The sequence below is a fragment of the Pleurodeles waltl genome, chromosome 4_2 (genome assembly GCF_031143425.1).
Source record: "Pleurodeles waltl isolate 20211129_DDA chromosome 4_2, aPleWal1.hap1.20221129, whole genome shotgun sequence".
Classification (NCBI taxonomy): Eukaryota; Metazoa; Chordata; class Amphibia; order Caudata; family Salamandridae; genus Pleurodeles; species Pleurodeles waltl.
In genome coordinates, this window is record NC_090443.1 from 967,187,509 (window position 1) to 967,475,866 (window position 288,358).

General features: G+C 44.4%; 2 protein-coding genes across 2 annotated transcripts; one reads left to right on the forward strand and one right to left on the reverse strand.

The window, feature by feature from the left end:
- Positions 1-21,648: 21,648 nt before the first annotated feature.
- TMEM53 (transmembrane protein 53) lies at positions 21,649-104,719 on the reverse strand. Its single transcript, XM_069232805.1, has 3 exons — positions 104,570-104,719; positions 69,035-69,138; positions 21,649-22,490 (listed from the first exon to the last, which is right to left on the reverse strand). The coding sequence occupies exons 1-3, from the start codon at positions 104,625-104,627 to the stop codon at positions 21,795-21,797; spliced, it is 858 nt and encodes a 285-aa protein (XP_069088906.1). The 5' UTR covers positions 104,628-104,719; the 3' UTR covers positions 21,649-21,794.
- Positions 104,720-104,787: 68 nt separating this feature from the next.
- Positions 104,788-226,003, forward strand: ARMH1 (armadillo like helical domain containing 1). The gene is made up of 12 exons (XM_069232804.1): positions 104,788-105,129; positions 126,528-126,751; positions 141,455-141,523; positions 149,193-149,359; positions 154,453-154,649; positions 169,494-169,578; positions 182,265-182,387; positions 189,890-189,962; positions 200,538-200,667; positions 211,570-211,647; positions 223,268-223,349; positions 225,024-226,003. Exons 2-12 carry the CDS (start codon positions 126,546-126,548, stop codon positions 225,053-225,055), a joined length of 1,242 nt encoding a protein of 413 aa, XP_069088905.1. The 5' UTR covers positions 104,788-105,129; positions 126,528-126,545; the 3' UTR covers positions 225,056-226,003.
- The last annotated feature ends 62,355 nt before the right edge of the window (positions 226,004-288,358 follow it).

The window sequence follows — 288,358 nt, forward strand, 5'->3', positions numbered from 1 at the left end:
CCCATGCAGGTCAGTGCCCTTCAGAAGAAGGGGATTTGGCGTGCCATCGCCAAGCAAGTGTGGACCCTGGGGGTCCATGCCTGGCGGAGCACTCACTGCAGAAAGCAGTGGGAGGACCTGAGACGCTGGGCCCGGAAGACCGCGGAGGCCCAGCTGGGGACATCCTCCCAACCAGGGAGAGGTGCTCGTCGGACCCTGACCCCCCTAATGGCCCACATATTGGTGGTGGCTTACCGTGAGGTGGATGGGCGCGTGAGGCCAGCACAGCAGCCACATGGGGGTGAGTACTCATTCTCAATTGTGACATGTGCTGACATGGGTGCTCTGTGTGGGCACCATTGGTGCTGTAGCATGGATGCTAGGTATACTGATCTCCCCTATGGGTTGTGTCCATCTGGGCAGGATTGACATCACAGGTGTGAGTAATGCCATGCAGTCAGTGGTAGCGGGGCAGAATCCGTCAATGACGTACTGTGTTGCCACCTACTTGCTAGATCTGCTATCCAGCACATGGTAACTGGCTCTTCAGAGCTGGGGTGTCAGGGCATTGTGATTGGTCCTGGCCAACCACTGTGCCAGGGGTGTATCCATGAACTCAATCAGCTGGCAGGCACTGAATGTATGGTGGGGTGGGTGCACCAAATAGTCACAGTGCTTTTTGACATTAGCCAAGGGGGCCTTCCAACTAGCTGTGCAAGATCCTCTTGGGTGTCCAGTCCTTTGCATGCTTGTCACAACGGCCATGGGTAGTGGGCAGGTACTGGTCAGGTGTGGCGGGTCTGACACTCCTTATGTAGAGATATGCCTTAGTCAGACCATCAGCAGTTGACATGTTGCAATGTTGCTCTTTCCCCATGATGTCACAAGTAGTAGGATGTTCAGAGATGGGCATAATGTAAAATGATATGGCCTCAAATACAGATATTCTACCCTGTGTGACTGTTGTACTGGCATTGACTGATTGCACCCTATCTCTCTCTCTCTCCCTCCCTGACCTCCTCTGTCTTTGTGTGCATCAGCATCATCTGGTATAGGGACACCGGCGAGTGGGGAAGCTGCAGCCCACAGGACCCATGAGGCCGACACCAACGGAGCCCAGGGGACCAGTGGGACGAAGGGGAAGGGGAGTGCCACAGGGGAGACCGGATCGACCACTACATCTTCAGATTCCTCCTCTGATGGCGGCTCCATGGTGGTGGCAGACCCAACTGGGACCATCCCAGCACCATCCTTGTCTGCCACCTCCATACCAGCACCACCCTCCCTGTAGCTCCCCACCCAGTTGCTCGTGCCCGCTCACCCAAGAGGGTGGGCATCTCCTTCGCCACAGGCACCTATGCCCCTGCCCCAGTCAGCCCTGCTGCCCTCAGTGAGGAGGCTATTGGCCTCCTGAGGTTCATCTCTGTGGGGCAGACAACTATCGTGAACACCATCCAGGGAATGGCATCCCAGATGCAATAGACTAATGCGTTCCTGAGGCATTCACGGTGCTTTCTCTGACCTACAGAGATTGTTTCAGGGTCTTGTCTCCTCGTTGACGGCAGCCAGTGTCCCTTCTTCCGTCCCCACTCCAGCTACCTGTTTCCATTACAACATCCCTTTCCCCTCACCCATCCAAGGCACACCTACTGACCCACAGGCATCGACATCAACAGACACTGTACGCAAGGACAAACATAGGCACCACAGGCGCCACCCCTGCCATGGACACACCCATGCAGACATGTCAACATCCACACCCTGCACTGACTCCCCAACCACCTCCCCTTCACAGTCGACACAACACTCACACCTGCAGTCAGCATCCGATCAGTCACTGTTCCTGCCACATGTGCAATCTCTGCCACCGTCACCACATCTTCTGACCCCCCCCATTCATGCACCCCATTCACCACTGGTGCAGACACCACAATTGTCAACACATCCACATGCAGCACATCCACCCTACCTGCAGACACCACCCCAACATACACTCACACTTCCCCTTGCCATCTCCCTGCATTTCCTCCCCACCTTCTCCCAGTACATCTAAACGCACACACTCACCCACCCAACAGTCCCCCAGCGCACACATTTCAACCACCCACGCACCTGCACCCATGGCGCATCCATGTACACACCTCACAACCATAAGCACTCCCAAACATTTTTCCAGTGACCTCCTATGTGTTCCCAAAAAACGTTTCTTGCAAGAGGTTTCCCTGTTCCCCACAACTGATCCAGTCACTGTTTCCCCAAAGCGCCCTGCTACCCTTCCTCGGGCCCAGCCTTCCGCATCCCAGGATGCCACTGCCCCTACCACTCCGCCGCCTGCCACTACCACCCCGTCACATACACTACTCCTGCTGCCAAACCCAAGTCCACTCCCTCCTCTTCCCAGGTCAAGCCCACTCCTTCCACCTCCAACGCCAAGCCCATGCCCACCACCCTTGCTAAGCCCCTACCATCCAAGGGCAAGCTCAGGGACCCCCCCCATCTAAAGGCACTCCTAAGGGGGCCCCCTCCAGGCCCAGATGGAAGGAGCCCCCCTCCAAACCAAGGACCCCCCCGCCCACACACCACTTACCCCTGAGGTTCTTGCATTCCCCATTGATGCCCCTGCCCTGTGGAGGCCTGCTCTTTCCAGTCAGGAGTCAAGTTGGGGTGTCATCTTGTGCCCAGTGTGCTCGGGGCACTATGGATTTCGGACTGGCCCTTTGGCCTGTATGTACATACATTTTATCCCATCTCTTTTTAATATATGCTTTTCATGCAGCACTCCATTATTGGTGTTGTTGTTACCTACCTAGTCCTGGCTTTCATGCTCTGTGTATGTGTGGTGGTTGTGGGTATTGGTGTGTGTTTGTGTTGGTACGGGTGTTTGTTTGTGCGCGTGTGTGGGCATGGCTTCCTGTGTTGTGTGTGTACTAACGTCATTCCCTTCAGTGTGTGCTAGGCTGGTGTACTTACGGTTGGTGTTGTGGTTGCCATCGCTGGTCCGGGAGTTGCAGGGCCAACTAGAGGATTGGAAGGAGTTGCAATTTGCGTGCCATGCCGCCTACAGACGTGCCTGTGTTCCTGCAGGTAGGTGTTCCCTTTATTTTGTTCGTTTCTGCCAGGATTTTGGTGGCGGTGGTTCCGCCCCAGAAATCCTGGCAGTGCGCAACCTCGTAATATGGTTGTGGGATACTGCCAGGCAGGAGATGGCTGCTGCCTGGCTTGCCAGCATTTCCGCTGTGGTGGGCCGGACGTTTACTTGGCTGTGTTCTGCAGGTACCTTTCCAGGACTTGTAAGGTGGCGGTCTTCACCGCCGGTCCCGCAGCAGTGTGGCTGCCAACTCCATCGCGGTAGTACGCCAGACTCGTAATGAGGGCCTATGTTTCTGAATGGTCTGGAATGGGAGAAAATTAAAACGAAAGGTTTGATTATGTTAACACTTCGTTTTAATGTTCACCCATTTTAAAGTGTTGCATTTCCATAGAGCAGGCCTCTTGCTCTCAGTGTCCGGTAGACAATATATATGAAAAGTCCGGTAAGCTTTTTTCCCATGGAAAATATTTCTATGAATCATTGTCATAATGCTTTTCTCCACTTTCAATTAACACAATTGTGTCTTAATGTTTTATGAAGCATGTTTCTTCAATTTTAATTCCTACCATTCAAACAAATGGCTGAATTTTACTGTTATAAATATGGCACCATGTCTACAGACCAGTGGGAGAAAGATGAACTGGTGTTGGTTAATTTAACACTTGGAAATGGGAGAAAATGTAAATGAGGAGTTTTATGGGATCCATACAGAACATAAAATTATCTCTTCAGTTTAATTTTCTCCCGTTTCAAAGTGATACCTTTACACACAGCAGTCATCTTGTTCTCAGTGGCTGGTAGACACAGTGCCATATTTATAAATGAAAAATACAGCCATTATTTTAAGAAGGAGAAATTTAAAGTACACAAATATGTTCTATACTACAAAAAAAAAAAAATCAGAACATTTTTCTGCACTTAAAAAACCTAACATTTACAAAAATGTGTGTACCTTTGTATTATACATGTAACTGAGTCACATATGGCAAAAGGTATGTCCTGTGCCACTTGTACATATAATACAGGCTCTCAGTCACCCATACATCCCATTCATAGGCATACGTGTTCATACATCTCCAAAGACCAGCCCTCTCACAGTGACCCTAGTCAAAGAATGCTGTTCAAACCATAGTATCTGGCTCTTCTGACATTAGGCTTAAAGTCAAAGCCACTGGAATTATGCAATTGTGTGACTGCAGTGATTTTCACATATTTATAGGTTTGCCACACAATCCATCATTTGCTGCATATTCTTCAGATGTTAACGTAAAGATTTTGGTTTCTAGCTCAAACGGTGCAAATATTACTACAAATGCTGCAACACATGTTGCCATGGAGTGGAGGGCCCTTTGAAAAGCTGGACTGGCCACCTTTGTGTTGCTTACTACTATATTTGGGTATTAAACTGGCACTCATGAGATGCAGACAATGCCCAGACAGTGTTACAAAGTTTGAAAATGAAAAAATAATAAAACAATATTAGAACAACATGTGGCGCATAATGCCACATAACTTGCCTTTTCCTGCTGTGTAATTTACTGATTTCTGCCGTATAATTTGGCCCCCTCCTGCTGCATCATTTCATTGGCCCTACTTAAAGTCAGTGAAGCTGTGCGTCGTGGTGCCTGGTAACAATGCGCGAGTTGCTTAAGCTTCAGTAGCTCTCAATAATTTTCACTGGTGAAAAGTAGCTCTCACTACAGAAAAGGTTAGAGACCCCTGGCCTAGGCTGACCTAAGGCCAATTCAAAGTGTACATGTTGAACAGAAGGTGGAGAGAAGGGGACATGAGAGCAAAGGAATGGGTCCATGGGCCTGGTAACAAAGGTGAACTTAGACATGAAGTCTAACTTTAGACCGGAAGGCCAAGCTTAGACTTCAGGTTTAAAGTTAAACTTCGGGTCTAAAGTTGGATTTCAGGTCTAAAGTTAGGGCCCAATTCACAAAGATAAACTTAGACCTGAAGTCTAAGCTTAGACCTGAAGTTTACATTTAGACCTGATGGCTAAACGTAGACTTCTGGTCTAAACTTAGACTTCAGGTCTAAAGTTAGATTTCAGGTCTAAAGTTAGACTTCAAGATTAAACTTAGACTTCAGGTTTAAGTTTACCTTTGTGAATCAGGCCCTTAGACATCAGTTCTAAACTTAAGACTTCAGGTCTAAACTTAGAATTCAGGTCTAAATCTAAACTTCAGGTCTAAACTTAGACTTCACATCTAAACTAAGTTTTTCTTCATGAATCGGGCCCTTGCAGTGAGTGTGGAAATAAGGAAGATAACCAGTAGAGAAAATCATCATGGTAACAAATAGCAAGGATAAAATGAAAAAAAATGGAACAAGCATGTCCAGCATCACAAAGACAAACTATATATAAGTCTAAAAAGACAATGTCCAGACACTCCCTTCCTCTGCAGAGGGGAAATACTAGCAGCAGGAGGACAACATTTTCACTACACACACACCACATCCCGGAAAAACACTGCCAAAATGTGGCAGCTTTACTTCACTCAGCAGGGATTATGCTTTTACACCTTGGACACCTTAAGGTGGAGAGATTCAACACCCATCTCTCTGGAAAAAATTAATGACACAGGTGTTTAATCTTTCCTTTCTGCCTCTCTTCCATCTTGCTATGCCTACATCATTCTTCTAGCCCTTGGGGTTTAAGGGAAGGGGCAGGCCAGGGCTATTGGAATTTGGATTATGGAAGTGTAAACCCTGAATCATCTCTCACCTAATGGTACTGTTCAGTCTCTCCTTTGGCACACCCAAGAAAAAGATGTGAGTGCACACAAGGAGGAGTCAGGGAAGGCTAAAACCACATGAAAGGTCATTTTTGGCTCAAGATTTAAAGAAAACCTCAAATTAAACCAGAGTCAGGCATCTGGCTTAAGCTTTTTCATGTCTCACTAAACTCTTACTAAAATAAACCATTTTTCAATTAATAAAATCTTTGGTTTCCTGCTTGAATTGGGTGTATTGGCATGTACAAGTGTTGTTGGTGAACACAATATTAATCTTTCTGTGAAAGGTCACTACATCCCCTTCCTGGAATGACTGTGGTCTTGACAGAGTGGATGATGAGTAAGCAAGTCAATATTTAGGTCAAGCTTTTGAGATAACTTTACTCATTTTTTTTAGACTAATTTAAAAAAAGTACATAAAATACATTCAGAGGGGCGTTTGCAGGGCCGGCTTTAGCGCTGGTGGCACCCTGTGTGGCAGTCTTTTTTGGCACCCCCACTCCATGACCACCTCCTCCGATCCCCTCACTACCACCTGGCAAATATGTCCCTCGTCTCTCCGTAGCCCCCCTTTTTACAAACATTCATTTGTTTTAAAGCGCTGGTAAAGGCTGGCTTTACTAATCCACTCAACTATCCACATAAAATATAGTTCTGTTCTTTGCAGCAGCCGTAATAACCCTCTACACTACTTTATGGCGAGTCAAAGCTGCAGTTAGACGAAACTCCCATCTCTCTCTAATCACAAGAGGTATCTTGACATTTTAATTGCTTCCTGAAGGCTGGACCACAAGGAACTTTTCAGCAGGTGCTTTTAAATCGCAAGTTTCATAAGTTATTGCTAAATACATCGGCCCCCTGAGGTCAGTGCTCCCCAATCCAGGTCAGCACCCGGTGCAGCCACACCGCTCACACCACCCTAAAGCCAGCCCTGGGAGTTTGGTCAGTGGGCTTCCTCCATTGGTCTATCAAATTGTCATTCACATTTTGCATCCACCTACCACTGCATACAGCATGGGGCAATGGATAAGCCCACTCTGCCCATTGGCTCCATTCACTTTCAGTGACTGAGCAAAATCTGTGCACATTGTTCACATCATCCGAAAAATAGATCCCTAAAATAGATCCCTTCTCTTTTGCGACCGTTGCAGACGTTCGTGACCGTCTCAGACGGTGGGAACGTCTTTCAGAAATTTGAATGTCTTAATGAGAAGATGATTTTTGGGATACAAAGGGTTTTCCAACTTGCAAAACAGGGAAGTCTGTAGAACGCTGCACGTGCACTTCTCCCTGTCAGAGGATGTCTCATTCATCAGGTCTTGCACAGTCTGACGACCCGACCGAAAGAGACTGGAGCACTGCGATTTGACAGCAGCAGTTACAGTGGTTTTGGTCTTCCTTATTGGACTCTAATAATTGACTGGTTGAATACTATGTTGAGTGTTTTAATTCACATCTACTTTCAGCTGGCGGCTGCTAGAGGGTGTCCGGTATGTGTAATATATTGATTTTAAATCCAGTGACAATGCAGTCATTTGGGATGCTTGTGTTTCGCTGTAAGGAAGCAGGTTATGGTAATGCCAATGTGCAATTACCAGTGACAGACACTGTGTTTGAAATGGGGTCTCTAGTTGGCAGTCGTTTTGCATCCTGTCTAAGTAGGGACCCTCACTCTAGTCAGGATAAGGGAGATACCCACTCAGATAACCCCTGCTCACCCCCCTTGGTAGCTTGGCACGAGCAGTCAGGACACCACACCAGTTTTAGAAAAATAGACCAAATATGATAAAAATCCAACATACAGTAAGAAAAATATGAATTCTGCAAGATTTACTCAAAACTACAGTTCCTTGAAGTCGATAGCTCCGCCTGGGGCTATCACGGCGTCGTGATCAACAAAACTAACAGCTCAGGCCGGCCGCGGTGTCGCGGGCCAGCTACGGTGTCGGGAAGACCTGCAAACAGTACTTTGGATTTGCAGGGCGTCGTGATCCTTGCAGTGAGCTCCAGAGAGCGGTGTCAATGACGTTGCGGTGTCGGTTCCAGAGTCGGTGCAGAAGTCGCCCTTGAGGTCACACATGTTACAGGTTGAACTCCAGGCTGATGAAGTCAGGTGCGCCGGCGTGGATGGCGTCGGGGCTGCGGTGCGAAGCGGAACGATGCGACGTCCGATGCTCACAGGTCACGGTGCAGGCAGAGGCTCGGTGACAGCGTCCAGCGGCGGCGGTGAGACCAGGGCTGCAGTGTAAAGCGGGACGGTGCGACGTGCTGTGTCCACAGGTCACGGTGCAGGCAGCATCGTCGTAGTTGCTGAAGCGTGGTTGTTGGTAGGCCCAAGCCAGCGGTGCAGGACCGGACGGTGCTTCGTGACCCTCATGAGCGGTGTCCACAGGCCACATTGCAGGCAGGATGTCTGGTGACGATACAGGAGTCAATGGTGCTGGCGTCGTGGACCGGGGCTGCGGTGCGGGATGGGACAGTGCTTCGTGTACCTCATGAGTGGTGTCCACAGGTCACGGTACAGGCAGCGGTGCCGGTGTCAGCAGGAGCGTCGGGGATGCCCAGGCTGCGGTGTGAGCAGGCGATGCTGGAGTGTGGGGCCCACAGGTGGTGGTGTGAGCAGCGGCTCAGTGAAGGCGTCCGATGACGGCGTAGGCGAGACCAGGGTCGCAGTGTGAAGCGGGGCATTGCGACTCAGTGTGGCGTCGGCATGTCACGGTGCAGGCCAGCAGCATCGTTGGCGGTGTCGCGGTGGTTTCTCCTCTTGAACAGCACATAACAAACAGTTCCCAGGAAACTGAAGTCTTGTATCCCTGAGACTTCCAACAGGAGGCAAGTTCTACTCTAAGCCCTTGTAGAATCTTCTCAAGTAGGACACACAGCAAAGTTCACCCTTTGCACTCTTTTCAGGCACAAGCAGCAACTGCAGGCCAGGTCAGCAAAGCAACACAGCAAAGGGACAGTACTCCTCCTTCAGCTCTTCAGCTCTTCAGCTCTTCTCCTGGGCAGAGGTTCCCCTTGATTCCAGAAAGATTCTAAAATTCCGGGGTTTTGGGTCTTCTTCATATACCCAGTTCTGCCATTGAAGTTGGCAAACTTCAAAGCAAAGTCTCAAGTGTTTGCAAGATCCTTCCTTGTCCAGACCAGGCCCCAGACGCACGCCAAGGGGTTGGAGACTGCATTGTGTGAGGGCAGGCACAGTCCTTCAGGTGTGAATGACCACTCCTCCGTCCTCTCTAGCTCAGATGGCTCATCAGGATATGCAGGCTACACCCCGCCCCCTTTTGTGTCAATGTCTAGAGAGGTGCAAAACAGCCCAACTGTCAAACTGACCCAGACAGACAATCCACAAACAGGCAAAGTCACAGAATGGTATAAGCAAGAAAATGCCTACTTTCTAAAAGTGGTATTTTCAAACAGACAATTTAAAAACCAACTTCACTAAAAGATGTGTTTTTAAATTGTGAGTTCAGAGAGCCTAAACTCCACATTTGTATCTACTCTCAAAGGGAATCTGCGCTTTAAGGATATTTAAAGGCAGCCCCCATGTTAACTTATGAGAGAGATAGGCCTTGCACAGTGAAAACCGAATGTGGTAGTATTTCACTGTTAGGACATATACAACACACTAGTATATGTCATACCTTAAACATACACTGCACCCTGCCCCTGGGGCTACCAAGGGCCTACCTTAGGGGTGCCTTTCATGTAGTAAAAGGGAAGGCTGAGGCCTGGCAAGTGGGTACACTTGCCAAGTCGAATTGCCAGTTTAAAACTGCACACACAGACACCGCAGTGGCAGGTCTGAGCCATGTTTACAGGGCTACTATGTGGGTGGCACAACCAGTGCTGCAGGCCCACTAGTAGCATTTGATTTACAGGCCCTGGGCACCTCTAGTGCACTTTACTAGGGACTTACCAGTAATTCAAATATGCTAATCATGGCTAAACCAATCAACAGCACAATTTCTATAGGGAGCACTTGCACTTTAGCACTGATTAGCAGTGGTAAAAGATGCAGAGACAATAAACCAGCAAAAACAGACCTGAAAAAATAGGAGGAAGAAAGGAAGAAGGCAAAAGGTTTGGGGATAACCCTGCAAAAAGGGCCATTTCCAACACGCAAAAGTTGAGATAATCGTGGCACCCCTTTCTTCAAACATCCTATTAGTGCCATGTATACGTAGATGTAACTACACCCTGTCGATCGACCCTCTGGTGGCTGCAACACCTTAAACCAAGAAGGCTGGACGACTGATTTTAGGAAATGTGCCCCAATACCGGGCGCAGAGAGTAGCTCACAGCCACTGAAGGCACTGCTGGGGATATTACCGTCCCCTACTCACTGCAGCCATGTTTAATTACACGGAAGGCACTGCATAAACACTTACCTCTGATTAGAATATCACTGACCCCAATTCACTTCAGCCATGTGCAATTACACGGAAGGCACTTCATCAATACTTTCTCTACTTATAATATCACTGACTTCAGTTTAGTCCAGTGAAGTGCAATTACACGGAAGGCACTGCCTAAACACTTACCTCTGCTTAGAATATCACTGCCTCCAATTCACTCCAGCGATGTTCAATGATACGGAAAGCACTGCATCAGCACTTGCCTCTGGAGAAGCTGTCACTGCCTCCAATTCAGTCCCTCAATGTGTGATTGCATGGTAGGCACAGCATCAACACTTACCTCAGCTGAGAATATCACTGACCCCAATTCACTTCAGCCATGTGCAATTACGCAGAAGGCACAGCATCAACACTTACCTCTGCTTAGAATATCACTACCTCCAATTCACTCTAGCCATGTGCAATTAACAGTAGGGACTGCATCAACACTTACCTCTGCCTAGAATATCACTGTCCCCAGTTCACCCCAGCAATGTGTAATTACATAGAAGTCAATGCATCAACACTTACCCCTGCTTAGAATATCACTGACCCCAATTCACTCCAGCGATGTGCAATTACACAAAGCCACTGCATCAACACTTACCTGTGCTTAAAATGTCACTCCCCCACCTCACTCCAGAGATGTGCAATAACGTGGAAGGCACTGCATCAACACTTATCTCTGGAGAGAATATCCCTGCCTCCAATTCACTCTAGGGGTGTGCAATTAAATGGAAGGGACTGCATCAACACTTACCTCTGCCGAGAGTATCATTGCCACCAATTCACTCCAGCGATGTGCAATTATGTGGCAGGCACTGCATCAACACTTACTTCTGCCAAGAATATCACTGCCTCCAATTCACTCCAACAACGTGCAATTACACAAAGGGCACTGCATCAACACTGACCTCTGCCGAGCATATCACTGCCCCATATCCACTCTAGCGATGTGCAACTACGTGAAGGCTCTGCATCAATACTTACCTATGGAAAGAATATCGCTGCCTCCAATGTACTTCAGCGATGTGCAACTATGCAGAAGTCACTGCATCAAGACTTACCTCTGGAGAGAATTTTACTACATCCAATTCAGTCGAGCGATGTGCAATTATGTGGAAGGCACTGCGTCAAAACTTACCCGTGCAAGAATATTACTGCGCACAATTCACTTCTGCGATGTGCAATTACGCAGTCGGCACTGCATCAACACTTTCCCTGCTAGGAATATCACTGCCTCCAATTCATTCTAGTGATGTGCAATTACATGGAAGGCACTGCATCAACAGTTACCTCTCTTTAGAATATCACTGCCCCCACTTCACTCCAGCGATGTGCAATTACACGTAAGGCACAGCATCGACATTTACCTCTGGAGAGAAGATCACTGCCTATAATTCACTCCAGCGATGTGTAGTTACACTGAGGGCACTGCCTCAACACTTACCTCTGGAGAGACTGTCACTGCCTCCAGTTAAGTCCAGCGATGTACAATTACGCAGGAGGCACTCAATCAACACTTAACTTTGCCTAGAATATCACTGGCCCAATTTACTTCAGCATTGTGCAATTACACAGAAGACCCTGCATCAACACTAACCTCTGGAGATAATAACAATGCCCCCAATTCACTCCAGTGATGTGCAATTACACAGAAGGCAATGCATCAACACCTACCTCTGAAAAGAATATCGCGGGCCCCAGTTGACTCCAGCGATGTGCAATTACACGGAAGGCACTGCAACAACACTTACCTATGCTGAGAATATCACTGACCCCAACTCACTCCAGCGATGTGCAATTACACGGAAGACACTGCATCAACACTTAACTTTGCTGAGAATATCACTGCCTCCAATTCACTCCAGCAGTGTGCAATTAAGCAGAGGGCACTGCATCAACACTTACTTCTGCCGAATATATTACTGCCTCCAATTCATTCCAGCGAGGTGCAACTACACGGAAGGCACTGCATCAACATATACCTCTGCCGAGAATATCACTGTCCCTAATTCGAATCCAGTGATGTGCAACTACAAGGAAGGTACTGCATCAAGACTTTCCTCTGGAGAACAAAAAATGCTGCCTCCAATTCACTCCAGCGATGTGCAATTATGCGGAAGGCACTGCATCACCACCTACCCCTGCTAAGAACATCACTGTGTCCAAGTCAGCCCATAGATGTGTAGTTACAAGGAAGTCAATGCATCTACACTTACCACTGCTCACAAAACCAGTGAACCAAATTCACACCATCAATGTGCAGATACACATGAGGCACTGCACCAGCACTTGCCACTGCTTCTAAGAATACCACTGTTGGCACTATATTGACTCTTTCTGCTGCTGAATATGATAGTGTTTAGTTCACTCCAATGGTGAGCAGTTACACAGAAGGCACTGTGCCTACTTCTCTCCATCGAAATGCAATTACACAGAATGCACTGTGCCTACTTCACTCCACTGGTGAGCAGTTACACAGAAGGCACTGTGCCTACTTCTCTCCATCGAAATACAATTACACAGAATGCACTGTGCCTACTTCACTCCATCGAAATGCAATTACACAGGAGGCACCGTGCCTACTTCACTCCATCGAAATGCAATTACACAGAATGCACTGTGCCTACATCACTCCACTGGTGAGCAGTTACACAGAATGCACTGTGCCTACTTCACTCCATCGAAATGCAATTACACAGGAGGCACCGTGCCTACTTCACTCCATCGAAATGCAATTACACAGAATGCACTGTGCCTACATCACTCCACTGGTGAGCAGTTACACAGAAGGCACTGTGCCTACTTCACTCCATCGAAATGCAATTACACAGAATGCACTGTGCCTACTTCACTCCACTGATGAGCAGTTACACAGAAGGCACTGTGCCTACTTCACTCCATAGAAATGCAATTACACAGGAGGCACCGTGCCTACTTCACTCCATCGGAATGCAATTACACAGAATGCACTGTGCCTACTTCACTCCATCGAAATGCAATTACACAGAATGCACTGTGCCTACTTCATCAAAATGCAGTTACACAGAAGGCACTGTGCCTACTTCACTCCACAGAAATGCAATTACACAGAATGCACAGTGCCTACTTCACTCTACTGGTGAGCAGTTACACAGAAGACACTGTGCCTACTTCACTCCATAGAAATGCAATTACACAGAATGCGCTGTGCCTACTTCACTCCATAGAAATGCAATTACACAGAATGCACTGTGCCTACTTCACTCCACTGGTGAGCAGTTACACAGAAGGCACTGTGCCTACTTCACTCCATCGAAATGCAATTACACAGAATGCACTGTGCCTACTTCACTCCACTGGTGAGCAGTTACACAGAAGGCACTGTGCCTACATCACTCCATCGAAGTGCAACTACACAGAATGCACTGTGCATACATCACTCCACTGGTGCGCAGTTACACAGAAGGCACTGTGCCTACATCACTCCATCGAAGTGCAACTACACAGAATGCACTGTGCCTACTTCACTCCACTGGTGAGCAGTTACACAGAAGGCACTGTGCCTACATCACTCCACTGGTGAGCAGTTACACAGAATGCACTGTGCCTACTTCACTCCACTGGTGAGCAGTTACACAGGAAGCACTGTGCCTACTTCACTCCATCGAAATGCAGTTACACAGAAGGCACTGTGCCTACTTCACTCCACTGGTGAGCAGTTACACAGAAGGCACTGTGCCTACTTCACTCCAAAGAAATGCAGTTACACAGAAGGCACCGTGCCTACTTCACTCCATCGAAATGCAGTTACACAGAAGGCACTGTGCCTACTTCACTCCATCGAAATGCAATTACACAGAATGCACTGTGCCTACTTCATCAAAATGCAGTTACACAGAAGGCACTGTGCCTACTTCACTCCACAGAAATGCAATTACACAGAATGCACTGTGCCTACTTCACTCTACTGGTGAGCAGTTACACAGAAGACACTGTGCCTACTTCACTCCATAGAAATGCAATTACACAGAATGCGCTGTGCCTACTTCACTCCATAGAAATGCAATTACACAGAATGCACTGTGCCTACTTCACTCCACTGGTGAGCAGTTACACAGAAGGCACTGTGCCTACTTCACTCCATCAAAGTGCAATTACACAGAATGAACTGTGCCTACTTCACTCCACTGGTGAGCAGTTACACAGAAGGCACTGTGCCTACTTCACTCCATCAAAGTGCAATTACACAGAAGGCACTGTGCCTACTTCACTCCACTGGTGAGCAGTTACACAGAAGGCACTGTGCCTACTTCACTCCATCAAAGTGCAATTACACAGAAGGCACTGTGCCTACTTCACTCCATCGAAATGCAATTACACAGAATGCACTGTGCCTACATCACTCCACTGGTGAGCAGTTACACAGAATGCACTGTGCCTACATCACTCCACTGGTGAGCAGTTACACAGAATGAACTGTGCCTACTTCACTCCACTGGTGAGCAGTTACACAGAAGGCACTGTGCCTACTTCACTCCACTGGTGAGCAGTTACACAGAAGGCACTGTGCCTACTTCACTCCATAGCAATGCAATCACGCAGAATGCACCGTGCCTACTTCACTCCATCGAAATGCAATTACACAGAAGGCACTGCACTGATACTTAGCACTGCACAGTTGCACTTCTGCGTCTAATTCACTCCATCGATGTGCAGTTATACAGAAGACAGTGCACCAACACACATTACTGCTGCTGAGAATACCTCTGTGCCACATTCACGCCATTGATGCGCAGTTACAAAGTAGGCACTGCATGGACATTTACCGCTGAGAATATTACAGCGACTAATTCACTCCATCGATCCTACTGCTGATAATAACACTTGTCAAATGAATTGCATCACTGCGCATTTATAAAGAAAGGAACTCCACTGATGCTTACCACTGCTGAGAATACCATCACGTAGAAGGCACTGCACTGACACATACCGTAGCTGCTGAGAATACGACATTGATGTCCCGTACAATGAGGCACGATTACCCATGGTCTCCAACAAGCTGTCGAGAGCCCCTCAAAGGACTCGCTCCATTCTGTGTCAAGGGTGGAAGCCTGGTTCAACAGCACTCAGGCCATCCTCGGAGAAAGCATCCGTCCACATCGTAGACTCTTAGGGGCATATTTATACTCCGTTTGCGCCAAATTTGCGTCGTTTTTTTCGACGCAAATTCAGCGCAAAACTAACGCCATATTTATACTTTGGCGTTAGACGCGTCTAGCTCCAAAGTATGAGGAAAGAGCGTCATTTTTTTGCGTGAACGCCTTCCTTGCGTTAATGAGATGCAAGGTAGGCGTTCCCGTCTAAAAAAATGACTGCAACGCAAATGCGTCGTATTTATACTCCCGGGCAAAAATCACGCCCGGGAGTGGGCGGGGCAAAAAACCCCGCATTTGCGCCTCTTTTTAACGCCTGGGTCAGGGCAGGCGTTAAGGGACCTGTGGGCTCAAAATGAGCCCACAGCTGCCCTCCCATGCCCCCAGGGACCCCCCCTGCCACCCTTGCCCACCCCAGGAGGACACCCAAGGATGGAGGGACCCATCCCAGGGACATTCAGGTAAGTTCAGGTAAGTATAAAAAAAATATATATATTTTTTTTTTTTTGGCATAGGGGGGCCTGATTTGTGCCCCCCTACATGCCAAAATGCCCAATGACCATGCCCAGGGGACAGAAGTCCCCTGGGCATGGCCATTGGGCAAGGGGGCATGACTCCTGTCTTTACTAAGACAGGAGTCATGTAAATGGCGTCTGGGCGTCGTTAAAAATGGCGCAAATCGGGTGGAGGCGATTTTTTTGCGTCAACCTGACTTGCACCATTTTTAAGACGCCCTAACGCCATTTTTCCCTACGCCGGCGCTGCCTGGTGTACGTGGTTTTTTTCCACGCACACCAGGCAGCGCCGGTCTGCTAGCGCCGGCTAACGCCATTCAATAAATACGGCGCCCGCATGGCGCTTCAGAATGGCGTTAGCCGGCGCTAAACTTTTTGACGCTAAACTGCGTTAGCGCAGTTTAGCGTCAAAAAGTATAAATACGGGCCTTAACGTTTCTGACGCAATAGGACATTTCATTTTTCACAGCATCATTAAAGAACACAGTCGGCAAACCATTCTTCTCTAACAAAACACGAAATCACCCGATAACCTGTCTCCAAAGTGCTAGGGGGTCACACAAATGGCAGACGTGTGATACACGTGTTAACACAACACTTTCCATTTGGCAGCGCCGAAGTTCGGTTATCTTGTGGGTGCTACAAGCAGTGCTTTGAATGGGCCGGTACTGTCCGGTACTGAGTACCGGCACTCTTTTATTTTGAGAGGAAGAGTACCTCCACTTCTCAAGATAAACGTAATGCTTTTAATTTGGGAGTACCGGCACTTCTCAGAAGCACTTCTATTTGTATACCATTTCAAGCACTTACCCATAAAGGGTTGCTTTTGAAGATGAGAAGCTCTTTGCTTTTCCAGGAGTGAAATTGTTTGTTCGTGAATGTCCACAGGTGGGACGGTGCCACGGGGACTGTGTGTCGGCCTTTAGTGGAAAGAAGTCAGAAGTGAGACAGTTGAAGGGGTCCGCGTCGGTGGCAGCCTCCCAGTAACTTTTTGCAATTGAAAATCAACAATTCCCTTTCCCAAAATTTAGAAGTCGATCCATCTTTTTTGGAAATCTAAATCCTTTCAAATCTTAATGTAGTTGGAGGAAATGACGTCCGTGATAAAAATCGAAAGACAATAAATACTGAAGCTTAGAGGCGGAATTCTGCCTCATGTTTTTAGCTTTGAGAACAAAAGCAGTGGTTGAGTCCAGGTGTAGCGCAGAGATTGGAGGGAGACACTGAGGGAAAGATACCTGTTAATCAACACGCCTCGGATGCTGTGCAACTAAAACTGATACTTTATATCAGAGACCCTGTCACCCAGTGTTTCTATCTGAGGGTTTTAGCCAAATAATGAGATCTCAAAGGTTTGCAGCAACTTTCAACCTAGTTTGCAGGGGGCACCCTAGGCATTACCGACCATCAATTTGCATATGAGCAAATATTTTTTCAGCTTGCAATATGAGCATTATTTCACTTTGCAATTAGAGCGAATGTTTTCGTACAAAGTGTCTGTATAGAAGTCTCTGGAAAATCACTTTATGATTTGTATAGCGCTTTCAAGCATCAGTATGGCACTGCAGCGCTTGCCTAAAAAGGCTCCATCTGTCCTGAACTGCAACAGTCATCATTTATAGTGATTCTTTCTTGTTGGTATTTGATTTTATGAGGTTAATACCGTTAGTTCAACATTTAGGCCCTCATTATGAACATGGTGGTCCGGACCGCCATGCCGGCGGAAATTACCGCCACCGGCATGGCGGTCCGGACCGCCATATTCTGAACACAGGGAGACTGCCACAGGCAGAACTCCGCCACTGCCAGGCAACTGCCGCCAGACAGCCTGACGATGGCGGATTTCCTTATCCAACAGGGCAGCACTGCAAGCAGCGCTGCCCGCCGGATAAAGAACTGGTGTTCCCCCAGCCTTTCCCTGGAGGTTTCCCCTGCCAGGGAAAGGCTGGCGGAATGGGGCCCCTGCACTTGGCATGGGCAGTGCAGGGCTCCCGTGCACAGCCCCGTCGCGCATGTCACTGCCCTATTTCCGGGCAGTGATATGCGCGGCGGGTGCTGCGCACCCGCCGCACTGCTACATTGACGACGGCTCCATGTGGAGCCAACGGCAATGTACAGGCCCAGCATTCCGCTGGGCCGGATGGCGGAAACACTGTTTCCACCCGCCGGCCCAGTGGAATGTTCTTTATTGGGCCGGCGAGATCCTCAACGTGCTGGCGGTCGATGTTCTGACCGCCAGCACCGAACTCAGCGGGATTTCCCACCAAGTTTGTAATGAGGGCCTTAGTTTTGATATGGTTTGTGTATCATAATTTAGGAAAAATGAAAAACTGTTGTGGTGACTTGTGTGGGGAGGGGTTTGCTGAGAGACGTTTCCGTTTTTCTTCGGATTTGGTAGTTAGTTGTCCAGTACTCAGCCAGAGCATAGCGCTTTCCACACATGCATCACCTGCAAGGCCAGTGCCCTGTGTTGCGAGGGTGAGGGCTTTAGACTGTGGTATGTTCGTTCTAGCTTTCCCTGCATGCGCCCAGGGTGTCTGCTGGTGTGGTGCCTGGCAGTACTCGTTACCAGGCAGCAGTTTGCCAGCTCTGTGGCAGGATGCTGTGCTGTGTGCATGATGGTGGCGGTGGCCTCTTTAGACCGTGCTGTCTGAGTCAGACCGTTTTTAGTGAATGGGAAATGGCATGGTGGTCTTCTTGCGTACAGGATGTTGTTGACTATCTGATGAGAGCTATGTTATGGGCTTTCAGAGGTGCCATGGGAGCCTGTAGCATGGGTTTAGCTATAAAGTACTGATTGCTGGATTGTGTGGACATTTTAGGGTTTGGGGTGCGTGTAGTTAGAGCTAGCTGGCGTCAGTGGTGTCTTGTTGTCGAAAAGCCTCAAGTGAGGCAGTGCCAGATCCGCAGGCACAGATACATAGAGTCCACATTAGCTATTTTATTAGACTCAGTGAATTAATAAATAATTGATAATTAATTTTTGTTGCATTGGTTGCACACCGTTTAATAGCAGAGCATTTAAAGAAAGGAAACCCAATATGCGGGATAACGGAGTACCCAAGACTCTTCCCTCTAGAAGTGCAGCAGTTTTGTAGATCAGGGAGTGTGTCTGGAGTGTCCTGTCCAAGGGTTGGCAGAAATGTTGCCCACACAAAGTGTGGGATCTTAGGTCCAGTGTCATCCCAGGACCTTACACAGTCAGGCAGAAGTCATGAAAGCAGGTCACCACCACTTGGACACATGGTCAAGCGAGCCCTTGAACACTCGCTAGGGAGAGCTGCCATTTGGGTCACATGATCCAGATGGCCCATCAAGCCTCACGTTGCATCCATAGAATATTGTGGCCGCGAGGATAAGAGGGAAGAGGGCGAGGCACTGGGTTGTGCTACCAGACAGACCTTGGTAGAGTTTATTCAAGGGGACCAATGAATTTGCCTCACAGCCACGCTTGACACTTGGGGGTTTCTGCTGCAAGGAAGATGGAACAACCTTCCTCGGAGTCAAACTGTTTATTTAGGGAATTCAGTCTAACGGGGATAGAAATGTCCCCTTCACAGCTGCTGGAGGAAATGAGATTTACTATAAGGGCGGGAAGATGCTCTCCCAGTCACACAGAGGAGCTTAGGTGGAAGCCACAGAAACTCTCTTTACAGCTCCCATGACAGAGAGGACTTTCCTTAAAGGGGGAGATGAAGCTGCCTCAGAGATGCACTGAGTACCATGGGGAAGTCATTTTATGGAAGGAAAGAAAGCTTCTCGCTGTCACCCTGAGCACTGTGGGAGGTCACTCGAAGGGGACAAATACAGCTGCACATAGGGGACTTCACTTGAAAGAGAAAGGTAACCCACACACTTACACAGTGCACACAGGAGGATCACTCAAGGTGGGGGGACTAATTAATAATGTAATATTTGTGGCATATAATGTTTGACATAGATGAAAAAAGTACTGAGAAATGAACAGTGGAGGTGAGGAATCAGAACGAGGAAAGACAACAGTTTTGGGACTGGAGAATAAAACGTGGCTTTGTGGGTTACAGCTGACTTCACATATAGGGGTAGATAAGTCTGAAGGTGGCGCAGCACTTTACGCTTCCTCAACTCAAAGCTATGAACTCTTCACCCTCCTGCACCTTTCTCATGTCTCTCCAATCGCTCTTATATTTCATTCTCCAGTTTTCACAGCATCCCCCACTGTCTCTTACAGAAGGACCCTAAGGGCAGTAAAGGTGATAAAGACATATGTGGTGGGGTATACAGCAAAAATCAGTAAGCACTTTAAAAATGGATCATGAGGGGGAAGGAACATGAGGGGCAGATCAGGAGAGGTGCACAGCACAGGGGAGGGTGCAGTGGTATGACAAGAAGGGAAGGATCAGAAAGCAGGCGCTACAAGGGGAGGCGCTGGGGAGCATAACAGCGTTGGGGAGGGAGGCATGGTGAACTGTGCAAGGATTGAAAGAGGGGCTAACCATTGGTCAGTTTTACTTTAGGGGATGGGGCAGAAGGCGCAGCAAGGGACTATCAGGGGAATGCAATGGTACCACAAGGGGACAAAGGCAAAGCAGTGTGGGAAGCACAATCTGAAGCCAGGAGGGATAGACAGGGATGGTGTAAGAGGCACAGCGGGTTGGGGGGATGAAGGCGTGTAAGGAGACACTGGGCCAATAAATGCAGCATCAGGGAGGCCATGGAGAGGGCAATGTAGAATGCAGGAGGAGCAGAGAAGAGTCACCTGGTATGGAATTAAGGTGTAGTGAGAACACGAGGAGGGCAAGATGAGGGTGGAGAGGGGCAGTAAGAGGTGAGAGGGAAGGTTGCAAGGGGAGCACAGATCAGACAGATTGAGGAGCACCACGAGAAGAGGTGAAGTGAGCTACCGGGAAGCAGAAGTACAGGAGGGAGGTGGCAGACTACGAAGGAAGGTGGGGTGGCCAGGAAGAGTCTGTGGCGGGCCTGAACCAGACTGAAATTTCCTCAACTGGTACAGCAATGATCACAGCACCTGCTCCCTTAAGCAGGAGTGAAAGTCACTACTAAAGCAACACATCCCCAGGCACCAATTAGCAGGAACTGCAAAAGTTCACAAACAAGCCTACTGAGATCCATGCCACATGTTTTCTCCCATACTCCCACCCCTAAACAGAAGGTGATGCACACATACTAGCCAGTAGGCAGATTCTGCGACCCACGGGAATGGGTGGTAGACCATGCTATGTGGTCTGCATTAGCGCGTGGCTGCCCCAGCCCCATAGAAAGCAGAGACCATCAAAGACAGAGACAACCAAAGCAACAACTACTCAAAAGGTTACACTCTCTCAGTTGCAGCCCTCTTAACTACTAGCCAATACCTCTTTGTAACCCAACATGTGCTTCATGCGCCACTCCCAAGCTCATGATGAGCACCACTAGACAAGGTAGGCCTCAACCACCAGCATGGTGCACTGGGGGAATCAGTTGCAGCCCTCTTAACTACTAGCCAATACCTCTTTATAACCCAATATGTGCTTCATGCGCCACTCCCAAGCTCATGATGAGCACCACTAAACAAGGTAGGCCTCAACCACCACCATGGTGCACTGGGGGAACCCCTGTAATGAACCACAGAGAGCCATCACTGATACACTGAGGCCATGCTGCTCCTTGAAGCAAGCCCAGGAGATTTATGTTCCAATACAATAGAATAACATCTAGCTTTATCATAGTTTCAGATTGTAATAAAGGAGCGGACATACCAGTATGATCAAGATGAAGTCCTACAAAATCGACAATGCATCCCGATTCTTAGAGGAGACAGGATTTTATTCTGAGTGGTGAATAAGCTGGGAAAACATTTGGTTGGTTGTTCAGTATTGAACCACACACTTTGCAGACCCCCACTCTCCTTTCATTATGTCTTTCTTTAAAACAGTTGTAGGGCTGATGGATTAGAAAATCAGTTGCTGCTTCTTTCTGGGAGGTCCTGGTGATCTCATGACACAGTCCTTTAGGAAGGCGGAGCAGACTTCAGTATACCTCACAGGATAATCTCGGAAATGGCTAACATGAGCCGACTCTTCAAAGTCCACAGAATCTACCAGTATGCCTTGCTCCTGGCGCCTCTGCATCATGGTCTCCACATCACTGGCTGCCACAATGAGATCTGCCTTTGAGTACAGATACAGCTGTGGCCACCGTGATGGGTCTTTCTTCATTGCATCATAGTGGTTTTCATGAAAGAATTGCGTCAGAGGGTACAGTATGATGCGCAACACAATTACCATAATTAGGAAAGCAGCCAAAATGAGATACCTGAGGATCATATTGGTTGAACCCATCAAGACAGCATTTAGAGCACGGACAGAGCCTCTCACATTGCGGTTCCCAGGCCCACTATCAATAATAGTGCCCACAACCCAGAGCGTGCTGATTTGCCGGTGGCTGTGGACCAGCTCCACCACATAGCGATAAAGCATGACTCCACCATTGCTAAAGACGTGGAAGAGGATGGGGCTCTTCTCAATTTCATAGTCGAAGAGGAGTTCCAGCAGCTTTTTGGCCTGTTCGCGCAGCGTGTCGAGGCCGAAGGATTCCGAGAAAAAGACCATCCTCCATGGCGCAGTGTAGCGGATGACGATGCAACCCTGGAAAAAAAATACAGCGTCTTTAGATTTCCAAACCCAATATGTGTAGATCTTCTAAAGGCAGTAGGTGTAATTATAAACAAGCATGGTTCTAACACGTTGTGGGACTGGGAGCGGAAAATCACACCATTGTTAAAGTTCCTAATTTCAAACTGGAACACACTAAGGTTACCAGTAAGTTACCAATGATGCATGCTTCTCAAAATCATTTAATGCACATTTAACATTTTTAATCAAGTTCTAAACCCATTCATCAATATGCTAATGCCCCTCACAGGAAATAAATATATAAATGAGCATTACATTAAGAGTGCACACCGTTGAAGGCTCACCCAGTTATATCAGAATGCATGCTGGCAGAACTTTATCTGAATGATGACCAGTTACGGTTCACGCTGACCTGTGGTACATGTGTGGCAAGGCTAAAAACGCGAAACATGATGAGTGGCCATTAGGCTCCTAAGTATAATCATCTACTTTACAGTTACAAGACACTAGGAGCAGGCTACAGAGGACAAGAAGGTACACAGGAAACATGGGACACTTCTACAAAATTCAAGAAAACTTGAATTAATGGTACAGCGCAAATGTATTAAATGAGTGGATTTTTTAAGTTCATACATTTGGTTACATTTAAGTCATAGATAATTATTTAAACAGAAGCTCAAACAGTCACGGAAAGCCACAGGATGAACAGTTTTGCAAGGTTCCCTGAATCGTCGTGAAGGAGCTGAACAACCGGGGTACTCTTTAAGCAAAGTTCAGGCTCTTGTGTTGTAGGTAATACGTACAAAGTGTGGCCAGCAATCATGGTCCCAGAGATCAAAGATAATAATGGATATTTGTCTACAACATTAATCTGGGTTTGAAGGTATTAAAAGCTAAGCTCCCACATAACTCTTTCAAAATCTAAGAGAAACACACACTGAAGTGTTCAAACAAGGACAAGTGCAATATCTGTGTGCAGGGCCTTCCCATAATCTTAGCATCACAAACCAGAGACACAGCACACTGATTCTAGGTCCCGTGCCAATAGGTATGAGTGCAACCCGACGTCAGGATGAAAACCAGACTTGATCATAGCTGGGATCTCTGAAAACCAGCCCAATGTAGAGATCTTTTGAAGCCACTAACTGGTGCACGCTCTAGATCACCAGGGTCCAACCGCAAGGAGTTTTTGGATAATCCCAGCACAAATTGTGTCTTGTCAGGATTTATCAAGGCTGGTTCTGTTATACATGAACTCTCAACTTTCAACAGAAAACTCTAAAAGAAAGAATTCTGCACCTAAGACAAATAAAGCTACTTACGAGATACAGTTTCCCATTTCTGCCTTCATATAAGGTACATTCATTGTTCTTCATGCAGCAGAACTTCTGACATAACATTACATTGCGATAACCAGCAATAGCACCTGCTACTCTGAGAAACTCTGAATCAGAGCCATAGAGTGAGGTTTGGGTCCGACTTATTCAACCTTTGGCTTTCTTTGACCAGCCACTTTCAGCCATTGACTTGACAGTTTGTCAATCACGTCTTGGCTCAGTCCAGTGAAGTATTTCACTCTCACCTAACATTATTGGCTGCTTCAATGTAACCTTCCACATCAATTTGAGTGCTTAGATTGAGGAATTATTGTACAAATATAGCCCCCTCTATATGATCTTGCAAATCTCCTCCAGGATGTCTCATTCTTAATGTAATAATGTTGCATATATTAGCATACTAAACCATACCTACTGACTTTGCCAATTCTTGCTCTTCCTCTGTTTTTGACAGTATTAGGTATGGTACAATTTCTAAAGCATTACGATTCTTTAAATTTGTGTTTTTTTCAGAGAGTGCCTACTGTTACATTCATTATTCATTGTTTTCAGATTTTAGACATAAATACAGAGAGAATCAACGTGTTTCTCTGTATTGTTTTCAAAAAGGAACAAAGACAGAAAGTATGTGTTTTTGAGTCATTGTCCTTGCTTGTAATTTTGACTTTCAGGCCAATATATGGGTAATGACAGCATGGAGATATATAATAATGATGATATTTCCTTAAATAAATATAGAAATCCACGTATATTTGCATTGTAATATTTATAATTCCAGATTACCCTATTGTATGCTAAATACCTCCATAATTTACTAAATCTGGACATTCAAGAATGAATGCACATTTAACACGTATATTAATCTGAAATATATTAGTTGATTTTTTTTTTACATATCACAAAAATATGGAAACTTACCCATAAGATTAGCAAAAATAAATAGGAATAAAATATGCTGTAAACCAAGGAGCCATAAATAAGATCATATACTCACAGTGCATGTGATGTGTGTTCTGCATATTGCATTGATCATATATTGAATTTTTTAAGAAATTAAATCTGAAACAGCATTTTATTATTGACGCCTACTTCAATAGTGCACACGCAGTGTTGTTCTTGTAAAATGTCCCAGCCCCCGCAGGTGGGCCCTTTAAGAGTCAAAATTGATTTTATCCATTTAATAATGAGGCCTTTAGCATGAAAAATATGCTATTTTATTCACGTCACACACTTGACTCCGAGATCAGTTGCCCCCGTCATGGCTGGGAACTCAAGACTATACTTTATGGAATGTTTAATTGCAGGTTTTTGAAAGAGAGAGGGATACATTTAGCAGTAAGTGATCAGCATACTGATATCTTGGCACTTTTCATTCAGCCTCCACATAGCATTCAGTTGGCCTTACAAACAAATTAAACAAAAGAGGCAAGAAAAGCAATGCAGACAGGACACTAGAACACCCAGTAAACATGCTGGAGCACTCACAGCCCCCAGGACAGGTGAAATTAAGGGGGTCATCCAATGTAGCTGAAAAACTAGTTCTCTTTCCCTAGTTCTGCACTGCTAACTATCACCAACACTGGTCACTCTGGAATGTGCCTGTTGTATAGGTGTTACTGTTTGTTTAGTTTCAGCTGTCACAGCATGAGCTCCTGCTGTTGTGCACTCTGCTTGGCGCAGGCTGGTGCTGCGACGTCTGCTGTATGATTACGTCATTAGGTTCTCTGCAGCAGCACGTTCTGTTTATTTTCAATAGCGTGTGTTTTCTTTTATGAGAGTCTCCTGAGTTTCAGTTTGTTATTTGGTTGTTGAAGCTGATGGCTCGTGTGCAGGCAACATGTTGTATTTTGAATGGCACAACTTGATTTTTAAATGTAAGTGTGACATCGGTTGGACAGTTTTCTCCTTGTTACCTGTGCTCATGCCATGTTGGTTGTGAGCTCCTATTTTGAGGCAAATTAAAGAACTTCTACAAAGGATCCTGCTTGGCCAGCCTCAATTTATTTCCATTTTAAGGCGCTTGCAACATTTGGCGACGATTTTCTTATTTTTTTGGGTTTGCCTTAAGTTCATTGGAGCTCACAACTGCATCGTTCCTTGTTCTAAGTACTATTGAACGGAATCGTTTTTGAGGGCACATCGTTGTTTGCTGAGTTGCAGTCTGTTTTGTTCCTGCTGTTGACTTTCAGAACAGCCTGTCGTGTGAAATCTGGGAGTGCTCTGCAACAAACTGAAGTCTCTTTACCTTTCAACCTTCCTTGGATGGTTCCTGGTGTTTCCTACTGGATTGCTCTGTTTGTTGTTTTCTCATGGCTGTGAAGTGACGCCTGAATGTAACATTCTTCTTATCAGCCCTTGAACTTTTATGTGTTGTGCTTGCAGTGTTAATTCTTTCACTGACAAGCATCCTTGAAGCACAACTTATTTCTGGTCTGTTTGGAACATCAGGAAAGGACTCTTTATTCCAGTGTTAATTACATCTTCAAGATTTCAACACAGTGATGAGCACACCATCGTGTTGGTAACTGTTTATGTGCTTGCACCACGGTGACAGGCACACCTTTAGCAACTTCAAGTTTTAAAAGACTTCTATATCAGTAGTGTTATATTCAGTGCCATGAAATTTGGTTTGTCTTTAATTTAGTCATTTTACTTTTACAATGTTTGCAATTTAAAATTATCACAGAGTGGCTATTTGTTGGGTCTAAAAAGGGAACGCAAAATAGAATTTCTAGCTAGTATGTCTTCTGAATCTGCTCCTAACTTGGCTAATATTGCTCCATTCCTACAATGTCCTGGTAAACCTCATGTTAAATGGCCTATTTGGTTACGTTCATTTGAGAACTATTTGGTTGCTGTAGGTGCTGATGGTTTTCCACCTAAGCGTAAAGCTGTCATTTTATTTAGTCACCTGGGGCAAGAAGGCCAACAAGTGTTTGATAATTTACCCAAAGTTATTCCATCTGAAGAAGCGGCTGGTGATTGGAATGAATTTGCAGAAGCTATTGCACGTCTCCAATGTAAATTTTGCGAACAACCAAGTGTCTTGTTAGAAAGGTTTAATTTAAAAAAAAAAAAAACAGGCAGCAGATGAGTCTGTGGAGGATTTTATTTCAGTGTTGAGATCTTTAGCTGTCACATGCAAATTTGGGTCCGCATTAGATACGTATTTGCGTGATCAATTTGTTTACAGTTGCTATTCCAAGAAGATTCAAGAAAGATTATTAAGTTGCAGGGATCCTTCATTAAGTGAGGTGCTGATGTTAGCTAAAAGTATTGAACGCTCTATTGTTTCAACTCAGGTAATAACTCAAGAATATACCAGATCATCTTCAGTTCTGGTAAATTCAGTTAATGAAGGAGAGCATGTGGATTATGTTGGTCTCAAGGGAAGGAATGTTAAGCCTTTTGTTAAGAAAACTAATCAGTATTGTTTTAGATGTGGTTCTAAATCACATTTGAGCAATTTTACACAATGCCCTGCTATAGGTAAACGCTGCACTAACTGCAAAAAGGTAGGACATTTTTACAGTGTTTGTAAAACCAGTAAAAATGTAAAAGTACATAGCATTGAAGTAACAGAAGACAAGGATTTATTGAGTTTATCTAGTATGGTACTGAACTTAGATACTGGCAATTGTAAAAATGAAGTAATCAAAGACCCTGTTTGCCAAGTACTTTTAGGCAATATGATTTCTATCAATATGACATGTGATTCGGGGGCACCCATCACAATAATTTCAAACACTTTGTTTAACTCTCATTGGAAAGGTAAAGTGATATTAAGTAAACCAGATGTACACCCTAAAGCTTATGGGGATCAAGATATTGATCTGTTGGGGTATTTTGAAGAACAAATCGCTTGTTTGGGAAACAGTATTTGTACTAAAGTGTATGTGGCTATTAAAGGAAGGAATATCGTAGGTTGGCGGGATTTAGCCAAGTTAGGCCTCATGCTTGTGCCTGGAGCAGATCTGCCTGTGAGGATATGTAACATTCCTGTATCCATGGTCCAAGTTCAGGAAAAAAGTTCAGTAAAAAAGATTTGTGACGCTTATCCTGAGCTCTTTAGTCACTCTATTGGTTGTTTTAAAAATTACACACACACTATTAGGTTAAAGAAGAATGCAATTCCAGTAATCCATAAAGTTCGCCCTGTACCCTTTACCATCAGAGCAGAATTAAAAAGGTTATTGGACCAAATGGTAAATGAGGGTATCATTAAACAGGCAGAGTCTTCTGAGTGGGTCAGTCCCATTGTGATCGTTCGGAAAAAGGATGGGGACATAAGACTCTGTGCTGACCTTCGCACATTAAATAAAAACATTGTTGTTGAATGTCACCCATTGCCCAAGGTGCAAGACTTGTTAGCTAACATTGGTCATGCACGTTTTTTCTCACTATTAGATCTTAAATCAGCATATCATCAAATTCCGCTCGATCAGGTGTCACAAAATCTCACCACTTTTATAACACCATTTGGTGCTTTCAAGTTTACAAGGCTACCTTTTGGCCTGGCTTCAGCTGCCAGTGTCTTCCAAAGGTTGATGGACACAGTATTGGAGGGCATAGAAGGAGTTCAAGCTTTTCAAGATGATGTACTCATCTTTGCAGAAACTTTGAATGAGCACAATAGAATTTTAACCAGGGTTTTTGATAAATTTAGGGAATTTGGAGTTACTCTTCGGTCTGATAAATGCAAATTAAATGTGCAAACTTTTGACTATTTGGGTCACATGGTTACCCCAAATGGTATTTCTCCCAAATATTCATTAATTAAAGCTATTCAGGATGCAAAGCCTCCCAGGGATAAGGATACCTTGAGATCTTTCCTAGGCTTAAGTGAGTATTATTCACACTTTGTAAAGGGATATGCAAATATTGTACAGCCATTAAGAAACTTGTTAAAAAAAGGCGCCAAATATATTTGGTCTGATGATGTTGAGGAAGCATTTCAGAATGTCAAGAGATTGATAATATCAGCTCCAGCATTATCATCTTTTGTTTCTGGAAAGAAATGTATAATTACTGTGGATGCCAGTCAAGTTGGTCTGGGAGCTGTACTATTGCAACGGATTGAAGGCAAAGAAAACACTATTGCTTTTGCTTCACGTGCTCTGAATTTGGCAGAGTCACATTATAGTACAATTGAACGTGAAGCACTAGCGTGTTCATGGGCAGTGGAAAGATTTAAAAACTACATCTGGGGCACACAATTTAACATGTTTACGGATCACAAGCCGTTAATTCATCTCTTAAATGGAAATGGAACGGGGAAAGAGTTGTCACGTTTAGTGAGATTGATTTCAAGGTTGCATGAATTTGATTTTATTCTGAAATATATCCCTGGAGGTAAGAACGTTAGAGCAGATTGTTTGTCAAGGTTACCAGTTGCGGATGAAATTGTACTAAATTCTGAAGAAGAATGCGTGGTGGCATCTGTAGAGGACATTTTACATAATACTGGGTCACTTTCGCATGAAAAATGGATAGAGGCTTCTCACAATGATCCTATTTTTTCTAAGGTCACAACTTATATGAAGAACGAATGGCCTTGTGAGAGAAATGTGGAGATGTCATTACATCCCTATATTCAAGTGTCTGAAGAACTATCATTGGTGTCTGGTGTCTTAATGCGTGCTGACTTGTGTGTCCCTCCAAGTTCTTTAAGGGAACTACTAATTGAAGAAGCACATAAAGGGCATTTGGGCATAAGTAGCACCTGTAAAGCTCTCAAACAATTTTATTGGTGGCCAGCAATGGAATCCCAAGTGGCCACTTATATTGGTGCGTGTGCTACTTGTCTGGTCTCAGATAAACATTGGAAGTTGCAGGAGACACCTCTACACAACACTCCTTATCCTGACATGGCATGGGAAAAAGTGGCAATAGACATTGCAGGCCCTTTTGAGTTGCTTCCATCTAGTCAAAGGTATATGATGGTTTTTTATTGATTATTTTTCTAAATGGGTGTATATTGATTTTGCTACAAATCCGAATACGGACACTGTAATCACATTTTTGCAAAAGATATTCAATATTGAAGGTGCACCAAATGAAATGGTAACAGATAATGGTACACATTTCACTTCACACAAAATGTATGAGTTTTTATCTCAGCATCACATAAAGCATAATAAAGTGGCTCTTTATTCCCCTTCATCAAACGGTTTAGTGGAGCGTATGAACAAATTCTTAAAGGAAGGTGTTCAAACCGCTTTAGCGATGGGTCAGGATGTTAAAATGTTTTTAAAAGAAAAAATTTGGTCATATTTAACCACTCCTCACAGTACTACTGGTGTTTGTCCTTTTGTGTTATTACGCAAAAGGTTGCCCAGATTTAATATGTTACCTGATTGGATTAGAAATTTGAACAAAGACAAATTTTAGGATTTATCTAAAGTTGAAAGTTCAGTGATTAAAAAACAAAATCGAACAAAAGAACTGTTTGACAAGAAATTCAGAGTTAAATTAGTTGATGTTCAGGTTGGAGATTGGGTTTTAGTGATAGTACCGTCTAGGGTTAAAAAGGGAAGTTCAAAATTTTCCTTACCTGTCCAGGTTGAGAAAATTTCTAAAGGTTCTGTGTTTTTGTGGAACAAAGGTTGGTGGAGCAAGAGAGACATTGTTAAAATTTCTAAAGAGCAAGCAAAGAAAATATTGTTAGTAGGATCAATAACAACAAATCAAGAATATAAGTTTGTGGGTGATCAACAACTTATGAATTTCTCTCAAGTTGATTTGAGTAGGCCAACCTTGGAAACACAATTGACGGAAGGTTCGGAAGTTTTGGGTCCGTGTGGTGAGGAAAGTGCCTCTTCTGGGCAATCATTACATCAACCTTCTTCAACAGTGAAAAGTAGAAATTCTCGCAATGCGTGTATGCCTGTCAAATTTCAGGACTATTATGTCTCTTAGCTTTTATGCTTTAAGTTATAAGTTCTGCACCGGCTTCTTAGTAATTGGGTAAATGTAATGACAATATGTATATGTATATATTTATGTAGTTATTTATTTATTTAATTTTTCTTTTTTTTCTTTTGTATTAAAAGGGGGGGGTTGTATAGGTGTTACTGTTTGTTTAGTTTCAGCTGTCACAGCATGAGCTCCTGCTGTTGTGCACTCTGCTTGGCGCAGGCTCGTGCTGTGACGTCTGCTGTATGTTTACGTCATTAGGTTCTCTGCAGCAGCACGTTCTGTTTATTTTCAATAGCGTGTGTTTTCTTTTATGAGAGTCTCGTGAGTTTCAGTTTGTTATTTGGTTGTTGAAGCTGATGGCTCGTGTGCAGGCAACATGTTGTATTTTGAATGGCACAACTTGATTTTTAAATGTAAGTGTGACATCGGTTGGACAGTTTTCTCCTTGTTACCTGTGCTCATGTCATGTTGGTTGTGAGCTCCTATTTTGAGGCAAATCTCCTGTTGTTGGATTATAGCTGTCTATACGAGATCAACATGCAGACTTCTGCAGACCGACCGGCGGCCTCTTAAAGTGCTCCGGCCTGTTCCTTCAGATAGGGTGGGAACGAATATCACTGCTGCCTTAGGAAGGGGCACTTTTAGGAGGACAGTCCTGTTCGCCCGGGCTGCTCACGAAGCGCGAGGCAGCAGTGAGTGTAAAGCAACCCCAGATGCACGGACCTTGGTATTAAAGTGCCCTGGATATGAGAAAAATCTTACGGCTAGGAACACAAATTCAATTCATTGAATGGCTCTTCAGTGGCACGTGACAATGGTGCAGTGAGAAAACCCTAGGATTTCTGTCATCTCAAGGGACTGAGCAGAGCGGCTCCTTGTCAAGGTGACACTCATGATAATAAAATGACTCCTTCAGTAAAAACACTAACACACTCTTGTTTGCATTCCCGGAAGGATGTCGGCTAACTTCTAGGCGTTATCACGACACACAGGCCAGTGGAGCGCCATGTCAGGCTCACAGCCACGGACAAAGCAACACAGGCTTCGGGACACATCGCTGGAGGTTCAGAACAGCATAAAATGATGGCTGTAGAGAAGCTCTCCGGTGAGACCATCAGGATTCTTGAATTTAGAATAAACCACGTCCCACTGGGTCTCAAGCGGATCTGCAGGGATATAGGCGGGTCTTCTTCTGCGAGCAAGTGGGGGTGACGTCAGCGCAGACTACCTCAGGATGAGGCCGGACTTGATCAAACGATGTCAGACTCGTACCCTCCTGGGTCGGGAGAGGGTGGAGCGCTCGACACTGAGGGTTCACAGCGAGCATTATAAAAAGATGAAGCCATGCGTCACAGATTGGATTCCATGGATCGGCCATGCTTCAGACGCGAGGACTGAGGCGGGCCTGGTGAATGTTTACAGAGCGGTTCACGGACACCCCGTCTGTCGAAGGGACGCATGTGGCGGAGGACTGCTATCATGGCGTTTAAAGAACCGATGGGGACTTAGAAGTGCTGGAGTGACCAGTAATACCAAAGTGCCCCGGGGGCGCCGAAAGCAGGCACACATGCCCCGGCCTCTGGTGTCTACAGGCTTTGCTGCAAGCAATACATTGTGGGTGCGTGTCACTCCGATGGCCCCCACCAGAGAAACTGCTCTGGTGGGTCCCCATACCCATGGCCCCGGTTCCACTGCACCTGCTACACTCGGAGGAGAAGACTGGAAGTCAGACGCGGCTCCTCTGAAGGAGTCTTCACTTTTTCCCGTGTGTTAGGTTGCTCAATAACTGATGTGCCTCTGCCCATACCGAAAAGACTGCAAGTGGCTGCAAATGGTGAACTACCGATCAACAGATACAGTTTACCCTGCAGGGTGAATCAGCTTAATTCAGTGTTCTTGGCTCCCGGCGAGCTTCTGTGGACACACTAACGTTTATGACTGACTATGGCTGGTGTTGCATCCATGCCACAACTCCAATTACCGATTACTGCTTTGATTCGTTTTCTGGTCCTCTGCTGCCACCCGGTGTTTATTGAAAGAAATGTTTTTCAGACTTATGCCTCAATTCCCTTCCTTTTCCGTATGCAATCTTGTAAATAAGTCGGACATTGTCTGGGATTCTTGGCTTACTCTGGCACACAGACTGTTCTTTTCTTGCGTGTGTTGTGTACGACCGTACAAGCTTGTTTCATACCAGGGCGTTATTTCATCATTAGCAGCAGCTGTAGGGCAACAGTGATGCGCTGCGTTGTTAGAGAACCTGGTGGTGCGGTGCAGCTCTGCATCAACACACCTCAGATCCCCTTTCTCTCCTACAGTGCTGCTCTCTTCCATCCACAGCTGGCCAGTGTGTGCAAAGAATGATAGTCTGGGGAAGAAACCAGGGAGGGTTTGACTCACCTTTCTTCTCAAAACTGTTTTCATCAACGGCTCCGATTCAATTTTATTTAATCGAGTTCACGGTCATAAATATAGATTTCCATATGGGAATTGTTGATCTTATAAAAGCGCAATGAATTGTAATTAATTTAGTCTGCTGTTGACTCGCTTACCGCTGATTGTACAGTGGGTGGGAGGATTTTTCAGTTCGGTCATTAGTGGCTCCGACTGGTTAAATCCTACTAAGGAAATTATTGAGGAACATGTAGTGTTTCTTTCACGTCTTTGTAGCTATATTTATCTAAGAAGCATTTTTTAATAATCGACTGTAGCTAGAATGACCGCCCTCTTTCACAGAGCACCTTTTTACCTCTGGATACTATCCTGTTGGACTGAGGCCAGTGGAATGTCTATGAGGACCGCTCCCCCTGAAACAAACAGCCCCCAACTTTTTACTTTGTAGCTCAGGTCTATCAAGACTTGTAGGTGCACGAACACAACACACCGGTCAAGCCAAGCAGCAGAGGGACTAAGGACACAGCGGTTTATATTTCCTTAATCTTGAGTTGGTACTTGAAGTCTGAACTGGCTGGGCTTCCAGAGAGAAGCTCTGGTGTGGGCTCCCTCTCTGGCATCACCTAACGTGACATGACAGCAGAGGAGAAACAACCGGGAATGGTGGTGGAGCTCCACCTAAGCTATGCAGTTTCTCCACACCTCCTTATTCAAAGTGTGCAAGCTCCTAAGAGGTGGACCGATGCTCCAGGAGAGGTGGGAGTTGTCAGACCCCTTTGAAGGTAGCCAAGAAGAGAGTTATGGATCTGTTCTGGTTCCAAAATCTGAGTTGGGGTCAGTGCTGCCTTCATGAGTATACCAAGAGCTACTGCACGTCTGCATTCGATCACAATGCACCACCTGCCCCGACACAAACAGAATTAATTTATTGTGCGATTAATTAAAATCATTACAATAGTGCAATAACTAGCAACACATCAATATTAAAGCAAGTAGGCCTATAAGTCCATACAGTTAAAAATGCCCTTATTTGTAGCTCACCTTTCTGTTGATTATTGCTATATTTCGGTGTTAAATTGGTACTAATGGGGTGCAACCAATGGCCAGGCAGTGCTAACAAGTTTATTAAAAATTACAAAATAATGAAGTAATATGATCAAAAATGTGCCACATTACGTCACATAATTTACCTTTGCTTGCCACATAATTAACATAACCCTGTCACATAATTTGGCCCTCCCCTGCCGCATAATTCCAGTGGTCCTGCTAATGAATCAGCTACCTCGTGTCGTAGAAGTGAGACTGACTTTAGAAAACTTCAAGAAGCGACTGGTACCTGAGTGGATTCACCTTTCAAGCAACATTGTATGGTGGCCTGACAGGTCCGATTATTTAATACTGAAAATATTGGACACATCCAGACTCTTCTATACTGAATGAATGGTTCACAAATGCAGAGAATATGAGTCAAGGATTCAACTCCCCTGGCATAAATGGAACTCAGAAGAAATGAGGCAAAATGGATAATTAGGCTGAAGAGTATACGAATGGGTATGAACATAGACCATGAAATGCATTATTTTTTATGACTCCATATGATTTCGAAAACTTGTCTCTATAGGAAGATTATGCCATTGCAACATGCTGTACGTTGGTAATATATGTGCAAATAACTAACAAAGTAGACATTCACACATCTAAGCATGCGTCACATTACCTGCATGATACATTGCCTTCCAGACTCTATTTTCCCTCTATATATAATATTTTATTACTATATAGTGGGTATGACATGTATATTAAAAACTTACTAATGGATATCAACGCACTTGGGAAATTTTTGGCATGTTTGTATTCATTTTGCACTAAGCTCTCTCACTGACAAACCAACTATAGATATATTGGATAGGCGATTTACAAGAAAACAACACAAAGTAACATCAGATATGATTTGACAACTTTATCAACAATGGATATTGAGATATCTGTAATTACCAATTATGTTAGAGTGCTACCTTCACATATTCATGTTTTGCCTGGATATTCCTCGTTTTAAAAAAGGGCCGTATTATATGAAGAGGGATATCCCAGTACATTCTGAGATGGTCACTAGTGACTTTTTGTGTGTTGAAAATATTCTCTCCCAAACCATTCCAAATTGATCTGGAATGACATGACATTTATAAACATAGACATGATTGTTCCAAGATGGCGCCTGAAATTGGTGTGCCATCGTGCATGCAGACTAGTTTCTTTCAAAATGGTTTGATGAGGTGGTTGTTTTTTGGGTGTACACATCGTCAAGATTAGGTAGAGGGTTTTTTGTGGCACGGGCAGGGACTTCGTTATGGTCTTAGAGTATCGTGGTATTTACAAATACATCGCGGATCCTCGTAAGATGGCGCCCGCAATTGCCATGACGCGCGATGTGCGCGTTTCGTGGCATAACATCTTGTACTGATAGCACTCCATTATTTTGTTTTGTGATAAGAAAAGGATTACATCCAACTCGGCCACTATGAGGGCCAAGTGTTTGCTTTTCCCTCTCTCGTCCCTCTCTTCTGCACTTCTATTTGATGCCGGTTCAGAATTCAAAGATGGCGGCCGCAATTTAAACGTTGCTATAGACATGTATCTAATGAGAGAGGGATGTGTCCCTTAAAAGAACGAATTTTGAAAACACTCGGTTGCTTGACGCCAGAACTGAAGGGTCTACTATTTGTTGGTGTACGAGATGTGAAGGTAATTAGAATTACTAGGGAGGGATTGATATCTATAATACATATACCTATATATTATAAGGCACTTGTTTAATTTTCTTCTTTTTTCTTTTTGACACTCCAAACAATATGGGGAGAGTCTACTAGATTTATCTTCCTAGTTGGACCATATACTGAGAAACTTTTTCCCTCTTTTGATTTGTTTCAGATACCTTATACTTTGGATATACGACCGACTCTTGATAATTATAGGTTACTATTCCATTGGAGATTAATAAGTACAGGTTGGTTGGATTGTTGGATTGATTAACATGTAGAAATCTGATTCTATGTATTGGATATGGGACACTCATGGTTCTTGTCTTAAAGACTTGTCATGATTTTGAAAGAAATTGCGGACTTGTAGCTTGAATAGAACACAATAAACATAAAAAGAAAAGGTACATATTCCAATATATTTTTCTGTCAGTGTGTTCACTCGAGTTCCTAGGTATACATTTATATCACTGACTATCTCTGATTTCTGGATTCCTGTGGTACTATCTGTAACTTTTTTCTTTTGGAATTGATCACCACTAATCTGCATGAGGACATTGTGTCCATTGGTTCTTTCGTATCACTTTAATTTCCCTTTCTGGTTTACAAAACTGCTAACACCAATTGGAGACACTTACAAGGATGGTTTCTGTTTGCTTTTAACGCATTTATATTTTGGTGATTGTTGTGGTATCATGGTGTATTTTATCATTCACATATTTTTAATCTTATGACACTTATATCGTCACTACAGTGCCGATATATTGTGTGATGATTTTAACGTTTTGGTCGTTATTAAATTGGATATTAGCGGAAGTATAGGTCAAAATAAGTGATCATATTATTTGTTTTGTCAGCCTTGATAAAGTCCTTTGTAGGACGAAACACGTGTTGGCTGAATTTGGTTGAATCTTACAATCAATCTTCACATTGGATGAAAAGAAATCCTTCCACTTCAAGTCATCAGAGTCGATGAATTCCACTCACATAACCAATTGACTGATTTTGTTTCTATTGACTATGAATGTTTTAGGGAGGAATTGTTTTGCCTTTGATTCAATTATGTAATTTGTCAAATTTCTGTTAACACTCCATGTAACATTAGGTCATTTGTTATATTACTCTAGTTTTGTTGTAACCTTTGTACACCTTCTGCTAATTGTGCTATATTTGCATTATGTGTATTAAATTTAATAATTAAATAATGCGTTTTTTGAAATTATCACATACCACACCGATACCACATCTGATTACATCATGTATTTCACTATAGTTCTCTAGCATAATTTAGGGATTTATGAATATACCAGAATTGATAGCTTATTAATACTTTTTCGTGTGAGCTCCATTCTCATTTTGGATATAAATAAAGCCTCCATTGCCTGTTGTCATTGAGTTCCATCCGGCCCTACCAGTAAGCTTTTAGGGGAATTTGTCCAAATCCGAGTCTCATCAGGTGTTTTTTCATTACCTGGCTAAGCGGTTGAGAGGGGTAGGATGATAATACACCAGCTTTGCTGCCCAGCTGCCATGGGCTTACTCTTCAATGACTGTATATCCTGTTACGAAGATAATAGTTTTGGTTGTTTTACCAACTTAGGCTCCTGGCTGCCAGGAGGTTACTTGCCCAAATTTCTTGTGCCTCCAATATGGTCAATGAAGATTTCAAATAGCAATACCAACTTGACTCGGGAGAGTTTATTACCATCCATATAGTATGTTTTAGGTACTAAGTTGGTGCAGCTAAAGGAGCACAACAAGGGATGCAGGCATGAGAACCTTTTTAAACCAAGGAATATGTCGTATATTTGTGGGAGGTGTTTGTTGTAGAACAAACACTGCAGAACTCTAATCTAGGGCGGTGAAACAAAGAGAGATCAACATCCTGGCCCCAATACCCACCAGTTAAGAATCCCTGAATCCCTAAACAACAACAAAAACCTGCAGAACCTGTAGGGCCAGAGTCAGAACCTTGAAGGACAAACTGAAGTTCATGAAGAACTGGCAATAGTCAGGAAGGGAGCCATGGCAAACAGACTAGATAACATAGTCTTTCAAAACTTTGTGCCCATTTCCTATGTGAAATCTGAAACAAAGGTTTAAAGGATAGTGCAGGAGACCTCAATTTAAGAACGCTTGATCAACCTGTAGCCAAGATGGCAAAGACCTCAGAGACATGTTCCAATTCCTTCCATGGTCAGTATTACAGGCCAGGGAATCCTTTATACTTGAGGAGGCACATAAGTAATCTTATGATTAAATACGTTTTTATTAATTTTTAACAAGTTGTTCAGCAATATGATAGACTTTGCAGTCATCTAAGTTACAGAAACAACAAACATCCCCCCCTCCCCCCTCTTTTCACCCACTGGCCATCCTCTGTATTCATCAACAAACGCATCTTATCCCAAGGATGTCCTTTTTGCAATCTCTTCTGATTAACCCCCACTATCGATATTGGTTTGCATCGCTCTCAATGGGTTTGACCGACAGCACGTGATTTCTGTAGTCTGGAACGCCGAACAAAGCTAAAGTATACAATGATGTGAAGTACACTCCACATTCATTTTGTTGCGCTTGTATGGCCCAACGGGAATGGTGTCTGATCAGGGGGATCAATTTTGGATGCCATTGGCAACACACAAAGACTTATAGGAAATTTGTGTATAATCTCTGGACTGAAGCAACTATATGGATAAAGTACGAACTAGCCCTGATGAAGCTGTTTGTTGGGTGAGAGAAATGCGTTGGCTGTACTGCTACGTTTTGTGTCAAGTATCAGAAAAACAATATAGAAATCTTTTCTACTATGAGCTCAAAACGTTCTGGAGTGTATGGTTGATGAATGTGTATTGTTTTTCGGTTGCCTCTCCTTGAAATTATTTCTGTTAGTTTGGGTCTTGGACAGCTGAACCCACAGAGGTTGGCAATGAAGAAAACTAGTTGGTTAGTGTGGTTATTTTTGCTTCTCTCATGCAGTTGTTCAACAATCTGTAGGATTTGTAATCATCAGAGCTCCCTAAAGTCTCTAGCCAAACAATTCACCACGGGCCCCACATCTTCACACATATCTTGCGAAAGAGCTCTGTGCATGTTTTTGCAACCGAAAAAGGGCACATCCTCATGCCCACAATCAACAAGTTCTGTACAGCTGCCTTCCCCCACAATTGCAATATTCACTCTTGCTGCTAGCAATAGATTGGCTACAAAGCTGTCTTTTTTCATGTACAATAGGTAAATCCCCCCCTGAAGCTTTGACCTAAGAGGGCTATCTCAGGACATCTGTCTATCTAGCTTCCTGCGACCTCTTCAATAATTACTAGTACCTTCCTCCTGAACCCTTCTATTTTGGGGAACTACCACAATATGTGGGAGATGTTGGCATTGCTCCTTTAACATTTAACCTTTCTGGCTGGATCCATCCGATGCAGTCTTGCTGACATTAAATGCCATTGATACAGGACTTTGAATAAGGTTTCTCTACACTTCGCATCTCTGGCATGGTTTGGGTTTATATTTAGATGTTCTGGTATAGACCCCAGTCTACCTGTTTGATTAACGTTTGTTCCGAAGCAGACTGAAATGTGGCTTTATGCACTTCTGTGTCACCTGTAAGACTTTTTAGGCATCGGTAATGGCACGTGCCATATTACCTTGCTTTCGTTAAGCATTTCATTGTTGCCATGAGGTCCTTACTTGCCCCTGTTTAACCTCATGCAGCATCCAATGTATGACTTCGTATACCCAACGCACTCTACCTCTGACAGCCCATACTCTTCATTAAGCTTCTCAAAGCTCTTCACTGGGGCCTTTTTCAACGTAGCCTCAGTCAGAAAAAATGTATTCTTTCAACTTTCTAAATACATCCTTTTGCATTCCTAGGGCGAAGTCAAAGTTTCGCCACAGCCAGTTGAAAAGTGATGGGTCTGGGGGAATCTCAGCATTTTTACTCAACATGTTTCATGTTCTCATTACTGTGGGTAACACAGGGGACCTGCAGGTTCCCATGACGGTGTTGCTTTGATATCAATGTTCAAATGACAAGTATTTCCTCTGTTAAGATGTATCCTCTGGTATCGCACCCTTCCACGTCGTGGTCCGAACTTAGACACCACAAGCAGGCTTCGTGAGGGTCTGTGACTGACATACGACTCTCGCACTCACAACAAGGCTTAAAACTTGACTTCATAGGTGGAGACATTGTAACAAGTACAAGACACCTTCGAAACAGTAGCTGTTCGAGAGCTAGGAAAAACCGTTAGTTGTCGAAGGCATGGAAAAAAGGGAACTGACGTCAGCAAGCCGGCGAGGACTTCTTATAGGCACGATGACGTCAGACAGAGTCGCGTGCCGAGCCGGGCAATTGTAACATCCTCGTCGACGTCAAGAGCTGGGAAGAAAGTTTTCGTCGAATGCTGGCGCATTGGGAGAATTCATGGTGAGGAATCGACAGGTAGTTGTATCCATTAGAAACATGCCATTTACTAAACAAAAAGTAATGCATCAAATCTAATAATCATCCACTTAATTAATAATGTGAGCAAATAACCTTGTAGCCATTTATCATAACACAAGGGAGACACTGCGTAATTATAGTGTCCGAGTTCACGCAGCAAGGTAGTCACAACTGGGGGTATCATTCAGTATATTTCCATATCTTTAGAAGTCTCTCTTAGCCATTATAGAGTCGTCTTTAAAAACTGTCGATGTGTTTCGACCATGCATGATTTCTACAGCCTCGTCAGGGCATAAATAAGGAATCCGTATTATTGTTGATGAGTTAACAGATTCACCAAACTGAGTGCTAGCTATTAGATTATGGTGGTGTTACAGGACCACATTTGGGGAACATCATCCTACAACACTGTAGTTACTCATGTCCCGCATTTTGCCTTAAAATTAGTGAGCGCAGAGTAATGCATAAAAAACAAGAGGTAGACCAACTGTCACCACTAATTATATTCCCACCAAAACCAAGCACGCTCAGAATAAGGCGGGCAGGCGGCCTATGTTGAAGAAAATGTGCATGGTTGCATCTCATTTCACACTGAGGAGCGCCACTTAGGAATGGGTGGGAGGACGTAATATTGTCAAAAAATAATTCCCTTCGGCAAGAGCCTCAACAAGTTCATGATGAAAAAAATGAAATGAAATAATTGTTTTAATGTGGACATTTAAAGTAGGGTGGAAATGTTGTGTTAACACTAACTATCTCAGGCAACAAAGAAGCAGGGGTGAAGGAGAGCACGAGGAGGCAACTTTAGCAAGCCTGAAAAGTGGCAAGGACCATAGTAAGAATGACTAAGAGGGAGTATTATCTGAAGGCAGACAAACATCATTTTTATTTATAAAAACTTGGTACATAACCATAGTGGATATTTTCATATAGAGTTGTACATGACCACCTCAATTCCATTAGCCAAAGCTCACCTGTGAGGGTATTACCAGGATACATATAACCTCTTATGCTTAGGTAAGCACATCACATTTCATCTAGATGCAGATACATGCAAGACTGCATTACTGAGTATTTACATTATGAAAAATCCCTTTTGCGTTATACATTATCATCTGTCTGTACTCCTATGGGAGTGTTAACAGTCACAGACCACCTGGTCTTCCATTTACCAGCATCAAAGTAGCGTCACAAAAGGAAGAATAGTATGGATTTTTTACAACACTTCACAACTCACGTGTGTCTTCCACAAAGCATGGCACCAGGTACGATGTGTGAGCCATTACTATAGTTCTGTTACTTGTGAAACAATAGACAAATAGAAAATTCTCAAATCAGGGACCGTGTCTAAGCTGTAGATTTCATCTAATTCATTACTATTTTTACATTTGTGTAGAGTTGTTTCTCAATGAATTTGGCTTCTTGTCTGCAGAGTCTTGGCTCTGTTTGTCCATCTCTTATATCGTGGTCAAGTTTAGATACAACTATCCAATGAATGGCATCGGAGGAATGTTGTTCATTAAAGTAATGAGTAACCAGTTTAGTGGCCGCTATTCTATATCTGATCCTAGATAGATGTTGGATGATCCTTTCACATATCTCCTGGGTGGTCATGCCTCTGTAAGTCAGATTGCAGGGCATATGTAACAGTGTGAATGATATACATAGAGTACAAATTAGATAATTTGTCTTGTTTAATGGCGATATTGTTAATTTCGACTTCCTTGGTGATAGAAGTAAATTAGCAAACTGTACATTGGCCACAGCAGAAACTACCAATCACCTCTGGAAGGCACCCCAGGAAGCTCTGAAATATCTTTTCTATTGGCTTGTAGTCTAGATGCTGTCACCAGTGATAATGTTTTCTTTTAGATTGTTTCCTTTTTTAAATATCAAACAGGAGTGTGGAAAGATTAAATGGATCTAATAGTTTCTAGTGTCTCTTAATCAATGTATTATGCTTGTTAGGGAGCAATAAGTGGGAATGTGTGTGGTATTATTATTGGTTTCTCAGGTGTGCTGTATATTGTATTGTAAAACTGCTTTTCATTGGTTCACTTATTGCTCTTTATTAGAATGTTTTTTCTTAGGCTTGAAATTGAAATGATAGTTTGAAAGTTTTTTAGACGTTTTGAAGCAGTTTCTACTTTGTGCACTGCTTACTCATTAAAACTACATTTGGATCAAGCCTTTCTCCTTGTGAAAACTTATTTGAGATACTTCACATTTGGCGACGAGCTACCTGAAACTGCTTTTCTTAAATCTACAAGGTACTGTGTTTTGCTGTGTGCTGTTTTTGCTACGCAGTGGGAAAGGCTCAGAGCTTCAGGAGTTCTGTTTATTTTCTTTTCACTTTTATATCACTGCCAAAGTTAGAAGCTGCATGGGAGAACTCCAATCACCTCAAGAGTGGTTACCCTTCAGATTATTTAAGTAATTTTATTTTATAAGAACAGTAATTGTTTTGCCTTAAGCTCGCGCTATGTGCCAGATGTACCTCGCACTTCCTGTCAGCCACTGTTGAGCCTCTGTCAAGCTACCTGTGCCTCACGCACTGTGCATCGTGCCTATGTCACAGAGCAGGATTACCGCTTGCGCTCGAGCTCTGTCCCACACATTTCTCAACGTTCAGGCTCCTTTTTGCGCATGTGTCTGCGGTCAGCATGCAGCTTTGAAGTTCCTGTTCACACATTCTTGAAGAGTCCGGCCCAATAACGGCCGCCTTGGACCTGTAAGGACTGGTTTGACCGGTCAGGTGGCTGGCTGGCAGCTACATCAAACAGCAGGGCCCCTCCTTTTCTCCCCAAAGGTGAAAGTGCGCCAGGTTTGGCGCGAAGGTTAGGGGGCCAATGGAAGGCCAAGTGATGGTTCAAATCCCCAAATAGGGGGACACTATTCTACCCCCAGAGAGACTCAATGGGGTTATAAGGCACGATGTCCCTCTGCTCGGGTCACTGTTGGAAATACGGGGGACAGCGCACGGCAGGACAGAAAAACCCAGCCACCCACACTGGTACGTCAGCAGTTGTCGCAAGGCTCAGAGGGAATAATTGTTGGTAAGGCGGCGGCTCACATAGTAAGGCGGTGTGGAAAGAAAAGGCCACTCACCTGGGGATGCCTTACGGCAGGGTGAATGAGGGCTAACAGGGGGAGTAAGCGGAGCACGGCACTCAAAGCCCAGACCTGCCCGACGGATGGCAAGGCACCAAAACATGGTAGTGAGTTGGGCCAAAGCAGATTTAAGAGGCTACCCCCTCACAAGTATGGTAAACCAGCAATATTCTGAGGACCTCCCAAAACAGCCTGACAAGGGAAGTGCCAGAAAGGAGGCCAAACAGATGACAGGACTGGACTGAGATTGTTCAACCCTGATGTGTTACTTAACAGCAATTAATAATTTATGAATGGCCTGTCACTCATGATTGATTTAAGACCAGGTTGGCATGATTTATGACACATCTGATTGATTTATGACCTTGTTGGAATGATTCATGAATTCTCCTTGATTTATGATATGTTAATGGTTTGATGCCCCGTCACTGTAGTAGGCGTGACCGGGTTCCTGTGATCATGCATGCAAATAAAAAAATGTGGCCTTGTTTTCCCACATTCTGAACAATATCATGTCTAATGTAATCATTTTATTGCAAGTGTAAACGTAAAGGAGGGGAATGGAGTGGATCAGGTGCAGGAATTGTGTGGAGCGCAAAGAACTACGTACAAGGGGGCGTCAAACTACGGATCTTGTTGTGACTCCTTTTTGTCTTGTTCGGCGTTGCAGTCCTTGTGTCTTAGGTATTTGCATCACTTCCTGGAGGATAATTTTACTGTTTCTCATTCACCACCTATTGGTCTTCTATGTTTATTGCTAAAATTAATGGGTCTTAAAAGAAAAGAAACAGTGTTTGCATTTCTTTTTCATCAGCGATTGCACGCTTCTGCAGATCATATCATTTCCAGTGATTTGCACGTTAATGTGGTGTCATATAAAAAATAAACTGGTGTTTCATTCTTCCAACTGTCAGTGATTTGCACGTTTGTGTATAACATTTTAACTTCAGTGATTTGCACACTTTTACTTTTTACTGCATTATTAATTTATTTTTTCTTTTTATTTTATTGCACTTGTACTGTAACCTGGATTCTTTGTTACACTAATTTATTGTCATGACGCAGTCAGTGACACCTCCAGCTCCTTTTCTACAAGATCCAGGTGAACCTCACTTGAAATACGCTTATAGCTCAGATCCTTCAATGCATACTTAGGGGCTATTGCTGGTCTTTAAGTTCAAACCTGAATCCAAGGGACACTTACTGCATTATTTTCTTGGGGGTTGAAGGGTAAAATGTGTTTGAGCGTGAGCCAGAGAACACACCTATGAAGGATTGGGATGCTGATGAATTTCAGATTGCTGTAAAACAACTGGAAATCTATTTTGATGGTAATGTTAATTTGGTGGTACTCAGACATAAATTCTTCACAAGAATGCAGGGTCCTTTGGAGTCATCTGACACATATGCTGTACATCATTAAAGGTCCTAGCACCTTACTGTGAATTTGAAAACTTTACAAACCAGTTAATTCCTGATCATATTGTATGAACGTGTAACTCAAAAAAGATACAATTAAGTCTTTTAGCATGTTAGAATCAGGACCTAGATGAGGCGGTGGATGTAGTCAAAAGCACTGAGTGCTCAAGGGAGGATTTAAAACAACTGGAACCCAAAGCAGGACATGTTGCATTTTCAGCAATAGCAACAGATGTCAGTTGAACAGGGTTCCATCTGTCAACAGTAAAGGTAAAGGATCACAAAATAACTCCAGACCACAATATTTCAAATGTGGGTTTTTTCACACGTTTCTAATTTTAAAAATTGTCGATTGTCGGGCAAGAAAGTTAGATTTGCAAAAAGATGGGTTATTTTTGGAAGGTGTGTAGAGATGGTAAACGTAGCAGTGTCAGGAGCGTACATGCCAAATCTGTCAATGAGAATTTTGAGGAAGTTGGAAGCAAAATTGATGAGCTAGTACTATCCATAGAAGTTTTGGAAATCGGAAGTGTAGATAATAAAAAAAATTATAGTGACCCTTGTGTAGACATAACTAATGATGCACAGGTCATTCCTCTATTACATGATTCGGGTGCCAAAATCACCATTATTGCTATAGACAAGTTCAAGGTAAAGTGGGTGGATAAATAACTTTTGCCTCCAGATGTCATCAGAACTGCTTTCAAAGGCAGTAGAATTGATCTTCTTGGCTATTTTTGGGTGGATATTGGATTCTGTGACAGGAAGATCAGAGGCAAGGTGTATGTAGCAAAAAAGGGACTCTGTTTTGGGTTGGTGGCATCAAGCTGATTTCGGGATGATAAGTAGACCAGGTAGAAGATCTCCTGTTACACTAGAAGAAAACATTTGCATGGCGGGGAGTGTCATCTACATCTAACCAACATTGGTTTACCAGTTTTGAGAATGTATTTTGTGATGGCATAGGAAGAATCATAAAGTTTGAGCAGACCATTAAAGCAAAATATGGGTGTCTTCGGGTTGAGCATGAGCTATACAATATCCGTTAAGTATGAGAGACGAATTGTCACAAAATTTGAGAAAAATGCTAGAAGATGGTATAATTGAAGTGGTAGACGCTTACTGTATGGTCATCACTAGTAGTTTTAGCTAAAAAGATAAATGGTGAGCTACATCTTTGCATTGATCTCAGGTGTTTAAATAATGTCATATTGGTGGAAAACTCTGCTCTACTAGGCACTGAAGATCTCATCATAGCTGTCGGACAGTCCAAAAGGTTTACCAAGTTTGATCTAAAGGCTACTTACCATCAGGTTGTTCTGGAGAAGGACTCTCGTCACCTCACAGCTTTTGTCACTCCTGAAGGTATCTTTCCATTTTGCAGACTGTCATAGGAGCTGGCCTCAGCCGCATTGATGTTTAAAAAGTAATGACCCATATGTTTAAAGGTATATAATCTTGTGGTCTTCCAGGACGATATCTTCATTTTTGCAGATACTCGGGAATCTCATGACAATGTTTTGAGATGTGTGGAAAAGGCACTGTCTGAGAATGGTGTCACTTTGAGGAAGGAAAAATGTGTTTTTGGTGTGAGTGAAGAGGAGGTCTTGGGACACAATCTATCTGCAGAGGGAGTGAAAGACAAACCTGGGTTAGTGGATGGTATAGTGACACCCTCAAATCCCTGTGATAAAGAACATTTGTGTTTATTCCTGGGTTTGTGTGAGTTCTATTCCAAACTCATGAGAAACTACTTGGATTTGACTACGGTCATCTGTGTGTCAGGAGAATTTTGAACTCAAATGTAGTATTGTGTCTGTTCCAGCTCTTCAACCCTATTCAGAAAAGCAAAAAAACATTTGTAAATGTTGATGCTAGCGCTTTTGGAATGTGTGTGCTGCCGTCTCAGAGGGATAGCTCAAAGGAAGTTACTGTGGGCTTTGCATCACTACATTTGAAAGATGTAGAATTTAGATATTCTATTATAGAAAAGGGAATGTTTTTCTGTACCTTACGGGTGGAGAAGTTTAAACCATATTTGTGTGGCAGGACATTCTGGTTAAAGACGGATCGTAGGCTCATTGTTGATATCTTGTCAGATGAGAAAATAAAGAAGGCCTTGACTCGCCTAGCCTGGTTATCTGCTGAATTGCTGGAGTTCAGTTCAAATGACACACATTGCACAGTGGCGTGGAATTTAATGAAACATATTCTTGTCTTGGGACAGGTTGCTTCATAAATCTACTTCTGTAAAAAAAACTACTTGTCCCTTTGGTACCATGTAGTGTGGCCACAAATTATGGCAGCAATATCATTATATAAGAGCTCTGATAATAGCCTCTCTGATTATGCCAGGGCTAATACTACAGTAAGGCTTGAATACTAGCAATTTCCTTATTTTGCTATCTTTCTGCAGATCTACATACTGGGGCTGGAGCCAGCGGTAAGCAATAGCTCCATAGTTGGAATGCTCTTTTGAGTCTGTGTAAACCTACTAACTTGAATGTTTTAAGTGTTTCCACCAACTCTTCCCTAACCTTTTCCCATATTAAGAAAGATTGGAAATGTACTTCTTCCCGGGATGGGGGGAAAATGGTTGAAGGGAAAAGTAAACTTGTAAACGCTCAACAGATTTTCGCATGAGCAAATCTACTCATGCATACTTGCTTGTGCTAAAATACAGTTCACAAATATTTTCTAGGAATACGATTTCCTGGTCTACTTATGTAAATTCTTGTGAATTCATGAAATACATAAATCTGCACTAATGCAAATACATATACATTGGACCCTATTTTGTGAATTTAAGAATTGGGCCCCTAATTAGGTCTTCTGTTTTTATTAAATTTCTAGGTCTCGCTCTAGCCATCTGTTTGCTGGCTTCACTGTGAGTGATAGCAATCTGCTCTTTCACAAGGAGCATATCTGCACACAAAGTAGTTTTGTTCATTGCCAGGAACTACTGTGGCGATGTGTGCTTTTTGAGCCCCAAAAATATTTTTGCCTTTTACCAATGTTTGTTACAATGGTGAGGGCCCGACAGCGCCAACAACAATGAAGTGTTACAAAAACCATGTCAAAACAAGACAAGGGTTGGCAAATCCAAAAGACTGACCACCAATGTTGGACATATTTGCTTTGCCAATGCATGTTTATTTCCATGTTTGCCTTAATCTTGTTGAAACTGGTTACACTGATTTTCCATCATTAATATTTTTGGGAAATACTAGCATGTATTAACACATTTTACTAAATCATTCTTCAAAGAAATGGTAACTAAAATTTCACAGTAATTTAGCAAAACTTTTTTTCCCCTAGTTGCATTTTTTTTGTGAACACTTTATTTTGGAAGCAAAGAATCAACAAATCTTGCTTTGAAGCTTCGGTGAATATATTTGCATGTAACCAGACAGCATTCTGGGAGCATTATACCTAGCCTCATACTGTTAAACTTTGCAAACATGTGTACACATTTATTTTTACTGGAATCACTATTAGTAGTGCTGTCCGAGCTTACAACTTTTATTTACAGAGGTCACCCTAATAATAAAGGGTTTGAATTAATGAACCATAAATACAAGTTTGAACAGCATTGCCATTTGGACACAAATATTACCTCAACTGCAGGCAATTCTCTTATAATGTGGTACTGTAATCTGGCAGCAAAAGGGTTTGTGCAGCAGGGGGTTGGGCCTATTTGTCCCAGGAACAAAATAAACATGAAAGCTTGTTGTGCTCGACTCCAAACAATATATCCTGGGCGCGATTGCCCAAGGACAAGATTCTGATGAGGAAGACATTGAGGAGTGTATTATAGCCAAAGTGTGAAAGTACAGAATCATGGTGGAAGGAGTTAGAGCAAGGTATTATGTTACAGGCAGTCACTAAATTTGTCGTTAAAGGTTGGCCTTGAGAGGTCGGTAAATGTTGATTTGCAACCTTTATGCAAAATTGCAATGGAATTATCCCTGGAAGATAGAGTGTTGTTAAGAGGTGACAATCTTATTCCCCCTGCTGTGTTCTAGCAACAGATTTTGGACACTGCTCAAGCTCGTAATCTTTGCATAAGTGCCACCAAAAGAAGAATTTGTTGTAGTTTTTGGTAGCATGGCATAGACAGGGATCTTGATAAACTGGTTCACTTTTGTCATTGTTCTAGCAGTGACAAACATCTTGTTACCATGGTTCCCTCTCCTAGTTTGGTTCCTTGTCCAGAAAAAGTATGGCAGAAGTTTGCAATTGATATTTTGGTTCCATTTAATATGCTCCCTAATGAGTTAATGTATTTTGTTGCAATGAGTGATCATCTTTCCCATTTGGTGGATGTCAGAGATGTGGTTGAGCCCACAACTAACAATGTTCTTGGATGTTTCAAAGAGCTTTTTGTTAGAGGGTGAGTACCTTTTGAAGTGCTGACTGACAATGGTGTCCAATTGAATTCTGTTCTCATGCAAGAGTTCTTCTCGAAGTATGGTATTAAACATTTGCATTCTCCATTGTAGTATCCTCAATTGAATGGAAATGTATAGAAATGAAACAAGGTGTTGGTGGAATGTATTCAAAGTTCTATCAAATCCCATGTTGAATGTGTACCATACAACACCTCACTCAGTGACTGGTCAAAAATAATTTAAATTGAAGAGGGGTAGATTGGTTGAGTCTAGTCTTTCTCAGTTTTGGATGTGGGATATCAGGGTTGATACGCAGTCCTCTAGTGTCAATGCTAAATGTGCCAGCGAGAAGGCCAGTAATTCATGTATTGGCTTAGAAGGTGTGACTAATAAACAGATGGGGCAAGATAAGACATGAAGCAGAGTGTATGTTGGGGACTGGGGTCACATCAAAGATCCTTTGTTGCTAGGGAAAGGGAGTTCTAAGTTCAGAGATCCCATTCTAAATATGGAAGTGTGTGGCATTGTTGTACGTACTTCAAATGATCAATGGTGGAACATGTATTGGGTGGCAAAATCTTCCCATCCTGTTCAGATGGTAGAAGGAGATGAAGCTTATATCAGTCTTGATGTGCAAGTACGCAGAAGTCGAACACAGCCCAATCATGATGTACAAGTATGCAGAAGTCACTGTGTTAAAAAAGTGCATCGCAGACATTTGGATTAATTGAAGTACTAGGTGTTACAAAAAAGATATGCCTTGCAGACTTTTGGAGTAATTGTTTCTTGCATATTTCTGCTGTTTCAGCTGTTATTATCTTGTTTCATATTTGTTTGGTTTTGCTTTGTTTGGTGAGTTGTTCTTTATCTTGTACATTCCATGTTGGGGTAATGTTTTGTTTTATTGTATTGTATATGGGGGAGATATGAGGGATTCTTACTGGTTTCTGAGGCGTTCTATATGTTTTAATCTAAGACTGTGTCTTGTTGGTTCACTCATTGTTCTTTATTGGGATATGTTTTGCTTAGGCGTGAAATTGTAGTGACAGTTGGAATGTTTCCTAGAGCTTTTGTAGCAGCTTCTAATTTGTGTTCTGTTTACTCATTAAAGTTACATTTGGATCAAGCGTCTTTGCTTGCGGAAACTTATTGAAGATACTCCAACATGTCAAAGGTACAATATTCTCTTTTGGTTCCAGAAGAGAATTGCGCAGCGTGAGCCATGCTCTTTTCAAAGAATTTCTGACTAACGTTTTTGAACCTTTGTCAATTAGTTTGCTCAGAAGTACTGCAGCACTGTCAAATACTCTTCTTTAAGTATACAGGTTAATAGAATGCAAAAATACTGATCATATTTTTGGATGGTGCCTGCTGAAATGTTGTGCCTTTGGTATCCATGGCACTTCCCATAAAGGCCTCTCCACCAGAGAATAGTTCAACATGCACCACTCCTTCTTCGTCCCTCCCTGTATCCATTCAGATACTCAGGTGAGACACCTGTTAGTTTGCCGTTATATTTGGTATTCAAAGGTCCCACCCACCCCAGAGGCTGTAAACTGCTTTGAGCACTTCTTAGTCATGTGCCTCCTTCCCATCTATGTGTATTCCTCAATGCACTTCTGAAGCCAAAAGATGTCTGCCCTCGCCATTCACAATGACAGACTTCAAAAGATGTATAATATCTTGCGGATTACTGTCATTTTAATTCTCGCTATACCTCGGACTGAAGAAATGGTTTAAGCCAACCAACTCTGCAACTTAATCGACATGCATACCGCATCATAGTTTTGCTGTGTGATGTCACGTGTATATGAGATAAGATAAATTCTCAAGGAGCATATATGTGAGGTGGACCTTTGAAAGGGCTAGCTTGTCTTATCTCTTTGGATGTTTCCCTGTCTATTGATTTTACTAAACCTTCAGATTTCAACATATTTTCAAATCTGACACACATTCATAGTCCACTGCTTCCCTTAGACGATGTTCACTTAAGGAGACTGGATTGCACAAGGATATTATCCGCAAAAAGGGTTTATTTTGAGGGTATCTATACCCAATGATACCTCCATTAAACATTCACTATCTCTGATTCTTTGTGCTATTGACTCTAAAAATAAAGAGAAAAAAAGACAGGAAAAAAGGACATCTCTGCCTTGTATCCTCATCAGTTTGGATCAGTTGTTACAGGATGCTTTCATCACACCTTTGCCTGTGGTGTCTCCCGCGAGTATCTCACCCTAGCAGATCTTCCTCAGATTCAATGTGGTATAAGGTTGCTTCCAATCCAATTGGTCAAATATGTTTTCGGCATCAAGGGAAGAGTGATTTTGACTGTTTCTGTTGCTTCTCGGCTATGTCAATCATATATTATAGTGTTTTTAATTATTATTGGTTTGTCTCCCCTCTATGAATCCCACTTAACCCAGGTGGATTAGTTTGGGAATGAGTTACTCCATTCTACGTGCAAAAATTCCTGTATATAGTGCATAGTCAATATTTAAGATGTTGAAGGTGTTCCCGATCTCTCTATGGCTTTAGAAACGTGATAAATAGATTCATTCATTCGTGCTATGTATTGCACGCCGTGTACTTCTGAAGGATTTAAACAACTCTTGTAGAACCTTCAAAAGGATCAGGGGGAATGTTTTACAAAAACTTGTGATAAACCCATGCAGGCCTGGTGCTTTCCATAATTTAAGATCTTTGCAGGGCAGAAAAATTTCTTCTTTTGCTACATGGAAGTTTATACCGCGCTTACCCACCTCCATAGGTTTGGTAAACTGTAATCCCTTCAGGTAACTCCACTTTGCCCCTTCATCTTCTATTTCTTGTGTGTACAGCAGCTGATAGAATTCTTGAAACACCTTCCATTTTCCATCTACAGAGATGACCCGCTGCACCCCCCATTGTCTACTTCTATGATGTGGTTGCATATTCACTCAGCACTGAGATGGTTGGCCAGGAGATCACCTATCTTGATGCCCCATCATAATACTTACGATTTAAGCTATTTAATATGTATTCTGCATTGTACACATCAAGTATGTTAACCTGGCCACTAGGTGCGTGGTGAATCAGCCTTTTTATGGTGTCCCTCAAGTGTTAATATTTCTGCCTCAGAGTAATCAGTTGGTGCCCCTTTCCCTTTTCAATCATGCAGGTCCTTTTATAAAGTGGACTTGAAGTACCACCTCCAGTGCATCTCATCTTGTTGCTATGAACACCTCTCCCACTCTACTGAAGCATTTTTATTCTCTCATAGCATCTTAAATGTTCCTTATTAGTAGTCATTTAGTTTCCATCTCATGGTCTTACCCCTATCATCATCTCCCAGTGCCCGTAGTAACACAGAGACAGAGCTGTGGTCTGTTAGTACTATTGGGTCTTGGTCAGTTCTTGCTATACAGCCTAGCAAGCTGCTATTTTGCATAGCAAGTACATGCACAGGTATTTGTGCACATGGGAGTAGTGTGAATAGTCTTTCACCAATGGGTGCCTCCGCCTCTGGCCATCTGCAAGACTTTAGTCTTTCAATAGTCCCCTGCATCTTCTCAGAATATCTTTGTCAATTTCAGCATTCAAAACTATAATTCCTGTCCCACTAAAAGGCCCAAAGTTGCTTTCTCTGTTATTGTCTGCTGAGGGGCATCAAGGAACTCCTCCTGCCCTGCACTGGGCTCATACAGTGCAGCCAGTGATAGCGGAGATCCCGTTAGTATCCTGTTTAACAACAGCCATCTACTCTTTGTATCTCTGTGTGAGAGCAATACCTGGTATGAAGATCACTTAGATACAAGGATGCCTATTCCCCCTGCCATACTCTCTTCTAAAGTTAAATATTGTATTGGGATATGTGTGTTTTGAGTTGCTTCTAGTCAGCTGTCATCAAGTGTGTCTCTTGGAAGAAACCCACATCAGTTTCTCCCCATTTAAGTTCCAGCAGCCTCGCCCTTTGTTTAGCCAATATTAAAGATGGCCATTGTGTCTTATGTTGGACTAGAGTAATTCAGAGTCTGATGATGGATCTCCGCTCCAGTTTGCCCTCCCCTTTGACGACGCCCAGTTCCACACCCCATTCCCCCGTCTCAACTTGCTGAAAGTTCCTATGTTCTCCCTTTTATCCATATAACCCCTCAACATTGGAACTAAAGCAAACCGAGTTAGAGTGGTTCCCTCCTTCAACTTCCCTCCCTTCCCAAAGTTGCTGTCTAAATATTATTCTTCCTTTATTAGTCAAGGGGGGAGGAGGGGATCTCCAGTTCCTCAATTACTCTGTTGGTTCTTTCTCCATGACCAAGCATTCCACCACGACTGCCCCATCCCTTATTCAAGCAGTGACATAGAAGATATATTCTTCATTGTACCCGTGATGTCTGCATTATTTAGGCACCTCGGGTCAGCAAGTGGTACTGCTGTTAGATCTTAGTGTCTATGTTCTCTTCTTTGCTTGCTTTCTACTTATTGATCTGGGCTGTCTCAGGACCTTCCTCGTTTCATCACATTGCTCTTTCCTTTAGAGGCCTCCTCTCCTGTGTCGTGCTTGAGACCTTGCCAGCATGGACACCACTAGATTCTGCTTCATTCACCAGCTTTGCCTGGTCTGGGATGTTCAATGCGCAGCTGGCTTCCCTCATTGACTTGGCTGTATATTATAATTCTTTCCAGTTGAAAACTATTTTGAATGGGTGAATGTGTGTCCATACCAATACTGAATGTCATGGTTCCTGAAGTTGCTCCCTGATCTGAAGAACTTTTGTTTGAGGAGCCTTATGATTGGAAGATTGGGACTACCCTAATCCTGATATTGTTGATGGAGCGATTCTGCAAGTCTTCCTGTTTTTGCTGGTCCATTATATTTTGCTCTTCAAGGCCATTTATCTGGGACCTGTAATGTTTTAAATCCAGAACTGATTCATCTGTACTCTCACATTCCCCCTGGCTAGTTGTTTGATCATTTGTTGCAATTTCTTAAGTTTGTGGTGCTCCTCCGATACTTTGATCTTTTTAAATTTTGTTTGATGCCATACTGAGTGTGGACTCTGGGAAGTAGTTTGATATGACCGTGTCTTCCTAGCACTCATGTAATCCCCAGTGCCAGATTGGCTAGCACAACCAGCATCCTCCAAAGACAGCGCCTCTAGGACAGAGGCCTGAGTCATTATCTTGTCATGTTCGTTCTCTTACTCCCAACAACTTTGTGTGGAAACTATACCAGCCACCCTCCTGGGTCCTTTTTGTAGATGACTCCATCCAACCTTTGGGAGATTTCCACATTGACCTAATTTTCTGATCAACAAGCACTTGAGTCATACAGTCAGGGAGGAGGGTCAGTTTCCTAGTAAGTTGCCCCTTATTATTCTTACTACTGGGTATGAACCCACTGCAGCCAGTACCTCTAACACGGCTCAACACTTGCCCCATTTATGACTGTATGCATGTTCCCTGCTTTGTTGTCTGTTACGTTGGGGGTTCAATGGTAGTCTCAACTTTCTCAACTGAGGTTCAGTATACCTATGGATTGACCCCCTTCTTTTGTGCCAAGCTGGAGTTGCTATGAGCACATACTAAGGGAGTAATATCCCCAATGCTTTGCAGTTTCGTTGTTCAGAGCTGACAGTGCAACATTCTTTGTCATACTGCTTAGATCTCTGCTGAGGCCTAAAACATCCACATTGCTCACTCTCACATGCTATTGGTCTTCATAAGGCCTGGGTGGCATTTCAGCTTGTCGTTCTCCTCCCCATCCTTGCTAAATGGACCCTTGGACCACTTTGTGTGACTGACGTAGGTCAGACCCTGTGATTCGCTCCCATTCTAGCACCTCAGAGCAGCAAAAGGCCCACTGTCGCCTGGCACCCCCCATCTTCTTTCACTGGCACTTTCAGAGCCTCTACCCAGAACCATCGCTCACTCCACAGTGCTGTCGCTAAGTGCTGGGGCCACCACCAGAGCATCTGTCACAACCACTCAATATACAGAAAAGTCTTCACCACTTCGAGGTTTGCTCCATGATGGCAGAAAAACAACCAGAGTGCAGCCCTCTCTTACACGTCTTAGGTTAGACTGGCAAACCCCCCCCCAAAACGTTTTTGAACTCTAAAAGCACACGTTGCCACCAGTGGCATAACAAAGGCCCCGCAGCCGCCCTCCAGGGGGCCCCTTCAGCACAGCACCTGCCCTGAGTGAGTCTGGAGAGGGGGCTCCTCCATGTTCTTTGCAAAGGGGCACCCTCCAGTTTCGTTACGTCACTGATTGCCACTGTAGTTCCTGACACTGAACAAAACTACTTTGTATGCCAATATGCTCCTTGTGGAAGAGCAGAATGCGATCACTCACAGTAAAGCCAGCCGAAAGAGGGAGAAATAGAAGTTTAATAAAAACAAAATGTCTTTGTTAACACCAGACCTAATTAGGGACCAAGACCCACATGTAGGTAGCTTTTTGCATGTCGCAAACAGCGACTTTCGCTGTTTGCGACGTGCAAAAAGCACATTGCGATGCACAAACCCAGTTTTGCGATTCGGTAACCTGGTTACCGAATTGCAACACAGGTTTGCGACTCGCAATTAGGAAGGGGTGTTCCCTTCCTAATTGCGACTCGCAGTGCAATGTAGGATTGTTTTGTGAACGTGCGCGCAAACCAATTGTAGTTTGCACCCATTTCAAATGGGGGCTAACACATTCGCAAAAGGGAAGGGGTCCCCATGGGACCCCTTCCCCATTGTGAATGTCACTGTAAAAACCACAGGACCACTGCCTTCTCTGAAAAAATGAAACGAAAACGTTTCATTTTTCGTTTTTGTAATGCATCTCGTTTTCCTTTTAGGAAAACGGGCTGCATTACAAAAAAAAACAAAAAACTGCTTTATTGAAAAGCAGTCACAGACATGGTGGTCTGCTGTCTCCAGCAGGTCACCATCCCTGTGAGGGCTGCCATTCGCAAGGGGGTCTCAAATTGCGACCCACCTCATGATTATACATGAGGTGGGCATTTGCGAAGCCCTTGCGAATCACAGATGGTGTCAGGGACACCATCCTACATTCAGATTTGCGACTCGCAAATTGCGAGTCGCTCTGACTCGCAATTTGCGGGTCGCAAATCTGAACCTACCTACATGTGGCCCCAAATTCTTAAAGAAAGTCACAAAAGTGCACCCATGGTATATGTTGTACCCCTATAAAATATTTGTGAATTTTAGCATGGGTAAATACGCATGTGTAGATTTGCTCATGTGAAAATCTATTGAGCATTTGCAAGTTCATTTTCCCTCCAGCCACTTTCTTCCCAACCCTGGAAGAAGTTCTGATTCTGCCATTGTCAGGAGTAAATGTCCAACCTTTCTTATTATGGGAAAATATTAGAGAGAAGCTGGTGAAAATCTTTAAAACATGCAGGTTAGTAGGTTTGCAGACTCAAAGGCATTCCAGCCCTGGAACTATTGCTTACTGTTTCCTCCAGCCCCAGTATGCAGATCTGCAGAAAGGTGGCAAAATAAGGAAATTGCTACAGTAGGGATTGAAACTGCAAGTATTCAAGCCCTACTGTGGTAGTAGCCCTGGCATAATCAGAGAGGCTATTATCAGAGCTCTTACATAATGAGATTTCTGCCATAATTTGGCGCCACACTACATGGCACCAAAGGGACAAGTAGATCTTTTTACAGGACAAGTAGATTTGAGAAGCAACCTGTCCCCTGGACAAGTAGATAGTTTAATAAATTCCACACCCCTGGGGTGTATGGGAGGTGTGGTCAAGCAATCAGAAAAGGGTAGTGTTGGAAATGGCCTTTTCTGCAAGGTCACCCCCAAACCTTTTGCCTTTCTCCCTCCACTTTTTGCTGAATACGTTTTTGTTGGACTCTGAGCACTTTACCACTGCTGACCAGTGCTAAAGTGCATGTGCTCTCTCCCTATAACATGGTTTGATTAGTATATACATCATTGGCATATTTAATGTACTTGTAGGTTCCTTGTATACACAGGGCCTGTACATTAAATGCTACTAGTGGGCCTGCAGCACTGATTGTGCCACCCACTGAAGTAGCCCTTTAAACATGTCTCAGGCCTGCCACTGCAGAGCCCGTGTGTGCAGTGTGACTGCCACTTCAACTGGGCATTTAAAAATTACTTGCCAAGCCTTAAATCCCGCTTTCATCACACATAAATCACCCCTAATACAGACCCAGGGGGACCCCAAGGGCAGGGTGCTGTGTAAATAAAAAGTAGGACATGTACATTTATGTTTTACATGTCCTGGTAGTGAAAAACTCTCAAAGTCGTTTTTCACTACTGCAGGGCCTACTCCTCGCATAGGCTACCTTTGGGAATCCCTTAATACATTTTTAAACTGTAATTCCTAATTAGAAAGGAGTGGCAGCATCAATTTTCATATCTTTAGAATGGTAATGATAAATCCTCTTTAATGGTAAAGTTGGATTTAACATTACTATTTTATTGCTCTGTGTGCCTTGCAGCCTGTCTCCAATACACTTAAGGTGTAGGTGACAGCTACACTTTGTGCATTCTCTAAAGAAAGCCACAAACACAGGAAGGCTGGGTGTGACAGGGAACTCATCTGCATTCTGATAGCTTTTCCTGAGCAGGAAGCGGGAGGGGGAGCTGGCACTTACACCTGAATAGGGAGTGCCTGTTGCCTCACAAAGGGCTGATTATCCCCTACTGATAGTCTGGAGCCAGGGCCGAGGACAAAAGGATCCTTGTGCACTTCACAGACCCTTCTTTGAAGTCACCCCTACTTCAAAGACACTTTTGGGTATAAGTACTTGGTCTCTGACCCCTCCAAATCAGACACTTCTGTATCTACAATTGGACTCTGTCAGAAGAACTGCTGTGCTGCTTAAAGGATTCATCTGCTGGACTGCTGGGCGTGGAAGGCCTGCTTTTCCCTTGTGTTGGCCTGCTGGACTCTGACTCTGCTGAAGGAGGGCTGCAGTCTGCCTTCTACCTGAAGTGTGAAGGGCTTGTTGACTTGCCTCCTGTTGCTTGAGACTCAGGGATATCAAAGTCTCTATCCCTGCTCTTGTGTCTGGCTCCCGGGAAGTGGACCCAGATACTTGCATCACGGAAATTGACGCATCTCCTATCTGCGCTTAGCAGAATCGTCACATGGGCCCCGTTGCAAAGGTAGAATCGGTGCATCGATCTAGAAACCAACGCTTTGCCTTGAGAGCCCAACACACTTGAACTGCACTTTGCCGCCGCCGCAGCAGTCTACGGAGATCGACGCAACCCTTGACTGCCTGGAGAAACCCATTGCATCGCGCTTCGTGAACAATGCATCACGGCTCCAGCACTTGTCTTCAGAACCAACTCATAGGTATCACTGCGTGGGACAGTTCGACGCATCGCCATCCCTGTGAGGACCCCCATTGACCCATCTCCCCACGCATCTTGCTGCAACCAGGAAAGGTACTTTATTCACTGGGCTTGCGTGGGTTTTGTAGTCAGCTTGCGATCCATTGAGGTCGGACTGAACTGTGACTGTGCCCTGGTCCAGCGCGACCTAAAGTAATCCCTAAAGCGCTGTTTGCTTCTAAGCAGTAGAACTATTTTATTCTTTGAAAATTCATAACTCAACTTCTACTTATTGGACTTTTGTCATTTTAGTCTTGAAATATTTATAAAATCATTGTCTATTTTTCTAGTCCTGTGTGGAGTCTTTTTGTGGTGTTTCCATTGTGTTACTGTGTGTGTTGCACAAATACTTTTCACATTGCCTCTTTAGATAAGCCTGGCTGCTCTGTGCCAAGCTACCAGAATGTGAGCACAGGTTATCTCTAAATGTTTATCTAGCTTACTCTGGTTCCTACTTGTACTTGGTACATACTTTGACAAGCAGAAACCCAATTTCTAACAGGTACAAACATTATTGAGCTGAGAAATGACAGGGTAAGAACTGATTTTGAGATAGTCAGCATGGGCAGACAGGAGCTCCAGGGTATTTAAAAATGCTAGACTAGTTGTAGTTAATAAGGAGAGTGGATATACAGTACGTTCAGAAAAAGATGTAACCAAGGTACTTATAAAAGAGATCAAGAAACCAGAATATGCAAAAATTTGACAAATCACACTGTCTGGTTCAAAAGTGTGGAGAAGCTTCAGACATACGACTGGATCCAGGCAGTCTATTTACTATACTTAGGGAAGAGTTGTTTATCAACAGTTAAAGAGAAAAATATGAAGAGCTTGAAACTGAAAATATGAAAACAGCAAAACAACACCCAGCCCTTGTCTCTCTAAAAATCACTTTTTTGTCTCCTTGACTGAAGGGAAATAATCGTTTTTTATGAAATCTATTTTGCCCTGAAAACAAAAGGTCCGTGGTTCACAGTGCAATTAAACAAAACCTTCTTGGTTGATCAAGGATGGATTCTAAGAGTTGAAAAAACAATTAAGTGAAAATAAAAGAGTCTCCAACGTTTTAAACATGAAACTCTACTTAGTTCCCCATCAGATATATAAACAAGGGCAGAATAGAGGAAACTACCACAGGGAGAAAGGGTTCACTCTAATGGCTATCAAAAGAGGTTAGAAAGCCTTTGCATGAAATGAAAACGAAATGAAACTACCTACAATATTCAATCAAGCAGAGCCCTGAGAACATTCCGGTCAAGCCACTTTCAGCTGTATGGCAACAGTGCAGCTTCACAGCACTTCCAATCGTCATTTTAAGGTCAGGCATTGCTTATCTTCCTTAACAATGGGCATCAGGAGGGGGATAATAAATCTCCAGTCCTGTAGTTTGTGATGGTAAATGTTTAACTAGCTTTGCTCGCAGCCTAAATGAGACAAATGTAATTTGAAATTCAGCTGAACGCTCCCACTGGGATTTACTCGACAGGCAGCCAGATCATGTTAGGTTGTCATGCTAGGTTTTTAAGGACAGGAGTGCACTCGATACAAAACTCTTCAGTTCACACTTCATGCACCGCCGAGGAATAGATATTCTGGGGAAGCAAGAGGGCAGCCCCAGCCACTGATGACCTAAGTGGCAGATATATCTCACATTACAGGACAAATGGATGTGGTAAGGCCTCCAGTCTTTTTCCTCCTACTTCCTTCCTATCTTTTTCGCTGTCAAATTCCTTCATGCTTCCTTCTCTCACTTGGTCTGTTCCTCAAGCACTTCACGGGCTGAATCTGCTGGACAGCAAGGAGCATTAATGGGCCATATCTGCTGTACCACTCGTAGCATTAATGGGCAATATCTGCTCCGAGCTAGAAGCATTATTGGGCCACATCTGGTGTACCGCTAGTAGCATTAATGGGCCATATCTGATGTACCACTCGTAGCATTAATGGCCATATCTGCTGTACCTAATAGCATTAACGGCCATATCTGCTGTACCTAGTAGCATTATTTCGCCATATCTGCTGTACCGCTAGTAGCGTTTATAGGCCATATCTGCTGGACAGCTAGGAGCATTAATGGGCCATAACTGCTGGACAGCTAGAAGCTTTAATGGGCCATATTACCTGTACAGCTAGTAGCTTTTATGGGCCTTATCTGTCTGAAAGCTAGAAACTTTAAACTCTTCAGAGCTCTGGAAATTAAGTACATGCGACTGAGGAATTCTCCCCATCTACAAACAAATAGACTGCTTTATAATTGTCCGAGCCTAGCCTTCTCTTTTCTGCTCAGATTATTGATATGGCGTATGTGTCTCTGCTGCCTATTTGCTTTATATTTTCAATAAAACGCTTTTAAATCAAAAAACGTTTTGTAAAGTTTATATTTCGGACCAAAGTGCACTACAAGCATAGACTATTGTTAGCAATGTATCTACCCAGACCTGCTCCACTGCTGAAAGATGCCCTGCGCAATCATTCTGGAAACGTTGTTTACCTTCAGTCTTAAAAAGGCACACAGCCCTAAGCTGAAAAGACAGAAGCAAGTTGCACAACCTGTTTTCCTTTTATCTTCAAAGACTTTCTTAAGTGCACTGCAAAAGAAGAATGCCATACCTAACGAGTGAAGATGGTGAAGTTTATATAAGCACCCGCCTAGTAAAGATGGTGAAGTTTATATATGCAGTAAGAAAAACTTGTGTGCTAGCTCACCACATATTCAATTGACATTACGATGATTTAGAGGATGTCAGGGGGTCTGTAAATCCAAAAGAAGGAGGAAGCACACTGCCTGTAATACCAGCACACAATTAGCCCAGATGCACTGTGGAAAATGCAGTGTGTGATAGCACTCACTTTAGTTGGAAGTCTTTAGTATTCACCATTGCTAGTGCAGTCAGTGCTGTGTATCTCTAAACATGTTTCAATACTGTTGTCCTTCTTCAGTAGAGAGTAACAAGTGAAATTTAGGGGCACTGACACTGCTGTGCACAGTCGTCTCGGGTTTCTGTACCACTCCCAGAGTGCAGGTACATCTCTGAGCTCGTCAGCCCAACAAATCAACAAGGAGCCAATCACAAAACAAGGAGGGAGCACACTGCCTGGCACAGCTGCAGAGAGGCAGCCTTGGTGTAGTTTCAGAGAAACCCTGGCCTTTACAGCACCCAAAGATGTACCTGAAGAGTACTGAACAAGATTCATGAAGGACACATATGGCGGTGTCATTGCTATAGGATTAGACAGGGATGTGGTGCCTGGGTATGGGCATTGGGGACCACATTAGAAGCACCAGAGGATGTGGCAGAAGCTGTGGGAGAAGAAACAGAAGCAGTCTCCTCTCAACCCACCCAAGCCTTCAGCTTGGTAATGAGAGAATCTAGGAAGGAATGTAAGCTAAGGATGGAAAATGAGGGGGCTTGGCTAAGCACTAGTAAAGATGGCCACACATTAGGCGAGCTCCGCTGCCACCGAAATAAAAACTCCTTTCATCGGCCCAAATTTCCGGTCCATCCAGATGCCATGAGGCTCATACTGTTAGCCAAAACTACCAATGCTCCTGGTGTGGCCTCATGCGCACCCTTTGCTCTGTACATATGAGGAGTCGCCGATGGGGCCCACAAGGGGCAAGACTCAGAGAAGCACGGGCTGTGGTATAGAGGCCCCATGGATCAGAGACAAGGGCTCCATTGTCTCCCTTCATCTGCTCCTACCTGAAGTGGCGTGGCTCGAGGAGGACATCAAAACCACTGTTGATCCTGTTGCAGCGCTGCCGCTCCTCCAGTGCCCTCTTCGCTCACCCCTCAGCCAAGGGCAGAGGTGGTGGGGGACCTAGTATAGGGTGATGGGAGTACATGATAACACCACAATGCAGTGGAGGGTAGGTGAGACCCTGGTTCTCATTTAATTGAATGGTGATGGGGGTACATGGTTACATCCCAATGCAGTAGAGGTGGAAGAAACTCTAGTCCTGTTGAGTGTGGAGTTGTGGAAGCAACAGGCTGGCCCTGTTATAGTGTGCGTGCTGTGGAGGGGAACAGGTAGTTAGTGTTCTCTGTTGGGTGAGCAGGGAAGTTTTGAGTTATTTGTACACTTGTATTGTAAATTTGTGGAACGTATTGATTAACTGTGTTTTACCATCTTACACCCCATTGGAGTATTGAAGTTATGCAGAGAGAGTGTTTTTTAACCTTTTCTGTTTACTGCAGAGAATGTTTGTTAACCTGTTCTGTTTATTTCGATGGAGTGGTACCCAGTTTTGGAGCACAGTTAATGGGGGTGTTTTGCTGTTTTCTGTTCTGTTGAATATCTCATTGTTTTCATAAGGGGGAGAGATGTGTTGTGGCCACTTTTTATCTTATGTATTGTTCCCACTAACTTAATGTTCCTTGCTGCTCAACCAGTCAGTGAGGTCATTATATGGTTGGAATGTTGACAGTATTTGTGCTTGGATTAGTGGACAGTTGGAGTGAGAAGGGCTGAGTGGCAGGATGCTGCTCCTGGTGGGGCTTTATCTGTAACCTATAACTAAGCCAATAAACCTACCTCTTTTATAACCTACAAGCATCCATCATTTATGCCAACAAATAGGCCAGTCGCTGGCTGCTGTAGACTGCTGCTGACAGGCCTCCAATCCTGGCTCTACACGTGGCCCTGCTACATAGCCCAGGCTCTGAAGACACCATTGGGGCCCATACGGGGATGCTCCTTTGTCAAAGAACTCGAGCAACAGTCCCCCAAAACAAACAAAGGAATATCAAGCCTCGGCCTAACCGTTTGCTGGATTTTGGTGGTCTCTCTTGCTCGACAGCGCAACCTATGAAGGATTGGAGGCCCCAAGGAAGTTGCCCTCACTAAGACCACCTGACTGAACTGCCTTGTGGCCCCATTGGTACTGTGACTGGCCAAACTCAGGGGGACTGATGTGGTGGGGGTCTGGCTCACGGACACACTGGGTGCCATTGGAGTGTGTGGACGAGGGCTACGGTGAGGAACGAAGAGCTGACATCCACACAGGCCAACAAAATAGACAAATACGCTGTGACCATGATGCCCCCCTCGATAGTGGGCTGGGTGCGGACCTCCACTCAGCCACAGAACCCAAACTAAGTGCTAGCATGACAGCAGTACAAGACCTTAAGGCCACAATAGAGCCCAATTTGGATACTGTAATTGTAGATGCTATCCTCCTCTGAGCGGATTTAAAAAAAGATTACTGAAAAAGTAACAGTAGCCGAGTCTCAAGGCCATAGTGTTGATCTTTTCCTGGAAGTCCTCATTGTCAACACCCTGTGCCCCAAACGCCTCTCTTACTTTGATTCAATCAAAAGGGCACACAGGGCGCCAATACCCCCACTGAAGCGGGGTGCCCCTCTGAGGACAATTATCTCAAGGCTGTTAAACTATCGCAACAGGGACGCGATCCTACAAGCGGCCCATTTGCATGGCGACTTAAAGTATGAATATGCCAAGATTTGCTTCTTTCCACACTTTACTTTACAGGTGCAGTGACGCAGTTTTGAAGAGGTCAAGAAATTGCTCAGGCCAAAGGAACTATAATACATGATGCTATACCCAGCTCAACTACAGGTTTATAGTGGAAGGCACATCCTGGCACTTCATCACACAGGAAGAGGTCTGCGACTGGTTAGAGGGATGGCAAACTCCTGAAATATGAAACAGGAGAGAGGCACGGGAGGGCGCAACAGTAGAGAATCGAACAAAGGCCGCACTGATCTCCTAGACACGCAATAGGGGGATGAATCCCCACCCCTTACAGACTAGAAAACAACAAAACCCAGATATCTTCCAGATAACGTCCTGGTACGCCCTACACCCAGTAGCGGATATTGTACGTTTAATTAGTGGAAAAATGCAATGAGAACATAGACTCAGATCCAGACTGTGACCACACAATTGTTTGCCTTTGCACAGGGGTGTTGATTAACTGGGGTGGAAGGGCAGGTGTAGTGATGATGGCCTACAATGCAGACGTATGGATCATTTATACTACAAATGGGGTACAGTCCTTTGTATATATTTAACCTGCTTGTCAAGGGAGTGCCCACCAATCCATTGTTTTAAATGACACAGTTGGGGCGACGGGCATTCTGCATATTGGGGAGGTGGACAGTTCTGAGCCTGCATTGCAGGGTAACAGGGAGGGGGTTGTTTCTTTGTTGGGCATGACTGTTTTGCTGTTTCATGGTTATACTTTGCTTTAACTCTTGCTCAAGCACAGTGTTATAAGACAGCAATAGATCGGGGTATAGGACACACTCAGATGCAGGAAACAATTAGACCCTCAGTGAGAGCTTAGGAGGCCTCACGCACACTTTACCACTTGATGGCAACACCAACACAGCTAACTTTAAAGGTCCTGATGTGAAATGGCAATCGATTAGGCAGCAAAATCAAGCGCACAATAGTGCTTCAATACCTCCATATGTATGACCCAGACTTGGTACTCCTGCAAGAGACCCACCTTAAAGGCAACCACTACAAAGCTCTGGGTAGATTTGGGTACACTCTCTAGACACACGCTGGACAGCAGGGCAAAGGGCATTTTAATTCAAATACCAGTGCCATCTATCCCCAATCGAACATGGAGTGACCCACTTTGTACATCTGTGGCGCAGTCCAGGATCTCGGAGGTACATACATTAAACATCTGCTCTTTACATGCACCACAAAACTACACACAACAGCATTCCCTGCACTTGGTGCCTTACTCTTAGAGATGACTATGGGATCCTCGTATTAGGGGGCATAAATACTGTATCTGAATAGCTGACCCTGGTATAGACAGAGAAAATAAGTCTGCATCCACGGGTCAATTGGGCCCCTTAGAGGCCTCTATGGAAGCAATGGGCCTGGTGGATTTATGGCACGATCATAACCCCAAGATAAGACAGTTCACTTATTTATCAGCAGCTCATGGTAGTTTATCCCACCCAGACCACATCTTTACTCAGCGGATACATGCAGGCAAATCTAGGGACGCAACACACAAAGCGTGCAGCATCTCGGACCATTCACCAGTAGAAGTTATGCTCTGTGGCACCGATATAGACAGTGTGCTGCCTCCTAGAATTGAACCGTGGCACTTACAGGAGAGAACCATCAAAGATAAATTAAGGGAAAGGGCAGACCAATACTTTCAGGAAAACCAGGGAACTGTTAAATCCGCCTGCACACTATGGGAAGCATTTACGGCGGTCATCCACAGTCATGCAAAGGCCTAATTGTGGGAAAAGGAAAGAATGTAAACTAAAATGCAAGGCGCCTGAATGTGACATTGACTCATTAGAGACACGTCTCTTAACTGTGAAAACTGTTGATTTCCAACACCAACTACGCCTCAAGAGGCATGAGCTGCACAGGAACTGTCTAGAAACAGGGCACGTGCCTACGCGTTGGTGACTCAGCGCCACGTGTATGCTGTAGGCAATAAGGCTAACAATTTGCTAGCGTGGTTGGACAAGAGAGACAAGGGACGAAATTGGGACCTTGAGATCCGAGATAGCGAGGGAGAGCTCCAGACGATCAATGCTGCCATAGTACAAACTTTTGCTATGTATTTTGAGGAGGTATACAACTCCACAGCTACCATGTGTGGGGAGGACTGTGCCGACTTCCTAAAGGACCTAACCCTCCCAGCGCTCACAGATGACGATAGGGACGTTCTAGAGCAAGATTTGACAGTAGAGGAAATAGCCAGGATGATACTGGACCTGCAGTCAGGTAGGGTGGTGGTGCCAAATGGCCTGCTGCTGGAATTATATCAATGCATGGCTGATAAGTTTGCAGAGCATATGCTAGATATGTTTGGGGTGGCACGGGAAGAGGGAGCCTGCTGGAAGATCAGAGGACTGCCATTATAGTAGTAAATCCCAAGAAAGACAGACCACCAGTAGAGTGTGGATTGCACAGACCCATATTGCTGCTTAATTTGGAAGCCAAGGTCCTAGTGAAAGCTCTGGTGACCAAACAGCAGGGGGTGATCACTACAATACTCCATACAGACCAATCAGGCTATATGCCACAACAGAGGAAACAGGCTAAACCTGCAGCATCTCTATGAGGTGCGGCACATGACCAATGCACTACACCTTGAGCAGGCCGTACTCCTATTGTTGGATGCCAGAATGCCAGAATGGCAGTTGGCAGCATTAAATGGAACTAGCTCTTCGCAGCCCTTAGAGAACTGGTCTTTAGTCCCAAATTTTGTGGCTGGGTCAAACTTTTATACTGGGACCCACTGGCGCAAGTGCGGGTCAATAATGCAGATGGTGGTGACAGCAGTAAATCATCAAAATTCAGTTAATAACATTCAGATTTCAGGGCTGGGCCATTCCTATCATTAACACAAATTGGACTTGCAAGTGTGGGAATGGGTTAACACATGCAGGCAAAAGCAAAAAGAAAAGGACAAAATGATTTGGAAAATCATCTAACTAGGGCAACTCACTATAAAAAATATGCTGGTTTAAGTATCTAAGCTGAAAAGGAAACAAGAAACCACAAGTGCGGGTCAATAATGCGCTGTCCAGAGTCTTTGCATTGCAGAAACGCACGAGGTAGGGGTATCCCTTATCCCCTATGCTGTTTGGGTTGGTGCTTAAACACATGGCAGCCTGGGTTCGTCAAGACCCCCTCATACAGGGAATTAAGCATCAATGGGGAATCTGAAGAATGGATTTCCCTATACGCTGACAATATATTACTCAAAGTCACACAGCCTATCCTATCCATCGACAGATGCTAATTTTCCAAATCTTTGTAGACCATTCTGTGTACCATATGAACTGGGAAAAATCCTTAATATTTCCACTGGCTGGAGGGATCCCGAAGCTTCCCTCGAGATGCACAGCGCCATTAGCATTGGGTGGTTTTAAATACCTCGGCTTCTATGTCACTCGAGATCCTGGAGAATTCTAAATAAAAACGTAATTCCACAGTTAGACCGACTTCACAGGGATGTTGCACATTGGCGAACACTCCCATTATCCTTGATGGGTAAAGCGGCCCTCTTTAAAATGATGATTCTTCCGTGCCTGCTCTACATTCTACAAACACTCCCTTTAAGGTTCCCCCCAGACTTCAGAAAAGTCGACCATGAGATATGGCTGTTGTTATGGGATCGGGGCAGCTTGCACATAGTGCTTTGTAAATTGCAGAGAGATGTGTTTGACGGGGGACTGACAGATTAGTGCAGATAACCACCCAAGTCATTGGATTAAAGGTTCCTCTAGTTGCCAAATGGCACCTCCTGAATATTGCCGGCAAGAAGACATGGTCTAAATACCTAAAGATTTGGCAGGTTGTAGCTGCAGTGGTGGCTAAATACAATATAGAGCATGCCTGAGGGGTAGGGCGGTAGAGGGCGGTAGTGACGGCATTGAAGATTGGGAAACCGACATGTACTGGTGGCAATGGGCGGAGCAAGTAGTCTACCAAAGCATGGGTTATCCTAAGAAATCGGATAAGGTGTGGGTCAGTTGGCGCACTTCCCACAGCTAATAAGCAGATAGAGATGAACATGGTAGTAGGGGGAGCAGAACTGTAATTTCTTAATCCCACCTGGGGAGGGGGAACTGACATCTTTGGTTAATTGAGACAATTCAGTTCATGACAACTGTTACTTCCATGTGCATGATATGATCTGCTCCGATTAACATGTACACTGTACGACTGATTCACTATATTTGCTGTATACTAAGCAATTGTTCAATAAAAAGAGATTAAAAAAAATAATAATAATAATTTGGAGGTAAATACTGAGCATGGGTTCAAGGGGGCTGGGAAAGGAAACTTAAATGCAACTGGTTCTATTGATCTTATTGATTAGACTTGTCTGAATTGCCTGTCATGGAGGCTGTCTTTCCCAGGGGGTAGCAGTCATGGGACAAAAACAAACCACTGGTATGATCTGAGACAAAGAAAGCTTAGAGCCTATGATTGGTTCACAGGGCTTGGTCTAAGAACATCATCCTTCATGAACTGAAGTGGCAGGCAGGAAGGCAGCGGCGGCAAACCCCTGAGTTATATGCACTTACAATGTGGGAGCAATTTCCCAAAAAGGCTAAAGTAGATGGCTAACCTGTGTGCTGGACTTGCTAGAGCAGGTCACAACAGCAGGGACAGAGCAGCCTTGTTCATATCAAGACCGGGAAGGAGAGAATGACCCCTCGCCTCAATGCGAGTACCCTCCCCTCCTAGCGTTCCTGCAGCCCACAATCCCAGTCCTTTTGAACATGTAACTCCTGAATATGCTAAGTAGGCTCTTAATTTGTATTCGCCCACAATTTCCTTATGTGTATGATGTTGCTGCATTTTATATTTATTAGTTCAAAAACTACGCAATATAAAAATGTCTTTGTGTATTCTGATATACATGCATACTAACTTGATTATGATAGATGTTGCTGTATTTTGCCAGGTAGTGGTCCTTGCAGCCTCCCCATCCAAGCAGAATCACAACAGGTTCCCGGTCTGCTTCCCATCTACAATCTGAAAGATACACAAAATATAAACATTACGGTGGTTAGACCAACGATGGTGTGCACCGACCTCTCAGTCATTAGCAAGTCTAAACACTGCAATGGCTGTTTAACGATACGGACAAAAATATCACACAGCCACCTGAATGCTATCAATCCTATTAAGACGTGAGCATGCCAGGATGGTGCCATTTTAAGCATAGAAGGGCAAGTCAAGCAGGAGCTAGAACACCAGGTTGGCTAGAAGAAGACCATTCTTGAACGAACCTTAATGGACACAAGAAATACTCCTTTAGACAGCTCTCGGTCCTACTGTCTGCACTGCAGAGCCTGGGACTGCACTGTAACTCTCCTAGTATGTGCCCAATATTGATTGCAGAAGCCCTACATGATCACTGCATGCTGTTTGTCATCTCTGCTTACTTTACTCTTTAATTTCGTTTTACTGTTTTTTTTTTTTTACTTGACTGCTTTCAGATTATATATGTGCCGCCCTCTTAATACTGCCACATCATCAGACAGTTGCTGAATATCTGAACACAGTGCCACCGTGAGACTGCTGATCTGTTTTCTGTTTATATGTGTTACCTTGCAGCCTTGGATGATCCTCCTGCTGCCCACTTCACAGTCACATCTCCAGTGAAGTGTTGAACTGTGTCATTTAGCTCATGAGACCCTTGATTCTATTCCTTCTGCTGGCCGCATCAGTAGTCCTTTCCTTCCACACTCGTCATCTTGGAGTAGTGAACCTTTCTAATCCATTCTTAGCCTATTTGGTAACGGACTACTGAATGTGCTGAACGTTGCTTGCAGCACCAGTTGAATCGGTTTCCTCACCGTTGTTTTCCAGCCGTCTCATAGACTTCCCCCACCAATCGCTTCCCCTTTTCCTATATTCCAAATTACGATTTGTCCTGCATCTTCATCGGCCAACAATCCATGAACAAGAACCAAATGAACATTGATGACCTTATTACAGAGTCCAGTCTTCACAGGCTCTAGAAAAATACACTGCACAACACTCCACTAGAACATGCCAGACCTCACCAGATATCAAACCTCCAAATATCGGTCAGAAAAGGAATAGTCATCTTCAGACCTTCTCACACATCACCAGCTTTCCAGACATCTCTGCTGCACTGTGAGCAGATATTGGTCAGATGCTCACCCTTCCCCCAGTTTCCTTTCAGTTCCTTCTGATCTATAGCCAACACAACAGCAGACTACACAAATTCCTATTAAGAGAGCAAAGTAGCACAACTACAGAGCATGCATCACGAAACAGTCTGCCCATCTGCAGAGCTCTACAAAATGATTGACTAGTTCCAAAACTTAGAATGCATTTTTCTTGTATCATCCATCTGCCAGCCGTTGAGGTTCCCTGCCATCCCAGCTACCTCTCAACAAAGTCCCTTGAAGAATCACCATTTCCTCCTCTCACTATTGCTCCTCACTCCAGATTTCACTACTGGAGGAGGAAAACTCACCAAAGAGCAGCCATGTCATAGCTACCCACGCTTGTCAAAAGAAATGGAATTCTCCATTACTACCAAACAGGATTCCATCCCTAATGGATGAAAGCAACGGTAACTAATGTGGGTGTTCAGGAGTGTTAAAAGAGGCCCAATTTTCAGGATACTCACATAAACTAAAGCTATACACAGTGATGCTAAAAGATACTCATTAATGTAGTAAGCAGTTCTCCTGAAAATTTTGCATGGATTCTGCTTCCCTGAGTATAAGCTGGACATCTCTGTTTTATACTTGCATGAATCTGTGCTTGTTTTCTGCAGGCTCCAGCATATTCAGAATGTGACCAGCAGACAGATATTATTCTTCCATAGCTGTGACTACTTTACCACCATCTTTCAAGCACTTCAATAGGTCCGAAGCACAAGACACATCTCCTTTAAGGCACTCTGCAGACTTACCTCCCAAGAAAGACCCAAAGATCAAAAATGCCCCACCCCTGTCATCCTGTATTCATCGGATCACCTTTGCGATACTGAAAGCTAAGCCATGAACTCTTTCAAAGAAAGAGTCAGACAGTTTCCAAATTAAAAGGATTTCCACAGAGCTGTAAAGACTGGGCTATTCCCAAGTGAACTGCCCTTCCTCCTAACTATCCTTATCTTACAACTCAAGTCATCCTTTACTATGCTGAACTCTAATTTACTAAATCAAACCTGGACCTGCATGATCCCAACAACTACAGACCAATTACAAATTGACCTTTCCTGGGCAAAATGACAGAAAGAGCAGCATTCGCCCAGATGTCACAATTCACTGAAGATAACTTCATACTTTCAGACTACCAAACTGGATTCCGCACAGGAAGAGGCACAGAATCTGCCCTCATCGCCAACTGGGATTACCTTAAAAATACAGTAGACCGCAATGGAAATGCTGCACTACTTCTCTTGGACCTCTGAGCTGCCTTTGACACAGTTGACCATGATACCCTAACATAAAACTTTATGAAGCCGGAATAGAGCGGACTGCTGTCGACTGGATTACATCCTACCTTCAAAACAGAACAAATATCATCCATACTCCCCCTTCCTCATCCAAACCAACCTTCACAAAAGGAAGAGGTCCCTCAAGGCTCAATCATCTCACTCATGCTTTTCAACATCTACATGAAGTCATTACCGCTAATGAGAAATGAATTTCAGCTCACATGCTACCACTATGCAGATGACACACAAATATTCCTTAAACTAGAATGCCACAAGGACACTGGGAAGTCACAAATATTCAGTTGCCTCAGAGCCATTGATTAGTGGATGACAAGGAGCCATCTCAAACTGAGTGCTTCCAAAACTGAAATACTCACATGTGGCAATTGGAAAAAGTATGACCACTCTGCACCTGGCATGACAATCTTGGAACACCTCTTAAAGTATCTAAGGAAGTTAAAAACCTTGAAATCGCCATGGACCCCAAGTTAACTATGAATGCCCAAGTGGACAAATTCGCAAGATCAAGCTTCATCACCATGAAAACTCTGCGATGCATCTTCACCCACCTGGGATTTCCACACAAGGTCCAGGCTACTATCTCTCTTGTCCTGTCTAAATTGGATTACACCAGTGGCCTCTACCATGGATCATCTCTATCTACTATGAAAAGACTACAATGGATTCATTTCTCTGCTGCCAAACTACTCCTAAATGTCAAGCCAAAAGCCCACATCTCACCTGCCTTGAGGGCCCTACATTGGTTTCTAGTTGCCAGAAGATCCACCTTCAAGCTTCTTTGTATCACCCACAAAGCAATACGTGGAACAGGAATATCCATCAGGATTAAAATCACCAAATACATTCACCAAAGAAACCTTCACTCAAGATTGGCAACTCACCTCAAAATGCCACCATACAAGAAAAAGGCAATAGGTGGTACACCCTTCTCTGTCCAAACAGCCAAACTATGGAATTCAGAAGACTACGCAAGAGTTGGCTCTTTCCTTCATAACCACCATACTGAAACAGCAATGTACTGCATATCCCTGTGTATATAAACGTTTATAATTATCTAGATATGTGTATTTCTTTGAACAAATATGTATAATAACTATTTTGTTTTTAAATATATGCATACTCCTTAACAAATTTATATAGAACTTACGGTTAAACGTGTGTGTGTATATATACATATATAAATATATGTATATGCCACAACACAAAAATACCGCTGCACTCCTGTTAGTAGACATTTCTTCCATTTATTCACAATAGTCTCAGTGCATCCCATCTTTATCCATCAGCATCACGTCTTTATCAACAACGCGTTTCAACAATACGTCTTTCTCAAGTGGATTTCAAAACATAAATCAATCTGTCAATTATGCTGTGATATTTATAGTTCACTAAAGTCCCAGCCTCTGCTTTCCCACAGACACTATTGCATATTTTCAAGCTGACATGTTTACCAATTCCCAGGCCCCATATCTACTGAACACTGTTTCAGGTGCAGGGCCATACCAGCCTCAAGGAAACATTAAGTAAGAGCCTGCTTATCACTAAAATGAAAAGTGTCTCTCTTTTCTCGATTAGTCAAAAAAGCGCACTTGAAAGTCAGTCTTTCTGTGTAAAATACGCCACACGAGGATAAATATCCTCATGACACCATCGAAATTCCTCCTGAGTCCTGGTGCCGGATGCAACCGCCATTAATTAATAGAAAACAAACAATGGTGGAATTATAGCAGTGCGCCTAACTGCTGGTACAAACGGCGGGGATTAACCACATCCCCAACAATGCCAGGACAAAAAAATAATGATGCACTCCCGGGAGTTGACTATTCTTTCATTTATTCACAATAGTCTCCGTGCATCACATCTTTATCCATCTGCATCACATCTTTAGTCACAATGCGTTTTGACAATATGTCTTTTTCAAGTGGATTTCAAAATGTAAATCAATGGCAATAATGCTGTGCTATTTATAGTTAATTAAAGAGCACTCTGGAGTTGTAGTACAATCCTGTTCCGCCAATGCACCCTGCTGGATAAAAAATAACTCTAACTACCAATGGGAGATTTTTATGAAGTATATGGCGCTCTAACTCAATTCAATCAAACTAATATCAGTAATTTTTCAGACGGTGCCAATCACTGGGATAAGTCCCCCAACAAACCCAGTATTAATAACATCAAATGCTATTACATATGTATAAACTATGAAAGGCACACACCTTAACCTGGAAACAGTATTAATTGATATATCATTAAACGCTCAAAAGTCCTAAATTAAAAAAACGCTCCATTCTTTAACTCATGATCTTCTTTATTCTTCTCAGAATTCTTTAATCCAGAATTGGTCCTGTTTCAGACCCAGTCAATACGTGTTTCGTCTGGGGATTACCTCTTGACTTCCTCAGGACTTTCTACAACAAATAGTATCCAACATAATTTTTTTTTTTATTTACACATACCAATTATAATTTCACATTACCATCACCCAATGCCATGCAAAGTGACACGACAATTGTAACAAAAACAAAAAACAAAAGACAGTAAGTGCAAACCGTGATTTGAAACAACCTATAATGATATAACCTCTCATATTTTATAGAACACCAAACCTCCATGTCTTTAAACCTTCATGTTTTTAAGTTTCTTAAAAAGCCCTGTGAAGATCTCAGAGTTATAGCAGTCTTAATATCAGAACCCTTTTCGATAAAGAATATTACGTGAAAAGCCCCTGCTTAGTGGTAATCTGATCTTAATCGTAATCATAACCATAATCTCCCTTTATTGTGTTAATGTAGAGAATTGGTACCTGATCGCTCACAATCAATCGCATCTATCAAAGTCTGTCGTTCTAATAGTTTATATTGTTGATATGATGGGGCCATTAGCCATCTGTAATGATAAGGTACACATTATGTCATCAGCTCCTTCCCATGTCACTGATTGCTAATTAGTGAAGCAAAATGTGCTTCGTAACGTTTACCTGGCTGTCTGCGTTCGTTTAATGTATTTAATATCTTTAATCTTGGCCCAGATGCCCCAAAAATCTTGCAAACGAGGCGTATCCTGTAACATGAATTAGGAATCAGTAACTTCCTTACATGCCTACCCGCCACTCAATCCCATTACATGTTTGTGCGACCCCGTACCTGTATTCAACTTCTGCGAAGTCAGCGAGTACGCCGATTCCTTCAAAGAGAGTCCATTTTCTCTTTCGACGTATATGTAAGCGCACCCCCTCTGACCGTAAACATAGAGGACCGGCTAATTCCTAACTCTATTGCGCGTTTATGCGCATGCTCTGAACCTTCATCCAACGCACGCTAATCCGTCTGCTGGAATGCAGATAAGACTGAATTGACATCCCTTTCATAAAATCTCTGTACAGTATATGGACTTGCCTATTATTAAATCTTCAAAATAAGCATTGAACCGCACTACTTATGCTCCAAATTAATCCTATTCTATACTGTATTCATAACGTTGAATGGACAATAACATATCCTCCCCTTTAGTTATTACTTACCCATTTTATAGGGTAGTAGTGTTCAAAAGACTATGGATTGTACTCTAACCATATTGCTGAACAGATAACATATGACATATAACCAGATCTTATAGTTACTACTTCATATATTCCCTACAAAATATTCTAATTCATGATCAGTATTTAATCCATGTTCCACTGCCCCTAACCGCATTATCCATATGGATTCCTTCCTTCTTAATGCTAATTCTCTATTACCCCCTCATGGGTTTCTTTCTATATGTTCAAATCCAAAAAATTTGAAATCCTTATGGGGCCCCTGTGCCTTGCACGATCTAATATGGGAGGCAATAGGGTAACGCTCATCATCCTGTCTTATAGTTCTCCAATGCTGAGATCCTCACCTTGAGAGGACGTATAGTGCTACCTACATATATTTTGTGCCATTTACAAGCTAGAATATAAATTACATATGTTGTATTGCAATTGATATACATTCTAATGGTATATTCTTTATTCCCCAATCCTTGAAAAATCTCTTTTTGCATGCCATGCCCATCTGCACATCACACAGCTTCCACATTTGAAAAAGCCCATATTATTAGTATCAAGCCAATTAGGCACTGCCTTATTCTTCAAGTAACTCGGACTAAGAATGTTATTAAGTGTTACTCCTCTTCTATATGATACTTCTGGCTTATCACTAATATACTTCCTTAGTACTTGATTTTGTAATAAAATTCCCCAATGTTTTCTAATGCTTTTTAATAGTATAGCGGAATTGTTAGGATAATCCAATGCTATTCTTACATTATCTTTATTACTCTTCCCTTCACGGTTTCTCGTCGTTTTATGAGATTGTAACGTGTGTGAACGTGATATTGTAGAAGCTTTACGCTGAGACTTCCTAACAATTTCTTCTCAATATCCTCTAGCAATAAATCTTTTCCCCATATCTTCTATACAATTGTGAAAGTCTGTATCCTTGCTACAATTCCATCTTGCTCTAACCATTTTTCCAAACGGTATCGCATCTATCTGGTGTTTTGGGTGCGCACTAGTTGTGTGTAATAACGTATTACAAGCTGTCGGTTTACGGTATAGTCTACTCTCAATCTTATTGTCTTCCACAAACAATTCCACATCCAAAAAATCAACACAGGTTGAACTGTATCTGTATGTAAACTTGATGTTTACCTCATTGCTGTTTAAATAGTCACAAAATGTCTTTAGATTTTCTTCATTTCCCGTCCATATCATAAAGCAATCATCTATATATCTGCCCCAGTACAGGATTTGTGTCTGCCATTCTGCTGCTCCAAGACCTCACACCCATATTTCCTCAAACCACCCCATAAACAAGTTTGCGTATGAGGGAGAAAATCTCGATCCCATCGCCACTCCTTGTTTCTGCTTAAAACAATCATTTTTTTAAAGAAAATAATTGTGATTGAGGATGAGATCTATCATTTGCAATAACATTTCAGTATGTTCCATTAAACTGGATGATCTCCTATTCAACATATATCTGATTACTTGAATACCTGATTCGTGTTTGGTACTGGTGTATAAAGCCACCACATCCAATGTTACCATCAACATGTTAGGTTCCCATTGAATATCCGATAACAAACTTAGTATATGTTTTGTGTCCCTGATATACGAAGGAAGATTAATTACAAACGGTTGTAAGAATCTATCTACAAACTCCTAAATCCTCTCTGTGGGACCTCCTATACCCGACAATATTGGCCTCCCTGGAGGAAACTCACATTCTTTATGTATCTTGGGTAACATGTACAAACATGGAAATTTCGGGCGATTCACCAGTAAATACTTGTACTCCTCTTCATCCAATAAACATTTTTCATGCCAAATTTTCAGCCACCCATTAATCTTACTCGATAACCACATCATGGGGTTATGTCTCACTTTCTCATAACAATTAGTGTCATAGAGTTGTGCATATATTTCTCTTTCATAATCCACACGGTTCATAACCACTATGTTCCCACCTTTATCTTCTCGTTTAATAATCAGCTCATCATCCTGCATCAAAGTCTTCAATGCTTGATATTCCTTAAATTGTAAATTGTATGTCATTGTTCGTTTTTTGTTCAACTCATATTTCTCCAAATCTTTCCATACTAATTTAAAAAATACATCAATATTATTGTCCATAACCTGTCTTGGTGTCCAAGTGGATTTCTGTCTAAGCCCACTAGTAATGTGCAAATCCGATACCACATTAAGGGCCAGATGTAGCAAAGGTTTTTACCCATTCTGTGTCTATGGGAAAAAGTGTTCGTACATATGGCCCTTAGTTCTTGTAACACTCTGGATATGGTGGTTGGATATTCCTCGTAATCAGTAATGGACATTAAAGCAACTGTATCGCATATGTCTTGTATTGAAAATTTACTATGTGATATTTTATGAGATGACACTGTCTCCTCATCAACAGATTTAATATTTGTTTTAGCCTCCTTGCAAATTTAAACAAATCCACTTTTAACTTACAAATAGCTCCTTTGTTCGTGGGGCAAAAACCTAATCCCTTATTCAAGAGCATTAACGTATCAGATGTCAAAACCTTATTCAATATATATTAACCACATTATTTTGTTCAATTGGGGAAGAATTCACACCTTTTTATCCCGTGACCTCGTCTTCATGCCTGTGTACTGTTCCCCAACCCTTTCCTCTTTTCCCTCTTCTTGTCTTCCTTCTCAACTTTTCTTTTGGTTTTGTTCCCAATTCCCTTGCTTTATCCTCTTTAGCTCCTGTAAAAAAGCATCACCTTGTATAACTGAGTTCGATGATGGTCATTCGCCACTCTCTAAATCACTGTCACTAGTAGATAAAGCACTACTTGATGTTGTTATGGAAGTCACTGAATTCGCGGATTGGGCTCTTGATAATGTACTCTTTATCAAATGATCATACTTGCTAGAAAATGTAAATATCCTACCACTTTGGTAATCTTGTTCATCCCTCTTTAACTTCCTTGCTTTCTTCCGTTTGATTTCATCCTGGAACTTTATTATCACTTCATTAAGAATATTATAATTCTTATCAGTTGCTTCCTTTAGATTCAATTCTTTGATCTCATTCTCCAATATCAAAATCTCTGATTGGAGTTTTTGAACTTTTCTATCTGCATTTTCTATTAGGATATCCATAAGTTTCATTGAATTACATTTCAATTCATCCTCCCATCTCTTAAGTAAGTCTGCATCCAGATCGGCATATGTGGAGAAAAAAATGTGATCTTAAACCCCTGGGTATTCTGTTCAATTTTTTATATTGTTTAAGAGTAGTACCATCCCACCACCTTGAGATTTCTTTTTTCTTCAACTGCACTAACCTAACAAATTTGTCCCTCAGGCCTTCCTTGCCTGCACGGTTTCCACTTTTGGTAGCTTGACGTCAGTGCTTAATTTGTAAATAAAAAGGTGCCGTGCCCTCATCTTAAACATGCGGCTGCTGCAATTAAATGTGCGAACACGGAATACTGAGGCAGCGTAATCCTGAAGCCACCTCGGGCCTCTTCAAACCATGTAAAACCTCTCCCTGCCCCTTCAGCTCATCCCTGCAGCTTCCTACTTTCTCTCATTGTGACACTTTTTTGTTTTTCTCTTCCTCCTTTTTTCCCAAATGTGTCTTTTGCTCGCAGCATATCCTTGAGGCAGAAGACTAAGCGCTGGCCCTCAAAAATAAGTCCCGGTGCTCAGCACCAGAAACAACAAGCACAAATTAAGCACTGCTTGACGTACTCTATTTCCACAATCCAAGCTTCTGAATAGCTCCTCAGCTAATTTCTCTCTTTCTAGTTCACTCATTATGATTAGAGTTGTCTAATTTTAATATAACAACTAATGAATAGAGAGCTGTCTACTCCCAACTGAACTCTAACTACCAATGGGAGATTTTTATGGAGTATATTGCGCTCTCCTTCAATTCAATCGAACTGATATCAGTAATTTTTCAGACGGTGCCAATCACTGGGATAAGTCTCCCAACAAGCCCAGTATTAATAACATCAAATGCTAAAATCATCTGTATCTCCAAGACTTTTCTTTAGAAGTTTACACCCCAGACTCAATTAAATGGTCTAGCGACTCCCTTCTTTGCTGCCATTTCTCTCTCAGAGTGTGTGGGAGAGTCCAAAATGTTGTCATGTACCCCTCTCCCATGTGTAAATTCCAATGATTTAGGGTATTCGTCACCTCACTGCCTTCGCAACTGCCCACTATTTCTTCCAGGTTAAAATTCCCAAGAGTGTGGGTCCTAAATGCCTATTCAGTCTTACCCTTAATATTTCATAATTTATTTGGAATCTAGTTCCACACTGGTCATAGAATTGTACAACTCAACATTAAAAACCAATAGTAACCTTGTTCTCCACACAATCTGCAACAGCTGTCTAAGCTATCTTATCTACTTTATTGTGCCACACCGGTGTTCAATATGTCCAACTGAGTATGGTGCACATCTAGGCCACGCTTCCTGGACTTCAACCCTGCAATTTGTCAACATTTGAGCCAATTCCATCCCCAATGTGGTCACTTCCAGGTAACAGAACCACTGCAGGACTCCCCAACCCCCCCATGTAGGACCCCCCTCACCCCTGACCCCATCTGAAGCCCCCTACCACCCCAAGCAGTGACACCCCATACTCACGATCCTCATTCCAAACCCCACACCCACTCAATCCCCATTCCAAACCCCTCAAACCCCTTATCCCCATTCCAAACCCCCCCCAACCCCCGATCCCCATTCCATACCCCACCATACATCCACGCAGGCACACATCACACATACATACATACACGCACACTCATTCACACACACATGCACACACAGCCTCGACACCCCCACCTCCCGCATACACCATTCACACACCCACACATACACTTGCATAAACACGCAAACACGCACGACACTCCCCAATCCCCTCCATTCACACAAACACACACACCCATTCACGCACACAACATTCGACACCCTCCCTCCCCCTCCGCTGTCGGTGATCACCTTGCCTGGTGGTCACGGTGGTCGTCTGGGAGGGAACGGGGTCCATGGTGCTTGCTCTGCCGCCAGTGCCCTGCCAACACAACCAGCCACGCCTACTACTAAGTCGCAATAGGCGTAGCTGCGTTGTGTTGATGTGGCGGTGCCAGCGGAGCAACCTCCACTGCACCACCAACCACCAGTATGGCTGGTGGCAGTATAATAAGGGCCTAACTATGCTAAACTCCATAACTATGTATCTTGAAATTCGGTATATCTTCAAGATAAACAGATGAGGACCTAAAAGCATATACAAAACTATAGTTACCTTTATTTACTTACATTCATGATACTGTGGTGATCTATATTGTGGATACAATATGTTGGCTGGGAGATATGTAAAATGTGATATTCTAGTTGAGCAATACCTACATAAGGCATAAGAAGGAGCTGCTAAGAGCAACGTCAGGAAACGTTTTAGCAAAATAAAATGCCTCCACATGCCTAATGTAATAAACAACCGCAGTAGTAGATGCCCACTGGCACAATGGAAATAAAAAAATCTATAATTTTCTACAACTTGGTATGAACTATCATTCAAAGAGCAGCTAAATAGGGTTCGTATTTTCAATTATTTTGTTTTCAAACATTAGCATGTTAATTTCTTAAAATACATGGTTTTCCATAAAACATGCATTTTCCATTTTGGGTTAACACACTGTGAAAATGTTGTCCTTTTCTTGCAAAATGACCTTCTTCAATATAGCTCTATAGGCTCGCTGAATTAAGTACAGTTCTGTGCTGTACTCTAGGGAGCTACTTCCAGGGTACTGGTGAACTACCAGTAGCTCCTGAGCTACCAGTTGGAGACCCCCGACCTATCCAAACAATTTCCCAAGTTTTTGCAAAGTCCTATGGTATTGCTCCAAAAGTGTATTCCAACTTTCCCTTCTTCAGCAATCAGTATGAAGCCTCAGAGGCAATCTCCCAGCTTAGGCTATCTACAAAACTATCCTTGCAAAGAAAATATTACTTTCTTTGGTGCTCTACGAACTTCAGATATTGTTTATGAAACATATCCTGAAATCTACAATATCATTATCCCCTTTCTATCAGACGTGTTCTGACATACTGCAGAACCTTGTGTTAAATGTAGTCTGATGCCTACCACCATTTACTTCATGCTGGGTGTAATTGGTGTAGCACTGATCAGGTTCTCTGCAGCTTCTTCTACTTCCTTCTTCATTACCTTTAATAGTGTGGTAAATGTACAACCATTATGCTCATTATTCCTCTTCTTTCAAACTTAGCCAGTGTGACAGGTCTAATGCAAAAACCTATAACTGTAGGTTGAGCAGTGAAATCTCCCCTATCCACCCACTCCAGCGTCTTACAGGTACCATCCCCAATTGTGTTCACTACCCTGGTCGCAAGAAGACGTAGAACATTCTATCCAGCGTTAAGAGGATATAATTGAATTGAATAAAAGACATCATTCAGCTGAGCCACCTTCAGAATTTCTATGAGGTCAATGTTTTCTTAAAATGACTGATTGATTTTCTCCATTGAAACCAATATGTTCGTCTCACACTGCTGATTTAACATTAGTGTAATATATGAACTCAAACATTTAAATTTAGTACTACAGGGGCAGTTTTAGCATTATCCATATCTCTTGTTGATTTGTTCAATGTGAGCACCTCCATTTTGGTCCAGTTCATCTTATACCACAAAGATGTTCTACATGCCTCTGCAATTCCTATAATTTTGGGGATTGCTCTGTCCTGATCCATCGGTGAGTAGAGAATATCCTTTGTGAGCAACAGTAATTTGGTCATACACTTCTCAAGAGTTATTCCGCCAATGTCTTGCTCCACTTTAATTCAGATTGCCAGGGGTTTGTGGATACAATAGTGATGAAAACAGGTAACTTTGTTTTATGCCTCTTCATAGGTTGCACCGATCAAATATGAACACACTGCTTTTGGGAGTTTACACAAGATGATTAGCCATTTCATGAAGACCTCTAAAATCCCATATTGACCCAGTATTGGGAACAAGAAAGACCATTTCTTTCCTTCTTTTACCTTTTGCATTTCTGTTGAGGAAACATATTTACCTACACACTAACACCACATGACTTGGCTGTCTAATACGGTGAGCTAATTGTCTATTTCAAATAGGACCTCCCTGATCCCTGTGAATTAGGGTTTTAATGGCTGCCTCCACACAGCCGTCTTGGATGTTTTCACAAATGTAATGTTCACATTCAACAAAGAGATAGACTATACCATGGCACATATTTAAATGGTTTCTGGGTCACGGTTTTCATGAACTTCGTCATCATCTTAACATCTTATAAAACAAATTGTGGTGAAATCAAATATATCTGGTATCACTATAAGTTGAGCTTGTTAGTTGAATTTTACCTCTTCTCTTGCAAGAAGCTTTCACAACTATAATCTCCTGAAGAAGGCTTCAAAGTCTGCCAGCAAGGCCAATCTCCTATTGTGTGAATAATTTACAGCAATAATAAAACAACATTATTTTTGCCCTTTGAAGCATTACTCTATTTTATACCAACACTCACTAATCCCCATTTTAGGATCTCTTAAGAGATGGAGGTTTTTTGTTCTTCCCTTTCAACTTTTCATATAAGTAGTACTTTAGTGCCACAGCAGCAAAATGTACTGCAAGAGGCGCTAGTTGTGCCGAGTATCCGAGGTACCCCTTTTGCCTACATAAAAGTACTGTTGAATGCATGTTGTTACAGCACAGAACAGGTATTCAATTTTGCTAGTGAATGAATCAACACATTACAATAGAAGACAATCCGTCAAGCCCCCACGAAACAGCTAATTTGTGAGGGACTGTTTCAGGTTCTTTCTCTCCATAGGCTAAACTTCTTAATAACACTCTAGAACACTGAAAGATACCTCACATACGTTACATATGGGCCTGCACCCTGCGTGAGCCTGATGCTTCATATGACAAGCTCAATCAGCTGCCTTGTACGTTGATCCTGGAAGTAAAACCAAAGTATCCTATTTCAATAAAGACTCAAGTGCACCTCTCTTCCCATGGCTGGACTGGCCAACTGTATATTTTCTAAGTGATGGTCAGATCAGAGATTGGTTTGCAGTCCGATCCATAAAGTGCTAAACAAGCCGGACTCTAAACTTACAATTGGTGAGTTACCATCAGTAAGATGTAACAAAGCCAGGTCTCCACAATGATTCATGCACTTCCGGTTGCTGAGCACCAAGGCAAGAGCGCGGCTACAACCGCCACCGAAAGGCTTTCTCAGGTGTGGGCTTTGTAAAGGTGGTTCAGATCACTGATGCTTAATAACCATTGCATCTGAACCATTTCACAAATTGTTTAACCACAAACCCCTACACATCAGCAGGTGGAAACTCATAGAACTGAACTGAACTGAACATCGATATGTTTTAACATTTTGGAGTGACCCATATTAATTACGGTCAAGTGCAGCAGCAAACGGTTTCGCTATTGACAGGCTTACATGCAGCCAGGCTACCACATGGTTTTATGCAGAACATAGATAAACATCCAAATACAATTAAAAAAATAAACATCATGTAAGAGGTGAAAACTGAGAACTGGGTGGTATGATGAACAGTTGCACTGGCTCAGCGCAGAGCCAGGCACATGTTTCATGGCCCTAAACTGTCTGAAGTGCATTTATTTAACCAGATAGTTCTCCTAGTTAAGTTACTGTATAATTCTTCTAAAGATGCAAACTCTGCTCACTGTTTCTAACTTGGAGAACCAGAGAAGGAACGGACTATATTCCCTTGAATAAATGGCTTCTTCTGGATAATTAATGGTATGTGAAGAGAAATGATTTATATAAAAGACATTATGGATTTTCTACATACAAGATTCATACGAAATGTACATTTGATATGTTTGAAATTGCTTGCTAAAGGTGTTTTGTATATTTACAAAGTGCAACATATTAGCTGTTATCTAATTATTACTAATCTTTTCCAGAACATTTGGTGCAAATAAGGTTATGGAAATGTATGAAACGTTCATCTAACAGATGATCAACTGCAAACTTAAGAAAGCAGAAGGTTGGTATGGGTCCCTCCTGAATTTTTGACTTTTTCAAAGGTAAAGATACTGAATTATTCAGCCAGTCATGAGGTTTATTTTCTTTGTGAGGATATCTTATTGGTGCAGTCAATTACGTCTTTGCCATCAGAATCTCTATAAGATGCTCCCACTGATGCGCTGCCTAACTTCCTGTAGCTCATTTTCTTCTCTGTTCTTCTTACCTTGGTGCAGAGCACTATACAATGCCCATGCATACAAAGATTTCTCCCTTTTGCCTTTGCTTCCTCCCAAACTTTATCTAAAGGGACTTATCTCTCCACATTCAATTAACGAAAGATGATGTGGCTCTCTCTCTGTGATTGTATACTCCAGGGCAGAAAATGTGTACAAACAATGGATCACAATTATTTAGACCTTTCCCATGGTATTGCTTTGCCCTGCACGTTGGAGTGGTTTGTCAATCACCAACCAGGATTATTGATAATGCAAGCCTTTCAAAGACTTCATGAGCTAAACATAAAGGCCCATATTTATACTTTTTGACGCAAAACTGCGCCAACGCAGTTTTGCGTCAAAAAAATTAGCGCCGGCTAACGCCATTCTGAAGCACCATGCGGGCGCCGTATTTATTGAATGACGTTAGCCGCCGGTGCTGTCTGGTGTGCGTTAAAAAAAACGACGTACACCAGGCAGCGCCGGCGTAGGGGGAAAATGGCGTATGGGCGTCCACAAATGGTGCAAGTCAGGCTGAGGCAAAAAAATCGCCACAACCCGATTTGCGCCATTTTTTTACGACGCCCATCCCCCATTGAAATGACTCCTGTCTTAGCAAAGACAGGAGTCATGCCCCCTTGCCCAATGGCCATGCCCAGGGGACTTCTGTCCCCTGGGCATGGTCATTGGGCATAATGGCATGTAGGGGGGCACAAATCAGGCCCCCCTATGCCACAAAAAAAAAATAAAAAAAATACTTACCTGGACTTACCTTAATGTCCCTGGGGTGGGTCCCTCCATCCTTGGGTGTCCTCCTGGGGTGGGTAAGGGTGGCAGGGGGTGTCCCTGGGGGCAGGGGAGGGCACCTCTGGGCTCATTCTGAGCCTACAGGTCCCTTAACGCCTGCCCTGACCCAGGCGCTAAAATCCGGCGCTAATGCGGCTTTTTTAGACCCGCCCACTCCCGGGCGTCATTTTTGCCCGGGAGTATAAATCCGACGCATATGCATCGGAGTCATTTTTTAAGACGGGAACGCCTACCTTGCATATCATTAACGCAAGGAAGGTGTTCACGCAAAAAATGACGCTAACTCCATGAACTTTGGCGCTAGACGCGTCTAACGCCAAAGTATAAATATGGAGTTAGTTTTGCGTCTAATTTGCGTCGAAAAAAACGACGCAAATTCGGCGCAAACGGAGTATAAATATGCCCCCAGGTATATTAGTGACACATATGGACATGTGCAAATGATAATGCTGCCTACACCTAGAGTGTCCACTCATCCTTAACATTCAAGTGTGTAGCATATTTTATTGCAATCCTATTTTGGGCCTGTTCTAGGGATTGTATCTGTCAGTCACAGTGTCCAATACTTCAATAAGGTCTCCTCTAACTACACTTCTTTCCCTGACCATGAAGGCCTGCTGTTTTGTGCAGGAGTAAACACTCCTGGTTCTTCATTGTTTGGGTCTTGCACCCACACCGGAGCCTGCTTAAAATATGCTACCCACCAGGACTACCATTTCCTAAGTTGATTTCTGTGTTTCTTCTCAAAGCAGAACGGCAGAGCCCTTCCTACCAGGATTGAATCATCTCTTTTCGTTGTAAAAAAACATTTGTTGCTCATCCTTCTAGTGCCCTTTGTTAGGTACACAAGTCTCCTGTTGCATCACAAAGTCAGGCTGTTCACTGCACAAATATGTAATAGCCTTATTTTCTTTAATAACACTATTCAGGCAATCTAGTGCATTTTCCAGCAACTTCTTGCAACCTGCTTAAATAGTCTTAGCGGTAGAGCTACAGAGTGTAACTGCATCATTTAAGACTGCAGGCTGAGTAACGGTGGCGGGGAAGGTATAGGATTAGAACCTCTTCTACCATGGCAGTCCTATGAAAGTTTTCTCTGACACACACAACACACAGCACTGTACCTTTGAGATCTGGTAGCCTTAAGTCTTTGCATAGCTTTTTTTCAAAATATACAAGTCACACAGAATACACTATGATTTAATTTGTGTGTCTTGTATGATGGCTTCTGTTAAACTTTCCATCCGCCTAATCTTGGTTATCTATATAGATCTTTGTGGAAAAGGGAAATGACTGTGAAAAGACAAACCTCTACATCGGCTAGAGATAAATCAGGTAAACAAAATGTGGAGTTCAGGGAATGAGTCAGGCTCCCTAAAATGCATCAGAGCTGAACTGGGAGCTAAAACGACTCACTGAAATATTTTTATAACAGCCCAGAAGTGCACTGTAGGAAGCTGGCCTGGTGTGTGGTGCAGACCTATGGTGTTGTCACCCTGTACGACGTCCAGATATCCCCAGTTAGTGAAGTGTAAGGAGTGTCTAGGAAGCCAGGGCTCTCTAGAGCTAGCTGTGGATGGGCAGCCAAGACTTATCTAGGAGACAGGCAAAGCCTATGCAATACCACTATAGTCACACAGTACTATCACACATGAAAGAACCACACAGGGTTACATAAATAAAGGTATTTTATCAGGGTAACACAAATACCAGAATACTAATAGGCATTCCCCCCAACTGGAAGTAAGTATACACACTAATTATATACACAATAGCAATCAGTAAGGAGCATAAAACAACAAGCATTGGCAAAAGTATTAGAAAATAGTGAAGGCCCAACCATATACTAAGAAAGTAGAATGCAAGATACAGTCCACCACCCAAGGATGTTCCATCAACCAGAGGGAAGCAGGAGGAACTATGAACCCCAAGAGGTGAGTACCAGAGTGACCCCCAGCGATCAGGAGAGCAGAGGTAAGTACCTGATTTTCCCCAAAACTAACAGGAGGACTTAGGAAAAGGATTGTGCAAGATCCAGAACAGACTGGAAAAATTCAAAGATGGATTCTGGCAGAACAGGACGTACAAAGGAAGGGGACCAAGTCAAGTTCGTGATGGAGTGTCCGGTTGTGGCAGGAGCCACTACCCACCCTTCTGTGGATGCAGGACCAGGCTGACAGTAGAAGAAGAAGACTAGCTGTGCAGAGCCGAAGATGAATAGGAGTTCCTTAAGCAATGCAGAAGGTGTCCCACGTCAGCCGTCGGGTTGCAGAGGGTCAGTGGAGCCCGAGAACCACCAACAAGCCTTGGCAAATGCAAAAGAATAAAAAGAAGAGTAGCAAGGCTGAAGAGGACTAGCAAGCTCCAGGGGACTCAACCCTTGGAGGGCAGTCTAAGGTGACCCTCAGCAGTGAGGAGAGTCACCGGAAGCAGTCGCAGTCCACACAGGCAACCCACTGGCAGCAGGCACAGCAAGTCGCAGTGAGGCCCAGTCAGCACACTTGAAGAGGAGTCCCACGTCGCTGGAGCAGCAGAGAGGGGACTGTGCTCGGCAGGAAGAAGTGCTGGGGGCCGTGACTACAGTGAGCCTGAAGATCCCTTGGAGCAGGAGCAAACAAACCTTAGTAGCTGCAAGAGTCGCAGTGCACAGGGGTACTGTCCTGCAAGGAGAGTCATGGGCTTGCCATTTCCAAAGTTGGACAGATGGAAGAGAGAACCAAGGGGACCACTCCAGACCACCACCTGTGGTGCAGGATCCACGCAGTTCCGGAGGAGAGCAGATCCACGCAGCTGGTCGTTATTGCAGATGGTGCCTGCAGATGCAGGGGAGTGACTCCTTCACTCCAAGGGAGACTCCTTCTTACTTCTTGGTGCAGGCTGACGTCTCGCCGACCTGAGAGGATGCACAGTTGGGGAAATGTTGCAGTTGCTGTAAGGAGCCAGAGAAACAATGTTGCAAAGCAGAGACATAGCAGAAGTTGCAGATTGTTAGTTCCTGAAGAGTCCAGTTGCAGTTCAAGTAACCAGAAGATGAAGTAAACAAGGCAGAGGAGTCGTGCTGGAATCTTGCATGTTGAATCCGAGAACCCACCCAAGCGGGAGACCCTAAATAGCCCTAAAAAGGGGTTTGGTCACCTGCAAGGTGACCACCTATCAGGAGGGAGCTGTGACGTCACCTGCCTGACCTGGACACTTTAGATGCTCCCAGGGGCTTCTGCACATCTTGGATTCAAAATGGCAGAATCATGAGGCCACTCCCCTTTCCTCTGTCCAGTTGTGTGCCAGAGCAGGGACTTCAAAGCAAACTGGTGCTTTGGGGAGGCTACACCTCCTAAGCCTTGTAACACCTATTTCCAAGCGAGAGGGTGTTACCTCCCTCTCCTACAGGAAATATTTTGTCCTGCCTTCCTCTGCCTCAGCTGGTCAAGCAGCAGGAGGGCAGAAACCTGTCTTAGGGGTAGCAGCAGTGTGGGCTGCCCAGAAAACCCCAAAAGACTGGTAGGAGCAAAACTGGTGGGCCTCTAAGGAGCGCTCAAAGTGCATGGAATCATATAACCAATACTGGTAACAGTATTGGGGTATGATTCTGACAAATTGAAACCAAACATGCCCAGGTCGGAGTTACCATTATGTAGCTGGACACAGGTGTCTGATACATGGGAAAAATGGCTTCCCTGCACTTACAAAGTCCAGTGTGTGTAGGGGTGCCTCGGCTCATGCAGGGGTGTACTCACACACAGGGACCTGCACCCTGCCCTCTGGGCTAGGAAGGCCTACCACAGGGGTGACTTACAGAGACCTGTAGTGAAAGGTTGCATGCACCTTTTCACACAGGCTGCAATGGCAGGCCTGCACACACATTTTGCATGGGCTCCCATAGGTGGCACAATAGATGTTGCAGCCCATGGGGAACCCCTGGTGCCCCGATGCCCTGGGTACCTAATTACCATATAATAGGGACTTATAATGGGGCACCAGTATGCCAATTGTAGGGTCTTCAATGTCCTAGGCAACCAAATTTAGAGGGAGAGAGTACAATCACTGGGGTCCTGGTTAGCAGAATCCCAGTGAAAACAGTCTAAGCATAATGACAGTAGGCAAGAAGTGGGTGTAACCATGCCAGAAAGATTGGCTTTCCTACATGCACCAAGCAAGCTAACAAAGGCAAAAGTCCATTTTTGGACAATATTTTTGAAAAATGTTTTCCAAATACACTGGATAAAAGAGATAGATTTTACCAGCAGTTCTGAAGTGAAAGTCATAGCACATTTCAACACTTCAAGGTTTTGCCGAGTGTGCAAGAAAAATATTTATTCAAATCACCAATGTGCCTATGACAGTATGCATGCACTCCCCCAGCTTTCAATGGTGGAAAACTTCCCAGTGTGTGATTGTTCTACTCCTCATGGTGAATTAGTCAGGTAAATGTAGATAAATCTAAAAGCACTAGGATCAGTCAAGGCACTACATCTGTTTTCAGACTTAGATAGCTCGAACTGAAGGGAGAATGAATGATTCTGAGCCTATAAATCATGGTGACACCTGACATATGTCCACCTAACAGAGCAGGTGTCCAACTTCTGCACATTATCATTTTATTTACAGGCATCTGAACAAGTACAGAGATAGAAAACCATATGTGTTCACAATCATGTAGGGTAAAGTGGAAGTCCAGATATGCTCTCATGAAAAAAGGGAAGTGAGCAAAAAGTGTGATCCAAACAGTAGGACCTTGACGTACTCGAAACAATATGGACTTCCCATTTTGTCTTAAATCTGAAGAAATTGACAACTGGATGGGGTGTACATATGAATTGTATATACTTACTTAAATACACATCGTGCGTGTATATATTTCTCAGGGAATAAAGGAAGTGCAGAAACGCAGTCATGACAAACTTGTTAAATAGCACATAGATTATTCAATGTCCACAGCACAAGGTATACAGCTTCTTCTGCAGTGTGTGTTAGACAAGACCAAGAATCCAAGAAAGGGTCACTTGCTTCGTTCACAGATGTTTTCATTCTATGAAGCTGTGGAAATTAGGCATTTTGTATTATAACATACTGGTTCCTAAGAGTAACAACAGGAAAAACACTGAAATTCATTCTTAACAATACATTTTATGCCAAGCTACATTTCCACACCTTCCTGGTAAGAAAAGATATGGCATGCACGGGTCTACTAAATAACATGGGACAGAGGGAATGCCGTAGGTTTTCTGCTCAATTTCCATAGGGGGACAGTTTTGTTTCACAGCCAGAGTAACAAATACAATATACACTACTTAAAGTAGACCTAATGCAAATGCAGAGAACGCTTAATGAACCAAGTTCAGCCAGGCACACACCATACTGGATACTGAATAACACTCTTTTGGCATATCTAGATTTGAGGAACAAATAAAATTGCAAACAGACATTTACTATTACCAACGAATGACACAATCATTCCTATGATCTAAAATTGCTCTCAATAAAAACTGTACCTATGCCTGATCCAGTTCACATAGGCCACGGTACAGGGAAAGCCATTTTTATCTGTGTATGTGAAATAGAAATGGGTCTTTCACCCAACTCTTTTCAATATGTTCTTAGGTAGTGGTATTACCCATCCTATTAAGATACAACTTTCAAGTACAGGTTAAAGAAATGCAGTAGGAAAATTGTTTATATTAGCTTTGCCTTACTTAGGCTGAAAAAGAAGCTGGTCGATTCAGATCACTAAGGGGGTTATTCTAACTTTGGAGGAGTGTTAATCCGTCCCAAAAGTGACGGTAAAGTGACGGATATACCACCAGCCGTATTACGAGTTCCATAGGATATAATGGACTCGTAATACGGCTGGTGGTAAATCCGTCACTTTTCCGTCACTTTTGGGACGGATTAACACCTCCTCCAAAGTTAGAATAACCCCCTAAATGTTATCCGATAAAAGTTCACACATTCTCAGCAATATTAAAGTCTGCATTCCTTTAAGCAAAAGCCAATTTTGCTCCTGTGCATGGGACAGAAATTTGGGGGTTGTGTGCACAGCACTGGATAAACCTAGAAAATCTATTCCTTAGGCACCATCTGGGTAATGTTCACTTCATAAAAGAAAGAACAGGTCTTCTATTATATTGAAATATTGGCAACTTGAACCTCTCAGGTTTTGAATGTTTGTGGATTATGAAACAAATTCTGTAGGAACAAATAATGCACACTGTTTGAAATACCAAGGAAGTGGTTAATACTCTGATTCACACCTATCAAGTTGCTATGTTGCTACAAATCAACCGAATATCGACTAATTAACTGATCCATTGCAACTATGTCAGAATCAAATTAACTCCTTTACTGATAAAATGAGGTTCAGAATTCTTACAACCCCTTCCATAGCAGGGGATATTAATCTCACAGAATCTATTTCTCAGACCAGGGACTGGAAATCTCCGACACATTTAAAAAGGAATCACATTAAAACAGCCTTACACAGTGCTATAGTGACTGAGTATTTGCAGGCTAAGGTAGCACCCAGAGACCGAATCGTACTCCACGAACCAAGAATATTTCTTGAAGATATTACATTCTGGAATTAAAAGTTCATACCTAGCACAGAAATGTACGAGAGATTGGATTGGGCTCCTCTTCAACACAGCCAAGTGAACCTTTAAAGATTTGTTAGTACAAATTCAAACTAACTAAAACATTCTAAAGACAACAGGACAAATCTGTATGTTCAATAAGAAATTTGAAGAAATTACCAAAGATATGGTCCACCACAGTGAGCTTTTGAACCAATCCAAAATCAATAAGTTACACAAGGATATCTCAGTAAGTAGCCGCGAGGGAGGTTTTCCTTATATGACTGATGATGAATATTGAAGCACTAATGCAAGACTCCCCAAGGCCAGAAACAAGGAGAGGGATAGAGACCTCCACCCCAGAGCTGGTCATTCAGCTCAGAGGATAGTAGTGGTGATGAAAGCGACAGAGGGAAACTTAACATCTTTCTTTAACCAATGATTCCACTGCAGGAATACCCATATGGATTCTGGCCAAATAACTTTCAGCAAGCTCTACTAAGGTTACTGTTCCCAACACCAAGAACTTTTTAAGGCAGACGCAAAGGACAAGGAAGGGGCAAACAAAAAGGACAATACCAGGATCCAGTGGACAGAAGAACCACAAATAATAACAAGAAACAAGGACAGGGAGAACCAACTGAACACAAGCAAAACAACAACATAGTTGTAAATCTGAGTTCCACTGTGCTTAGCACCCAGGAAATTGACGCTCTCAGCAAAGGTCTCCGTTTTCTACCTACCCTAAGAACTGACAAATTTAATCTCCAGTGCAAATTGGCCTAATTCTTCCAGAAAGTAAGGCTGAAATCATTTTTTCAGGATAATGATGAGCATTTTTCAGGATAATGACACACAACACTGAGCTGTGCAAAAAGTCCACCTTTATCCGCCTGACACAATCTATTCCACCAGGAATATTGGCATTCCAACAAGCTGTCATCCATGATGTGGAAAATCTCAATATTGCACACAGTAAATTGTTTCACAATTTATCTTACATTGAACACTTGGCATTGCAATCCTTGGAGAACAAAAATGACTTGTTATAAAAAACCATCAGGTAAACGGGTTACCAGTGTAGTTATGTCCAGGGAAATGTATGATGCTGAATGCAAACCCCTCTTATCGGACACTAAGAGCTAGGAGGTATTAACAACAGATCCTACTCCGTAACTCATAGATATCCTCCACAGTACAACAGAGGAAAACTTAGCATTATGTTGGACTACAAGATAAGAGGCCGAATTCCTGGTGGCAAAAGAACCCCGTGTAGCACAGTTCTATATTTTACCAAAAAAGACACAAAAACAGGTTTCCACTGCCAGGTAGAACAATAGTCTTTGGTATTAACTCTGTCTTGGAACCACTTTCTACATATTGCCACCGGTTCTTGAGACCACTGGTAGAAGAAATGCATTTATACTAGAAGGACACCAAAGATGTCCTTTGTGTCTTTTGGAGACACCACCATAGACGAACACTACTCCTACTTATCATGGATATTGAGGCCCGCTACACCAGTGTACCGGAAGAACATTGTAGGAAGCTGGCCTGGTGTGTGGTGGGTACTTACACCTTATACCAGATCCAGGTATCCCCTATTAGTGAAGTGTAGGCAGTGTCTAGAAGCCAGGCTCTCTAGGGGTAGCTGTGGATGAGCAGCCAAGGCTTATCTAGGAGACATGCAAAGCTCATGCTATACCACTGTAGTCACACAGCACTTACACACATGAAAGAACACAGTGTTACGAAAATAAAGGGTCTTTATGACAGTAACACAGTACTAAAAATACTAGATAGGCAATATCCCAACAGGAGGTAAGTAAGCACACTAAATATCTACACTAGTAATCAGAAATAGGCATAAATAGCAATAGAAATCAGTGCAATACCAATAGACAATAGTGACCCTAGGGGGAGCCCAAACCATATACTAAAAAATGGAATGCGGATGCAGGACCCCCATCCAGGTAAGTGAACTCTGTAGAGGGGAGCTGGGGGAACCAGGAACCCTAAAAGGTAAGTACCACAGTGCGCCCCAACGACCAGGAAAAACGGAGTAAGTTATTGGTTTTTCCCCTAACCACCAAAAGGACTGAAAAGAAAAATAATGCCCCACCTAGCAGTGGATCCTGAAGAAGAAAGACGTGAAAAAGAAGGGGACCAAGTCCACAACTCGTGGAAGTGTCCGGTGGTGGCAGGAGCCACTACCCACCTGTCTGTGGTCGCAGGAGTTGGTCGATGGTAAGATGAAGACGGTCAGCACTGCAGCCCTGGAGTCTGTGAAGAGTTCCTGCAGGATGCACTCAACATCCCACACCGGGTGGAAGCTTGCAGTCTGTCTGTTGCATGAAAAAGTCACCAACAATCCTTGGTAAAGGCAAGTGTCGCTGTAGACGAAAAGTGGAAGTGCTGGGGACCAGCAAGGTCCAGGGGGACTCTACCCCCAGAGGGGAGTCCCAGGGGACCCTCAGCAATGCAAAGAGTCCACAGAAGAAAAGGCAGCCCCAACAGAGGACCCACTGGAAGAAGACCCAGGAGTCGCAGAGAGCCCCACGCAGCACAACTGAAAAGAGTCCTGCATCGCAGGAGAAGCACACAGAGGGCTGTGCGTTGCAGGGAAGAGTGCTGGGTGCCGGGGCAACATGGAGCCTGAGGATCTCTTGGAGGAGATGCCAACAAGCCTTGGTAGCTGCAAGAGACGTGTTGCATGGGGGTACTGTCCTGCGTGGGAAGGCAAGGGCCTACCTTCTCCAAAGTTGGATAGCTGGCAGAGAGGACTGAGAGGACCACTCCAGACCATGACCAGTGATGCAGGAGCCATGCAGCTCAGGATGAGAGGCGATCTACGCTGCCGGTCATTGTTGCAGTTGGTGCCTGCGGATGCAGGGGAGTGACTCCTTCACTCCAAGGGAGATTCCTTCTTCTTTCTCATGTAGACTGAAGACTTGGCGCCTACAGAGGATGCACAGCCGGGGAAATGTTGCAGTTGCTGGAAGGAGCCATGGAAACAATGTTGCAAGCAGAGTCTTTGTTGTGGATGCAGATTGCCGGTTCTTGGAAGGTCCAGTTGCAGTTCCAATAGCCAGAAGTCGAAGTAAATGATGCAAAGGAATCCTGCTGGAATCTTGCTCGTCGAATCTGAGGACCCACCCAAGACAGAGACTCTAAATAGCTCTGAAAGGGGGGATTGGTCACCTGGCCAGGTTACCACCTATCAGGAGGGGGCTCTGACATCACCTGCCCGCCCTGGCCACTCAGCTGCTCCCAGAGGCCTCTGCTCACCTTGGATTCAAGATGGCAGAATCAAGGAACCTTCTGGAGGAGCTCTGGGCACTGCCCTTGGGTGACTGATGGACAGGGGAGTGGTCACTCCCCTTTCCATTGTCCAGTTTCGCGCCAGAGAAGGGACTGTAGGCCCCTGAACCGGTGCATACTGATTTATGCAAGGAGGGCACCAAATGTGCCCTTCAAAGCATAGCAGTGGCTGGGGAGGCTACCCCTCCCAAGCCACGTAACACCTATATCCAAATGGAGAGGGTGTTGCCTCCCTCTCCCAAAGGAAATCCTATGTTCTGCCTTACTGGGCTTGAGCTGTTCAAGCAGCAGGAGGGCAGAAATACGTCTGATGGGTGGCAGCAGCTTAGGCTGCCCGGAAAACCCCAGAAAGCTGGTAGGAGCAATGCTGGGAGATCCTCTAAAGAGCCCCCAGACAGCATGGAATCATACTTCCAATGCTGGCAACAGTATTGGGGTATGATTCGGACATGTTTGACACCAAACATGCCTAGGTTCGGAGTTACCATTATGTAGCTGGGCATAGGTAGTGAATTCTGTCCAGTACAAGCATAAAATGGCTTCCATGCACTTACAAAGTCCATGAAAATGGAACTGGAGTTCAAGGAGGCACCTGTGCTCATGCAGGGGTGTCCTCACACACAGGTACCTGCACCCTGCTCTCTGGACTAGGAGGGCCTACCATAGGGGTGACTTACAGTGGCCTGGTGCAGTGACCTGTAGTGAAAAGGATGCATGCACCCTTTTACGCAGGCTGCAATAGCAGGCCTGTAGATACACTTTGCATGGGCTCCCCATGAGTGTCATAATACATGCTGCAGCCCATGGAGGACCCCTGGTTTCCCAATGCCCTGGGTACCATAGACTAGGGACTTATAAGGGAGCGCCAGTATGCCCAATGTGGGGTGTTTGTGGTCCAAGCAACCAAGTTTAAAGGGAGAAAGCATAGTTACTGGGGTCCTGGTTAGCGGGATCCCAGTGAACACAGTCAAAACATACTGACAACAGGCAGATAGTGGGAGTAACCATGCCAGAAAGAGGGTACTTTCCTACAAAAGTGTTCTGCAGGTGATAAAGGGTATCCTCAGGAGCTCCACTTTATATACAATCATTACTCTACACCATGAGATTTAGGGCACTTCTAGGGGTAGTACCTTCACTCTGAGCCTGGCCGGTCTGTACCTACATCAGTTTGATTGCGACTAAATATACAATGAATCCAACCCTTTCAAAAAGCACATTAAAACATGGAGAAGATACACTGACGATATGCTAATAAGTAGTTGGCCCTAGAACTTGTGGAGTGGGTCAATAATTGTGACCCGTTTTTTAAATTTACCCACACCACTGATGCCAAAAAATCACATTTTAAGGTTTGTAAACTGAGGTGAAGGAGGGGCCGTTTGAAACCAAAGTCCTTGAGAAACCAACTGATAAGAGCAGGCTTTTATGTTTTACCAGTTTTCTTCCTAGATCGCTAAACGAGAATCTTCCCTTTGGCCAATACCTATGGGTTGGACTGCACTGTTCTAGTTAGTAACATTCCCACAACAAGCAAATGCAATCACTGAAAGACTCGCTGTCCACTTGTACCCCCAAAACAATAAGTAAGAAAGCAAGGAAACAGGACAGAGGTATGTATATACTTTTGTATATATGCAATAAAAGATTAAGAAATTGAGAGCCTTTTGGAGATTATAATGAACTAATTCTATTCGATAATATTAGCCGGACCCAAATGGTTTCATTTATGGTTTTTTTTTTTTAAGTATCAATTTGCAAATGCGAAGAAGAGATTATTTTGGATTTCAGACCCAATATTATCATGTAAGTGATAAAAGATTAAGTAATGGATATTTTTTCGGTGATTTTCGAATGACATCTCTTCTCTGTGTGCCGTATTTGATTCTGCTTTGTTTTTGATAGTCACATTTTTTATTAGACCAGTAGAATATAGTTTTACAAGGAGGTTGTAAAATGTGTACACTGTGATTTTAATGTATAATTATTGTGATTTTAATGTCTTTGCAATTTTGTGAATTGCAGCCCTGATGAACCTCACGGTGTACGACCGAAACACAATGGCTGTTTAGCTGTATGTTATTACAAAGAGATTTGAAGGAACAATAAAGAACTGACTTTTAAAAATACCAGCTCAGGAAGTTTGGAGCCTTATTGTTTGGGTTTATGGAAACATTTATGCAATTGACTATAAGACATTGCCTCTATTTTGTTGTATTATTTGAAGCATTGGGATGTCTGGTAGTTAAACCAGAAGAGGTGGGCAACCAGTCGATGAAGATATTTAGGAAATATACTCATAATGCGGTGAACTAGTCCTTAGCTGTCCAGTTTCTACTTTTATGCTTTTGTTCTTGTTGTCACTTCCACTAGAGAAAAAGAAGGCTGTTTTAGTTCATACCACTTCTCCGTTGTCATCCAGAAAGGCAAGGAGACAAAAGAGCAGATACCATGGTGGTGTACCAGCAAAAAGGATACATCGGTCCTCGGACTGCTTCTGAGTGTAGGAATGAACGTTCTAGCACTGAAAGTGATTTTAATCAGTGACCTCAACAATTTTCAGATCCAGTGAGCGACTCTCTCTGAAAAAAATAAATGGGCCCTTTGGTGACTGACCCTTTCCTGGCAGTGCTAGAGACTGATATAACATTCTGATGTGCTTGCTTGAAGTTGCCTGACATTTCGTAATTTTACAAAGCTAGGGCTTTGTCTGGCTTTAACGTCACAGCAATGCCCCCAACTTAGGATGAATGCAACTCTCATCCTCACTTCCCTCCCCTCGGAACCCGTAACTTGTAATTCTTCTTGACTTCTAAAAGAAACTATGCTGGACTACCACAGTGGGACCTTTGCCAAGAACAAACCCTGAAAGGAAACCAAAGAACAAACCCCATGGGACTGAAGCCTTAGTGAGGTTTCCTAGAAGAAATGAGCCACCAATATCCATAGGGACCTGGCAACTCAGCTAGAAAGAACGGACACAAAGGGATTTTACTATTCACGCTAGGTCTTAGGGCCATGTCCCACTGACTCACTCTGATTCCTTAACCTTTTGAACCACCTCTCTTGCTGTTTGGGTTCCAGATGTAATGTGGTTTGAAGTCAAAGTTGTAGCCTTAATGCTAATTTCAACTTCTCCAGCTCCACCTTGTGGGGCCTGTGAGAGGCCAGGGTCACAAAAAAAAACCATGACCAGAACACAGCTGGACCACTTTGTGTTATGACCTATGACATTTAGTACCCCCGGGACATACCACTGAGTGCTAACAGAGCTTTCAGTGGGCCGAGTCCCTCAGGGTTCAGACCCAGTAGTAATTTAAACAGACATTGATAAAGGTCCCTATCAGGTCCTATATTAATGTCCTTAATGTTAATGACAAAAACACTGATCAATTTCTGAACAATTAATGTAAAACCATTAAGGTAATCCATGTCAATGGTTTAGTTCCGTTTTTTGTATTTCACATTTACTTAATCTTAAATTCCTTAAGAGTGTTAGCTATTTAGAGGTCATTATGTTTCTGTTTTTTTTCATGCAGCTTATTACTCTTGTATAGGGCGTACTCTGAACTGAGTAACCTCCAGGTGTTTCTAATGGGCTCTGGGGCTGAAACTTAAGGCAGTGCGAGTTCATCATAGTGTCTGACAGTGGGTCAAAAAGGTGTTCAGAATAGATGGTCACCGAATCCTTGGCCTCTCTACGAAGTGCACAGAGCACTGGCACGTATCACAGTTGCAACAGTGGTTATGTGCACGTTAGTGAAGGAAGTACGGTTATTAAACACTGATGAGGTGAAAGTAAAACAAAAACGCAATGCTTACAGACTACTGGGTGTGTTGTACGTTTGGAGCAGGTTAAGTGAAGGAGATGCAAGGAAATCATTCAGGAGAGGGTGAAAAAAAGGTGTGAAGAGGAAAAAGGTGAGGTATAAGATACGCAGATGGACGAAATATGGAGGGAAACCGAATGTACATGTTTAAAACAGAGTAAACTGGAGTAACTGAGACACTCTGCAGGCCACTAACCCTTACACAGGAATCAGTAATATTTAATTCACAGTCTGAAACATGTTAAATATTAATTATGTACAAACAAACTCGTTGTTACTCATCTACCTTAAAAAGCTAACAACCGCGGACAAGGTCAATAGTCCTCTAGATGCATTAACAGAAAGCTCAAAAAGGCACCAAAATACCTGTTGACTGGTACACTAGGGAAATCACGCTCTTAATTACGTGGGCCATGCCTCCCACCCCACTGTTTTCATCCTACTTAAAGCCCCGGTGCTAGCCTAAATCCAACGCAGGTAGGTTTTTAGGTGACTAGAATATTGAGACTTTTTTCAGATTTACATTCCTTTAAACCCAATCCTGCTCATTTATATCACCTTGCTCTCCCCATAGCCCCAGAAAAACAAACGCATTAGGCATATGAATCACAGAAAACATGACACATTCTAACATACAGTCTCGCACCTTTGCCCCTTTGATCAGTTTTAGAGGTTGGTGAACAGTCTATGTAAAATACTTCAAGCCTGGTACTGCTCCATAGAACTGAGGATTTCAAAACAAAATAAAAGGTCTACTCACAGCCTTCCATTGTAAACTAATGGCAATAATTTGCTTAACATTTTAGATGGTTTGGCCTACTGAGGGCCATAACTTGAACCCAGAAAGGGAAAGCACCTTCTGGAATTTCCTGGAGCGCCTAAATTAAGCTGTCCTACTTCCATAGGTCTAAATAAAAGAAACATTATTTTTGAGAGCTGTACCTACGACTGGACTTTGAGTTTATTGTGTACAGTAACTTTGTAATATAATAACAGAGGTCGTAACCTTCTACTGTCTCCTAAAGTAAGGACTGACAACTTGCCTTCACAACCTTGGGCGGTCAGCTCACATTGACTACCCTTGGAGAGAAGCTCACTTTTACTACCCTTGGAGAGCAGCTCACTTTCACTACCACAGGAGATCAGCACACTATCACTACCCTTGGAGATCAGCTCAATTTTACTACCCTTGGAGATCAGCTCACCTTTACTACCGTTGGAGATCGGCTCACTTTCACTACCCTAGGAAATCGGTTCACTTTTATTACCCTTGGAGATCGGCTCAGTTTCACTACCCTAGGAGATCGGCTCACTTTCACTACCTTTGGAGATCTGCTTACCTTTACTACACGTGGATATTGGCTCACATTTGCTACCTTTAGAGATCTGCTCACATTCACTACACTTGGCAACCTCCTCTAGTTATCAAATTGGAGTAGAGTGGTATCTCAGGCAGTGTACTAGATGGCAGAAGCAACCATTGAGCCTGCTCCTAGACCTGAACAAAAGGCCTCTCACCAGGCATCAGATGTCCCCCAGAATATACACCATGGTTGTGTTGAGACAGGCCATAAATATAATGAAGATCAAAGCACACAAGTGGACGAATAGAAAATAAGTGAGAACGGTCATGGTCAGTCACCTAGAATACAGGAATATTCTACTTGGCACTCGATGGCAAGGAGTGCTGGAGGTTAAGAGACCTCAAGCCAAAACTGGCATCTTCAAGATGTTAGGACAGCTCTATGGGCTGTGCACCTCTTATGTAAACACTCTCCTCTCTGCTCGTTGTCGCTTGCAGTACCTCCTCCCCATTCACAGCACAGGGGCGGCTCTGCTATTCTCAGTTTTAATTTTAAATAATTGTCCGTATAGGTTTACTATAAACAGTGTTTTATGTGCATCTGCTGCTTCATCCAGCATAACCAGGCATGTCAAATAAATACAAATCAAGTATTCTAGGAAGGAAAATCTTCATTTTTGGCCAAAGTTAATGTCTCGTGCGAGCTGCGTTTTCATTTTCTGAATGTTTATTGACCTATTTCCTTGCTGGAACTCTAGAGCGGAAGCACTCCTAGGTTGTTTACCTCTTGACAGTTCAGGCATTATTTTTCAGGAATTATTTTCTAACTCATTTGGACTTTAGGACACTCATCACAAAGTCTCTTTCCAGCAGAAATACAAACCAGTATTGTGCAATCAGTAATGGAAGAGCAGGCCTTCCTAAGATGTGTGCTAGACCAGCTATTCAAAGCCATGACGCCACTGCTTACACAATTAAAGTGCGAGTTACTATGGTTTACTGCGAAAGCAGAGGAACTCTCACCCACATTGCGGACTAAAACTGAAGAAGACATTCGAGGTGTCAATGCAGAGACAACCACTTAACCCTATTGGTTGAATGGCCTGCTGCCTGACACTAGTGAAACTCATCTCCCCTTAAAGTTCCGTGCTGACAGAACGTAGGCTGAGCCAGATAGCCAGTCAGTAAATAACCGTTTTTCTGTCCTGCATCTCTTCATTGGGAACTACACAATCATATTTACAGAAGCTGTGGCTAGCGCATGCGCAGTGCAACTGTTGTGTCGCGACCGAAGGTTGTCAATATACTTTATCGCCTTTAATGCCACTGCAAAGGTCCAATATAGCACATTAGCAAGTAGAAAGTCACTGAGAACAACACGTAGCCCTGTAACATTACACACTCTCTCCCATGCTGCTTCTCAAGCAGTCCTTCGTTTCATAGTTTGTTGCAAAAAGTTAATAGAGAAATGGTTTCTGGTTTTAGTTCATAATGTTTATGTGCAATTTTGTTGTGCTGGAGGCCGATTCAGAAAAGCATTCATGAGAAAGGGAAGTAGTACTACCGCGGTATTCTTTTTGGTACTTTTAAATGCTTATGTGAATCGGCCCCGAAACGTCCAACTCCCTATAAGGCGAACTGCAAAGATCTCAGTGCTTTCTACTTGTACTGGTTGCATAACAATAGTCGAGGACATCCCCATGTATTTCCCATACAGATATTTTTGGGGCAAGTCACAAAGGCACGTAAGAGTTTGTGAAAGAGTACTACATGAGTATCATTTTACTAACTCCGAAATGCCTTTATGAATTGGTCTCAACGTTTGCGAAGACAAGGGCTAGGCAGAAAACAAATATGGATGACTTCAGGGCACAGGGGTGAGTCGAGGTCAGGAAGGAATGGAGTGAGGTTACGGGGCGGCCAGGGATCAGAGAGACAATGGCGAAGGACATGGGGTAAATAATAGGCTGGCTGAGGTTAGGGTTTGGGTTGGGGTCAAGGGGCGAGCCCAGTTCTTATGAGCTGCTCAAAGGGCTACAGTTGTTGTTCGTTGAGTCGTGATCGGAGGTGGGTAAGCTTAGGTAAGGACGGCGAATGAAGATGGGTGGGCGACGCTGGACAGACAGGAGGGTCGACTGAAATGACGTCACACTAGCACATCTGAATAACCCCTACACCACAGCTGAGTCAGCGGCCAGTCACAAGTTGTTTTTACAGCTGCCTAGGCCTGCAAAGTTGGACCCTGGTTTGTGACCGAGATTCAAGAAGCAGACAAGTATGTCCCAGCAGAAAGCTTCTGATCCCTTTGTAGCCCCGGAGACAGCCCTCATTAAACACTTTGACAGCTGAATAACACGAGGCCAGATGCCAACAGGGGCACCATTCTTGAAAACATGCCACACATTTCTGGCACTGCGTTACACTTCTGGCTGTGAATAAGGCATTGCATCGTAGTTTTGACTCCTACTGAAGCAAAATGCAAAACACGGTGATTTCTTTTGAATAAGGCCTTATAGAAGAAATGTGAAATAATTATACGCCCTCCGCTGCGCAGCTGCAAACAGTACTAGCTGCCCTCTATGGCATAAACAGCGCTCCGTGTTCTTACATGAGCAGTTCTACGACAAGCAGCAGAATCTGGCGCATACGCGAGAGACAGACTGACAGAGGGACCGAGATCTACCGAGAAAGAGGGCGAACAAAAATCAAGTCAATAATTGTGAAGAGACAATAAGGCAAATTTTTGCCACAATATTTTTAAAGCGTGTTTTTCTGTACAGGAAATCACAATGTGATGAAACTGACAACTGTGATACTGGAAATAACGCGTATAACAAAGTAAGCGTTTCTTCGTAATGCTACAAAAAATTAAAATCACCAATGAAAGCAGGATGAAGAAATTAATGAATGCACCCACTGAAACTATTTTCACATTGTTTGGTACACACAGTGGCCTGTTCAAGGCAGCGTCATAGTATGGTCCGACCAGTCAGCATGACCCAGCTCTGTATATTCGTACAATTACAACCAGTTAAACAGTCAATGGAAAGGAATGACAAAGATCCGGGCCTAACAAAGAAATACACGAACTTCATTTCGGAGACTAACACAAGCACCATTTTCTTCCTAAAATGCTTCATGTCGAATTCCACCTGCTTCTTGGCGCTGTATTAAGATATGTTATTATTACCCAGAGCTATGATGCTCAATATGCTGAGCTACAAAGAATGAAGGGCACAATTAACAATTCTTGCAGGTTGCACTCTGATCTCTGCAGCGGGTGCTGTTTACGACTGTTGAACAGTAACTTATAAATAACCAGTCCTTTATTGCCTAGGAAATGGATGCATATGCTTAATGGGCTACTAACTCACGTAAAAATACACCAATTCCATTTAAATAGAATCCCAGTTGGGACGAGAGTGTGTTTATTTAGTTTTTAATATTTGATCTTTTTCAATTGCGGACATTGATGTGTTTTATTTACACGTGTTTTATTTTTTACACAGATCATCAGAAATGCCTTTACTCGTGAGATGTTAATCTCGCTTTACTGCAGGCCTCCGTCAATAGATTTTTCAGTTTAAAAATTTCTCTTCGTGTATGAAAAAAAGAAAGAAATAGAAGGGCACGCTTTGCGCTTATTTTATAGGCTGGTAGATACTTGCAGAGTTTTCAGATGACTCATCCAGTCCTGCTACTACTTAAAATTATAATTTTCTATAGGAAATCTAGTAACGATTTCAGCAGTAGTGATCTTGTAATGTAGCCGTCTACAAATCGAGAACTTTTAGACGTAGTGATTTTAGCGTAGCCTTTAAAAAAAATACTTAAAGGGAGTCGTACACACTTGCGAGTGTCAACAAGAGGTGGCATACATGCGTGGGTCTCTCACTACAGCTGCCACGGGAAGCATGTCGTCCCAAGCCACGAGCGGCTGCACTGTACAAGAAGAGGGTGTACGTTCCAGAAATAATATATATAATTGCTTTCCGTGAGGCAGAATTAAGTGTCACAGTATGACAAGTAAACGTCTAGCAAAAGTCCCCTGCCAATGCAAAACGTCACGCACGCAGACTGAAAACTTAGCAACTCTACATGGGGTAGCAGAGGTGAGCTGAAATCAGGGGGAGACCGTGGGCTGAGGTCGAGGGTGGCAGTGATGTGACAGGGCCTTGAGTGGCGAATGAAGGAAAAATGTGGTGAGTGCGGGCTACACTCGAGGGTGACAGAGCAAGACTGGCGTTCCAGGTAAGAAGTGGTCAGCAGCTGAGGTAGGAAGTGAGGTCACGCCTAGGGGAGGGATCAAAGATCACTCTTTGCAGGAGTCATAAATTAAGCTACCTGCGTGTGCGGACGGCTCCGGGAAGACGATGGTGTAGTCCAGGTCCGAGTCCCCCATTACTGCGCCTTCTCCACCCAGCTCTACCACTCCTATGGGACTCCCCCCTTCTCCTCCGTCCTTCCTGCTTCCGCTCAGGGGGTTCCTTCTCGGCCAATCACAGCGTGCAGTGGGGTGTCACGTGATCCTTGATATCATCAACATAGCAACCGCCGGAGTTGACAGCAACCGGTCGCGTAGCTACCGGGCACGCGGACATCCCAGACGCTGAAGTGGAGGAGCGTATGGACACGCCCTTCCCATCCTCATCGGCTTCCCACTGACTGAAAAGCAAATCAAGCTAATCCATCATTGGATCAGGAATGTGCCTGTTACATCGGTGAAGGACTTGGTGCTGTGGAGCAGATAGAGGGAGTTTGTTGACCGTTGTGGTATTCGGGTCGTGTCCACGGGTCGCCATGTACTTAATAACGTGGGTCCCCGTCCGGGAGTGAGGTGTGGTCAGCAGCACCGACAGAAACCAACACTAACTGGAGGATTAGGAGGCTAGACAGCACACGAGGTAATTATCACAGTAATACAGATTAAGGATACAATATTTTCTAGCATGCACATCAATAATTTTCAATTATATTGAATTGTCAGCAAAGAAAGAGAGATATAAACTGATCCCGACATAGAAGTATTGGCATCGGTGCTGGATTTGGAAACACTTTTCTCCGAAAACCTATCAATTCAATTTGGAGTCTAGGTGCGGCAATAAAAAGGGGGTGGAGTCAGCCGTGCTGAGTCAAGGAGAATGTGACAGTAAATATTTTTCACCTTAATTGGTTGCAAAGGCTGTATTTTGAAATATCTTATGGGGTTGAGGCACCTGCTGCAGAGAGCTGTGTGTTCCCAGTAAATCTCTGGGAATAATAATAATTGTAAAATAACTCGGGTGGATGATGCTCTACCTCCAGAGATCTGTGCTTTTTCTTCTAGTCATGGTCTTAACTCAAAGTAGCATAGAAGGTTAATGTGTCTCCTGCAAAGCTCAGGGTGTAACATGCACAGACACATTTCTGTTTTATGTAGATAAGTAAGTGGGTTACTGCTTCTGACACAAAAACGTATTACTTGCAGTTCATACATTGCAATTCTTCCACTATAGCACAGTGAGTTATGAACTAGTATCGGTGACCTGCATGTAGGCTGCAAGGCATTGGTTTAGAATCTTATTGTTTTATTTTTCTCAATCTGTTATCATAAGTTTGCGAAAAGGAGTTTCTTTGTGTAGTAATAAAGTCGTATTAGTACAGACAACCCTAAGCATTGTGTTACATTTTAAATCCCACATTTGTCTTTCTCCTGGCCACACTCTTTTAAAAATATAATACCTAACAATAAGCATCCTACACCTTGAAACCCTCATTGTTTTGTGTAACACTCTGCACATTATTTTAATCACTTGTATGTCTTGTTGTTAATGTATAATGCGTGCATTTGGTTCAAACAATGCTTTCCCATTTGGACACGTTACCAGGTTTTTTTCACACAGACCCACAGTTTGACCTTAAACACACTGCTGAGTCTGACCACCATATTTCTGACCATAGTATTTCTTGTGCCCCTCAAGGGCTTTGTGTATTTTCACCCTCACACTATCAGTGGACCACTTGACAACCTTAGAATCCAATAGCCACCCCGAGGTACATATGGACATGGGTACCTCACCTATCATTATTTCAAAAGGACTGAGCTCTATGGCCTTGACAACAGTAGTTTTGCAAAACCATATCACCCATAAGCCATGTTAATCCCAATCATAGTTTTTTTCTTAAGGGAAGTTGCAAGACACCTTTCAAGTCTTAAGTGCTCCACCATACCATTGACCCTGAAATGGTATGGAGAGGTCGTTCTGTGCATGATATCAATATCTTTCATTTACTTTTTGGCTTAATCAGAAATAAATCGCAACCCATTGCCACTCAAGAGGAAGTATGGTACCCCTTCTCATTAGAATACTTCATCAGAAAAATAAGAATATATTACATATCAGCTCTGTCAACCACCTTCCGCCGGCGGTCGTTCTGTGGATACGTGGGACGGTGACGAGGGCAGGGTCAGCGGAGCATAGCTGTCGGGTCGGGGTGTAGAAGGAGAGCCGTCTGAGGTATTCTGGTCCGGTGTTGTGTAGTGCCTTGTGAGTATGGGTGAGGAGTTTGAATGTGATTCTCTTGTTGATGGAGAGCCAGTGCAGGTCTCTCAGGTGGGCCGTAGTCTGGCTGTGGCGGGGGATGTCCAGGATGAGGCGTGTAGAGGCATTCTGTATGCGTTGCAGTCTTTTCTGGAGCTTGGCCGTGGTTCCTGCGTAGAGGCCTTGATAATCTGTTGTCTATAATTGCAATAGAACAAATCACCTAAAACATTCACACTGAAACTAGTAAGATCCAAGTGCTCTATCTCATCTTGGAAATGTTTGGACTGAGGGAAGTATTTTCCGAACAGACACTAACAGAATTCAGTATATAGCTATAATATTCACACATGTTAATAAATACACTCTGTATGCAGCCTTAGCCTTATTAAAGAACCAACTATAGTGTTTACACCTGTTGATTGACACATCTTAGATCCACCCATATTTAAAGTTAGGGTAACCTGTGAAGCAAGACACATAAATGTGATATTTTGCTTGGAAGTGTTGTCTTTTATGGAGATCACCAGTGCCTCGGCTGGTATTGACAGGTACAGAATTCACTGTAGAGTGCACATAAAAAGGGAGGAGTCAATCCAGCATATCATCATAGAATACTCTTTGCTGCTGGACACTAGAAAGAGGTGTATCCCCTTCTGTTGGAGAAATGTTGATTCACCTCTTGCAAGATCGGGCACACAAGCTTCAAGTTACTGTCAAACCGTAGGTCTCATGGTAATTGCCTTAAAGTGTTTAAATGCCTAGCAGTCACATATAGCAGAATTGCTGACTGGTGTGATTAGTTCATGTAACATAAACATATCCCAAGAGACCGATGTTCCATGGAAGTGATTGCTGCTGTAATCTTACATTTGATAAGCTAAGTGAGAAGGATTTGGAGTAGTTTATTGCTTAATTTTTGCAGAAACAATATGATGAAAGATAAAATTGCAACATGTTTGTTAAACAAGCTTAGAATTTTAATTTATCATATATGCGTTTGCATAGCTATATAGTTATAGTTAGGATAGAGTTTCCATAGGAAAGACATTTTTAGTTTTGATAATAACTTTAGTGTGATATCATTAATGATGACATGAGTGATGTAATATCAGTGCATGGTGGGGACACAAGTTTAGTTAATTCACTAAATCATACTTGGTAAATTTCAGGGAGGGTCAGTTTTTAAACAAAAAGAAAGTGTTATTGATTAAGTCCCCAACAGGGATCAACAATATAAAACCGTATTACCACACAATATTACCACCATCATTACATAAATCCACTACTGCACATGCATATAATATTCAAAAATAAAATTCAGAAAAGATAAAAAAATTGTAAATATATTACAGCATACAAATTTGTTCGGGGAAGACATTGTTAAGTTATTCAGTTCATCTGTTCCTGTTATGCTAAATTAAAAAAATAAAGGTGTTAGATATTACCGATATGCTACTGAGACTGCAGAACAGGTATAAAGTACGTCTTAAATCTTGAATCCATCCCTGATACAATTTACACAAACCAGTAGAATTAGGCCAGTGACTTATGAATGCATTAAATGTTAACACCCCCAATCGAAGTAATAATATTGTTCGCCCAACACCACGATCTAAAATAAAGAATAGGTACTTCTATGGGTGTACATCATGAGAAATAGCTGTCAACGATTTAAATAGTTTCAGATTCATCCAATGATTAAAGTTACATAAGCAAATTCATTTTGAAATGGATTATTTTTTTTAAAAGTGTAATTTGTGCAGGTATCCAAGAATATAAATGTGCCATCTTACATTCAAACTTTTTTAAAACCAGTTTTAAGTTTTCAATAAAAGTATAGTCTTTTTTAATTTTACAAGAGATTCCTGCCTAATGATATCTCCAAGAGTATCTTCTATTGCATGAAATAAGCTATAGGCCCAGAGCTCTACATTTGCCATTGCAGTTGCAAATTAACTTATGAATTCAAATGCTAATCGCAGTGCCTGCACAGGTACTGCTTGACTTACTGCAGCCAATTTACGGACGATCTTTATTCATATTGGTTCAAAAATGACCATTGCCTACTAGATGTATACTCAGGTGCGTATGTGACAGTTAAAGGGATTTTTACTCTGCATATTTCTAAATATTTAAAATGTCTCCTCCCCAAAGATTTGTAAAACTGATTTAGGGCCCCCACATGCCCTAGGGCCCTGTTTCCCAGTTGCTTAAAGTGGCATTTATTTTCGAGACTCTGAGAAAACACTTTTCCTAAATATCTGTACTGTTTCTGGTGGTGGTCCACCTTTATATTCCAGTGTTTTCTTCTTATAAAAACATTACTTAAGTGTTAGAGATGTTATTTTTTTTTCCTGTTTACTCATTCAAATTTTGTTGTAAACCTAAACATGTAAATCATAAGATGCAAAACGTGGGGGAAGTTCCTAATATTTACAAATTGAGCAGGGAGATCGTAGAGGTATAGAGAGAAAAAACTTAACACCTAACTGTAGCACCACTTTAACCTTCATTTTTCATTAAATTTCTAGGTTTTTTTTGAGACCGCATTGGGAATGGCCGTACTCACAGGGATGGTGGACTGCTGGGGACAGCAGACCACCATGTCTGTGACTGCTTTTAAATAAAGCATTACAAAAAAAAATCAGCCCGTTTTCCTTAAAGGAAAACGAGATGCATTTCAAATAAAAACATGAAAAGTTTTTTTTTCATTTTTTTCATGGTAGGCAGTGGTTCATGGGACCACTATCTGCTCTGAAAAAATATTTACGCTTCCATTCACAAAGTGGGAGGGGTCCCTTTCCCATTTGCGAATAGGTTACCACCAACTTTAAGTTGGTGGTAACTGCAAATGTTTTGAGACCACATTCACAGTTGCAAAACATTCCTACATACCAGTGCAATTCGTTATTAGGAATGGGTGCTCTAAACATGCCCCTTTCTAATACAGAATCACAAAAGCAAAATGCTATTCGGTAAGCAAGTTACCGAGTCACATTTTGCTTTGGTACATAGAAAAATTCTTCATAATCGGGCCATAAATGTGCCCCGTGTCTCAAAACATAGGGCCAGATGTATCATTATTTTGAATGGCTATTACCTAATTGCGGTTTCCTGCAAATCGCAATTAGGTAATCGCTATTTAAATGTATGAAACTCCAGGAGTTTCATTTAGAGTTTCCTCATGGCTCGGAAATCGACCTATCTCATTAATATTCATGAGGTAGGTCGCAATTTGCAACCCATTAGGAAATGTTAAAATCACAAGGATGGTGGCCTGTTGGGCTCAGCAGACCACCATGTCTGTGCTTGCTTTTAAAAAAGCGGGATATGTTTAAAAAAGAAAAATGAAAAGTTTCATTTTCATTTTTTAAGAGTAGGCAGTGTTCCGTAGCATTACTGCCTGCTCTGCCTCCTCTTAAAAATGTTTTCGCATGCATTCACAAAGGGGAAGGTGAAGTTTGCCAGTGGGTTTCTACCTACTTGAAGTAACCACATATCGGTCACAAAACATTCCTACATGCCACTGCATTTCGGTATTAGGAAGGGTCGCCCTTAACACGCCTCTCCTAATACCGAATCGGTATGTATGCACAATTCCAAATTGCAATTAAGTAACATGTTACTGAACCGCAAATTGGAATTCATAAATACAAAAATGCACTTTTGCAGTCGCAAACGACCCGATCGAGTCGTTTGCAACTGCAAAAATGCATGATACATATGGCCCACAGTGCTACACTCTGCCTCCTAACAGACTGTTGGAGCCTAAAATATGATTACTGACCTTCCATTTTATAATCTCTTCAGTGGCTCAGATTTGAAAATCTCAATAAAGTCAAATTGGGTTGCCTTGCTTATAATGTACTATCAATAAAGTAGCCTTCCTATTCTGCTACCAAAATGAAGGGCACTCTGGTAGTAGCCACACAAGGAACAAGCATTTGCAATGCATTGGGTCTAGCATTTGCTCGAGTTAGAGCTATTAGCGTTGTAAAGTCCTAACCAGACTTTTGGAACGTATCAGCAGTTATGCAATTATCCATGTAACAGGGTCGATGTCATGCAAATCGCTCGACTACTGCCCAGCGAGATCGCACTGCATAGGAAATAAAAAGAAAAAAGTAGTCCAGAAACCATGCGGAAAACATGGAGCCTCGTATGTTTTCAGTAGTTGGATGGTGAGCTCGAGGAGAGCTAAACACCAGAAACAGCATGACGTATGCATGCCTTTCACAAATGAAATCAAGCAATTTTTAAAAGGCAAGCCCACAAACTAACAAAACTGATGTGCATGCTGTGGGTGTGGTTAAAAGCCCACAGAGAGATTACAGCAGGCTAGAGCTCTTGCGCGCGCCACCCTAATAAAGGGTTGCTGAGGCTTGATGTTGTAACAGTACTGAAAGTACTGTCTCGTCCTGAACCTTTTTCTTGTGAGGCTCTGAAACTTTGAACACTTTACCCTTTTCGCTCCATTGTATGGCAAGCACTTGAAAAGAAAAATATATATACATTTTTTTCACTTGCCTTTCCTGTCTTTTGTTTTCTGTGGGGATTTTATATTTTTTTAACAATAAGATGTAGAGTTCTGATGGATTTCATTATGTGTTTTATTTTTCTTTTGTAATTCTTGTGTAGTGCGTCACAAGAATCTTTTATGGAGAAGTTTAAAATCCAATAAGCAACTGTAAAAAATAGAAAACAAAACAAGTGTTGGAATAGAGTGACACACTGCTGAGACTACTTACACAGCTTACACTGCAGAGTTACCTGGCATGAAACACAAATATTACAGGATGTGTGATCACCTGGATGATCTGTCTCAGTGGTGACATGAAATAGAATGTACAAAAACACAACAAAAAGGTGAATAGAAAGCCTGAGTTGATCTCATTCACTGGTAATCACTCTGGGCCACAAGCATGTCTTTTTTTTTTTTACACTTTATATTTTCATAGAATGTACAAGCTTTCACTTCAGCCAGCACAGCTGTCATAAAATTACACAGTATAGTTATTCGTCTGTTGACGTATAATTTAAACGCTTTGACAATTGACAGCAGATATATCTCCCAGATAATACAGGATTTACAGGTTTGAGCCTAAGCAGAGCTGTCCCTTACCAACACTGAACATGCAATATAAGGGATAACAGTAAGGCTAGCTCTCAGATGTGTAAGGTTATCTCTCAGGTTTGTGCCTCAGACAGGAAAGCAGTGTCTCAGGTTACACATATTTGGCAGTCTGAGGCCTCAACAGCAGCTTGTCAAATCTGTATGTCTTGGGAGATATATCTGCTGTCTGCAGCCTAATCCTCTGCATTACTTCTGCTGTCTGAGGTCTGAGTCTCTAACTTCTAACATACAAGAGGTATATCCCAGCTGTCCAGAGCCCAAACCACTAAGTTCTATATAGACCGAGAGACAGATCTCCAGTGCGAGACCTGGATCTGTAAAAAATTATGCAATAAGGGGGATAGCTGTCATGTCCAAAACAAACACCTTTAAGATTGATGTACTTATTTGAGGGACAGCTCCACTATGTGATTCCTGAGCCTGTTATATTTAGTAAACTATGAGGCTTAGCTCTTCTAAGTAAAAGTGAATGGTTGTAAATCTGTGAACTCAACAAACAGTGCTGCTTTCTTAAGCTAATGCCTGTCAGATGGATGTAGCCTGTGGTAAATATCTGCCCTGTAAGATCTGAGGTCCTGAATTCTGTTTCCTGAGGAACAGCTCCGTTGATCTGTGTAACATGAGGTGTTGCCATGCTCTAAGGCTTAAGACCATCTGGTCTGTGTAACCTGGGAGATAGCCCTGCTGCCCAAGGAGTTGAGCTAGCACTTCTGGCTTACTGAGCTCTGAGCCTCTGCAATACATATCAGGTGATGGATAGGACTCCTGTCAGATGCCTGAAACCATACATTCTCTGTAACCTGAGTGATTTCTCTGCCTCCTGTTGCCACAGTGTATACATTTGTTGTCTCATCAGCCACCAGCTTAGGGTGACACCTTGCCACCCTGTTTTCCCACCTAACAGCCACTTCAAAATGACCAACCAAAATTACCCAGATTCAAGTCTCGCCCTAAAAGCGAGTGCAGTTTCGCTGACTGGTATCACTCCCTACTTCCCATCAGTTGCACTCAACTCTCCTGTTTTCCCACTCAGCATTTGCTTGATGTGGGCCAGCAAATGAGCCCCAGGCCAAAATACAGACATCAGTACAGCACCACTGCCTGATGTCCCCAGCCATTCCCTGCTAAAACGAACCTTCCCTCATATTTTACTGCCCAGTAGCCACTTCAAAATGCTCAACCGACAAGTAACAGGCCAAAATCTTGTCCCAGAAGTTAATGCTGCCCCACCAGTTGATGTAATGCACTGCTTGCTGCCATTTACCAACGTCACTTTTCTTCCCTACTTCATACAGATCGTCTCAGTGTCTCATTGCCTGTGTATCATCAGCAACGTGTGTACAGAGCATCACCTGTTTGGACTTAATAGGGCCAAGAATGTCCTAGTACCATAATGTTTGCTCCTCAAATAGACCATCCACATCATATGCCTCCATCATTGCAGCTTTCATCATACCTACATTTACTCCTAAATTACACAAAACACACCAACATACCAACACCCTCCAACTCATGCTCATCTACGCACACTCAGCAAATATCCATGCTTTAGACATAGCTGATATAATTTCACAGTACAATCTGCTTGAACTCTTTATCACAAAAACATAATTTGCAGCACATCCCAAGTGTCCTTATGACTGGCAGTTACAGCATCTACCATGTAGACTTCACACAGAAGACAGGAGGGGGGCTTGATATTTTCGATATGTTTTCCTGATCTTTTACCTATAAAAGCCCAGCTGCAGCTCAGTCATTCAAGTTCCTCACTGGCCACTTTCCTCTCACAGCATGTTGGACAGCATACATCAACCTGGTGTATAATACCTTTATAGAGGAAATGTCTTGCATCCACTCTCCATTCTTCAGAGACGTTATCCTACTGAGTGACTCCAGGGCAAAGGCAATAAAAAAAGTCTCTCTACACACTCAACACTCCGAACACTAGGCAGAACTTCACCAAAGTAAGTCATACCAAAGGCAGTACTCTTGACCACATAATGTTGCCCTCAAATTCAACCCTCAGTGAATCCCAATATGGCTAGGCTAGACAGACGACATGAGCATCTCCTTTCCATCCTTAACACCACACCTTTGCACCAAGGAAAAGAAAAAATAGAAAACTAAATGTCTGCTCTGTTAGAAATGGGGTCTCTAGTTGGCAGTCAGTTTACACCCTGTCCAAGTAGGGGCCCTCACTCTTGTCAGGGTAAGGGAGATATACTACTCAGATAACCCCTGTGAACCACCTTGGTAGCTTGGCACAAGCAGTCAGGCTTATCTAAAAGGCAATGTGTAAAGTTTTTGTACAACACACATAGTAACACAGTGAAAACACCACAAAAGAACTTCACACCAGTTTAGAAAAATTGCTAATATTTATCTAAATCAAACAAGACCAAAACAACAAAAATCCAACATACACAAGGAAAGATATGAATTTAAAAAGATTAAATTCCAATAAAACACTTAGAAACACAATAGCTCCAACTAGGGCTATCACGACGTTGTTGACGGAGTCGTTCCCAACAGTCCCATGCCACTCACAGGGAGGGCAGCGCCAGTCACGAAGTGGCAAGGACCCCCAGGTACAGTACCTTTGGTAATGAGGAAAACAAGCTGGTGCATGGAGTCGGGGAGGTGAGGCGTCGCTGGATCCGGTGAGGCGTCGGCTCCTTACTGCAGAACAGGGGAGGTGATGGTGCATCGGGGCGAGGCATCAGTTCCTTATAGTTCAATTGGGGTCCATGAATCTGGTGGGTCAAGACACTGTGGGGTGACCTCTCAGGGTAGCGGTCATGCCACGCAGCTACAGGTGCCGTGGTGGAGTCAGGTGTCACGGTCTAAGATGACACAGCACTTGGGACTTATGAGGTCGTGGGACTTCAATGAGGCTGCAGTGATGTCGGACCTGCAGCGTTGATCGGGGTTGTCGCACTCCAGCGGAGACTGCGGCTTTGAGGTGCAGGCAGTGGCGCGGAGTCATGCAGCGGTGCAAGTTTTGGAGTTGTCTAGAGTCAGTGTGCCTGGATTTTTTTTAGTTTCAAGCCAGCTTTCACTCTCAAGGGCCCAGGTACTGGATTGGCACCAGTTGGCAAGTTAGGGTCCTCAGCAGGTGTACCCAGGTGCTGACAGGTGAAGTCTTTAATGTCCCTGAGACTTCTTAAGAGAAGGCAAGCTCAGTCCAAGCCTCTGGAGAATCTTGCAAGCAGGATACACAGCAAAGTCCAGTCTTTTCACTCCCAGGGCAGAAGTAGCAACAGCAGGCCAGCCTAGCAACGAAGTGTTCTAAAGTTGTTGGTTCAGCAGTCCAATACTTATACACATTTCTGCCTTAGAAGTAGGCAAACTTCAAAGGAAAGTCTTTGCAGTGCACAAGACCGTGCCTCTTCCTACCCCTACCCCAGACACACTCTAGGGGGCTGGAGACTGTATTGTGTGAGTGCAGGCATAGCCCTTTTAAGTGCAGGTGTCAGCTCCTCTCTCTCACTCTAGCCCAGGAAGACTCATCAGAATATGCAGGGCACACCTCAGCTCCCTTTGTGTCACTGTCTAGAGTGAATTCACAAACTTGCCCAACTGTCAGGGTAATCCATATGTGTATTCAGCAGCCAAGCAGAGTCACAGGATGGTTAAGCAAGAAAATGCCCACTTTCTAAAAGTGGCATTTTCAAACTTACAGTCTAAAAACAAATTTCACCAAAAGATGTATTTTTAAATTGTGAGGTCTGAGACCCCCAAACTCCATATCTCCATCTGCTCCCAATGGAGAACTGCACTTGAAAGATATCTAAAGGCAGCCCCTGTGTTAACCTATGGGAGAGATAGGCCTTGCAATAGTGAAAACCCACATTTGGCAGTATTTCACTATCAGGACATGTAAAACACACCAGTACATGTCCTACCTTTTACGTACACTGAACCCTGCCCATGGGGCTACCCAGGGCCTTCCTTAGGGGTGACTTACATGTAGTGAAAGAAAAGGTTTGGGCCTGGCAAGTGGGCAAGTGGGTAGACTTGCCACGTCGACTTGGCAGTGCAAAACTGCACACACAGACACTGCAGTGGCAGGTCTGAGACATGTTTACAGGGCTACTCATGTAGGTGGCACAATCAGTGCTGCAGGCCCACTAGTAGCATTTGATTTACAGGCCCTGGGCACCCCTGGTGCACTTTATTAGGGACTTACCAGTAAATCAGAAATGCCAATCATGGATAAACCAATCCCAAATATAATTTAGACAGAGAGCATATGCACTTTAGCACTGGTTAGCAGTGTTAAAGTGCCCACAGTCCTAAAGCCAACAAAAACAGATCCGAAAAACTAGGAGGAGGGAGGCAAAATATTTGGGGGTGACCCTGCAAAAACAGCCAGGTCCAACAAAACCCCCCACCTGCCTAAAGCCAGGGGAGACCAATCAATACCTTGATGAACTTCCCTGATTGGGGCTGATAGCAGTTCTACGCTTTCCTGAACCCATCTGGATTCCTCTGTCCATAATATCAGGACCCACTAAGCTAACCCACGGGGAATCCTTCTCCTCACCTGCCAATCCCATCTGTGCAGCACCTAACCTTATTTTGCTCACAGATGTATCCCAGTAAGCAGACAGTACGACCATGGCCAACAAAGTGGTGTGGCCCATTCCACCTTCGGGGTGTTACTCCTGTCCCCAAGCCAAGGGCTATTCTGTCACCAATGATAGCAATCCACAGTGGCCACTGACATCTGTCAGCGATGAGAGCCAGGCCTCAGCCCTTCCAGGGCTCTCTAATCTCTGCGATTTCTCAGAGTGGGGGGGGGGGAGTAGCTCCTGGTGACTGGCACCCTTTGTCCACTCTCCCTCCCACCAGTTCAGGACTGGTGTTCTGAGACTGGCACTCCAGCCCAGGGTCTGTACCCTTAGGCTGGACAGAGCCCAGAAGCGAGTCCTTCCTCCCCCTGCCCTCCTTCTCAGGGCTCTGTACCCTCCTTCTGGTAGCGGTTTCCCTAGACTCCAGAAATGTCAGAGTGGCGGTGCCAGCTGACCTGCACAATTTTCCCACTAGTGCAGGGCCACTACCCTATCACTGGTCTCCCAACCCAGGAGCTGTACCCTTTGATTGAACCAGGGTCAGAGGTGAGTCTCTCTCTCTCCCCTGGCCCCCCCTTCCAGAGTTCTGCACCCCCCCCATCAAGGAGAGTTCCCTCTAAGATAACATGGTAGGGACACTGTTAGCAGTCGCCCCTCCCTCCAGGTCAGGGGGGACACCCTGAACCTGGCCCTCCAAGCAATGGTCTGTACCCTGAGACTGGACTTGTGCCTGGCAAGCCAGGACTTCCTGGGGAGTATTCCTACCCCCCCCCCCCCAAGGGAAACACCTTCCTCAGGTGTAGCACAGGAATCTATCTGGTGATGGTCTCCCGACCCCTGCCCATCTGGTAGAGCATAATGCCCTCCCAGATCAGAAATGGTATCACCAGGGTCACTCCAATCATGGATAAACCAATCACCAATACAATTTTTAGACAGACAACATATGCACTTTAGCACTGGTTAGCAGTGGTAAAGTGCCCAGAGTCCTAAAACCAACAAAAACAGGTCAGAAAAACTAGGAGAAGGGAGGCAAAACGTTTGGGGATGACCCTGCAAAAAGAGCCAAGTCCAACATGCTCCTTCAAAGACTTCCCCATTGATATCTTTTGATGAAGTACTCATCAACCTGTCAAGCTCCAAATTAGATGCTAAAGCACGTTTCCATGCTTGTAGCAAGCAGAAGTTGAGGTCCCCACTGGCTGTAGTTTTAATCAAAGTATAACACAAACGTCAGGGGCACCTCTCCTTCTGTTAATGAAACCCCCCAAAATAATGGTCATAATTTCTCAGTGTCTCACACAATCACACGGGGTTTTCACTTCTTCCGAGGAAAACCTCCAAACATTTGGGCAATTCTCCTGAACGAGAAACTGTCACAGGTGATTTGCTTTTCAAACATAGCACATGGGCATAAAGGTGTCAAGACCTCACCACATGCCCTCAAGAGTTCAGATCCTTCTCTGGTCTGCAACGGGATGTTTTCGTTCTTCCTGCCCCATCATTTTCTAGGAAGCTTCTCCATTGTCCAAGGGTGCTATCAGCACTCCCTTCTTAACTGTCAGTCAGCTCTTTCCTTCAAGTTGAGCTTAAGGAAATTCTTCCTGGTAGATTGCAGAACACTCCAGGTTTCTGGTTCTGACCATGACAAAATGGAGTTGGCAGGCAATGACCCCATCTCTAGAGCACACAATAGGTTCTGGGAGTGGGACCCTGTTCATCACTGATTAGAAATCTTGGTAAATGTCCAGAGGTTTCTGCCCCATACATATTCTCAGTTTGCAGATGGAGATTGTGTAAATCCAGCTCTAGGATTGGTTTCAAGCAGTTCCAGAATTGTGTGCATTCCTCCCAGACTGGTCAAGTCACCGTCTTTGCCTTCCAATGTCACTAGGAATATGGGAGCTTCCTGACAGACCAGAACCAGAGCAAAGGCACAAACGTGGGAGAGGCTCTCAGCTTGTTGTGGATAGCACTTCCATGGAAGAATGAGGCAGAAACATAGCAAGTTTTTTCCTGACACTACAAAGAGACTATCTGTCACCTACCCTCCACAACCGATTGTCTAGTCCTCTACAAAGGAAACCAGGAATGCTTTGGAGAAGCCCTGCAATTCACATTGTTGTGTGGGCTCTATACAACTTCTATCTTATTTATCACGCTAGGCAGGAATCAAAATGGATTCCTAGGTTGCCAAAACTACATGTAACACACAGCACACACACCCTTGCACATCCTACCACACAAACACATAGGTGTCAGCCATGTCCCAAAAGGATGAAGTAAAGGACCCAGTTGCGAGAGAGAGTGAAACTAATTTAAACAGCAGAGGCTAATAGGGAACTCTTCATGGCAGGTGACAGATAAAAAAGGCCTGTCCTGCCTCTTTCATTCATTGCTGCCATCACTGTGTCTTCCATGTTCCGGTGAGCTGGTGGTAATAACTAATAATAAAGGAAGACACACAGCACATGATGTGCCCCTCCAGACTAGAGCTCCATTCTGGGTTGCATTCCATGTCATATTGCACATGCAGTGCACATGAATGATTCTTGTGTGTGCTGAGACCAAAAATCTAAAAAACTCAAGAGACTTGCTGTGGGAAATGCATGGCAGGGTACACTTTGTATCTCCATTCCATTTACCTTTTCCATCCCAACAACAACCATCAATGAAGTGACTATTAAAAGCAAAATATGATTTTAGCACAAGCCATGCATGAGTCCACTCCAGACCCTACAATCCCGCAATCACACATGGGCTTCAGGTAAGAAACTCATTATCCCAAAACTCACCAACTCCTTTTGAGTATTCTAGGTATCCTTCCTCTCCTCATCACCTTCAACCTCTAAGTGCAAATCCTTTGGTCATACCAACCAACAGATATATCATAATCCATCAATACACTAACAGACCGGAAACAAGCATCCTGGGACCGGTTTCGGGGTTTCACCTCTCATCAGCCAGGCTAGCTTGAATCCAGTGGCATGGGAAGCACGGGACCCACGTCTGGGCATACCCTTCCCACTTAGGGCGACAAATGCAAAAACAACAAGTGATGGACGGAATGCTGAACATTGTCAAACATTCACCCCCAGTCACAGATCTGGGTTTAATCCATCGTTTTTTTGCTGCCCATGCCATTCCAGTTTGGACCCAACCATATGCAAATCAGTCTTGACCCTGTTCCCCATGGGAACAGTCCAGCCCGAACTGCTAGGCCAGGTCTTCCCTGGACTGGAAACAAGCATCCTGGGACCGGTTTCGGGGTTTCACCCCTTATCAGCCAGGGTAGCTTGAATCCAGTGGCATGGGAAGCACGGGACCCACGTCTGGGCATACCCTTCCCACTAGGGCGACAAATGCAAAAACAACAAGTGATGGACGGAATGCTGAACATTGTCAAACATTCACCCCCAGTCACAGATCTGGGTTTAATCCATCGTTTTTTTGCTGCCCATGCCATTCCAGTTTGGACCCAGCCATATGCAAATCAGTCTTGACCCTGTTCCCCATGGGAACAGTCCAGCCCGAACTGCTAGGCCAGGTCTCCCTGAAACCGGTCCCAGGATGCTTGTTTCCGGTCCAGTGAGGACCTGGCTTAGCAGTTCGGTCTGGACTGTTCCCATGAGGAACAGGGTCAAGACTGATTTGCATATGGCTGGGTCCAAACTGGGGTGGCATGGGGAGCAAAAGAACGATGGATTAAACCCAGATCTATGACTGGGGGTGAGTGTTTGACAATGTTCAGCATTCCGTACATCACTTGTTGTTTTTGCTTTGTCGCCCTAAGTGGGAAGGGTATGCCCAGACGTGGGTCCCATGCTTCCCATGCCACTGGATTCAAGCTAGCCTGGCTGATGAGGGGTGAAACCCCGAAACCTGGCTTAGCAGTTCGGTCTGGACTGTTCCCATGAGGAACAGGGTCAAGACTGATTTGCATATGGCTGGTTCCAAACTGGGGTGGCATGGGGAGCAAAAGAACATGGATTAAACCCAGATCAATGACTGGGGGGGAGTGTTTGACAATGTTCAGCATTCCGTCCATCACTTGGTGTTTTTGCTTCATTTTCTTATTCACCAGCAGTTCTTAATAAATTCAGGTAGAAGCCTGACTAGCTGGCATGAACTTAGATGGCTGCACCCCTTCAGCTGACATCAATCCCAACTCAGTTCAATTAACATGTCACCAAAGAAGGCAAGAAATAATGATACCAACTATATTTCTGAAAAAAGTTGCATCCTTTCTTTCAAAAGTTGACTTCAAAGTAATAGTGCTAGCCATTGGTCCTCTCCCACTTGGATGCAGGCAAAGTTTTGCTTAATGGTCTTCCCAAAGTTCTAGAACATCTCAGGTGTAGGGGACTGTTCATCAAAGGCCTAAAGGATTTTAACCACATCACCATAGCACTGAAAGACCTACATTTGCTCCACCTCCAGGACTGTTTCTTCTTCAAGACAATATTCATCACCCACTGTGTCATTGGAACCAAGCTATACTTGGCTGCCGAGCCCATAAGTAGGACGAAACTGGTCCTGGGTTGCTTGTGTTCCATTTCATGAAGGACCTGGCTTGGCAGTTTGGGTGGACTGTTTCTATTGTAGCAGGCTCAAGACTGATTTGCGTATAGTTGGGTCCAAACTGAGGTGGCATGGTGTGCAAATTAACAATGGATTGGGATGCAGCCCCCAGGTAATTAGTAGAGGCTGAGATTAATTCAAACATTCCATCCATCATTGTTTTGTATACGTATTGAGTCATCCTTTGTGGGATGGCTATGCCCAGATATGGGTCCTGTGCACACTGTCATTGGAACCAAGCTGTACCCAGCTGATCAGCTCATAACTAGGTTGAAACTGGTCCTGGGTTGTCAGTTCATACAACATATGAAAATGATCGAAATTATAACATTGTCCTGTATTAAAAAAGGCAGCGATGTTGCCTAACTTACAGCCCAGCTTCCAGAGTGTGGGGAGACACTGACCTTCAAAGGACAAAAATGAGAGATCAGAGCTTTTGTATAGCACTCACCACCATGAATTCCATTTCGTTGGCATAAATCTTCATGCAAAACACTGCATCAGTTGGGCTTTAGAATGGCTGAGAAAGAGGAATAGCCACAACAAAAAAGCAACTAGCAGGATTTCAAATACACCACATTAAGCAACAGTGCGGCAGAAAGGCATGATCAACTGTCTCAGAAGCAGGTGGTGGTTGAAGCACAGTCAGTGCAGAAACACCACCATCATTCATTCTCAATAGAGACATCCAATATACCTATGAATCTGATCCATCCCTTTACAAAGGTGGAAGCCTATCAGCTATTGATAAAAGTATTGGGAGGATTTGAATAACTTTGGAATTTGCTGCACCAATGTCTTCTATAAAACATTAGAGGTATCATAGGGTAATAAATAAACTGGACAGGAGGTATTTAGTCCACTTTAAATCTATGAAGGGCTTTTGAACACCTGGAAAGCTTACAAAATATTCACAAAGTGCTTATATACATTCCACACATCACATTAAATTCTTCAGATCTTCTACTGAATACCCCAAAAAATGGGAGCATTAAGTTTTTTAAACAATGGAAAGTGTTGGTGGTGCCATGAGTCTCATGTGTACTACCTATACTTCACCCACTGTGCATGTTGGGCCAGAAACAAACTATTCCAACACCAAAGAACATAATAAAATAGAAATAGTGAGGGCAGCTGGCATTGAAAAACACAAAATACAGGCTAATATAGAAATGTAACATCAAGGGTGCACTGTTATGCTTGTTCAAATGCATGCTTTCGACATATTCTGTCAATACTGTCACAAAGAGCATACTTATGCCAGTCAGCCCCCCAGCCAGGACTACGGCCCATGCACAAACTTCCAGTTCTGAGCTTCTCTTTGTGAGAATAGCCTAATACTTTTAACATGTAAAATGACTGTTGTCCAAGCAATCAGTGTAAGCTGTAGGAGCTTCTGATAACAATGGTTCAGTTAATAAATTAGCAATAAAGTATAAAGTATTACTGTACCATTGATAACAGTTTAAAACATAAAACACCAGGTCCATCAAGAAATGTAAAAAAATTATTTTGTGCAACACCATTCATAACCACAAACGGCAGTATCTTCAAGAATGTCAATTGTCCATAACACAATGCACTGCATAAAATCTATTAAACTCATTTTAAGATGAAAACAAACCACCTGCAAACACAGAGTGGGACATAAGGCATTCCAAAATGACAAAAGATTCTGGAACACTGTAGCGAGAGTATATCATAGCCTGTTTTAGGGATGAGTTGCAACATCTCAGCTGTGAAACTGGCCTACTGTTAACAATATATATAGTGTGGACTTGGGTTCACCCCTTTCAAACACTGACTTCCTTCAACCAGCCTCTAGTAGCCATTGGCTGGAGACTTTGTCAATCACGTGTTGGCTCAGCGTAGTGGTGTCTCTCTCCCAGACCTAAGGCTATTGGCAGTTTAAGTGTATCTTTCGCCCTCCACGAGTGCTTACACTGAACTGTTTGAAGGACTACATTACAACTGTAGACCTCTTTGTTGCCTCTCTCCCTTCTATCTCACTCTAATGTGCTAACACTGCACGCATCAGCATGTTACACTCAGATGTATTGGGTTTCTCTGTGCTTGTTATGTTTCACATAATTTATATAGCATTCTATGTTTCCTACTGAGTTGTTGTTTCTTGTGTTTGATGCAATTCCTAGCTCTGGGTTTGGCCGAATTTCTGTGATGATAAATATCTATAAAAGAAAAAAAAATCAGACACTGTTCTTGCTATATATTGTTGTAATGGGTGTATTCAATGAGAGTTCAGCAAGTTAATGTCAAGTGCTGTGTTTTGTTGTTATGTGTCTGAATGTTAGTTAACAACGCTTGTAAGAGACAGCACGGTTGATATTTTTCTGCTAAACTGGGAATTTCTTACATGTTTTTACTTGATAAGAGAAATGGATACTACAGCCAAAGAGTTTTATCAAACAAACACGGATTCTTTAGCACACCATCCAGAAAACAAATCACACACACAAAAAAAACACATATCATCTCTACAGAAGCACACCTAAATTAACACCACATTTTGGAAGAGGACATATTGATAAAAATATGAGCCATAGAAGTAATGAAGAGGCCAACAAAATGTATTTTACATCTCCTGGGTTTATAATTAAAAATCACTGAATATATCTGAATAGGTGGGCTTTCTGATATTGCTTTCTCTGGGCAGGGGGGTGTTATGTTTTCATTTTTTCTTGGAGGAGCCAAGTATTTGAGTAGCCCTTCAGGTGTTAGACATTCAGTGGTTTTAGATCCATTTCTCCCCCAGTTTAGGGCGTCTCCACCCCCTTGTTGACTTCCCCAGTCAGAAATAAATTACTTGTTGTAGGATCCATGGAGTCCTCTTCCCACAGCCAGGATATGCTAATCCACTTCTCTAACTATAGTTCAGCGTTTGCTTTTCTGGAGACCCCTAGTGTGACTGTTGACCTTTTGACCGTCGACCTCAAGCTTTCGGTCATTAATGATGTATCGCCAACTCAGTTATTTTAAAACGCTTCTGTGAGCGCTATACATTGTATTTACATGGTTTTAAACCAGATTCATAACCTAGGACATTCATTTCCATGTAATTATTGAGAAGCATTATTTCATACAGTATGCAGTACATTTATAAAACATCGTTTAATATTTTTCATTGCTTTCAAACTAAATGATCTTCAGTAAAAACAGTTGGTTCGGGTTTAACTTACCAGATAAGTAAATAATTTTGAGTGCAGGTGATGAAAGTACACACTAATTGGATCATATACTTTTGCAAGGCTATTTCATTAGATGGGTAGAAGCTGATTGGAACTTTTTGTTAGAATATTGATCTAGTTAGTGGGACTGGTTCTTACACTTTTGTAAGAATATTGTTGTCAGCTAATTAATAGAAGCAGATATTTTGTAGTTAGTAATTAGATGTCTGTGGATAAAGGCTTTTTATTCAAAAGCTCATTGGTGCTTCCACTTTTGTACGAATATTTTTCCTAGTTAATAAGCTATTTTAGCTTAATTTATATAATTCCCATGATTTGTGTCAATGGAAAGGAATACAGGAAGACAGGTATACAGATGCAGAGGTCCAAGATGTGCAGCATACAGAATAAGCAAAAACAAAGAAAAGAAAATGCCCTCTTATGAGAACATATGCCATAACTGCCGTAAAATGATTCAGATGAAAAATCTAGTCAGAAGAGCAGATCACATTTAAGAGCAAGATAACATAATGCCTATTAAAAGTATAAGACCAATTTAGTACTTTTCAGAGTTTGGATTGTATTACATTTTCATTTGATATCTGCATTGTCTAAATGTATTTCGTAAGTCATTTGTATATTATGGTATATATTTTAAAATAAAATGTACAAGTAGTTATGAAGACAATGTCTAGAAGGAGTGTTTCGTTATAAAATAAGCTATTTGTCTGTTTTGGCTCTTGTTCTACCAGGATCAGATAACATGCATAGACTTTATTGGGACAGTTGTGTATGTAGCTGTACGGGGTTCAAATTCTAATGCAGAAATAGTCTCGCTCTGCAGTCCCCAGCACCCACTATCTAGCTGAAGGTAATGTGATTGTACAGGGGTATGCAGGTTCTAGATGAAGCATTGAAGAATAATCAATATCCATCATGTGATAAATCGTGCCCAAGTATTGCATCTAATATCTGTACAGTCAGTAGACCAAAAGGAGTGAACTCCGAAATCCACCAGTCCTGAAAACAAATATCTGTATGATTGAAGCCTAACAGAAATATCTCTTGTATGGAAAAACCATACAAAACTTGGGGCCAGATTTAAGAAAAATGGCGCTACATTACATGTAGCGCCACTTTTCTTGCGGCCCTTTGCGCCCTTCTTTAAAATATGGCGCACCATGGCACAGGGTAGGGGACAATAGCATCAGAATTTCTGATGCTATTGATGTACTGTTCAGGGTTAGTGCCAACATTTTGGTGCTAACCCTGAACAGTACATGGGGGCCCATTGAAAACAATGGTAGGCCCCCTTTTAACCCCTGCTCTGAGCATGCTAGAAAAAATGACGAAAAGAAATCTCTTCGATTTCTTTGCGCCATTTTTGCAGCACCCCTAACTGGGGAACGCCCCATACATAATGTGGTGCAAGGGGTTACAAAGTGGTGCAATGCAGGCATTACACCACTTTGAAAATATGGCGCTGCGATTTTGGCCTCGTTGAGCCACATTAGCATTTTTAAAAATGACGCTAATGTGGCGCAAGGAGGCACTTGAGGCTCTTAAATATGCCCCTTAATTTTTAGGGAAAGTCCTAAACCAGGGAATCAGGCTCAATGAGGTGTACTCCTCCACAATAACTTATTTACAGTATGTAAAATATGAAACTGTATGTTATTTACTATCGCTGTGGCTGTCAGGTTGGTATTCAGTGATGTTTTTTAACCAAATATTTGCATAAGATCAATTTGTTAAAAAATAAAAACGGTGTTTACATTTTGACAAAGAAGCAACACCACATTTGTAAATTGCATTGTATATTTAGCCTAAGCAAAGAATGTGCAACATAAGTTGTTACACAATTTGACATTAAAATCATATTTTTATACTTCAAGCTTAAAAGCTATATCAAGCCAACCCATGATGACACTTACACTGTGCTAACACACACATTACTGAAAACGTTTTCTGGTAGAATGTGAACAACATCTACCAGTTAGGTAGTCATCAAAACCAATGAGAACCATGTCACAACAGTCAAAAAACAGTCCCATGGGGTAAGTAGAAGAGTGTTGAAGTTGTTACAAACACTAACCTAACATTGGGTTGAGATCTCCTGACTCAAATTCTCATAAGAAGCCAACGGAGGTCAGGAAATAATGCAGGTGGTATCTATTCCTGTGTGATTTTATGCACCATAGATACCTGCCTCTTTAGTAGCCTGCCCTCATGCATCACGTGAGCCTAGCAATACCTTATAAACTGATCTACAGATCCCTGATCTGTTCATATTTCCATTGGCAGGGTTGCATTGTCCTGAACATGACTTCCACAAAGGAGCAGGCAGCCATTAGCAGGCTCCTGAGCTTCCTACAAGAGTGGGACAATGGCAACGCGACAGTCCGACACCGCATCTTGAATAACTTCATTACTATGAACCGAGGTAAGACGGGTCCTGAGCTGGAGCAGGAGTTCTCCCAAGGAGGAAGCCTCTTTCTTGCACGCCTCACAACGTGGATGAGGCTATCGTATCCTTTTTACTGCTTTCACCTGGGAAAGAGGTTCCACAGTTGTTACATATTAGTATATTAGACATTGTAAACATAGGTGAATCAAGGTACCATTTTCTGATTTCACTGCATAATTGTACATTGATCAGCCTGTCTTCTTCACTCTACTGCATTTTCTGCAAACCCCTTCCTGTTTTTTATTTAAACATAAACACTATGGGCCTCATTCTGAGGCCGGCGGGCGGCGGTCGCCGCCCGCCTGGCGGGAACCGCCATGACCGCGGAGGCCATTCTGGCTTTCCCGCTGGGCTGGCGGGCGACCGCCAGAAGGCCGCCCGCCAGCCCAGCGGGAAACCCCTTCCCACGAGGAGGCCGGCTCCGAATGGAGCCGGCGGAGTGGGAAGGTGCGACGGGTGCAGTTGCACCCGTCGCGAATTTCAGTGTCTGCTAAGCAGACACTGAAATTCTTTGTGGGGCCCTCTTATGGGGGCCCCTGCAGTGCCCATGCCATTGGCAGGGGCCCCCAGGGGCCCCACGACACCCCATACCGCCAGCCTGTTCCTGGCGGGCGAACCGCCAGGAACAGGATGGCGGTATGGGGTGTCGGAATCCCCATGGCGTCGCAGCTTGCAGCGGAAAACCGGCGGGAGACCGCCGGTTTTCCCTTTCTGACCGCGGCCAAACCGCCGCGGTCAGAATGCCCTTGAGAGCACCGCCAGCCTGTTGGCAGTGCTCTCGCGGTCGTTGACCGCCAGGGTCAGAATGACCCCCTATATGTTATTTCTGTCCATTAAAATGAAGACACTAATGATCCCACCATCCATGGGTTGCTGTCTTTGTTGAGTGCAGCAAGCAAAGTGTTTTCTGACATCATTTTGAAATGTTTGACTAGGTGTAGGGAATAATGCATATTGTTACTAATGGTGCAAACTGTGGTTTGTAGAATATCATCATTGGCACATAATGGACTAGTATTAACCGTGTTGACAAAAGGAACACATCTCTATCTCTGTAGTTCTGAACAGAATAACTGAGGAAGGGTTTGGAAAAAGCTATATCAATGGGCACAGTGACACTTTAGGTGCCATGATCCTAGTGTCATTGTATGAGAATGTAATCATTGTCAAAGGAAGGTGTCCATTTGAAAAATTGGGACGTAGGTGTGAAATGAATGGGCACACACTTTTCCCCCACTGTTATTTTGAACTGTTTCTAAACCATGGCAAATACTAACAAGCCTTGGCATAGCCAATAGGTCTCGCTTTTGGGGCGTTATAAGTGTTTAGCCATGCAGCACATTATCCTGGGTGCTGTGTTGCCAGGGATTAAAGAGATATACAAATTTCATGTTGCAAGGTAGAATTGAAATAGCACACCATTGAACAACATTTTATTTACCGATTCTAGAGATCGGTTAAAAGAGAAACGTGTAGTAAGGCTTGTACTTATAGTTCTGCTTGACGCAGCCTTTCATTCATCCAAGGCGGAAGAAGGGAGTACTTGAACCAAACGTTCTTACAATTCTTTTATGCCATTACTTAGGCGATGCTCCCTTCCAGCAAGACCTGGGTGTAAGTTTCTATATGTTGTGCTGTCAGCACAAGCTGCAGGGCCAGAGCTCGTTACTAGAGCACCCTGTGTCCGGGCACTAGCGCTGGGAGATCAAGGCCCATATTTATACTTTTTGACGCTAAACTGCGCTAACGCAGTTTAGCGTCAAAAAGTTTTGCGCCGTCTAACGCCATTCTGAAGCGCCATGCGGGCGCCGTATTTATGGAATGGCGTTAGACGGCGCAATCAGACCGGCGCTGCCTGGTTTGCGTGGGAAAAAACCACGTAGACCAGACAGCGCCGGCGTAGGGGGAAAATGGCGCATGGGCGTCTTAAAATGGGGCAAGTCAGGTTACGTCGAAAAAATCGTCTTAACCCGACTTGCGCCATTTATTTTCGACGCCCATCCCCCATCAACATGACTCCTATCATTGTAAAGATAGGAGTCATGCCCCCTTGCCCAATGGCCATGCCCAGGGGACTTCTGTCCCCTGGGCATGGTCATTGGGCATAGTGGCATGTAGGGGGGCACAAATAAGGCCCCCCTATGCCACCCAAAAAAAATATAAAAAATAAAAAATTATACTTACATGAACTTACCTGAATGTCCCTGGGGTGGGTCCCTCCATCCTTGGGGGTCCTCCTGGGGTGGGCAAGGGTGGCAGGGGGGGTCCCTGGGGGCATGGGAGGGCACCTGTGGGCTCATTTTGAGCCCACAGGCCCCTTAACGCCTGCCCTGAGCAGGCGTTAAAAAGTGGCGCAAATGCGCCGTTTTTAGCCACGCCAACTCCCGGGCGTCTCTTTTGCCCGGGAGTATAAATACCACGTAAAGGCCTGGGAGTCATTTTTTAGACGGGAACGCCTCCCTTGCATATCATTAACGCAAGGAAGGGGTTCACGCTAAAAAATGACGCACATTCCGGGAACTTTGGCGCTATTCGCCTCTAACGCCATAGTATAAATATGGCGTTAGTTGGCGTTAGTTTTGCGTCGAAATTGCGTCAAAAAAAACGACGCAATTTCGGCGCAAACGGAGTATAAATATGGCCCCAAAGGTGCAGTACCACAGATAGTTGGAAGTTCCTGTAGAGCCAGCGTCAACTCAGAGTGAGTTTATGGTGCACTACCACAGGCCGTCACTAGAGGTTCCCCGGTAGGACTATACAGTGCTGGGCGAACTAGGGCGCACTACCACAGGCCGTCACTAGAGCTTCCTGGATAGGAATATACAGTGCTGGGCGAACCACGGTGCAATACCACAGGCTGTCACTAGAGGTTCCCGGAAAGGAATATACAGTGTTGGGCGAACTATGGTGCACTACCACAAGCTGTTACTAGAGGTTCCTGGATAGGAAAATTCAGTGCTGGGAGAACTATGGTGCATTACCACAGGCCGTCACTAGAGGTTCCCGGATAGGAATATGCAGTGCTGGGTGAACTCTGGTGCACTACCACAGGCCGTCACTAGAGGTTCCCGGATAGGAATATGCAGTGCTGGGTGAACTCTGGTGCACTACCACAGGCCGTCACTAGAGGTTCTTGGATAAGACTGTCCATAGCTGGATGCACTATGGTGCACTACCACAAGCTGTTACTGGAGGTCCCTGGAGAGCTAGACTACAGCTCTCAGAGTCGGTGGCTAAAAAAAACCACATAGCCAGTTCTGTACGCAGAGATCACCGCAGCAGGTCCTCAGCTCACATAGGTATGTTAGCACTGCATTTTAGGTTATTTTAAACAGCTAACGTATTAATTTTTGGGGAAAATACGTACAGGTTTTGCAAATGGGCACCATTGTGCCCCAGTCCTACTTTTTAAGTCTTTTCCCTAAGTTTCACAGCCAATTAAAGAATTGATGAATACACTAGTCTCCAGGGGTTCGAGAATGTTATAAAAAGACGGCGGCTTTTCTTTCATTTACAAGTAACAAAGTGGGAGATGCTGGAAGAATGGCAGCAACAATGTGAGAAGAAGGGGGCGGGAACGAAGATGCAATAAAATTCAAGCAGAGACGGGCGTCAAAACTGAACATCGCTGAAAGAGTGTCTGGGATGACGCCTATGCCCAGCAACATTTGGAGAAAGGATGTGGTGGAAGATCACCAGAGAAAAAAAAAAAATATATGTAAATACCTGTGTGCTGTAAAATGAAAATGACATTAGCTGAGCACGTATAGATGAAAAACACAACATGCTGAAAAGACAAGCCAACACAAATGAAAAAAATAGTGTGCCGAAACGATCATCAATAGACAGAAGGGAACAACTACATGTAATAGAACCAGGCTTAATGGGAGGGAACAAAAATAACCAATGCACCACAGAAAAGCAAGAATTTCCAAACGCACACAAAAGAATGAATGGAAAGCGATGGGCATGCTCGAAGCCCCCCTGGAGTAAATACAGCAGGTCTCGGAGAGACAGTGCATGCGCTGCTTTGGAGAGACCTACCAAGACATGGCTTTACTGAGCCATTAGTTAATAGACACATTACAAGTGGTCAGGCGGATCCTGCTATGTAAACAACCATACAAATAGTTTTATAGGAACAAATATATACAGAATGTTTGAAAAATGTAAAGGAATGACTCATAAACAAGATTAACATGTTTGGAAAGAAATAAGGGACATTCTAAAGGTGATGAAAGTACAAAAAAGAGTATGGATTAGTGTTATCGTTCTTTAAAATTTGAAAATTAAATTGCATTGGTTGTTTACAGTTGGTTAAAATTTGTGCTAAGAATACATTACAGATCAGATGTTTTCACTACTCGAATTTATGGGCCTAATTTATTCAATATCATAAGTATAGGCTGAATTTCCCTTGCCTGATTCATACCCGTAATCTGAATGTCACAGAAGATTTGCGAGGTAGTAGTTAAGCTTTCTTACACCTAATGTGCTGATATATTAGAAATAAATACATAACAAGTGAATTAAAATAATATAATTAACGTAGTTGACAAATAAAATAAACATTAAATATGAATAGATTTATATTAGTGCTGGTTCCCATTCATGAAGAAAGTTATTAGAAAACTAGCAAATTAAAACATAAAATCATTAAATGAATGCATTGCTTAAATTATGAGAACATTCTCACCCACTTTGGTTTGTTTCGCTCAACTGAGAAGAGAATGAGAGGGAGACCAGATTACCCTTCTAAGTATTTAAATAGAGGTTTCAGGGTTACTACTTTGGGTGCCTTCCTTGAAATCAAACACATTAGATGGTGCTGAGGTTGCATAACAATTTGGAGGGAATGTTGGTTTAGGACCTGTTGCAAAAACATAAATGTAGCATCAAGAAATTGTTCTACGTAGTTTTGACCAAGAGTGGCTACTTCTCAAGAAGTTCGTTTTTTCATCTCACAAATCATATCTAAGAACCTGGCCAAAGTGTGACAGTGAACTAATTGACACGTGTCCTGCTTCAGTTGTACCCTTGACATGACTCTGTATAACCATGGGCCATTTACAACATACACCTTTGTTTATGTTGCTCTCCACATGCCTGTAGTCTGATGCACCCTGATAGCTCTTTGCAACAGGTATTTCAGAGTTACTTAGCCCTTTGAAGTCCACTTTACTGTTGGGAAGGATAGGCGAGGGATGAGGTCGATATAGTTGCCCTCAATTTAAAAGAAACCTAAAGTGCGAGGACAAATGCATATTTTCACCCCATTCTAAATTCATGACATAATCACATTCTGCACCAGGGAAGATCACAGGAAGACCTCAGCAGAAATTACCTGTATGTAGGCTACAACACGTTTCCTTTAATAGTTTACATTTTAACCAACTTAGTGGGGTTGTAAGCAGTTTAAGTCAGCAAACTAACTCAGTAAGCGAGCCAAAAATGTTCCAAGCCTTTCTAAGGATGGGGTCATTTGAGATTTGAGGCTTAGACTATGAAAATATATTTGGTTAAACAACTGATTACTGTTTTACAAACACAAGCTCAGGCTCTTTGGGACTCTTGGCACCTGGGCTTTTGGCCTTGTCAAAACCTCTCTACTGTATTCCTTTGATGAGCTGAGGCAGATTATCGATGAGGGGGAGTCAACAACTTTGATCCTGCATCCTGATTCTACAGACTATGCGATGTAGGCATCTCTGGCATGGTTGCTGAATGGTGTTTCTCTTTTTTAACCTCCCACTCTTTGTCACTGCTCTGCTTATTCGGATGTAGCTCAGGGAGCTCTCCAGGGCTCTTTCACTCTATCACCAGTGCTGTTTAACGTTTATATTAGATCTCTGCTTCAGCTAATTAAACCTCATAGGTGTAGGGCGCTAATGTATGTGGGCGACACCCAGCGTGTCAGCCTTCTTTGCTGCTCTCCGTCCTTGTTATTCAATTTAGAAAATGCCTATCTGGCATTCAATTTTGGAAATCATTTTTCAACTCAAAGGTTATTAAACAGTTGTTGCTCGCAGGCAAATCATGGCCTAGCTCCATCTGACCTCCTTCTCTGATGGTCCCTCTGACATCAGCTCCCAAAGTAAAATCATTTGTGGTCTTTAGGTGGGTGTTCCCTCCCCTGACCAGGCCTGAAACTCCTTGCCTTAAGAAAGCTGTCAACCATCTTATGTGTTGGAAAGCCCTGCAAACTCTCCTACTTTGCTAACCCTGGTTGTCAGTCTTCTTTCCTCTTTGCCTGCCTGCTCTTCTCCACCATCTTCTTTTAGGTGTCTATGATGCTTAGGATTGATGGTGCCATTTATAAATAAATAAAAATAAAAGTAAATATATTTTAAAGCAGTTATATGCAAGTTTTGTTGGTTAAAACTGTAGGTTTTACAGACATTTCTAAATGAGAGGTCTTGAAAAAAGTCAAACTATAAGGTCCAAACCAGGAGTGAAAATCAACCCCCCCTCTACAACACAAAATATACTCTCTTCACGTAACACTTCTAAAATACAGGCAGTTAGCAGTCATACCAATGTTTGTAGCACAGTACACTTCTTGGATGTTGTAGGAAGGTAGCCTCTTTCTAGCCTTGTTACCCCCACTTTTGGCCTGTTTGTGAGTATATGTCAGGGTGTTTTCACTGTCTCACTGGGATCCTGCTAGCCAGGGCCCAGTGCTCATAGTGAAAACCCTATGTTGTCAGTGTGTTTGTTATGTGTCACTGGGATCCTGCTAGCCAGGACCCCAGTGCTCATAAGTTTGTGATCTATATGTGTTCCCTGTGTGGTGCCTAACTGTATCACTGAGGCTCTGCTAACCAGAACCTCAGTGGTTATGCTCTCTCTGCTTTCCAAATTTGTCACTAACAGGCTAGTGACTAAATTTATCAATTCACATTGGCATACTGGTACACCCATAAAATTCCCTTGTATATGGTACTGAGGGTGCTTTTCTTTTGCCACCCATAGGGAGCTCTGACAATTCTTACACAGGCCTGCCACTGCAGCCTGCGTGAAATAACATCCACGTTATTTCACAGCCATGTACCACTGCACATAGGTAACTTATAAGTCACCTATATGTCTAACATTCACCTGGTGAAGGTTGGGTGCAAAGTTACTTAGTGTGTGGGCACCCTGGCACTAGCCAAGGTGCCCCCACATCGTTCAGGGCAAATTCCCCGGACTTTGTGAGTGCGGGGACACCATTACACACGTGCACTATACATAGGTCACTACCTATGTATAGCGTCACAATGGTAACTCCAAACATGGCCATGTAACATGTCTAAGATCATGGAATTGTCACCCCCAATACCATTCTGGTATTGTGGGGACAATTCTGTGATCCCCCGGGTCTCTAGCACCGAACCCGGGTACTGCCAAACTGCCTTTCCGGGGTCTCCACTGCAGCTGCTGCTGCTGCCAACCCTTCAGACAGGTTTCTGCCCACCTGGGGCCCAGGCAGCCCTGGCCCAGGAAGGCAGAACAAAGGATTTCCTCTGAGAGAGGGTGTTACACCCTCTCCCTTTGGAAATAGGTGTGAAGGGCTGGGGAGGAGTTGCCTCCCCCAGCCTCTGGAAATGCTTTGATGGGCACAGATGGTGCCCATCTCTGCATAAGCCAGTCTACACCGGTTCAGGGATCCCCCAGCCCTGCTCTTGCGCGAAACTGGACAAAGGAAAGGGGAGGTGCCCAGAGCTCCTCCAGTGTGTCCCAGACCTCTGCCATCTTGGAAACAGAGGTGTTTGGGGCACACTGGACTGCTCTGAGTGGCCAGTACCAGCAGGTGACATCAGAGGCTCCTTCTGATAGGCTCTTACCTCTCTTGGTAGCCAATCCTCCTAACTTGGTAGCCAAACCTCCTTTTCTGGCTATTTATGATCTCTGCTTTGGGGAATTCTTCAGATAACGAATGCAAGAGCTCACCAGAGTTCCTCTGCATCTCCCTCTTCACCTTCTACCAAAGTATCGACCACTGACTGCTCCAGGACGCCTGCAAAACCGCAACAAAGTAGCAATACGACTACCAGCAACATTGTAGCGCCTAATCCTGCCGGCTTTCTCAACTGTTTCCAGGTGATGCATGCTCGGGGGGTAGCCTGCCTTCACCCTGCACCAGAAGCTCCGAAGAAATCTCCAGTGGGTCGAAGGAATCTTCCCGCTGCTAACGCAGGCACCAAAAGACTGCAACACTGGTCCTCTGGGTCCCCTCTCATCCTGACGAGCGTGGTCCCTGGAACACAGCAACTCTGTCCAAGTGACTCCCACAGTCCAGTGACTCTTCAGTCCAAATTTGGTGGAGGTAAGTCCTTGCCTCCCCACATTAGACTGCAAAGCTGTGTACCGCGTGATTTGCAGCTGCTCCGGCTCCTGTGCACCCTTCCAGGATTTCCTTCGTGCACAGCCTAGCCTGGGTCCCCAGCACTCCGTCCTGCAGTGCACAACCTTCTGAGTTGTCCTCTGACGTCGTGGGACCCCCTTTTGTAACTTCGCGTGGACTCCGGTTCACTCTTCTTCTAAGTGCCTGTTGGGGTACTACTGCGGGTGCTGCCTGCTTCTTTGAGGGCTCTCTGAGTTGATGAGTGCCCCCTCTGTCTCCTCCTCCAAAAGGCGACATCCTGGTCCTCAGCAGCACCCAACAACCTCTACTGCAACCCTTGCAGCTAGCAAGGCTTGTTTGCGGTATTTCTGCCTAGTCCTCTTCTTTCTTGCAGAACTCCAAGCTTCTTCCAACCGGAGGCAGCTTCCTTGCACCTTCATCCGGGGTTTCCTGGGCTCCTGCTCCCTCGGACACTGTCGCGACTATTGGACTTGGTCCCCTTGTCTTACAGGTACTCAGGTCCGGAAATCCGTTGTCAGTGCACTGCTGGTGTTTGTTCCTCCTGCAGAATTCCCCTATCACAACTATTGTGCTCTCTGGGGGTAGTAGGTGTACTTTACTCCTACTTTTCAGGGTCTTGGGGTGGGTTATTTTTCTAACCCTCACTTTTTCTTACATTCCCAGCGACCCTCTACAAGCTCACATAGGTCTGGGGTCTAATCGTGATTCGCATTCCACTTTTGGAGTATATGGTTTGTGTTGCCCCTATACCTATGCTTGCCTATTGCAACCTATTGTAATTCTACACGGTTTGCATTACTTTTCTGACTCTTACTTACCTAATTTTGGTTTGTGTACATATAACTTGTGTATAGCACTTACCTTCTTACTGAGGGTACTCACTGAGATACTTGTGGCATATTGTCATAAAAATAAAGTACCTTTATTTTTAGTAACTCTGTGTATTGTGTTTTCTTATGATATGGTGCATATGAAATAAGTGGTATAGTAGGAGCTTTGCATGTCTCCTAGTTCAGCCTAAGCTGCTTTGCCATAACTACCTTCTATCAGTCTAAGCTGCTAGAAACACCTCTTCTACACTAATAAGGGATAACTGGACCTGGCACAAGGTGTAAGTACCACTGGTACCCACTACAAGCCAGGCCAGCCTCCTACAGATGTCAGCACCAGGCAGGTTCCAGTTGTGATGTCCTCCGTTTTCATATTTGTGGTCTTCAGAGGAGTGAGTATTTTGCCCAATATTAAAATACCTGAACCCACACCCTGGAAACAGGGAACAATAGGAGCCACGGGCCCTGATTGAGAGTTAGGAGTATATTTGTAGAGATTCTGGGTGGCAGGAAATACTGCTTCCAGCTGGTATATACGAACATTAACTTTTAGACATGTGCTTCAAGCAGGTGTAAATGAGAGCAGGGGTTTCTGTCTGGGGCAGGAATGGTGGTTAGGGGGGAGAGAGTAGGAGAACAGGGGAGAGAAGGGGTGATTAGTTCTGGCACGGGTGAGCATTGAATGCTTCCTCCCACCTTGACAGAGGAAAAAAGGTCGAGGTAGAGCTGGGAATGAGGCTTGCCTTCTGTTGGAGTTGCAGACAAAGCCTCATACATTCTTACCAGCCGGAAATACAGACTTGTAAAATTCAGACCAGTGTTCCAGGAAAACTAAGGCCCATATTTATACTTTTTTAGCACCGCATTTGCATCATTTTTTGACGCAAAAGCGGTGCAAACTTACAAAATACAATTGTATTTTGTAAGTTTGCACCGCTTTTGCGTTAAAAAGCAGCGCAAATGCGGCGCTACGTGGTGCAAACGCTAGTGTGTGATGATTAGGTGGTGCAGAGTCCGTACAGAAATTCCCCGCTGCCCGGCTCAGAATTAGGGTTTAAGGGCCAGATGTACAAAAATGCAATTTTGCATTTCTTAGATAGCGACTTCATAGAAATCGCTATTTGAGAAATGCAAAACCCTATGTACAAAGACACCGTTTTCCTAATAGCGATTCCTACAAAGTAGGAATCGCTATTAGGAAATCGGTATTAAGAAATTCCATTGCATTTTAGTCAATGGGATGGGTTTACATTTCCTAGATAGCTATTTCTTTTAAAGAAATCACTGTTTAGGAAATGCAAAACCAGGGATGGCAATGGGAAAAAGACCCTCCTTGGTGCACCCCAAAAATAGGGGTGCACCTCTAGAGCACACATATGCCTAAGGGTCATGTGTGTGCTCTATTACAATTTTAAAAAGCACCTTGGGGTGTTTTTTTAAAAATTGCACCTGGTTAGCACCGACTTCAAGTCAGTGGTAATTGCATTTCCAAAATGCCCAAATCGCATTCTGGAAATGCATGGTACATCAGAATAGGAAATGCAAATAGGAAATCCCTATTTGTATTTCCTAATCTGGCAACCACAAATTGCGATTTCTACAGGGTAGAGATCGCAATTTACGATTCCTGAACCCCTTCTCTCCCAGGCCTTTTCCCCCTCAGGTGGCAGGACTTTTTTGTCTATTTGGGGCAGTTCACGCTTAGGCCTTCATAACATTTTGTCTACATAAGCTACCCACGCCAAATTTGCATCCTTTTTTTCCAACATCCTAGTGATTCTAGAGGTTTGTGGGTTCCCCTGCAGGAGACCAAGAAATTAGCAAAATACAGCAAACATTTCTTGTTTTTAAAACAAAAATGGGGAAAAGGGCTGCAGAAGAAGGCTTGTAGTTGTATCCCTGAAGATGGCATCAACAAAGGGTTTGCGTTGCTAAAATCACCATCTTCCCAGCTTTCTGGAACAGGCAGACTAGAATCAGAAAACCCAATTTTCAACACTATTTTTGGCATTTTACTGGGATTTACTCCATTTTTACTATTTTTTTGCCTTTAGCCTCCTTCCAGTTAGTGACAGAAATGGGTGCAAAACCAATGCTGGATCCCAGACAGCTAAACATTTCTAAAAAGTAGACAAAATTCTGAATTCAGCAAGGAGTCATTTATGTAGATCCTACAAGGTTTTCCTACAGAAAATAACAGCTGAAATAAAACATATTGAAATTGAGGTGAAACAAACTGCCATTTTTCTCCACATTTTACTCTGTAACTTTTTACTGCAATGTCAGATTTTCAAAAGCAATATACAGTTAAGTCTTCTGGACTCTTTTGGTTGCAGGGATATATAGGGCTTGTAGGTTCATCAAGAACTCTAGGTACCCAAAGCCAATAAAAGAGCTGCACCTTGCAATGGGTTTTCATTGTATACCGGGTATACAGCAATTCATTTGGTGAAATATAAAGAGGGAAAAATAGGTATCAAGGAAATCTTTATATTTCCAAAATGGGCACAAGGTAAGGTGTTCAGAAGCATTGGTTATTTGCTCATCTCTGAATTCGAGGGTCCCCGTGCTAGCATGTGAATTACAGGGCATTTCTCAAATAGACAAATTTATTTTACACACTGTCTTACATTTGGAAAGAAAAGATGTAGAGTAAGACAAGGGACAATAACACTTGTTCTGCTATTCTGTGTTCACCCAAGTCTCCCGATAAAAATGGTATCTCACTTATGTGGGTAGGCCTAATGCCCGCGACAGGAAACGTAACATGAACACATCACATTTTTACATTCAAATCTGATGTGTTTTTTGGAAAGTACCCAGCTGTGGATTTTGGCCTCTAGCTCAGCCGGCACCTAGGGAAACCTACCAAAACTGTGCATTTTTGAAAACTAGACACCTAGGGAAATCAACAATGGGGTGACTTGTGGGGCTCTCACCAGGTTCTGTTACCCAGAATCCTTTACAAACCTCAAAATTTGGCAAAAAAACACTTTTTCCTCACATTTCGGTGATAGAAAGTTCTGGAATCTGAGAGAAGCCACAAATTTCCTTCCACCCAGCATTCCGCCAAGTCTCCCGATAAAAACTGTACCTCACTTGTGTGGGTAGGCCTAGTGCCTGCGACAGAAAATGCCCCAAAACACAACATGGACACATCACATTTTCCCAAAGAAAACTGACCTGTTTTTTTTTTAAAGTGCCTAGCTGTGGATTTTAGCCTCTAGCTCATCCGGCACCTAGGAAAACCTAGCAAACCTGGATATTTCTGAAAACTAGACACCTAGAGAAATTCAAGATGGGGTGACTTGTGGGGCTCTCACCGGGTTCTGTTACCCAGAATCCTTAGCAAACCTCAAAATGTGGCAAAGAAACCACTTTTTCCTCACATTTCGGTGCTGGAAAGTTCTGGAATCTGAGGGGAGCTACAAACTTCCGTCTACCCAGTATTCCACCAGGTCTCCTGATTGAAACTGTAACTCACTTGTGTGGGTAGGCCTAGTGCCAGCGGAAGGAAATGCCCCAAAACACTATGTGGACACATCAAAATTATCAAATACAAAACTATCTGTTTTTGCGGGAGGGGTACCTGTGTTTATGGTCCCGGGCTCAGCAGCCATATACGGAAAACTACCAAACCCAAACATTTCTGAAAACTAGACACTTGAGGGAGTTCAGGGAGGTGTAACGTGTTTTCTTACCCAGAATCCTCAGCAAACGTCAAATTTAGCTAAAAAAACAATTTTTCCCACATTTCTGTGTAGGATCACCGCACCACCACAAATTTCCTACCACCTAACGTTCCCCTCAGTCTCCCGGTAAAAATGATACCTCACTTGTGTAGGTGGGCCAAGTGCCTGTGACAGGGAAGAGCTAAAACATGTTGAAAATGAGGGGGAACCAAAGCGGGTCCAAATGGGCAGTTTGAAAAAAAACATTTTTAGGCTGACAAGTGGGGCAGAATCGTTATCAGTATAGATGTGACAATGCTGGGTGGTAGGAATTTTGTGGATTGCTGCAGATTCCGGAAAGTTCCATCACAAAAATGTGGGAAAATGTGTGACTTCCAGCAAAGTTGGAGGTTTGCAGGGCATTGTGGGTAAGAGAATGATGTGGGGTGCGTGTGAAGCACACCACCCTGGACTCACCTAGATGTTTAGTTTTCAGATGTGTGTAGTTCTCGTAGATTTTTCTACATGGCAGCATCCCAAAGTCCAAAAAGTGCAGCCCTCACCATTCCAAGTGGGACTATTTTGAGAGTTAGACAAGCTCTCATGGCCCAAATGTAAAACCAAAACCCCAAATAATCAAATGTCCTCTTGCTTGCAGTGGGATAAGATGTTTTAGTGTGTGGGGGCAGAGAGCTGAAAGACTGTTACCACCTTCAGTTGGGGTGGGGGCATAACCATGCCCATACTGGTTAGGAGCCACCACCCCAATATTTTCTTTTATTCTCTGGCATCTAGTAGGCTTTCTGCCCCCTCAGGGAGTGGATCAGTGGTAATTGCTGCATCTGCCCACCAGTGGGCAGAACAACTTTGTCCCATACCCCAACCCTCTTGTTTAAAAAAAAAATCTTGCCTGGTCTCTGGTGGGCTTTCTGCCCCGCCCCCCATTGGGAACAGATGGGCCTAACAAAAATAGGCAAATCTGTCCCTAAGGGGGGCAGAAATGGCCAACAGTAATGTGCCCCCCAGGGGAGCGACCCTTGCCCAAGGGATTGCTCCCCTTGCGTGAAATTGACCTAAAAATAAAATCCCTGGTGTCTAGTGGTGTCTCTTCCCCTTGGGGGTAGATTGGCCTAATAAAAATAGGCCGATCTGCCCCCTTCGGGGCCAGAAAAGGCCTTAACAAAATGACCCCCAGGGTAGAAACCCTTGACAAAGGGGTCGCCCCCCTTCATTGTTTATTTACACAAACACAAAATCCCTGGTGCCTGATTGCTTCATGATCGGGCTGCAGAAATGCTCAGAGAGACATCAAAGGAAAGGAAAGGCCTTTCCTTTCCTTTGATGCCTCTCCCGCCCCCAGCCCGTGATTGGAAGAGAAATGCTTCGAGCGCGGTGGGGGTGGCTTCTGATGAGGTCAGCACGAGATTGCACACTGACGTCATCAGATGTTACTGGGGGTGGGGGGGTCAGGGGTGGAAGGGAAAGCAATTCCCCTTCCATCACTGCCCATGGGAGTGGGGGTGCGAGGCACCCCGGGGGAGCGCTAGCACTTCCCCTGAGGTCCCATTCCTGGATGAGGTGGTTATGTCCCTGGCGCCTGAGCGCCATGGCAGCGGACATAACCATCTCGTCCAGGGCACCCTAGGGCTTAGAGCTTTGTACATTAGAAAAACCCAGTTTGCATTTCTCTGCAGCCCGAAATACTGATTCAGACCGTTAAGAAATGCAAACAGGCTTCATGCATCTGGCCCCTCATGTTTCAAGCAAAATCCTTAAACATTCTGGGTGTAAAATGCAATGTTGTCATTAAGTCCCCCACTCTCTTGCTCCCTGTCGTACTGCCATGTTATTGCTTATTTCTTTGTGCTCTTGTCAATTCCAAGTGCTCCTACAAACCCCTTTAACAAGTGCCTCAGATATATGTTTGGCACCTGCCTAAATGAGCTGCTGCAGTCCATTGGTATCTTCCTATCAGCCACAAGCAGGTGAGTGAGATTTATAACAATTATTTTGATGCTTGTTAGTTTAAGATGGAAGAAAGAGAGCTCATGTTTAAGTTGGTTGTACTTGTGACAATATGTGGCAAGGTCAGGCTACCTACATATTGCAAACAATTGCTCATGTTTCCAGTTCTGCATCATGTTTACTCCACTGCATGGAGGATATGTATTTACTGGAAATAGCACTTTAAAAGCTGCCATCATTTACTGTTAACTGACAGCTGTATCCAGTAGTTTTCCAAAGGATCTTCTGAAAATAAGCATTTCAATATGTAAAGAGATGTTAATATTCAATTGAATTAACTACACATATGCTGAAACTGTATTTTATTGCTGAAAACCCTATGTCTGTAGATCATAAAGCTCGACACTGCTAACTTGATTTGCAAAATGGCACTGTTAGGAGCCTTACGTTGCCCCATCCCCGCAAACAGAGTTTAGATTACATTTGACTCATCAGTGACCTTGTGCATTGTACAAGCCTTACAAAGACATATATGTTAGTTCTTAAAGAAAACAAAACCAACATAATACAAACCTAAGGGTGGTTAATGTAGATTTGTGTTTGAGTCTACTTGTGTTTTAGTTGGCCTCCTTCTTGGGTTTCAAGAGTTTGTAAACTGTTTATCTGCTGACATCCCCCTAGAACCTTCAGGGAAGTCTTGGGAAGTGAGAATATGAAGGGCTCTTGGGCAGGTGAATTAGGGGAAGCTTGTAGTCTTTGGAGACTGACCCTGAGTAGAAATGGAAAACCTTTTGCAGTGTTGCTGCCATACTCTAAGAGTGTTGACGTGCAGCAGGTAAGGAAAAACAAGGTCCGTACAAATTTTAGTTGAGCATAGCACACCCATACACATTGCACTGAAACTACTGTGAGATAAACAGTGCTCATTCAGCACAGCTGTACAGGCACAAAGCAAGGACATAGTGCAGATCTGCATGCATGCTTAAAAAACACTACACTACACAGAACTCCAGGTGTGAGTCACAACCCGTACAAAGCCAAGTTAACCTTCACTCTATACATAGGCTCAGCAAAACCTAGTGAAACTCTTTACAAAGATTGTGACCTGCAAGTTACACAATTTCTTCCAGAAATGCAGTGGGTTATCAAATTAGTAAACCGTCTCAGCTGTTCTAGCTCAACCTGTTAATTGCGACCTGATTGCGTGCGTGCCCTCTTTAATTATGTGCAAATGTTATTTCTCATGTTGTATTTTACGGACAGAGACCGGGATGATGGCCTTCTGGGATCATGTGATTGCTTTCTAAATAAATCAATCTTTTTTTTTTAAATGCAGCCCATTTTCCTTAAGGGAAATAAGGGATTCATTTTAAAAAAAAGAAAAATTATAAGTTTTCTTTTAATTTTTTAAGAGCAGGCAGTGGGCCATGGGACCACTGACTGCTCTTAAAAAACGTTTTCGCTCCCATTCACAAAGGGAAGGGGTTCCTTGGGGACCCCTTCCCATTTGCGAACCGGTTACCACCCACATGAAGTAGGTGGTAAAATGCGAATGTTTTGCAACCACATTTTGGTCACATAACATTCCTACATACCGCTGCGATTCAGTATTAGGAAGGGATGCTCTGAACACGCCCCTTCCTAATACCGTATCGGTATGTATTTGCAATTCCAAATTGCGATTTGGTAACATGTTACTGAATCACAAATTGGAATTCATACATACCAAAATGCATTTTACCAGTCGCAGGCTGTTTACGACTGGTAAAATGCATGGTTCATATGGCCCAAAGTGCTGTCATATAAATGTGCACACGTTTTCCCCCAAAGGCTTTCTTCGTCATCAAAACATGAAAAGTAAACACACAGTAGAGCATAATGACCCCTCTTTCTTTTAATTCTTTTATTTTGTAGTAGCACCAGAATTCTGCTATTTAAAGTAGATTAAAAAAACACAATTCTGGTGTTAGTATAAAATAAATGTTAATGTTTTGATAACTTAGAAAGCCCTTGGGAAAAATGTGTGTACATTTATATGACAGCACTTTGTCTCTGTCTGTGGAACACAACATGAGGAATAACGTTTGCACATAATGACAAAGGACACACATGCAATCTATTTGTTCTGGAGGAAGCCTGGAGCAGGCAATAAGCTTGTGAATTGTTAGTGATCCGGGCTGGTGGCTGCTTTGTCTCCCCAAGCTCTTAAGGGGATGCTACATTCCTCATTCTGTAATATGAGCTCCTGGGGCCCTCTTGAGTTCTTAAAAAGATTTACAGCAAATGTGCCTTAAAAAAGCACATACATTAAACAATGCCCCCCCCACAAAAGAAAAGTTTCAAAGCACTAAGTTAAGAAACAAATGTAATTACAACACCAAAAGTGAAAAAGATCACCTGTTGGCTGAGCGCATTTTAGTCTGAAATCAAACAAATGGTTTTCTAAAGGCTATGGGTGCGCACACCCGAGGTTACTTTTCACATAAAAATATTTTTGGATGTGACGGAGTCCGCTTCTTACTTAAACAAATTAACACAAAAAACAAATCAAAACTTCAAAGCTTTTAAACGGTGACTCACGTGCTGTCTCTAAAAACAAACGTGCCAAATAAATGAAGGTTTGCCAAAGCAAAGCTAAACTACCAGCAAGAGCTTCCAGAAAATTTACAGATAAACAGCACACATAAAACAAATAAAAGCTTCACCAACACGACAAAGGACGAAAAGAAGACCTACCTGAAACACAGACAGAAACCCCAAAAATAGTGCGCACAAACATAAATCCAGTCAAGTGAAAGGCTGCAAGTAAGATCGGCATGCTCCTTGGGTGGCAACAACATGCCAAAAGCAGGGACATATAAGCTAGATTAACCGCATACAAGCAAACCTTTGCAAAGGAGACTTAAAGTTACCAATTACAAGTGATGGGCAGGCTATAAACCCACAGAGTGAATACAGCATGTCTCAAAGAGACAGCGCATGTGCTGCCTAGGCGAGACCTAAAAAGGCATCTGTTCAAAGAAATGATGTGTAATTGGAGTAACTGGATTGGCCTGTAGTGAAATAGCAAGCGGCTAGAAACAGTGTACTTTACTCACCCTTATTAAATATAACATGCAACCATCTTCTCCCATCTATGTCTTTATGGCCCTGCAAGAGTTTAACACTAAGTTTGCATTGGCGGTCTTGTCACATTATATATGAATGCTGGCTGTGAAATCTATTGCCGTCGATTTCCCTCAGCCCCCTTCAGAACTCAATATACTGGCAAGATGTTCCAGAGAGATGATGCAGTATATATCTTTCTTGAATGCGGAGATCGAGAGTAACAGGAAAATTCAAAATACATGAGCTAAGCTAACTTGGAAGACTGAGTTGGGCCACCCATTTTCTGACACATGGCGGAAGTATTGCTGCACTCAGGTTAAAGATGTTCCTTTTAACTACAGGCATAAACTAATTCAACTTAAATGTATTCCTTGTTTATATTTTACTCCAGAATGCATAAATAAATTTTCCCCTAAGGTATGGTAGAATGTAAAAATATAAAGTGACAAATTTAGACTTTCTTCATATTGCATGGTCCTGTCCCCCATCTGCCCATTTCCGCTCTGCTAGAACTTTGGAATGAGATATTTGATTCCCTAAATACAGTGGTCGATGTTAATATTGTTCCATCTCCTGTGCTGGCCCTCCTGAAATCTATGGAGGCTGTCTCAAAAATGGTGCATAGATTTGCAAACATGGCTCTTCTTCCTGCTGAGAGATGGATGTCGAGACACTTGATATGCACCAAATCACCTAAACTGGTAAAATGACTTTGAGAGTTGGGACACTAATATAACCTGATGGAGAACTACACCCCTGTTATGCATCCCAAGACTGGCCCAAGAGCGTTTTGGGAACCACTTTGATCTTTCTTGCTAGAACAAGAGCCAGAATCTGTGTTGTAAATTTGTTTTGTGGTACATATTGAACTGAGATTTTTATGAATGTAAATCCAGATTACGGCCCACATATAGTTTTCTGATAATGCTGATTTCATCAGTGTGGTGCAGACACATTCATAAGTTATGACGTATTGCCTTATCAGCTGTCTGTTGCTTAAGACTGAATTATGCTTCCTGGCATCACTTTTCTATGTTTTAATTTTTATCAAAATTAAAAAAAAAACATGGGAGGACCTGACCTGGCTGTTCGGGGTGGACTGTTCCCATTGGAGCAGGGTCAAGACTGGTTTGGATATGACTGGGTCCAAACTGAGATGCAAAATAAGAATAGACTGGGATGGGATATGAGTAATCACCAATGGCGGAGATTAATTCCAGCATTCCACCCATCACTTTTTTGTATACTTCAGTGTGTTGCCATTAGTGGATTGGGTACGTCCAGAGGTGGGTCAAGTGTACCCTGTGTCACTGGAACCAAGATATGCCTGGCTGATAAGCCCTAACTAGGGAAACACCACTCCTGGATTGTTTGTTTTCTGGTTCAGGAAGGAGCTGGCCTGGCAGCTATGGCTGGACTGTTCCCACTGGAGAAGGGTCGAGACTGGTTTGCATAAGGCTGGATCCAAACTTAGGTGGCAGAGACGTAAGGCATGAGCAAAGCGGGCTCTGGCCCAGGGCTCCAACCTTTCAGGGGGTCCCCTGATAGAACCAGTTCTGTTCTGTAAATAATCTTTTCCTGATGACCTTGAATAATTCTTAAACAGATTGTTTTAAACACTGTTTTCGTTTCATTTATTTTTAATGCAGGTGATGTGTGAGAGTGTATTAAAGACATTTTGCAGAGCAATTTTGTGTTTATGTTTTATGCAACATCCAAGTTTCTTTTAGATCAAAACAGGACCTGCATATGAAAAACGGGAGGGTGTCTTTGAGATTATTTGCTGTAAAATCAGTGAACCGCTGCTGTATTACAGTATTGAAAACACACATCACTATCTCTGAATATTGGATGTAAACACATTTAGAATTTGGAGGAGTGTTCAGTGTACTGTCAGTGAACTAGCTGAGAACAGCATGAAACTGGATCATGAATTCAAAGCTGTTCTGAACACGGGCCCACAAAAAACGTTTTGCCCAGCGCCCCCAAAATCCTTAGGATGTCCCTGTGAGGTGGCATAGTGTGAAAAATAAAGATGGACTGGGATGCAGCCAGTTGCTGAGAATAATTCAAGTGTTCCATCCATCACTTTTTTGTATACTTCAGTGTGTCGCCCTAAGTAGATTGGGTATGCTCAGATGTGGGCCCTGTGCACACTGTGTCACTGGAACCAAGCTCTACCTGGCTGATGAGCCATAACCGGGGTGAAAACAGTTCTGAGTTGCTTGTGTTCTTGTTCTGGGAGAACCTGGCCTAGCAGCTTGGGCAGGACTGTTCACATTGGAGTAGGGTCAAGACTGACTTGCGATGGCTTGGTCCAAACTGTGGTGGCATGGTGTGAAAAATAAAGATGGACTGGAATGCAGCCCTGAGTAATTACCAGTGACTAAGATTAATTCAAGACTTCCATCCATCCCGTTTTTTGTATACTTTACATTATCAGATGAGGCATGGAATATGACCCACTGCAAGCTAAGGATTCCACAAGCAAATTAATTGTCCGCCTCACCACCAGCTTTCCTCGACTTTATGCCACTTCTGTAACTCATAGCCTAAACAGAAGCGGCCACAGCACAAACCATGAATACATGAAAGCGGTTTCCTTGGAACTGAACTGGCCAGGACTGTGTGGCAATGCATGAGTCTTAACACGCCATAGGGAGTAAAATCAGCATGACACGAGACAGAGAAGTGTAATATGCCGGTAATGGAAGTGTTTTTTGCAATACAGTGCGAAAGTCTGGTGTTGTTGCAGAGAATGCATGATGCTAAGCTGAAGCTCAATGATGTGGCATTGCCAGAGTGGTAAAAACAAGTATGATCCAGTCCATTCCTGTGTTGGCAAGTCACCCAGGTAGAAACAGCGAAGATACAAACGTTCTGTCTTATCATGCTGTGATATAAATGAAGCGAGTCTCTCTTGCATTGTTATTGTCATTGGTTTGGGCTGCTGGCCTCCACCATTTTTTATGTGGTAAATATTTCACTTTATTCAGTAGGGAGAGCTGATACCAGGCTGACTTGGTGTTGTTCGTGAGATGTTCTTTGAAGGAGCAATCTGAAGTCAGGGGCTAGATTCAATAGATTTGTGTTGGCTGTCAGCTGGAGGCAGATGAATGAGTCACTGTGTATCATGAGTTGAGATGTTCATGTAGTTGTTTGCTGTCAGCACGTTGATAAGATTTTGATCCCATTGCCAATGAGTGGAGTTCTCTGGGATTCCATGTAGAGGCTGAGGATGATGGATACGGAATGATACAATGAGGGACTCAATAGGAGTTTGAACATTTTGGGAATCTTGATCTGAATAATTAAGTGGCAGTTGGTGGCATCAGAGGTGAACCTCTGCACAAACGTGTCTACGTACCACAGGTGTTTTTCCTCAGTGCTTGCTGATCAAATGTATTGATGCTTGAGGAGAGGTGGAGTAGGATCATCAAACAGGGGTCCTTCTTGCTGGTGGTTATAAGGAAGTCATAGATTACATGAAAGTTGATGGTCTCTGAATCATGGTTTGAATCCAAGTTGTTTCTTCTTTAAGAGGTTGTTTTTGCAGATGTCCTTGTAGCTGAATGACGACTGCTTTCTCAATATTTTGTCCAGTGAAAAATAAGTGGGTAAGATCGTCTATCTAGGGTGGTTAGGAGAATAATAGCACTTCCACATATGGATTTTTTGATGGTAGGTGGCTGATAGGTGGGTGATGAAGGGATGTTTAGAAAGATCATCTGGGTCCTCCATGGGGAGGGAAGTGAGGGCAATTCCTCACACAATGGACAATAGTAGAATGTCATCTCTGTAGGATTTGGCCTTGAGGGAATTGAATTAGTTGGTATGTGATATAGTTGGCATGGTCAAACGCTGTAGACCTGGCGTGGTACAATCAGGGATTGGAGGCCATGTAAACATCTGTTTTGTGTTAGTACCTCTTGATGCCCATCTTGTTGAGCTGGTTACCTCCTTCTGGTAGTGTACTTATCTGTAATATGTTTTTTGCCAAAGACTTTTACTGAAACATGCTTCAATGCTCACTCTTTTTGCCATCAATTGCTTTCCTCATGTTAACTTTTTGGATGAGTGTGGTTGTAAATAGACTCTTTAGGCTTAAGAGGTACAGGAATCTGTGGGTGAGTTTATTTAATTGTCATCACACACTATTACAATGAGCCAACACGCTTCAGACTTTGAGGGGTTTTAACAAGACCAGAAGAAAGTAAAAGATCACTTACTCTATATGTATGTGGACATAGAAAGTGGACTCATAGATCATTCATCAAGAATCTACAGAAAAAGTGGATAGACTCTGTCCTCTTTTAAGGATGTAAGATACAGATATATTATAGCTTGATCATTAAAACATATTTCTGCATTCACAAGCCCAAGCAACATAATCTTGTTCAAGATAAATAGATAAACAGGCAGACAGGATATTATTCACTTGTAATAAAGCGGAAGGCATATTGTCCACATTTGTGATGGAGTCCTCGTATGCCAAGCTATAACTTAAGCCCTAAGTGTCTATGTTACTCAGTCCTTCATACTACTTTGAAACCCCTATAACTTTCTTTTTTTGTTTTGTAGCAATCGTTATCTTATTGAGTTTGTGGAGGTTGGTGGAATATTAACGCTTCTGGAAATCCTAGGCATAAAGCAGGTAAAAGAGAAAGAGAAAAGAGAGGCAATCAAACTGCTCATTATTTTAGCCCACACTGGACGGAAGTACAAGGAACTGATCTGTGAAAGTTACGGTAAGGGAAGCGTGAAGTTGTGTGCCATTTTCTTTAAAAGGTGAATTTAATTGTTTGTTGTGCCCAATGCCTCTTCCCATATTGTGTTCCACAAAGTTGACAATGAAACAGGAGAGATGCAAAGTGCAAAATAAGAATGTGCAAAAACTCAAAAACAGTGATAAAGAATAATGCACACACAGAGTAGGTACAAATGTACAAAGCCTTGAAAACATTATGATCGCAAAAACATTCTTAGTAGCAAGATAGAGCAAAAAGGTAGGCAGTCCAAAGCTCCAGTCCAACACTCTTACTACAAGACACTGGCTCCACAATTATCCTACAACAACCCCAAAAGCTAACGGCTTTGGGAGGCAATGAGACTCTGACTTCTGTCTCCTTTTATGCAATCAATCTCCAAGATGGCCACCGTATTTGAGATTCACATTGGTTTTGTTTTTGTCACAGCATTCACCGCCAAGTACGTCAGCTTTCCTTCGAACCTGAGTATCTTTATATCAAGCTCTCTAATTGCAGTAAGCATTTAACAAATACCATTTGGACTTGTTATTACCTGTAACTTAACATTTATTAACATTGCTATATATTTTGTAATCATGACAGAATTGTATGTGTGTAAGTATGTATATGGTATTTCTAGAACACAAGCCTAGATAAAAGTACTACAGTAGGAAAGGAAACTGGATTATGAATGGTTATTGCATTATGATGCACTATTTTTAAAACAGGTGAGTCTTCAACTCTTTCCTAAACTGGAGTAGCGTTGGGGTGGTCCTGATGGAAATGGTACGTTGTTCTAGATCCTGAGTGCAGAGATGGAAAGGCCTGATGTATTGTTTTTTTTCATTTTTACACTTCTTAGTCTGCAGTTTGAGAGTGAACTGGTTGTGGGTGTGCCAAGGACCACCACAGATGATGAACTTGTCTGAAAGATAAGCTGCTGTGCTGGTCGTGATGGCTTTGTAAATGATGCAGCTGGTTCTGATGATTGTGTGGGCCAGTAAGGGGAGACAATGGAGTTCCATAAGGATGAAGGTGATGTAATCACTTTTGTTGTGTGTAGGATCCACCTATGGGGTGCCACTGTGGCATCTCAGAGGCCATGGAGTAGGGCATTGCCATCATTCAGATGTGAGAGTACTAAGACTTGAACTGCAGCTCTGAATTCACTTTCTGGAAGAAACATTTGACTTTCTTTATAAGAGAGAGCTGGTACCAGGTGTTTTTTTGTTTTTTTGGCAATGTGTTCCTTGAGGGTGATGTTGATGTCCAAAGTAAACCCAAGTGACTTTGGATTCGGTTTGGGCTCGATGATATCAAGTTTGTACTGTAGCTTGTTTGTTTTCCTTGGCAAATAACTGGAAATCTGTATTGGTTTGGTTATACATCAGTAGAGTAACAAGCGGTACTGTGTAGTGGTTGAAGATGACAGGGAGACAGTATAGAACCCATGATGACTCCACAGGCGGTAGGGGTCTCTTGTGACCTAGAGGTGGCCATGTGAGCACACTGCTGTCATTTGGAAAGATGGGAGGAGAACCAGTGAAAGCAATTGCCAGAGAGGTGAATCTCATTTGAGACTTCAAGGCGCGCATGAGGGTAGGTTGGGTGACTCCTGGCTGGGTCATCACCATCTTGGGTCAAGATGGCATCACCTACAGCTTATAAGGTAGCAGTCTCCATGCTGCAGTGTGATCTGAAACCAGACTGGTAGTTATGCAAGAGATGTTTACCACTGATGTGATTTGTGAGTTGAACATAGACTGCTTTTTCCGTTATCTTGCCAATTAATGGTATGTGAGTGATGGGCTGGTAGTTGGAGAAGTAATCAGGGTGTAGTGTAGGTTTCTTTAGGAGCAGGAAGACCAAGCCTGTCTTGAGAACGCCTGGGAAGATGCCTTGAGTGATGAAGGCATTGACAACGGTAAGTAGGGGTGAGAGAGCATTCCCATAGAAAGCTTTGATGAAGGACATGGCTTTAAGGGAGTCGAGTATGTCAGAAACATCTGGGAGAAATCAATGTGCTATCTGTATCTTTAGTATTATTTCCCTGAAGAAGAAATTGATGGCATTGCTCTTTTCCGTGGGTGGAGTGAGGAATAGGTAGGTTTAACAGGGGGTTGATGCAGGGCTTGACTCTCTTGAACAGTGTTCTCCTTCTGTTGGTGGCTTCACTGATTGTGTTGATTTAGTACTTTGCTTTGGCTGATATGATAAGCTGTCTGCATTTTGTCCAGAAGGATTTCAGTATCAAGAGGTCCTCTGGATTTCTGTTTTTCTTCTGTTTTCTTTCTTGTCTGGATCGCTTATTGCCAGCAATGTCTTTAGAGTACCAGGGTGCTAAAGGCTTTGGCTTGCACTTGCACATTGTCGTTTGTGGTAGATTTTCAAATAGCCTTCCAAAAAACAGTTACATTACAAAGAAGGATGTTGGTAATGACGTGGAGTTTATGGGGTAAGAGATGAGTTCAAGCATTTGGTTGTCATTGGGGAAGCCTTTATATTGGCAACAAACCATGGATGTACTCTAATACATCCAATTTGGAACATTCACAATAACTCTTGATCACAGAGTTTGATTGTTGCCCTGCCTGACCTGTCTTAACTCTATAACTCACAGTAGGTGGTTGTGCAGGTCTCTCATAACCTACTGAAATAGAGCCCATAGCCCATGTGTACAAATGCATTTTCATGTTAACAAAGAGTGTCAAAATACCTTTGATACCTCAAACCCCGTCTGCTCACACGTCTTCCCCTCTTTAGACCTCTTTACACTACCTTTTCATTTCCATTGTCTTCTGGGCAAAGCTTATCACTACCTTGTTCTTGGAAGAAAACCTGAAAGTAAAAACTTAAACGCTTTCAAATATGTGGACCTTAATGGAACAAGATAGTCCCTCAGAGCAAAGATTCCATGGAAACAGCAGTTTGCTGTGAGTCAACAGAACATATGAATCGTGATCTGTTCAGGTGAAATAAGATGATGTTCTCTCCCACCAACATGCTTCAGTTTTTAAAGACTATAGATGTACAAAACCTCATATCATTTGAATATTATCCCAGGTCAGGCACACCTGAGATTCAGTTTCTCTGTGTATTTTCCAGCTTTACGCTGCCTACTCATCTGTTTGTGTCACAGACAACCAGTAGCCAGTCTTCTTCATATAGTTAAGGGTCAGAGACAGCTAACGCAATTCAATGTTCTGAATTCAGGTTGCGGATGTAGCCTCACAGTCACTGTCATTACATTTATATAGAACAATGCAGCCTCTAGTGAGTCTCTAAACAATTGTTACTTCACCCTGAGAGGGATGCAGGAACATACCTGTGTGAATGAGAAGGATGTTGGGTAATGCAGCCATCAATCACAGTTGCTCCAGCTGAATTGCTGAGGAGTGCAGAAATGACACTGCATTGGATTGTCTGTGCACAGAAGTGACAGATTGATCAAGTGGTTCATGATGCCTATGTTTATGTTTGAGACATGGATTATATGTGGGTGTAAATTATGTGCATGAGGATAAGAGATCTGCTACAGTTGTTACATAGCAAATGTCAGAAGTAGCTAAATTGGAAGACATATATCATGGACACCTATGTATTAACCAGAAGTCTGATACTTTCTTTGAATATTCTTCCCTTAGAGTCCATGTGTAATGGAGCTGAGTCCTTGATTGATGATTATCTGTCACATAAGTGATGGATGGCTGTGAAGGGCGCATACAAAGTGGAAATACCACTGTAATGTTTTGTATCCATTGTAGTGTTTAAAGCATGTATTGGAAAGAACCAATAAAGAGGATGCTTATATAGACCTGACGAGAAAGCACAAGCACAATTGTCACCTGTTTTTGTGAGGAAATCCCATCAAAGGGAATACTCCAATGAGTATTTTCCATGGAAGAAACTTTTTGATAATCTTATAGCCTGAGCTCTAATGCTGAGGCCATAGTGGGAGTGCGCCACACAATGCAGCACATGTAAAAAGCAGAATTAACAAGGAGAAACAAAGATATTTCTCCTTGTTACACCTCTGTCGGGTTGGAACACTATTGTAGTGCAAATCCAGGTTTACAAATCTTTGTAAATTTGGGGTTGGGTCAAAATACATAGGTGGATGCATTAGAATGCCAATGCTCCACTCATGTAACACCTACCCAACGGAGTGTAATTCAATAGCGCTGCGTTGTGTTTCTTTGTATTTAGTAAACCATGCAGAGCCACACAAAGTGGCTTTGTGTGGCTTACTAAATTCCAGCTAAGGACTTGCATTACCTTGTGATGACTTGAGTCATGCAAGGACAATGCAAGTCCATAGTAAATGTGCCCCTGTGTTTTCAGAGATTCCCAGGTGAGGCTTTCTGTCTTTCTAGTATTAAGTTTCTGATGGTTTGTTTCCATCTAGTTGTAGATGGTGGAGAGGCAGGATCTGAAAGCAGTGCTGTCAGTGTTGGCAAGGGGGTTACAGATTCAGTGGGATGTGAATTTTGCCATCATAGGCTTAACACACTAATTTAGAAGTCCAGATAGGATAAAGCAGATTCCAGAGATAGAAGCTGAACAGAATTGGAACAGTCATGGAGTGCTGCGGTATGCAGCAGTTTGGTTATGAAATGCATCAGTGGTTCTTGGCTTCTTGAGCTTTATGTCATTCCTTATGGTGAAGATGAAAGAAAATGCTAAACACCAACCTGGCCATAGGCTTGCAGCTCTCAGCACTCAACACAGTCAATGAGGTGGGTGAATATAGAACTTCAGATTAATTTACCTAGGAATGGTCAGTTGCACACTTGTCTGCTGTTCAGATTGTGCTGAGCATGGATATATTCAGGAGAGACTTGATGTAGGAAGTCTCCAAGACTTCAGGATAGGTTCCATCAAGAAAAACAAAGAGGAAGTGGTGGGTTCTCCATGACTGTTCCAGGGAGGGAGACATTGAGGGAACACATACATCACACCCACATAGCACACAGAGAGGTTCTATAGCTCAAGCAGTGAACCTATATACACGCATATGGTACGAGAATTATGTAATACCTTAAAATCGTGGTTCTTTTTGTTTCAGCTAAATGTCTTTTGTATGTGTTCAATAGGTGTGAGAGCGATAGCAGAGTGCTTAGCAAAGTCCAAGTCTGAAGAATTGCAGGAGGATGCCCAAGTGCTGTTGGAGAGCCTTGCCCGTGGCAATTGTAAATACCAGAACCAAGTGTATAAAGGCCTGATTGCCCTGCTGCCATGTTCATCTCCCAAAGCCCAGCAGCTTGCTCTTCAGACACTCCGAATTGTACAGGTGAGAGAACTCTGCTTCAAGCCATTGTCATGGAGCTGCGGTAACATTTGACCTTATATGCACAGGCATGTAATGTTATGTGTCGATGAAGGTTCTAAACTCTTGATTTGAATATATGAAGTAGTGTATACCATTGTTGCTCTATGTGCAGGTGATACTCCTCATCCTTTTTCTCTGTACTTTATTTTTATAGTTTGGCTACTGTTGGGTCCTTCTGCCTCAGATACATTTCTAGGCAAGTCTTGAATCATTGCCTTCTCTGACCTACCTGAACCACTGTGTACTAAAGGAGCAGATGTCTCTCTCTACATCTTCTGTCACTTAGTTTCACGACTGTGATACGTAACCTAGAAATAGATGGCTCTGGAGATCCGTTGTCGAAGGACTAGTGCAGCACTGCATGTTGCCATTAGGTGATGTAGTCTGGTGCCAGCAATCATTTAATTTCTAAACTATGCACCATCATTTCGGCAACAAAATCTCTGTGTCTCCCTACCATGTCAACTCCTTTCATCTGCGCTGAGAATGCACCACTAAGCAGCTACTATCTCAGCACTCTAGTTTCTACTAATCCCACACTTTTTATCAATCTTTTCCAACGCCTTCAACCATCAGGTGGTTAATCGTCTATCAGCAGATACTTGTCAATCAAGATTTTGGCAATCAAGTAAACAAAACTCAAACATCTGTTTATGTTGTGGCTTAATCCATTTCGCCAGACCTTCTACATGCTCCCAAAGCAAGACGTTCACCAAAAGGCCTTGCAGATGCAAAGAGGACTTGAAAAAAGGAAAAGATTCTGAAAGGTGTGGTCCCCTTCTCACAGACTGATATATTGCATTCATTTAACAGATTTAGAGCACGCTATTACAACATTTATGAGCTTTTCAAAGCCGTCCCATCTTTATAAAAACCCAAATGCACCAACCATACAATTATTTCTTCTCAAGGCTTCCGGAAGCAGCACCAAGGCTTCTTTTTCTTCAGCATAGGTAGTAGCAAATGTAGAATTAAAATAATTTTTACATTAGACTCCCCCCTCCATCATATTGTCACCATCTAGCTAACTTCTGTTTACAAGTTTAGGGCTGTTCACAGTCCTGGACACCCATGTGCCCAGCGCTCCAGTGAGTCATCATGGATCACTTTCGGAGAACCACATGAGCCTAAATTCCCAATCAATTGGCAATATTAATATCCCACAACCTCAGCAATAACACCAGCAAAACTGCAGTGCTTCAAACATGCGATTGTTAAACTTTTAGTGTGATAGAAATATTGCCTTTGAAGCAACTCCAGGCTGGTTTGGGGAAGAACAGCTCTGTAACAAGTACTATTCAGGCCCATGTACAACATGCAACCATTCCTTAAAAGACATTAGGGAGGGCTTCCTAAAACACTCATCTCTAGTAAGCTTACAGTCATTTTTTCTGCTGGACACATCACACCATTTGATGCTATAAGCCATGCGAAACTCCTCAGATGCCTGAAAGACAGAGATTGTTTCCAGTTAGCAGGATGTGCCCATAGTAGGTGACCTCCCTCCTTTCTAGTCACTCAAACCATGCCATTCCATTATTTTCACTCTTTACATTCTGTAAATTGTTGTGTGCCTCAGAGCATGATCATTTTCATATATGTCAACATAGCACCCCCAAACGCACTCTGCTGGCAATAAGTCAATGATACATTTTAGTCACCTCTTTTACTCCTCCTATTCCTTAGCAGTGCAGTTAATACCATGTCCCAGGAGGCACACTAACCCCAGAAAATTTGAGGCCACTGCCAATGGTTGGTAATCTGTCAGCATTTTCCAGAGCTGTTCCTGAATACCACACCATCATTCTTCCCTGAACTCCTCAGGAAAGCCTAACTCCTTGGAAATCCCTATCCTTGCCTCCCCTGTGACCCTCTGATCTGTCTTGCACCCCGTGACAAAAATGTCAATTTTTGCATTGCCAACCCCATTTTTTGATTCATTTTATTGCTGGTTTTTAGAAACTGCACAATGGGGAGCTGTTGTCCAGTGCCCAGTGTATGTGCTCTGATACCTAAAACATGTAAACCTTTGGCTAATCCCTGGTTGGCGTAATTAACTCTCCTGGAAAATCATAGTATATGATGTGGTAACTACAACCATGGCATGGAAAGTTAGATGTCACCTGCGAACTGCAGCTTTTGTTGTGTCATCTATTAGTGTAGCATGGAAAACATGCAGTTATGCCTACCAATGTATCCTGACTACTGCAGTTTCAACCTGTAGTCTGACCCATCAAAATAACCCTTTTGAAAGGGGAAATCCTTTCTGTTCTAATATTTATAAGTCACCCCTAGGTGGGCCTGTAGCACACAGGGTAAGGTAACTGGTATTTAAAAGTAGATAACTACGAAATTTGATGTTGACATGTCCCCTACAGTGACAAGCCCATGAAAGCTATTTGCCCTGTGGAAAGCTCTAGCTTCCCTATGAAGAAATATAGAGTTCAGCGTAAGATATTCATTTTGCTGTCTCAGATTTGGGACAAGCTAAGGAAATGGCACAACCACTATTGTTAATATTTATTAAAATCCTGTTCAATTGTGAAATTATGGGGGTCATTACAACCCTGGCGGATGGTGGTAAAGGTGCGGTAGTACCGCAAACAGGCCGGCGGAGAAAAAAAGGGAATCATGACCCTGGCGGAAACCGCCAACAAAGACAGCCACTTCAACACAACACCCGCCACGGCGGTACAGACAAGCAGCGCGGCGGTCACCGCCAAAAGACAGGCGGAAGACAATGTATCGCCCATAGTATAACAACCCGCCAATCCGCCACCTTTTCCGGGGCGGATTCACCGTGGATAAAAACACGGCGGAAACAGTTTCTGCAATGGGAAAACGCTCACCTGAACACATCCCACGAGGATGGAGGACACCATGGAGCCGGAATTACAAATCCTACCGGCCCTTGTATTCCTACTCATCTACGAAGACCAACGCCGACGCCGGTGAAGACAACGGTGAGTACTGCACCTACGACATAGGGGAGGGCGGAGGCAAAAGTCAGGGGGACACACACGCCCCACCCCCACCCTCGCATATTACAACACACACACCAATGCATTTAGAAACATCACAGTAACAACCCACAACCCCCCCGGAAGAATGCAAAGACAAAACGAAATCAGTTCAAACATTGTAATGTATCAATATACATGTCTCAAATATATACAGATATATTATAAAATCATTCAAAAGTATATACATTACGAGAAGTAGTGCAGATATGCACATATCAATGTCCGTCCACCACTAGTCCAAAAATGCATGGGCGAGGCCCACACAAGATACCTGTCCACAAACGGAGAGAACACTGCCGGGGCATCAAAGAGAAATACAACAGGCACCTCAGGGGGAAGGGAAGGGGGGCACCTCAGCCGGATGAGTGCAAAGCCAAATCCACGACGGGGCTCCATGCCCATTGATGTATCCTGGGGAGTGCAAAGCCACAGTCTCTCAAGTCTCTACAGTGGGTGGTTTGCCCACTGGACCATCCTGGGGAGTGCAAAGCCACAGTCTCTCAAGTCTCTACAGTGGGTGGGTTGCCCACTGGACCATCTTGGGGAGTGCAAAGCCACAGTCTCTCAAGTCTCTACAGTGGGTGGGTTGCCCACTGGACCATCCTGGGGAGTGCAAAGCCACAGTCTCTCAAGTCTCTACAGTGGGTGGGTTGCCCACTGGACCATCCTGGGGAGTGCAAAGCCACAGTCTCTCAAGTAGATAACAGCCTCCACTGGTTCTGGAGGGGGACTGGTGCCCAGAGTGCTTCATCCTGTGAAGGACAGACAGAGTGGATGGATCTCTCCACTGGTTCTGGAGGGGGACTGGTGCCCAGACTGCATTAGTCTCCCCGTGACAGTTCCTGTCCCGTCACTGTCCCAGCTGCACATGGGATAACGATGCTTGATGTGGCGGTCTTTTCCTTCTTCAGCGGTGCATGCCCTGTTCAGCGGTGCTTGCCCTGTTCAGCGGTGCTTTGCCATGGCGGTCTCTGGACTGTTCAGCGGTGCTTTGCCATGGCAGTTCTGGACTGTTCAGCGGAGCTTTGCCATGGTGGTCTCTGGACTGTTCAGCGGTGCTTTGCCATGGCGGTCTCTGGACTGTTCAGCGGTGCTTTGCCATGGCGGTCTCTGGACTGTTCAGCAGTGCTTTGCCAAGGCGGTCTCTGGACTGTTCAGCTGTGCTTTGCCATGGCGGTTCTGGACTGTTCAGCGGTGCTTTGCCATGCCGGTCTCTGGACTGTTCAGCGGTGCTTTGCCATGGCGGTTCTGGACTGTTCAGCGGTGCTTTGCCATGGAAGTTCTGGACTGTTCAGCAGTGCTTTGCCATGGCGGTTCTGGACTGTTCAGCGGTGCTTTGCCATGGCGGTCTCTGGACTCGGCATTGGTGTGTGGCATGACGTTCTATGGACTGGGCATTGATGTGTGGCATGACGTTCTCTGGACTGGGCATTGGTGTGTGGCATGACGGTCCCTCATTGCCCAGCGGGGCTGTGGCTGCCGGGGCCCTCCTGGGCATTGACTCTGGCAGTGGTCTCCTGACCAGTGACGATACTTGGGCCCTCCTGGGCACTGACTCCGGCGGTGGCGGTGGTCTCCTGACCAGTGACGATAGTTGGGCCCTCCTGGGCACTGACTCCGGCGGTGGCGGTGGTCTCCTGACCAGTGACGATACTTGGGCCCTCCTGGGCACTGACTCCGGCGGTGGCGGTGGTCTCCTGACCAGTGACGATACTTGGGCCCTCCTGGGCACTGACTCCGGCGGTGGTCTCCTGACCAGTGACTATACTTGGGCCCTCCTGGGCACTGACTCCGGCGGTAGCGGTGGTCTCCTGACCAGTGACGATACTTGGGCCCTCCTGGGCACTGACTCCGGCGGTGGTCTCCTGACCAGTGACGACGGTGCTGGCGGTGGCGTCCCGGTCGCCGGGAAGGATGCCGCCCTTCTCCGCCGTGATGCTCACACCAGGCTGTGCAGACTTCTTCTGGCCCTTCCCCACCTTTGGAGGAGTCACAGCTGACTCTGCAATCCCCCTGGGACCCCTGTGAGTTGTTTTGCCTCCAGGAGTCTTCACACGGTCCCGTCGGCCACTTTCCAACTTCAGAGCCTTTACAGGGGGTGGACTGGCAGTGCCTTGGCTCCGTGTCACACTGCCTGCCCTGGTGGCCGGTGCACTCCACACACCTTCAACACGCACCACTGGTACTGGAGGCTTTTTGGCTGAGGCGCTACGACGGGACTGATGAATTGGAGGGGTGGGGGGGGGGCAAAAAGGTAAACTTTGCAGAGGGACAGTTTCTGACGAACACTGGGATGGGTAGCTGGAGGGGGTCTGGGAGTAGAGGAAGAGGAGGTGGTTGTAGGAGGTGTCACTTTAGGTGTTTTGGGTGCAGGTGCAGGTACTGGAGGCTGTCGTGAGGTGGATTGATGTTGGGTGTGTGGGTGCCCGCGTTTGTGTACTTTGGGAGGGGGCGTCACAGACACACTGGGAGAGGACACAGGGGACGTGTAAATGGGAGTGGAGGTGGTGATTGCAGGTGAGCGGGGTGTGGTGCTGGGTGTTCTGGTGCGAGTCCTGGTGCCTGTAGATGTAGTGCATGCAGGTGAGAGTGTAGACGACACTGGGAGGGAGGAGGGAGACGATGAGGAGGGGGACACAGTGGAGGCAGTGGATGTTGCTGTGTCTGTATGTGTGTGATGCTTGTGTGAGTGCCTGTGGGATGTGTGGTGTCTATGTTTGCCTGAGCTACTTTAGTGTGTTGAGGTGTGTGCATGCTGGTCTGATGGTGTGCTTGGGATGGGCTGGGGTACAGGGGATTGGGTCTGGGTGAAGGAGGTTGGAGGGGGGAGGCTAGACACAGGGACAATGGCTGCCATCAGTGCTGAGGCTAGAGATTGCAGGGTTCGCTGAAGGACAGCCTGACCAGAATGAATGCCCTCCAGGAATGCATTACCGTGTTGCAACTCACTTTCTACACCCTGGATGGCATTCACAATGGTAGACTGCCCAACAGTGAGTGACCTGAGGAGGTCAATGGCCTCCTCACTGAGGGCAGCAGGGGTGACTGGGGCAGGGCCTGAGTTGCCTGGGGCGAAGGAGATTCCCACCCTCCTGGGTGAGCGGGCACGGGGCGAACGCTGAGGGGCTGCTGGGAGGGCGGTGCTGGTAGGGGAGGTGGCGGCTGTACCTGTAGAAGTGGGGCGCACAGATGGTGCCACCACCACAAGGGAGCTCCCATCGGCGGACGAGTCCGTGTCGCTGGTTGGTGATCCGGTGGCCGACGTGAAGCTCCCCTCGCCCTCCGTCCCACTGGTACATTCTGAGTCCGTGGTGTGGCCCTCCATGGCCATGTGGGATGCAGCTCCCTCGTGCTCCGGTGCCACTGTACCGCCGCCTGATGATGCTGATGCTCAAAAGAACAGGGAGAGCACAAAAAGGGGGGGGGGGGGAGACAGAAGAAAGACAGGTTGAGTGCATGGCATACCGCTACCGTTGGCGGACAATACAGACACAGCAGCCCCCTGCACTACTCCGTGCTCCTGGCCTCTACAGATGCAATTTCTGGGATCTGGCCTACATGGCTATGGTGGACATCTGCACACATGGATGCCACAGGGGCATGTATACCTGTACTTGCCACTCTACTGCGGTGGGGTAGAGTGCCACATGGCCTGCATTACGGAGGGGCCTAGCCTACGTATTTCTGCCTGGCCTAGGTACACCCACAGCCCTCCTCCCTCAGCCAGCCCCTCCACTGTGTGCCAAGTACCCAGAATGAGGTTGTACTCACCCCCTTGTGTCTGCTGTGATGCCCTCAAGAGCCCATCCAACTCCGGGTAGGCCACCGCCAGGATCCGGAACATCAGGGGAGTCATGGTGCGACGGGCACCCCTCCCACGTTGGGAGGCCATCCCCAGCTGAGCCTCCGCCGTCTTCTTGCTCCAGCGGCGAATGTCCTCCCATCTTTTCCGGCAGTGGGTGCCCCGTCTCTGGTGGACCCCCAGGGTCCGGACGTCCTTGGCGATGGCACACCAAATGTCCTTCTTCTGGTGGGCGCTGACCTACATGACATGCACAAGGGAAGAAGAGAAGTCATTACCAACTGCACCGTCGATGTGAGTGTCCCCCCTCCCTACCCTAGCCATGTGGCACATTCATTCACATGCATTAATGTTCCCTGAACTCTGCCCCCTTCCCTCTTACAACCAGCCCTCTCCACCCAGGCCTAGCCCATACAACGTGCTACCTGTGTACTAACCTGTTGGTCTGGAGGACCGTAGAGTAGCGTGTACTGGGGGGAGGACCCCGTCTACTAGTTTCTCCAACTCCTGAGCAGTGAAGGCAGGCGCCCTTTCCCCAGACGCAGCAGCCATCGTCGCTTCCAGACCGAGGTCACAGCAGCACTTGCAGTGTAGGTCCTCTCCTGTCAGGTATCTAGTGATTGAACAGATAGAAAATGGCGGTGACGTCCGCGGCGGTGCGTATCATCACCGGCGGCGCACTTGTTCATTGGCTCCTGGGACCCATAGGGTCCAATGTTAACTAATGCAGCATTGCGCCGCGGTCTACGACCGCCTACCGCAACGGTGTGCAATGGCAAGGCAGTTACCCCACAATCCCATTGTCCCAGTTTAGAGGTCAGGCAGCCGCCATTTCAGGGGCCCACATGGCTTCATTTACTTCTGCATCACACATAGCTAGGCCTACACTCAACACACATACAGGAAGGGTTTTGTGTTTGGTGTCGTGTTCTGTGTAACTGTGGGTACATACCTGGAAAAAAGTTGACTCTGTGGTCGCTGTTGTCCTTCCTAGGCACCGTCATTTGGGACAATTGAGAAGATGGTGGAATCCTCCGGTGTACCGACCGCTGGTGGACCTGTTGACAATGGAGGAGCGACATTTAATCGTCACCTACAGGTTTGACCATGCCACTATCCAGGAACTATGTACCCAGTTGGAGCCAGACCTGATGTCTCCAATCCGCCATCCCACTGGAATCCCCCCTGACGTGCAGGTGCTGTCAGTGCTCCATTTCCTTGCAAGTGGCTCTTTTCAGACAACAGTGGCCATGGCATCAGGGATGTCCCAGCCTATGTTTTCCAACGTGCTGTCCAGAGTGTTGTCTGCCCTGCTGAAACACGTAAGGAGATACATCATTTTCCCTGAGGTGGAAGATTTGGCTACAGTGAAAGGTGACTTCTATGCCCTTGGACATATCCCCAACATCATAGGTGCTATTGATGGCACCCATGTAGCTCTGGTCCCCCCCCCCCCCACAGGAGTGAACAGGTGTACAGGAACCGGTAGAGTTATAATTCGATGAATGTACAGATGGTATGTTTGGCAGACCAGTACATCTCTCAGGTAAATGCTATGTTTCCTGGCTCAGTGCATGACGCCTACATCCTGCGGAATAGCAGCATCCCTGATATGATGGGTCAACTCCAGAGGCATCGTGTGTGGCTATTAGGAGACTCTGGTTACCCCAACCTGTCCTGGTTATTGACCCCAGTGAGGAATCCCAGGACCAGGGCAGAGGAACGGTACAATGAGGCCCATGGGCGGACTAGGAGGGTGATCGAACGCACCTTCGGCCTCTTGAAGGCCAGGTTCAGGTGCCTCCATATGACAGGTGGTTCCCTATTCTACTCACCGAAGAAGGTGTGCCAGATCATCATCACCTGCTCTATGCTTCACAATATTGCATTGCGACGGCAGGTGCCTTTTCTGCAGGAGGATGGTCCAGATGACAGTGTTGTGGCAGCTGTGGAGCCTGTGGACAGTGATGAGGAGGAAGCTGAGGAAGAAGACAACGACAACAGGGAGTCAGTCATACAGCAATATTTCCAGTGACACACAGGTGAGAACATTTTCATTTTTACCATTACATTCACTGTCACACGTCTTCCTCTATCCTGTGTGTAATTTCATAGGATTATTTGGTAACTGAGTTGTTCCTTTCCATTACGGTTTCACAGGTGTGCTTACCAACGTGTGTCATCTGCATGCATCCTTCAAGGACTTGTGATGTGTGACATAGGTATGTTGCCTTTACAACTAGAAACGCATTTTGACACTGCCATTGATAATACATTTTACCAAATCATAGACTGACTCAACATTGTTTTGTGGTTCAAGGGTGTTTATTTAAGTGCTCAAAAATGGAGGAGGGTTGTAAAATGGTGAGGGGTGATGGTGGAGGAATGTCCATGGCAGAGTCCAGTCTATTAGTCTCACAGGTGCACTGCCCATATGGGCATAGGAAGTGGAGCTGGGGCAGTTTAAGTATGGACAGGGTAACAAAGTGGGACAGTGAGAGGACAATCAGGGTGGTCTCATTTCCTGGCGGGGGTCTTGCCATCTTGCTCTGTCCTGTTCCTGGATCTCAGGGACCGCTTGCGTGGTGGTTGTCCGTCTGCAGGGGGTGGGGTGCTGGTGTGGTGGTCCTGTGGCGGGGCGTCCTGTCCACTACTGCCGGCGGAGGTGGTGGGCAGTTCATCGTCCATGCTAGTGTCAGGGGCCCCTTGGAGTGCCACTGTGTCCCTCAGGTCTGCTGTATGTCCTTCAGCACCCCTACGATGGTGCCCAAGGTGGAGCTGATGGTCCTGAGCTCCTCCCTGAACCCCAAATACTGGTCCTCCTGCAGGCGCTGGGTCTCCTGAAACTTGACCTGGACCGTCGCCATCGTCTCCTGGGAGTGGTGGTATGCTCCCATGATGGAGGAGAGGGCCTCGTGGAGAGTGGGTTCCCTTGGCCTGTCTGCCCCCTGTCGCACAGCAGCCCTCCCAGTTCCCCTGTGTTCCTGTGCCTCCGTCCCCTGGACCGTGTGCCCACTACCACTGCCCCCAGGTCCCTGTTGTTGTTGGGGTGGTGGGTTATCCTGGGTTCCCTGTAGTGGTGGACACACAGCTGATTGACCTGTCCTGGGTACGGAGGTTTGGGCCCGCTGGGTGGGTGCTGTGCTGGTGTTACCAGAGGGTGGAAGGTCAGTGTTGGGCTGTGCCTGTGCAAGGGGAACCGACTGTCCCGAGGCCCACGATGGTCCGGGCTGGTCATCAGGATCCAGTAGGGCAGAGCTGCTGTCGTCACTGTGGGCCTCTTCTGTGGGTGGAGTGGAGTTGTCTGGACCCTCCGGTGTGGTGACGGTCCTTCGTGATCCTGCAGGGGCATAAGAGCATGATTATTGCATGTGTGTGTGTCATGGTGTGCAATGGGTGGGTGTGCGTGTACCCCAGTGCAAGCATTCCTGTGTGGGGGCTTGTGTGATGATGGTTAGGGGTTGGTATGGGTATGTGCAGTGAGCATGCTTTAGTGATGGGTGTCCATGCTTAGTTGTGTCATGCAGGGCTTGGTGTTGGGATGTGTGGTTTGTGTTCTTAGTACATTAGTGAGGAGTTTGGGTGATAGGGGAGGGGGTGAGGGTGGGGGTGTGTGATAGCATGCAGGTAGGGTGGGGGATCTGATAGTTAAGATTTGACTTACCAGTGTCCATTCCTCCACCGACTCCTCCGAGGCCCTCTGGATGCATGATGGTCAAGACTTGCTCCTCCCATGTTGTTAGTTGTGGGGGAGGAGGTGGGGGTCCGCCGCCAGTCCGCTGAACCGCGATGTTGTGCCTGGAGACCACTGAACGCACCTTCCCCCATAGGTCGTTCCACCTCTTCCTGATGTCCTCCCGATTTCTTGGATGCTGTCCCACAGCGTTGACCCTGTCCACGATTCTGCGCCATAGCTCCATCTTCCTGGCTATGGATGTGTGCTGCACCTGTGAGCCAAATAGCTGTGGCTCTACCCGTAGGATTTCCTCCACCATGACCCGGAGCTCCTCCTCGGAAAAGCGGGGGTGTCTTTGGCGTGACATGGGGTGGTGTGTGTGATGTGTGGGGCGGTGTCAGTGTTGATGTGTGTGGTGATGTGTAATGGTGTGTGGTGTTTTGTGCGTGGATGTTGTGTGGGTGATGGTGTTGTGTGCCTCTGTGTGGTGGGATTGTCTATTCTGTGCTGTCTCTCTGGCCTTCGTGACTAATTTTTGGTCGTAGGTGTTTGTGGGTGATGTGGGTGTGTGTTTTATATTGTGTTGGGTGTGTGGGAGTGGTGTTTGTATGTGTATCAGGTGTGTGTATTTTGAATTGTCCAATGTGGCGGTGTTTTGGAGATGTGTGTGTATTTTGAGCGCGGCGGTGTGTACCGCCAATGGAATACTGCGGTTGAAAGACCGCCGCGTGGATTCGTGGGTCGTAATAGCATGGGCGTGTTTCTGTTGGCGTGGAGGTGGAGGTTTTGTTTTCGCCAGTTTAACACTGACCTTTGGTGTGGCGGACTTGTATGGGTGTCTGGATTTCGGCGGATTCCGAGATGTGTGTCATAATAGCTGTGGCGGAATTCCAAGAGTGAGTTAGCTGGCCTGCTTTGGTCTTACAGCTACATCAAAAGCTACAAGAGGCCTTTCTCATGTAGAGACCAGTTGTAAATGAAAGTGGACTGGACCCTGCTGGTGGCCTCTGCTGGAGTAAGTTCTGACCCCCCAAATTGCTCACCTACAGGTCCAGGGAGCCAATAAATGTTAGACTTCCTGACCTCTAGAGAACTGAGACCAACCACTCAAGTCAATCTGCCCAAGGTGCAACCTCTCTGGGCAAGGAAATCAATTTAGTTCTGCTCAAAGCTTGTTGCAACCTGAAAATCCACTTCAGCAACTTTTGTAGCAAGCCTACCTTACAGTCAGGGTGACTCTTCTGGATACAGCCTACTTCCTTGCCCCCTGAAGAAATCCTAGTTCCGAAAAAAAGAGACTAAGGGCTTGATTTATGTTTTGGCAGATGGAGGAACCTTTGTTGGCCTGGCGGAGGACTTAAAGTCCGCCAGGCTGAGACTACTCCACCTGACAGATTTAGAAATGACTACCAAACCTGCTGTCATTTTCAAAGCATTGGTAGGCAGCACCATCACTGCAGTTCAATTCGGTGTTTAAAGTTTGGTGAACAGCCCGTCAACATGACAGAGCCGTCTACCAAACTTATTATTATTAATTTTCAAAAAGAAAACCCCAAAGTCAGATTTTCTTTTTGAAAAAAAAAAAAAATGCTTGCCTGGCCATGGGAGTTATCCTCATGGCAAGGAGAGCATTTAGCAGTTTTCAGTGCCTCTTACCGCCAGAGTTTTCCGAAATTCAGTGAGCTGAATTAGAGGTTCAGTCTACAATGGGCCTTACTGTTTCGGTCCGTTGGAGGTGTTTAATCATGGACGAGGCAGAGTAGCCTCTGCCATGATTAAACGAAAGAACCGTCCGCATTTAAATCGGGTGGGCAAACCACAATCGTGGTGGTAAGGATACTCCATTGTCATTGCAATTTAAGCATGTCCTTTGTGTGCCACTGCTATCAGGGGTTACCTCAAGTTTAAATTACTGTAACCTTTGCCTGGACGTGACATGTTAGTGACTTCATTACTGGTTGTGGACTACATCCACCCCAATTAATAAGTCAGTGTCTTACACACCCCTTCTTCCTCACCCATTGCTTATTACTCTGCACAATGATCTCTTTTTAGTGTACCCCACTGGCCCTCTGCCACGAGTGGCGTTGCTACCCTAACTACACCAAACCAAATTTCAAGATAGAGGTCTCCAACTGCTGTTCACAACAGACAAGCAAACTGTCTGTCACTGTTCTATTAATCCCAGCAGCACCTTCATGTCACAACATGTCCACCCTTTTACCTTTTCCCTCACCCTACCTTTCTGGATTACTCTTCCCATTTCCCCTTCTTTGGCTCATTTAAAAAATGTTCCAAGCAAAATTGGCCACTATTGTTATCGGTTACCAGCCTCTTTACTAATGGTAACATACACACTGGTATGTCATCTTTCATCTTAAGTAGACTCTCCTGTGAAACCAGCCAGCACTTGGCGCTCGTTATGAACTTCTTGGAAACCCTTGGCATCAGGTGGTCCAGTGATGCCTCTATCAGTTGCAGTGCAGAGTGAGGGTTTGCCTAATTTCCAGTGTTCGGTCAGTATTCGTATTGACTTTCCATCTCCCTTGGATGCCAGCCCACAGAACCTCATCCATGACAATGAGTGAATACACCAGCATTGTTATTCTCCATATTCGGTAAACACCATCCATGAAAATCACATTAAACATTGTGCAGTCTATCATGAACATCGTGCAAAGCATCACAGTATTGCCTTTTACTGTTTGCCTCTTAACTAATGCCACCACCAGCTCATTCTCTTATAAAAGTTTACATTCCTGTTCATGAGGTCACTGCCCTATTAGACTTAGGTGACCCCAACAGAAAGAATGTAATAAATGCTGTACTAAGCCATCTGCTTGCTCTTCTAGCCTCTTTCACATATCACCTAATACTTCAGTATTTCTCAGAGCCACTTGAGAAGATCTTTATCTTCCACTCTATTTCTTCTCCTAGGGTGTACATCAACCTATTAAACTCCACTAAGAAAGACCTCAGCTTTATCATTGTCTTTTCCGTTACCCTATGATACGGCAGTGTAGCTCCTGACAAAGCTAGCCTCTTCTCTGCACAAAGAGGCCAACCTGCCCTCGCCACATCTGTGCTACATTCAAACTGCCCAGCAGCCTCTGCACCTTGCTCAGGTGCTATTTAATTACCATTAATGCCTCCTCCATCAGATCAAGAATTTCAGTCACCTTATCCTTTGGTTGGTGCAGTGCCATCCTCGAGTCCAACTCTTATGTATAGGAAAGTGATCATCTGACGTGGGTCCTCTTTCTTCTAGGCTATCTGAAAATTTCCAAGCTCCCCTGTTACTTGCTCAGAAAGCCCCAGTAATGTACCGTATCCACCTTCCTTCTAGCTTTTGTCAACAAACTAGTAATGGTAATGCATCCCCTATTCTGACACAAGTGCATTGAGATAATTCACTGCACATACATGTTGACTTGGAATAAAAGTAGAACTTCACGCTGAGAAGTCCTTTTGCTTGGTTTGTTGTAAATCTGTTCAGTAGTTTTCGAAAAAAAAATGTTTTAAGTGTCTGGGAGAGGTTTGAAAAGGTTAAAAAGTTGAGCTAGCTGGTCAATTAGTTGCTGATGTCCACAAACCCGGATTGCCATTGGTCCTGTTCCAGTAGGAACAGTCCAGCTCGGACCACCAGGTCAGATCCCCTTTGAACGGGAGCCCCTGCAACTCCAGCCTGGTTACAATTAGACCCCATCAGTGAGGTGCTGTTTATATAGCAACCTGGCCCACTCCTGTGGTGGCAACCTAAGGCAGCTTCCTTCTAGCATCTTAATGTGGTGCCGCTCTTGGTTGGTTGGTTGACCTGGCTGGCTTGTAAGAATGACCTCAAGTTGTGTTTGTCATTAAAGCTATTGTAACACAAATCTTTGAGATTTTACGCACTGATCATGTATTTTTTGCCAAGTTACCTAGACCTTACTATGGACTTTGGATGGAATTATGCACTAGGGCAATAACTGTGTTAATGTATGGTTATTGCTACACTTGTTCCGAATCCAAAGTTTCATGACCTTACTTTTATTTTCACTGGCATGTTATGAATATATGTATTATTATCAAATATGTGAAAACTAGACAGTGAAAGCACAACTGCTCGAGCCAGTCCATAAACACCAACGCTTTCTGGCCCTCCCTGTTTCCCCTGCTTCTCTGGACCCACGACCCTTACATTTACAGGGCCCCTGCAACTTTCAAAATCCTCAAGCAAGCATTTATGTCATCATCTAAAGCAGCCTGGAAACACGTGCGCCCTGCAGTTCTAATGTACAGATGAATGTTGTGTTTTTACACAGGTGTTGGTTAAGACGGTGTCTCCCTGCATCGTGGGCCCTCTACTAGGTGTTTTGCAGTCCATGCACTTGGAGGTGCAGTATGAAGGTAGGAAGATCCCTGCAGCAAGTGTTGTGCATTGTTTCCTTTCTCGCCCGGGCCTCAAGCTGAAACATTACTGTTTCCAATGAAACTTCCCAAGTAGGGGGTGGCTGGTTTACAAGTAGCAGGGGGGGGCACATAGTAAGGCATCTCTAGAAGTGCATTTGACTTTCAGAACTGTACAATGAAACTACTATTTTCAGGAAACTTAGAATCTCTGGAAAAAGTTCTAAGCATGGTAAAGAAAAATGCAATACAAAAGACCATGTCAGCGGTTATGCACATTAGGGCCCATATTGATACTTTTTGACGCAAAACTGCGCCAACGCAGTTTTGCGTCAAAAAAATTAGCGCCGGCTAACGCCATTCTGAAGCACCATGCGGGCGCCGTATTTATTGAATGACGTTAGCCGGCGTTAGCCGCCGGCGCTGTCTGGTGTGCGTTAAAAAAAACGACGTACACCAGGCAGCGCCGGCGTAGGGGGAAAATGGCGTATGGGCGTCCACAAATGGTGCAAGTCAGGCTGAGGCAAAAAAATCGCCACAACCCGATTTGCGCCATTTTTTTACGACGCCCATCCCCCATTGAAATGACTCCTGTCTTAGCAAAGACAGGAGTCATGCCCCCTTGCCCAATGGCCATGCCCAGGGGACTTCTGTCCCCTGGGCATGGTCATTGGGCATAGTGGCATGTAGGGGGGCACAAATCAGGCCCCCCTATGCCACAAAAAAAAAAATATATATATACTTACCTGGACTTACCTTAATGTCCCTGGGGTGGGTCCCTCCATCCTTGGGTGTCCTCCTGGGGTGGGCAAGGGTAGCAGGGGGTGTCCCTGGGGGCAGGGGAGGGCACCTCTGGGCTCATTCTGAGCCCACAGGTCCCTTAACGCCTGCCCTGACCCAGGCGCTAAAATCCGGCGCTAATGCGGGTTTTTTAGACCCGCCCACTCCTGGGCGTCATTTTTGCCCGGGAGTATAAATCCGACGCATATGCATCGGAGTCATTTTTTAAGACGGGAACGCCTACCTTGCATATCATTAACGCAAGGAAGGTGTTCACGCAAAAAAATGACGCTAACTCCATGAACTTTGGCGCAAGATGCGTCTAACGCCAAAGTATAAATATGGAGTTAGTTTTGCGTCGAATTTGCGTCGAAAAAAACGACGCAAATTCAGCGCAAACGGAGTATAAATATATATTTTTAGTAGACTGCAATACCAAGATGAGCCTTTCCATTTTAGTAAAATTACAGTGCATGTTTGCAATCTACTTCCTAACCTGGGCAAGTCGTATAAGCTACATGTGTAACCACTAGCAGCAATTGTGGCGATGATCTCAGAACAGCAGCAGATATTTTCCATTTAAATGTTTTTAGTTTGCAAAGCTTAGGACACAGATAAGATAGGAGAAAGAACTTTACCGTTTTTAATCGATACACTGGGTAAATATATACTTTGTAACGTCTGCAAGAACGCTACCCTTAGCTTGTTTCAGAACACAACAATAGCCTTGAAAATGTTTCAAACTTTTTGACGGTCAGTTTGTGACTGTTTCACATCAGAGTCGAATGAAATAATTTTCAACAGGACTTCATACGTTCACACTGACCCATGAACTAAGAATTATTAACCTTTTTTTAGTACACATTTGCTCAATAGCAATGTGACTCTATTCTTTATAGTAAACTTTTTATTGTTTTTGATCACATCGTTACAAAATAAAGTCATCTGACAGAAACCTTTCCACACATCCGCCAGGGTCGTGATCCTGATCTTATTGGCTGAATCCCTGCAGCTACAAAGCATGGCACAGCCAGTGGCCGTTCCATAGTGGGGTTTGCTGTCTCAGCTTTTTTATTCCAGTGTGCTTCCTGCCAACTGAGGGCCACCAACCTCCTACTATCTGAGATGGGGTTTCCATATGAGGTGCATCACTTTGTTTAGGCCCAGTAGGGCCATTTCTGTTCGGGAGCCTGAATCGCTCCACCCACTGGTCAGCCAGTCATTAGTGACCAAGAGTTCTGAGGCCCTGTAGTAAATTTGCATATCCGCCATCCTCACTCAACCTGCCCTGGTATTTCTAAATCCCATTCCCCTTCAATGGCACCAGAAGTGAGTAATGCCAGTTTGCATGCAGGCCAGAGGCTTCCTTAAAAGTCTTCAATATCTGCAAATATTGGGCCAAATTCCTGGTGTTGGCCAGGCAGAGCAGAAAATCGTCTGCGTATAGGCCAGCCCTGAACCTGAGCAATACATTATTCTGGCAAGAGGTTCATTTTCAAGAGTGAATGGAAGAGGGTCAGGTGTTTACCCAGTATGCATATCCTGTGTGGCTTTCTCTATTATTTTCTGCCATTAAAGAGCATCAAACTCCAGTTGTTGGGACTATGTAAGTGTAGGGAGAGATATCTCCAAAATAAGTGGGCTGTCTCTTCTGCTGAATGGACAAGGTTTGGAGGTGTATAGAGCCTGACAGTTTTCAGTGAACAATTCCACTTCTTCTGTAGCAGTAACGTAACACCTGTTTTGATCTGTAATACCCAGGATTATCCTGGACCCCATGTCCCTGGTGGCAAACCAATAGAGGAGTTTCCTGTTTTTATCCCCATGCTCTTATATCTGTCAGTTTGCTGCCCTCCAGCATTAGTCTGCTGTAGCGACACTTTATCGAGCTTAAGTTGTCTATATAGTATCTAATGAGTATTTGTATTGCACTTCTTTTGTAGCTGCACGGTTTGGGTCTCAAGCTTGGTGATCAGGCCATATTTGGCATTTTCAGTCTGTCGTTGGCCACTCCTCCTAACCGTGGTTTTGCTAGCAGCCCACAGCGTGCCTGTGGGGGCCGCCAAGCCTGTATTTGTATATTCGGATGTTCATCCTGTAAATGTTCAGTGGAATGGTCGTCCACCAGACACCAAGCATTCAGTCGCCACATACGCCTTCTGTGCGGTGAAGTGGTGAACTACAGGGGAGTGAACAGAAATCTCTTTCAAGATGGATCATGTTGAGTGCCAGTAGAAGCAGGAGATTGATGTGCGAAAGTGTGTAGCAGGTCCTTCAGGCATAGCAGAAGCCCAGAGAATCCATACAGTCCTTCAGTTACTTTGACCACAGAGTTTGGTGGTGTGTAGGAGGACCCGAGAGGTCAACTTCAAGGTTTGGGATTGCATTGGAATCCCCTGCTATGATTGTGATGCCTTGAGGGTGAGTCATAACTACAGCTGAAAGTTTCCTTAGAGTTAGGGCAGGTGTCTGATGAGGTATATTGACACTGAGGTTGTTGATCTGTTTCCCTTCAATCAAGCCCTCATTTCCCACCTACCGACCCTGGAGATCTAGGGCAGTTTTCGGTACAGCCATTGGGAACTATTTATGTAGGAGGATGGTCACCCACCTAGATCCTTTGGCATAGCATGCCTGAAAGGCCTGGTTGTACCCTAATCTGCATAGAAGGACACATTTATTCCCCAAAAGGTGTGTTTCCTGCATTACCAGCACAGCCAGACGAGTCTTCTTGGCATAGCAGAGGACCCCCCTTGCTCAATATAGACCAAATGACCATTGACATTCCAGGTCATGACATTGAAGTGTGTCATTGAAGTGTGATTAAATATATAGTTTGGACCGCTGTGAGGGACTGCGTTCTGGATGTCTAGTGGTGGTGCTTGTGCTACATTTGTGGGTGAGTGCAGTGTCAGACAAAATTGAAACATTCAATATAAGCATGCAATTGAACATCTGTACCTCCTCAACTCCACCTCATTCCTCACTTCCACCCAAGAAGTATCTATTGCCCCAGATTCCTGTTGTAACATAACTAGTTATAACCTAATACAGGGCATTAGATTTGGACCACCTCCTAATAAGGATTTCCACCCAGGGATCCAGGGACTTCCACCTTGGGACCCATATGGTATCTTGCTCTCCATGAGCCAAACCACCAATCCCCCCCCACCCATCAAGTGGGGTGATATAACACCCCAGGTTTCATACAGTAACCTCATTTAAACAGAGGTAGGGGGGCTCTCTCTCTCCGATGTGGTCCCTTGACTACCCCTCTGTTTATTGCATGCCTCTTCAGAAGGGGAGCCACTCACCTTCTGATCTTGACCTTTCTCTGACCAAAACGAGTCTAGTAACCCCCTGCAGCTTCTGTGGACCTTTCTGGACTTCAACATTTTACGTGAAAGTTTTGGCTGAGATTGCTTGTGTATCTGCAACTGCTGGTCTTCCACATGAACAGGTGGGAAATGTTGGCTGCGGAGCACTTTTCTCTCTGCTATCCAGTCCCAGATTTCTTCCAGGGATTTGAAAAAGTGAGATCAGAAATTGTAAACCACTTTCAATGTTGCCGGGAAGATCAACATATATAGGAAGGACAGTTCCTGTAGTTTCAGCGTAGCCATCTTGAAGGAGTTCTGCTACTTCCGTACCAATTTGGTTTAGTCCGGGAAGATCATAATGTGGTTAGAATGAAACTGTAGGTTACTTTTTTTACAAGCTTCTCGTAGGATGTTGACGTGATCTCAAAAATTCAGTATACTTGCAATTATGGGTCTTGAAGGGGCACCCCGCAGTGACTTCTGGGATCCAGGACCGATGCCAAGTCTTTATAAATGCTTTCAACACTGTGCTTTTGGTCTCCTCTGAGAACCCCATAGAGTGCACATTTTTTGTTTCTGGGCCTTTTTTCTGCATCCTCAGCCCTTTTTTTGAGGGTGCCCTTGGTGGCAGCCAGCTGAGACACTGTTGCCCTAAGGATGGTTACGTCGTTCTCCAAGGAGTGAAATCCTGCCCTCCGCTTCTGTTACCCTGCCGGCCACGTTCCGAAGGTCTTGCCAGAGGAGGGCAACATCTACCCCCACTCAGTCCAACTGACATGAATTCAAGGGGTCACTGAGTGGCTTGGGCTGGTCCAAAGCAGGAGTAGTATGTTTGTCGATCAGTGACTGGTGTGTGCCTGGGGCTCCCTATATTTCCCCATCGTTGGCAATCCCTGGGCTGTCCAAAGTCCCAATTCAAATATTGTGTGATCCTGTGTGCCACCCTGGCCGCTGTCTATACCCACGGGAAGGCCGCAGGTCCAGTATAGGGGTGTCAGACTCAACCATAGAAATAGCAGACCCTTGGGATCCGGGGGTAATCTTCACTCATTGCTGACCAAGCTCAACAGTCTTGAGAACATGTCCGAAGGGCATACCCCCACTCTCTCACTTGAGGCAGCAAGTGCAACAGGGGCCTCAGCGTAAATGGCTTTCTGTCCCTTACTTCTCACAGGTCTGCACGAGGCAACACCCCAGCAGTCATGGTCATGGGTTTCAATGTGACCCCAGCAAGAAAAAAAGAGAGCGAGAAAAATGAAGTTGAAGGACACCTTCCCAGGAATTGTCGCAGTCTTGGCTCCCTCCCGTGTAGGGCCAGCTGGTCAGTACACCGATGGCAGGTGGGTTTTCAGTCCAGCCCGTTCACTTGCGAGGGCCTAGCAAGGTCAGTTAATTAATCAAGGTCCTTCGGGTGCCTCACAAGGGCCTTATTTAGGGGGAGTGCATCCGCTGTCACGCCCACTCTAGATTCTCTCTTGTATGGGTGTCGGATCCCCCCTCCACGCCTCACTAGCCTCGGTGTGGTCTGAGAGACTCCTTCTTTGGGAGCTGCTGTGCAGAGGTGTCCCAGGCAAAGAATAGGGTCTCCTCCATTCAGGAATGCTATCCAACAGCACCACGCCATTAATTCTGGGTCACATGAAAAAAGGGGGGGAGGGTGCCAAAGCTGTACCTGGCCCACTTTCTTCTGTATCTTCCCATCTGGGAGGCAGCACAAGCAGCCAGCACCCTCAGCCACAGGCCTCTGAGGTCTGTGGAATGTTTCTGCCGGATGGCTTCAATCTGGCAGCCGCCCACCTTGCTTCAAGGGTGAAATTGGCCCTGTCTCAGTTGACTTCTTCCCAGAGCCGGTCAGTCATGATCCCTTGAGGGACTCCTTTCAGCAGCAGATGCTGCCTTGGCAGGGCCAAAACGTAATCTCCCAAGCCTAGGTTGTATTCAGTGGGATGCCGCGATCTTGGATGTGCGCAGCCACACCATACTCCCTCTTGCACTCCCTACCAGGCCTTCTTGCCATCCTATTTCTCTCCACTGTTACTGCTCCAGTGCCCAGGAGCCACCACTGGGGGGGGGGGGGGAGGATGGGGGTTTGGCACCACAAGATAACTCTATGCAGTAGTATGTATATGGCTGTGGGAGGAAATCTGGGAGCGTCTCTAGATATGATTGCCATCCTGGCCACCTTAGCCACACCCAATCATCGGAGTGAAAATGATTCTACTTTTAATAGCATTTTTCAAGATCTTCTCAGTATCTACAGGGATAGTGGATTTGTTGAGAAATATCTCATCTGGATCTTTAACTTTATACGACCATGTATTTTTCCACTATGTTCAAGGACTTTTCCAGTTATACTCAAACTGCATCTTTAAGAGGAACTTGTGCTCCTAGCGGTGCCTAGAAATAGAATGTAAGCTCAGAACGTCATACCTTGCCTGGGTTTTCATTTCTAAATCATACCTTTGTATGAGCACTGTATTCTGGGAGAGCTACCATATGTTTTGTTGTCTTACTCGTGGGATGTGGAGGATGGAAATTTAGCTAGTCCTTGAAACAAACATGCCCAGTTGGTAAATCTGAGGTCATTTTCCATCTGTGTCTAATTAAATATGGCATATATACATCAGAAGGTCCTTGTGATGGAAGCATTGGCAAGGATAAAGGAGGCAATTAAGGATCGGTTTACCACCGATATTTCATAGGTTTTGGACAGTTAAGATGCTGAGATAGGTGAAAGTAGCTCTGGCCTTTCAATCTTTACTCAAGAAATGAAAGGAGCACAAGGCTGAGTTGCTCGTTCTCCAGAAGATCATGTTCCTATAACAAAATTAATTACCACCTTTCGGCAGCTATTAAAACAATCTAAATGATCCATCCAGTGGTAAATTCAAAGAAGACTTTTATCCTGTGCTCTTTTGTGAGTAGTATAGACAACTGTCAAATAGACATAGAATGATGGCAGCAACTAAAAAATTAGATGGTGCCAGGAAAATATTAGATATCTGTTGGAGGATCTGCAAGAACAAGCATCAAGGAAACAGCTATTTGCCTAAAAGACACATTACATCTTTGGTAGGAAGTAAATAGACTGAGAAGGAGTTACCCTGTTGGCAGCAGAAGGAAAGCAATGATGAACAGAACGGCCAACCAAAAACTAAGAGAGATTTAGGCCCATATTTATACTTTTTGACGCTAAACTGCGCTAACGCAGTTTAGCGTCAAAATATTTTGCGCCGTCTAACGCCATTCTGAAGCGCCATGCGGGCGCCGTATTTATGGAATGGCGTTAGACGGCGCAATCAGACCGGCACTGCCTGGTGTGCGTGGAAAAAAACCACGTAGACCAGGCAGCGCCGGCGTTGGGAAAAAATGACGTTAGGGCATCTTAAAATGGCGCAAGTCCGGTTGACGCTAAAAAATCGTCTTAACCCGATTTGCGCCATTTTTTCGACGCCCAGACGCCATTTCATGACTCCTGTCTTAGTAAAGACAGGAGTCATGCCCCCTTGCCCAATGGCCATGCCCAGGGGACTTGTGTCCCCTGGGCATGGTCATTGGGCATAGTGGCATGTAGGGGGGCACAAATAAGGCCCCCCTATGCCACAAAAAAAAATTAAAAAATAAAAAAAATTATACTTACCTGAACTTACCTGTACTTCACTGGGATGGGTCCCTCCATCCTTGGGTGTCCTCCTGGGGTGGGCAGGGGTGGCAGGGGATGTCCCTGGGGGCAGGGGAGGGCACCTGTGGGCTCATTCTGAGCCCACAGATCCCTTAACGCCTACCCTGACCCAGGCGTTAAATTCAGGCGCAAATGCGGGTTTTTTTGACCCGCCACCTCCCGGGCGTGATTTTTGCCCGGGAGTATAAATACGACGCATTTGCGTCGCCGTCATTTTTTTAGACGGGAACGCCTTCCTTGCATCTCATTAACGCAAGGAAGGCGTTCACGCCAAAAAATGACGCTCTTTCTTCATACTTTGGCGCTAGACGCGTCTAACGCCAAAGTATAAATATGGCGTTAGTTTTGCGCCGAATTTGCGTCGAAAAAAACGACGCAAATTCGGCGCAAACGGAGTATAAATACGGGCCTTAGGGCCGTATTTATACTTTTTGACGCAAAACTGCGCTAACGCAGTTTTGCGTCAAAAAAATTAGCGCCGGCTAACGCCATTCTGAAGCGCCATGCGGGCGCCGTATTTATTGAATGGCGTTAGCCGGCGCTAGCAGACCGGCGCTGCCTGGTGTGCGTGGAAAAAAACCACGTACACCAGACAGCGCCGGCGTAGGGGGAAAATGGCGTATGGGCGTCTTAAAATGGGGCAAGTCAGGTTGCGTCGAAAAAATCGTCGTAACCCGACTTGCGCCATTTTTTTTCGACGCCCATCCCCCATCAACATGACTCCTATCATTGTAAAGATAGGAGTCATGCCCCCTTGCCCAATGGCCATGCCCAGGGGACTTATGTCCCCTGGGCATGGTCATTGGGCATAGTGGCATGTAGGGGGGCACAAATCAGGCCCCCCTATGCCACAAAAAATAAAAATAAAAATACTTACCTGAACTTACCTTAATGTCCATGGGATGGGTCCCTCCGTCCTTGGGTGTCCTCCTGGGGTGGGCAAGGGTGGCAGGGGGGGTCCCTGGGGGCAGGGGAGGGCACTCTGGGCTCATTTTGAGCCCACTTGTCCCTTAACGCCATCCCTGATCCAGGCGTTAAAAAGCAGCGCAAATGCGCCGTTTTTGGCCACGCCCACTCCCGGGCGTCTCTTTTGCCCGGGAGTATAAATACCACGTAAAGGCCTGGGAGTCATTTTTTAAGACGGGAACGCCTCCCTTGCATATCATTAACACAAGGAAGGGGTTCACGCTAAAAAATGACGCACACTCCGGGCACTTTGGCGCCCGAAGCGTCTAACGCCAGAGTATAAATATGGCGTTAGTTGGCGTTAGTTCTGCGTCGAAAAAAACGACGCAAATTCGGCGCAACCAGAGTATAAATATGGCCCTTAATGCCCAATGACGAGTTGAGATGAGGAATAACTATTGCAAAGAGGGATTATGAACTCTCAGAAAAATATTAGATTTTAATGTCCTTTTTTCTTATATTTGTTCACTGCTTCCTATTGCTTATACCTTAATTGCCCCCCTTCTTCAATCTAATCAATGTTTTTTTTTGTGTCTGTTATTTGTCTCTTTTTTATATGTAAAGGACAGGCGACCGAATCGAACAAAGTTATTGAGTTCCTGAGTCCAATATGTGTGCATAGATGTAAAAGGAATGTGTATGCGTTTATTTTGCACACTCAGGAGGTGTACCTACACCTGTGTCACAAAACATGGAAAAACACTCAAGGAGTATTTAAGGGGTTCCAAAGTCAAGAAAAGTAAATGATCATCTACACACACAAATGAGGCATTCCATTTTGATGATTCTCAAACACCGGCACACAATTTCGTGACAGACCTTCTGTTTTAAATATACATTAGGCATTTCACAATTAAACACTTGCGTTTTTTCCTATCATAAGAATTTTTCCACATTTAAAATGATTCACCTCTTTAAGTGCAGGTAAAGTACAACTTTTCTTCATTTGCATTTGACTGTGTACAAGTTAACTTCTCAAGTTATGTAGCAGAGCCTATGGGGAAGCTGATCTTTGTCTCAATGAATCTATGACTTTAGGTAATTTGCAATGTGTGCTTGTAAATCAAGCAAGTGTGTGCAACCATGAGTGAATTAAACATAGTAGTGCCCAATTTCCCTAAACCTGTGTGAATCAGCTCCTTGTCTGTAGAAGGTGTGACTTCTACTAAGTGGGAGAGCTCCTTAATGGTGCCTATGTTTTAAATGTCCTCTCGAAATGATCATCTTCTAGCAGTGCCGAGCCCCACTAGCAAAACTTTTGCAAGGGTCTTTTTTTGGCTGTCCAACACTGGGTATTTCCCCCTTGCACAAACTGTCTTTTGAAAACAACAATCCATTATATGTTCGCTTATACTGCGGGCAAGCACACCATCCCTGGTGGCTCTCGGTACACCCGCAGCCACGACACCATCAGACTGGAGATTAAAATGTGTACAAAATTAAAACCAAGGCAGTATGCTTTTCCATCTATGCACCCAGGATCTGGAACAAGGTCCCAGTATCAATAAGGACCAACCCCGAGCTGCTCCAGTTTAGGAGAAATCTGAAGACACACCTCTTTAAATAACACTAAACCTTAATGCAGCAACAATCCTGTAACAACCTACCTCTCTTGTCATTCGTTGACTGCATGCCTTTGACTCTATATAACGCACCACTGCCTTTTCAACTAGCTTCGTGTTATACAAACACCACATACATATATACCATCTCCAAATGGTTTGTGCTTATTGATTAGATTTCTGTTGCACATATCAAAGCTAATCCTCCACGTGACTGTGCACACTTAGATTTAGAAAGCAGATTTGATACTATTGGCAGATTGTTTCATTTCTTAAACCTCCAAATTAAGGGTTCCAGACGTGATTCAGAGGGACATAACTCTGTTATAAGACCAAATTGTTCATTTGAAATGGAATAGGCAAGGGACAAACTAGAACAACACCTACCTTCACAGGAGCTACATAAGGCTGGCGGTTGGTCCCACTTTTATGTAATTTGTTTATTTTGGACTGTGTTCCTTTTCTATTAAATATCATGTCCCTAATACAGGCTAGACCCACATAATGGCACTCTTATGCAGACAGAATGGGTTGAAGAAGGGTGGACTCGGATTACTTGGGTCTCATCTTTTTAATGCCCTATAGCTTGTTGTCTTATCTACACTCTGGGACAAGCCTGCCCACTCTGAGGACATGGTGTGGCCAACCCTCTCCTCTTCTGAGGATCCAGCCTATCACTCTCCGGCAGCCACACCATTACAGATGAAGGGGATTCCCTTCTAATGCTGGTAAATGGAGGGCGCAGAGATCTCTATTCACATTTGTTCCACCACCAGCTTGCCACTTCATGTGGGCGTCTGACTGGGAGGAAAACGTGGTCGTTCTGGGAGTAACGGTGGGTACTGGGAATCCATGATTTAAGGAGCAAGTGGACTGTCACTTCTGCTTCCAAAGCCGATCAGTTGTTGGGCCCTCACATGCCCTCAGAGCATTCCAGGAGCCCCACAAATGGAGCCGCATTGGGACATTCGAGAAAGGCATCCATCTTGGTCTGTGGCTAACTTGGCTTCCCCTCCCCCTTTAATGGATCTTAAGATCTACTGAGTTTGTGGAGTCTGTACTTTTATAATTATTTCAAAGTAGGTTATTGTCTGCTATGTTTGTATGTACAAAATGTTTTACTTATTTTTCGACCAAAATAAATGATTCTTGAAATGAATAACCTGTGGTGAACAGCAAATTACACTGTAAAGATATTCAAAGAGAGAAAAAGAGAAATGGATATCATTATGGGCTGGGCTTCTCCAGCTGCTGAATTGTAACAAGCATTGGCAATGCCAATAGGTCCGGCTTTAAAGGATGTTGTAGGGTAATATAAAGTGTTACAAGTAAATTGTATGTGAATTAATATGTATTTGTGTGGAAGCAAATAATATTGGGACAGGGTAAAAGGTCAGGTGACAGTTCCACTGTCAAGGCACACCTAAACTCCATGTAGGTTAATGACTGCCTTCCTCCCATATGTGCTGCTGCCAGAGCAAGAGAAACAGCATAATGTAGTTATCTAAACCACGTTTATAGCATTACAATGCCTTGTGTTTGTCCCCTGAAAGTTCAAGCTAAGCCACATGGATAAATAAACAAAATGATCAAGCTGGTGGAGGCAAGCACTTTTTTTGTGAAAGCACACACCTTCTGCCCAATTAAATCATGTACTCCTGGCCCCCAACATATGAGCGGAGCCAAAGCCCCTCTCTAGTCTTGCTCACATTGTCTGGAGACATCTGTGTTGTCAAACCAGACCATGCATCCAGATTTTAGAAAACCCACAAAGAATATTTAAGTAAGAAATGTAATGATCTGATATACTATATAATACATATTCATTCAGTATTTCCAAAAATGTGACTTAATTTTACCAGCTACTAGCTTACCTATGAGTTTGTGAATTTCCCATTAGAGGAGCATTGCAGGAGAACATTTTGTACCAATGCATAGTTCTGCCCCATACAACCTCCTTGAGACTTTAATATTGTGTGTGATCCCAGTTACTTACTTGAAGCTCCCGACCTTCTGTGTACCCTCTACAAGAACTCTGTTAGCCTGACATTTAAAACCATGGGATGGTGAGGAGGTTGGGTAGTTGCTGGTGTATCATTGACCATGTCCACTCATATAGGAAGAGACACTGCAAAGAGACCGAGGTATGGCTGTAGGTTTCCTGCTGTAGGTCTTAGAAGGACAGGATCTACTGAAGAACATGATGGTGGTAATCAGGTGGTGATCACTGACAACTTCTCAGTAAAAATGTTTCTTTCCCGGGACCAAAAACACTTACTTAAAGTTCAAATGAAGGTTAACACTACCCCGTGTCCCAGAACATAAATGCATTCTCATGAGTGACAACCCTCAAGCTACTTGTTTTTTGGATTTCAGCTTTGCAACTGATCAATGACCTCTTGCAGTATGATATCCGTCCCGCCTTGCTGAGTAGCCTCGTAGCGCTGCTAAAGCCTTCCACCAAAGAGAGCAACACTATACTGCCTAAGATTCTAGAAGGTAAGAAATGACAACACTTGTCCTGTCAATTAACTGCAGTGCATTTCCCTGGGTACCACATAGCATTACAAAGGAGTGGGTAGGGGCAAGCAAGACCGGACTGGCTGTACTGGGCAAAGGGTGTTTCCCCGGGAGGCTGGAAGTGTTGGTGGTCTCTTGTGTTACTGAGGGGGGTGGATCTTTTAGCAGTGCAGCAGTTTTAAAAGTACTGCAGAGTTCCTTGTATATCCAATAGTTTTCAGGCAACAATAAAATCGACAAGATAATTCTTGTGATTAATGTATCTGTTGGAGAGAGATGGAGTTTTGTCTAGTGGCAGTTTTGACTCATCTAAAGTTGTGCAGAGTGTTAATATGAATGTTGCAGAGAATGTGTACTATGGAGATCATAGAACAGTATTTTATGTGCAGTGCTCAGTGGGATACTGCTTCTGTCACAGAGATCCTTTTATTACTGTGCAGTCCATAAGTTACAATCATAATCTAACACAGTGAGCTATGAACCGCCATCAACTGCATGGTACAGGTTAGAAAGTTATGCTTTTCCCAATCTTCGATTACCCTAATTTTGCTGATAATTAGCTTTTGGGTAGAAATAAATTATTATTAATAAAGTCAACCCTAACCACTGTGTTACGTTCTGAATCCTGAGTTTATGCTTCCCCAGATGAAGCACTTTTAAAAAATGTCTACTGGTATGGATGACATGTGAATCCTACACCTTGTAGTCCACTTTGTCTTATGTAACATTTTCTACACACTGACTTACACACGTATGATTCTTTGTCTCTGTATTTGAGTGTGATGTAAAGTGCTCCAACACCCTACGCTAGAAAGAGCAGCGCTATGAAACAAATGCAATACATCTGAGAGAGGGGCTACGGAGAGATGAGAGGCACTGTTAGTGGGTGATGGTGAGGAAATAATTGAAGGGCCCCAATAGAGATTGCTATATCCTGGTACACTGTAAGGTCATCATTTACTATGCTTTAAAAAATAATACAATTGAGTGTATAATGAAAAATGTGTTGTACAATGCACCATTTTTTGCCATTTTTCCCAAATTTTCATGGGGGGGAGAACTCCCCTTCCCCAGACCCCATTGTTGTGGTCAGGCTCGCTAGCTATGCACCCCATGAGCTGATCTGACAAAATTTGCCAGGGCTGCTTTAGGTTCCTAGTCTGGCCCTGGGGGAGGAAACGGAGGCCCTGGGCCCTATACTGTGAAAGGGCTCCGCAACCACATCTACCACATGTTGACTGCAGTTGGCTTGTTAGAGGCGCCAGAGCTGAGCATTGTATTCAAAAGACAAACTGGGTCTTTTCTTCTGCTAACTCGCCTTTCTAGGTGTTTAGCATAAAGGTTTCCCAGCACGAGGTAGAAATTGTACCACCTGCTCAAGCTGAGAGGCAAGGGCTGCCAATCTACTTGGAGTGGAAAGTGACTGCTGACAGCACCCTAGGCCCATGTCTGTCAACCTCTCGGAACAACTTGGGGGCTGATCACCAGACTCTCCACCTTTTATACCAGTGACATCACAGAAATAACATTACATGGTCTTTGTTCCCCAACTGCAGGGCACTCATTTTATCGACCTTAGAAGGATGAAAGGCTGAGAGGACCTGCCGGGATTCAAACCTGTGACCATATTGTCCAACACAGATTCCCTGAAAGGAAATGTTTTTGAGATACATAATTTTCATCATTCAGGAAAATACACAGAAGTGATCATTCATCAAGAGACCATGCTCGACTATTGCTGTAGCTTTTCATTCGCAGTTCTCAAAAAGGCGTGGGCGAGCACTTGTAATTTTGCCTGACCCTCATAAATTCTTCTGAAAGGCTAGAGGTACCATATGTAAGCAAAAGATACATTCATGTCCAAGAAGTTGAGTTCTGCTGAGCAGTTGCCTTGCAGGAGTACCTAGAAGCTATGGGGCTGGCTTTACAAGGCAGATTCATGCATGAACTGATCCAGTGCTCTGAGGACATGCTGGAAAGGTGACCTTACATTTAAAGAACGAATATAATTAAAAACAAAACGAATAGAAGCAAAATAAAGAGCTTAAGGCATTATGACAAACTATTTTATAATTCATTTAAATCTTCACTTTTCCTTAAGTGATAATTGGAAACGTGTAAATGTGCTCACCTTTTTCTCCTCTGATCTAAATTACCACTCACAACTAATCAAACTGAAGGGCTTCCTCTCTAATCCATTTCTGGTTAGACTAGGAGTCCCCAAAGTTCCACCCTCTCTCCCACAATCTTTAACCTCTACATGGGACCACTGATGGTGATCCTCCATCAATCACATCTCACACACCACATATATGTGGATGACACTCCGATACACCTACAAATGTCCTCTCTACTTTACATTATCCCTCTCAACAGCACTCTGGCAAATGTCCAAGCTTAGCTAACCCGAAACCACCTCAAAATGAACTCCCTCAAAAATTCCTCCTCATTACCCTCCCCCAACAGTTCCCACCTGTACAGGAGTCACTCAACCACTTTGACGTGCCCAATGCAAACATGTCAACCTGTCATCATCTAATCAACAAAATCCCTTTTGATAACCCTAGACAAAAACTTGAACATGCAAGCCCACACCATCACATCGACTTATAGTGCTGTATTCCAATTCAGTCTCCTTAAGAAAGTTAAAGCGTTCATCCCGCTACCAGATTTCATGAATGCAGTGCAAGTCATGTTCATATGAAGACTAGCCTTTACAACTTCTACTCTTACCACACTACTGAAAATGTGCCTTGCTCCTCTCAAGGAAACCCTCAATGCCACAGCACACCTGGTAACTGGGGGTTGAGTCTTTGGTCACTAGACATCCTTTCTCGTATCTTTCCAGTGGCTTGCCATGGAAGCCAGAATGACACTTAAGACTTAGAAATACCTACAGCTTGGTACCCCTAATTACCAAGTGCCTAGCTTCACCATTTCTGGGGGCCGGCGATCCCTACACAGCTCCATCTCCTTTCAACGGAACAATCGAGACTCAGAAAAAGGATATTCTACACTCGTACCATCTCATGCTCTGCCTGAGGATCTGGAACTCCCTGCCCCAGATTTGTAGGAACCCATCTGCTATTGCATTCAATAAGGAAGCCAAATCAATTTTGATGAAAGAGATTCCTCCCACTCACTCTCTTACAAGCCCACCCCAATTGACCGGTAACCCTGATATCACCACACCCACAAGGAACGAGGGGAAGCATGACTCTTTCGTTGACATCCCTTCCAACAAGCTGCCTCATATGAGATCACTTGACACCTGCCCAAGTTTAGGATTGCTGTTGAGATGTACACTTACTGCTAGCTCATCCAAGCTCTGACACACTTGTGGGTCTGGGGGTTTATGTTTTTCTGTTCAGTGTTACTGTGTACGCTATTACTATACTATCATTAGTTCTGCTATATTTCACTAGTTTTTATGATTGCGACCATTATTTTTATTTTACACTGGAACCTGTTCCCTTGCAAAGCGCACCGACACCATTGTGTCATATTCACACTTCAGAAAACTCTTTAAGTAGATTGAACAAAAGGCATGGTTTTGAAAAGAAACATCGTTTAATTTCATTTTGAAGGGGCTTTCCGTTGACTTAAAACGATTTTCTAAGTATTAACGGCCTGATTTCGTACTTAACGGACAGGTTACTCTTTCACAACGGTGACGGATGTCCCGGCCGCTGAAATCTAACTCCTGTTGTATTCTATGGGATTTAGATTTCAGCAGACAGGATATCCATCAGCACTGTGACAGATAACTGCCGAGTTCTAAATCAGGCCCTTAGTTTGAGATTTGAGTTTCTTTTATCACTATGTGCTTTGAACTGAGTCACCGGGATTCCCCCAATAAACTAATTGTGGGCTATTACTTTTTTATATGGGATATGATCAATTATTATTGCAAGAGTTTTGTTGTTTTTTAATTTTATTTTCTAGGCGTTCTAACAATGCTCCCAAAGGTGACAGCCATTTGCATGTATGTAGGAAAGACAGCACATTGTCCTGAAACAGTAAACTGCCTTGCTCCCGCCTGACACCACATCATGCTTAGAAGGGCATGTCCCATTTGTTCATGGATGAAAGCCACATTTCTTCGTCTTCACTGCACCTGAAAGACTAGGATGTGGAGTAATGGGGGGCTGGCCTACCAGGCAGAGGGGTGAAATATCCCACCTAAAACTCAAATTGAATTTTGGGATTGTTTCACTCAGTAGGGAATTTTTTTTTTTAGAGAAAGACAGTTTCCTTCGGACACGATTTTTTCCTGTGAAATGTAAGACTGAACTCTTATGGGGATGTCATACTCAGTCCTATATTCATTGTATACATATTTGCAAGGAGCATGTGCACGTAAACATTATCTTTTTTTACACTGTCATAGAAAAATTCAGATTTTACAAAATATGTATTTTTTATTTTTTATTGAATTGAGGGGACCTGTCACAATTTTTTTAAAATGAAATCCTAAACAATAACAAGTAAGCAATCTGCGATAAACACATTGTCAAGGTTGAAATGCTTCCTGAATCCAACCTGGCGGGGATATCTCACAAAACAGCAAAAAGAAATGGAAGTGCTAATCAGCTTAGTCACATTGGCCACCACTGTATTTCTGTCCCCCATCCCAGATCAAATAACATTTGTAAACCCTCTTAATACCTCATTTATAGTACTTGAAATTGAAAAATATTACTCTGGAACCATATACTGGGGCTCAGACAATGCCAGCAGAAAGGGGTCGGAGTCACAAGTGGTGGAGTCACAGGAGCAGAGTCTGACAGTCAACTTTTGCATTTCTGTTTTTAAATCCTGTGCCCCAAGTAAATTGGCAACAAAGACTGAAGTGACGATAAATATGTTATGGAGTCTGTGTTTTAACATATCTTAGAGAGTCACAGAGATTCGTATGCACCCAGCAGGTTCCATGGTACAATAGGGTTTTATACTTGTGCCAACCCCCAGCAAGGATGGAACTTGAACAAAAAGCGTGCTGATGGCATTTTAAGTGAGGCATTTGTGTTGGGCCCAGCTGGAGCCGAAAAAAAGAGACGTTCTCACCCCTGCACCTTGCTACTCTGAACACAAGACGCACAAAGCAGGCACTGTTGACAAGTTTCACCGGAATACAACACAATTCACCGTGGCCAGCCCAGATCTGAGTTGGGGGGGGGGGGGGGCAACAATAGCTGTTTCATATGGAATCCACATGGATTCCCCCCTGTATGAGCTAAAACGTAACTAAATATTAAAAACGTTTACGGTTGTTTCTTAAAGTGGTATTCTCGTTGGCAGCAAGAGCCTTCAAAGAATGTGTCGCTAGTTTAATCAAGAGAATGACTGGCAGTCTCTTTTGGGTGGAGTGAAAGTGTCCACTGGCGGTATCGATAGGGGCACGCGGACAGATATTGTGAGGTCAGTTGCACCGCGCTGCAGGATCTTATTACCCCACACGTCCAATATAGTACATTACACGGGCACTGATACCCACTACCTCAAAGTGACTCTACCCACCATGTGCACTATATGGGAAGTGTACCTTGTAACTGGTTGTCCCTGTATCTTTTCATGATGTTCAGCATGGGGACGATGGATGGTCAGGGAGCCTGGTTCTACACCAGGGACCCCTTGCAGCCGACATTCTTGTCTCCTCTACGTCTATGGCAGAGGTCTTCAAACTGTGGGGCGAGCCCCCTTGGGGGTCCTCAAGTGATCCGGGGGGGAAGGGGGAAAACTCTGGCCAAAAGAAATATTATACAGATAACATGCCTTTGTTTTAAGCAGAAGAATGTTATTGCAGTTTTAAAAAGGTAACAGTACTTAACTGCAATGTTTAAATAGGTTTAGGCCTATTTAAACATTGCCATCTTTCTAAAATAATTGTGAAAAATTCCGAGGGGGGGCTTAATGATTTTTATTTTTCAACTGGGGGGGCACGGCATTAAAGAGTTTGAAGACCACTGGTCTATGGGAATCTTTAGGCACACTGTGGAGGTTGGCCAATGAGAGTGCCACTCGGTGCTGTTGCCACAGTACATTAATGCATGCCCACAGTAAAGATCTTTACCAAACTGGAGCTCATGTAAGCGAAATAAACAAAACTCTTATAAAGGACATGTACTCATACTGTTTGTGATGCTGTCGGGCAATAAGTCTAATAATGAACATTTCTGTGGCCTTTAAATTAAAGGATTCAAAGAGCTGTGGAAGAAAAGAAGCTTTCAAAAGTTTTCGAAAAGCAAGAAGAGAGTGTGTTCCTATCAGGAAGCGATCAGAGTGTTCCTCAGTTGTAAAGCTGCGACTGAGAAATCTCTGTGTCCAGGACGAACATCAATGGTCCTTGTGGAAGGGAAAGGCGTACTAAGCATGGGATGGTCAAAAACTTAAATTCTGGAATAAACCTGTGAGCCAAAAAGGCTATGGAACATTGGTGAGGCACTCTATGATGCACAGATTTAAAAATAATGCGCTTTGGAACTGGGAGCCAGTAGAGCTGAGCAAGAGCTGGAGGAATATGATCACGATTTAGTAAACGAAGCAAGAAGCTTATGGGCGCTTCGGCCATGTTGTAGGCACTGGAGTAGATATTCAGGAGAGCACAAACAGGCACTCTAGCTGTCTGAATGAAACAACAAGCAGGTGTGAATAGAAGTGTTTATCACTAAGGTCTAAGCGTTATGATCAAGATTTGGAAAAATGTGCCTCATGTGACTTTAGTGTACAAGCCACGTCTTAGCACTAGCAATTATCTGCTTGATAAGATGTTTGCCCAGAATGATCCTAAGAGTTATCAACTCCTCAACTTTAGAAAATGTGAAGCCATTGAAGAGGCAGAGGGGACGAGAGTCCAGTGATGTGCAGTAATATCTCCTTCGACTTCAGCTGATATCCACTCTCGTATGGAAGACAGACATGGAGCAGTACTTCCAGCAGGTGGACTGTATGGGTCTCCTTTGGGTCCAATTGGATCAGTAACTGTATGTCGTCAGAATACGCAAAGACACAAATATGGAGATGACGGAGCACTTTCAGCAGAGTAGTCATATAGGGGTTAAAAGTAATGGTGAGCATCCCTGGATGACACCCATGAATCTTCTTTGGGCACTATAGATATGGCAGGTTCGCCATTGGGTAATAATGCATACTTTGGTTTTGTGTGCAGATACATTGGAACTCCCCTTGAACACAAGAGCGGTGGACACATTGATTATGCCACGCCTGATCACAGGCATATAGCTACAAATGTAGCGGTTGCGCGTCTGATTGCGGAACATGACACTGGTGGGACCTCTGCTAATAGCAGGTAGTCTGTAAGGAAGTGATCTCTGATACTGTGATCTGTTTATTCTGTGTTCACCATCTCTTTCAGCTTTCACTACCATGAACCAACCAGGTTACCATGGTATCCATGCATTGTTGCTGTGGTTTCCTATAGCTTACCTTCACATGTTTCTTTTGTCCGTGTTCCCCTCCAGATCCAGAAGTGCCTCCACTGATGGAAACTATGACTGTATTCATTCAGCAAGCTGCTGCAGCCAAGGCAATTGGGTGAGAAGTACTGCCTGTGTGTTGAATTAAAGTAGACTGGTTACAGCCATATTTAATAGTTGTTATGATCACCTGTCAAAGGGAATCCCAGTGCATGTTAAACCCAAGCATAACCAGTGATATCAATGATACTACTTGTGAATCTGGGAAAGGGTCAAAGCCCCCAGATTTCAGTTATTCACATGTTTGATATTATTTAATTAATGTTTGTGAATCATCCCATTTTCAACTTCAACAAGTTGTGTGTTTTAACTTCTGCTTGTTCATATTTAATCGAGTTTACATTAAATTCCCCTTTCTAAACTAGATATGTATCTGCCCTTCACAGTTTACTCAGTCACGTATCTCATTTACAATGTCTGTAAAGTGAATTGCCCTGAAATCCTAGATAAATATAATAAACACATGCTTCCTTTCCTAAATTAGCCTGTTTCTGCACAATGTGGCTGCAGGTTGTTTCAGCACTAGCTCTGTAGCACTTGTGACGTATTGGTACATGGCTTACGGGTTGCACATTGTATGTCAACAGGGGGAATCCATTTAACTTTTGGAAGAAAATCTTTTTAAAAATGAACTAATGGCCAAGAACTGCAAATTCTTCTATGGGAAAATTGCGAGATGTAATGAAAAGTACAAAGCATGGCACCCAAAAGCCTGAAGACATGCTAGGAGGCCGACATTAATATGTCCAAAATACTTGGGCCCAGATTTCCTAAGGAGTTGAATTGTCCTTGTACGATGCAAGGTGCCGAAAGTCATCTTAAACCCTTTTCTGGGATGTGCTAAGGCACACAAAGCCCCTTTGCATGGTTCAGTAACTAGAAAGTAACACTAGACTGTGTATGGTACTGCTTTGCATTACCTTGTGTTGGGAAGGTGTTCCATGGGTGAAGCATGGATTTTGATTTACTAAGGTCAACCTAGGATTGCACCAAAATGCTGCACCTCCCAGACCCAGGCATAATGAGGAGAAATATTGTTATTTTAAATGTCATTAAGGATTATTTTTGTGCAGGAAGTTATCCTTAACTGCTCAAAGCCAATCCTGCTCATAACAGAGGCACCCTTGCAGCCCGGTGCAAGGGTGCCTGCATTGGCGCTAGGCAGCACTCAGTGCACCAGCACAGGTAGGGAGCAGAAGTGCACCATCATTTAGTAGATATGGTGCATTTCTGCTCTGTTTCGTGCAGCGCATGCACAGCAAGTTGCCTTGCTGTGTTGCGTGAAACCTTAGTAAATTAGCATCTTTGGGCCATATTTACTAACATTTTGCATTGTGGTAGTGCCACGTTTGTGGTGCAAGGGTGCCCGTGTTGGTGCTAGGCTGAACACAATGCATCAGTGCTGTGGGGAGCAGAAACGTGCCAATTTTTTGTTGATTTGGCGCATTTCTGCTCTTTCCCTTTCATGCATTGCAGCACTGCAAGTTGCCTTGTTGCACCTCCTTGTGTGAAAGTTTGGTAAATGTTCCCCTAATTTATAAGGCTTACAAGGAAATACCAGTGGAGTACGCAATGAGGGTGCAGTGCCACGGGCCCTCACCAGATGTCCCTCTAGTGTTCGCAGCATAAGGATGCATTTCGCCAGATATCTCTGTGCATTGCTAGCATTGGTGCAGATGTGCAGTTGCACCGGGGCCCAGAGCCCTGAAAGACCCCATTTTGTATAACGTCCTTGCTACGGTGCTGACTCAGAGCCCCCTTCCCTCCGAAAAGCCTTAGTGAAATGTATAAATTACGCGGCGGGGGTGCATTTCCTTCTATTTTTCTTTAATTCGTTCAGTGGATAATGTAGAAATGACGTCGTACATCCAAAGAAATATTGTAAAGGGCTAAGCTTTGCCGATACTTGTATGTGCAGCCGTGCAAGAAAATGTGTTTTGTCGTGCAGTGTGTTGTGTTACAACTAAGTACCTGAAAAACAAACGGAAAATGTTAATTTTCCTCTGCACGTCAAGGCATTTTTCTTCTGCAGCAAAAGGAAAACGTGCAGGTGCTCAAAGACTAGAGCTGAACTGCAATTACAGAAAGCGGCCATAATGTGTTCTGCAGAGCAGGTTCAAACTCCGCCAGGTCATCCGGTACCGACCTGTAGAATTGTACCCACTGGGTGCCCACCGGCACCTGCACCCCTGCTGCTCATGCCACAACAGGGGCATCGGGTGTTACTGGTGTTACTGCACTCCTTCTTGTAAAGTCACAACAGGGACAGCAAGTGATGTACGCACTGCTGACTCTACAGGGACACCTAGTAACAACCTGCGGTACTGCACCTCGAGCTGCACCTTGTGCAGCTGACTCTACAGGGACATCTAGTGAGGACTTGTGGTACTGCACCCCTGCTGCAAACGTCACAGGAAGGACACCTAGCAGCGATTAGTGCACTCCTGCGGCTAATGCTAGTAACGACTTGCGATATTGCACCATGTGACTACAGAGACATCTAGTAGCGACCTGTGGTACTGCACTGTGTGCTGCTGACTGCAGAGACTTCTAGTAGAGACCTCTGGTACTACATCATGTGCAGCTGACTATGGCTTGTGTTACTGCACCCCTGCTACTAATGCTGGAAGAGGGGCATCTAGTAATGGCTTCTGCGACTACACCCCTGCTTCTAAAGCCACAACAGGGACATTTAGGGCCAGATGTAGCAAACACTTTGCGCCTCGCAAATGCGTATTTGCTATGTAGAAATGCATTTTGCGAGTCGGAACCGACTCGCAAAATGCATTTCTGAGTCGCAAATAGGAAGGGGTGTTCCCTTAATAAAATCTAGCCTTTCTGACACCAAGGCTAGGAAAATCTAAATTTTATTACAAGACCGGAGGCTCATATTATGCTTGTTTAAACAATGAAATAACAGTATCCAATGGATGATCAACAGGTTTACAATAAAAAGTTCTAAACGTACCGACGTTTGACCCATCTGAGGATATCCTGTTAGTTAGCCCCTGCCCAAAAGGCTTGAGAAGCCGTAGCTCCTCTCACTGAATGCACACCATAAGATAGGGTAGGAACTCCAACCTAGGACATTAGCCATTTCACCCAATGAGCCAAAGTGGGAGTATAAACAGGTTTGTGTGGCTTTTGATAGGAAATAAGTAATTGAGACAAGGAGGGAATCCTGAGATCTGCAGTTCGAGAAACGTAAGTTTTCAAACAATTACCTACACACAATTTAGGTTGTGAAGGAAAGAACGGATAAAGGACAGAAGACAAATTAGTCTTAGTTCGTCTAGACACTTGGAAATAAACACCTAAAGCAGAAAAATGAAAGGAGGAAACGTCCAGGGCTTTAACATCTGAAACACGTTTAATCGAGACTAAACACAAGAGCATAGTTAACTCAGCAGACAAATATTGATAAATCAGCATTATCAGGCCATAAGAGGAGTAATCTGAGAATGGAGTCATCGTCTCACATTACAGTATATTTCGGGGCAGGAGGTTTGGCAAAACGGATTCCCTTTAAAAGTCGACATACAAACGGGTGTTCCCCAACCGGTCTACCATCCACTCTGATATGCTCTGAAGAGATTGCAGATCTATAAGTATTCACCGCATGGTAAACCTTACCCTGAGAAGCTAGGGACGCCCAAAAAATTACCAGTAAGGTAACGTTCTGCTGAAACGGGATCGGAATTTCTGTTCACACACCAGCTACACCACACTGACCAAGCGGAGCGGTAAACTCTTGAAGTTCCTGGAGCCCAGCACTGTTGAATGAACTGGACAGCCTCTTCCGAAATTCCTGGGGTTCTCCAGGAAGCCCCGAAATTCTCCATGATATAAAATGAAGAGAGCCCTCTAGAATAAGATTGTGGGGCTGGCTTTGAGGGTTCAAGAGAAGTTCGGGAAACAGAGGTATCAATACTGGGAGGTCTGAGGAAAGTTCCAAGAGAGTTGGATCTCAAGGCTGAGATTACCAGAATTGGGTTATAAGAACTAGGGAATAATGTTTTCTGCGGGCCTGTGCTAGAACTCGAGCAATAAACAGGATGGGAGGAAAGGCGTACAGAAGAGAGGGAGGCCTTACTTGTAGGAAAGCGTCCGTGGCTAAGGCTAACGGATCTGGTCTCCAACTGAAGAAGGCAGGGAGTTGAGAATTGATCCTTGAAGCAAAGAGGTCTATGGACATAGCACCGAAGATTGAAGAAAGGAGCTTGAATATGGAAGGATGAAGACGCCAATCGCTTGAGTCGTGGGTATGTCTGGAAAAACAATCTGCCACTACATTCAGCTTGCCTGGGAGGTATTCTACCTTGACCACTATATTTCTAGGGAGACAAAACTCCCACAAACTCTTGGCCAGAAGGGCCAAAGGTTTGGATCTCGTTCCGCCTAACTGGTTGATGTACCTGACTGCAGACCGATTGTCTATTCTCAGAAGAATTGAACAATTTATCCTGTCTTTTGTAAAGGATTGGATGGCAAAGGAACCTGCAAGCATATCTAAACAGTTGATGTGCAGTGATGACTCCTGAACGGACCACGGACCCCCAGTCGAGATACATCTTGCGCCCCAACCCGTCAGACTTGTATCTGATTCTAAGACAAGATCTGGGGCGGCAGAGAAAATTTTTCTCCCATTCCAGGCATCTAAATGAGTCATCCACCATGAGAGTTCTTCCCTGGATTCTGGATCTAGCATTACCGGATCTGAGTAGGCTAGGCCTTTGCAAAGATGTCGGATTTTTAGCCTCTGAAGAGCCCTGTAATGAAGAGGGCCAGGGAAGATTGCTTGAATGGAGTAAGAAAGGAGGCCTACCAGATGAGCTAGGGATCTGTGGGAACAAGAAGGGAGAGATAAAGAGATAAGGCATGTCGAATCTCTTTCTTGATCAAGGATACCTTGTGTAGGGGAAGCTGAAGAACTGACTCCACAGTGTTGACTATGAAACCGAGAAACTCGAGACGTTGGGAAGGGATTAGTACTGATTTTTGAAGATTTATGAGAAACCCCAAACGAGACAGAAGGTCCGACAAAGATTCAATTGATTTATGAGGAGGACTTGTCCTGTGCCATGATAAGGAAATCGTCGAGCTAGACGATAAGTCTTATTCCTTGGCCTCTGAAGAAGGCTACTACTGGTTTGAGGATCTTGGTGAAAAACCAAGGGGCTGATGAAAGGCTGAAGGGAAGAGTTTTGAACTGAAAGAAAGAAGTCCCCCACTGGAATTGAAAATACTTCCTGAACGAGGGATGCATAGGGACTGAAAGATAGGCATCCTGAACATCTATCCAAACCAACCAGTCATTGTGAAGAAGGAGATCTCTGAGATTGAGAATAGTCTCCATTTTGAAGTGATGGTATACAACAAAATTGTTGAATTCCTTCAGATTTATAACCGGACAATGCTTTTTGTTCTTCTTCTGAACCAGAAGGATGGTACTGAGAAACTCGGAGGGGTCGAAAAGAACTTCTTCAATAGCTTGTTTCATTAGTAAGGAATGGACTTTTTCATGAACCAGTCACAATTGTTCCCAGGAAAAAAAGAGAGGACGAGGCAGATGGGACTGACCAGGTACTTCGTACAATTCTATGCAATAACCTTGAGCAGTCTGGATTACCCAAGGATCTGAGGGTATAGAAAGCCACTGGAAGTTCTTACCTGCAAGCTGATCTCCTTTGGCTCTGTATGATCTGTTACGGCTCCGCGGAACCGGCGGGATAGAATTGGGGTTTGTACCCCTGGTAGAAATCTTGTTGGTAGCCTTGCACGTAGTAGCCTCTGCCAAGGGATTGCCCTCTTGAAGAATAACGGCAGGCAAATCAACCCCTTCATTTGCAGGCCCTTCAAAAAACACGTTGGGGAAAATATACTTTTCATGGACGAATGTGCCTTGCCTAAAGAAGCGAAAGTAGAGACATATTTGCTCCTCTAATTGATAAAGGAATCACCAAAAAGAAGGCCCTCCACATTGGACCCTCCTCTTTGCCAGCCAATGAGCTAGGTTTGGGGTCAATCCTCAGCAGAAGGCTTTTGCGTCGCTCCTGTGAAATATAGGTTGGCATTGCCTAACATACAAATCGCTCTTTGAGCCCAATTTGAAAGAATCTCAGGATCCACTTGAGTGCCCTTCATCTTCGCCTCCTCGGCCAAATTAAAAATCCTAGTCAAAGGTCCAACTAAGTCCAGAAGTCTGTCCTGGAAATTTGACCAGGCACGATCAACCCCTTCTTTGGGATCTTTCCCAAATTTAGAAAAAAAAGAGTAATATATTAGGATCTATGGAGGGGGTATCAGCCACCTTAAAGGGAAGGGAAGATCTAGGACATTCAGATTTCAGTTTGTTTCTTGACGCTTTATGAAGCGCATGCCTTAAATAAAAGGAGAAGTAGTCAGAAACATGATCGGAAGTGAACCATTACGAAGAATTTGGATGGTGGATTGATGTAGGGTCAAACATAGGTTCCCCATCATGATCGAGCAGCTCATCAGACACTAAATGAGGGGAACTCACAGAAGGAGAAACTTTACGCCTTAACTCCAAAGACCCATTGTCATAAAAGTCATCATTCATGGAGTCCTGTAAGACATCATCCCCATCACTATCTGTGTCTCTGAGGTGTAACACGTGAAGGACGGAGGAAGAGAGTACTGAAGAATTTGTCTCTAGGGAATGAGTCCAAATTTGACAGAAGCTCCTCTGGGAGGCACAATAGAGGGTGCTGCATGTTTCGTTCCTTTTTTAGGAATATTGTCTTTGGGGTTCTGCAAAATTCTGGAAATGGAGGCTTCTAAGTTTTTAGAAATATCCAACATGGAAACTGAAACTGCATGTTGGACAGAATCTTTGCTAAAAGATTTTAAATTGTCCTTCATGGACTGTGCCTGCTTATCCCCAGACATAATGGAGCCCAAGGAGAAAATCTAATTGGCTAAAGGAGGATGAAAATAAAAAAACTGTGAAAAACATCTGATGAACCAGCAAAAAACCCTAAACTAAAGGGTTAAATGCAGGTCGGGCTAGGGAGGAGGGTCTAGAGTGTAGATGGGAGGGCTGGGGGCATGATATGGGCAGAGCCGAAGCGTCGAGAGACAAACTGGAAATCCCTCACTGAGTGAAGGCAGCATCTTGACTCGTCAGAGGAGCAGGAGGGCACCGGAGCTCTTTGAGGCTGGAAGCAGCGACACAGCAAAATGTTTGAAGAGTGAGGTAAGAACACCTCATGAAACGTTCTAAACGAACGTCGAGGAACGTTCGTGGTGCATTTGACACGCGCATAAAACAGCGCATTGGAAAGAGGATCGCGCGCAAGGACGCGCGTTCAAACAAAAAGAAAAAAAAAAAGCAAAGAAGGCTAATCAAGGTAACGGTAAAGCATAGCACCGCATAACCAATCAAGAAATAAAAGCAAATACATATCCAACATTAAAAAGAATACAGAAATAACGGCGAGCAGAGTACTTATCTTGACTGCGAGCAGCAAGAAAAGAGGACTTGGTGCTCTTGGTCAAAATGGTTAAGAGGGGCTCGTCATGGGATTGGTCAGTCCCATTGTGACGTCATGTTGTATTTTCTTCCCAGAGGTTTCTGGGAATTTTAATTCTTGGCTGCTATTTTATAAAGTAGGAAAAGAAAAGCATAATATGAGCCCCCGGTCTTGTAATAAAATCAACAGCTATCAAATCACAGTGTTCGGCCTGCTTCCCTTGGTTTTATACGTTCTCTGAAAGTACAAGGCCAGGACCCCTGCCACAAGATCCCTTACAGCACAGGGCTTTCATCTCTGCCATGGTGCTCCCCACAGCGCTGGGTCTGGAAGACCTCACACAAGCAGCAGCTGGGACTGCCATGGAGATCCTTGCCGCACAAGAGGACCGCAGACCTGCCTACTCCCTCAAACACCTCAGAGGCACTTTTGCCCCCATCCCGGCCCCAAACCCCCTCCTCAAGAAAAAAACAAAAGCTTGCTTAGGCTGCTGCCAATGTCCTAAGGTGTTTTAATACCCTCTAATGGTCATCGGCAGTTAAAATCCTCCAAAAACAAGCTGAAAACTGCTGTTTACAGAGGTTTTCAGCTCGTTTTCTCTGGCACCAAGTGACACTGGCTTCTCACCGGAAGACCGTGTGAGGAGAGCCAATATCGTGTGTCACAGTGCCGTTGTATGCGTTGTCAGGCCTGGGGCCGCTTTACACAAGATAAGAGAGAAAAGAGGCTGGGACCAGCAAGGGAAGGAATTTGAACAGGGTGAAATGGCCACCTGCACGGTTTCCTTGATGCCATCTCGTCCTCTGACTGTCTGACTATATAAAGAACCAGCCAATGAGAAGAAGCAGCTTGAGCGAAAGGACTCGGCGCAGCACACGAGTGCTCAGTGTGACCCTGCCCTAATTTTGTGCCTGGGCAAAATCTCCACTTTTGGCATGCCGGGCCTACCCCCACCACTGCATTTCACACGCAGGCCCAGAGGCAAAGGACCTGATTATGCTTCACATACAGGGCGCACAGTTATTGTGCCCCGAGCACATCTCTTGGGATGAGGGTATCTGGGTCCTAAGGACCCCCTGCCCCCTGGCATATTCCTGCAGTCACTCACTGTACCTGCCTGCAGGGTATCACTGCCCCCTTTCAAATGTGAGGGTGGGTCTGCCACTTCAATGAAAAGCTCTGGTCCATGCTTCACTAATGGGCTGTTCCCAGTAAAGGCATGGGTTCACACTTCCACTAGGAGCTGGGCATTGCTATAATAGGGTCACTTTCGAAGTCTGCACCCAGCGCACCCAGTTAAAGAGGCACTGAGATGCTGACAGGTTAGCATGTCATATATGTAAGATGTACAAGGGAATCATTTACAGAATAAATTATACATAGTGGTGCATGGAATGCAAAGCATCAAACCAAACTGTGAGAATAAATCAAGACAGTTATTTCAAAACAATACCACAAAGTAAACGAAAGAACAACTGTACAGAAGTCATGATGTTACAATCATTTAGTGTATATTAAGTTCCAGACAAAAGGTGTTCAAATAATTTTACAAGGGGTTCCAATGAAGCAAAAAAACATGCATATATCCAGTGCATTAGTAACTCGTTACTATGCACAATCAATTTGTAAGACAGACGTGTCGACTCCACTCTTAATTCAAGGAACATTCCGCAGAGCATATTCTCATGATATTGAATATATTCTAGTGATGGTCGAGCTATAAGTAAATAGTGGAGTATACATTGACGTTTTGGTCTCCTAATGTACTAAGGGCCAGATTTACAAGGCCCTATCGCCACCAGAGCATCACTTTTTATGATGCTCCGGTGGCACTAACCACTGTAACACCACGTTTTGTGGCGTTATGCCTCCTTGTGAATATGGGCCCCTGCGATGCAGTTTTCTGCATCAGTAGGGCGTGCAGTGATTGTTGCAGTGGGCGTTCCATCGCTACACCCATTGCTTTTCACGCTGCCCCAGATTTACGAGAAATAGTAAATCTGTTGCAGCGCCAAACACTAATGCCACCACAGGGGTGGTGTTAGCAGGGGAAAACGAGAAGGAATGCTTTTATTCCTCCTCGTTTTTTTGCTTTTTCTATGTGTGCTTTGTTCTGCAGCACACATAGAAGGAGCAAAATGCCATGGATGATTGTTTATGTGCAGGACGGGGTACCTTCCTGCACATAAACAATCACTTCCCTCAACGGAGACAGCTTAATTTTGCGCGGACACAGGGGTAAACGCTGGGCTTCATCGTATTCTTGTGACTACAGCGCATCCCTGCTTTTCAAAACTGGCGTGGAGCTGCTGATTTTAGCACAGCACCACACTGCACCAGTTTCTAGTAGATTTGGCCATAAATACACAAAACTATCCTCAGGAATAACTGCATATTTCTGATTGTTGATCCCTGTTAAGGTTCATCATCCAAGCAAGATGGACTGGAAATAATCTAAAAATGACTCTGACATCTTGTTGAGGAATCCTGAATTTGCTAGTAGGGACCACGCAGTGGCTCTAACTTCCTTTCATGAAGCCTTCTCCATAGAAGAACTGCAACTTAAAAGCAGAAGCATAGGATGAAGTTGATGAAGCACAGACACATCAAGACCCATCAAGGATTCAGCGTGGCCATTATATACAATAAACTGGATGTATCTGCACAATATCCGGTTGATCAGTCACTTTGCATTTCTGCTGGATCACAGACAACTCAAGCCCTTAATCAGAATACCACAGAAATCTAAAGTCAGAAGCAAAGATTGTTTGTGTCCAGTTTCACATTTCCAGTTAGGCAGAATGGATTTACCCCAAATGTATTTTTCCACACAATAATTTTGACAAGATCAGATTTAGAGCACCAGTGTGGCCTGCATGGTATGTGTGTCATGTGGTCCAATGCCATAGGTGTAGGTCAGTTTCTGTGCCGATTTACAAGGATATGACTTTAGACTATTGACTATCAATTTATCATCAAGATAAATTAATATAAGGAAGTATTGATTTAGTATTTATGCTTTGCTTTTGGTGTTGTTGCTCAAAGGATCAGCTGTTTGCTTAAACACGGAATGATAACTCAGAAGTAAAGAATACATCATTGCTGCTTGCTTGCTGATGAAGCTTCTCTCCTGACAGGATGCTGGCCAGAGAGTCTATGGAACTCTGTGAAGAGCTCATCCAGCTGCGTGTAGTGCATCACCTTCTGTTTGCGATGGGAAACCAGCACCACCCGGAAAGCCAACGACAGGCCAGCCTTACTCTTGAGGTAAGTGGAGGGGCAGATGTCGGACTGGTTTACTTTCTTGTATATCAAAGAGTGTGCAGGCAAGAAGTGAGCTATCGGGATCCATATTATTTTGTGGGTGAGAGGAGGAACTTTCTTTCATCTTCTGACCAGATGCAACAGAAAATATATTGACTTTTTTAGTTGTCTGTGTGTTTGATTGAGAGATCACATGTCCCATTGCTACCTGTGAGTACTGAGGAGCTGGGACAGAGTCTTTTGTGGTAGATTTCTAGGTGTTATTCATGGGGATCCACAATGGGAGTTTACTTCACATAAATTACTAGGTCGATGGTGGTAAAATGTTAGACACCATACTCCATACAAGGGCAGTTGATGAGCTTGGGGGAGGGCCCTTAGACAGATAGTTAGTGGAGCTAAGGCTTGTTTGATGAGCATTCTTTTAGGCCTATGTTGAAGATAAGGTGATTCTGTGTTGGTCTCAGTTCTGCATTATTTTATACTCCATGCATATAGGTTGCAGTCTTGTTTACTTTTTATTGAATATTTATATGACATTCTTGCAGATGTTGTGCTGCTTCAGAGCACCGTTCAGCTGCTCGGATGCAAGGTCCTGGACCTTAGCCTCTGCATAAAGCCCCAGCTCTCTTTTATCCACCTTTCCATGTGACATTACGCACTCCTTCTATCACCCACCACCTGCTAAATCCCTCCTTTCATTTTCTGTCTGTGCATTCACTCCATGGGCACTCTCACTTCTTACCCCCTCTTCACCCCTCCCACCACCATGTGTTTCTAACATTCCACCTACTACCCTTCCTATCATGGTTGTTCCTATCATTCTCTCCACCCTCATCTGTCAGTACTGCAAATCACTTACATTTCCAATCTCACCCTTTCTTTAGGTCTTTTGCACACCAAGTTCATTTGTTACCAAAGTACCTTTACCAAAGAATACATTGACTCTAATGCCTCCTATTGGCATTTTTTCCCTGAAACCTTGATCCAGATTAATGACTCTGTAAATCTGCCTCCCTCCAACCTTGCACCTTTGCTTTAATCTCTTCAGTTAACCATCCCAAGGCAGTGGTGGGCCATGGGTACTGTCCAGCTTTCATCCCCATCTTCTGTCATCTCTATGACAGCCCTTCCCCCTTGGATCACATAATTAAATGCCTCCAATTACAAAGAGACTGAAAGATTCACATCTGACGCCCACAGGGTCACCAACAAATCCACCTTAAAGATACCTATCATGCACATGATCTTGAAAGTGCCGCTCTTTTCTCTCATAGCCTAACTAACACTGTCTCCAAACTCCAACTATCTCATCCTAATTTTATATCCCTTGATTGACTCTTCCTTTTCGACCCCTCACTCATCAGCATGGGCATCCTGAGACCTCCAACAAACCGTCTGACCCCCTCGCTCACCGAGACCAATCCCTCCAGCAGACCTTTCACACATTCAGTAGCATCCTAACTACAACTTCTTCCTAAGTACACCTCACCTCAACCAAGGTCTCATCTACCACGCAAAACGTAAAGACTTATTTGAGCTCCTGCCTTTACAGTGACTGAATAAGCACTATGCTCTGCTCAAACAGTACAAATTGTTGTTGTCACTCTCTCTCTTCTCAGCTCTAGATCTGCTGACATCATTTCACTTCCAAACACCACCAGCACCTTCAAAATCACTATATCTTTCTTGCTTTATTCATACCCTCCTTCACTTTCCTCATACTCCTCAACTCCCACTACTGGCACATTTGCAGGCTTTTTCTCAGTCCTATCTTCAGCAAATACTTGCCATAGGCCACGAAGTATCAAACAGAATTCCTCACCATATATTTTACTTACAAGGATTCATGTACATAGTCACCAATTTCTTACATGGAATCAGGTAATTTTGCCTCACAAAGGAAATTAGGGCTTTCCATCTATTTTTGGTTTTGTATGTCAATGGAATTAGCCTCACATACTGCCTCCTTATATCATGGTTACAACAAAAGAGAAGAAAATTAATCAAGTACTCGTTGCCACTCAATACCAAATTTAACAGCTGTCCCACTCTCATCGTATTGATTGCAAAGCATAGAGATAGTGCATTCTTCTCTGAGCAGCGCTGGCTCGCACATGCCCTGCGTACAGCTATTGTATTAGGGTAGCTCTCACTTGCACTGCACACGGTGTCCTGCAAACCAGTATTTTCAAACTCTGCTTCTGCAAATCTGCAGTGGTATTACCATTGTCAAGAGATCCATGGCAGACCCCAACCCTCACACCACAAAGTTTCATCGGATTCATCTTCTTCCTCTCACCTACTTACCTATCACCTACTACCGCCCAGCTAACTCCATTCTGGATCCAACAGACACTGCCCACAGAGATATCTCCTACCAAGTTCATGACTCTTCCTATCTCAATGGAAGGTTTTCCATCATAGTCTTTGTTGACCTTCCGTAACTACTCACAGAATCCTGGAACTTCTCCAACTCTGTCAGTACTCTATTACCAGTCTGAGCTCCCCAGACCAGGGCCTTACTCTGGGGAGGAAAGTATTCCCCTACTTTTCTCCCTCTGCACAACCTCTTCTCCCTCTGGGATATCATCACATCCTTTGACGCATCATATACCATCCAACACGGGGGAAGGGAAAACAAACTGGCGCACGCTCACTCATAAATCCACATATGTATATAACATATAAGTACAAGGCATACACAGTGCTCATAGGTAGGGTGTTCACCCACACCCCAAATTTAACCAAAGGTTTATATACAACAATAAACAAAATCCTCAAGCATTCGTAAACAAAGAGTCCCACAATTCAATAAATGCTCAGTATTGTCACAGTTCTGATCTTTATTGGTTTGCTGCCCACTGCGGACACGTGTTTCATAGCTAGGGCGTCTAGCCCCACAACTTCCTCAAGGCTCTAAAATTTTCCAAAAGCCACTGTTTTTGCAATCAATGACTTGTCATAGTCCAAAAAGTCCAATCTGACACCATCTCATGGCTGCTTAACTTCCTCTCATCATCTTATTTAAGTTCACTTAAAGCAAAGAAAATTCATCCAAATACTTTTTGCCTTTCAATTACGAATCCAATATAAACCACGTCTTAATATCCCACACCAGATGAGAGTTCACGGTGTAAAGCCACACGCGGCGAAGACACCACTAGAGAAATATACCACTTCTCAGTGATACCAAGCTCTCATGTCCATCCCTTACAATTGAACTCCCAGTACATATACATAACTGCCTGTTGGTAGTCTGCTTTTGGATAGCATCACTGCACTAAAATGGAAATCCCTCACTATGTCTATTCTGCCGTCTCATGCAGCTCACCATATAGTACACAGTGGATGTGCCTGCGAGTGACTAGGACACCTTCCTGAAACTCCCAAGCATCATAACATGCCTTGCCTCTGTTGCATACAACCAGCTACTAAATTTTGAAAAATCCCCGCTTGCTTCCCCTTCCTGACAACTAAAACTGTACTGAATTACCAGAATCTCCTGTAACTAAATAGTAGCAGCTCACCACAACTTTCTAAAGTCCCATGACAATCTCTTCTACCATTGTACATCCACTCCCTACTCTACACTGAGGGAGACAGCCAACTGGCTTTTCTATGGACACCAAATTCTGGATAATGGAACAGAGGTCCATATATATCATTGTACATCTGTTCCTTCATCACACATCTCCTTTCTTTCTTCTCTCCACCATCCAATCCCAGATCCAGGATCACCTTACCATTCTAGACCTCCATCACCATCCTTCGGCTCCAGCCTTCACCCTTGCTCTTGATCACTAAACCAGTAGAGTTCACAAAACTAGGAACATTTCCCATAGGCCCATGAGCAGTCTCCCCGGCTACATAGGATAGACTCTGGCACTCCCACCTAGACATTCCTCAACGCCTTAGAACTCTGTGAAATGCCTCATGATTTTGTCGCTCGCCTACTGAAACCATCTACTTCCCACCAGCCGCCATGTCTATTGTATCACTTCCTGCTCCATCACACACATAATTCCATGTTTGGCATTTCTGAAGGAAAACTCAATAGATCAATACAAATACAGAAGCAGGGGGTCGCAATGAAGGAAGAGCATAAAGATCTAAGGGGGTACGGTAAAGCTACAGTGAAAAGTGGAAAAAAGATGCAGTGGTGTTATTACTCAGTTATGAACTGATATTGTATATAAAACTGTTTTTTTTAAATAGAATGGATTGGGTTGTCAAAACTGACTCAGAAAGATTGGATTCTCACAAATATCATATGCTACAAAATAATATTTTCATGGAACAGTCATGTATGAGAAGGACGTTTGCTTTCTCCCAGGGAATACTGCTGCAGACGGAAGAGTTCCTCGCAGTAACCAGAAAAATAATATTGGCATGAAACTGGTTGCCTCTAAGTAGAACAAATATTCCTCAAAGATACCAGTAAACAGTTGTATGTCTTCTCCTAATTATGTGGTCTGAATCAATATATCCTCTAAGTAAAAAAATGATAATTGTTGAGTTGAAAAAAACCCAACAAAAGTGAAAAGTGAACAGTGTTTTGCGCAGTTGTATATAGCGGATGTGAGCTAGCGGCGCAAGTCTACCGCACTATTTGAAGAATCTTGACCTAATATGGACAGTGACGGTGTAGTGTCTGAGAGGTGTGGTCGGTAGTTTTGGTTGAGTCAGCTCTGAAAATTGATAGGGCTATACTCTTGCTTGCCTTGTGTGTGATGCAAAAGGACTTGATTCGAAAAGCCACTTAAGCCATTACCGTCACCTCCATTGTACTCATTTATACCCTTATTGCAAGTCTCTTAACTGAGACCAATTGTTTAGTGGACATAGCTTCTAAAGCATGGCCCCACTGAAGTATACCCACTGGGGTGGTACCTTCAGACTATCATGCAAAAAGCATTAGTAAACAGTGTGTACATTATCCAACAGAGTATACTCTAGAACAGGCTTCTTCAACGAATAGCTCGAGAGCTACTGGTAGTTCTCCAGCTACATGTAAGTAGCTATCCTCTGTGTACCCCAGTCTACTAAATTAGAAGCTTTTGATTGGTTGAATTAATATACATATACCAAAATTGACAGTCTATATTTAAGATGAAAATGTGCTCATTTTCAGAACTCATTTGCTTCTATTTGGAGAAAAATAGCTGACTTTCCAAAATATATATAAATTGGATATTTGAGTGATAAAACCTATGGCACCGGGAAACTTTTTTCAAATGTTATTAACTTGGTACCAGAGGCATGGTACCTATGGCTGTTAGCTATTACTCATGCAGGAGCATTCCATGTTGATAAACCCTTTTTTACTTTACTGCTAGCAACAATGTCTGATGCCCTGAGTTGATGACTGGAAGTAATCCTGAATATGGTAACCACTAATGTAATCTTGTGTCATGTGGCTGCTGTTACAACACTAATAATATTTGTAGCTCTCTGTGAGTTCCATTGGACATGAATAGCTCTTGTTACAGAAAAGGTTGGCGACCCTTGCTTTATATGGCGACTAGAGTGCATACGTCTTGGGCATGCGCATCAATGGGTATACATTCTGAAATGATATTCCGAAATTTAGAAGTGCCCCCTAGTTACAAAGATTTATAGAAAGAGATTGCAGAAAACACCACCATAATAAGGCCAATTTCCCAGTTGCTGCAGCATCTAGAGGTTCTTTATGGTTCTCAGGCTGAAACCTGCATTCCTAGCTCTGCGTTTTGTGCGCTGGGTTCATACTATAGGATGCTCTGCTTATTTAAAGACCAACGAAGTTCCACCAGTGTCAGTAACTACTAGAATCAAGAATACACCAATGGTCTCATATAAACAAATGTTAGAATTAGGGACACTTCTCTTGTACTGCTCCTGTGTTTGCTCACATGTATGTTTCATAATATATGAACATCACTGACAGTTCAAGCTCTTGGTTTTAAACGCGGGAGGAATGAGAAGCACACATTGTTTGACGAAAACATGAACATTTAACCTCATGTGCCAAAAGTTTCAATCAACCAGCTACTGAAAATCATTGTGGTTTGAAAACTGTATACTTATCTGCCAGATATAGTTAATTGAAAACGTCACGTGTTCGAATCATCCAGCTAGTTCATTATATCTCGGGGTACCTAAAGCAATAATGTTCTTATTTTGTGGTTTCACTAATTTGACTTGTCAGCCATATTTATTGGCCCCAAAAACAAGATCTGCAGTTCTAAATAGTTTTCCTTGCTTCAAATTATATTTTATGTCAGGGCACCCATTGCCACGACTGCCTTGTCACCTACGCGTTTTAAACCTTTTCCTGGCTCCCACGATCTCATCAGGAAATGCACTCACAGGGGAATTGTCCGTTTTCTGCCTGTGGAAGATGCAGTGATTGTAAGGAAAATGTGTCAAGTAGTCAAAACGTTTCGATCTCTTCTATGGTGCCAGGATCTCATCGAGGGATGACTTGGCAATGTTCCCTTATGTAAGAGGTGATATAGAATAATCTTAATTAATGACTGACTTATGCAAAAAGTGAACGATTCAGCCCCCTGTCATACATTAGGACCTTCCTGCAAGTGGAGGAGGTGGCGATCAGTCCTACAATCGAATAAAAATGAAACCGTTAATTGTTTTGGTTGCACTTGAACGTTTTTGGTCACATGTTGTAAACTGAGCTATTTTGATTGGAACAAATGGACATTTCTACCTGAAGATTGATACTCGTTCAGCAGGATCTGTGGAATTCCCCTTTTTCTTTCTCCTGTGCATACCTCTGGCTTTACGCCATGCGTTCAGTGTTGGTATGGGGTTCTGTTTTGTGGCTGCTAGCTTGAGTGGCTTAACTCGTTTTCTCACTATTGTGATGATTTACACGTTTGTTTACTGGCGTCATAATTTTATAACTAATTCTTGATTTATGTTGTCTGATTTTTTTTTTTTTTTTTTGTGAGTCATCTTTCCCGTGTAAAGTCTGTCACATGGTAAGATGATCCCTTAAATAACACTTTTAGTTTTGCTTTGATGAAAGAGTCTTGTCTGAATGTTAGTCCCCAATGCATGAAATTTCGAACTTGTGAGGGTTTGACCACAGAAGATGCTCAGCATTGGTGGATTGGTGGTATCCTGAAGAGCCCATTCTGTTCCATTAGATGTGTGTGTGTATATATATATATACATATATATATATATATATATATATATATATATATATTAGGGTAACCACCTGTCATTGAGGCAAATTCTGGACAGGACTGTAAAAAATTCAAAGACAAAGGGTCAAAATTCAGGACAGAAATTCAGGACAAAGGGTCAAAATTCAGGACAAAAATTCAAGAACAAACATCAGTTTTACAGACACATGCAAGAGCACTGTTTATTCACTGTGGTCTTTTTGTGATTGTCTCCTGGTATGCTACATTCATGTGTCACATTACGTCCTTGTTCAGTTGTAAATGAATGCCCTTCTGTACTGTGGCAGGGCCATCACTCCTACCCAAATCTACCCAATCTTTCTTGAAGAGAAAGTAACAGTAACATTTTAATTATGTTTCTGAACATTTTAAAACCCCTGGCAAACAGTTTGGGAAACATTAAGGTAATTAACCTTATGCTAGTTTAAGCAAATTGAATACAAACATCTGGCTTACCCCAACCGCCCATAGACTTTCACCCTAAAACAAAAATTAAAGAGGCGGGGCAGATGGTGTGGGCGGCAGTCTCACACCTAATGTCAGGATGTGAGGTACTCACAACTTGTCTGTAGTCTCAAAGCATTCAAGTGTGTGTCTGGGACTCTATATTTATCTCAGAAATGGAAGCCTGGACTACTAATCAAAGATCATAAAAGATAAAGAATTTCCACACATCATCGTCTGTGCACAGTATAGTTTGATTTGAAAAACGGTATATCTGTGCAAATGTAATGGTTATTTCAATCAAAAATGTGTTGTCTGTATTGGCAGTGTATTACCACACTATGGACACTCCACTCCACGTTGCTCTGCACCACTCTGTGCCACTGCACCTACTCTGTATCACTCCACTTTACGCCACTCCATGCAACTGCACTGAACTCTTCTCCATTCTGAACCACTCCACATTATGCCTCTGCACTCTATGCTACTTCTCGCTGTGCCTCTCTACTCTACTCTGTACCACTCTACTCTATGCCAATGCACTTTATGCCTCTCTAAACCACTGCGCTCTGCTCCTCTGCACGCTATACCACTCCAGTCTAGGCAACACCAATCTAGTCCACACAACTCCACTCTATGCCACTCTGCAACACTGCACTGTACGCCACTGCACTCTAAGCTGATACACTCTATGCCCGTGCACTTGACTCTGTAACACTCAACTCTAAGCCCCTGCACTCTGCATCAATGCACTGTACATCACTCTAATCTACTCTACACCACTTTACTCTATGCCATCACACTCTATGCCATTCTATGCAACTCCACTCTACCCTGCACTTCTCCACTCTAAGCCACTTCACTCTACTGTGAAACAATCTACTTTACGCCACTACACTCTGTGCCACTGCATTCTATGCCACTGCACTCTATGCCACTCTGACCACTGCGCTCTAGTTCAATGCGCTCTACACCACTGCACACTGACACTCTACTCTGTAACATTGCACTGACCACCACTATACTCTACACCACTCTACTCTGTACTACTACATTCTGCACCAATACACTCTGTACCACTGTACTCCATGCCACTCTGCTCTGCCCCATGCCACTCTAAGCCACTGCACTCTACACCAGTACACTCTAAACAGCTGCACTGTATGCCACTGCCCTTTACTTTGCACCACTGTACTCTATGCCACTGTTTTCTGTACCACTCTACACCACTGCACGGACACTCTACTTTGCAACACCGCATGCTACACCACTCTACTCTGTACTACTGCATTCTATGCCACTGCACTCTATGCCACTGCACTGTGCATCACTGCACTCTCCGCCACTGCACTTTAGGCACTATATTCTACTCTGCACTGCACCACTCTACAATACTCCACTCTGCACCACTCTACGCCACTGCACTCTATGCCACATGGGTCTACTCTGCACTCTGACACTGCACCACTCTGCATTACTGCACTCTCTGCCACTCTATTGTATGTCACTCTACTCCACTGCACTCTATGCTACTCTATCCCATGCCACTCTATGCCACTGCACTCTGCGCCAATGCACTCTAAACAACTGCATTGTACGCCACTGCCCTCTACTCTGCACCACTGTACTCTACACCACTGCTCTCTGTGCCACTCCAGTCCACTCCACTCTACATCACTGCATTGACACTCTACTCTGCAACATTGCACTCTCCGCCACTGTACTGTACACCAATCTACTCTGTACTAATGCATTCTACGCCACTGCACTCTATGCCACTCTACTCTGCATCACTCCACTCTACGCGACTGCACTCTACAGCACTATATTGTACTCTGCACCATTCTACACTATGCCACTGCACTCTCTGCCACGCAAGTGTACTCTGCACTCTGTCACTGCACCACTCTACACTACTGCACTCTCTGCCACTCTATTGTATGCCACTCTACTCCACTACACCCTATGCCACTCTACTCTGTCCCACGCCACGCCATGCCACTGCACTCTAAACCACTGCACTCAATGCCAATGCACTCTAAACAACTGCACTGTACCCCACTGCACTGTACTCTGCACCACTGGGCTGTACGCCACTGTTCCTAGGCCACTCTACTCCATCCCACACCACTATACCACTAACTTTTAGCCATGCTGAACAGCAGCCACTCTGGTGTATAATATGGCTAAAACACATTGGCAAAGCCAATAACTCTTGCATAGATGAGACCTATTGGCTTTGCCAATGTTTGGTAGTACTATGAGGTACAGAGGTCCCTGGAAGAACTGTGAATGTGTAAGTCCTTATTTTAAACATGCACTTGACGCCTCATCAGGGGTAGTAAGCGCTATATAAATACAATTACATCATGAAATAGGCTGCTACAAAATGCGCAAATTCATTTCGGTTAAATAAAAAAAAGTGCTTCTCAAACACAGATTTGAATAATATACAGTTTATACCTAGTACTAAAAAAAATTCTAACACTCCATTAAAACCACACACTCCACAGCTCACTTTGGAACACTATTACAGTACCTCTCTAAAAGAAAATATATTTGCCATCAGAAAGCTCAAGTGACTCCTTTGGTTAAAGTCAATGCAGGTTTTCAAGCTCCTTTGTATTTGCAGATGTACCAGTTGTGCACATTTGCATTTCTTTAGGGAAGGAGACACTCTGGCAAGAAGGCCTTTTCTTAACTGTCTGCCCCTCCCTCCCTCAGAGCACAGGAGACTCCCTGCCTTTCAATCAAGCTGGGGAAACTCATCTGCCCATAATTTCGCCCTGCCTCCGTTGTCCTTTTGGGGAAAGGCTAAAATTATGGACAAATGTCATCCGTTAAGCCTTTCATCACGGACAACGGATAGAAGGGCGAAATTACGGGCAGTCCATGAAATGTACGGACGGGTGGTCACTCTAATATATATACGTACTTTGCCATGTACAGTTTGTAAATGTGATCTTACCAAATGATCTATTATCTTTTTCTTCTTAGTGCAAATAATGTTTTCCACAGGACATGGAAGGGTTTTTTGTGTGTACTATGGCAGCATGAGGGCAGCTATAGGCAACTGCCTATGGTTTCACCAGTAAGGAGGTGAGGGCACTCTGTTTCTGCTAGACCAATTATTACGTTCATACTGCCAAGGGAGGACCTGGAAAAAGGTATTTGGGCGAATGAGACAAACCTATTTGACTAATTGTGCATTAGTTGCCATCTACTGCAAACCTGTCACACATCTGACAAGAATATGTTTTCTTTGCAGTTTTTTATTCGGTCTTTCCCCAGTGTGGAAGAACACGTAGAGAAAGCAATCGGAGAGAAATTATACCGTCTACTACTGGTAAATTAGTTTGTTTTTTATTATTGTTGTTATAAATTTGTATGCGCTTTGCAAATTCTATTCAGCCAGGATTATGAAAAGTTTCTCCAAAATCGTTCCCTACATTACGGGCCTGATTACGACCCTGGCGGATGGGATGGACAAGTTCTATAGGATATATTGGAACTTGTAATACGGCAAACGGGATATCTGTCATGTTTGTGACGGAGTATCCCATCCGCCAAGGTCGTAATCAGGCCCTAACCATCAAGGAAGGGAAATAATTCTAAAACCTAATAATGAAAATATGGGTAGACAACATCCTACAAAAGAGGACACCTGGTCTGTTTGGGTAGATGTGCAGACCAGGACTGCATCATTCTGATTGGTCTTGGATACCCACTGATGCAGCAAGTGAAGGCCTGATGAACAGAGGAATGTAGCGGTCACACAACCTGCTTTGCAGTAGCAAAAGCTATTTTTCAAGTCAGAAAAGTCTGTCTGGTTTGCAAAGGGGCTTTAGCAACCCATTACTAATCACCAATAGAAAAGGCCTTGAAAGTCTGCCCCCTTTCTATTTTAGAGTCACCATGGTATGTGTCAATGGTTTACTATCGCAATTTGAGGTGATAACTGATTCACAAAGTGGAACAGGCTGTTGATTAGGGTGCATTAATGTCCTCTGCCTTTACTTTATATTACTATTTTATCTCTATTGAGCCCCTCGTGAGCCTGATCTGGGGCCTCTATTTTTCTCCATACTTTTCTCCATATCTACTATTCCTATTTATACTGATAGCTACTTTTATGGTTTCAGTGCCCGTGTCTTCACTTGAGTTCTTTGTGTAATTTGCTTACAAATTGTTTGTTATTCTATTTAGTTTGGATGGGGGAGTCATTAAATACCTCAGGATCTCTGTTGGCCTGGCAGCAAACCTGCTGCAAAGGGGATCCCCAGTACTGGAGTTAGACAGTGACCAGGTTGGCAGGGTATACAGGCAGCTCGAAATTGACAAGTTGTTTAAGAAACCACCCTGTACACTTGACTCAACCATGCCCCACCAGTGTCCGCCTTCTCATATCTCGCACAGATCCACATGCCTTTTTCTTCCCCCGATGCAGCAGAGAGACTGGGGGCCAATGTTAGTAGCAAATAAATATTATCTGCTATTACCGCCATGTTTTGAGGAAAATTACCAGAATCTGACAGGGTCTCGTGGAGTTTTACACTGCATACAGCAATTTATTGGTGCTTTCAACTCCTTGAGGTGTATAAGCTGGGGAGAGATCAGTGGCCGCCGGCAGCACACACAGACACACACTCATTCTTTCACACACAGACACGCACGCACGCACATCCATTAACAACACTCATAACATTCAAACATGTACGCACGCACCAAACATTCATTTTAAAACATCTCACACACACACTCATTCTTTCACACACGCATGCACGTCCATTAACACTCATAACATTCAAACATGCACGCACTCACGCACCAAACATTCATTTTAAAACATAACACACACAATCATTCTTTCACACACGCACGCACATCCATTAACACTCATAACATTCAAACATGCATGCACGCACGCACCAAACATTCATTTTAAAACATCACACACACACACACTTACCTTCAGCCTGAAGCGCCCAGGTCGAAGTCAATGGGTGACGCTTTCCTCGTCACCAGGGGAGGGCCTCGAGGCACCTTTGCTGAGCTGAGGAGGTCATGCCCATAGGAGCTGTGACCTCCTCAGCCCAGCAAAGTTCAGCTCAGACAGCCAGGAGTCTGCGCAAATTTCACATGTCTGTCCTGGCTGTCTGAGCTGAAAATGAAGAGTGTCTGTCAGGCTGCCCTTTGTAAAGCCTGACAGACACTCTTCATGAGGGGCAAAAGGTGGGGGGGCGTGGCCCCTCCGCCCTAATGGACGGGCCGCGCCTGGGAGAGATACTCGTTCCCCACCACTGTCTATGAGGGAGACTTTAATTGTCCCCCGGATCAAGCCGGGAAACCCGATACACGATGTTGCAGCGTATAGACCCCTGTTGATGCTAAATGTCAACTACAGAATCCTGGCCAGAATACTGGCCACGCAACTCCAGTCCATTATGCAACGCAATATACATGCAGACCAGATGGGTTTCATACCAGTGCTAAGTTCTTACATATGGTGTGGGACTGCCCACATCTTACTGACTTCTTACTGGCTTCTGGGCAGACGTATTGATATTTGCTAATGACATCACTGACCGCAATATAGAATTGTCGCCATCGATGTGCCTTTTTTGCCTTTATCCTAAACTAGCAAAGCGCAAAGTAACTACCACATTTACAGATTTTGCTCTGATCTTAGCCAAAAGACAAATAACCATTAACTGGAATAACACCAGGGGCCCAGTTAACAAGATGGCATATCGACCTCATCCGTCAGGCCTAGTATGAGAGTATGACCCTGATGAAGAATGTTAAACACGGGCGAGTCCCAATGGAGGTGGCCTGCGCCAGGGAGGATCTACTGCATGACTTTAAGCGAGATGAGAACCTTGGGTGCAACACAATAGTTAACCACATTGACAATATCTACAGTTTGCAGAATACACACTATTCTGGGTGTTCCACTCAGATTAGTTACAATAATATTCTCTCCAGTAGCAACCCACATTTTACAATCAGAACATTCTGACGTGTCTATACTGATGTTCAACAAGACAAGGGAGAATTGCCCTTTTCTCCAGGTGACACTATTCCTGATTGGGAATCTATAGCTCCAGTTGAAGGGTATACAACTCCAACTCCATCGGGCTCGCTTCTGGCCATTATAGGTGGCTTGACTAAAAAAGCATCTAAAAGATTTGACCCTCAAAATCGACAAAAGAAACAAATTGTTTACTTTATGATTTTAAAGATCCACCCAGAAAAATGATGCAAGATATACCAACAGTTGATCATATCGGGCCAGAAGGTCTTAAAACAATGAAAAAACAGTATCAGTAGCAGCCGTTATACCAAGACTTGACAAAAAATAAATAAATAAAGCCCACATGGTACACTGTTATTGGGCAGCCACGTGCAGAGTTCATGGTCATTCAAACTGCTTAAAGAAACCTTTAACATCAATATGACCCTCTTCTGCACAAATGGACAGAGAAAGGCTAGTAATCGGTACTGGGTATCAATAAAAGATTTCAGCAATGGCTGCAATATCTATTATGGCTTCTAATGCTTTAGTAATTTTGGCCCGCTATAACAGACAACTGTGGATGAACATTGCACCATCATTAGATATGTTACCTGAAGACAAAAGAGATGAAGTCAAAGCCATTTAACATGAGGGAGAAAGGACATCTTCTCCATTCCCATATACTGCCATGGATATTGCAATCACTAGGTTCCACTAATTGGCCTGTGCAAACACATTCTTTAGGTTTGTTACAACAACATCAAACCTTTTTCTTTCAAGGGGCTAGAGGAAGGATCCAATACCCTTATACAGGAAGGTATAAATAAAAAACACACCAAATACATCAGCAGACCTATCTTCCATAACTGACCACCTCCATCAGCTTCTTAATGAAGAGTCACCAATCAAGGAAAAGTCAAGAAACTTCCAGAGGACATTGATAGCTTTCTGGCAGTGACCACTCCTTATCAGACAGCTACTGATCTCATCTTGACAACTTATAACACAAGTTCACTGGACCCTAGACCTCATAGGTCTGGTGCATACATTGGAATTCATAGAACATCCTCCTCAAACATTACCATCCAGAAAACTGCATCAACATCTACAAATGTTTCAAGCAGGGATTTCCATAATGTTAAAATAGAGGGCCATAGAACTAGTGCCTGAATCACAGTGAAATGCTGGCTTCTTTTCTCGCTTTCTCTCAGCTCCATGCTACTACTGTAATTCTCCAAATTGGCATATTTCATAGATTAACATTTGACCCACTCTCTATCCCCATCAAAGGATCACCTACTTGTATTATTCCTTCACACACGTGCTTTATTAAATCTGAAGTTTGGTGGCCTCTCAGGGTGTGGTTTTGAAGCTGATTGTCTGTGACTGGCTGAAGTTTGTTTCTTTTTTGAATGGCATGAATATAATACTCAAGATCCTTTGTTACAGCCTTAAGTCTATGTTTTTATGGAACTCCTGTTTTAATGTTACTGGGGCTCTCAGTTCAATGATAGGGATAATTGAAGGATGATTGAGGGATTATTGAATCATGTGAATCGATAAAAGATCTCAATTCTCAAGAACTACAGTTACAGTAAGTAACTTTTTTCTTCCTCTTAAACCATTCGTGGCCATCCTTCAGCACTCAATCTGACATCACAACAACACTCACACACCAGCACTACTTCACATCGTATTCACACAAGCATCACTAAAATAAATAGATTAGTATCTGCACGCATGCCACATCAAAATATAAGTCAATACTTATATGCATTTTCCATATACGCACAACCCAAACCTGCTTGGATATATATTCTCTACACACTGAGCATGAATCTCAACATGTACCCATATGTACAAACACACTGGACCTGTACACAGTTCCCATACAAACAGACTTTTTGTAATTTGTTTTTGTTATGGATCTTGAGAACAATAAGCTAAGCACAACTATATATATATATATATATATATATATATATATATATATATATATATATATATATATATATATATATGTGTGTGTGTGTGTGTGTGGGTATTCCCTAAAAAAAAATGTTAAGAATATGTTATTTAGGAAAACTTTATTTCTTCTTTCCATACAAACCCTACTTAAAACATACAAACATTACAAATGCTGAAGCTGTAGTTATCACATACATTTATCATTTGCACACCACCTTCAAATTACTATGTGATTGTTAAACCTTTAATTTATAATTTATGCAGCACCTTCAAATGACTATAAGTCATAGTTATAAGTTACTGCAAGGCGCAGACCATCGTACAGAGTCTTGTCAGCTCACTCGCCACACTACATTGACTATAATGCACACCTTCTCTATGCACTGGTTATATCCTTCCATATTACATAACTTTTAGCATGTGAAAAGATATATTCATTACAACACATCTGAAATGAGATGGCAGAGTAGCAAGTTATAATTAATGTTGTGTGGCAAAGTGGCGTACAGTGGAGTGGTGTAGAGTGGAATAGCATTAAATGGAGTGTTGTAAAGTACTGTTGCATAAAGTGGAACAGTTTAGAGTGGATTAGGGTACAGTGTAGTGGCATACACAGGAATAGCGTATACTGAAGTGTTGTACAATGCAGCAGCATACATTAGAGTAGTGTACTCTAAAGTGGTGGCCCAGAAAGTGGTGTAAAGTTGAGTGGGAATATCGTAGAGTCGAGTGGCGTGGACTGTAGAGGCGTGGAGTGGTGTAGTGACGTGGAGTTGCATAGAGTCGAGTGACGGAGTGGAGTGGTGCTCAGTCGAGTGCTGTATAATGGAATGGCATACAGTGGAGTGAGGTACAGTGTAGTGGCATAGAGTTGAATACATAGAGTAGCCCGGTATTGAGTGTAGTGGAATAGCGTACAGTGGAGGTTGGTAGAGTGGAGTGGTATACAGGGTAGCGGGATAGAGTGGAGTAGCATAGAGTGCAGTGGCATACAGTGGGGTACCATACAGTGTAGTGATGTACACCGTAGTGGCGTAGAGTGGAATAACTGACTGAAGTGACATAGAGTGGAGTAGCATACCGTGGAATGGCATATATTGGAATGTTGTACAGTGTAATACCATAGAGTGGAGTAGAGTACTGTGTAGTGGTGTAGACTGTTGGGCCAATAGTGTAATAGTGTACTGTGGAGTTGGGTAGAGTGGAGTGGCGCACAGTAGAATAGCGTAGTGTGCAGTGGTGCAGAGAGAAGTTGCGTACCATGTAGTGGCATATAGTGAAATAGCATACAGTGCAGTGGTGTACAGTAGAATAACATTGAGTTTAGTGGCGAACAGTCTAGTGATGTAGTGGTATATAGTGGAGTAGCATAGACTATTGTGGCTCAGAGCATAGTCGTACAGTAGAATAGCATAGAGTGTAGTGTTCAGTGGAATGAAGTATAATGGACTGGAGTAGAATGTACTGTTATACAGTGTAATAGTGTAACAGAATTGTTTGTAGACTAAGGTGGCGCATAGTGCAGTTCTGGTGTAAGGAGTGTCATACAGTGGACTGGCATACAATGGAGTTGTGTACAAAGAAATAATGTATAATATATTGGTGTAGAGCTGAGTGGCATACAGTGGAGTGATATAGAGTGAGATAGCATAGAGTGGAGTGTTGTACAGTTGAGTTGCGTACAGCAGAAGAGTGTAGAGGTAATTGACATACAGTGCAGTAGTGGAGATTGGAGTGTGTAGAGTGAAAAGGCATACACTGATATAGCATACAGTGGAGTGTGGTAGAGTGGACTGGCATACACTGGAATAGTACAGAGTGGGGTGGCGTAGAGTGGATTGGCGCAGTTGAGTGATCTACAAAGTTAAATAGTGTAAAGTGGACTGGTATAGAGTGTAGTGGCTTAGAGTGATGTGGTGCAGCACAGTAATATACAGTGGAGTGGGGTACAGTTGAATGATGTGGAGTGTAGTAGCTTACAGTGGAATAGCATAGAGTGTAGTTGTGAACAAAGGAGCAGCGTACAGTGGAATGGCATGCAGAGTGTGTTGTACAGTGTAATACTGTACAGTAGAATAGCAGTGGTATACCTCAGTACATGCATAACATAAGTCACTATGTGATTGGCTAATGGCTGTGTTTACCAAAGGTAAAAGGCTACCATATAGTTTTTATTCCAGTTTTGCTGCATTTTGCGGTCTGTGTTTTGCTGCGTTCTGGGGTTTGGCCTGTTAATTATTAAGTTTGAGTGTTGTTCACTACTTATGGCCACTTTATTTAACTGGTAATAGGTATAGATTTGTATTTATAATTTTATATATATATATTTTTGTGGAAGTCCTTATAGAACAGAACAATTTTGTAAGTAGGGCTGTAATTTGTAGGTATTTTCTGCACCACTCTGTAGACTTTTTGGTGCAAAATAAGTACACTATGGGGATCATTATGACCCCGGCTGTAGGTGGTAATGTGGCAGTAGTACCGCCAACAGGCGGGCGGTACATACCGCTACATTATGACATTGGCGGGTTGGCTGCAGTCAACCCGCCAATTTACCATTCCTATTGCCATGGCGTTAGCAGCCGCCGGGCCGGAGATAACAATCTCCGGCCGGCAGCCGCTATTGTACCGCCAGCGGCATTTTGCGCCTTCCTAACAACACCACGAAAACTATGGCGGTAGGCTCTACCAGTGACAGGGAATTCTCTCCTTGTCACTGGTAGGAGGCTCACCCACCCCACCAAACACTCCTCAGACGCCCCCCTCTATCCATGCTCCCACCTTCTGATCCCGCACACCCCCATACATGCACACACTGACAAACACGCATCACGCATACACCCACTCACTCACACTGGCATACACGCATTCATTCATGCATACATCCATCCATGCTCGCACACATCCGTACACATATTCACACTGACATGCAGACATGCATTCACATTTCCATTTTTACATGCATTCACACACATGCATAAAGCCACGCAAACAACACTACACACACAGACACATTCATGCACACACTCACACACTCATGCACACAACCCCACGCACACAGAACCCTCTCCCCTATCGGAAGCCCAACTTACCTGCATCCAGGTGATCTTCCGGCAGGGAACGGGTCGGGTGCTGCTACCGCCAGCAGCGCCCGCCAGCAGAACACCGCCAGGCCGTATCATGTGTCATGATACGGCTGGCGGCGGTTTACTGGTGTGGTGGTGCAGGTGGTAGCAGCACCCGACCCGTTCCCTGCCGGAAGATCACCTGGATCACCTTACCACCATCCACCAGTATGGCCACAGCCGGATTTCCATCCTTCTTGGGATGGGAGTCCGGCTGTGGTCATAATCTGGTGAACGGATGGAAGCCGCAGTGATGGTCTTTTGGTGCCTTTCACCGCAGCCGTAGGCGGCTTATACCGCCAATGTCTTCATGTGGGCCTATATTTGTAAAAACATAGGGGCATATTTACAAGCCCCTATCGCCACCTTGCACCACCGTAGTGTTATTTTTTTTTACACTAAAGTGACATTAACAAGGCCTTTCTCCTGCGCGGTATTGACAAAGTGGCACAATGCTTGCATTTGTAAACTATATTATCGTTTTATAGTAAAAGGGGTGGGACCATGGGGCTGTGACAAGCATGAAAGGGGAGTGCGCATGTTTGTTTGGCCGGCCGTCTCGGGCTGGCCAAACACACATGCGCACTGGGCTCTCTCCAACCCGGCACTGTGTTGCTGGGTTGGAGAGAGCATGCAGAGGCTCACACTCTGCCTCGGAGCGCACTGGCTGGGCGCTCCATCCAGATCCTAAACGTTTATCACCCACTACTTCCCGCCTCTAATTAAGACAGAGAGCCTTCACCGCCAGTCATGTCCCTTCATAGGTCATGCAGGAGTGCCTCCCAGGCTTGTGCAATTTCTGTATCCCTTCTTTCCTGATGCACTTCTCCCATCGTCCTCCTTCCCAATCTGCCCAACACAGGAGATCCACCTTCTTGCGCTCAACACTAGATCCTGCTGGTTTCTTTCAATTCTAGTTTAGCTGGCTGGGGGTAGAGACCCAAGAGGCAAAATGTAGGAGAAGGGGTCAAAGGGCGTTCCATGATCTCTGCCAGGAGACACACCATCTCTGTCCAGTAAGAGGTTAAATGAGGACAGCTCCTTTACATGTGAATGAGATCTCGAGTGTTGTAATGACAATGTGGACATTTGGGGCTAGTCGACGATAAATAGATGCTAAGTTTATGGGGAGTGAGGTAATCTCTGTGCAGTATGTAATAATGTATATGTTTGAACTGGGTGTTGCTGGAGATTTTAGGTTCCACTTACTACATTCTAACCCAGTACCCATCAGTCACAGTGGAGCCAATGTCTGTCTCCCAGTGCTCACCCCGTTGTGTGCAGGGTGAGAGCACATCTGCCCATATCACCCCATATAATCCCGAGACCAGTCTCCGGGTGTTAGTAGTATCACAGAGAAACTAGCATCCATGATGCAGCTGCGGTTCCTTTCTCCTGCCGACTCCACAATCCATGTGCCAATGCTGTTAATGTGCCTTGTAGTAAGAACTGCCCCGCAGGGAGGCTGAACTCCTTGCACAGATCCACAAAAGGGTGCAGCATGCCTCCCGTGCAGATCGCCCCCACGGGCTCGTACCTGGCTTCAGCCAATTCTAGAAGGTGGCTATTCTCGATCCCTTCCACACACGTAAGGAGAGCCCAAAGTGGAATATTTGGGGATTATGGGGTCCAGATCCTCACCTGTCGAAGTACCCTCAGCCAGCAGGTCCGCAGGACCTGTAGATCATGCCGTTCGATTGAGGAGGCCCTCTTGAGGGCTAAGCATGAAAGTCCATAATCGGGCTTGGTCAGGGGCATCTGGCAATTACAGCTGCCTGGGGGCTCCCTGCCCACGAAGCATCCCCATGCACTACTGTAACTGCACTGCCAGGTAGTATGCCTCAAAGTCTAGGGCACTCATCCCACCATCCATGGAAGGCTGTTGGCTGTTGCAACTTGGTGAGTGTGACGCACCCCCAGTGTCTCTTCCAAACTAAATCAATCGGGATCGAGTCTAGGGCTTGAAATTTACTCTGCGGTACCACCACATGTAGGACCGCAAAGAAATACAGGAGGTGTGCAAGTACTATCATCTTAGCTGTGGGAATTCTGCCTGCAGCTGACAAGGATAGCATCTTACAGAAGCCCATGGTCACCAGGAAGGCTGCCACTGCCACCCCCACACCCTCCAACAAGTCAGGTAGTGTTCGATATCCCCTGACTCCTGAATATTTCATGGCAGTGGGTGCCAATCTCATACCACACCAAGTTGGCGGTGCAGTCCTGCCCTCGCAGACCAGGAATAGCCTGGGCTTAAGCCAACTTACAGAAAGGACAATTCCCCCCACCAAAAGGATGTGAGAAGCTGTATCGTCCTGGAAGCCTCTGTGTGCAGGTTGCCAAGATGAAGCATCATTGTGTTGGCAGAGGTATATATAGCTGTGATAGGCCTCGAGCTGCAATGCCCAAATATGGGTGTCCACTCCTGGCCCTGCACACCAGGGGCTTCACCTCTGGTGCAAAAAGCAGGGGATACTTCGGGCAACCCTGGCGGGGGCCCCGCTGTTCTCCTAGACATTGCTAGGAAATCACTCACCCAGTCTTGATCCGTGCAATCTGGTGTTCATATAGCAGGAAGGTCCGCCCTACATATTGGTGCCCCAACCCCATACAGAGCATAACAGCACAGAGAAAGTCCCAGTCCAGCCTGTCAAAGCCCTTCTCTGTGTCAACAAACATGAGCTTGGCCCCATCTGTTAGGCAGGGGGCACCTACCAAACCACTAAGGCCCATATTTATACTTTTTTAGCGCCGCATTTGCGTCATTTTTTTACGCAAAATGGCGCAAACTTGCAAAATATATTTGTATTTTGTAGGTTTGCACCGCTCTTGCGTCAAAAATGATGCAAATGTGGCGCTAAAAAAGTATAAATATGGGCCTAAGAGTCGCAGAATATTGATTGCCGTGCTGTGGCTGGGGATAAACCCAGATTGATCCTTGCGGATGAAGTCCTGCATGTGGGGTAACAAAGTCTGCGCCAATACTCCGCTGAGGATCTTATAATTGACGCTTAACAACAGTAACGGGTCTTCCCGGTTTGGGCAGATGAACAATAAGGGCGTCCCTTTGAGGGATAGTTGCTCTCCTTTCGGAACAGAAGTCCCCAAATATGTTTATTCTTGCTCAGTCTCTGCGCTTCTCACTAATTACCTCTGTCACAGTAACTGCTTCCACTGCTTTATCAATGTTCAGCGAACGTCTTTGCTTTGACACTTCTTGCAGCTCATCTAGTGCAGATCTCCACTGCTCCCTGCACAATATCCAATAAGTCACTGCAAGTGCTCCAGTCCTCTGCTCACCCTCCTTCTAAGAAGTGCACACTGACACCAGTTGCTGGCATAGTTGAGGGTGGGCGATCCCAGACTACATCTTCCTGATAATGGGGCTTTTCTCCATCACATAGCAGGCTCCCATCTATCCGGAACATCTTCATAGTTCCCCAGAGCCTTCCTGCATTGCCACGCATGGTTCTTATCACCTCCTCACCAACCTGTCAAGTCTTGAAGAAGGTTCTTCAAAGATCAGTCAGGAGCCAGTGAGGCTGAGGAGGATATCTTATATTCTTCCATATTAGCCCGTTCGGTACAGTGTCGAGTACATAGCTCTAGTCAGTGCATCATCCTCTCACTAACTACAGCTATATACCGGCGTCCAATCCACACACACACACACATTCTATGACATCTTCATTCACTATCTGCATACAATATACCTGCTCAAATATGCAGGGAAAGGGGAAAGACAAAATACTACAAGTTGTGTGATGTTAAAAAACTCAAAATGCTACTCTGAAAAAAATCGTACCCTGACTATTTGAACTAGTACTAATAAGACATTCTTCTTTGTTCTTTACTAGGGAAATGCTGAGACCTTTTATGTGCACCTTGATGCTGTAAAATCTGATATCCTTTTGTCAAATCGAGTCAATATCCCAGGAGGTAAGCATGACTAAGCATGTCCCACAGAGTGCTACCCATACACTGGACTTTACACATACAGCATTGGCTTCGAGCTACAGGACTAATAGCACACAAAGCACAAGCCTACAGAGTGCCCAGAGGCACACAATACATACCGACAGCAACAAGCAATGGGTTGTGAAATGCTTGACACTGCCATGAAGTCAAGAGGCATGTAGCACACAACAGCAGCATCAAGTGATGGGGTGAGGGGCACACAATGCTGGCAATCAGCACAGAGACATGGCGTGCACAGTAAAAGCATCAAGGGGCATATTTATACTAGTTTTGCATCGAATTTGGGTCATTTTTTTAATACAAATTCCGTGCAAAACTAACTCCATATTTATACTTTGGTGCTAGACCAGTCTAGCGCTAAAGTTATGGAGTTAAAGTCATTTTTGGGACGTGGAAACCTACTTTGCGTCATTTCAGATGCAAAGTAGGCATTCCAGTGCAAAAAGGTGACTCTATGGCCTTAGTACCACATTTATGCCCCCCTGATAAAATCACACACAGGGGGAGGAGGGGTCAAATAATAGTGCAAAGCTTGCTTTGCACCATTATTTAACACCTAGGTCAGGGCAGGAGTTAGGGGACCTGTGGGCCTATTTCCATGGTGGAATACCATAGAATAAGTTCACAGGTGCCCTCCTCAGGCCCCAGGGACACCCCCACCCACACCAGAGGGACAGCAGAGGATGGTAGATCCCATCCCTGGTAAGTACAGGTAAGTATTTTTTTTAAGTGCCATTGGGGGCCCTGAAATGGGCCCCCCATATGGCACTGGGTGCAGTAACCATGCCCATGGGACCCTGGTCCCCTGTGCTGGCATTGGGGTGGTGGGGATGACTCCTGTCTTTTCTAAGACAGGAGTCATGCGGCATGGATGGTTTTGTGTCAGAAAATGACGCTAGGCTGGTTAGAGTAATTTTTTTTTTTTACTCTAACCTGCCTAATGTCAAACCCCCTTCTTCCATACTGCCAGCCACACCCGGTTAACATCATTTTTTTTTACGCTACCCTATCCTTTGCACCCGCTTGCATCATTCCATAAATATGGTTCCTGGCTGGTGCTCAGAAATGGTGCAAGCAGGTGCTAAACTTTTTGGTGCAAAACTGTGTTAGTGCAGTTTGGCACCAAAAAGTATGAATCAGGGCCCAAGTGTTTGGAAAGAATCACAATCAACTAATTGGGAGTGGGGACGCAGAACTAGTAATAAGCCAAGAGGCATGAAACGCTTAGTGGCAGCATCATGCAACGTGGCCAACAATGCCCTGTCTGTCAGACACAGTCAACAGTGTCACCATCAAGTAACAAAGTGTGCAGTGCACAGCAGTCCAGAGATAATACACAGCAGCACTATCAAGTAATAGGGTTCATAGATCACAGCACTGGTTTCTACCCTAGGAACAGGTGTCACACAACAGCGCCATCAAGTCATGGGAAGCACAATCTGCACCTCTCTCATCAACCCCAAGGATAGACAGTACACCGGAGCATGATTACAGAATGTGACAATCAGTGTACAGTGCTAGCACGAAGCAGAGATCAGACAGCAGATAGTGACACCCTCAAAGGACACAGCTCCCTCTTTCCATACAACAAATGGTTACCACTGTTTTATGATCAGATATTTTCTTTAATTTCAGTGTCTGAAACCAAAAGTCAGCATGACGGCTGAGTGAAGAGGTGGAGATCCCATGTGAGAGGCACCTTACTGCTGACGGATCTCATGCATACTTGTGTCAACCCTTCCATTTGTTCATTCAGTCATGTAAAATAAATTCACAAGTCTTGCCAGAAGGCATAGACAACTTTGCTAACTCTTCAGGATTACATCTCCAGCAGTACATATTGGATACACCAAGGAGTATGATAGTTGAGTAAGTGAGCTCTACGTCAAACCGCCTTGGTGACTCCTCAAAGAAGAGACTACCAAGAAGAGGATATGGGACACTTTGTGTGTCTGCTCTACAAATTTCCCAAAATGGCTTTTGTCCTTTCTATGTATAGCGCTGGTTTGTGTGACAGAATGCATGGTGACTTTCAATGTTAACTGTTTGCTCCAGAGGAACTGGAAAATAAAACCTTCAAGAACCCTAAACCAGCAATATGAACAATTGCTGAAACAGATCATTCTTCCAGTACATTGTTTCACAAGAACAGATCCATCCTGACCACGAATGCACTGAGTGTGGCAGTGGGAGCGACAACACCAGCGTACTCCGTAGCACAGTTGTCTTCACTATACATATCCATTTGTATCACAATGAGCAGAAACCTGTCATTCCAGTCTGAATAGGTTCCCAAGTGTTACTTGTCTTCCCAACACCAATTACTGATATCACTTAACATGTACGCTGTTGATTCTGGGTCCCCTGTTGTGTGGGAGTCTCTCCAATTCAAGACTCGAAAGGCATCAGGCAAGTTTTTTTTTTTTTTTTAAATAATCTTCACCCACATGTCATGTATGGTGTCCCACGCAAACTGAGTCTGAGTGACAGAGCCACAGACCTACTACACCTTAGACACTTACCGAGTCAATGTTAATGATGCTGTGCATTTTTATTCCTGCACAACTGTGTCATATATAAATAATGTGCCATAATTAAAGATGCTTGTCACTTTGGATGGACTTGACACTTCTGTTCTGATCTCACTGTCCCTTTTCAAGTATCCCATTTTCAAATCATTGGACACCACAGCGCGATGAGCCCACCCTTTGTATGAAGGCTTGTGTCAAGCACAATAGTACAAATGTGGTGGATGGGGACTTAGTACAGAGGTAAACTGGCTCCTCTTATATTAATTTAGTGTCCTTTTTTTGGCCCATCTTTTTAGGTAACAGCTACCAGGTTAGGGCGACCACACAACATGATACTCCAATCATGGGCATTTTAACTCTTGCATGATGAAGATAACTTTATGTTGAATAATATTGGCTCTGAGCCCCACATTTCAGTATGCAGTGAGAATGAACATACAAAGAGATATTTAGTTTGGTGGAGGAACTGTGGCAGATATAAAACTGCAGGAGATCAGCAACATAATCATCATGCTGAAAGAACTTCAGAAGAAACAGATAAAGCACGCTGACATCCAGACGCAAAAGAATGAAAGTGCAGTGACATTCAGACAGAATAGACTGAATATCAACTACCACATGCACAAGCACTGGCAAAGCCAATTGGTCTGATCTTTCCCATAACTAGAATTCCTCAAGTAATTATTAGATGTCCTTTTCGAGTCTGAAGAAACACAGGTGGTCTTTGGCATTGTGAACAGGTGCAGCTCTGAGCCTGGGATGGCACAGTGCCTGGCATGCATGCACTCCAAACCTTTTTGTAGAGGTTGGCACATGTCTACCTGTGTAAAGTATAGTTAGTTACACTGTGGCGAGGCTGCTCCAAATAACACTGACTTACTAGGTGACATCTTAATTCTTGGAACACCAAAGAAGCCACATAAACAGGTCTCCAAATAACAGCAGCAGGACTTTCAGGATGCTGACTTGGAATATCACCTATGCAAGAAAGGTGTCAGAACTTGCATATTCATTAACTCATCTGCCAACACATTCACCTCAGTGTCTTAAGCACCCAATCCAGCCATCTGTCTGTAATTTACATGTCACTCATTCCTTCACTGGGCATATTGGTGAGCAATGAATGCTAGTAATAGTCTGCCTTGCTGGGTCTGTTTCGTAGGAAATGGAAGACTGCATGTATTGCGTTCTGTGAGGGAGGGAAGCTTGCTTTGCTACGGCTGATAATGTCAGGTTCTCTGAAGAAGTAAATCATGCACTGCCCGAATTGCAGTAAAATTCCTTCACCGCAATTCCTGAGTGAGCGTATTCACTTCTTGCTGTTTGTATATATATACAGTATATATACATATATATAACTGCACCTTCACAAAAGAGAATATAAATGTTTTTGCATTTAACTTGTGAGGACAGCTAGTAACTACTAGCGGACCCACAGCTTTATGAAAGAGTTTCAGTGCTTGTGCATCTGACTTGAGTGAGCTCTAATAAGACCTGGAGGAACTGCTGCTCTGGAAAATAATTTTGAAGATTTAGCATTTGACTCGAGAGGGACCACTAGTAAGGACTTGAGGAATTTAAGGTACAACGAGGAGAAATATGTTTATTTTTCCTTGTGTTTTCCTCTCTCTACATGTGCTGCAGAAGTAGAAAGAGGAAAAAGCCTCAGAGGATGCAGAAAGTTGTCCCTTCCTGCACACAAACAATCCTGCCTATAACGCAGGCTCCCTTGCACCGTGGCACAAGGATGCATTCTTTGGAGCACTGCAGCACATTGTTAGCCAGCACAAGAAGCGGACAGGAATGCTCCATATAATTTGAAATATGGTGCATTTCTGCCCCCTCCCTTTCACGCAGCGCAGCAAGGTGTCTTGCTGCATTGCGTTGCACTGTGTTGCATAACAGTTTGCTACATCTGGCCATAGGTGTCCTTTAAAAGTTTTTTCATGAAGCTACAGTTCAATAAAAGTCCAGCTCAAGTCAGAAGCAACTGCCTCAAATGACCTCCACCAAAGTGAGGGTGTGTAGCTTTAGTATATAAATTTGCATATACACTTTTGCTATTTTAATAATTTGAGCTTGTTTTACATATAATTATTTTTTTGCCAAAGCTGGTTCATAAGAATGAGTCAAAATTACAGATTTTAATACATTTCTTGATTTGTTTAAGCTTGTGGTCACTCCCCACTATGTATAGCAACTTTTATTCAATGGGAATACAAGGACATGCAATAGCTTCTGGACATAGGTAGTGACCTATGTCCAGTACACGCATAAAATGGCATTCCCGCACTTCAGAAGTCCAGGAAAATGGAGCTGGAGTTGGTGGGGGCCCTTCTGTTAGTTCAGGGCTGCCCTCACACACAGGTACTTGCACCCTGCCTTCTGGGCTAGAAGGGCCTGCCATAGGGGTGACTTACAGTGACCTGGTGCAGTGACCTGGTAGTGAAAGGGTGCATGCACCCTTTCACGCACGCTGCAGTGGCAGACCTGCAGAACACTTTGCATGGGCTCCCTGTGGGTGGCATAATACATGCTGCAGCCCATATGGTTCCCCTGATACCCCAATGCCTGTGGTACCTATGTACCATATACTAGGGACTTACATGGGGGTACCAGTATGCCAAATATGGGATGAAAATGGTACAAGTTACAAAATTAGAAAGGAGAGAGCATAATCACTGGGGTCCTGGTTAGCAGGATCCCAGTGAACACAGTCAAACACACTGACAACAGGCACAAAATGGGGGTAACCATGCCAAGAAAGGGGTTACTTTCCTAAACTTATTTTGGCTGTTTATATTTTGATGGGTGTAAGGCTTCAGTAAGGGAGATGCAGTTCCACATGTAGTTGCTAGAGGGCTCTCTCAAGTCAGTTACAAATGGATAAAATGTTCATTACAAACCTCTGTGGAGGAATGCAGCTTCAATCTAGAAATTCCCATTTATTTGTGCTCATTTTAGGTAGGATAAATATACCAACAATGATTTATAGCAAGGAATGAACATTGTCATTTACAATACGTCTTGAGAGTTGTGAAAATAGTTTAAAAACCCTACTACACAAAAGGACTATCAGTTATTGAGAATTGCAAGTCTCTAACAATTTCCATTTTTGGGAAACTATTTGTTAGGAGTATGTGTACATGTGCAGGGCAATATGCAGTCATTTATAGAGAAAGCATCCAATGGCTGGAGTAAGCTGGTCTGTTGATCTACACCTTTTGCTGGAATGGTAGCAAGTATAATTTGAGTTACATATCAACAGACCAATGGTGAAAGAGTGTTGATGGGGAGCGCCTCTATATATATATATGACATTTTCCATAATATGTTTTGGAAACATGAGTCTGGCAAGACAGCTAAAGCCAGACCTAAAAAAGTACAATATGGCTCCTAAAACTAACCTCTGTTCCTTGATGTTAAGTATTTTCGAAACCTATATTTCTGAAATTGGACAAACGGTAATAGAGTTTAGATGAATATGAAAAGACTTCTCCAGATCAGCTCCTTCCAGGAACTCTAAGGTGGCTTTCTGTGTGATGGTACCATTGATGTTTGCTTTTAACAGTGGAATTCTTTCCACTTCATCAATAGTTCCAGGAAAGTTTGGAAATTGTAGCTCAGCTGTACGTATTGGAACTAAGGGACTCACCAATGTTATTGTATCTGTATATTTCCTTTAAAGATAAGTGCCCTGCTAACATCAAAGAACTGGAATTGATGAATGTAGTCTCTATATCGCCTAAGGGTTACAGAGACTGTGAAGATCTCCCTTGGGTAAAGTTTATGAAATGTTTCCCTATGCTTTACCATTCAGAGATCTCTGCCTTGATCGTGGAGTCTCACCAGGGTAAAGTACAGGGAAAAGAAAAAAATGTTTATACAACTTGGAAAACATTTGGGTGGTTGGACAAAATATCGATTTTAAAATATTAGAAGAAAGAAGTAAAGGAAATTAAATATTGTGACACACAAATATCGTGATGCACAAATATCTTTGACAAGAATATCATTTTTTGAGGTAAGTAATATTGTAAATAACATTGATGTTTTCAATTTCGTTTTCACTAATATAGTGGTTAATAATATCGTTTTTTAATGATCTTAATGTGTTTTCGTTACTATATTAATTTTATGCATTACTATTGTTTATATAAATGTTAGTGTTTTTAGAATATATAGGGGTATATTTATACTCTGTTTGCGCCAAATGCGCGTCAGAAATTTTGGCGCACATTCGGCGCAAACCTTGCACCATATTTATACTATGACGCCCGACCCCGCGAATGTCAAAATTCCTCTGTGTGCGTCATTTTTTGGATGCAGGAAACCGCCTTGCGTTAATGACATGCAAGGTAGGCGTTCCCGTCCAAAGAATGACTTTTAGGCATGTGTACCTTATTTATACTCCAGCGTCATTTTGACACACAGGAGGAGGCGGGCCTTAAAAAACGGCGCCCAGCCTGATGTGCGCTGTTTTTTAATGCCTGGGTGAGGGCAGGCGTTAAGGGACCTGTGGGCTCATTTCCATGGTCTCTGACCATGGAAGCAGTCCACAGGTGCCCTTCCCTGCCCCCAGTGACACCCCTGCCACCCCCACTTACCCCTGGAGGACACCCATGGATGGGGGGACCCATCCCAGGTAAGTATTTTTGTAAAAAATGTTTAGTGGCGTAGGGGGGCCTAACTTGGGGCCCACTACATGCCACTGTGCACAGTAGTCCCCTGGGCATGGCCATTGGGCAGGGGGGCATGACTCCTGTCTTTACTAAGACAGGAGTCATTTCCATGGGGGTTGTGCGTCAAAAAATGGCGCAAGTCTGGTTAGAGACATGATTTTTTACTCTAACCTGACTTGCACCATTTTTTGACTCACAACCCCCATTTTCCCCTACGCCGGCGCTGCCTGGTTAGAGTAATTTTTTTTTTACTCTGACCAGCCTGCAGCGCCGGCTAACATCATTCCATAAATAAGGCGCACGCCTGGCGCATTGGAATGGCGTTAGCCGGCGGTAAAGTTTTTGACGTAAACCAGCGCAGGCGCTGGTTTGCGTCAAAAAGTATACATGTGGACCATAGATTGTAATTGTAAGTGACTTTGAATTATTTATAATTTATAGTAAGTACAGAATGTTATTGTTTTCAGTTATTTGAAAACAAAACAATTGCCAAGGCGCTGTACAAAATAAAACCGAGATACAAATCCACCTTGAAAATGCATTGGTCTGCAATTCTGAATAACCATACCAAACTAAGCTGCAGTAATAAAACCATGATACAAGTGATACATCTGCGCTAAGACCCTAGCATGTGCTCTCTAAGAAACGTTTTAGTAATCTGCTTCTGCTCAGGAATAGCTATACAAAAAGCAATGTGCAAGATTTAACAGTAACTGTACCACTGTTCACAAAAAATAAAGGCCCATATTTATACTTTTTGACGCAAAACTGCGCTAACGCAGTTTTGCGTCAAAAAAATTAGCGCCGGCTAACGCCATTCTGAAGCGCCATGCGGGCGCCGTATTTATTGAATGACGTTAGCCGGCGCCGTCTGGTGTGCGTTAAAAAAAAAGACGTACACCAGGCAGCGCCGGCGTAGGGGAAAATGGAGCTTGGGCGTCAAGAAATGGGGCAAGTCAGGTTGAGGCAATTTTTGCGCCTCAACCCGATTTGCGCCATTTTTTTTTCACTCCCAACCCCCATAGAAATGACTCCTGTCTTAGCAAAGACAGGAGTCATGCCCCCTTGCCCAATGGCCATGCCCAGGGGACTTCTGTCCCCTGGGCATGGTCATTGGGCATAGTGGCATGTAGGGGGGCACAAATCAGGCCCCCCTATGCCACAAAAAAAAATAAAAAAAATACTTACCTGAACTTACCTTAATGTCCCTGGGATGGGTCCCTCCAGCCTTGGGTGTCCTCCTGGGGTGGGCAAGGGTGACAGGGGGTGTCCCTGGGGGCATGGGAGGGCACCTCTGGGCTCCTTCAGAGCCCACAGGTCCCTTAATGCCTGCCTTTTGCAGGCGCTAAAAAAAGGCGCAAAAGCGGCCGTACGTCATTTTTCTTGACCCGCCCACTCCCGGGCGTGATTTTTGCCCGGGAGTATAAATACGACACACATGCCTCGGAGTCGATTTTTTAGACGTGAACGCCTACCTTGCATCTCATTAACGCAAAGTAGGTGTCCACGCTAAAAAATGACGCTAACTCCATGGACTTTGGCGCTAGACGCGTCTAACGCCAAAGTATAAATATGGAGTTAGTTTCTTGCGTCGAAATTGCGTCAAAAAAAACGACGCAATTCCGGCGCAAACGGAGTATAAATATGCCCCAAAGTGCTTGAATGTCTAAACAAAGGGATAGAAAAACAAAATGATATAGAGGCCAATGAATAAAGTGCAACACGCAAAGGTAAAAATAACAATGGCACTATTCATAAAAATACTAATAAAGTGGTTTGATATTTAAAAGACAGGATAGTAAGACAGCATTATTTAAAGGTTGGGGCTCACTAGCAGCCTGCCACTTGCACTCAAGTCAATATAACTTAAACAAGCAACCGGTCTCGCGTTTGCTTGAGCTAGAGCAATTAGCATTGTAAACTCCTAACCGGACTTTTCTTGCCACATAAATTGAAAATGAAAATAAAACAGTTTCACATAACTAACTGGACTTTTCTTGCCATATAAACTGAAAAGTAAAAGTTTCACATAAGCGATCTGACAGCCACCATCAGTGCAAAACAGACACAAAAACGGAAATAAAAGTTCACTCGTAGTGAAACCTATCGGCAAAAGTGCAGTTATCCATGTAACCGTCAAAAGTGCAATTATCTACGTAACTGGCAAAAGTGCAATTAACTATGTAACAGGGTCATGCAAAGCGCTCAACTTCTGCCCAGCGAGATCAAGCTGCGAAAAAAGAGAAAAAGTAGTCCAGAAACCGGACAGAAAACGTGGAGTCTCGTATGTTTTCAGTGCTTGGTCGCTGCGCTCGAGGAGGGCTAAACACCGGAAAAGGCATGACTTATGCATGCCTTTCACTAATAAAAGCAAGCAGATTTTAAAAGGCAAGCTCACGAACCAATGAAAGAAACTGACGTGACATTGGTGTGGTTTGAAGCCCAAAGAGAGATTACAACACGGGACGGAGCGCTTTGCGCTCGCCCGTAAAAAGGCATGCTTGTGACTGTTGACAGGGCATAGTTGTTCTGTTGGCCTCCTACAGGCGTAGTTCATACAATCTCGAGTGGATATTACACAAAATTCCGACCTGTTGTCTGGCCCCAGTGTTATCTAAATAAACAGAACTCTTTTCCCGGGCTTCATTGAGCAGTCTTATTAATTATCGTATATGCACCAGTCAAGAACTTCAAAAACCTGAATGTCAACTGTGCATTGTCCCCATTCAAATGCATTTTTATCGCTGGTTTACAAGGCCATATTCCTAAATAAATAAATACTGGTGTTAACCCAAAACACCTTATTGCCTTTAAACCACTGTAGAAGCATACTATGGCCCAGATTTAAGAATCAAAAATCGCCACACCACATTAACAAAGTGGCGCAATGCATGCATTGTGCCACTTTGCGAGCCTTTGCGCCACCTTATGCATGCACCATGCATAAAGTATGCAAAGGGGGCGTTCCCCCATTAGGGGGACCACAAAAATGGCACAGTGGAATCTAAGAGATTCCACTGTGCCATTATTAGCAGCATTTTATGTGCAGGCGATAAAAGGAGGTGCACCATTTATTAAAATGGGCCTCTATGTACTTTGCAGGACTAGTGCCAACATCTTTGGCGCTAGTCCCACAAATACATCAATAGCATCAAAAATTTTGACACTATTGCCCCAACCCTGCACTGTAGTGCTCTGGTATATTATATATGGCGCACACATGGTGGTGGTAGGGGGTGATAAGGAGCCCTAGAAAAGTGCTGCTGCAGTGGATGCAGCGCCCCTTTTCTTAAATATGCCCCTATGTGCAACGATTCTTCCTTGTAGTCACACAGGCTGCAGTGAAAGGCACCGGAGCCTTTCAAACGCCCATAGCTAAAGGCCTTTAATGGTATTATTCCACACCTCAGCCTCGTTAGATCTTTTTTCTGAGCGAGGCTCAGAGGTCTAGATAAATACAGTGCCCTCTATGCAGATGGCTAAAAGTTGAATACGTCTGAATGGGTTTTCAATTCCAAATTGTGCCAATCATCCGCAAATGATTTGCCTTTGAATTCTTTACACGTATTTGAGCACATAGTGGTAGATTGAGTGCACTGATTTCCTGCAAATTTAAGATTTCAATCACTTGATAGGCCTCCCATTGCAACTTTTTATCCTGCATGATCAAGCATATCAGTTCCCTAAGTATTCACTCAGGGTCACCTTCAGCTAGCATAATAGCCAAGCAACGTGGCTTTTGCCATGATGGATTGCTTACATAGGCTGAATTCCAGCTGGATTTAAGATGTTGAGGTAGGGTTTGGCAGCTGGAATAATCTTCTACAGCACCGGCATTGGGCTGTGCCTGTCCAAGTGGCTAGGTGATCCTTGAATACCAGCGTGTCATACGTCAATGAATGCAAACGCTTGGTGTTAATGACACAGCCCATTGCTGTTAAATCTGGTGCTGCCATATTTTTAGCAATTTTTGGGAAGTGATACTAGGGATGTGACACTCTTTTCAATGCTAAGAGCTGTACCTGGTGAAAACCTCGCTGACAGAAATGAATTCCTAGGTACTCCATGCTTAACATTGCTCTAATTTCACCTGGTCTTAGTAAAATCTGGTCTTGTTGATGATGTTGTTTCCGCAAACCATTATTTTAGATTTTTAGGAATTGTTCAAGATCTTATTCTCATTACAATATATGGCTAGCGCATCCAGGGTTTGTTGCACACCAACAGCCAATAGGCCAAATATGATCGTCTGGTCAGCATACTGTAGACACTGGAGATGGATGCCTGCTAGCTTGGGCGGAAATGCCCTTCCTTTAGCTAGGGCACTATTTATATCTACCAAATATAGATTGAACGACAGGGGTGCCAAAATGTACCCCTGCTTTGTTGGGATTTTTGTTGACATTACTCTGTTGGATGTAACTTTAACTTTTTACATAAAGGCTCATAATAGCTCTTAAAAGGATGGCCAGGATCCCCCAGTTTTGAAGCTTCTGCCAAAGCCTGTCTCTGTCCACTTGATCAAATGCAGTGGTGTAATCAATAAATGCTGTGCAGAGTGGTGGAGCCTTTTTCTTTGTTGAGGCTTCAATTAAGAAGGAAAGAACAGACAAATTGTCCTCAGTGCCATTTCCATGTCTGAACCCTGATTGGCTAATAGGAATTAATGCTCTCAGTGTTGCCTATTCTTCTAGCTCCCAATTTAGAGCTTTCGCAAAACACTTGTCATCCACATTGAGAAGTGCAATCAGTCTGAAATTAGCCGGCAGGTTCATTGAGCCTTTTTTAATATATAGGGGTTAGTATTGAACCTCTCCAGGGCCCATATTTATACTTTTTTAGCGCCGCATTTGCATAATTTTTTTACACAAAAGCGGCACAAAATTGCAAAGGCAAGGGGGGCAGAAATGGCCTAAATATAATTTGCCCCCTAGGGGAGCAACCCTTGCCTAATAATAGGCCGATCTACCCCCAGGGGGGCAGAAAAGGCCTTCCAAAAAAAATGCCCCCCATTGGGAGCGACCCTTGCCCAAGGGGTTTGTTCCCTTATGACAATTTCAACAAAACAAAAAAAATCCTTGGTGTCTAGTGGGCGTTTCAAAAGCCGGATTGCACGCTCAGAGAGATTTCAAAGGGAAGGAAATACATTTCCTTCCATTTGAAGCCTCTCTGGGCCTCCCCCACGTGATCGAAAGAGAAATGCAAAGCAATGGGAGGAGGCCCTGTGACAAATCAGCGCGCGATCGTGCGCTGACGTCACAGTGGGTGTGGGGGGGTCGGGGTGGTGGTTCCACCCAGTTTCCGGGTGCAGGACGAGGTGATCTCGTCCGAGATCACCTTGTCCAGGGCACAGTAGGGGTTAAAGGGTTGCCCCATCATGATTTCTGAGGCTCGGTTTTCTCGAGAATTGACCTAATAGTTGTGCGGGAGGTTGACTATTGCTGCAGTGTTGATACCCAGTTATTTTTCCGTGCGTGAAGGAATTCCTTGAGTTCTGCTGTCTTTAATGTGGACATCTCAGTGGACCATTTCATTCTACGTAGGCCACTTATGCCAAGCTGCTGACCAATGCCCACATTCATACTTTTTTTAGCACTGCATTTGTGTAAATTTTGATGCAAAAGTGGCGCAAACTTATAAAATTCAATTATATTTTGTACGTTTGCGGCGTATTTGTGTAAAAAAATGATTCAAATGCAGCACTAGAAAAGTATAAATATGAGCTACAATTATATTTTGTGAGTTTGCGCCACCAAATGTGGCGCTAAAAAAGTATAAAAATGGGCCCAAGTGTCTGTCTAGCTTAATCTGGGCGTGTTCATGGAAAGGGTGCTGATCAACATTGCATGGTCACTAAGCAAACTAAGATGCACTTGAAGGTTGCTCCAGTTGTTGCGGTTTGGAGCAGGCTGTTGGTCTAAAACATTTTTGCTATATAAAGTTCTGAAGCCATGGTTAAGAGAAGTGGCAATCTTTTTTCCTTAGATGTCCTTCTTATCTTTCACTAAGTGTGTCTCAGGAATAATGACATGCATTATCTTCCCCTTGCTGCTACACTGAGGGCTCTTCAGTCATTAAATGATACATGTTGAAATCCTTTGCAAATATCCTCATAGCTCATTGGTGTACTTTTATATCTTTCAAGACTGCTGCAGCTGTTGTTCTTTTCTTTGGTTGTTTTGGATTTATGTAAATGCTTCCAACAATAATTGTTGATACTTCTTTATGATGTTGTTTGTTTGTAGTCTCTAATTTTACAAACACATAAGCACCAAGACCACTCAACAGTTCTGATATTTTCACTGCCAAGGTTTTATGATTTAAAATTCAAGGTAATCATGCCATGCCGTTTCTGTTAATTTCCATGCTTCATGAAGGCAAATTATTTTATTTTTATTAATTTCCTCTATGGCGTCTCCATTAGCTTTAAGACTGTTTAGGCCACAAGTGTTCCAAAAGCAAAACTGCATAGTTGTCCAGTAATTTGGAGATGTAGTTTTAGGAATGAAACTGTGGATTCGTCCACATTGGCTTCTCACCGTGCACATTAATGTGAATTAGCCTACCGACCCTTACATTGTCTATGGGCCCTTATTGATCTGTATCAACTGGGTTCCAAAGCATGAAGTTTCTGAGTACTTTCAGCTACACAGGACAGATTCTCTCTGTGGCTTCATATGGTGCTTCTTAGCTAGAATCCATGGATATTTTGGTTTTGTGAATTTGCTAATTGCAGTCCTCCATTGTGCTAGTGCCTCTGACTGGCCTCCTAGCTATTTCCACCTAACAGAACTGCAGTTTTTTGCTTCGGATAATCCTTTTCCTGGGTATGAAGGCAATAGGCCATTGTAAGTATATTACTTCTATTTAAAATGTCTTAACGACCACAGAAGATATATTCTTGATGCAGTATTTGAGTTGCTTTTGTATACCCCCAGCTGGTCAGCCGTTTGGTTGTATGCAACGGGAATGTCTACTCTGGATTCTACCATCCCGCTCCAGTCTGTCTATGAAGTATTGGGTGCCTCTTGACAGCTGTCTTCCTCTGGTCTGACAAGTTGGTTTGGTCCGATAAGGTCTCTTGCGTCTGTGGATACAGTGTGTATTCTTTCGGTCAAATTGCGGTCCATCCCTGGACTGGGGATAATTAGTGCAGTGACTTAGGCCCTCATTATGAGTTTGGCGGTCAGACAAGCTGACCGCCAAACCCGCGGGGAGGACGCCAAGGCCAAGGTGGTGGCACTCCCCCCCTCCCGGACTGTATTACAATGTTCCCGCTGGGCTGACCAGCGGGAACATTGTATTACAAAATTCCCACCGGGCTGCCTGGTGGGAACCATGCTACAATATTGGCGTTTGCTCCTTTATGGGAGCCGAGGCCAATATTGTAGTACACAGCACCCTTGGAATGCGCACATGCAGAGGGTGCTGGGCAGTGGGGCCCCCTGCACTGCCCATGCTGCTGGCATGGGCATTGCAGGCCCCTCCCATTGCCCCTGACACTGGCTTTCTGCCATGAAAAGGCTAGTGGAAAGCTGAGTTGTAATCAGCCAGGTGGGGCTGAGTTAACAGAGAAATCCAATGCTTTCCCTACTTTTGCAGAGACTTTAGTGGGAATAGTACATTTTACCCCGCCGAAGTCAAACACTTTCCCTACTTTTGCACTGTTTGGATTGGGAATAGTAAATTTTACTCCTTTGAAATCCAACACATTCCCTACTGTTGAGCTGTTTGGAGTGGGGATAGTAAATTTAACCCCTCAAAGTCCAACACTGGCCGACCCCTGTTGCTTGATGTTAAGTATTTTCCAACACTTACCCTACTGATGTTTAGCCTGGGGTAGGAATTATGAGATAATATGTCAACTATATTTTTTACTTTGATATTGTGCACTGTAGATCATATTCTTTTCACTGCTTTCCCACCAGTGCAACTGTGAAAAACTGACCAACACTTGCACTGATTGGCAGCTTAAGAAGCAACCATCACTGCCATGTTTCTTTGTCTCTATGTATGTGCATATATGTATCTGTGTGAGGAAGAGAGAAAGTCTAAGGGCCAGATTTACAAGGCCCTAGTCCCTCTTAACTCCAAATTATCTTCATTTTCGTTGACGCTAATGTGGCATTAAGGAGGCCATTCTCCTTCACCATATTTACATAGTGGTGCAGTGCTAACCCCTTGTGCCACATTATACCTACACCAGATACAATGTATGCAAGTGGGCGTTCCCATGCAGAGAGGCAGCAAAAAATTGTGAAATTAAACCTAGAAGATTTCACTGCAACATCTTTTTCGTAATTTTTAATGTCTGCTCGGGGCAGGCGTTAAAGTGACAGGCCTATAGTAGCCTATGGGCCTCCCTAGTGCTTTGCTGCACTTGCGCCATAATTTTTCAGTAACGCAGCTCTATAGAGATATAAATTATGATGCTATTGTGGAAACGAGTGCCATGGTGCACCGTATTGTAAATACAGCGCACATATGGTGTCATTAGTGGTGGTGGGGGGGGGGGGGTACTGATGCACCAGATTCTTGTAAATCTGGGCCTAAATGTCTGAGAATCAGGTGAGGGGGAGGAAGAGTCTAGGATGTATTAGAAAGTTAAGCAAGTGGAGGGAATTGGTAAAGGAGGCCTTGAGAGTCGAGGATTCATGAGAGAGGAGTTTTACTGAGAGAGGATGGTGCAAATGTGCGCTAGAGAGGAGTAGTACTAGTAAGTAAGAGAAGTATGCCGTAAAGAGATATTAGGGAGAGAAGATTGTGATAAGAAAGTGAAGAAAGTTGTCTGGCTTAAAGTTATGAAAGAAAAAGCTATGACAGTGGAAGAATACTGCATTAAAGAAATGCATTAGAAAAAAGTGATAGGAAGTGTGGGAAGCTGAAAGCTGGGTGTCAGAGGCTGGAGCAAGATGAGGTGTTTGAAAGAGGAGAGTGTGCTATATGAGGATAAGAAAGGAAAGTATGTGGGATAAAGGAAGAAATGAGAAAGGTGACGGGTGAGAAAGTGGAGAGGGTGAAAAGAGGGATGAGAATAAATGGGACAGAAGTATTCAAGAACAATTCAGGAGAAAGTAGAGAACATGTGAGACAGAGGATGGAAGGATACAATGCTGTAGAAAAAGGGGAGACAAAAAGACAGTGCAGAGAAGTACACTGTTGTTTTTGTTCAGGGAAATATTTGTCTTGAAAATGGCCCTTCTGAGCCCAGGCCTTGCCCTTTGTTGTTTTTTTTACCATGGGCAGAGAATTCTGACCACGAAAAGCAAGTGCTCCATCCTGTCAGAACGCATGCCGCTTGGCGAATGCTTATACATTTCAATATCACAATAACTTTGGCTGATGCATGGCCTGCATTGGCGTGTCAGTTGTGGCTCGCAGCTCTAAAAAGGGGTGGGTTGGGTGTGGCACAGAGGGTGAGGGGAGGAGGGAGTGGGGGTCATTTTTATTTTTAATTGAAAAAACGTACCTGATCCACCAACCCGCAACGGGTCGCTCTCCTTTCCAGTGTCGCTGCAGGCACAGGCTCCCAGTCTGCCCTGGCTGGGCACTTCCAACCAATCCTGAATGTGAGCAGCGACAGGATTGGCCGCAGGGCCGACCAGACACACATGCGCTCTGCTCATCACCCCCATGGCCCGCCACTTTCAGAATGAAAAGATCATAAACTATGTTTATTAACCCTTCATTCTGAAAGGTTTGCAGCTTCTACTGCTGGAGGTGGGGAGACGCTCCTCCGCCCTAACAGAGGAGTTAATGCACCATCTGCAGGTCGCAGTACTGATGACTAACATCTTCAAACATGGGTGAGGTGCATTTACAGAGCTGTCTGAGAAACCTGGTACTGAACCTCAGACAAGGGAGACCCTCAGCCAGTACATCTCTCACCCTTATTTGCACCTCACACTGATATCCCAGGGCTGAGGCATAGCCATACATGCATGCACTGTTAGTACGGGGCAGAAACACCCTAAGATCTCTGAAAATGCACCAACGTGTTGACCTTAAATACACCCCTGCATAAGTACTGGTACATTCACAATACTCCTACAACGTAGTCAGACCATCACAGCGCTCCGGTCTTCAAGACTTCAAGAAATGAAACACCAACAAAGTCCATAATGTTTGTCTAATATACTTCTGCAGGCAGTAGTCTGGCAGCAAAAAGACACCTGCACAGCTTTTAGAATACCTTTCATATGTAGCTTGCACTATTTACTGGTAATTCAGTATTGAGACATTGGCATGCCTCTCTACAAGGACTTGAACCCTATAGTAATATTCCTTTATTGACAAACTGACAGGGCTCACACAACACACTGTCATACTGTTGCACAACTGAAACATACACAGCGCTGTCACAGTGTCAGTTATGTTCATGTCTACCTTTCACTAAGACGGCAATTTTTAATATGGGGTTCATGGAGACCTGGAGACCAGTGCCGCCTTTTCAGGAGGTCTGTGACTGTTTATAAATTTAAATAATATAAGAAAGATAATAAAGTATATGTACATAAATAAGCAAAATTGAAAATGTCATGTAAACATAAAGGAATTTGTATTTGGAGTCTAACAATTAAGTTGGCATCCTTATCATGATTCCCAGGAGCAGAGCAAGTATAGCAAATGGAATCTAGTATAAAAGGTTGGTGGCCACTTTTGAAGCACTGGTATGCACCGGCAAAAAGACAACATGCATTTAGGAGCAAAAAAGACAAATGGGGTTATTAGGAGTTTGGCGGTCCCAACGCGGGAACGCCAAACTCATGGGGCGGATGCCACCGTGGCGGTGGCGTCCTGCCCTATTACGATGTTCCCACCAGTCTGACCAGTGGGAACATTGTACTAGATCGTTCCCACCGGTCAGTCGGCAGAAACAGTGCTACGAGATAGCACTTGGCTCCCTTAAAGGAGCAGAGTGTTATCCCCTAAAGGAGCAGACTGTTATCAAGTAGCACAGAGGGGGCAGGGGGGGGCCTGCACTGCCTATGACCTGGTCATGGGCAGTGCAAAGGCCCCTCTGTGGTCTCCTGCACTACCTTTCCACCAGCCTTAGTCATTGCGCGGTACCCGCCATAAAAAGGCTGGCGGGAAGAGGGGTTGTAATGAGCTTGTTGGCACTGAGTTCAGGGCCACCATAGCTGATTACAAGCCCAACCGCTGTCATGCTGTTGAGAACCATGTTCCCCAGGAGGATGGCAGTCCTTTGGCGGTCCAACCACTTTCCTTGCGCCCCTCAGTGCCCCCCTAATGCTACCATGTGTGCGCTGTATCTAAGATATGGCGCACCATCTCTGTAGTTAGGGAAACTAGCACCACAATTTGTGACGCTAGTTCAGAGCTTTGCAGGGCTAGCTTAAAAAATGTTGATGCTAATCCTGCAAAGCCCAGTGAGGCCCATTAAAAACAATGGTGTGCCTCTTTTTAACGCCTGCTCTGAGCAGACATTAAAAGTGCTGAAAAAAATTAGGCAAAGAAATCTCTTAGATTTCTTTGTGCCATTTTTTCGGTCACCCCTAACGGGGGGAATGCCCACTTTGCATACATTATGCCTGGCACAGCCATAATGTAGCACAAAGGATTGCAAAGTGGTGCAATGCATGCATTGCGCCACTTCGTAAGTTTGGTGCAGGAATATTGGCCTTGTTGGGTCACATTAGCAAACAAAAATTACACTAATGTGGTGTAAGGAGGTGCTAGGGGCTCTTAAATCAGACTGTTAATAATTTGTTTATTTGTTTGTAGTATACTTGTTTCTGTTGGTTTGTCTATTGTTTCGAGATTCAAGTGTTAGAAATTACTTTGACTTCGGGTCCCTGGGGGTCCACAAAAGTCAAAAGGTTAAGAATCACTGCAATAAGAGATTCACAGACCCTTCATAATCCACACACATCCTGACCTGCAAGGTGGACAGCTGTTCCATTTTTAAGACAAAAACAGTTCACATAATGCACCTTTACTCTCACTTCCTCCATGCTTTAATGTCCAAAGACTGACACTGAGATCCCATTACTGCGATGTGTACAGGAAACTTTCATTGCCACTCTGTATTGATCACCACTGTATAGATGTGACACCCTTAAAGGAAACTGTGTTTCTTTAAATTTATAACCTGCAGATAGACTCTGGCACTCTTGCACATTCTATTTTGTGAATTTGCTCTATTTTCCTGTCACTGTTTCTTCCCTTCTATGTCTTCCTGTTGTGTTTTTTCTTTTTCTATATATAAAGAAAGGAACTTGTATTCCTGGGACCCTGGGCTGATCAAGGGTACAAAGGACAATGGCCAAAGGATATTAACACCAATTGAATCGTAACTTTACAGTTTATTTTATTCACTGTGTAAGCATTTCATTATTATGCAAAAAATACATTGTATCATATGGTATCATATTTCATATGCTCCAACAAAATGGTGCGGTTAAGGTGGATGGATATTAATTAATTACAATTACAGCGCCTTGAGACCTTTACGGGTGAGCAGTTGCGTTCAACAAAAACTGATTGATCGAGTGACAATAATGTACACATTGTACTCTTAGACTGAGTCGTGCTGTGATAATTTACATTTGTATCAGCTCCTAGTATTGTATATATGGTTTGTATGTAGCACCAGCGTACGTTCCTTAACCTTTGTCAAAATTCACCAAATATATGTTGGATTCTTTTTCTATGGCTTTATCTCCCCCTCACTCCCTTCTATCAATCTGTCAGACTGATGCACCCCCAGTTGGCACATGGATTTTGATCCTGTTTTGAAACAGATGTAAGGAGATAAAAGTATTCACTGGCAGCCTAGATGAATGCATAGAGCCTAGGCCAGAAACAGCTGATCATTGTTTTTATATGCATGATGCGAGTGCACTCCCATAAAATATATGGATGAGGGTCTGTACCTTTCAAGAAGCTCCATGTTTTGTGACACGCCCAAGGATCATGCACCCTTTGTTTGCTGAAATTATTCAAATCTCATACTTATGAGAAATTCCACCTGCAAACCCCAAAATTCAAAGCATTGCCAGCTGAAAATCCAGAACTAACTGAAAGTGTTATACATTCCATTGAGCTGGGGGACAGATTTGGGTTATGTCTGGTTTTCCATGTGAAGCAAGACGTTGCTGTTTTCAAATAGACAAGCATACTTTGTAAAAAGCAAAAAAAAACAAAAAAACAGGTTTGTTTTTCATTTTCTATCCTTTTTCGTGGAGGTTAATCGAGCAAATATGTTTGATTCAAATTTCCGATTTGGGATGATTTGTAATGAGTTAAAACAACAGGCATACTTAAAAGTAGGCCTGGGCGTTAAACGTAGCTCCACTGGTAGAGTTTTTGAAATTTGGACACTTCACGCTACGCAGGGTAGAGCAGAGCTTCTGAATTCCGCCATCCACAGCGAAGCAGACTATTATTTTTCTGTTTGCGCATGCAAGATTAATTTTGGTGCTCGCCCGCTCACACCAAGATATTCTCAGGCTGCTACCGAGTGTACAAGATTTCACCGCCGCTTGCGCAGCTTCCAGTCGGGATGGGGCCAATACAGTGCCAGTTCACAAATGCACCTCAAGTAGATTTTCTACTCGTAAAGCATCTAATTCTGCTCAAAAAGATGTTTTTGATTGGATTTTCTTCTCCAACAGATCGTTCAAGTTGTTTTTTAGTGCAAGAAGCCTTTTTTTAAACTTTTTTTCCAACAGGAAGGACGTGCCCCATAGACTCCAACTTCCTGTTTCTATCAAACCGGCTCTTCCTAGTGCTTTGTCCATCTCCTTGTCACTTTTCACTTGGATTTTGAGGAGGAAGGATCACACTCTTTGTCTGATATATATATATATATATATATATATATATATATATATATATATATATATATATATATATAAATATATATACCTTTGAATTTAAGGACTTTGATTTTGTGATATCACAGTAGGTTCAAAAACTATTATTTAAGGGTGTTGTTTATTTGGTAGGGCATGCACCAGTATTTCTTTGTACTTTATTTTTTTACATTTCATTGTGGTGGGTAGCCTGGAGTTTGAATAGGGGCTTAGTTATTTTTTTTGCAATTCATTTTTTATCTTTTGTAAAGGAAAAAGTTGCACAGTTCAGTACCCTTTCTCCATGTTTGTTACATTTGGAATATCCATGTATTTACTATGTGCCTAGACTTCCAACAGGCCATGTAGCCAGTAGGCTCAGTACTAGTAGTTATCAGTGCATGAAAGAAATGTTTCTGTGCTATATGTTTTTAAAACTTAATTTAGGGTAGGGATTGCACTGGATTAAATTAAAAATGTTGGCTATTGGTTACATTTAATTTTTTTTCTGCAAAAAGTGTATATGCGGGGTAAAATTTGATGCCACAGGAGAATGCATGTTGTTGTAAAGGTTTTATAGCTCAGTTAATTTTCGTGTTTTGCATCACTGACTTAATGGTAGTATATTCTTCAGTGTGTCCAGGCATACTTTTTCTGGCCAGAGTGTGTGTGTGTGTATGTGTGTATATGTGTGTGTTTGTCATCTGCTATCATTTGTCTTTGTTCTCCATGCTATGTGGCTAGGGGACATTTTGTGTAGTCTGTGTCCATAGGCCTGAATGTGTTCTATGTTTCCCATGCCTCCTTGCTCACTGTTGTTGTTTGACCATGTGGGTGGGGGCCATTTTGTGCATCCAGCCAATGTGCCTTTGCCATAGGCTTGCATGTTTTCTTTGTTTCCCATGCCTCTTTGCTCGCTGTTATTGTTTGACCATGTGTCTGGCGGCCATTTTGTGCATCCAGCCAGTGTGCCTTTGCCATAGGCTTGCATATGTTCTTTGTTCCCCATGCCTCCTTGCTTGCTGTTGTTGTTTGACCAGGTGGCTGGCAGATATTTTGTGCATCCAGCCAGTGTGCCTTTGCCATAGTCTTGCATGTGTTCTTTGTTCCCCATGCCTCCCTGCTTGCTGTTGTTATTTGGCCATGTGGCTGGCCCTATTTTGTACATCAGCCAATGTGTTTTTGCCACAGGCTTGCATCTGTTCTTTATTCCACATTCCTCCTTGCTCGCTGTTGTTGTTTGACTATGTGGCTGGTGGCCATTTCGTGCATCCAGTCAGTGTCCCTTTGCCATAGGCTTGCATGGATGGATGTGATATCCATTTTAATATTATGCTTGAGGATCATTGTAGTATATGCATATTAGAAATATGATGAACAGTGCTTATAATATTACATGCATTTTTTATTTTGCGTCTCCTTGACTCACAATAGGTTTCTTCTCATCTCATCCTCCCATACAAACATCAGCAATTATTTATTGTTTTCTTATTTTAATTTTTTAATTTAGCTTTTTCTATTTTTTTTAAATTTAATTTTAACTTTTTATTTTAATTGTTTTAATTTTTATTTTAGATTTTGTATTTTAATTTTTTTATTTGATTTTTGTATTTATTCAACTTTTTTTTTGCATTTTCCCTCGATCCAACTATCCAACCATCCAGCCACCTTAGGCATTCAGTTGTTTGAAGGTATAATTTCATTTCCTCCTGGACACCCTGACTGTTGTGCACTGCAGACACAGCAGCATCATTCATTTTTAATGAGTATTTATCCCATTTCCCCTTGGACCACACTGCCTGCCATAGGCGCACACTAACCTTCATTTTTTCAAATATTACTCCATTTACCCATGCACTTCCCTGACTGCCACAGGTGTCTCCGTTAGAGTAGATGGGCATAAAGCAAAGAGCTATATCTTTATGTTGTGTTATCCTGATTGGAAATTAAATGTTATGGTGTGGTGTGGTTTGACTTTAAAAGGGTTGATTTATTATTACCTAAGTAACCACCACACTAATATTGCCTTTGTCTGTACTAATTAAACTGCAACAATGACATGTTTCACTAAATGTTTTTCTTGTTTATTTGCTTTTGAGTGCACATGAGAGGAAGAGACAGTACTGTCAAACAGAAGGCCTGTACAGTGACGTCAGTCTTCCAATCGTTTTCGCCTGTGCAGCTTAGTACCACTGCCAACTGAGAGCTTTAAGATGGCCCCAAAGACATTTGCTCCCAAGAAAGTGGTCACTGGGAAGAAACAGCTTTCCACAGGTGGCATGCTGACCATAACCCTTTTCAGGAGACGTGTGCCTGCTGCACCAGCCTCTGAGGAGGAACTGGGGAGTAGCACTCCTGCATCAACAGCACCACCCCAACCTAAGCCCAGACCTTGTCTGACAGTGAGGCAGCCACTGCAATCATGGGGACGCCAACGAGCAGTGATGTTGAATTGTATTTGTCCCTTTTACAAAGTAATACCCACTTGCTTAAAAAAACAGAGCAAAGTTGACAGCAGCCGCAGCCAGCAAAAGTAGATCCTCCAGAAGTTGAAGCAGAACAGGAGGACAGACTTCCTGCTGAGCAATAACCTCCTGTTTTAGATCTATTTGCTCCCAGAGGTCCAGCAAGGAAAAGGAAGGGTGCTACTCCACCATCTTCTCCAACCATCACTTCTGATGATGATGATTTTGATAGGGACATAGTGTATCTTGGCAGAGTCCGGGAGATGCCAGGAGAAGCAAGGGAAAATTAAAGTTCTTGAAAGCCTTAGAATTATGGAAGGGGTTGATGAGGAGGATGACCACAACAAGCCAATCATTGTGGAAGTTGGAACAGAGGAGTCCGATGTTACTTTTCAACCTTCTCTGAGGGATGTAGAACAGGTCGCACCGCCAATTCCTATATTTGTAAAGCCCCAGCTGAGACCGGCACCAACCGCTACCTTACTAGAGGTATGCACTGCAGAGAGGCAATTGAGAACACACCCACCTACCTCCAGTTCTTCTTCAGGCATTGGCACACTAAGAAATTCCTCCTCCCCAGTTTGGGACTTTTTTACGATTATTAAACAGGAGGAGAACATTGCAATATGCTCCATTTGCCATGTAAATGTTTGTCGAGGTAAGACTGGTTCACATTATGGTACTGGAGGCCAAACGACCCATATGAAAAAACATCACACAATCCGATGGGAGGATCACCTTAAAACATTGCTGAACATGGCTGTGGTGGTAAAGCTAAGAAGAGCTGGTGAACATCAGCTACAAGTCCAATCACAGTGGGAGGTAAGGAAGAAGAGGGTGACATCCTCACACAAAGCAGTTCTGTCCCCAGCATAGCACCAGAATCACCTCAGCGGCCTCACAATGGCACAAGAAGAGTCAGGTGGAGACACCATGGCATACAGTGATTGCCCCACAGTGCACATTGAGTCTACCACCACCTATTTCTCAAACGATGCGTGCGTCAGTGGCCCTAGAAAATAAGAAAATCCAGGCTACTATTATGGGCATGTTTAGGTAGGAGGAGCCCTACGATCGCAACCACCCAACTGCACGTTTATAGAACGGGAATCTGGCAAAAATGTTAGTGCTGGATCTCCTCCCTTTTTTTTTGTGGAAGGAATTGGATTCTTTGAATTTGTGGCAGCCATCTGCCTGAAATGGAAGGCTCCAGGTCAGACCCATTTTGCCAGAGTTACTGTTCCAGTGCTGTATCACGATGTGCTGCAATTGCTTGGACAAGCTTTGCAGCAAAGTGTTGCCCAAACTATCCACCTGACGACAGACATGTGGACTAGTTGTCAAGCGACTGATTACATGTGCATCACTGCACATTGGATCGATTTTGTGGGGGTAAAACAAAAGCTATCTACAGGTCTTGCCCCTGAAGAAAGTTTTAAGAACATTCGGCAGCAGGCAACAGTAGCCATTTTCGCCATGGAGAAATCACATACAGCTGCAGACATCTTGGACAAATTTAACAGCAAGGTGTCTGAATGGCCTCGTCCCAGAGGTCTCAGAATTGGATTTGTTGCCACGGTCAATGGTGGTAACATAGTCAAGGCCATGGCAGACGGTGCCTATTTCAGGGTCCTTTGTTTGGCACACTGCATCAACCTGGTTGTGCAAGACTTTTTAAAAAAGAAGACATAGTCAGCAACATACTAACCACCTGCAGATGAATCTGCACTCAATTAAGTCGTTCTTTCAAAGCCTGGAAGCAGTTGCGGATTATTCAGCGTGCTAACAGAGTACCAGTTAAAGCCCTGATACAGGAGGTGCCAACATGCTGGAACTCGACCTATTGCATGTTGCAAAGACTGTTTGAGCAGTACAGACAGATAAATGACTGCGCCATTCAAAGAGGAGGTGAAGCAACTGGGAAAGCTATGACCATGGGTGTGGACAAATAGGGCCTAGACAAATGCCTGACACCGATGCTACTCCCTTCTGAGGTTTTCACACAGAAAGTTAGCAAGGAAGACAGTATGATGGTACAAGCTATCCCGCTGTTGCATCTGCCATAGGATCAGCTAAAGAAGGTGTCTGAAAGGTTTGCACTCGCAGGTGTGAACAAAACCCCAGAAGCACATGCCTTGATTGAGAGCCTAATCTTTCACTCCAATTCGGTTTCTCTATTTGTTCTTCGAAAGCATTGCACTACAGGTCTATGTCGCTTGGGTTGGGAGTGGGAGAGGGTTACTTGGAATCAGGAGGGGGAGAATGGAAGGACTCAGGGCAAGACTACCTCAACACCTAGAAGAAGAAGGTTATCGACTTGAGAAACCATGATTATGATAATGAAGACTCTGAGACCTAGTACTCACTCAGCTCTGTGGACTGGAGAGAGGTGTGTTAATGTGGGAAATGCTGCTAGGTGTATGTTTGCTGCACTGCTGGCTCAATTGTGAAACTCCTCTTTATGTTCTTCCTTTATATCTGAGTCTTCTTTGTACACTTGTGACTCCTCATGAATGTTACCTTGCTTCCTTGACTCTACAATACAGCTTCTGTTTTTCAATATGCAGGCCTTCTTCTCCCCTGCACGAACAAAACATAGTGAAAGCTCAACGCTCCAGCTCACCTACTGGACAGGTTCAGCCAGGCACCCAAGAGTGATAGACATTCCGAGAAGAATGCAGATGCACCATCCACTTTGGCAATACAGCATAATTTTTCTTTTAACAATCATAATTTTTAGAACTCAGTGGGATAACTTCACTCCGCCATAAATTGTATTTTTTCAATAACTGGTTGGGTTAACTTCACTCGTCCGTAAGTTGTATTTTTCAAACCTAGAACACAGAACATTGAGGGCCATATTTTTACTTTTTGATGCAAAACTGTGGAGACGCAGTTTTGCGTCAAAAATATTACCACCGGCTAATGCCATTTCTGTGTGCCGCGCAGGCGTCAAATTTATACATTGACGGACGGCGGCGCAAACCACAGGTGTGAGTAATTTTTTTTAACGCACACCGCAGTGTCACGTCGTAAAGAAAAACTACGTTAACACAGCGGAAATGACTGTGAGCCGATTTACGACACTGCAAACCGGATATGCAGCGTTTTTTGACGCAATAGCGTAAAAAATTGCTGCAAACACAGACATTTCAGCAGGGGAGAGCCAAAATGGATCCCAAATGCCTGTACAGACCCCAGGAAGATGACAACAGACCAGGAACCAGCCAGGAGGACCCACACAAGACCCAGGACAGGGAGAAGAAGAAAAGAAAGTGTCGCTTCAGTGCAGAGGAGCAGGAAATTCTGGTTAAAGAGGTGACGGAACACCAGCACCAACTCTTTGTCACCTCAAAGTTGCCGATCAGTAGGAGAGAGGCAATATGGCAACAAATTGTTGACAAGATTAACAGTGTGGCAGAAGTACGCAGAACAGTCATCGAGTGCAAGAAACGCTGGCATGACTGCAAGCGCAGGACCAAGGATAAGATGGCCAGGAACAGGAAGGCAGCACTGCAGACTGGAGGTGGGAGTCCAGCACACCAGGAGCCCCTGGACCACATGGAGGATATGGTCGCAGCCGTCCTCCCTGAGGAGATCGTCACAGGGATTGAAGGACAGAACAGCACAGACTACCAGGAGACAACGCACATGCAGGGTAAGTCACCTGGGAAACTAAAATGCACTAATGTTAACTGCAACCGGGGGGTTAATACCTACTACACAATGCATGTAAGTCATCATATACATGGAGTGGTATAGGTAAAGGGGTACAGCACTGGGGCATGGCCCGTTCAGAGAAAAGCTGGGGCCAGCATAACACAACACCAACAACCTTTCCATGGGGGTATGCTGCCATGCCAACGATGTTGCAAAATTAAAGCCACGCCGAGAAGAAGGGAACAACGTCAAACTGACATCCCGTCACTCGTCAGCCACTATATCCCCTACATTAACTAGGGCACAATTAACAACCTCTAGCCATACCGACAACTAGAATGTAACATTAACAACAGTTGCCACTACCACATCCGTTGTGTGTGCTGGTCAAGTAGCCAATGACAGTAACGTCCCCATGGATCATACACACCTAAATTAGAGGGTTTAGGATGACAATGTTAACAATCCCCTGAAACAAGACAAATGTTCCAGTCCTGTCAAATGTGAATGCCCATAGTTGCCGTAAACATCAGCCAATGTCATCAACATTAGGAGGTACACAGCACTAATGTCATACCCATGCTGCATATGTCAGGGTCCACACTGTGCCTGGGTCACAATGCAACATCCCAAATGTCATACTGCTCAGACAACAGCATTTAGGGGGAGGACACATGTAACTGGTCACTGAAATACACCTGCACAGTCAGAGGTGGAAATAGCACACTGCTACGACAATCAGGGCAATTCATTGTACCACACATTCCCCAACATCAGCTGTACACATTACCAATGCTGACATCCATATCGTGCCATAACAATGCTATGCATAGTATACGCTACATTTCAACTACATACAGGTGGATGTGAAAGATCAGAGACTGGGGCTGGTCCAGATTGTTAAGTGTGCTGCTAGTGCCATCAGAGCACCCGCAGCCAGTGAAAGGTCTCACCATGAGAATGGAATTAGGGGGAGGGTTGAGTAGGACAAGAAGGTGGTAATTCACAATTTGGCCAAAACCAACACCTAGAGGATGTGATGCTGACAAGTCCACTAACTGACCACAATACATGTGACATGCAGGTGGGGCATAGGCCTGGGAGAATGCCCATTTGAAAGAGTAGATCAATGAACAGGAACCAAGATCACAATGTGAAATCATCACAAGGCAGGCATGTCACATCACAAATGCCACAACACAGACACACTAATTGTACCCTATTTCATTGCAGAGGACGATGGATCTCCTGCGGATATGCCTGTCCAGGACTACCCTGATAGCATGGATGACGAGCTGACAAACATCAGTCAGCAGACCCTCCAAGATGTCCTTGGAACCCTCCAGACCCCACCTTCAGTCACAAAGAGGAGCACAGAACAAGCAGCCATCACAGAGGATCCACCCACCACCCCAATTGCACAACCTGCCAGCTCCAACACGTCTGAGGACGACACAGGCATCAGCTTTCACCGGACTGTAGTGGGAGTACGGCAGGAGCTTGCCAAGGAGATGCGGGTGGGGATGCAAAATATGTCAGCCAGCCTTGAGGGGATGCGTTTGTGCATGAAGTCATCTGCAGATCAGGCAGCAGCCATGCAAGCGCTAACATCCATCCTGCAAGGACTACAACAAACTGTAAAGGAATTCACCAATGCAGTGAGGGAGTTGCCACAAGACCTAGCATCCCAAACCTTACACTGCATGCACGAATGCAATCATGACCCCCTCAGGGCCGACCTGGCTGCCTACCATCATGATGTGGCTCCTATTATTAAGAACCAGCAGATCCTCCTTGCAGCAGTACTGCCCTTAAGACACCCACAGGTAGCAGCTAGCGGGATGTCTGACTCCACATCTACACACACTGAGGTGTGTGTTGCCCCTTCACAACCACCACCAAGGGCAGAGGAGGCAACACACACATCAGAAGATGAAGACCACGAACAGATCACCTTCACACGTAAAAGTACCCAGAAGCACTAGTCCCTGCCACATGGCCACCTATAAGGTCCTGCGCTTCGTAACATTCCAGTCTTGCAACAACTGTAATCAAGCACTGTTCTGCAAACCACTGTCTATCTTGTCAGCCTGCCCTGTGATTGTCTCTCACTAACTCATTGGCAAATCCTGTCCCTCTGCACTGTCTGACACTTCACCCCAGCATGTCCAATGGAATGTCCTTTTGCACTTGTGTAGGATCACAATGGAAGATGTCACTATAATGGACTCACAATCATGGACAATGAACAGATAGCACTACAGTACTTTTCAATAAATAGCACTTACACAACCACTTTGTCTCTGTGTAATGTGACACATCAACCGTGCAGTAGATCACTGAATTTTGCCTCCTGTCAAATATCATAGCTTGTCAATACAACTGTCCTGAAATAATGTAGGCTGATAACTATGCACAGTGGCCTGGATTCTACCATACTCTGCCCTTCCTGAGGGTAATATCTGAGGAAAAGATAAACTATACACCATAATGCTGTGTTGGACAGATCAACCCTTCCGCAAGGGATATCTAAACCATAAAATGGTGCCTATGAATGTTGCTTCAATGCAAAACTAACACATGCAACATTGCCCACAAATATAAGCGAACAGTCACCAAACTGCATGAATGGAGGTGTATGAGTTTACATCCAAATAAGTAATCATGCTGAACAGTGTAACAAATGATATATGTGAGTTCTGTACACTATACTACAAGAGAGCTTACTACCACTCACCTTATAAGGGTTTCCTTGGACATGAGACTGCAGTCAGACATAACACAGTGTCCCCAATCATAAATCTGGAAGCACTGTATGCGGCATTGAAAACATACATTATTAAAAAAACACACTTTGGGATCCATAGTAACTGTGATTGGTGGTTGCAATGAATGGCCTAATCTTTGAAAGGTAGCTTTGGGGTAGCTGCCAATGTTACAGCTCAGTTGGGATTTGTTAGCAGCATAGGACACAAAATGTAATACAAAAGAAACACTGTACACTCATGCCAAGGCCCTGATCTACAAGCATGTCACACATACTGTAAAGGTTTACCTACATATTTATTAAACAGTAAAAACAGAAGTGAAAACTCGGGGAAAAGCCTTACCTACCCTAATCTACTCTGACTACTCATTACCCAGAACTGTCCCTAACTAACCTAAGCTAAACTTACTTATCACATTTAACTAAATGTTCTAAACATCAACCCCCCACCCCACTTATGAGACGGGACACATGGAGGACAACAGATACTAACCTTAACACATACTATCCTATACTAAACAAATATATATTTTTTTGTTTTTATTTGTTTTAAGTTTCAATTTTTTTTTTTTTTAAACACACAAGAACCCTAACATTGCCAAAACACATTTAAAAATAAACATTAGAAATATTCAGGACCCCACACCCACTAACACTAACTAAACTAACATCATATACTAACCTAACACTAAGCCCCCTAAACCCACAAAGAATAAGAACCAGGAAAGAGGAGGGAGGGGAGGGAATCATGTCCGTCTAATCTGCTACATGTTGGCCCTCCAGAGGGTCCTCTTGATTGACCGCACCCGCCGGTTGACATGTCACACCTCCTGCCGCAGTCGACTCATCTTCCGCAGGACACGGTCCAATTTACGCTTCATATGTCCAAAAGCAGCAGGGCCAATGGCTACAGCTGGGGTGGTCTGGGTGCCAGCCGAGGAAGTGTGGGCCGTGTAGTGTCCATGGCTGTGGGCTGCCCTGCAGGTAGTGCTGTGCTTGGGCCTGGAGCACTTGCTGAGGATGTTCCTGCAACGGTTCCAGCTGCTGGTGGTGCCACCTGGGTGGTAGTGGTGGTGGTGCTGGTGGTGGTTGTGGTGAGCAAAGAAGGGCCGCCATGTGGAAATGCCCTCCAGGCTCCGGAGGCCCGTTCATGCCGATATCTGCGGGCCATTTTTCGGTACCCAGACTCGACTTGAAGTATGTGTTGATACCTCATTGCCCGCCGTTGAAACTCCCTGACCTGGATGGGTGTCATATTTGTGGCTGTGAAGACAAATAGAAAATCTAACATTAGGTACTGCATTGTGTGAAATGGCACAAGAAGTAAATCAGACAATACATCTATTTTACTTGTAACAGCTCATATCATCATTTAGATCATTGATTGTCCGAGGAAGTACATGGCAAGCCAGCCTACAAAGGTCCTATCACACATAGCACATCCAAACCCTACAAGATGGGTAACAACTGGAATGATTTTGGCATCTATGTTCTGTCAGTTGTCAGCTATCAATCACGCTGCATATCCTCCACCACTGCCAGGGCTACAAATGTCATTGTACGGGATGGAAATCTAGGGCCAAATGATCTGAAAGTTGTAAATGGACTTGCTAGTATAGTACTCATGTGCGAAACATGAGTGTGTATACTAGGTTCAGACAAAAGATGCACTGATTTACATGTCTGTGTACCAAACTTGTATCATCAGTCCTAGGTACACTATTCACAAACCTATGCCTGTGTTTGAGGGTGGGGAGATGGACTAACAACTAACAATTTCAAACAACAAGGACACCCAGGAAGCTTATGAAAGCTGGACATGTGTTTGGCTCAACACACACACCACATGTAAGCAGGATCTCCAAATAGGAGACAGCAAACCCTTGACCAATCCCAACGCCACTCATGTTTGGAAATGCAGACCTTTGTCCACATCATTTCCTACCAGTAAGCCATGACTTACAACAAACACGGAGATGCAAGAAAACCCCTGGCCATGAGTTGCATGCACACCTAGGCCATTGCACTCAAGTGCCACATACTCGTAGCACTACATGTGGAGCTACATGCTACTAGGAAGTTCAACCTACAGTTTAATAAGTACATTAGTGAATTGGGAAGCAGAAGTCTATGGGTAGGCATTTGGCAGCCCCATTCTGGGAGAATTTGGGTCTGACTGGCTGACTAAATCACAAATTAGGTCCAGTGCGACACTTTCTGATTCAAGTGTTATCCACATGACTCCTCCCTATTCACATTGCAGGGCCTACAGGACTGACCTATTATCCCTAAATAAGGAAAATAGGATAAGGATTGGCCAACTCAAAGATGGTGATAAAATGAAATTCCACTCATGGAACAAAAGTTTGGCCAGCGTATTACACCTTGCTATGTGTCCAACACACAGGAGTCCATCACACATCACCAGCAAACACAACACATAACAGACATATCAACACATACTGGAGTTGTCTGGGTCCTCAAATCGAGCCACCTCGCCAGCAGTGTAGGGTGCTGGTCCACCTGTAAGGCATGGAAGGGAGAAATGTGCTCAATGTCTGTGCACTGTACAACAATTCCAAAGACAAATACCATGTCTAAGATTACTCTCAGACATGATGATACTGCATCCGATATAGCACGGCTAGCATGTACATACCATGGGTCTCCAGTGAGAGTTACACACATATCTGCACACATGCAGTGGCCCAAACTATCATGTGCGGGCAAACATGCTCTTTAATTAGTGAGCAGACATAATAATGGAGTGTATTCGTCTCATCGTGTGTATCCAAGAGAGACATCCAAAGCCACTTTCCGTGAGGACTGCATTACCAGTCAATAAGCCATTGTGACCATGACAAATTAATGACACACAGGTACAATGTACAGAGGGTCAGGGACAGTTGTTAGCCCTCATGTTGTTACAGTTTCTTCATTTGATGTGGCCCAGCTATGATGTGTTACACCAACCATAGAGATACGAACCCATGTGCATACCTTTGGCCAGCCATCCCTAAACGAAATGTGGCACTACAAACTCCAAATACCAGTCTAAGATGTTAGCTGAGCGCAGCTAGAACTTGTTCCCTATGTGTCCAAATCCAGATCAGACATGAATCCGAAATGAAGGAGGGGCACAATAATCCCTAAGATTTTTGTAATTTCCTTGATGGGTTTCCTTACACACTCACCAGACACACATGAGACATATGTTCAGGCCACATTGCTATCACCAATTGACGTGAAGCCTGCACTTATTTTCAGCCTCATGTAGTGTTTAAAAAGTCAGTCTAGCTGTTGCGTCAACAAATGTTGGAAATTATTTGGAAATTTCTATACCTCACAGGCAACTGTGGCCTATATCTGTACATAATTGGCTCCTGATTTGTGTTGCTGTTTGATACAAAGGCGGCACTAACTTACATAATACAAAAGTATTCAGTGAGTTTGCAGAGCTCTTGCTTACTAACAGCTAGCAATTGTGGTCCTTAACAAAGTAGATATAGGACCCTGTATGATAAAAGTAGCATTCCACACACTCAACAACATTGCCGGCAGATATTGTAAAAATCATCTGATGTCACTACAGGGCATTTAAATGTGCACATTTACATGATTTATACTCACCAGCAGGGCCACCAATCACAATCCCCAGGTGGTCCAGCAGATCTTGCTCCCTGGAGATAAGGTCAGCCCAGCGGTGCTTCAGCTGGTGGTCGTTCTGTGGTGTCCGATAAATCCGTTGCAGATGATGCAACACCTTTGCCCATCTGAGCCTCCGTGCCTCAGTGTGATACCCCTGTATCACCCGCCCACCTGCCTCAATCACTAGGGGTAGGAAAAGGCACACCAGCCATATAAATCCATCTATCTCCTCCTCACCCATCTTGCCAAGACGAGGCCTACCCAACATCTTTGCAGCAACAGAGAAATAGGGGATAAAGGGGAACAAAGGAGAATATGGGGAAAGTATAACAGGAAATACTTAAACTAAACAACTAACACAGCCCAACTATACCCAAACTAACACTACCCACAACAGACTCACAACAAAACAAAGACAATACTTTACAACACAAATGTACACAAAAACACTCAGACAGGATACAACAACAAGTTTTATTCACAAAAAGACAATAAATAGACCACAAAGGAGACAAAAGCACAATTTGACCAGACAAAACTCTCAACACAGCCACACAGTCAGGAAGTATCACAGACTGCAAGGTGAAAGTGAAATTATACCTACTGTACATAATCTGTAAACAGGATATCCTATTACATCACTTCCTGCCTAAAATGGTGGGCTTTTTTATCGTTATACTTTAAAAGATTTTGACGCATACAGTCTGCGCATCATTTTTTCCGACGCACAGGAGTAGAATTGAGACCGCATCCATATGTGTGGAAATAGTTTTACACTTAACCAATTTTCTGAGGTACAGTGTGGAAGATGCAGCTCAGGGGCAATGGTTATTTCAGGGCACTATGCGTCGTTTTTCGGGCATAAGTGTCATTTTTTGATGCGCATGCGTCAAATTTTCAGGCATTAATTGGGTTTGGGTCATTTTACCATTTTAATGTTATATTACATTTGTGACAAAACTGAGATAGGCTGATTGCACCCACTTTGGTCATGACGGTGTATGGGCACATATGAGACATCATACTACTGCGGACCATGTTCCACTACTTCATGTACAGGATTTTCACTCTTGACTGACGCACTAGATGGCCAAACGTGTGGCCTACATATCTGTATTGCACAAATTGGGCATGTTTGGCGTCAGGAGAGGATAGCAAGGTGACGCACATAAGTACAATACCTCAATGCCTATGGCTCAATGTGTGTGCATTGGCTACTAATGTAGTTTTTGACCCAGTGTGTGTGCATCACAAGATGCATCATTGCAAATATGCTTGTATGAATGTGAAGTCAATGTGTCCAACCCTCAGATGCAAGTCAGTGTGGAAATGAGAGAGGACATGTGTCATACATGTAGCAACATCTGTTGTGTGCACTTCCTAGTTTTTGGGTAACGTAAACACCACAAAGGACAAAGCATGCACCGGATAGATAGCAGACGCTTGTTCATGTCAGTGGTCCAAAACTTGCCCATCACATGTCCTGGAAATTTGGATACTGCTTCCTAGGTACTTGTTGGTGAACCCACCATGAGTCAGGCACATGTACAGACTAAGGGGCATATTTATACTCTGTTTGCGCCGGAATTGCGTCGTTTTTTTTGACGCAATTCCGATGCAAAACTAACTCCATATTTATACTTTGGCGTTAGACGCGTCTAGCGGCAAAAGTCCATGGAGTTTGCGTCATTTTTTTGCGTGGACACCTACTTTGCGTTAATGATATGCAAGGTAGGCGTTCCCGTCTAAAAAATTGACTCCGAGGCATGTGCGCCGTATTTACACTCCCGGGCAAAATTCACGCCCGGGAGTGGGCGGGTCAAAAAAAATGAAGTACGCCCGCTTTTGCGCCGTTTTTTAGCGCCTGGTCAGGGCAGGCGTTAAGGGACCTGTGGGCTCGGAAGGAGCCCAGAGGTGCCCTCCCATGCCCCCAGGGACACCCCCTGTCACCCTTGCCCACCCCAGGAGGACACCCAAGGCTGGAGGGACCCATCCCAGGGACATTAAGGTAAGTTCAGGTAGGTATTTTTTTTTTTTTTTTTTTTTTGTGGCATAGGGGGGCCTGATTTGTGCCCCCCTACATGCCACTATGCCCAATGACCATGCCCAGGGGACAGAAGTCCCCTGGGCATGGCCATTGGGCAAGGGGGCATGACTCCTGTCTTTGCTAAGACAGGAGTCATTTCAATGGGGGTTGGGAGTGAAAAAAAATGGCGCAAATCGGGTTGAGGCGAAAAATTTGCCTCAGCCTGACTTGCCCCATTTTTTGGCGCCCAAGCTCCATATCCCCCTACGCCGGCGCTGCCTGGTGTACGTCGTTTTTTTCCACGCACACCAGGCAGCGCCGCCGGCTAACGCCGGCTAACGTCATTGATTAAATACGGCGCCCGCATGGTGCTTCAGAATGGCGTTAGCCGGCGCAAATTTTTTTTACGCAAAACTGCGTTAGCGCAGTTTTGCGTCAAAAAGTATAAATATGGGCCTAAGTTTAGTTGTCAGCAAATACTAGCTCCCTATTGCTCAAAATAAATTGATATTCCTAGCTTTTATTATCAAATCAGGTCTTCTTTGTTCTGTGTCGTACTGTCATCATGGTAATCTGGTCTCAGTATTTCTAAAGTTATGATACAATATAACCCACTAACTCTCTGTTTTCTTTAAATCAAGTTGACGGTGACGGATAACCCTTTGATCACTCCTACAGTTAGAGTTTGCATAGGTGGGAATGGCACCTTGCTTGTGATGTCTCATCTGTTAGTGCGCTAGCCTCCGTTACTAATACTACCACCGCCATAAGATTCCAGGGCTCCTGCCAGCAACTGCAACATTTCCACCGAATGTGTATCCACTGAGGGTAGCGTGTCTTCAGACTGCACTAGAAGAAAGAAGGAATCTCCCTTGGAGTGAAGAAGTCACTTCCCTGCATCCGCAGACACCTGCTGCAACAACGACCGGCTGCATGGATCTCTCCTCATCCTGAGGTACGTGCATACTGCAACACCAGTGGTGGTCCTGAATAGTCTTCTTGGTCCTCTCTGCCAGCTGTCCAACTTTGTTGGAGGTATACCCTTGCCTTCCCACGCAGGACAGTACCCCCGGGCACTGCGTGTCTTGCAACTGCCAAAGCTCGTTTGCATCTCCACCAAGGGTTCTTCAGGCAACATGTAGCTCCTGTCCCGAACACTCCTTCTTGTGATGCATAGCCCTCTGCAAGGTTATCCTTCGGCGTGGGATCCCTTTCTGTAGTGCTGCATGAGCTCCTGCAACTTCTGTGTCCCTAGCTTGTGGGACTCCTGTGGGTGCTGCTTCTGCTCCTGTGGGTCCTCCGTGTGGCTGAGGGTCCCCTGTGACTCCTCTTCATGGGTTGAGTCCTCCTGGGCCTTGATGGTCCCCAGCAGCACCACTTTTCCACTAAGCGTGAATTTGCCTTTGCCAAGGCTTGTTGGTGGCATTCCTGCACCAACACCCATCTGCAATCTTTACTCCAGCTTGGGACATCTTCTGCATCCATCAGGAACTCTTCTCCGGTTCCGGCTCCGGCTCCAAGGCTGGTTGTCGACCAACTCCTGCAAGTGCAGCTGGATGGGTAGCAGCTCCTACTTCTCCTGGACTCCACTGTGACTTTTGGACTTGGTCCCCTCTGTCCACAGGTCTTCTTCTCCAGAAACCCACTGCTGGTTTCTTGCAGTCCTGTCTGGGTGTCTTCTTTTCTTCCTTTTGGGTGGTTTGGGGAAATTCCAGTGATTAACTCCTGCTTTCCTGGTCGCTGGGGGGTACTGTGTTACTTACCTCTGTGGTTTTCTAATACTCCCAGCTCCCCTCTACACATTCCACTTACCGAGGTGGGGGTCCTGTGTTCCCATTCCATTTTTTGGTTGAGTATAGCAGTGCAAGTGATGCTTTTCTAAAGTGTTGGTATGTATCTTGGCTTTTAACCACTCCCATCAGTATCACTCTTTTGTGGGCTTGCCTTTCAAAAATCCTTTTTCATTGGTAAATGCTTTACGTTTGACCCTTCTTAGAGCAGTTTTGTTACCGCATTGGCCATCGACCCTGTTACATGGATAACTTCACTTTTGCTGATAACTTTGACTGCGAGCAAACTTCTTTTTCCTTTTGTGTGTCTCCTTCACGCTCACAGCCGCGCTTTGAATCAGCTTGCTCATGTCAACTGTTTTACTTTTTATTTTCAGTTTTTGTGGCAAGAAAAGTCCAGTTAGTAATTTTCAACGTAAATGGCTCTAACGCGAGCAAACGTGAGACCCACTGTGTTGAAATGCTTGTTTCTTTTGTCTCTCCCCTTTGCATCGTGCTCCATGGTTCTTTCAGGTTTCGTGCACTGTGAACTCACGCTGAGGAACTGCAGTTGTTTGTATACATGTATGTCTTAGCATCTTTGTGGTTGCGTGAAGTGGCCGCTCCTCTGTTTTGGCGCAGGTGCGTCACCTCCCCCACCCCGCCTGCATCGGCAGCTGCAAAACCTTTGCAAGAAAACGATCATAAACTCTGTTTATGATTGTTTTCTTGTAATGGGGGTGGGGCCACGGGGGTGAAGAGCAGCGAGGGGGAGTGCTCAGCATGTATGTTTGGCCCGCTGTCTCGGGCCGGACAAACACACATGCGCAGTAGGCTCTCTTAAGCCCAGCAACACAGTGGGCCTGGCTGGGCGCTCCCAGTCAATCCTGACGTTGCCCTGAGCAGCGTCATGATTGGCGCAGGACAGGCTGGGAGCCTCACCCTGCAGCATCCGGCGACGGTGAGGAGCGGTGTGACGGCGAGGAAAGGTAAGTGTTTTATTAAATTAAATAAATGTTTATTTCACCCCTCACCTCTTCCGCGCGCATCACCCCTCCCCTTCAGCACCCCACAAGCCGCTTTGGTTGTGTGGTGAGTTCATAAACCTTTGAGTAGTTGTGTTTGTGCTTTTCTGTGTGCTTTACATCGTGGGTGCATTTCTGTCTGCATGCTTGCTTGTGTTACTTAGCACACCATCCTCGGAGTGACTGGGTGTCTATTTCAAGCTTTGCTCTGCTATCCTCCCCTATAGGCACCTCGCCAGAGAAGAGAACATAAGCAGAGCAGCCTCCTAAATAATCGAGCACGAGAAAGCCACTGAAAAATGCTCGGCTTGTCACAGCAGTACACAGCAGAGCCGTGAAGTGAAACATGGCTGTGCTCCCAATACGTGCTCAGTTTTACTTCTGTTCCGTAAATAAGCTTGTAAGTTATTTGTTCTTTTGTGATGGTCGGAGCCGGCAAACACTGCACTCTGTTGCGCAAAGCGAGGCATTTGGGAGTTCACCTAACAGGGAAAATACAATAGCAATTTGTGAGTGGTGCGTGCTCTATTTTACTTCTCTTCACAAAAAAGAAAGGAATGTATTTGTTTCTTTCTGTAGTGTTGCAAACAATGACAGAAACGGAGGGGGAATCAGGTATGGCGAGCCCGCCATCACCCCTCCACATTTGACCTTAATGGTAGTGCCTGGCAACCAGTTTGTTCACTGGCGCGACACTACATTCCTCCCAAAAATCAAAAACACAAAACTACACAAATCACAAATACATTGAACATCTAGTCATCAGTCACATGGTCACGTAGCTTCACTGATGGAGCAGGATTATTGCGCAGGTAGTACCTGGTGCTGTCAGCTCTTCCCTTACTGGTACTGGGTGTTTCGTTGTCAGTGGGGTTACCTTCCGTATAGCGTCTGGCAGGTTGTCATCACCTGTTTCGGGATAGGATACGTCATTGTCATCATCATCCCCGTCCACGGATGGCGAACCACCTGCTGGCTCAGAGTATGCCTCCGCTGGACAGAATGCAGTAGGGGAGCAGAACCTTTTAAACAGCGACACATTGCGAGTCACTGACTCCGTACCACGTCGCACCACTATGGAAGATCCGTGCCATTTCACAACTCGCCACGAGGCAGGGTCAAAAGGCATTCAAAATTTGCTGCCTGGGGATATCTCTTTGAGCAGCACAAAATCGTCCACTTTGAGGTCGGACTGTTTTGCTCTTCTACGGATGCTGGCATATTTGTTGTCGGCCAAACGCTTTTCATAAGCCTTGTCCAGGTCCACAGAAGTGGGGACCCAGGACTGGTGGTGAGGTATTGAATCCACAGATGCTCTTCCAAAAATCACAAGCCCCAGTGCTTTGTTGGTGGTAGAGTGAGGAGTCTGACGGTAATTCCTCAGAAAAGAGTAAATGGCATGCTCAACAGGTTGCCCCCAGCATGTGCAATGCGTATTACCTTGTTCAATGTCCTCATAAAGCGTTCAACTTCACCATTCGCTTGTGGCCACTGAGGAGTGATCCGCTTATGCCTGACACCCACGCTCTCGAGATACCCAGCTAACTCTCAGCTCTGGAACGGTGGACCATTGTCCGTCTTGATTTCTCGGATGAGTCCGTGGGTGGCCAGAATTTTCTCAATGCGGGGAATTACGATCTCAGCCGAGATGGAGGGGAGAACTTCAACTTCTGGATATTTAGAAAAGTCATCAATCATAACCATCATGTGCCGACCATCCGGTAGGCTTCCAAAATCTAGGCTAGCTGACTTCCATGGTGATGTGGGATCTGGCTCAGTTTCCACTGGAGTCGGTCGACTAGGTTCTCCAGATGCTTGGCACCACTCACATGTTTTCACCGCACTTTCCACCAACTCATCCATAAGCGGAAACCATACCTTGGACCTTAGTTGATTTTTTGTCTTTACAATTCCTTGATGTCTATTATGCGCAAGCTGCACTACCCTGGACGTGAGGGATGTAGGAATTAGCAGCCAGCACCCTCTCAGGAGGCACCCTTCCGCGTCTATTGTTAGCTCATCCCGTACATAATATAGGCTCCCTAGTATGCGCTGAGCGGCTACTGTCATGGTCTAGAGTTGTCTCTTGATTTGGAACCAACGATTGTCCCTTATGGCTTGCAGAGCCTTCTGGAGGCATTCATCTTCAGCTGTTGCTAGGACTACTTCTTCCACTGAAAGAGGCAGTGGCCTGGACCTATCGGAAATTAGTTTGACGTATTCTTCCGTTTCTTCTCCGTCACATACTTCATGGTGAGAAGCTGCTCGGGGATGTCGGGAGAGGTAATCAGCTGGGTTGTTGGTTCCTGGGCGGTATTCTAGTTGGCACCCGTAGTCTTGCAATTGGAGCATCCATTTTTCGATTTTCGGAAGGGGCTTGGAGGCGGTGCCATTGAACAGGGCTATGAGTGGTTTGTGGTCAGAGGTTACCAAAAAGGGACGGCCATAGACGTAGATGTGGAAGTGTTTAAATCCCCAGTGTACTGCAATAGCTTCCTTTTCGATTTGGGAGTATCTCTGTTCTGTCTCCGTGAGGGATCTACTGGCGAAAGCTACCGGAGCCCAGTCACCGTCATCTTGCTTTTGGAATAGTGCGGCACCTAGTCCTTTCGGGCCTGCATCAACAGCAACTTTGGTGTCTCTCTTTGGGTCAAAGTATTGTAGGATGGTGTCACTCGAAAGGGAGTCCTTGACTGTCTCAAATTCCTGTTGACAGGGACCCCAAATTCATGGTTCCGAGGACTTGGTCAGCATTCTGAGGGGTTGGGTGAGTGATGCGAGATCTTTAATAAAGCGACCACAATAATTCACCATCCCGAGGAAACTTCTGACTTCCGTCACACAGGAAGGGGGGGGGAGCATTCTTGACATCTTGCACCTTCGCCGGGTCAGGAGCGACCCCCGTTGCGGAGAACACGTACCCAAAGAATTGTATCTGTTTCTTCAGGAATTCGCACTTCTGACGGTGAAGAGTCCAACCTGATTCTTGTACCCTCTGCAGGACACCCTTGAGTCTGGAGTGGTGCTCTGCTAAGGTTGGCGCGCGAATGAGTATGTCGTCACTGACATTTATGGTACCTGGTAAACCTACTAACAGCTGCTGTATAGTATTTTGAAATACCTCTGCGGCGCTGGATATTCCAAAACGTAGTCGCTTATAGCGCCTCAAACCCACATGTGTGGAGAATGTTGTGATGTAGCGTGATTCCTTGGACAGCACTAACTGGTGGTAACCTGATCGAAGGTCTAGCTTTTCAGAACCAACACGAACCGCTTAATTCCCCAATGATATAATCTATCGTGGGTGTTAGGTGTCTCTCTCATCAAGCGGCTATGTTGGGAAGACACATGTCGATACAGATGCAGACCTCGCCAGGTTGCTTCGGCTTCCGGGCTACTACTATTGGTGATACCCATGGCATTGGTCCCGTCACCTTCTCAATGATGTCAGCTCTCTCAAGCTGGTCTAACTCTTTCTCCACTTGTGGTCTGAGGTGGAAGGCTATTCGTCGGTGCCGTAACGCAACAGGTTGCACAGTGTTGTCAATATTTAGTTTTATCTCTTTGTTTTTCAAACACCCAATCCCTTCAAACACCTTGTGGTATTGTGTAAGGAGCTCTTCCACTGACTCTTGATGTATGCCAAAAGCAAAAACGACCACCCCCAGCTCCTCCGCTGTTTTACAACCCAACAACTTTCCATATCCTTCTTCGGCCACGTACACTTTAGTGCCGACTGTCTTCGCTTCATATGTGATGGGCGTGTGAAATACTCCTCTCAAGGCTAATGGGGTGTTTTGTCCGTATGCGTATACCCTGACTTTTGCTTTGTTTAAAGTTGGGAGTGGGCTCATTTTCGCGTACTCGTTGGCTGCAAGAATGTTTCTGGATGCTCCTGTGTCCACAACTGCTATGATGTTGTGATTCCCTACTTTGATCTGACATTTGGGTAATCTCTTCGACGACTGCGCGGCATTTCCTATTGTGAACAGGGAGTGAATGACATGTTCTTCTGTCTCGTCATCATCCATATCACTTCCGTGTTCAGATTTGCTTGTTGTCGCGTTGATGGATGCCTTATTTGTTCGTGTTCCGCTCGACCTGCACACTTTGATGAAATGATTCAGTTTCCCACAACCAGCACCTGTCTTTCCTTTCACCGGTTTGTGTGGCGGACCACCACAATAGCCGCATGTTCTTGCCGATGGCTTATATGTACGGCGCTTTGCTTTATGGGGTGGCACCACCATGGCGTTGACAGTTTCTTCCTTGATTGGCCTTTGTAGTGCTGCCTCCATATGTGATGCTCGGGCTTTTGAAAGTTCTTTCATGCGTCCCATCATGAGGATGTCTGCCAAGGACCTTCCGGACTCCTCGAGAATGTGTTCTCTCAGTTTTGTTGATGCGCACCCTTGAATTATCTGCCCCCTTATCTCACCTACACGTGCTGGCTAGATCACGCAGTCTCATGTGGAAAGAGTCAATAGACTCTTCCATGTGTTGTTGGGCTTGTCTGAAACAAACCGTTCATAATCAGTATTGGCCATGGGCTCGAAATGCCTGTTAAGGGCTGCTATTAACGTGACATGAGGATGTTTTTTGTAATTTTGTAGATTTCTCTTCCTCCCAAATGAATGAGCAGGGCCCGTTTCTGATCATCTTCTACTTTTGTCGCTTCGAAAAACAACAGAACTCTTTCTACCCATTCCTTCCACTTTGGAGCCTGCGAAGATGGGGCACCTTCCACCACAAAAGGCTCAATAGGTGGAATGGCTGACATGATGGAAGAGGGACCAAACGTCTGTTGTGCAGAAAACGTACAGCGCGCAGATTCAGTGGTCCGCAGAAGGAGGCACAGCAAAGGCGGTGGGGGGCGCAGCAGTGCTGATGTAGGATAGGCACTGGAGGACCTGGCAAGGCACTGGAGGCAGTGAGCGTGGCAACGCAACCTCCACGGTGTGCTGGAGTAAGTTCACGCTGTGACCAGGCAAGTTGCGCAACAATTGCTGCTGGGGCTGTTGGACCCTTTTCTAATGTCTGTGCTAGTTGCAGAACAGTGAGATAATATTCACTCAGGGGCCACGTGGGGGAGAGGACCGGCAGCAGGCAGTCCAACTTTCTTCATGTTGTTTTTTTTTTGAAGAAAAACAAAAAAACAACCATTGCTCCCTGCACAACTGTGGGCTGTGAACTGCAGTCCACGTGGCACGAGCACCGCGATGAGAGCGGCCGCCACGGGATGCAGCGTTGGTTGTGTGCAGCACCAGCCGTCGCACACGTGGCCAGGGAACAAGGGCACCCACCCAAAGGTCAATGCAAACAAAGCTAATTATTTTTCAAATTTTGGATCCCTTTTAAAGCAGCATGGTTTCCTTGCAGAAGGACGTTGCATAATGTTAAAGTGCAATTAATCACACGCAAATTAATGTTTTTGTTTTTTTAATTGTGAGCTTTTGGCAGCACATTGGCCAGGTCAAAGCGGACGCACAAGTGGCAAAAAGGGACACAAAGCTATGTTACGTTACACTTGTTTACGCTGCGTTCCTCTGTACACATCCTTCTCAATAACTCTACTCCTAGCCTTTCCCCAGCATTTCTGTTAGTCAGCCAGCAACTCCGATGGTGGGGAGGTGCAAGTGCTATTCTTTTCTAATTAGCATGGAAAAATAAAATTAGGATGGTAATTGGCAATATTTTCATTTTTTTCTGCAGATAGAGGAAGAAGGTAAATGGAAATGCTTTAGTTATATGCAGGGCCACTGGAATTATGTGGCAGGGTTGACCAATTTATGTGGCAAGAAAAGTCCAGTTATAAATTTACAATGCCAATAGCTCTAACTCAAGCAAATGTGAGACCTATTGCATTGCAAATGCTTGTTTTAGTATATAGGGGGTGATTCTGACTTTGGCGGACGGCGGAGGCCGTCCGCCATAGTACCGCCGCCAAATGACCGCACCGCGGTCAAAAGACCGCGGCGGCCATTCAGACATTTCCTCTGGGCCGGCGGGCGCTCTCCAAAAGAGCGCCCGCCGGCCCAGAGGAAATGCCCCTGCAACGAGGACGCCGGCTCAGAATTGAGCCGGCGTAGTTGCAGGGGTGCGACGGGTGCAGTTGCACCCGTCGTGTATTTCAGTGTCTGCAAGGCAGACACTGAAATACTTAGCGGGGCCCTCTTACGGGGGCCCCTGCCGTGCCCATGCCATTGGCCAGGGGCCCCGCGGCACCCCCTACCGCCATCCTGTTCATGGCGGGTTTCCCGCCATGAACAGGATGGCGGTAGGGGCTGTCAGAATCCTCATGGCGGCGGAGCGCGCTCCGCCGCCATGAAGGATTCCCCCGAGCAGCGGTAAGTCGGCGGGCTCCCTTCTGACCGCGGCTGAACCGCTGCGGTCAGAATGCTCGTGGGAGCACCGCCAGCCTGTTGGCGGTGCTCCCGTGGTAGGTGGCCCTGGCGGCCACCGGCCGCCAGGGTCAGAATGACCCCCATAGTTTGGGCTCCCCCTAGGGTCACTATTGGTTATTGCTATTTACACTGTTTCCTAACCTTTTCTATGCCTATAACTGTTTACTAATGTATATAATTAGTGTATTACTTACCTCCTATTGGAGGGTTGCCCTTCTAGTACTTTGTGGCATTGTATTCCAAAAATAAAGTACCTACATTTTTCTACAACTCAGTGTTTTCTTTCATGTGTGTAAGTGCTGTGTGACTACAGTGGTTTTGCATAAGCTTTACATGTCTCCTAGAAAAGCCTTGGCTGCTCATCCACGGCTGCCTCTAGAGAGCTAGGCCTCTAGACGCTGCCTATACTTCACTAATAGGGGATACCTAGAGGGTGGTGTAACAATGATGCAACGGTGAGAAATATCTTTATTTCTCCCCATTCTTTCCTCTTTATATGTGTTCTGCATTCTGCAGCACACCCAGGAAGAGCAAAACACCTCTTGTGATTATTCCTGTGCAGGAAGGTGTCCCTTTCTGCATAAAAACAATCATTCCCGCAATGTAGGCATCCTTGCACCATTGTGCAAGGGTGCCTGCGTTGGCACTAGGCAGCAATTTGTTCACCAGCTCAAGGCGAGAGGATAGAAATGCGCTGTATCTTGTAAATAAAGCTAATTTCTGCCCTTTCCTTGCTGAGCCACCCTGCACCACAGGCCTCATAAATGCAGCCCTAAATACCATGGCTAGGGAGGTAACGAATGATGATGGGTGGGAGGATACATATCTGCCTTGATTAACAACTACAGTGGGTTAAGGGAGTAGACAGGAAATTAAAATACACCCCATTTTGAACCAAAGCTTTGATAACTAAGCAAACCAACTGGAGTAGGTGAACAGACACGTCCCTCTCCAGAAGATCTCCCTTATTTCTTTATCCAAACAATTATCCATTCATCTTTTCATTGTGCTATTCACCTTTTGATACCCACCATTTAAGCTTGACATTCTCTCTCATCCAGTCTTTCACCATTCCAGTCCATCCATCCATTTATCCACCCATCCATCCATGCACTCACTTATCAAGTATCCACCCACCTTTAAACCCATCCATCCATTTACCCATGTTGTGGATCCATTTTAGTTGCTTGGGAATAGGAATTTAGCTTAGCTTTGGCTTACAGGCCTGTGTCATTTTATTTAGTTAACCATGCTCTATTTATCATTTTTATTAATTTTAGCTGTATTTGCAGTTCTTGCATTTTTTAAAGAAATGTTTTTATTTCATAATCAGTTGCCATTCTGTGAAAGCATCATTATCAGCAATGTACGTATTAGAATGTCATCATGTCCTTTTGCTTCACGTTAGACAAGAACAGAATATGAACATGTCAGACATTTTTATTATGATAGTGCTGATCCAAGTTTGCGCGTCCAATCTAACGCTTAGGTACATGCCTACATCAGGATGTCTGCATGGACAATAACATGGGCCTTATAAAAACACTCTTTGAGACCAATGTCATTAGAGGGGATTACACCCAGGATATTCCACCCATATTACATGTCTTTTTGCAACAGACCTCATCCTTTGTGTATCTACACCTCCTGATTTGGAGACCGGAGGCCGACCTTCCTCTAAGGGCTGGGGAGCTTCTCATGGACATGTCTTGGGCACAATAGGTTTATCAAGCCTTGCTCTCTTTAGGGTATACAATACGCCTTAGGGAAGAATTTGTGTATTCATGTTTATCGCAAAAGGTTGGCATTGTTCATATTCACATTGCTTATTCTCACAATACTGATCTTGTCTCTTGTCATTCTCCTAATCACTGCAGTTCATTTATTTTATCGTAGATTGCAGACTTCTCAAAAAGTGTATTGAAAACTATCTTGCATCTTCTTTCTTGCCTGTGTGTGTGTGTGTGTGTGTGTGTGTGTGTGCGTGTGTGTGTGTGTAAAAGACTTATTGCTAACAAGAGAAAGGGGTAAGACTTGTTCCACAACGGTTTTCCCTGAGAGATTTTCAGAGTCAATGTGCTAGGCTGCCAGAAATCACCTTTACTCTTTGGGTTTTGGTGAGGTGCTGTAAGAAAGCTGGAAGGATTAGGCTGACAGCTACCACCTGGTATAGGAATGACTCAGTCACCTACAAGCAGAGGTGCAGCCGCCCCTAACCCAGCAGTCTTGTAGAGATACGTGAGTCCTTATGACACCCATGCATTGTTCGTTACCATCCATGCATCCTTTAACCTACTGAGCATCCTTTTCCCCATCCACCCTTCACCCATGAGTCATCCTTTCACCCATATACCCTTTCATCCAGCCTTTCACCCACCCAGGCATCTCCTATCACCCGCCTATGCATCCTTTCACCCATCCACACATCTTTTCACTCATATACCATTTCACCCATCCTTTCTTTTAACCATCCATTCTTGGCTCCCTTTTCTATCAACCCATCATTTGTAGGTTCCGTTCATTATGACCTTTTGTCTGCTGAGTTGCAGATAGAAGAGGAAATTAGGAACTCAACCCTGTTGCAGCTGCTAAAGCAGGAGGTTCACAAGCAATGCACTTGCAGTGAGTATACCATTAATTGTCAATAAGCAAGCAATATGACTCACCAGTGCTGTCCCAGCTGCCGCCAGTTCTCCCCCTCCGACCGCAGCCGCGTTGTGCGCACTGGTACTGCAACTGGCCCCTGCACTGGTGGTTGGTGCAGCTGGAACAAAACAATACATGTTTTAGATGCCAAATATGCTTTCCCTTGTTATCTTTAAGAACCAATTCAACAAAATACTACTGCAATAGGTCACACCAGTTCTATCTTCTTCTGTCATTTGCTTTAGGAATTTTGTTATTTAACTATATTAGAAAAGCCAGGAATTCAAGTCAACTGCAAATGTTTCATTATGGAGGGGCAGAGCTAAGTCACTGAAGTGCAATAAAGGGGTGGAATTTGGTCAATCCAGGAGGGCCTATCTTGAGGACTTGGTTGGCAAATGCAATGGCCGTCCTCATACTGCTTTCCAGAAATGCTGCACTGTCATCGGAAGTGCTGTTATGGTTTATAAGGGGAGAAAGGAAAGCCAAGCTTAGTAACAAAGCAGAAGAAAGCTACATATTACTAGTACAGACAAGAGGAAGTCAGGAACAGAAACATGAAAAATTGAAAAATGCAGGGATAACAAGAATTTAGCAAAGTTTAGATAGAATGAAAATAAGTAGGGAAAAAGGTAAATAGGCACAGTGAAGAAAAAATATTCTAAATGAGAAGTGAAAGTTAGGGAAATAATAATAATATATCAGGAAGACTTACTGGTGCCTGAAGTTCTGCCAGCTGCTGCACTGGTGGTGGCACTGGCACCCTCGTCTCCCGGACCCGCCTCAGATCTTGCTCTCTTCTTCCCCTTGGATGCTGGTGTAAGAAATAAAGCTGATTCAAAAATAGATTAGTAGTACAGTTGTGATGGTTGAAGATAATCTCTTCACCCATCCCTGTGTTCTCCCAGTAGAGTGGTTGAGCATTATCTCTTTTTCACTCCCTAGCATTCTTTTAACGTTGACCAAGACCATTCATTGATAAATAAATTGTAGGATTTTTGGAGGGTTCTTGAGCCAATTTTATCCTTTTTTCTCTCTCCTGCTCTTTCCTTGCGTGTAGGTTTAAACTCATCCCTACTTTCTTTAAACCACAGCATGGATTATCAGTAAAGATCTCTAGCAAAGCGCCCCCTTGTGGGGGGCCGGTCAGACATTGCAGCGCTAATCTGATGAGGAGCAAGCCCTTTGATGAAGCATGACATCCATTGGATGTGTGAAGGTATTTGCTCTAGATATAGAAGTGCCCAGTGAATTCCATTATCTTTTTTGGAACGGTGTATTCTTATGTATTGGATTACTAAAAAGCTGTACAATGCATCCCATAGCCTGCGCAATAGGTTTTACAAACCTGCATGTATGGCAAAACATGACTGCTACCTTTTGACTCCAACTGTGGGAGATCACAGGGCAACAGAAATCCTGTGCAGCCACATCCCTCCTCTTGTAACATCCACGGCAACACAAGCACATCTGGCTAGATGGCAGACCCTCAAGAGACATTACATTTTGTGAAAAAGGCCACTTTAATGAGACAGGTGCATATCACATCAACAACTCTTGGAATTTCACCATACATACTACCATCAAAGCCTCTACATACATAACTGAAACCTAAGCAAAGGACGCTTCCCATCCCTCAAACATCACCCTTTAACTTTACCATATACGAAGACATATCATCTTTTACCAGTCAGCCCCTGTAAAACTCAGTAACATAGCAAGGACTTCTATTTTCTTACCAAATAAACTCCGAACTCTCTCCCCTACTCCTGCCCATGATTCATCTGACCACTAAGGTAACTATCCTTCATTTAGCCTCTAAACATGCATCTCGTTCTGCTCATTTATCAGAAAGAGGGCCCTGTCAACCTATCACTTCTTAAACTCTCCCCCTCAAAGCCAGGGACTACCCCTTGCAGTCCTTGAGTTGCACCACCACCTGGCCCCCAAACCTGCATATCAGTGTCCATGATACAAGAGCTGCTGTTCTGGAGATCTTGTGCCAGCTCAGCATAGGCTATGACCGTAACTGTTGACTGATCCCTAATGCTTTGCAGAACTCCTGCACAATGGTTGAAATGAAGTGTGTTCCTCGGTCACTCAAAAGGCAACTTGGTATTCCAGAACAGGGGATTAATTCCCTACGTATGTTATGTTCATTTATCTAGTGCACTAAGGGGCAGATTTATGAAAAAAGGCACTGCACCTATTGCAGCACCACTTTACAAGCATCACTTAGCACCCCCCTAATGCCACCATGTGTGCATCGTATTTAATATACTGCACACCATGGCGGTAGTTAGGGAACTAGCGCCATAATTTTGGATGCTAGTTTGGCACTTTGCAGGATTAGTGTAAAGAAATTTGACACTAATCCTGCAAAGCCCATTGACGCCCATTGTAAACAATGGTGTGCCTCCTTTTAACGCCTGCTCTGAGTAGGTGTTAAAAGTGCCAAAAAAAATGATGCAGAGAAATCTGTTAGATTTCTTTGTGCCATTTTTTCAGCTCCCCTAATGGGAGAACGTCCCCCTTGCATACATTATGCCTGGCACAGGCATAACTTAGTGCAAAGGGTTACAAAGTGGTGCTTTGCATGCATTGCATCACTGTAAATTTGTCACGGCGATTTTGGCCTTGTTGGACCACATTGGCATTAAAAAAAAAATCCTAGTTTGTTTTAGCGGGATAACAGGAGTTAGCTTAGCCGTAGGCTTGTAAACTCGTGCCCCCGTCACCCAGTGACTTTTAACCTACTTAGCTTGCTCTGTCATAGTCCATTTAATTATTTATTTCCTTTAAAATGGCGGCCTTGTTTATAGTTAGGCCACTTGTTATGGGTTCTATTATCAGTGTCATTGCGCCAAGGCGTCAAGATCAAGCACGAAAGACAAACATACAGTAGGCATTCACACTTAGGGATTTTCCCTCTCTATACTTTCGAGGGATTGTTGATATTAATTGCCGTCCCAAGCATGCCTGTTATCTATTGTTATGAATAACACTTATGTCAGGGGACCTTGTAGATCTGTATAAATACAACACACTTTTAGACAGATAATCAGAGGGATTCCGACCAGAGGGCATCGCCACCATCGCTGATACCGATGCTGCAGTCATCTTGACACTGATCCAGTCTTCGTGTCCCTGCGGAGTCTGAGATAGAGACCTCATTCCAAGGTAACGAGGGTTGGGGGCTCCTCTCATGGACACGGTTTTGGCAGATTAGGTTTAATGAACCCAGCTCTTCCTTTTTAGGTAGGAGGTTAGACCTACTCTCCTTAGGGTATTAGGGCTTATTCCATCTTTTACATATACATATATTTTTATCTTATATTACATAATGGTGGGGGTCTTTATAACAATGACTCTCCTCTTTACAATACTGTTGCTTGGTATATTCATTATCCTAATCATTGCAGTTCATGCAACTTATCACAAATTGCAGTTATGTTGAATAAAAACTATTATAACTTTACTGCATCTGTGTTATTGCCTTTGTTTGTATGAGACATTATAAATCTGTGAGAAAAGGGTAATTTCCGTTTAACCACGACAACCCTGAGATATTGTATTTTGAGTCCATGCGTAAGCGACTGCTACAAATCACCTTTTACTATTGTGTTTTCGGTGAGGTACTGCTAGGAAACCGGTAAGGTTTGGACAACAGTTACAAATAGTTGTAGGAAGAGACTTAGGCCCTCATTCTGACCTTGGCGGACCGCGAACAGACCGGCGGTCGGAAAAATGGCATTCTGACCGCGGCGGTCACCGCCGCGATCGACCGCCACTTCCCCACTCCGACCGCCACGGCGGTCATGACCGCCGGGCTGGAGTTTGCGCACTCCGGCCCGGCGGTCGTCCCAAGACCGCCAACGGTATCATGACCCTGCCTACCGCCGCGGTTTCTGGCAGTCGGGAACCGCCATGCGAACCATGGCGGTAAGCACTATCGGGGCCAGGGAATTCCTTCCCTGGCACTGATAGGGGTCTCCCCCACCCCCCACTACCCACCCGAGTCCTCCCCCCACACCCTCCACCCCCCTGCCACCCCCCAGAGGTGGTACGAACCGCCTCCCCACCCCCACCCCGACATGCACATACATGCACCCCGACATGCACACACCCCCAACATGCACATATACACACCCCCTACACACACATACACAACGGGGACACATACCCGCACACATACATGCAGACATGCGCACCTGCCGAACAGCACACATTACCCATAGACACAGCAGCACCCCCCGCCCGCATACACGCACTCACACACCCCCTCTACACACTCACACGCACACCCCCATGCACGCCCACATCACACAACACCCCCCCTCCCCCTCCCCTCACTTACCTTGTGCGTTTGTCCTCCGGGAGGCGACGGGAGCCATGGGGAGGTGACCGCCAACAGAACACCGCCAACAGAAGACCGCCACACAGATATGTGGGTCGTAATTCTGTGGGCGGTGTTCTGCTGGCGTGGCGCTGGAGGTTGACCAGTCTCCACTTTTCCGCCGACCGCCAGTGTGGCTGCTGGCGGTTTCCCGGCGGAACGCTCCCAGCGGTCGGAATGCGCACAGCGGCATACCGCCGCGGTCGGCGGTCTTCACCGCGGCGGTAACTCGGCGGTCTCGCGAAAAGACCGCCAAGGTCAGAATGAGGGCCTTAGTCACCTACGAACGAAAGTACTGTCATCCTGAGACCAGCAGTCTTGCTCAGAGGAAGAGTCCAAACTACGACATGGCGCCACCAACGATGGTGTTTAGGCACTAATTTACGGATACCCTGACTATTACTGTCTCACAGACAACAGGTACCCTCAGTACCATTATACGGAGACGTCCGTGGTCTTTGGGAGAATCCTCCTCAGCCAAACAGGTAACACCTGCTTAGGCTGTAGGTTGTTCGAGCTCGAACTCACAAAAGGAAAAACTTCCCCTATTTTGGTGTTCCGTTTCTCTAAACAACTATGGCTAATACCATAGACATTCCTGCAAATGCTAGACATGCACTTACACAACATTTATTAGCGCATGGCCTTACAGAAGAGGGCGGGGAAGTTACTTTGATTATAGAAGCAACTGAAGCATACCAAACGGAAACATTTTATTGTTGGGTTGCCTTTCCTGAGGCTGACCAACGAACGCACACATTTCACACTTATGACATTGCGGACGTACCCATAAGGTACGAAGCATACCAGTATCATGAAATATCGCTCACATATCAGGAGCATCAAAACTGGTTTGAAGGCGCCCTACCACATTTACTATTGTGTTTTCGGTGAGGTACTGCTAGGAAACCGGTAAGGTTTGGACAACAGTTACAAATAGTTGTAGGAAGAGACTTAGGCCCTCATTCTGACCTTGGCGGTCGGCGGAGAGGCGGCGGTCGGACCGCGAACAGACCGGCGGTCGGAAAAATGGCATTCTGACCGCGGCGGTCACCGCCGCGATCGACCGCCACTTCCCCACTCCGACCGCCACGGCGGTCATGACCGCCGGGCTGGAGTTTGCGCACTCCGGCCCGGCGGTCGTCCCAAGACCGCCAACGGTATCATGACCCTGCCTACCGCCGCGGTTTCTGGCAGTCGGGAACCGCCATGCGAACCATGGCGGTAAGCACTATCGGGGCCAGGGAATTCCTTCCCTGGCACTGATAGGGGTCTCCCCCACCCCCCACTACCCACCCGAGTTCTCCCCCCACACCCTCCACCCCCCTGCCACCCCCCAGAGGTGGTACGAACCGCCTCCCCACCCCCACCCCGACATGCACATACATGCACCCCGACATGCACACACCCCCAACATGCACATATACACACCCCCTACACACACATACACAACGGGGACACATACCCGCACACATACATGCAGACATGCGCACCTGCCGAACAGCACACATTACCCATAGACACAGCAGCACCCCCCGCCCGCATACACGCACTCACACACCCCCTCTACACACTCACACGCACACCCCCATGCACGCCCACATCACACAACACCCCCCCTCCCCCTCCCCTCACTTACCTTGTGCGTTTGTCCTCCGGGAGGCGACGGGAGCCATGGGGAGGTGACCGCCAACAGAACACCGCCAACAGAAGACCGCCACACAGATATGTGGGTCGTAATTCTGTGGGCGGTGTTCTGCTGGCGTGGCGCTGGAGGTTGACCAGTCTCCACTTTTCCGCCGACCGCCAGTGTGGCTGCTGGCGGTTTCCCGGCGGAACGCTCCCAGCGGTCGGAATGCGCACAGCGGCATACCGCCGCGGTCGGCGGTCTTCACCGCGGCGGTAACTCGGCGGTCTCGCGAAAAGACCGCCAAGGTCAGAATGAGGGCCTTAGTCACCTACGAACGAAAGTACTGTCATCCTGAGACCAGCAGTCTTGCTCAGAGGAAGAGTCCAAACTACGACATGGCGCCACCAACGATGGTGTTTAGGCACTAATTTACGGATACCCTGACTATTACTGTCTCACAGACAACAGGTACCCTCAGTACCATTATACGGAGACGTCCGTGGTCTTTGGGAGAATCCTCCTCAGCCAAACAGGTAACACCTGCTTAGGCTGTAGGTTGTTCGAGCTCGAACTCACAAAAGGAAAAACTTCCCCTATTTTGGTGTTCCGTTTCTCTAAACAACTATGGCTAATACCATAGACATTCCTGCAAATGCTAGACATGCACTTACACAACATTTATTAGCGCATGGCCTTACAGAAGAGGGCGGGGAAGTTACTTTGATTATAGAAGCAACTGAAGCATACCAAACGGAAACATTTTATTGTTGGGTTGCCTTTCCTGAGGCTGACCAACGAACGCACACATTTCACACTTATGACATTGCGGACGTACCCATAAGGTACGAAGCATACCAGTATCATGAAATATCGCTCACATATCAGGAGCATCAAAACTGGTTTGAAGGCGCCCTACCACATATACTGCGGCGGGTGAGGCTAGGTCCTTTAAGTAATGAAGGGCCTACGTGGCCCATGTTTGCCACATATACACCTCACCCAGGCATACAGACTATGCCGCTTGTAGATTTAAGGATATTATATAATGAATTAGTGGCATTATATAGACGATTGGTCCAGTTCGTAATGCGAACATTGAACACTACACCAGCGCGTCCAGCACCGCCAGTAGCTGGTGGATATCAATTGGCTACTGGGATTAATCCACAAACGGTGCATACCATTATGGGTAAAGTGCCCTCGGATCGAGAAAAAATACCGTTCTGGATTGCTCAGAAAACAAATCAGCTGGAAGCTGTGTTCCCCCATACGGGGCCACAGGAGAAACATAGATTGCTCACTATGTGCTTGCCATTCGGGATGGTTCCCTCGGTTGATGAATGTGCCACTTGGGGTACAGTCTTCGCTGCCGTTTACACTACCACGCATGGTACCCCTACACTGGCCAATTTGCCGGAAGTATTGAAACAAATACAAAATGAGCATGGGGCTGCACCAGCCCTAGATCTGGGGATGAAATTGATGCGTAATTTTGACGCCGTCTCCTCGATAATATTGAGTAATATTAAAGGGGAAGCAGTAGCACTGGCGATACGCCAGCGTCTCCGGGAAACTCCACACCAGGAACAAGAGAGACAGCTACCCAAAATAATCTCTGATACCTATACTAGTATAGGACGGGATGGGCTGGGAGCCAAACCTAAAAAATTGGACATACCAAGTACCACCCATAAGGAAGGTACGAAGCAGGCACAAGAGGGCTCTAAGAAGCACTGGGAAAAACAAAAAGATTTCAAGGATAGGAGAAACAAAAGAGCAGATTCTCCTCATCCGGAGTACTCCGAAAGGAGATATAATCTCAGAAATAGTGATAACATTAGAACTTCAGACAGATATACTGATTCACGTCCTTCTCGTTCCTTTCAGGACGCACCGGATAGACGTAGCGAGAGAGGGGGCTGTCAAGATCGACGTCCAGAATACGTGAAAGAAAAGAAAGACTCGCCACAGTCTACTGTTAAAAAAGAAGAAAAGACTCCTCAACAAAAGCCACAATTTAAAAAGAAAAAAGTGGCTGCACTGACCATTAAAAATGCCAGTAGTATTGAGAACACTGTTGAGGAACAAGAAGTGGGCAGTGACTCTGTTGGACAGCGCGGCAGAGGTCACGATATGTCGCCAGAATCTGAAAGATCATCTGGATGCGACAGCAACTAGCGATTACATCGCAGTTGAAATGGCGATCGGGTTTTTGATTTAACAATTCAGATAGAGGTAGACGTGGAACGCATTATTAGTGTAATATTCTGGGATGAACTTACTAGTGATATCCTGTTGGCCGAGAGAGACTGGACACCTGAACATGTCCGCATGCTCCCACATGGGGAAGATGTCATTTTGCCTTCTTTCTCCGATCTTGTTCCGGAGACAGACAAACGAGCATTAGCTGCTGAATGGGCTTTAGCGCAGGCACCTGCATTATACCGTAATCATGTAGGATGGGACAAGGACTCTCCTTGCCATGTTATTCCCGTTCGGTCTACGCCACACCCGCAGCCACAATACCCTGTTAAACATGAAGCAAAAGCTCCAGTGACGGAGATACTGTCACAACTTGAATACTAAGGAGTAATTGAGCCCTGAACATCGGCAATGAATAATCCGCTATTTCCCGTTGCGAAACCTGATCATTCATATAGAATAGTGGTTGATTATAGGCACTTGAATAGTCATGCACGCACTTATGCTATACAAAATTCACACAGCACAGCGCTAATTAATAATATAGTGCGTAAAAAATAAAAATACAAAACTACATTGGATTTTCTGCCAGAATTTAGCACATGAAAGTAGAGACCTAAGTGCATTTTCCTATGGTTCTCAGAAACGCTTTTGTCGTTTACCACAAGGCTATAAAAACAGCCCAGGACTGTTTTCGGCCCGTGTCACATCAATATTACAGGAGCTTGATTCCGAGGCATTATCATATGTGGATGATATCTATCTCACTGATGACACCCTTGACATTCATCTTGCCAGGGTCGATCGGATAATTTTGGGATTTGCCGCCTTCGGATATAAATTTAATTTTAAGAAAAGCAAGATAGCCTTTCTTAGTGTATTATTCCTAGGATATGAACTATCAAACGAGGGGAAGAGCCTGGCCCCACACTTCCTAGAGAAGTGTGCTCAGCTACAGCCTCCGAACACGCTTAAGAAATTACAGTCATTACTGGGTTTCTTTAATTTTGGCAGAACATATATTCCAGATTATGCTGAACGCGTGAAGCCACTATATGATTTAATTCAGCTCAATTATTCTAGCAGGCGATGGATAATTGAACACACACACATCCTAAGGGACATACAACGAGACATGCTAGAAGCTAGACACTTGTACACACGGGACAATAAAACGAATTTGATCATCAGAATAATAGCTGGTGCCCTAGGATTTACCTATGTCACCTTTAATGAGGGTGACACGATGCCAATAGCATACAAATCACATTTGTACTCCAATGCAGAAAAACGTTTTGCTCCTACTGAAAAAATTCTGACGGCAGTTCAGATTGCCGTCATAAAGGAGAGACCGCTTGCCCAGGGGAAACGCATTGTTGTTGTCTCCCCGGTTCCGGCCTTAGAGGCTGTCACTAAAGCGAGCGTTCCTAACGCTAAGGCATTGCATCCACGCTGGATTCAATGGGCAACATCTCTGACCGCCACTGATGTTGATTATGTGTTTGACCCAAGACTTCAGACACAAGAATTTCTCCAGTATGAACAGGAGTACCCCGCTCCCTTACACATATTGCCAATAGACAGTTATGATACCATCATTTACACTGACGGATCGGCACAACCGGCTGTGGGTACTAAACATCAATACTCGGCAGCTTGCGCAGCCGTGTGCGGGGTAATGGAAGACGGAGTTTTTCATCCTTATAACACGTACACTCAGACCTTAGGGGACTGCACAGCCCAGTTGGCCGAGCTTAAGGCTCTTCTTCTAGCGCTCGAACATTCAGAGCCAGGAACACAGACTTTGATCGTCTGTGATTCGTATTACTGCGTCCAGTCATACAATGAATACCTCAATCATTGGATACTGAACGGGTTTAGAGATTCTAAAGGGAACACCATTAAACACAAAATATTGTGGGGAAGGGTGGCTGATCTTAAGGATAAGCTGCCATGTGTCCATGTAGTTCATACATTGGGGAACCAACGTGTAGGAATACATGTTGCCGGTAATACATTGGCTGACGAAGCAGCCAAAGCTTCAGTAGCTACGGCTTCTGTGGCTGCAGTGACTCGTTCTCGGACGAGGTTGGATAATGAGATACTACTTGCCGTTAAAGACTCGGCTGCAGGCAAGCCCCTTCCGAAAGGATACCCTACGAACTATACATATCATATCAGTGCACAGAATGTTGCTTTTGCAACAATTCCAGATGTTGGTGATCGAGTGATCCCAAATGAAGATCAGAGATTGGAATTGATTACAGCTGCACATGAGGGTGTCGCTTCTGCACATGCTGGTATACAGGCCACCATCACCATTCTACAACAACGGTACTGGTGGCCTGGTCTATGCAGACGGACTAAACAGTATGTCCTTTGCTGTGACATTTGTCAGCAGATTAAGGGCTTGAATATCAGACGCGCTCCGCAGACATCTCTCTTAGTGTCAGACAAACCACTCCATTGTGTGTACCTGGACCATTGTGGTCCTTTGCAACCTGATGGTGCATACAAATACATTTTAGTGGCTGTAGATTCCTGTTCTAGATTCCTGTGGGAATGGCCACAGCGGTCGGCTGACGCCCGGACTGTTAGAAAAGATTTGCTGATCTTTATCGGTACATAAGCGGTTGCAGCATTCCATTCGGACCAGGGCCCTGCATTTGCCTCTAAGGCTTTCAGGGACACCATGAGGACGATGGGTGTTGAACTCCATTACTCCTCACCATACCATCCCGAGGGAAATTCGGTCGTGGAGAGGCGGAATCGTGATCTAAAGCAGTCCTTAACAGCTCGAGTATTAGGTTCAGGCCGTAGTTGGTTACATCACCTATATGGGGTCCAGAGAGCACTGACTAATCTGCCAAGACAGTCCTTGAGGGGCAAGTCTCCATATGAGGTTCTCTTTGGGACAACTATGTATGTTCCCGATATTGATGCCCCTGGTATGGTGGCAGCAGAAACACCATTTGACATAAAAGAACGTCTCGCTGTTTTACAGGAGCTTCAACAATTACGTGATGATAAATCATCTGCAAGCGCTGCCACCTTGGGAATAAGGGATTTGGCGAAAACTTCGACTGGCTGGATTCCTAACGTTGGGGATCTGGTTCGTGAGAAGATCGCTGTGAGAAAAGAGTTTGGTCCAGCATACAGAGCACCTGTACCGGTCTTGGGGATAAAAGGCACCAGGACTGTCATCCTTCCGCCATTGTCTGGTTCCAAATCAAACAGATTCATCTCCATTGATGACATCAAATTACACCATGTGGCCGATTCTTCACAGTAGACCAGGAGGTCCCTTGGGTGGTTCCCGATCCCCTCTCACTACCCAACAGGACATCCCTCTACATAGTAGGATGACCATCGCTACTACTGACTATGCAACTATGTCAGCTGCTGTTCCAGACACTTCCTCGACCATGGGGAGGGCAGAAAATGAACTTTTGTTGGTTCCTGTAACAACTTCGGAGAACACACCGCTACAGGATTTGGCTGTATTTTACACAAACACTTCCACGACTGGTGACGTCATCTATCATGAACCTCCACGAACAGTGGATGGGAATTCAATGAGTCCTGTGTTTGCGGAGACTTCCTCTGGCTATTTTGTGGACATTGATGATTTTTCTTCAGATTCATCCTCAACTGAGACTGACAAACTTTCCAGAGGTAGCAAGTTCTATCAATGGCTTAAAAAGAACTATTTGATATATCCATGGAACTATCTCTGGTTCTGTTTGACATTTATTGCATTGTTTTTATGGATTGGTTTTGTGACTGTTTTCTTTTTACTAATTAATGGTCACTATATTGCTGATCGCTCCTCAATGGAGCCTGTTGATGTAATTTTAACACCGCATCATTCATCACATAAGGTCCGACGTGATTTGTCCCCTGTCAATATTACAGCTATTCCAATTTCTGATGGGATTGTTTGGGACAAAGTTCCGTTCGATATATACGGGCCTACAGAGATAATTCAAACACCATACGTGTTCAAAATTTCTATGTCTGATGTTATTACACCTAATGTTGTCTCTGATGATTGGGATGTCCAAACAGTGGATTCCATGCTAACTGAAATGAAGGACTAATCCGCTTTTGGAAGTGATGATGTATATGATTTTACAATGAATTATGGTGAAATGTTCTGCTATAATAATTGGGGACATCACTACCTGCACCGTGCAACTAGATATAGGCCTCTTTTTAACTACACACAATGGGAACATTGTTCAACACCACGGGTGGGGAGTCCAAAGTATTACAGTGACAAATTCACATACTTTTCTGGGCATGATACAACAAAAGCTGAATCTTATTATTTTAAATTACCTAAGACACACATTAGAAAACTGTTGCTAACAGATACAAAACTGATTTATTCAGATCCCTTTGTTTCCCGACTTTCAATTGAGGGTTATGAATATTGGAAGAACACTATCGATTTGAAGAGTGTATGGGGGACGCAAGATTGGCAGATACAGGGTAGGGAGGCTTTGTTTCGAGCTTGCTTAATTCCTGTGCAAATTATTTTTTTAAATGACACTGTTGAGCAGACATCATGTCTGGGAATTAGCTAAAATAAAGGTTCTAAACACACCCAGTATCCCTACACCTATAAAATTTAAAGATTGGCAACACTTTCTAAATGTTTCTGAGGAAAGGCTGGATGCATTGTTTAAGGCTGGTGACTATAATTCTTCACTTTCCAGTCCCGGGGGATGGTTGGTATGGCCCACCAATACTGATGAGTGTCAAAGGTGTTTTTTGAACTCTTCAGGGGGTTTTTCCGTTCATAGACCAGACCCTCGCTTTTTGTCAGGTCAGCATGCTGGTATAATTACAACTTACAGTGTGGGCAAGCTGTGCCAACAATGGGTACAAAAGAACACCTTAACAGCGGTGAAACAACACCTGAATACTCTTTCTGACAGTATAGACCTACAAGATTTCCTATTAGGTCCTAGAAAGCAACGCTCAAAACGTTTTTTATATGCCATGTATAATGAAATTTGGAAACTTTCTCAAATAGAGGCTGCTGCACGTTTACGGCAACTTGATAAAGAGAATTTAGAAAATACATTGGCTGTTGTCGACAATGGCATGAACACGCTTTCCAACAGGATTTATTCCCTGTCGAATATAGTGTCATCTGCTATTGATATCACTCAGACTGATTTGTCTCGGTTATATCATGGGCAAACACAGCTGCGTTCCATCATGCAGCTGAGTTGGGCATTACAGACGCTGAAAAGTGGCCACATTCCATGGAAATACCTTAATGGGAGTGAACTATTTGCTGCTTTTAATTTTTCCGGGGAACAAGTGACAATGGCTAAAAGAGAGGCTCGTTTCACCTTGCTTCAAGTAGAAAAATTAGATAAGTTGCCCTTCACGGTAGCAGAGAGTCCTTCAACTCTCAAGCTCTCAAGCTGCCTGAAACATCTTGCAGTGGGACGATATGAACGGCTAGGAGATAGCTTTATTAAGGAAGAGTGGGAGTTGCCCTTTGAGTATCGATGTCTGAACGGCGAACAAGAGGTCTTTCTTAGCGGAAGTGAATGTGAGACTAATGTTCGTCATTCCATGATATGCAAACAGGTGTCTCTTCACGGTCTTTGCAATGCGGGGGTCGCAAATTTGGCCTGTTTTCTGAAGGGTACTCCCGTCCCCTTGATTCGTTCAGTGTTTCATGTTCTTTCTAATGGGAGTTATGTTCTTCTGAGCGATGACAGCTGTTGCGGCTTGCGACCTGGAATTGCCTACGCAATCTCAGTCACGAAGGTCGTTACGTGTTGTGGCCATGTTTTGTTTCCCCCCACACGAGAGATACAAGTATCTGAAATGTGGCCCCACATTGATACTATTAATGTGAACTATGACAAGTTGAGTAGACTGAAGGCGCTATTGTTTCAAAAACAGGTCGCCTTGACATCCGCAAAAGAGACGTATGCTCTCCAGGTTGCGAGATCATCAGCCGAGATACAATCCCTTTTAAATACCGATTTCCCCATACACTTTGGAGAGTTGGGGGGTGATTCTAACATTGGTGGGCGGCGGAGGCCGCCCGCCAATGTTCCCCCGACAAAATACCGCTCCGCGGTCACAAGACCGCTGAGGGTATTTTGAGATTTGCCCTGGGCTGGCGGGCGGCCGCCAAAAGGCCGCCCGCCAGCCCAGGGCAAATCTACCTTCCCACGAGGACGCCGGCTCCGAATGGAGCCGGCGTAGTGGGAAGGTGCGACGGGTGCAGTTGCACCCGTCGCGTATTTCAGTGTCTGCTTTGCAGACACTGAAATACTTTGCGGGGCCCTCTTACGGGGGCCCCTGCAGTGCCCATGCCATTGGCATGGGCACTGCAGGGGCCCCCAGGGGCCCCGCGGCACCCCCTACCGCCATCCTGTTCCTGGCGGGAGACCCGCCAGGAACAGGATGGCGGTAGGGGGTGTCAGAATCCCCATGGCGGCGGAGTGCGCTCCGCCGCCATGGAGGATTCCCCCGAGCAGCGGAAATTCGGCGGGAGACCGCCGACTTTCCGTTTCTGACCGCGGATGAACCGCCGCGGTCAGAATGCTCGAGGGAGCACCGCCATCCTGTTGGCGGTGCTCCCGTGGTCGGTGACCCTGGCGGTCACCGGCCGCCAGGGTCAGAATGACCCCCTTGGTATCGAGAATATTCAATGCTTCAAGCACCACTGGGATTGTTCATTTCTTTAAGGCTGTCGGGTCTGGTTTCGTGTCCATCTTCCAGACTGTCTTCGGAGTCATCCCATCAGCCATCCATTCTCTCTTTTCCAGTGTGTTTGGTGGCTTTCCAATTATTTTGGCTTTAATTGGCGGATTACTACTGCTATTTTTTCTGATTCGCGGTGGTTGTTTTTTTCCAGCGACACAGAGCAATGGAGCCGCTCCCGTCAACCCCGCTGTGCCGTGAACGCATGGTTCGGATCTTCGGTACACCTCTGCTGGTGGAACTAGAGTTTGACTGGTCATTGTCATTCCGGCCTCTACTCTGGTGTGTACAACCGGTGTTCCGCTGCATATGGTGTCTCTTTGAACATCTGCCTATGGTCTGTCTTGCTGTTGCACCAACATCTCCTGTGGACCACGAACTGCTGATGTCCCCGATGAGGGTTCATACACGGTCATGCCCCTTGAGACTGAGGTTGCTCCGCGAGGCCACCTATGAGCCTTCTGTTATACAAACTAACATGGATGAGGACGCTGCAGCGAGTGTCGATACACCGATGAATATGGCTCACTTCTGCTCTGTGGATCCGTTTGTCCGCCCAGCTCTCAATTTCACTTCAGACGATGTTGATTCATTTTTAAGATCCTTAAATGGTGACTTCGATTACATTCTTCAAGATCCTGCATATAGCACATAATTTGGTGAATTCGCTTGCCAGTTCCCGGTTCTAAAAAAATATTGCAATTTAACTGAAAGTTTGCGATACTTGTCATGGTTGATATTAACATCTCTGAATGTTTTTTAACTTAAAAAAAAAAAAAAAAAACGTATTTTAACACACAGCATTTATTTTTGTCATTACGTACATTTTTTTAGCTTGAGTTTTCATTTTTCGTTTTTTGGCTTTTTTGGTTCAGTAGCAGCTTTTTTAGCGCTTGGGTTTCCTTTCCTTCATCATACCTGTTACGGCAATGGGGAGGGTGTAGTGAATCCTAGTTTGTTTTAGCGGGATAACAGGAGTTAGCTTAGCCGTAGGCTTGTAAACTCGTGCCCCCGTCACCCAGTGACTTTTAACCTACTTAGCTTGCTCTGTCATAGTCCATTTAATTATTTATTTCCTTTAAAATGGCGGCCTTGTTTATAGTTAGGCCACTTGTTATGGGTTCTATTATCAGTGTCATTGCGCCAAGGCGTCAAGATCAAGCACGAAAGACAAACATACAGTAGGCATTCACACTTAGGGATTTTCCCTCTCTATACTTTCGAGGGATTGTTGATATTAATTGCCGTCCCAAGCATGCCTGTTATCTATTGTTATGAATAACACTTATGTCAGGGGACCTTGTAGATCTGTATAAATACAACACACTTTTAGACAGATAATCAGAGGGATTCCGACCAGAGGGCATCGCCACCATCGCTGATACCGATGCTGCAGTCATCTTGACACTGATCCAGTCTTCGTGTCCCTGCGGAGTCTGAGATAGAGACCTCATTCCAAGGTAACGAGGGTTGGGGGCTCCTCTCATCGACACGGTTTTGGCAGATTAGGTTTAACGAACCCAGCTCTTCCTTTTTAGGTAGGAGGTTAGACCTACTCTCCTTAGGGTATTAGGGCTTATTCCATCTTTTACATATACATATATTTTTATCTTATATTACATAATGGTGGGGGTCTTTATAACAATGACTCTCCTCTTTACAATACTGTTGCTTGGTATATTCATTATCCTAATCATTGCAGTTCATGCAACTTATCACAAATTGCAGTTATGTTGAATAAAAACTATTATAACTTTACTGCATCTGTGTTATTGCCTTTGTTTGTATGAGACATTATAAATCTGTGAGAAAAGGGTAATTTCCGTTTAACCACGACAACCCTGAGATATTGTATTTTGAGTCCATGCGTAAGCGACTGCTACAAATCACCTTTTACTATTGTGTTTTCGGTGAGGTACTGCTAGGAAGCTGGTAAGGTTTGGACAACAGTTACAAATAGTTGTAGGAAGAGACTTAGGGGGTTATTCTAACTTTGGAGGAGTGTTAATCCGTCGCAAAAGTGACGGTAAAGTGACGGATATACCACCAGCCGAATTACGAGTTCCATAGGATATAATGGACTCGTAATACGGCTGGTGGTAAATCCGTCACTTTTCCGTCACTTTTGGGACGGATTAACACCTCCTCCAAAGTTAGAATAACCCCCTTAGTCACCTACGAACGAAAGTACTGTCATCCTGAGACCAGCAGTCTTGCTCAGAGCAAGAGTCCAAACTACGACAATGGCGGTAGTTAGGGAACTAGCGCCATAATTTTGGATGCTAGTTTGGCACTTTGCAGGATTAGTGTAAAGAAATTTGACACTAATCCTGCAAAGCCCATTGACGCCCATTGTAAACAATGGTGTGCCTCCTTTTAACGCCTGCTCTGAGTAGGTGTTAAAAGTGCCCAAAAAAATGATGCAGAGAAATCTGTTAGATTTCTTTGTGCCATTTTTTCAGCTCCCCTAATGGGAGAACGTCCCCCTTGCATACATTATGCCTGGCACAGGCATAACTTAGTGCAAAGGGTTACAAAGTGGTGCTTTGCATGCATTGCAT

Excerpts from the sequence above, each read along its gene's own strand:
- TMEM53 (XM_069232805.1), bottom strand. The coding sequence starts at position 104,627 with ATGGGGGACTCGGACCTGGACTACACCATCGTCTTCCCGGAGCCGTCC. Across the intron at positions 69,139-104,569 it reads GGAGCCGTCCGCACACGCAG|ATTGTAGATGGGAAGCAGAC; the intron begins GTAGCTTAATTT and ends TGTATCTTTCAG. Across the intron at positions 22,491-69,034 it reads GCAACATCTATCATAATCAA|GGTTGCATCGTCATCCGCTA; the intron begins GTTAGTATGCAT and ends TTTTTTTTCCAG.
- ARMH1 (XM_069232804.1), top strand. The coding sequence starts at position 126,546 with ATGACTTCCACAAAGGAGCAGGCAGCCATTAGCAGGCTCCTGAGCTTC. Across the intron at positions 189,963-200,537 it reads GCTGCAGCCAAGGCAATTGG|GATGCTGGCCAGAGAGTCTA; the intron begins GTGAGAAGTACT and ends CTCTCCTGACAG. Across the intron at positions 200,668-211,569 it reads AGGCCAGCCTTACTCTTGAG|TTTTTTATTCGGTCTTTCCC; the intron begins GTAAGTGGAGGG and ends TTTTCTTTGCAG.